Source organism: Solanum lycopersicum, chromosome 1, assembly GCF_036512215.1.
Source record: "Solanum lycopersicum chromosome 1, SLM_r2.1".
NCBI lineage: Eukaryota > Viridiplantae > Streptophyta > Magnoliopsida > Solanales > Solanaceae > Solanum > Solanum lycopersicum.
The window spans coordinates 47,957,689-48,246,046 of NC_090800.1; positions in this window are offsets into that span (position 1 = coordinate 47,957,689).

Genomic DNA, 288,358 nt, shown 5'->3' on the forward strand with positions numbered 1-288,358 from the left:
ATTTAAAAAGAGGAAATCCTAGGTTTTGAGCGTCTAGGGGTAAAATTGTTTTTTTCTGAGCTAACTGTAATATCATAATTACCCTAAATATATAATTAATTATTTAATTAAAGAGGTGGAGGGAAACTTTGGGGAGAGAGAGCCGAAATTGAGCTCTTGAAGTGAAGTCTTGCTTCAGCCGTGTTCAAACCTAGGTGAAAATAATGAATTAATGTGATTTTTATTTAAACTATTTAATTAATATTATTAATAATTAATTATAATTTATTAGCTATTTTAAAATATAATAAAAATCAGATTTTTATTAATTAAGTAAACCTTATTTGACTAAGTCCTAAACTAGACTCATAAGCCTAATATAACTCCTACTCTCTCACGTCGTTCTCTCAACTCTCACGCTCAATCTCCCTTGTTATTTCACATGAAATTTCTCTGCCAAAATAAAATACGAAAGCACAAAAATAAACCAAGTTCTTCACACTTGAAGAACTCACATGAAAATATATGAAAACAAGCTTAGTGAACACGTTAGGCTAAGAGAGGGTTTTTCCGTCTAATGTTGTGTTGAGAACTTTGCATAAAGGTTAATTTTCGAAAGGTTTTGGGAAGAAACTTCAAGGTTTGACAGTCAAAATAAGGTATGGGTTTTCTTCTCTCTTTGCCCCTTTCCCAAGAGACCTCTTAAGATTCAGTCAAATCTTATCCGAATACTAGGATTGTTCCCGTCGCATGTCCCTGTCACTAGCTCCTGTTGATTCCTAGGTTGGGTATGTTTGCAGGTAGATATTACGCATGTAATGTGTTTGTGTTGAATATGTTCATGAATGTTGTTTCGAATCATATGAATGACAACCTATGTTTTTCCAAAAAGGTGTGTATGTGTGTACAATATAGTTGTGACTTCTTCGGTTTAAGGTTCAAAAATAACATATTATAATTGTGTTCTTACGTGCACAAACTTATATAAATCGTGATGTTCATAAGTGCTGTAAATATGCTGATTTGAGTTCAATTCTTTATTGAATGTAATCTTGAAAATTCACCTAAAGAACACACTAAAAAACTCTTAAAATGCCTAAACATTTATGTGAAAGAAGTGAGAAAATAGGCTGCAAAATATTCCAGCAGCTTGTTAATGAGTTTCGGCAAAACTAAGGAGAATTTCATGCTATGAAAAAATAATAAAATATGTGATATCACTGGGGATTGAACCCGTGACCTCACAATGTTAAAAATCAGTGAAAGACGGTGAGAAAAAAGGAATGTGGCATGTGGGACTCAAACCTAAGACCTTGGCTGGAAAATGAAAAATGAAAAAAAAATGGGACGAGTGGGATTCGAACCCACAACCTCTCAGGAAATATAGGAGAAAGGAAAAATGAAAATAAAAGGAATGTGAGGCATCAGATTCGAACACAGACCTCTTAGGCAGATTTAAGGAGGATTAAAAATGAAAATAAAACAAATGTGAGGTGTGGGAATTGAACCCACGACCTCTAATAAGTAAGGGATAATTACAATAATAATAATGTGAGGCTGTGGGGGTTTGATCCCCCAACATCATTGTCATTGCGAGATAGTCAAGGAGAAATAAATATAGAAACAAAAGGGCTGTGGGTTCGAACTCACAACTCCTCGGCAGAAAGGAGAGCGTTTAAGAAAAAGAAATTTAATGAAAATGAGGTTGTGGGGGTTCGATCCCACATCCTCTTAATCCCATTGAGCGAAAAATGAAGATAAAAACAAAGGGAAAAAAATGAAGGTGTTTGGGCTTGATCTAGGGTCCCAATGTCATGAGGACTATAAATAAGATCAATGAAAAATGTAAGAGTTATCTAAGGGATTTAAACCTGGGTTCCCTTGCCCAAATTTCCGTATATATATATATATAAATCATACGTGAATTAAATTTTCAAGAATAATGCCACCTACTTAGATCGAAATCGAGATCTGGCATACATAAAAGATATATATTTCTTGTTGAACTTAATGTTAGGAAGATATGTGTCACCGAAAGAACTATGAATGAAACATCATGGCTTGTATGCATAGAACAATAAGTCTAGCATACATTTAAAAATAAGTTAACCTATGATGTAGGTAATGAAGTGAAGTAACCGTGGAAGGGTTAAGTACGGGTGTAAAATACACTAAATGTCCAAGTGCATTGGTATACAATAATATGATTATTATGTAATGAAATGATGAAACCCTACAAGGGTTAAAAAAGAATAACACACAAATGGCCAAGTGATTTGGCATATGATAAAATGAACATTCAGGTAAAAAGGGATGAGTAATTATGAAGAGCAATTGTGCTAATGTAAAAGAACATGGTGACAACATGATATAAGGCTAATGTAAAAGATGAGAGCAATCTCAATAGAGCCTAAGTAATTGTTACCAAAATGTAATCTCCTAAGAGAGTGTAAGTTAATAAAAAGACCAGTATCTATGAATACTCTAATGAAAATATTAAGATTAACACACTTAGTACTAATGATGAGATGATAAATAATCTTTTGAGATATCATGTCCTCATACTAGAAGCCAACTTCCATGACGTATCAATTTAATGTAATGGAACTTTATACTAAGCACTGATATACTAGCTATGAGCGGAGATGCCTTCTTTCGAGAAGGGCGGAGGTTCACGTAACTCTCATGAGATGAGACTGTTCGACATGCCGGGTATGGGTCTCCTTATATTTCCTAGACTTTGAACCTATACTGCCAATATAAGGATCTAGCATGGTTCAATTCCCATGTACGCTAGCATGTTTTGGGTGACTTTGGACGGTGATTCCACCTCTTTTAGGTCTGTGGTTTTATGACACTGGATTTCATGATTCTAACATTATCTATGTCAGTTTAAGTTAAAGTTCTCAAGGAATGAATAAGGTCAACCTCAAATGATGTACATAATAAAATGAATCGTACCAAAGGTGTTAGGATAGGATAATCAAAAGGTGAGTTAGATTCAAGTAATGAAATTAGGTCATTCTTATTCATTGCAAAACGAACCCGATGAATGTCTTAAACTACATCCTAGGTATAGTTGGTATTTACATTGTCCCATGAATGAAATTAAATGGAGTACGTATGAATGAATGAAGCATACTCTGTGTTTGGTAAAGAAATATCCATAGTTGAGGTCCCATATGTTGAGCCCTCATTTTGGGAAGTCCTAACGTCATGTCCATGATCCCATGGTCTCATGGCATATGAAACAATTATATGAACTATGTTATATGATATATGAATTATGTTATGTGATATTTTAAAAATGAAAAGTTTGATAATGCATGTTTCACTCATGGCATGACTTTCAAAATCAAAATTTGGCAGGTCCATTGACGTTTGTGATCAAAATTTTGCAAGTCCACTGACTTGACATTCCATAAATCATGTTGTTAGGAAAGAACTATTCTTTCTCATACATTTCCTTGGTGTGTAATACCCTTACTTAGAACAAGTGTGTACTAATCCCATAAAACTCTATATTTTTAGGTGCAATCACAGGTGGACGCTAGAGATTACAGGTTGATAATTGCAGCTATTCAGACGTGGAGCTTTCATCCGTACTTGGTAGGCCCTAATGCTTTCGAGGATGTCTACCGTTATTACCTAGATTAGATGTAGGCTTTAGCTAGTGGAGCATGTTCTCATCATTTAATGTATGAGCTATCTAATGAATGAATGTTGGTTTTGAGATGGTTACTCATCCATGAGTTTAAGCGGGGTATCTAGTAACAATCTCTTATCACATAATAGTGAACATAAGTAATAAAATGTCAAGTAATCTAAGTGGAATAATTCTAAAAACCGAGGGAATATGAATTAGGGTGGATGCTCATCCCTGAGTTGAGGTGAAGCATCTTGTAGTACCCTCTTAACATTGATGCTTATCCGTGAGTTAATGTGGGGTATCTAGATGCAATCTCCGTATCCCATAATTATGTGCCCAGAAAGATAATTAGCTAGTGGAACCACCTAAGCTAAAAGTAATGTTCCTAACTTAGGGAAGTAGGACTCTTGTATGTGATGAGGGTGAAACCGAGATTCCATGAATTTCTTACGTTGTCTATGTCGATTAAGGCTTACCCCAACAAAGAATGATAATGAACTATGTATTCTCAAGAATGCACTACTTTATGTGGTTGGGGGTATGAGACTTCATCCATGCATTGAAAAGTAATCTTTGAGGTAGTCACGATGTGTTGCTTTATGTTATAATGTTGTATGATCAAGGATATGAGTTGGACATTATGTCTACTCAAGAAGTTCTATGAAGTATGGTTCCTAGTACGGGATGATATCCATGCGTTGCACAAACATACTTTATTTGGAATATTTTGTGAATCACATCCTTTTCATGACTTATTCAACTCGAATGTTTTTTGTCTATGGTTGTTTCAAAGGAGTAATTAGTGTGAGTAGCAGTATGAGATATTTTTCTCAGATTCCACAAGTATGAGTTAGAGTTGCCCTAGATTATGGTCCTAATTTTTTGTAATTACTTACGAAAATTTTATGTTCCTTATGTATAAGTATTGTTTAAAGATTAAAAGGAGGATAGTAAGTTCACTTTTGGTGGACTTAATATCGTACATAGTGTTGATGGCGGTATAAAAAACTATTCATACATTACAAAAGTATACATTTGGGTTATTTAATGTAAAAGCTTAATATGATTAAATGACTTGTGTGTTGGTTAGATTCTATCTTATGCCTCTTATTCTTATGTTCAAGAAGTTTTCTCAAATTGGCATATGTCATGATTTTTTAAAAAGAATGTACAATATACATAGTGCTTAAATGTGCTAATCCATATTTTTCTTGTTTCTACAAAGTGTAGCTTCCGAAATTTTACATGATTCTCTCTAGTTAATGTCACGACCCAAAACCGGGCCGCGACTGGCACCCACACTTACCCTCCTATGTGAGCGAACCAACCAATCTAACCTTAACATTTCAATGCAATAACAACAGGAAATAATGCGGAAGACTTAAACTCATTAGTAAAATCAATAATCAACTTCTATAACTCAAAAACTTATCATTATCCCCAGAATCTGGAAGTCATCATCACAAGAACATCTACTTTAAACTACTAATTCTAAGAGTTTCTAAAAAGCTAAAAATACATAAGAAGCTAGTCCATGCCGGAAGTTCAAGGCATCAAGACATGAAGTAGAAGATCCAGTCCAAGCTAGAAGCGTTAGCTCACCTTGAAGATCCGGTGTGACGAAGACTGACTTGAGTTACTGTTGAGTCGAAGATGACGGCACGTTTGCTGCACTCCACAAATAACAAGAAGAAAAACAATAAAAGTAGGGGTCAGTACAAAACACGGGTACTGAGTAGATATCATCGGCCAACTCCAAATAGGGAACAGTATATATCAAGTATTATCATAAATCAACTATAAAAATCAACATGTAACAACAACAAGTACTATAATCATCAATAAGTACCATCAAGTTCATACGTGAGGACTCAAGCCCCAATACCATACTCATTTGGGAATCATGTTCGTTAGATTGAGTATATTAACATCTTTCAAGATTCATTATCTTTATTTCTCTTGTGTCGGCACGTGACACTCCGCTCCCTCATATTCATTATTCCTCTTGTGTTGGTACGTGACACTCCGATCCCCTAAATCTACCTGTCGGTTAGTGACACCCGATCCCCTAATTCTACGTGTTGGTTCGTGACACCCGATCCCCTAATTCTACGTGTCGGTTCGTGACACCCGATCCCCTAATTCTACGTGTCGGTTCGTAACACCCGATCCCCTAATTCTACGTGTCGGTTTGTGACACCCGATCCCCTAATTCTACGTGCCGGTTCGTGACACCCGATCCCCTAATTCTACGTGTCAGTTCGTGATTCCCGATCCCCTACACGTGTCGGTACGTGACACTCTGATCCACTAATATCATTCTGTAAATCATCAAGCCTTCTCCATACCAAGGCATCATCAATCCCATTACTTTGATTCATCAAGCCTTCTTCTATACAAAGGCATCATCATTCCCATTACTTTAATTCATCAAGCCTTCTTCTATACCAAGGCATTATCATTAATAATGTATATTAAAATTTCTTTTCAAGATTTAGGATTCAATATTTTCATCATGTTTATCTTATCACAATCACATAATCATATTCATGCAAACATACAATTAAGCATATAGTAGGGTTTACAATACTACCAATACATATCATTCTCAATTAAGAGTTTACTATGAAAGCATGAAAACCATAACCTACCTCCACCGAAGATTAGAAATCAAGCAAGCAAGTTCCCAAGCTTTTGTTCTTCTTCTCGTTTCTCCTCTTTCTCGTTCGTTTCTCTCTCTTTTTCTGTCTCTCTTTGTTCTTTCTATTATTCTTATTCAACCCTCTTTCTTTTACCCTAATTAGTATATAATTAAGAATAAAAGGTGGCAATAATACCCCACTAATTAACTTATGGTTACCTCTTTTAACCCTCAAGAATTTGAGTTATTAATATAAACCCACGAAATCTATAATTAAGGAAAGAATAGTCCAAAAACGTCCCTTAAAACTTCACCAGAAATCCGACTCTGCCTGGGATTTGCGCAACCTGTGACGGGCCGTCGTGCCTGCGACGGTCCGTCCTGCAGGTCGTCGCAGAGTTCCGAGACCCAGATTTCCACCAAGGGTCTGTGACAGTCCGCCACACCTGTGACGGTCCGTCCTGCCATTCCGTCACAAAGTTCAGAGAGTTGATCTTCAGTACCCAATTCAGATTTTCTAAGTGTTTTGAAACGTTGGATCACGATGGTCCATCACACCTGTGGCGGTCCGTCCTGCCATTCCGTCACAAAGTTCAGAGAGTTGATCTTTAGTACCCAATTTCAGATTTTCTAAGTATTTTGGGACGAGACCCCCTCGACGGTCCGTCGTGCCCATGACGTTCCTTCGTGGGGTCCGTCGCCTCTGCCAGTTTTTCCAGAATTGAAGTCTGTTGCTCAAAACGACTACACGGGTCATTACATTAGATACCAATTTACCCATCGTTCATCCCCGAACGATCAAACGAAGGAAAACAAGGGCGAAAAAACAGTACCTGAATCTGTAAACAGATGTGGGTATTTTTCTCGCATATCCGCCTCCTTCTCCTAAGTGGCTTCTTCAACCGGTCGATTCTTCCATTGTACCTTGATTGACGCAATCTCTCTTGACCTCAACTTGCGAACTTCTCTATCTAAAATAGCAACAGGCTCCTCCTCATAAGACAAGTTCTCATCAAGCAAAACCGAATCCCAACGGATAATGTAATTTCCATCCCCATGGTATCTTTTCAACATAGAAACATGGAATACCGGATGTACTCCGGACAGCCCTGGGGGCAAGGCTAACTCATAAGCCACCTCCCCTACTCGCTTGAGTACTTCAAATGGTCCAATGTACCTTGGACTTAGTTTACCCCTTTTTCCAAACCGCATCACCCCTTTCATGGGCGAAACATTCAACAAGACTTGTTCACCTTCCATGAACTCTAAGTCTCTAACCTTTCGATCTGCATATTCTTTTTGTCTACTTTCCGCCGCTAGAATCTTTTCTTGGATAGACTTCACTTTTTCCACCGAATCCCTCAAAAGGTCAGTACCCCAAGGCCTAACCTCAAATGCATCAAACCAACCAATGGGAGACCTACATCTCCTACCATACAATGCTTTAAATGGGGCCATATCAATACTTGAGTGATAGCTATTATTGTATGAAAACTCCACTAAGGGTAGGAAGCTATACCAGTGACCACCAAACTCTATCACACACGCACGAAGCATATCCTCCAACACTTGAATCGTCCTTTCAGACTGGCCATCGGTCTGAGGATGGAACGCAGTACTAAGGTCCAACCTAGTACCCAATTACGCATGCAATGTTTTCCAAAACTTAGAAGTAAACTGCGTACCTCTATCTGATATGATGGATAGTGGGACCCCATGCAATCGCACCACTTCCGAGATGTAAAGTTTGGCTAACTTTTCTGCATTGTAAGTCACCTTGACCGGAATGAAATGACAAGATTTAGTTAACCTATCAACAATCACCCAAATAGAATCAAACTTTCCCAATGTCTTGGGAAGACCAACAACAAAATCCATCGCAATTCTTTCCCACTTCCATTACGGAATGGGCATTCTCTGAAGTGTTCCTCCGGGCCTTTGGTGTTCATACTTTACTTGTTGACAGTTTGGACACTTAGCAACAAAGTCAACAATATCATGCTTCATTCTACTCCACCAAAAGTGTTGTTTTAGGTCACGATACATCTTGGTTGCACCCGGATGTATAGAATACCTTGAACTATGAGCCTCTGTCAGAATAGTGTTGATCAAATCATCGACGCGGGGTACGCATACCCTTCCCTTGATTCTCAAAACACCTTCCTCATCGATTTGTGCTTCCTTAGCCTCCCCTCGCAATACTTTATCTTGAATTCTTCTTAGTTTCTCATCATCAAACTGTTTTCCCTTAATTTTGTCAAGAAAAGAAGATCTTGACTCCACAGAAGCCAACAATCCTCCCTTCTCATTTACTTCTAATCTCATCAAGTCGTTAGCTAGAGTCTGAACCTCTCTAGCTAATGGGCGTCTAGAGGCTTGCAAGTGAGCTAGACTTCCCATGCTTCCCGCTTTTCTACTTAAAGCATCTGCCACAACATTTGCCTTCCCCCGATGATACAAAATAGTGATGTCGTAGTCCTTCAGTAGTTCCATCCATCTTCTCTGTCTCAAGTTCAAATCTTTCTGAGTAAAGACATACTGTAGGCTACGATGATCCGTATAGACCTCAAACTTAACCCCATATAAATAGTGTGTCTATTGCTTTAATGCAAACACTACCGCAGCCAATTCCAAATCATGAGTTGGGTAGTTACGTTCATGCACTTTTAACTGCCTCGAAGCATAAGCAATCACACTCTTATCTTGCATTAGTACTGCACCCAAACCCGAATAGGATGCATCACAATAAACAGTGAAGTTCTTACCCTCTACTGGCAAGGTGAGGATAGGTGCAGTAGTCAACAAAGTCTTGAGCTTCTGAAAGCTTTCCTCACATTCATCCGACCATACAAATGGAACATTCTACTTTGTAAAGTTCATCAATTGGGAAGCAATAGAAGAGAATCCCTTGACAAATCGACGGTAGTAGCTAGCTAACCCTACAAAGCTCCTTATTTCTGACACATTAGTAGGTCTCACCCAATTCTTCACTGTCTCCACCTTAGAAGGATCCACCATCACTCCATCCTTAGAAACCACGTGTCCAAAGAAGGACACTACATCTAGCCAAAACGCACACTTAGAGAACTTGGCATAAAGCTTTTTCTCCCTCAACATTTCCAATACCATTCTCAAATGCTCTTCATGTTCCTTCTTGCTCTTTGAGTATACTAGTATATCGTCAATAAATACGATCACGAAGAGGTCCAGATATGGTTTAAAAATCCCGTTCATCAAGCTCATGAACGCAGCAGGGGCATTCGTTAGACCAAAAGACATCACTACAAATTCGTAATGCCCATACCTCGTTCGAAAAGCAGTCTTTGGAACATCCGTTGCCCGTATTTTCAATTGATGATAACCGGATCGCAAATCAATCTTAGAGAAGACACAAGCACCTTGTAACTGGTCGAACAAGTCATCAATGTAGGGAAGAGGGTACTTGTTCTTAATAGTTACTTTATTCAGTTGTCTGTAGTCTATTCACATCCGAAAACTCCCATCCTTCTTCTTTACCAACAAAACCGGAGCACCCCAAGGAGATGCACTTGGTCTAATGAAGCCTTTGTTCAATAACTCTTGAAGTTGTGCTTTTAACTCTCTTAACTCCGCGGGAGCCATTCTATAAGGGGGTATAGAAATGGGGTGAGTATCGGGTTCAAGATCAATACAGAAGTCAATATCCCTATCCGGTGGCATACCAGGAAGATCCGCAGGGAACACATCCAAAAACTCGCGGACTACCGAAACCGACTCAATCGAAGGTACTTGGGTAGTGTCATCCTTGAGATGTGCTAAGAAAGCTAAACACCCTTTACTAATCATTTTCTTAGCACGAAGAAAGGAGACGATGCGGACCAGATTGGAAGTGTAGTCACCTTCCCACACTAACGGGTCTGTCCTAGGCTTGGCTAACGTCACTGTTTTAGCATTACAATCCAAGATTGCAAATTGCGGAGAAAGCCAAGTCATACCTAGAATTACATCAAAATCATCAATTTCTAAGATAACCAAATCTACATAGGTGTTGCTCCCCACAAAGTTCACCAGACAAGACCTATATACCCTTTCAACTACCATAGACTCACCCACCCGAGTAGAAACACGAATAGGCATATCAAGAAATTCACAATGTAAATTTAGACCATTAGCAAATGAGGAAGATACATAAGAAAACGTGTATCCAGGATCAAACAATACGGAAGCCATGCAATCACAAACCGGAAGATTACCTGTGATGACAGCATCAGATGCCTCCGCTTCAGACCACCCAGGGAAAGCGTAACAATGGGCCCTATCATTTGTCTGTCCATTGCCTCTACCATGTTGTGATGTAGTGGCCCCAATTTTCCCATTACCTCTGCCGTTTTGGTGACCACCATTGCCTCGACCACCACGTCCTCCAGAATAACGGCCTCTACCATGACCACCTCTACCTCTAGCTATTGGGGGTCTATAACTTGGTCCGGGACAATTTCTCCTAATATGTCCAATCTCCCCACATCCATAACATTCTCTGGAGTCACTCATAGGACCCTCGGAGAAGTGTTGACCGGTCTAAGGTGGACCCCCGACTACAGTCTGTAGTGAAGACTGAATGGGTCGAACTGTGTAACCTCTGGAACCTTGTCCTCAAGAGTAAGAACCCTTAAACTCACCTCCCTTTCGAAACCTCTTTGATGTCGATGTCGTGGTGAAGTCGTCTGGCTTCACTCCTTCCACTTCTATCACAAAGTCTACCACTTCTTCGAAGGATTTAGCCGTTGCCGCTACCTGTAAGGCCGAAATCTGCAATTCTGACCTCAACCCCTTCACAAACCGGCGAATCCGCTCTTGAGGACTGAAACAGAGTTGAGTGGCATATCTAGATAGTGCACGGAACTTAGCCTCATAAGCATTAACCGACATCCTACCTTGCTCTAGGCTCTGGAACTCATCCCTTTTCCTATCCCTCAAAGTTCGGGGGATATACTTCTCCATAAACAAGCTAGAGAAGGAGGCCCAAGTCATAGGTGGTGCCTCTATTGGTTGACACTCAATATGTGACCGCCACCACATTTTGGCGTTCCCTTGAAACTGATAACTCACGAACTCAACACCAAGCCGTTCGACTATACCCATCTTGTGTAGTAACTCATGACAGTCAACCAGAAAATCGTAAGCATCCTCAGATTCCTCGCCCTTGAAGACTGGAGGTTTCAATTTCAAGAACTTACTGAAATGTTTATGCTGATCACTTGTCATTATAGGCCCAGTAGTCAGACGTAGAAATGTGCCTATGTCCAATGGAACATCCATGCGGGGAGCCATAGTAGCCGCATGGTGTACTTCTGAAACCGGGGGTGTTGGCGCAGAAAACACTGGAGGTGCCTGACCTTGGTCAGATAACCCGCTAAGATAAGCGAGAACCTGATTGATTATCTCTGGGGTAGGTTGGGGTGGCATTTCCTCATTTTGCAGTTGTTCAGTTTCCCCATCCTCCCCTTCTCTTATTACCTCCTCAGTCGGTGGAGGAGTCACTGCCCTAGTATCAGATAGGCTAGGCGCTCATCCTCTTCCCCTAGAGGACGTCCTCTCACGACCTCTACCACGGCCCCTTGCCGTTGTTCTTCCTCGAGCAACAGCCCCAGTGGCTGGCTCAGTTGTTTCTTGTCTGGCCGGTGTTGATGTTGGCGTAGTCATCGCTCTAGTTCTAACCATCTGCGAAAGAGAGTGAAGATGGTCAGATACCAATTCGTATCGCCTAGATACCAATTGGACTCAAGTAGTAGCACGAAAGGAAGAATGAAAGAGTGAAATTTTCCTAAAGTCTTATAGCCTCTCATGGAAAAGTAAAGGCGTCCCCCTACCATTCCTTAAGACTCTACTAGACCTGTTCTTGTGTGATGAGACCAACGAACCTAATGCTCTGATACCAAGTTTTGTCACGACCCAAAACCGGGCCGCGACTGGCACCCACACTTACCCTCCTATGTGAGCGAACAAACCAATCTAACCTTAACATTTCAATGCAATAACAACAGGAAATAATGCGGAAGACTTAAACTCATTAGTAAAATCAATAATCAACTTCTAGAACTCAAAAACTTATCATTATCCCCAGAATCTGGAAGCCATCATCACAAGAACATCTACTTTAAACTACTAATTCTAAGAGTTTCTAAAAATCTAAAAATACATAAGAAGGTAGTCCACGCCGGAAGTTCAAGGCATCAAGACATGAAGGAGAAGATCCAGTCCAAGCTAGAAGCGTTAGCTCACCTTGAAGATCCGGTGTGACAAAGACTGGCTTGAGTTACTGTTGAGTCGAAGATGATGGCACGTTTGCGGCACTCCACAAATAACAAGAAGAAAAACAATAAAAGTAGGGGTCAGTACAAAACACAGGTACTGAGTAGATATCATCGGCCAACTCCAAATAGGGAACAGTATATATCAAGTATTATCATAAATCAACTATAAAACTCAACATGTAACAACAACAAGTACTATAATCATCAATAAGTACCATCAAGTTCATACGTGAGGACTCAAGCCCCAATACCATACTCATTTGGGAATCATGTTCGTTAGATTGAGTATATTAACATCTTTCAAGATTCATTATCTTTATTTCTCTTGTGTCCACACGTGACACTCCGCTCCCTCATATTCATTATTCCTCTTGTGTCGGTACGTGACACTTCGATCCCCTAAATCTACGTGTCGGTTCGTGACACCCGATCCCCTAATTCTACGTGATGGTTCGTGAAACCCGATCCCCTAATTCTACGTGTCGGTTCGTGACACCCGATCCCCTAATTCTACGTGTCAGTTCGTGACACCCGATCCCCTAATTCTACGTGTCAGTTCGTGACACCCGATCCCCTAATTCTAAGTGTCAGTTCGTCACACCCGATCCCCTAATTCTATGTGTCGGTTCATGACACCCGATCCCCTAATTCTACGTGTCAGTTCGTGACACCCGATCCCCTACACGTGTCGGTACGTGACACTCTTATCCACTAATATCATTCTGTAATTCATCTAGCCTTCTCCATACCAAGGCATCATCAATCCCATTACTTTGATTCATCAAGCCTTCTTCTATACCAAGGCATCATCATTCCCATTACTTTAATTCATCAAGCCTTCTTCTATACCAAGGCATCATCATTAATAATGTATATTAATGTTTCTTTTCAAGATTTGGGATTCAATATTTTCATCATGCTTATCTTATCACAATCACATAATCATATTCATGCAAACATACAATAAAGCATATAGTAGGGTTTACAATACTACCAATACATATCATTCTCTATTAAGAGTTTACTATGAAAGCATGAAAACCATAACCTACCTCCACCGAAGATTAGAAATCAAGCAAGCAAGTTCCCAAGCTTTTGTTCTTCTTCTCGTTTCTCCTCTTCCTCGTTCGTTTCTCTCTCTTTTTCTGTCTCTCTTTGTTCTTTCTATTTTTCTTATTCAACCCTCTTTCTTTTACCCTAATTAGTATATAATTAAGAATAAAAGGTGGCAATAATACCCCACTAATTAACTTAGAGTTACCTCTTTTAACCCTTAAGAATTTGAGTTATTAATATAAACCCACGAAATCTATAATTAAGGAAAGAATAGTCCAAAAACGTCCCTTAAAACTTCACCAGAAATCCGACTCTGCCTGGGATTTGTGCAACCTGTGACGGGCCGTCGTGCCTCCGACGGTCCGTCCTGCAGGTCGTCGCAGAGTTCAGAGACCCAGATTTCCACCAAGGGTCTGTGGCGGTCCGTCACACCTGTGACGGTCCGTCCTGCCATTCTGTCACAAAGTTCAGAGAGTTGATCTTCAGTACCCAATTTCAGATTTTCTAAGTGTTTTGAAACGTTGGATCACGACGGTCCGTCACACCTGTGATGGTCCGTCCTGCAATTCCGTCACAAAGTTCAGAGAGTTGATCTTCAGTACCCAATTTCAGATTTTCTTAGTATTTTTGGACGAGACCCCCTCGACGGTCCGTCGTGCCCATGACGTTCCGTCGTGGGGTCCGTCGCCTCTGCCAGTTTTTCTAGAATTGAAGTCTGTTGCTCAAAACGACTAAACGGGTCGTTACAGTTAAAGAGCTTAGATTGATTCATTCCAAGGCTACTGGTATGTCCTCATAGATAAGAGGATAAGTACTTCTGATGCTCCATGCCTTTTATTGTAATAGGCTCTTTTAGACATTCTACTATAAAGGTCTGCGTCCATACCTTAGTTTCAAAACTACTTTAAGATGGCCATGTGATACTAGTAAACTTTCATTATTGTCACGACCAGAGAGCAACCCCTAGTAGCTACACAGTGTACTCGACATCTAAGAGGTCTTATACAAGCCCTTATCTATCCTCATTACATAAGACATTGAATAATCTGGTTAATTAAAAACATTAACAGTCAATATCAAACTTTTTCAGATACGAAAATAGAGTATCTAGACTTGTCTCCTTAACCTTTTAGGTTTAAACATAAGAATATCATCATAGCGACCTTAGCCCTTACTATAGAATGTTTAATAATATGAAGTACAATTATAGTCAATTACAAGGCAGAAACAAAGATAACGTATCATGATGTCCCCGGACTTGAGGATATACAATTTCTCTTTGAAGAAAGTAATCCAAGCCTTTCTTCTTCTTGAATAAGACCTACTATCTCGAAACTACACATGGTAGAAAAATAGAAGAAATATGGGTAGTACATTCCACTTGTACTATGTATGGAAACCATGTAACAAAAAATGTTAAAACATGCATAGAGGGATCTTTAGTTAAAAACATGCTACTTCAAATAAAAATAAAAATTCACATTAAAGGTATACACATTCAATCCATACCATAAGATAAATATACATTCATAAGAAACCCACTTTCAATCCATACAAATTCACATTAAAGTCATCCTACGACATCACTTACTACCCACTTTCAAGCTCCTCTGTGCAATGTACATATGGAATCGCATATCCCCAATAAATACTAAGAAACCCATCAAGAAGTAATAACCATAGTCACATACATAATTATGCTTCATAATAAGTAAACCATTCATAACATCATTCATAACCTCATTCATACATCATGCATGAAGATCTCTCACAAGAACCCCTCTTAACAAGCACATTTGCAATGCATAGATAAAGCCCAATACCATCACCTACACTATGTATTATCTCTCAAGAAGCCTAGTAAGAAGTCATGTTGTTATCTTCATTTATCTTTTAAATATTTGGGAATCATTTCCATAACTAGCGTAGACGATGTGAGCTACATGGAATCCGGTGTGAACCCCTCACACCAAAAGGATGGTTTCCTACTTCCCAAGGTAAGGAAAAACATTCATGATAGCATCTTTGTAGATCCTCTACCTATAACCTTTGTCAGCTTCATAGTTAATGATATGTAGAATGTAAATAGAAGAACTCTATGAAATGTAGTTTCTATATCATGAGAACATCAGGGAGAACATGATTCCTTCGTGAAGACACACTCTAATGCATATCCTCTCGGTGCTAAGATCAATTGCCCTTATTCGGTAAAATTTAGCATTTAATTAAGCATTAGTTCATATAGAATACCATAGGGACTTAATACATAATCTTTCATTTATCGGAATGGTTACATTATGAGAACGTCCTTTAATCATAGAACCAACATCATGTGAGAATTTATATTTCATATTATAGTCATGTAGTGTGCATGAGAATTACCATCCTTTCCATATAACAACACATTCATATTCGTCATCACCTCAAAACATTCATGTTTATATATATATATATATATATATATATATATATATATAGATCATAGATTAACATTCATAAATATACAATGCATGATTTACCATTATTAGGGTTATATGGGAGAGGAAATCGTAATGCAACTCCACACTACATACATCAAGTAACCACCCCTACAAAAGGTGAATCAATTCAACAATAACATGCATGTTCATAACCTTAAAAGCCCTTACTCATAGACTTCATGATACCTTTCAAGATTTAAACCTAAATTCATGATAGTAATCCATAAAGTATATTAACATCATAATCAAACATTAAATTATACATATACATACTATATTCATAACCTCCAATCATCATCCAACACAAATTAAGGTTAAGAATTGAGAAAAGAGGAAGATTCATGGATATTTAAAGAATTAGGGCAGAAAACACAAACAATAGTTAAATTAATCCATAAAAAAACATTATATCATAATTTATCAATTTAGACAAAAAAAATCAATTTTATACAGAGACCAACGAAATTGAGTAAAAGTAGCAATTTAGGGAACTTCATAATTAATTTTTAAAAGTCCACTTCTGGAAAGGATTACCAAGATGGACGCGCTTCTATACCTTATAATACTTAAGGATTGATGGAGGAAAGTACAATTCTTGAATCCCTAATTAAATCTTTATCTTATTCTACAATGGAGTAGTTAGATTAAAGAGGGCTTTGAGGACGAAGTTGAGTTTTTGTGTTGTGGTTGTGTGTTTAGTTTGAAGGACTTAGTGTATTGGCGATAGGGTCATATTTGTTGTTATTTAAAGGTAATTAACTAAATAACCACCCCTCTAAACCTATTATCAAATAACTAATTAAAATTGGAACCTCATAGTAAAAAATAAAAGTCGAATTTACTGCAACACCTACGATCACCACCTATGTATTGTAGGTGGTGTTAGTGGCCGTCCTGCATTCCTGTAACTCTTGTAATAGAGGGGGAAAATGTGAAGGATTGGTTGGGATACTAAGTATTAACCCATGATCCACACCTAGGGGGATATGGTCTAGTGATAGTCTGTCACTTCTCCTCGTAGGTGGTTGCTACAATTTAGTAGCTTTTGGGGTCAAATTGTTAGGTCCTTTTCAAGAATCCCTAAGTTGGTCCTTGGGGGTATTACTCAGACGTTTGGACCCTAAAAATTAATTTTACATATTTTAAATATTGTTGTAACCTTTAATCATCATATGAAACTTTAAAGACTCTTAGAAAGTGTAATAACAGAATAGTTCAACTTTTACTAGTTAACAGGCATCATGGTTGTTTGTTGACATTTAAACTCTAACACTACCAAATAATGTTAGTTACATTATTTTAGGTCTAGAAACAATTTTGTATTAATGTTTAATTCATTATTCATATTTTAAGACTTTATCTTACGATATTAGAATTCATGGTGTTTCATTATCTCCCCTTAGGAATATTTGTCACCGAATGTAAATCAAGACACCAAGAAAGGTTAAAATCTCTATAATAATATCCCAATCATCATTCATACCATAAATGAGCCACAACATAAAGTTTACAATTCATCATTGACATTTATTCAGAAGAGAAAACATCGACTTCAATTCAAAACATTTCAAGGCAATATGATGAAGTAGGAACTACTTCTAGACCAAAAAATTCAAGCAATACATAATTCATCATATTTGTAGGAGGAACTTCCTTGTCAACATATTGATAAGTTGAAGATCACAATATGGATTCACAATGTCACTGTATTGAACACAATTAACATATTCATGAATTTTATCTCATAAGTAATGTATGCAATTATCATTTGAATGAAGAAATTTGGATAGGAGAAATCTAATCCTCATGAGAAACTTTAAGTTACGCGATACATATTCCTTAACATAGACTCACACCCCATAAATAAGATCATGAGAAGAACTCATATAATACAAATACTCCCAATTCACTACAAATTCAAGCGAAACTACTTACCTCAAATTTAAATAGAAGTAGTAGGGAAAAGAAGAGGATAATGGGACATCATATCAGCCTCGGCCATCAAGTATATCTCTCCACAAGATAGTTCCTCCTTATAACCTTAATGAAAGATACTATTTTGTTCCACAATCTCATAAATTGCCGGTCTAAAATTTCATCTGGATCCTCTTCATTAGAAAGGTTCGACTAAAATCCTAAACCTTCTAAGGGAAAGATATATACTAGATGAACCAGAGTCAAATCAATTGGAAATCTTAATTCATAGGAAACTTTTCACATTCATCTTAAAATCTCATATGGCCCCACATACTAGGACTAAATTTCCCCTTTTTACCAAACTTCGTCACTCCTTCCATGGGTGAGATCTTCAAGTAGACCATATCACCTATCTCAAAATCAACGACCTTGTTTCTATTGTACACATAGGAGTTTTGTCGTCTTTTGGCCGTCTTCAAGATATCTCTTATGACTCGGACTTTCTCAACAACCTCATAAACTAAATCAGGAAAAATAAGTGAATATTAACCTACTTCAAACTATCCAATTGCAAACATACATATTCTCCCATAATGTGACTCAAATGAAGCCATTATTGTATGAAAATGCAATCAAGAGTATATAGTTATCCCAATTACCCTTGAGGCGAATGACACTTGCCCTCAATGTTTCTTTTAAGGTTTGGATAGCTCGTTCCGCTAGACCATCCTTTGGAGTTGAAATGCGATACTATGTTTAACTTTTATACCACGTCCATTTTGGAATGCCATTTAAAAATTAGAAGTGAATTGAGTACCACTATATGAAATTATTAAAAAGTGATTCCGATGCATTTTCAAATCTTCTTGAGATTCATGGCATAATATTCCACCGAATACGTAGTCTTGATGGGAATAAGATAGGCTGATTTAATCTACCTATCAATGATGAAGCATAGTTCTTGAAGTAGGAGAAATAGAACAATGTATTCCATTATAAGTAAAACATCAAATCTATATTATTAGGCTTTTGTCCTAGCATATGAGGACTAACCAACTTACAAGCAATCCAAGCTTCTTTGAGAAATTACCTTCAACCACCTCAATGGCCTCGACCTACATTTATGTAGATATCGAATATATATGGGTTAGTACAAGCCATATGTACGAAGTATCAAAATAAATGCAAGTAAAACATTTGAAAACCTGCAACAAATGACATTTTTTTAATAAGCATGCTAGTTTACTTTAAAATCCTTTATGCATGTTCCAAGAACATATACAAGTCCATATCAGAACAACAATAAGACATTTTCATATTTATTTTAAAGAGTAATATCATGATAACGCCATTCTCATCATCAAATATTTAGAGTCGTTTTCATCAACACATAACAATACCTTAATTATAACCCCATCAAAGTCCACTAGTGCAATGTGTATGAGGAGCCCCATAACCTCACATAACCAAGTAAACTAATAACATGTGATGATTGTGAAAATGATGTATGATAACTAGAGCCTCACGTGTAACATAAAGGGTTAGTAACATGCTAATAAATGTCCAAGAAAGTCCAAGACGTTCGTAAGTTAGTCTTTAGACTTGCTAGTGTTTGTTTGTATCTTTGCCTTGTTCCTACCTGTTGTTTGCAATCAAAAAACAATGGAGTTGACTCGAGTATCGTAATAGACATGTTAAGGGTGAAAATGTCCGGGTACGACTTCTGGGGACCACCCAAATGTTTGACAAGGAGGATGTACAAGGATGCGTGCAGTAGCAAAAAATAAAGCCTAGACTCGCATCGCGAGTGTGGAACTGAGTGTGCGTGTATGATGAGCTCCCAACACGCAGCCTACTCTCTAGAAAGTTATTGGGGAAGACTTAGAGGCTGCCCTTTAATGTCAATTTTGACATTTCTAAAAGTGCCAAAAATATGGGGATGTTTTGGTCATTTAAGGAGACAATTATAAACTGTTTTAAGGTCCTTTTGAACCCTTTTCCCGAATAAAAACGCTAACACCCATTAAGAAATAAAACCCCCCAAAACACTCTCTTTATTTTAAAACCGCCAAAACATCCATTCAAGACAATGCTCAAGAACAAATATTTTTGTGGGATTTCTAATGTAGAAGGTAATTTAATTTTTCATCCATAGATAACCATTCATATATGGAGTCTTTTCAAATCTTTTTCGAAACATGATTCTAAATCATAAAAATATTCTATATTTCAATCTAACCATGGGTTCATTGTCAAATTGATTTTAAAACCATTCTAATAATGAATATATGTTTAGGTATTGAGTTTATGATGAATTTTTATCCAATTTTATGAAGAACCCATGATCTCCTTACCCACTCAAATTATGTTTTGTTATGGGTCTTGTGATCTTGACTAGATTATGATTCATTTGTTATTAGATAGCAGTGTATTGATTAATTTTAGTCTTATATAAATCTATTGAATATGAATTGTTTTTAATTGATAAATAAGATCATTAGCTTCAAGATTCGGTAAGTTAACCTATTTCCTCTAATTAGCTTAGAATGTATTTTGAATTGTGTTTATTTGTATAGTGCACTTAGGGTGGCGGTGTTTATATTCTTGTACATGTTTTTGTGTTATGGTCCTTGAATTTCAGACATTACATGCAATATGAATTTATATGTTGATTTCATGTTTAAGAAGTTGAATAGCATGTTTCAATTCATGTTATGTGAAGTTATATGTATGGACTTCCACATTAGTTTTATAGCTACTTTGTGGGGATGATTTTATATGTATATGTGTGATGATAATGATATGGATAGGTGGTGTATATGTCTAGTGATTAATAATATCCTTGTAGCATGACCCCTATCTATATGAATCCTATATGAATGTGTAATTGAACTAGTCTAGGAGTCTTCTATTCTATTGTTGAATAGGTACTTGCCTTTTATAATGTAATATGAGTGAGTGTATTCTATTGTATTAAATACTCTAGATGTGTTTGAATCAAAGACTTAAAAGAATGTTGTACATGTGTTTTGATCTTTAGAGGTTGGCTTCAACAATACTATATGAAAGCCATTATGTGATCATGTGGACCAATATACAGAAACATTTCATGCATATCTATAAATAGGATAGAATCATGTTAACTTAGGAATGGATAGTACACCTATGCATCACTACCTATTTCAATTCATGTAAAGTATATGATTAATGAAGTTATGAACATGTCTTTATAAAGGTGATTATGTGAAGGTAGATTTCACATATATGTACAGAAAGACATGATTGTATGAATAAACTATGTTAATGGTAGAGTAATTATTAAGTGAGTCTCTTAAAAGGTATGACTAAATTTTACTCTAATGTAAACTATAGTATGGATATGACATGATTATGTAAAAGGACATTCTCACCTAATGTAGGTTCTATGATGAAATAACATTCTCATTCTAGATACATTTGAGGTATATGATATATGAGGAAGTAAGTCCCCAATGCCTAATCTTTACAAACTAATGTTATCTAACTAATTCATGATGTTTATAATGGGATTTTGAGATTCGCACCGAGTGAACATGAAAAATGAGAGTGGATCTTCACATTAGTAAGTCTTGTTTCCGACAAAGAGAACCTTCACATTTAGTAAATACGGTTTCCCTACCTAAATGTTTTCTTAAGAGATGGAAACCTCCATGTTAGCAAGTCACGTTTACTAGAAGCAATCTATTTGTAACATTACTACGTGCCTATGTTCTTCATGTTTACTAAAAGATATGTTGCATGATTTCAAATGAAATTTCCCCTTTAAACACATGTTTTCACATGGTTTCCATATTTAGTGCATTGTTGTATTAATACCATTCTTCTTCATCTTTTTACACAAAGTGTAGGTGGTGATGCCTAGAGGATGTCTCCTAAGTTAAGAGCTTGGACAAAAATCCAAAGTTCAAGAAGAGGGATCCTTGTTGATTCAAGGATTCGCTTGTGTCATAATTTTATTAAAATTTAACTTATATATTATCTTATGTTATTAAGGGTCTATATCTATTATATTCTATTGAGTTGTGTCTTAAGATGACAAAGAGACATATAGTCTAACTATGTATTATGATGTCTTTGTATGTATATATGAATTAATGTTCTAAAATATGATGTGGTATTAAAAATTTTAAGTTTTCCGCTATTTTTAGTACGATTATGAAATAAAAGATTTCTAAGGGATTCTCTTAGACCTCCGAGAGGTCAACAATGCCGTGTGTGATCTAAGAATTCCTTAACTTCTACGAGGTACTTTGGGTCATTACAAACTTTGTACCAGAGCATAAGGTTTTCTGTTTTTTCTTTAGGTTTCAAAGTCCTGTATTAACAAGTCTAGTAAAGTCTCATTCTTCGGTGGTGAGTCGCAACACTTCTATGAGAGAGAGGCTATAGGACAATAGAGTTTCCCTTCTTTACTATTCACATATCGTTCCATAGTTTTTAACTCTGTATGATCTCTCTCGTACGTTTTCTTGTCCTTTGGTATTTTTATGTTATATCTATTTGATTTGCATAAGGTCTCAATGCTTGAGGGAAAAAAGGTAAGTTTTGATGCTTACCTTGGTATTATGGCTTGGTGAGTACATTTGAAGGCGAATTTAATATATGTTGATGTGATGCCATTTATGAATCTAGGTAGTTTATGAGAAAGGAGATGCTATGTTGAGAAGTTATGATATGATGTTGTTATAACTTCTTAGTAGTTTTTATTATTGAATGTAGTTTCCTTGGAATGATAAACTACCTTATGATGAAGCAGGCTAATAGCATGTTGTTATGATATAGGCTTCAAATGTCCTGGAGAATGTGGTAAGTAATGAGAAAGATGAATGATGGCTTTGTATATGTGAAAAGCTTCATATTTTTCTTATTGTTGATTGGAAACTTTTGTATAAGCTTGCTCCTAAGGAGGGACAATAGTGTGCTGAGCCTATTAAAGTGATTATGAAGTATGATAGTTAATAGGAAAAACCTTATGACTATTGAATGATTCCCTCTATGAACCTATTCTAAGAATGGTAAAAAGGGGGAAAAGGAGTTTTATTCCATAAGTTGGAAATATGATTACCCTAAGGGGACTTAGGAGATGTATGATATATACCCTTTACCTATTAAGGATAAGTAAAGAATTCAGGTTCACCTACTTTGACGTGGTTAGTTGTCTTCTAATCTTTAATTTGAGTATGGTCAATTGAGGAAGTGCTTATGTTGTACCCAAGCATGGTTGGTTGGAAAGTTCAACCAAAAGTGATAACTCTTGCATGTTGGTCTTGACTAGCCTTGACCTTTGTGTTTAAGGTCATGATACGCTGAGGCTTACACCAAGTGGGGGATAGTGTGCATAAGAATTAAGGTTTTAAGTGCCCTTGATGTCCATATGTTGAGTTTCCTTGAACTTCTCTAGGTTGAAAATCACTATTGGGACTAACTCAATATGTGGGATGTCAAAGTAAAGATATTTTTATTTTATGATATGGTAAATAGACCCCTTAGAGATTGTCCTACAAGGCTTTAAAGAAGAAATGATATGACCCCAAAGAATCGAGTTATCCCTCTTCCACTCTAAGACGGGTTCATTAGGAAAATTAAACTTTTCTACACTTGTTCGACAACAAATGGAAGCAAACAAGGCATGAAACCAATCCATTCCAAAAATAATATAAAAGACACATAAAGTTCAACCAAATCCACCCATGTAACTCTATTGGGTAAAGATATAGGAAAACTTCTAAAGACTATTCTAGCCACAATGGAGTCACCCACCAAGGTTGTAATTTAAAATGTTTCAATCGAAACATCGGGTAGAAAATAAAACTTTCTAGCTACTAGAGGAGTTAAAACTGATAATGTAACAACAGAATCAAGTAAATCATGAAAACCAATAATGAACGCTTGTATCATATCGGTGACCATAGCGGGAGACTCCTCTTGCACACTCCTAGCGAGGAGAGTATAAAAGTGGCTCAAGTTTGGATCTTCAGAACTAGGACCATATGATTGAGCTTGGCCACTCCCCTTTTTTTGACTCCACACATTTGGTAAATCCCTTACCTTATGTCCACTCTTTTCACACCTTAAGTAATTTTCCGTACCTACTAGACACTCACCCGAATATTTCTTACCACACTTGGTAAAATTAGCTTTCTTGCTAGGTAAATTTCCACTTCTTTCCTTTTGGGACTTATAGTTAGACACCCTATACTTGCTTTCCTTATGGAAATTGGAAGGAATTTGGTTGGAAACCCTCTTCGTGATCCTTTGTTAATCTTGGCCGTATTGAACTCCCTATTAATCCTATAAAGTCGGCAACCTATAGTTTTTTTATCACACACCATCAACCTAGAGATATTCGCATTGTCTTTGATCATATTTGAATGACACTCTTACAAAAATTTATCAATCACACCCATAACAAACCAACTCATTTCATCCATTGGGTTATAAACCAATAAAGGAGCTCATTAATGAAGGTTTTTAAATTCTTCCACTAAGGCCTCCCTTAGTTTCCTAGGAAAGAACATATCAAAGAAAGACATTCTAAAAACCTCCCAAGTTATACTACCATCTCTTAAGGCCCTATTGTCTCTATCAATTAGGTGTACCTTGTTTGAGCTACATCCATTAGGTTAACGGTAGTTAGCTTTACTTTTAATTCGAAGTAAACCCCATAGCATAAAGTATCTTTTACACCTCATCAATGAAGTTTTGGGAATATTCAATTATTTTTGACATGAGAAACATAGGAGGGTTCATCCTAGTTAATTACATCAAGCGGGAAGCCATGGTAATAGTATTTTCTTGATTACGATTCTTAACCTGCCTATTGGCTTAAGTCTTAGTGGGCTGAGCTTGAGTATCTACCGCTTGTGCTTATCTATACATCCATCATAGGTGGAGGAATGAACGAAGCTTGTTCTTGTGGAGGCACTTGGTTTTATTGGGGAGGGATTAGGTTCCTTCAGGGAGGAACTCCTGCATTACCAAATCTTCCTCTACTCTCCTTGTGGCTGCACATGGAAGACTCTGAAAGTCCAAGACCTAATATAAAGACTCACATGAGTTTATAAGGTCTGTAAAAATGTTTTAAAATCATATATAATGTTTATATGATATAAAGAATGTTTTAGAGTCAAGAAGTCAAGAACATCGCAAACGTCCGGAAAATTGTGAAAGAGGTGTTAGTGTGTCTTAGCCTATTTCATAAATTTTTATGAGTCAAAATTGTTTGAATTTTAATGAAAAGGTGTCAAACATATATTAGGACATATTTATCGTCGAAACTTTTGGGTATGACTACCCAAGGACCACTCTAAATGTCCTTGTGGAGGACCCTTCTATTTTTGCTAAAACCTATCAAAAAGTTGTGTCTACCTACGGTTGCATATGACGAGGCGTAGGTGGAAATATTAGGCGTATATACCTCAATCGACCAAGACATATCGAATTTTCCTAAAGTTGCGAAATAACCACTCAATGAACTTATTGATGGACCTGCAAGACGGGTAGGTGGGCGCCGACTGACCTACTACACGCTTGCACTTTCACTATCAAATTTTTAAGGCTTCCATTTAATTATTAAATTAGTTAGAGGTTTAATTAGTTATGTTATTTAAGTGACTATATAAACTATCCTAAGCCTAAACTCAACTCAACGCTCCACAATTCCCAAACCCAAAGTACTCTACCTCTTCTCTACTTTTTCTCTCCCCAAAAAACTCCATTAGATTGAATGTTATAAGGGTTATATGGATTAAATAAGATAAATTTTATACATTATTATTCAATTATTAACAAATTATGGAAACCTTTCACCCTTGGTATTGCATTCCCCAATGGGCTATTCAAAAATTTGTTTGATAAAGATGATTTCATATTAGTTTCTTTCTAATCAGAATTAGTTCTTTTAAATTGTATTGTTCATCGTTTCCTTTGATGATTAAGATTAAATTATGATTTGTTAATTTTTAATCATACTTGTTCTTTATTTTTAACATAGTATGGGGAATAGATCATGAATTCACCCTAATGTCGTAAGCCAAGGTTATGACTACATGTTGAATTTGTTAGTATTGATGCAATAGTCTTAGTTATTGAGTTAATTACGATTGAATAATTTTATTACACCTACTTATGTATGAATTAGGATTTTTTGAGGGTAATACAAATCATGATGGATTTTGAAGGAGAATTAATAAGATTTTGTGATCTCAAAACATTACATCAATTGTGATAACTTGTACTTGGTGATGAAGTTAATTTGAAGCATGTCATGTGATCATATTAATTAGGTGATTGTATGATGATGCAATTGAAATGTTTTTATGATGTGAAGGTGTGGGATTATGTTAAGATGTAATAATATAATACTTAAAATGAATTGCCTATGAGCCTTATTATGACCTGATGATGTCAATATATTTATCTTGCATATAAAAGTTGTATTGAAAGGATATTATCATGCAATTCCTAAAAAGATAATACTATGAATATATAAGGGGTTAGTCTCCTATGGCCTATACTATGTTATGATACTTAATAAAGTCTTAATTACATATCAAAAAGGGACTATAGCTTGTGAAGTGTCCCTTCCTAATGAGCGAAGGTAGGTTCACTACGTTACTCATGAGATTGGAGACAATAATTCAATGTGCATAAACACGCTCCCAAGCATATCTCCTAGTTCTTAAACTATGTTGCCACATAGGAAAAATAGCTACTGGATAAACCTATAATGCTATGTTCATGTTTTGATACTACTTTTGCATGTAGTCCACCTTCTTTTAGTGTAGGATTTTATAAATATTGTGCATATGTTGAATTTACATGTTTATATTTCTATATGATGTTAGTTTTATTTATGAACATGATATTGGTCTATATTGCTAGATATTATGATGATTACTCTTGATAATATATTGTGTGAAGTAAGGCATTGCTTATGATCTATTGTTTTCTATACTTCGTTGAGTAAGATTATGGGGCTTTACTTGGTCATTGCATTTGTAGACTTGATGAGTAGTTATAAGTAAAGGTCTTGAATATGTTGTAATGTTATGAACTCTTATACATGCTTTCTGGTTAGAACACGACGTTTGAGATTTTTTGATCATGTACTCCAATATAACATTATAAACTTGGACGCGGTTATACTTGATTATGTTGGTCAAGTATTGTATATGGTCTTTTATAAAAAGAATGTGTGATTATTCTCTTATATGGGTTCTTGGTTGTGCATAATGCTTTTTAAAGTAAACTAGCACGGGTTTGAAAATATTTCCCCTTTTACATGATTTCAAATGTTTTTTACATACTTAGTACAAGTGGTGTACTATCCCATACTTTTATGCTTCTAGAATTATGTAGGTTCCGGCTGTTGATCTTCTAGAAGGGCCATTTCAAGATAACTTGGATTCTCATTCTTTATGTTAAGAAGGTTCTCAACTTCCGAGGAAAAACCAATATCTACATATTGATGTTGTTTTAGTCTTTATGACAATTTAGTTCTTTCTCCTTCATTTGAAGATTATTATTGTATACGCCTATATGTGGCTTTTGTTGTAATGAAGTATGGGTGATAGCTGAATGTTGTACTCGTTCTAGATTGTTTAAATATGAGACATCCTTATTAGACTATCTTTATATATTGTGTATGCGAAATAAAAGTAGAAGCCTGTGTAATGTTTCCTATGCGCGGCGTAAATGTAAACACCGACTTTATATATATATATATATAATGTGTAAGCGGCAGGTCTATCTAAACCTCATAAGATAGATATATGTGAAAACTTTGTTTCCGCAATGTAGCCTATGAAATATAATAAAGAAAACTAAGAGGTTAGTCATAGTGATCGCCGAGAAAAATGATGATGGTTACATCTAGGGGGTGCTCCCTAGATGTGACAAACTTGGTATCATAGCTTGAGGTTTAATATCCTTAGGATCGATATGTCACTAAACAACATTTATGTAGATTCTTATTCATAATTGTAAAGCTCTCCACACTTATGAATGAGAGAATATGTCATGCTTAGAAAATTCGAATATTTTAGTGTTCCTATGTTGTCCCTCTAGAGTTTTACTTTATGTATTCTTTTAACCTAAGTATTTATTTTGGTTATAGGTATGAATACTCTAAGTGCAGCCGCAAAAAGGGCCGAGGAAAGGATTGGTAATGTGGGAGAGAAAGACAACCAAGCCCTTCCGCAAGACAATCATGTTTCTCCAATTGAGAAATTTGCTATGTGTGATCAAGTTTCGGCTGTTTCTCCACCTATGACTGATGGAGATATAAGGTCACCGTTTCACAATTAGGCCTAATGCATGACTCCAAGCTAATGCCATCATTTCTCAAGTCCAATCTATAACAACTCAGGTAAATCGAGAAGTTGGACGCCATATGCCTCCACATGCTAGCATTATGACTTGTCCTTTGAGAGACTTCACTAGGATGAATCCTCCTATGTTCTATGGATCAAGGACGGATAAAGACCCTCAAGATTTCCCATACGGGGTTTATAAGATCTTATTTTTTATAGTTGTAACTACAAGTGAAAAGACAAAGTTGGACGCCCATCAACTCAAAGTTGTGGCATAATCTTGGTACACCCAATTAATAGATAATAGGGTGCTAAGAGGTGATACCCTGACACGGTAGATCTTCAAGAGGTATTACATTGATAGGTTCTTTTGTTGATAGTTGAGGGAAGCTAAGGTGGAAGAATTCATCAATCTTCGTCAAGTAGGTATGAGTGTACTTGATTGAATTTTAAAGTTTAGTAAATTTTCTAAGTATGCTCCATCGTTGGTGTCTAACCCAATAAATGAGATGAGTCATTTTATTATAGGAGTTTCTAATGACTTATTGGATGAATTTCTTTCGGCTATGATGCATGATAATATTAATATTTCTCGTCTAATGGTTCATACTCAACAAGTGGAAAAAAGTAGACTAACGAGGAAAAATAGGGAGGCAATGAGGGCCAAGTCTTTTTAAAGTGGTCTTCAAAGGAAAGGTTGGAAACTCAAGATAAGACTAAAGAGGTTCGCTAATAAAGTCCCTAAATTTCCCAAGGCTCGTGATTATAGGGTGCCCAACCCTAGTCCTCAATATGAAAGAGGTACTAGTTCACCAAGTAATAACATACTTGTTCCAACTGTGGTAAGAAGCATTTGTGTGAGTATGTAGTTCTGATGGAAAATTTCGTAGGGTGTGGTAAAAGTGGTCACAAGGTTAATATAAAGGGGCAAGACAAGAGTAATGTCCTACATAAAGCAAGTGGTTATTATGTTGACGCTCAAAGAAAGACTCACTTTTATGCTCTCCTCTATAACGGTGAACAAGAGAGTTCTCTCGATAAGGTGATCGGTATGCTACAAATCTTCTCTATAAATCTTTATTATTTAATTGATCCAGGTGATACCTTGTCATAAGTTACTCCTTTGGTAGATACAATGTTTGATATTTTCCCGATATATTGACAGAACCTTCTATGGTGACTACCCTTGAAGGTTAGTCAGTGGTTGCAAAAAGGGTATATAGAAATTTTCCTATAATATTACCTAATATAGTCACCCAAGTTGAATTTGTACAACTTTATATGGTTTATTTTCTTTTATTTTTTGGAACGGATTGTTGCATGATTGTTTTAATTTCATTGATTGTAGGACAATAGTTGTAAAGCTTAATTTTTATAATAAGATCGTTTAAGAGTGAAACGGAGGGAATTCTACTCGTAGAGGTCGTATCATTTCTTGTCTAAAAGCTTGTAAGGTGATCTCTAAAGGGTGTTTATACCATATTGTAAGAGTCCATGATTGAGACTCCGAAACTCCTCCCTTTGAGTTAGTTCCCGTAGTAAGAGAATTTCCGAAGGTCTTTCCTAATAATCTTTCAAGAATTCCTCGAAAACGGGAGATTGACTTTGGTATTGACTTACTTCCGGATACAATTCATATTTGAATTCTTCCTATCCGATGGCTCCGTCTTAATTGAAAGAGTTGAACGCTCAACTCAAATAGTACAAGGCGATGGTTTCATTCGACCTTATATCTTTCCATGGGGGTCTCCAGTGTTGTTTGTGAAGAAGAAGGATGAGTCCCTTAGTATGTGTATTGATAATCGTCAACTACATAAACTCAATCGAAAGAAAAAGTAGCCTCTCCCTAGGATGGATGATTCATTTGATCAACTGCAAGGTGTGAGTTATTTTTAGAAGATTGACTTGAGATGAGGCGATAACCATCTTAGGGTGAGTGGTGAATATCCCCAAAATGGCATTTCAAACTAGGTATGGGTGGTATGAGTTCCTGGTGATGTTCATTTTTCTAAAAAATTCCCCGCCAACTTTTATGGACCTAATGAATAAGATGTTTTAAAACTATTTATATTTCTTTTTTATTGTATACATAGATGATATATTGGTGTATTTTAAAAATGAGAGTGATTATATGGGACTTTTTATAGTGGTGTTAAAAGTCTTGAAGGAACATCAACTATTCACAAAGTATAGCAAATGTGAGTTTTGGTTAGGTTCGGTGGCATTTATCATCTCTATTGACGTTGTAGAGGTGGAGTTAAAGGAAACCGAGGTTGTTAGAAATTTGCCTTTACGTTTGGCTCCAATGGATATAAGAGGTTTCTTGGGTCTAGCCGGGTAGTATAGGAGGTTTGTTGACGGTTATGAGCCTATTGCATATCCTTTGACTACTTTGACCAAAAAGAATGTTAAATTTACGTGGTCTGTGGCTTGTCAAAATAGCGTCAAAATTTTGAATCATAGGCTTACCGCAGCTCTAGGGTTGACATTACCGAGGGTACTAAGGGTTTTGTTGTTTATTGTGTTGCATCTCAAGCGAAATTGGGTTTATAAAAATAACTAACCAACACGTGATCTTGAGTTAAAGGCTGTGGTGTTTGACTTTAAAATATGGAGGCATTACCTTTATGATTTTCATGTTTATGTGTAAACCAACCACAAGAGTCTCTAGTATGTGTTTATTCAAAAGGAGTTAAATATTCGACAATGAAGGTGGTTATAATTGTTGAAAAATTATGACATGAGTGTTCTCTACAACCCTGGCAAAGACTATGTGGTTGTTGATTCTTAGAGTTGTCTTACCATGGATACTGTGTCTCATGTTGAAGAAGACAAAAAATAATTACTAAAGTATGTCCATAGGTTTGATCGTTTGGGTGTTAGTTTTGAAGATTCTCCTAATGGTTGCTTTATTTTCTATTGTAACTCCGAATCGTCTTTGGTGGTTGAGGTGATGTCTAAGCAACAACTTGGTCCATCATTGATGGAGTTAAGTTAATCAATTCTTGAAAATCTTTATGAGTCGTTATTCTTAGGAGAGATGGTGATTTGAGGTACCAAGAGAGGTTGTGTTTGCCCAATATGGATGATTTAAGAAACTGGATTATAGAGCAAGCTCATGGTTCCCGTTATTTGATTCATCTAGGTATCACTATGATGTATCAAAACCTTACAGAAATTTTTTTGTGGGATATCTTGGAAAGGGACATAGAGAAATTTGTTGCAAAATGTCCAAATTGTAAACAAGTTAAAATAGAACACCAAAAGTCTGGTGGCTTACTTCAAGAAATGCAAGTTCCCCCTTGGAAGATGGAAGACATTAATATGGACTTCGTAGTGGTTTTGCCTTGGAAATGAATGAAAATTGACTCTTTATGTGTTGTTGTGGATAGGTCGACGAATTCCGTTCACATTATCATCGTTAAGTCTACTTATTTAGTGGAATAATATTAAAGAATCTATATAAATTAGATTGTAAATCATTATTGGGTTCGTTTATCCATTATTTCGAATAGATGTGCTCAATTTACTTCTCTATTTTTCATATCTTTCCAAAAAGGGTTAGGTACACAAGTCAAGTTAAGAACAACTTTAATTCCCAAACGGATGCTAAAGTAGAGAGTACTATTCATACCCTTGAGGATATGTTTAGAGCTTGTGTAATTGATTTTAAAGGATGTTTGGATGAACACTTGGAAATAGTAGAGTTGTATCATGACAATAGTTACAATTCAACTATATCCATGGCTCCTTTCGAAGCTTTGTGTGCTTAGAGATGTAGGTCTCCCATTGGGTGGTTTGAGGTTGGTTATTGTTCATTATTTTGTCCCAAATTGATATTTAAGACTTTTGACATATGATAAGAAATCGATTGAAAAAGTCTATAGTCGGCAAAAGTCTTATGCCAACAATAGGTTAAGAGACTAAGAGATTGAAGAATGTGTTAAGGTGTATTAAAAGATTCAGCCATGAAAGGGGTGATGATGTTTCACAAGAAAGTGAAGTTAAGCCCTCGTTATGTGGATCCTAATGAAATTTTTCAAAGTCGTGTAACGGTTTAATGTGAGTTGAGATTACTTAGTGAGCTAGCTTCGGTTCATCTGGTTTTCCATATTTCCATGCGTAAGAAGTGAATTGGTGATCCTGAGTCCATTCTTTCTACCGAAGATCTAGGTGTGGATGAGAATCACTCCTATAAAGTGGTTTGTAATGACCCGCAAGTACCCTCTAGAAGTTAGGGAAACCCTTGGATCGTAACAAGGCATACTTTACCCTTTGGGGTCTTGTACAAAAGTTTTAACTATCGTTCATTACATAAGACATAAAAAGTAGTGCATAATTAAAAAATTTCATGAATAATATAATAAAGGAAACATCTTTCATAAAATACTAAGATAGTGTCGTCATCACAAGCAAATCTTAAAGACACAACATAATATCTTATGGACACGACCCTTTCTTAAATAAAGAAACTAAGAAAATAGGACTATGCCCTCGGACACATGAGGACATACTTTTTCTTGAAAGAATATTTCCCAGGCTTTGCCTTCTAGATTTATACCCTGCTTCCAAACCTATGAATATAGAGTACAGAAAAGTGTATGGGGTAACTAAAAAAATTTACCAAGTATGACATAAGGAAAAACATGCAAAAGGGACATTTTAGTATAAATAAACTTTCATGCCACTTAAGGAGAACATTCATGAATATAGAATTATAACAACATAAGAATTATCATATAACACTTACAAAAGGATTTCCATAATTTTAGTAAAAAAAACATTTTACTGTAAACTACCAAAATCTTACGGTGAACCCTTAGAACTACAGTGAATTCATTTTAATTCTAAAAAGTGAACTTCCAAAGTCAAATCAAGAGGAAGTGAACTAATTTTCATAGGATTTTACCTAGATAAAGTAATCATAAGACTCATGAAGGTAAGACATGAAGGAAACACCCACACACCTTCTTCAATACAAACAAGGGTGATCCCGAAGACTACCCATTCTAGGCTTACTCAGGTCGGGAGAACATTTTCTTAGGTTTGAAACATTATCCTTGTTCGTTATGGAGGACTCTTGAGGATTGAATATTTTCTTAGGTTTGGCTTTACTTAGTTCGTCAATTCTAGGCCTCTTCCCATTCTCATTCATTTCCGTAAAGTTTGGACTCCTCAATCGGTTGAGCATACTACATGATCCTTGAAGTAACACAAAGTATTATGCAATCAAAGTCACTCATAACATTAAGAGAAATGCAACTAATACTATGATGCACGACTCTAAAGCATTACTGAACCACTAAGGATTTGATTCAAGGTTTGATAAGGATAAAAGGAACAAAATGGATATCAAACACCTCTCTTCCTAACTCATTGTCCCCTATTTAGAGTAAAAGCCATATTAAAGGTGTCATACTTCAAAGTAGAATTTTACTTCTCACAACGCAGGAACTCACAGTATTCTTAACTCTTTCACATCAATTATAATAATAACTGTACAAGTCAAGCATAACACTGTCCTCTTAGGATTCAATCTAGCACTAACGCTCTTATGAATCACCATTAATCACTTAGGCATCACATATCTCAACTCATGGAATAAAATTCCTTCTGTCTCACTACTCTTCCTCATTTTTCCAGTACTCTTCAAATTTACACCTTCATTTTTCTACTATCATCATACACAACTATAAGATATCTTATTTTCCCACAAAATAACTTCATTGACCATTTAAATATCTTAGGGACACGACTCTTTAAATTGAAAGAAATACTTAATAAGTCATTAAATAAAGAAACTAAGAACAGTGGATTATGCCTTCTGATATATGAGGACATACATTCCCTTGTGAGAATCTTTCCCAGTCTCTGCCTTCTAGAATAAAAAATTACTTCCAAACCTATGCATATAGAGTATAGAAAAGTATAGCGTTAGTACACATAATGTACTAAGCTTTGAATATGCAAGAATGTGCAAAAAGGGAAATTGTAGTATAAATACACTTTCACTTAAATTAAGTAAAACATTCATGATTATAGAAGTAAAACAACATAAGAATCATCTATTTAACACTTACAGATGGATCTCCATAATTTTAGCAATAAAAACCTTTTTACAGTAAACTAACAAAATGTTACCGTGAACCCTAACCATTACAGTGAATTCATTTTAATCACAAAATCGTAAACTCCCAAAGTCAAGTCAAGAGGAACTGAATTCATTCCCGTAGGAGTTTCCCTAGACAAAGTTATGCTAACACTCACAAAAGGTAAGACATCAATGAAACACCCATACACCTACTTCAATACACTCCTAGGTGATCCCCATAACTAACCATTCAAGGATTACTCTGCTCGGGAGAACATGTCCCAACTCAATGAAATAAAATTACAAGACCATTCAAATAAGACACACCAAGACTTCTCTTTCCGAATGCCTACTTAGTTCAATGAGTAGATAGCGTCCCATCCCACTACCTAACCTAAGTAGTACACTCTTTTAGAAGATATAGCTCATTCATTTCATATAGCACACTCCGAGACTCCACTTTCAGAAGGTCTTCTTAGTGTAATGGATAGATAGCGTTCCATATTACAACCTACCCTAAGAAGTACGTTCTTTTAGGTGACTTAGTTCATACACATTATATAAAACACACCAAGACTCCCCTCTCGAAAGGTCTACTTAGTTAAGTATATATATGGTGTCTAATTTCACCACCTACCCTTAGTAGTAGATTGTTTTAGGAGACTTAATTCATTCATTCTTTTGTGGGAGAATTACTTCTACTAACATAGACCATGATTGCTAGACATGGAATTACGATAATATCCTTGTTCGATGAGGGTTCCCCACTTTGCTAAGGTTAGTTCATTCTCTTAGTTTTTACATGGCTTTTCCAATAGCTATACCAATGAGGCAGCATAGTTAAATAAAAAGGAGATTGATTCTGAGTAACTCACTCTCTACTCATGAGGAGTACTCATCTCAAGAGGTACAATGGGTAAAAAATCTCTACTCACAACGTGCACCAACCCTTTTTTCAAATTCTCTCGGTGCTAAGAATAAATTCCTTAAGTAGTCTTAAAGGTTTGTTACTTTAGCTCAATGGATATCCAATTAACACCACATCTCAACTCACAAATGGAACTTATCCGTAGAGGAATCATTGAAAACCACATTTCAACTCACATTGGGTATCCCACATCCAACCTATCTATAAAGATCTTTGAAATAGTGAGGTTTCTACTAATAAGTTTATCTCAACTCATAATGAGTGTCCTCCTCAAAACTCACTTTTTTATTCACATTCTTTAAGTTCATTCATTCATTCATTCGTTCATTCAAAGTGTTAGCGTATGTGTAAATATGAGCACACCTTTTACATAAATAATCACTTTCATAACATCTGATTTTAAACATACTTGCGTCTTCATTCATCATATTTCACATTTGAACATGCTTCACAAAAACATATAGTTCCTTTAGAAATTGTTTCTAGCATAATTCAAATAATAATCTTCATAGAGCACATCAACAAGAAAAACATCATTATCATCATACTTCACACTATATGCCTTTATGTCCTTATTCACAATTCACAAGTAGATTTACATTCATACAATGAATGTAAACAATGCCACCAAAGGTGGACCATACAACTGAAGAGCATTTAAAAAATAAAGCTAAACAAAATAACCTAATTTACCCTTTATCAAAGCTTCCATATAATATAATATTTTACTCAACATTTAATTATATATATCCCTTAGGTCAGTAGCTAAACAATAATATTTACACAAGGAAACAAAAGTTCAAAGACTACAAAACCATGCTCATTTAACCTATCCCTTAAGTCAAAATTTGTTTAAAAGATTTAACATGTTTTCGTTGAAGTTTTAACATTAAAATCAGCAAAAACCATTCGATACATCATATTTTAATAATCAAAATTGGTTTCATGTAAAACCTTTATTTAGAGTCAAATATAGAAGAAGTTATGGTTGAAAATATCTTTTTTGAAATCATTTAGAAAGGACTCCTTGAATGGAAGAGATTTCAAGCATGACAATCATACGTAAATTAGAACAAAACCCGCCTATTTTTGTAGAATATAGGTCCATTAACAGACCTCCTTATTTTTTCTTGAGTCTTAGCTTCTCCAGAGTTTTAAAGAGAGTTTTTTCTTAAGAGAGGCTTTTGGGTTTTCGAAAATGAATTCTAAAATTAGGTATTAGGTTTGAAATATGTTAATATAGTTGAAAGACCATAAAATAAACGGCCATCATTCATAAAATACTTGGGGTGAATTTACCAAACACCCAAATGTTGGCAGAAAAATGCAGATTTTGGTAGTACCATCGACAACCCCTTCACACACGTGTCGTTAGTCAATTAACGCGCCGTAGGTGATGGTCTTTAATTTGGGCCATATCTACCATCATGTGCATGCATTCCAAGCCTTGCAGTCCAGTCGCCGCCCAAGGTCCACGGGCCATTTTTTTTACCAACGAACTGTCCTTTGTGGCCGTCGTTTGTCACTGTTAAGCAGCACGTGCAAAAGAGATGGAGTCCTCTTCTAAGGACCCTCGTGGGTCTTAGGTGGGGTCATACCAAGACATTTAACCCCTAAATAAAGTCGTCTAGGTCTTACAAACATCCCACATCTATTTCTATTAAAACGAACAGGTAAAACTCACTTAAACACATGAAGACACACAAACACAATCTAAGGTTATCTTCTGAACGTCATGGACGTTCTAAAACGTTTGATCTCCAAACGTAACCAATAACCACACACTACCTAAGAACATCATTATAACTGGTTTTAAAACAATATTAACTCAACAAAAAATCATAAAGCTCTAGTTAATATTAGTTCATTTTAGGATGTTACATTTTCCCTCACTTAGAATAACATTCGTCCTTGAATTCCTCTAAACAATTTAAACCATCAAGCACTCTCTCATAAGCACAAAAACATTACAATAATGATGAAATATTCATAGTCAAGGCACCAACTATCAAGGAGCACAATTTAACATTTTCAAACACTTTGCAACACAAGCACTTGCAACCAGTTTCACATTTCAAAATTCACCCTTATTCTTCATTTATGGATCACATATATAATTTTTAAACACATTAAAACCACAATTCACTACAATACTTATTTTTTTCAAAAAAATAAAAGTTTTATTGTGAACCTCAATTGACACAGTGAAGCATGCTAGAAAATCAAACATTTCATCTTTTAAAAAATTTATCAAGAAATTATGATCATATGAAAAATAAAATTATATAAAATCATCAAATAAGATCAATAAAACAACCATAAAGGGTTATGACTTACCGGGTCTTACAAATACGGATTAGTTCTCTTTCCTATCTCCCATTCCATAAGGATGATTCTTCTTTGGAGCATTTGGATCTAGACAACCTTGAGGAACTTAATTGAACTCTTTACCTTTTCCTTGAGAAATGGGAAATCTCTCATCTTATGACCCTTATTGCAACAGCAATAGAAAACATTTGTTCCAGCAAGACACTTACCCAAATGTAGCTTTCCACAAGTAGCACACCTACGAATGTAAAGATCATGGTTACCTCCTTCGAAATTTCGGTTGGCAACCTTATCCTAATTCCCTATGGAAGACTCCAGATTATAAAATATTTTCTTAGATTTGGGTTTACTCAGTTCGTCCATTCTAGGACTCTTCCCATTCTCATTCGTTTACTTAAGATTGGAATCCTCAATTTGTTGAGCATACTCCATGAGCATTCAGGTATCACAAAACATTATGCCATCAAAGACACTCATAACATAAATAGAAGTGCAACTCCTACGAATATGCAAGAATCTTAACCATTTCTAAACCACTAAGGATTTGGTTTCAAGCTTGTAGAAGGATAGAAGGAAAGATAATGATATCAACCACCTTTCTTCCTATTTTATTCTCCCCTACTTAAGGTAAAACTATCTTCAATGTCTCAGACTTCAAAGTGTCACTACACTTCTCATAAGGTAGGAACTCACACTACTCTTTACTCATGCACACCAATGCAAATAATCCCCATACAAGTCAACCATAACATTCTCCTCGTAGGATTTAATTAAGGACTAATAGTCTTAAGAATCACCTTACCCAACTCCTAAGACTCACATATCTTAACTGATGGAGTAAAATCCCTTCTTTGTCACCACTTTGCCAAATTTTTTCAATACTACTCAAAGTTACACCTTATCTTTTTACTATAACCATACAAAACTATAATAAATCTCATTTTCCCATAAAAGGACTTCATTAAACCATTTAAAATTTAACCATGCTTAGAGCTACATCACGATTCAATTTTTACATTTTATTACTTCCAACCTAATAAATCACACATAGTTATAAATCACATCAACATCATAATCCTCACAACTAACTTGCACATCTACTCTTCTAGCCACAAAACCATAATAAGCATCAAAAATCACTTTTCTCTCCTTAAACATCCCCTTCCAAGTAATCACCTCTAGAAATCACCGAACAAGAAAAAAAAAGATAGAGACGTTATGGATATAAGTTTTTTGGAACGATACAAGAGTAATGAAGAATGTGAAACACTACCGTCCTATAACCTTTCGCCTATGGGTGTGTCGTGACTCACACCAATGAACAAGACTCTACTAAATGTGACTTGTGAGACTTTAGGCCTTAAATAATTTTACATGAACATATGCTCTAATACCATGTTTGTAACAACCAGAAAGTACCCCATAGAAGTTAGGGAAACCCTTGGATAGTCACAAGGCATTCTTTACCCTATGGGGTCTTGTCAAGCCTTTTGAATGTCGTTCGTTCTATAAGACATTAAAGTTGTGCGGAATTGAATCTCTTCACAAATAATTTAATCACAGAATTGTTTCATAAGATATTTAGGAAGTCTCATCGTCACATGCAAAACATAATGACAATATATAATATCTTAGGGACACGACCATTTACATTATTGGAAATACATAATATGTCTTTAAATTAAAAAACTAAGGAAGGAGGACAATGCCATCTACTATAGGAGGACATACATTTTCATGAGAGAATCTTTCCCATGCTTTGCCTTCTAGAATTCAACCTTACTTCCAAAATAATGCTGATGGAGTATAGAAAATTATAGGGTTAGTACAAACAATGTACCAAGTATGGCATATGCAAAAACATGCAAAAAAGTACATTTTAGTATAAATACATTTTCATGCCAATTAACTAAAACATTCTTCAATATATAAGTACAACAACATAAGAATCATTAATTAACACTTAGATAAGGTTTTCAATAATTTTAGAAAAATGAACCATTTACAGTAAACAACCAAAATGTTATAGTGAACCCTTAGCATTAAAGTGAAATCATTTTATTCCCAAAATAATGAATTCCAAAAGTCAAGCCAAGAGGAAATGAACTCACTTTAATAGGAGTTTCCCTAGATAAAGTTATCTTATCCCTCACCAGGTTAACACTTGCAAGAAACGCCCATGCACCTCCTTCAATACGCACCTACGCAATCCCCAAAACTATCTATTTTAAGCTTACTCGGCTAAGGAGATCAAGTCCCCACTTAGTATAATGGGTATATGGCGTCCCATTACACTGCCTACCCTAAGTAGTACACTCTTTTAGAAGACTTGGTTGATTGAATTCATATAAGACGCACCAAAACTCCTTTTTCAGAAGGTCAACGTAGTGCAATGGTTAGATAATGTCCCATACCCACCTACCATAAATACTATGTTCTGTTAGCAGACATAGTTCAAACACTTTATATAAAACACACCAAGACTCTACATTCGGAATGTCTAGTTAGTAAAATGGATAGATGGAGCCCCATTAAACCACCTACCATATGTAGTAAATTCTTTTAGGAGACCTAGTTAATTCATTCTTTTGTGGGTAAACGGATTTAACTGACATAGACCATGAGATCTAGACATGATATTATAATACTACACTTATCGGATGAGGGTTCCCCACTTTCCTAGGGTAGGGCCTTTATCTTTGCTGTTACATGGCTTTTGAAAGATCTACAGCTACGTGGGTTCATAGTTTAGGGATAAGGATAGTGATACTGAGTGATTCACTCTCTACTCACAAGGACTGCTCATCTCCAAAGTACATTGGGTACAACATCTCTACTCAAAATGTTCATCCACCCCTTCTTCAAATCCTCTCAGTGCTAAGCATAGTTTCCCCGTAATGTCTTAAACATTTGTTACTTTAGGTAAAGGGTAGTTAAATATCACCACATCTCAACTCACGATGGTTGCTTTATCTCTAGACGTCACTATGTAAAATCACATCTCAATTCACAATGTGTATCAAACCTCAAACCTATCTTAGAAATCTCTTGGAAAAAATGAGGTTGCTACTAAGAACTTCATCTTAACTCACAATGAGTGTCCACCTTTAAACTCTCTTTTTTTTATTCACATTCTTTAATTTATTCATGCATTCATTCATTCATTCTATGTATGAGTGTGGTTTCATGTGAACACACCTTTCACATAAATAATCACTTTCATAACTTTGGCTTCTTAACATACTTGCATCTTCATTCATCATATTTTACACTTTAACATGCTTCACAAAATCTTATAGTTCCTTTAGACATTATTTCTAGCATACTTCACATAAAAAGCTTCATACATCAGATAAACAAGAACAACATAATTGTCATCATACATCACATAATATGCCTTCATGGACTTATTCACAACTCAGAAGTAGATTCACATCCATACAATTCAAATACACAACGTCACAAAAGGTGGACCTTACCACTCAAGAGCATTTTATGAATAAAGCTAAATATCATAACAACCTTAGACTTTATCAAGTCTCACATCCCCTATAATAGTTTAATCAACAATTCATCATAATATAGCCCTATGGATGTAGGTAAACAAAAATATTAACACGAGGAAACTAAAATTTAAAGACTACAAAACCATGCTAATTTAATCCATTACATAAGTCAAAATTTGATAAAAAGGTTTAACATGTTTTAGTTGATGTTTTAGAATTAAAATCATCAAATAATATTATAAACATCACATTTGAATCATGTAAAATGTTTTCATGCAAGACTCGTATTTAAAGTTAAAGATAGAAGAAGTTCTGGTTGAAAAACCCTTTTTAAAAATATTTTCTAAAATACTCCTTGAATGGAAGAGATTTCAAAGATGACTACCATAAATCCAATCGAAGAAACCCCGCTTATATTTGATGAAGAACGTCCACAAACAGCTCTACTAGTTCTTTCTTGAGTCTTAACTTCTATGGTGTTTTAGAGGGAGTTTTTCTTGGTAGAGGGTTTTGGGTTTTGGAAAATGAATAATAAAATTAGGTATTATGGTTTCAAACATCTTAATATACCTAAAATACCTTAAAGTAAAAGTCAATGGTTATTAAAATACTAAGGTGAATTAACCTAACACCTCAAGTCTTCGCTAGAAAAATGCAGCTCTTGGCATTACCATCTACACCCCTTCATAGACGGGCCATTTGTCAATCAACGCCCCGATGGTGGGGGTATGTAAATTGGGACTTAGCCAACATCATGTTAAAGATTTACTAGCCTTGCATTCCAGTCGATACCCAAGGTTGACGGACCATTTGTTGACCAACAGAGTGTCCCTTGTGACTGTCGTTGGTCACTGTTTGGCAGCATCCTTGCAAAGGGATGGGGTCCTCTTGTAGGGACCCTCGTGGGTCCTAGGTCAAGTTGTACGATGTTATAAACTTATAAACATAGTTTTGTAGGTCTTAGGACCATCCCACGATATTTTCAATTAAAACGAACTCGTAAAACTCAGTAAAACATAAATACAACAACCATAAAGGGTTAAGACTAATAGGGATTTACAAATCCGAATGAGTTCGCTTTCCGAGCTTCTAGTCCATATAGGTGATTCAATCTAGCACTAACACTCTTAAAAATAACCGTTCTCAACTCTTAGGCATCACATATCTCTACACATCGAATAAAATCCGTTCTTTGTCAACACATTGATATATTCTCTCAATACTCTACAAATTTACACCTTAACATTTTTACTATCATCATACTCAACCATAAGAATCTCATTTTCCAACAAAAGGACTTTATTCAACCATTTCAATTGTTACAATGCTTAGATCTGCATTGCCATACAATTTTGACATCATAATACTTCAAACATCATATGTCACACATAGTTATAAGTGGCATCACATAAAAATCCTCACAACTAACCTTCAGATCTACTCTTCTAGCCACAAAACCATCATAATCATAAAAAATCACTTCTTTCTCCCTCAAACTTAGAAACATCTTCCCTTCAAAGCAATAACATCTACAAAAACACCATACAAGGGAAAAGAAGAGAGAGACTGTGTGGAACTATGTTCTATGTAATGATACAAGCGTAATAAAGAAATTGAAACTATATCGTCCATTATCCTCTTTCGTATGGATGTGTCGCAACTCACGCCAATGAACAATATTCTAATAGACGTGGCTAGTGATACTTTAGGCCCTAATCTATTTCTCATAAACTTATGCTCTGACATTATGTTTGTAACGACCTGCAAGTACCCCTTGATGTTAGGGTAACCCTTTGATCAACACAAGGAATACTTGACCCTTTGGGGTCGTGTACAAGCTTATTAACTATCGCTCATTTCATAAGACATGAAAAGTTTTGCGTAATTAAAACTTTTCACAAATAATTTAATAATGGAAACATCATTCATAAAATACAAAGGAAGTCTCACCGTCACAAGCCAAACTTAAATAAATGACAAAATTTCTTAGGGACACGACCCTTTACATTGAAAGAAATACATAACAAGTCATTAAATAAAGAAAGTAAGAAAACAGGACTATGCCCTCTAATATATGAGGTCATACATTGTCTTGAGAAAATTTTTCCGAAGCTTTGCCTTCTAGAATTCAACCTTACTTCCAAACTAATGCTTATAGAGTATAGAAAATTATAGGGTTAGTACAAACAATGTAATAATTAAGACATATGCAAAATCATGCAAAAAAAGAACATTTTAGTATAAACACAATTTCATGCAAATTAAGTAAAACATTAATCAATATAGTAGTACAACAATATAAGAATAGTTAATTAACACTTAGATAAGGATTTCAATAATTGTAGCAAAATGAAACATTTTACTATAAACAACCAAAATGTTACAGTGAACCCTTAGCATTATAGTGAAATCATTTTATTCCCAAAACAGTTAATTCCAAAAGTCAAGCTAAGAGGAAATGAACTCATTTTCGTACGAGTTTTCCTAACTTATGCTATCCTAAGACTCAGAAAAATAAGACATCATGGAAACACCCATACACCTCTTTCAATACAAACCAAGGTGATCCTCAAGACTATCCTTTCTAGGCTTACTCGGCTCAGGAGAACAGGTCCACACATAATGACAAGACATTACAAGAACACTCAAGTAAGATTCGCCAAGACATCCCATTCGGAATGCCTACTTAATACAATGAGTAGATGTAGTCCCATTACACTACCTACCCTAAGTAGTACATTCTTTTAGAAGACTTAGCTTATTCAATACATATAAGACGCGCCAAGACTTCCCTTTCGAAAGGTATACTTATTGAAAATAATTGATAGTTTCCCATACCACCACGTACCCAAAGTAGTACGTATTTTTAGGAGACTTAGTTCATACACTTCATATGAAACACCCAAGACTCCCCTTTCGGAAGGTCTACTTAATGCAATGTATAGATGGCGTCCCATTCCACAACCTACCCTAAACAGTACATTCTTTTAGGAGACTTAGTTCATTCATTCTTTTTTGTGGAAATGGCTTTAACAGACATATATAATGACAGCTACATATGGAATTCTTATACTACCCTTATTGGATGAAGGTTCCCCATGGTAGAGTCGTTCTCTTACATTTTACAATATTTACACCAGAGTGGGCACATAGTTAAGGGATAAGGATATTGCTACTATGTAACTCACTCTCTACTTACGAGGATTACTCATGTCAAGAGGTACATTGGGTACAACATCTCTACTCACAATGTTTACCCACAACCTCTTAAAATCCTCTCCCTGCTAAGCATAACTGCCCCACAAAGTCTTAAACATTCGTTACTTTAGGTTAAGGGTTAGATAATTACCCATCTATCAACTCACGAAGGTTATTATCCTTACAGGTTACATATGAAAACAACATCACAACTCATAATGGTTATCTGACCTCCACCTTATCTTAGAAAGATCTTGGAAATAGTGAGGTAGCTCTTAAACACTCCAAATTAACTCACAATGAGTGTCTGCCTCAAAACTCCCTTTTTTATTGACATTCTTGAACTTCATTCATTTATTCATTCAAAATGTGAGCGTCTGTACATGTTAGCACACCTTTCACATAAATTATCAATTTCTTTACATTGACTTCTTAACATACTTGCATCTTCATTCATCATATTTCACACTTGAACATGCTTCACGAAATAAAATAGTTCCTTTAGACATTATTTCTAGCATACTTCACATAACAACCTGCATAAAGAACATCGACAAGAACAACATTATTATCATCATACTTCACATAAAATTCCTTCATGGCCTTATTCACATTTCACAAGTATATTCACATTCATACAATTCAAATAAAAAACGCCACCAAAGTTGAACCATACCACCAAAGAGCATTTCATAAATAAAGCTAAAACATAACCAACTTACCCTTTATCAAAGCTTTCATAATCTATAATATTTGATGAACAATTCATCATAATATAGATTTTCTGACTTTAGCAAAACAAAAATATTCACACAAGGAAACAAAAATTTATAAACTACAAACCATGCTCACTTTCTTCATTCCTTAAATCAAAATTCAGTAATAAGCTTTAACAAGTTTCCATTGAAGTTTTAGCATTAAAATAACCAACGAACATTAGAAACATCATGTTTGCATCATTTAAAACGTTTTAATGCAAGACTCATATTTAGAGTTGAAGATAGAAGAAGTAAGGATTGAAAAACCCTTTTTTGAAATGTTTAAAAATGAATGTTTAAATGGATGTGTAACAACACAAAAATGGATATGGTAAGTAATGCTTAATGTGTCTAGAATGCCTATGATAAGAACGGGTTCACCCAGTTTATGTGCATAGAACCATACGTCTTAACCCTTGCGACATCCAAGCCAACTAACTTGGGTAGTTAATTGAGCTAGGAAAGTTTGATTCCATCCATGTAGGGTTCCTGAATATGAACATTTACTCAAATGAGTCTTTACCGGACTTACAAAGGGGAAATCTTAAGTTTAGAGGGTATAGGTGTAAAATGGTCATTTTTCCAGGTTAAGGGTAGTATCTTAATAACCCAAAATATGTAATTAATTAATACATCAATAAGGTGGAGGGGTATTTTGGGTAAAAAGGGCCTAAATTTCCCATTGAGAAAAATCTTGCTTCACCCGGGTTCGAACCTAAGTGGGAGCATGATTTAACTTGATTATTTATATTTGTTAGTAACTTTATTTAATTAATATTTAAATATTGATTTAATAAAAATGAAAATAAGGTTATTATTATTAGTAATTAATTAATAAATGGGGTAGTTTGGGAGGGTCGACACGGAGGGATCCATTTTTGCGATGTGGACGTCACGATTAGGAACCCCGACGGAAGAAACATTTAAATGGACTAAATTGAGGTTTATAATCTGATTATTGAAGATAATAGTGGTCATTTCACTAAACTTATTACATCAGATTTTCAAACATTGAAACAGTCCTAGTTGACTAAGTCTAAACTAATTCACCTAATTTTAAGCCACGATAATCACTAATGAAGTATTCTTGTGTCTGCACATTCACACACTCACTAAAGAATAAAAACAAGGAGGGGAATTATAGTAAATTAATATATATATATATATATATATATATATATATATATATATATATTATAAAATGATCTTATCACTAAATTGCATTGAATAAGTCACCAACAAACTCCGAAGTAAACAGGTACACGACCTCCACTAGGAGTGTACTCAATGTAGACTCTTAATTCATTATCTCTTCTAAAAAAAATTTTAGCTATATTTTACAATTCAAATATAGAAACATAAAATAAGTTTACTGATTCTATATATTTCTAGGCTGCATTCATCAAAAACAAAAACTAAAGAAATTTTACGCCTATGTTCTTTAAGAAATTACGTAAAGAACATCATTGGGGAACAAAATTCAATGCTCGGTAGAAAGGTTTGTGTGCGGGTAAAAATGTGTGGTCGTGGATGGTTGTAAAGGCTGAAAAAGTACGGGTTTTCTTCTCTCTTTGTCCCTTTCACGAGAGTTTCCTAAGGTTAAGTATGTATTCCAATAGAAAAAACTAAGTTTTTCCCCGTTGCATACCCCTGTCACTAGATCCTCTGAAAAGTGATGCATTTGTTGCTATGTTTGCTGGTAAATAATCTTAGGAACGTTTTTAGTTGTATGTAATGTGATGTTTCCGGACACCATATGATCATTTTATGTGTACGACTGTATGCCTTTTGTATGTACACAATAATGCTAGTTACCATGAGAATCATGTTACAGATTGTTTTCAAGAATGTGATGAATTAGGTTCTATGCATTTGTTGTGTTATTAACATATGATGATGAAATCGTGATGTTCATGAAGAAGAAAATAAAAGTAATTTCCTTCGCGAATGGGTTAAAAGATTATGTAAAACTCTAAGCTAAAACGCCTAAGTTAAATGCAACGAACGTGAATTAAAGGCATATGTTAATGGAGTACAGTTGCGGGTATTCTCTTGTAAAAATGAAGAAAAGTATATGCTGCCATTTAGGGTGGAACACAAGACATTATGGTCCTAATACTAATAAATTAAGCCTTAAAATGATATAATATAAAATGGTGTGAGAGAGGGGATTCGAACTTCGTCAGGTTGAATGAAGCTTTGCAGTAAAAAAAAAGAAAAAGAAAATAGTAACGAAAGGCGGATCAGAACTCGACTCCTTGGCCAAGGTTTGAGATACATCAATCTCACACCAAAATAAAATAATAAAAATTGATGCAACTGGGAGTCGATCCCTTATCCTCTATGCCGAATGAGTGAAGCCATCTAGAACTCCAAATAATTAAAATAAAGTGTTGCCTAAGGGATTCAAAATTGGGTCCCTTGACTAAAATTGTGAGACACATTAAAATGAAATAAAATGGAGCCACTAAGGATTAAACTTGGGTTCCTTTGCTGCATGTGTAAAAATCATAAGTCTTACATAACGTTCACGTAATGAGGTAAGTAATTACATTATACGACGATCCTAATAAAAATAGTGACAACATGATAAGAGGTTAAGATTAATGGATGAGAGAGTTAGGAGAAAAATAAAAGAGAAAATAAAAGTGGTGAGTGGGGATTGAACCCACAACCTCTTGGATAGGTCAGAAATTAAAGAGATAAACTAAATGAAAAATAATGAGCTTTTGGGGGATTCAGCCCACAACCTCCACGCCTTAATTAAAAAAGGAGAGGAGAAAAAGAATGAAATTTTATGGGGTTGATGGGAATTGAACTAGGGTCTCACAAATCCGAAAAATGCAATTATCAAGTTTAAAATAAGATTAAGTGTAGTTCAAGGGATTAGAAATCCGGTTTCCTTGCCCAATTTCGTATTGTCACATAAATCATACATAAACTAATATTTAATGAATGCTCCCTCTAAAGATCGAAATCAATACCTTGGCATATCTACAAGATGCATAAGTCTTGTACCACATAATCTTGGGTAAACATGAATCACTTAGACAAACTATGAATGACGCCTCATGGCTTGTATGTGTGGACTCATAAGTCTAGCATACATGCAAAAGTAAGTAAACCTAATATGTATGTGATGAAATGATGTAACCCTAGAAGGGTTAAGTAAGAGTGTGAAACACACTAAATAGCCAAGTGCATTGGCATATGATGAAATGAACATTCACGTGAAGGGGTAAGTAATTATGAAAAACAAATGTGTTAAAGTTAATGAATGAGGTGAAAATATGATAAGAGGATAATGGGAAAGATGAGAGCGATCTCAAATGATCCTAAGTAAATTTTATAAAAAAGTACTCACCTATGAGAGTGCAAATCTAATGAATAGACCAGTCTCTATGAAAAATCTAACTAAAGTATTGAGATTAATGTATACTGAATACTAATGATGAGATGATAAATCATCTATTTGCTATAATGTCCTTATACTAGAAGCCAACTTCCATGACATATGAGTTAAATGTAATGGAACTTTATACTAAGCACCAATAAGCTAGCTATGAGCAGTGATGCCTTCTTTCGGGAAGGTCGGAGGTTCATGTAACTCCCATTAGATGAGACTATCTGGCCTGCCTGGTATGGGTCTCCATATATATCCTAATCTTTGAACCTATACTTCCAATATAAGAATATAGCAGGGTTCAATTCCCTATATACGCTAGCATGTATTAGTTCACTTTGGTCGGTTATTCCACCTCATTTCGGTGTGGGGATTACACAGTTGATTTCATGATGCTCACATAATCTATGTCGGTTAAGGTTAATGTTCCCAAATGAATGAATGAGGCCAACCTTAAATGATGCACATAATGATATGAACGGTACTTAAGGTGTTAGGACAGGATAATAAAGAGGTGAGCTAGACTAAAGTAATGACACTATGTTATTCTTAATCATTGCACATAGAACCCAATGAGAGTCTTAAACTACACCCTAGGTATGGCTATTGTTTACACTAGCTTATGAATGAATGAAGTGAAGTATGTATGAATAAATGAAGCTGACTCTTTATTTGCTAAAGAAGGCTCCGAGTTGAGGTCCCATATGTTGGGACCTCATTTTTGAACGTCTTGGTAAAAATTCCATAATTCCATGTTCATAGTATATGAACGAATAATATGAAATATGTTATGTGCTATATGCAATATGTTATGTGCTATGTGCAAGATGTTATCTGTTGTGTACAATATGATACGTATGATGATGCAAGTTACTATCATGGCATGACTTTCCTAAACAAAATTTTGCAAGTCACCTGACTTTCATAATTCAAAATTGGCAAGTCCCCCAATTTTCCTAATTCAAATTTGACAAGTCACCTGACTTTCATAATCCCTGTTTGATAAGTCCGCTAATTTGACTTTCCATAAATCATGTTGTTAGGAAAGATGTATTTTTACTCATGCATGTCCTTGGTATGTGCTTGCATATACCCATACTTAGTACAAGTGAGTACTAATCCCATACAACTCTACATTTTTAGGTGCAGGCAAAGATGGACATTAGAGTTTATGTATCAACACTGAAGCTATCCAGAAGTAGAGCATTCATCAAGACATGGTAGGCCCTCATGCATTCAAGGACGCTTCCCCATTATATTGTAGCTTTGTTATAGGATTGAGCTAGTGAAGTATGTTCCACTAGCGTTTCTTTCCCATTGTATTTCAAACATTGTATTGGTGTCATTTGGGCAAGTATACACTTAATGAAGTATTGAACTATTCTTTCATTTGATGTTCTTAATGTTAGATTGTGTATTGTGAACATATATGTTTAAGTAGAATTACTTACATGCATGCTACGCATCAAAAAGTTCAAATTTTCCGATAAAATTGACCTAGATGAAGGAAGGATGACGTATGTAGGCTTGTTTGAAACCTCTGAGAGGTCAACCATGTCGGTCTTGTGTTGGGTCTAGATTCCGTTCGTGACAAAGTTGGTATCAGATCGACGTTTAGTTCTTAGGATAATAAGTTCACATCAACCACATCGAGTAGTTTCTAAGTCATGGTAGTGAAGTATACCGCTATCCTGAATTAGAGACTACATGATACGTAGGAAATTCCGTTCTTCTGATGTTATCGTGCACTTTACTATTGTCTGATTTCATGATGTTATGAGCGTGTAAAACATAAATCCTTGTTCTTTTCAGATAATGAATACTAGGAGAAACATTGGTAAGAGGAGATGAGAAGCAGCTGCTGGGGGCAATCAGGTTCCACCCCAAGCTCCAGCTGAAGGAGTGGCTATGCCGATTAACCCAGCTCGATTAACATATGCGGAGGTGCGGGCATCTCTGGCCCAGATTGCAAAAGCCATCACTAAGCAAGACCAGTCCATGAATCCCAGGTCAACCAGTAAAATGTTGAGATGGAGAACCCAACGGTATGTAGCATGGCTTATAGTCTATGAGACTTCTCAAGGATTAATCCTCCTATTTTCACCGGGTCTAAGACTTAAGAGGATCCCTATCAGTTCATGGATGAGGTATACAATATTTTGGTGTCAATGAGGCGGTTTGGGTCGGATTGACTTGAATGGACCTATTTTCACGATGGGGACATCACGGGTTTGAACCGCGATGGAAGCAACATTTAAGTGGATTAAATTGAGGTTTATTATCTGATTATGTAAGGTAATTATGGTCATTTCACGAAATTTATTAAATCAGATTTTCAAAGTTTGAAAGAGTCCTAGTTGACTAATTCTAAACTATTTCACCAAATCCTAAGCCACGATAATTACTAATGAAGTATTATGTTCTTTGCACATTCACGTTCATTCATAAAAGAATATAATTAAGAAGGAGCATTAAAGTAACTTAATGTTTAGATTATAATCTGATTTTATCATTTAAATTGTGTTGAATAAGTCAACAAACTCCTGCGAAAAGAGGTACACGACCTCAACTAGGAGTGTACTCAATGTGCACCCTTAATTCATTCTCTCTTCTAAAACATTTTTTCAGCATTATTATACAATTGAAAAAAGTAAAATCAAATAATCTTACTGATTTTAATGATTTCTAGGTGGCATTAACCAAAAAAATAATAAAATTGTACGCCTAAGTTCTTTAAGAAAACAGATAAAGAACTTCACCTGGGAACATGATCTAAAGCTCGGAAGAAAGGTTTGTATGCGGGTAGTAACATGTGGTTGTGGCTGGTCATAAAAGCTAAAAATGTATGGGTTTTCTTCTCTCTTGGCCCCTTTCCCAAGTGTGCCCTTAGGTTCATTAAGTATTCTAATCGAAAAACAAAGGTTGTCCTCGTTTCATGCCCCTTTCATTAGATCATCATAATAGTGATGCATGCATTGCAACGTTAGCTAGAAGATAATCTTAGGAATGTTTTTAATTGTGTGAAATGTGATTATTATGGACAGAGTATGATCATTTTATGTGTCTCCGACTGTATGTAAGTTTTATGTACACAATAATGCTAGTTATCATGAGAAGCATATTACAGATTGTTTTCAAGAAAGTGGTGAATTAGTTTCTATGAATTTGTTTTGTTATAAACATATGATGATGAAATCAAGATCTTCATGAACAAAAAAAAGTAAATTCCTTAACGAATTGGTTAAATGTTTATGTAAAACACTATGCTAAAATGCCTAAGCTAATTGCAAAGAAAATGGGGTGAGAGAGGGGATTCAAACTTTGTCAGGTTTAACGAAGCTTGGAAATAAAAGAAAAAAAGATAGTGAGGGAAGGGGGATTCGAACTCGGCTCCTTTGCCAAGGGCGTGAGAGGAAGAGAGTTCAAGGATGACTACCATAACTCAAATGGAAGAAACCCCACCGATTTTTTATGAGTAAATGTCTACCAACAGCCCTCCTATTTACTTTTTGAGTCTTCGCTACTATGGAGTTTTGGAGAGATTTTTCCTTGAGAGAGGGTTTTAGGTTTTAGGAATGAAGTCTAAAATTAGGTATTAGGGTTTGAAACATCTTAATATAGTTAAAATACCTTAAAATAAACGTTCATGACTAATAAAAGACTAGGGGTAATTGTACCTAACGCCCCAAGTTTTGACAGAAAAAATGAAACTTTTGGAAGTATAATCAGCGCCTCATTCAATGACGGGTCATTTGTCAATAACCTATGCGTTTGTAGCGGTATGTCGATTGCGACTTAGAAACCATCATGTGCAGGATTTGCTACCTCTGTAGGCCAGTCCGCGACAAGGTCAACAGAACATTTGTTGACTAACGGACTGTCTCTTATGGCCTTCGTTTGTAATTGTTTTGGATCATCTTGCAAATGATATAAGGTCCTATTATAGGGCCTCTTGTGGGTACTATCTGGGCTCGTACGCAGACTTTAAGCGCATGAACATAGTGGTCTAGGTTTTAGGAACATCCCGCATAAATTTTGATTAAAAGTAACAAGTAAAAGTCACTAAACGCATGAAAAAACACAAGCAAAATCTAAGGCATATCCTTCGAACATCGTGGATGTTCCTAGACGTTTGACCTTCAAACATGACAAAGACCACACACTTCCTAAGAAAATCATTATATCTCATTTCATTCAAAATTAACTCAACAATCATTCATGAAGCACTAGTTCACTTTAGTTTGTATAAGGGTGTTACAAGGTTCCTGTGGAAATCCTTTATCGACAAGTAAAGAAGTTGAGGAACAAGAAGGTGTCTTCCATAATGGTATAATGGAAGAACCACCTACTAGAGGGAGCAACATTGGAGGCCAAAGCAGACATGAAGTCCCATTATCCTCATCTATTTTCTAATTAAGGTTACTTATTCCTATTACTAACTAATATAAAGAGTAATTGTGAATTTGACTTGTTATACAAAGATGTGCATAATTATGGTAAAAAGTTATGCTAAAATGTTTTTTCATGAAAATATGCTCTTTTGATTTATTTGCACCACTTTTTGTATTTGGTATGTTGTTGCCTAAATGAAGTGATATAGAGCATGTAGATGTGTTATTGAAATGAGTGTTGGCATATGTGACTATTTGTGTTATTGAACTCATGTTATGATTATGAGTTCTTATATGTAGTAAATTATGTTTTGAGTTGCTATTCTGTTATTACAGGTCATCTAGTATTGAGTTTGTCCTTTCTCTTCAAAATATTTTTAGTATCATTTGGGACTAATGTTTCCTACGAGGGGGCTAATTTAACACTTCTAAAATCCAAGACCTAATATAGAGCCTCTTATAAGTGCAGAAAGGTTGTAACACTAATATAAGATCTTAAATAGTGTTTACCAGATATATAGGATGTAGAGTCAAGACGTCAAGGAACATCCACAACGTTCGGATAATTGTGAAAGAGGTGATAGTGTGCCTTAGTTTATTTAACCAAGTTTTAGGAATTGTAATTGGATGAATTTTTTTGGTTAGGTGTCAAAAACTATTTGAAAATGTTTGTTTTTGAAACATAAAGTTACGAATCGTTAAGGACCATGAGGTTCCTTAAAGAGAACTCTTCCATTTTTGTTAAATGCTGCCAAAAGAAAGTGTCTACCTACGGTTGCAGGTGACGAGGTCTAGGTGGAACAACGAGGCGTCGATGAATACATACCCCAACACTTAGAAACTTTTCCAAAAGTGTACAAAAGGCAACTCTCTAAACTTATCTATGGACCTGCAAGAAGGTGGGGGAAAGTGGGCATCGACTGACATAGAACCCGTAGGTCAGGGTCTTGTAGGTCTTGCTTGCACTTTCATTGTAAAATTTTTAAGGGGTCATTTTTATTAGTTAATAAGTTAGGAGTTTAGTTAGGGCTAAAGGGGTGGTTCATTATGTTAGTTATGTTACTATATAAACTACCATAATCCTAAACTCGACTCAACACCTCACAATTCCTAAACCCAAATCATTCAACCTTCTTTTTACTTTCTCTCTCCCTAAGAAAACTCCATTGAAGGTAAAGGTATAAGGGTTCTATGGCTTCAAGAAGATCACTTTTATCCATATTTCTTAAAGGACTAACAATGTATGGAAACATTTCACCTATAGGATTCCATTCCCCAAAGGGCTCTTCCAAAACTGGATTTAAAAGATTATTTCATATGCGTTTCTTTCTAGTCTGAATTTGAACTTCTAAGTTGTATTTTTTTTCCTTTGATGACAATGATTAGATTATTATGTTATGTTTTTCAATTATTCTAGTTCATGATGTTTATTCTAGTATATGAAATAGATCATGAATTGACCCTAATTAATTAAACCTAGGTTATAAAGTCATGTTGAGTTGGTTAGTATTGATGAAGTTGACTTACTTCTTGTGTAAATAACTATTTAATGATGTTTGTAAACCTATTGATGGATGCATTTTGATTTTTTTAGGGAAAGACCAATGATGATGGATTTTAAGGATAATTGGTAAGATTTTATGATCTCAAACCTTTACTTAAATTGTGATGGGTTCTACTTGGTGATGAAGTTCAATTGAAGCATGTCATGTGATTATATTAAGTAGGTGTTGTTATGGTGATGAAATTGAAATGATTTGATTTTGTGAAGGTGTGGGATTATGTTAAGATGTAATTACATAAGGTGTGTTATAAATTTCCTATGTTCTTTATAATGACAAGATAATGATAAAGTATTGATCTCACATATGAGAGTTGTATTAAAAAGATATTGTCATGAAATTCCTAAATATCTAACGTTACCAATATAAAATGGGTTTAGTCTCCTATGGCCTAAAGTAAGTTATGATAATTAATAAAATCTTAAAGTCATTTGAAAAAGGCACTCTAAATTTGCACCGAGTGAACTAGTAGTGAGAATGTCTCTTCCTACTGTTGGAAGGTAGGTTCACTACGTTACTCATGAGATTGGAGACTATAATGCAATGATCATAAAAAGGGCCCCAAGCACATCTCCTAGTTCTTGAACTATGTTGCCTCCATAGGAATTCTATCTAGTGGATAAACCTTGAATGCTATTTTCATTCTTTGGTACTACCTTGGAAATAGTCCGCATTCTTTCGGTGTAGGGTTTGATGACACATAATTCCACATTCAGCTCATGTGGTTTATGTTTGATAAGGAAATTGTTTGCGAATGTAAAATGAAGTAATAAATTGAACACTAACTAGTGTGACATAATGAGTTTGACAAGTGAATCTTAGTATTGCCTTTAATCCTCAGATTAATGGGTAGGCAAAGCGCACCATTAAGACATTGGAGGACATGTTGAGGGCGTGGGTGATGGACTTCAGAGGTAGTTGGGACGACCATCTGCCTTTGATAGATTTCTCATATAATAAAAGCTATCGATCAAGCATTGGGATGGTACCATGTGAGGCACTGTATGGTAGGTGGTTTAGGTCTCCAGTTTGGTGATTCGAGGTTTGGGAGTCATTTATTTTGGGTCCAATGATCAGTCATGAGACCTTTGATAAGGTCACAGTTATTAGGGACAGGTTGGCTATAACTTACAGTCGGCAGAAGTATAACTTACCAGGTCTATTTGAAGATATCACCTATGAAGGGGGTGATGAGATTCGGCAGCAAAGGGAAGTTGAGTCAGAGGTGTGTTGGGCAATATGAGATACAACAACATGTGGGAGAGGTGGACCATGAGTTGGCATTACCTGTGGATCTAGCTTCTGTTCATCCAGTCTTTCATGTCTCTATAGTATATAAGTCCCTATGTGATCCAACATCGATTTTACCTTTTGATTTTTTGGGGGTTGATGAAAATTTTTTCTATGTGGAGGTACCTGTTGATATTTAAAACAGACAGGTCAAGCTACTGAGGAATATGGGGAATGCAATAGTGAAGATATTGTGGAGGAATCATGTTGTTGAGGATGCTACGTGGGAAGCTAAGACCGATATGAAATCTCGCTACCCTAATATTCTCAGCTCTTGAGTTTAGAATTCCTACTATTAAGTCTAACTTTCCTTATCTTTCAATTTTTGTTGCTATTCCTTGATTGTGTATAGTAACTATGTTATGATATGCTTGGCATTACACAAAATTGTTAGTACTATCATTGGGGGACGAATATTCCTAGGGGTGGATAATGTAAAATCCCTGAAAATTGATATCCTAAGTAATTCTTAATGTGTTTAGAAAGCCTATTATTAGACCGGGCTCATAGGGATTGATAAGCGTAGAACCAGACCTCTGAACCCTTTCTACAACCAAGCCAACTAACTTGGGAGTTATTTGAGCTAGAAAAGGTTGGGTCCAGCCATGTATGGCTCTCTAATACGAAGATTTACTAGAATGAGTCTTTACCGCACTTAAAAAGGAAAAATCTTCAGTTTGGAGGGTATAGGAATAAAATGGTCTTTTTCCAAGCTAAGGGTAGTATAGTAATTATCCTAAATATATAATTAATTATGTAATTAATAAGGTAGAGGGGCATTTATATGAGAGAGGGCCAAAAATTGGCTCTTAGAGTGAAGTCTTGCTCCACCGAGATTCGAACCTAGGTGGAAGCAATAATTTAAATTAATTTTTTTATATTAAGTTAGTAAATTGATGTAATTAACTAATATTTATTATTTATTGGCTAATGTAAAGTAAACGGGAAATCAGATTTTTAATATTTAACTAAACCTTATTTGACTAAGTCCTAACCTTGACTCCTAAGCGTAAAATTACTCTCTCCTCTCATGTATTTGTCTCAATAGAGGTTCAATCTCTCTTCTCTTTCACATTCTCTCTGCCTAAAAAATTTAATGAACAGAAATATAAACCATGTTCTTCACACTTGAAGCTCTCACCACAAAAGATAAAAACAAACAACGAAATAAATCACGTAGGCAAAGATAAAGTTGTCCGTCGACTTTGGTATTGAAATTTCAGTTCTCTACACTCTTGGTCCCTTTTCGAAGAGACCCCTTAAGGATCAGTAATTCAGTCCGAAAACAAGGGTTGTTCCTCGTTGCATGTCCTTGTCACTAGCTCAGATTTAATCATTGGTTGGGTATGTTTTCTGGTTAAAAACTAGGGATAAAACATGTTTTCATGATGTTTATGTGTTTATATGTATGTTCTGAATTATGTGACTTATGTTGATGTTTTCCAAAAATGTAGCTACGTGTGTTTGGATGTGTTGTCGTGGCTATTGGTCACGGTTTAGGAATTGAAATGGCATGTTATTTCTTTTTTTTTCATGTACACATGTTTATGTATATTGTTATGTTCATATGAGATGAAATGTGGCTGATTGGAGTGATAATCTCTTGGCTAAACGAGTCCATGAAAATGAACCTAAAACGTTCAAAATGCACAATGAAATTCTCATAAGAACTAACGTGTAATGTAATGGAAAAGAAATTGTAAATGTAACTAAAATTTTAAGAACCTTGTTTATTAGTTTCAAACAATTTAAGCTATTTAAAATGTCATGAAAAGTGAAGAAAAACAAGTAAGGTCACGGAGGGTCGAACCCGTGACCTCACCACGTTAAAAGTTGTGCAAAAAAAGAAGTGAAAAACAATGTGGTAAGGGCGAATCGAACTATGCTCCTGGCTGGAAAATAATGTATGAAAATAACAAATAACAGGAATGGTATTCAAACCCACAACCTCTTAATCAACCTTAAGGAAAAATTAAAAGAAAATAAGTGTGAGGCGTGGGATCCAAACACACGAAATCTAGGCCGAAAAGGAGAATTAAGAGAAAAATAAAGTGAGGTTGTGCGGGTTCGATTTTACAGTCTCACGGTCAACTTGAAAAAAGTCCATATCAAACGAAAATAAAATAATGAGGATGTGGGGAATCGATCCCACAAGCTCTCGTTCTCCCAACGGATAAAAGAAAAAAAGAAAATAAAGAAGAAAAATAAATGACAATGTTGGGGTGGATCTCAAGTCCAATGTTGTGTGACTGAATATAAATAAAAAGAAAAATGTGCATGTGTTCCAATGGATTTGGAACCGGTTCCGTTGCCCAAATTTCCGTATTGATACACAAGACATACATGAATAAATGTTCAGCATAATGCTGCCTACATAAATTGGAATAGAGATCTTGGCATACATACAAGATGCGTATGTCTTGTACCACATAATCATAGGAAGATATCAATCACTTAAACAAACTATGAATGAAGCATCATGGCTTGTATGTATAGACCCATAAGTCTAGCATACATTGGAAGTAAGTGAACATAAGATGTATATAATAAAAATGATGATATGCGCAATGAAATAATGACAGCCTACAAGGATTAAGTAAGAGTGTGAAACACACTAAATGGCCAAGTGCATTGGAATATGATGAATGAACATTCACGTAAAAAAGGGAGTGAGTAATTATGAAGGGCAAATGTGCTAATGCTAATTATTGTGGTTACAACATGATATGGGGCTAATGTAAAGATGAGATCAATCTCAAATGATCTTAAGTAAATGATACCAAAACATACTCACCAATGATAGTGTAAAATTAATGAAGAGACTAGTTGCTATGAACACTCTAAAGAAATATTGAGAATATAACACCTAATGCTAATGATGAGATTAGAAATCATCTATTGGGCTATGATGTCCTCATACTAGAAGATCGCTTCCATGACGTATGAGTTGAATGTAATGGAACTCTATAATGAGAACGGATACACTAGCTATAGCTGGTAATGCCTTCTCTCAGGAATGGTGGAGGTTCACGTTACTCCCATGAGATGAGACTGTCTGGCGTGCCGGGTATGGGTCTCCTTATATCACCTAGTCTTCGAACCTATACTGCCAATATAGGGATCTGGCGGGGTTCAATTCCCATGTACGCTAGCATGATTTCAGTCACTTTGGCCGGTTATTGCACCTCTTTTCGGTGTGTTGGAGACACGTGATTTTGATGATGCTCACATTATATATGCCTGTTAAAGTTAAAGTCCCCATGAATGAAGGAGGCCAGCTTCAAATGATGCACATAATGAGATGAATGATACTAAAGGTTTTACGATATGATAATCAAGAGGTGACCTAGACTTAATTAATGACACTAGGTCATTCTTGATCATTACAATGCAAACCAGATCAAAGTCATAAACTACATCCTAGATATAGCTGGTGTTTACACTAGTTTATCAATGAATGAAATGAAGTACGTATGAATAAATGCTGTAGACTCTGTGTTTGCTAAAGAAGGCACTCTAGTTGAGGTCCCATATGTTAAGCCCTCATTTTATGGAAGTCTTAATGTTAAGTACATGATTCCAAAGTCTCATTGCATATGACCGAATGATATGAAAGATGTTATATTCTATAGCAATATGTTATGTTCAATGTGTAAGATGTTATGTACTATTTGAAATGTGATACGTACGATGATGCATATTACTATCATGGCACGACTTTCCTAATCAATATTTTGAAAGCTTACTAACTTTCCTAATCCAATATTTTTAAGTCCACTGAATTAACTTTGCATAATCATGTTGTTAGGAAAGACTTGTTCTTACTAATGCATGTCCTTGGTGTGTCCTTGCATAAACCCATACTTAGTAAAAGTGTGTACTAATCCCATATAATTCTATAATATTATGTGCAGGCAAAGGTGGACATTAGAGCTTACCGTTTGACGTTGCAGCTATCCGGAGTGGAGCTTTCATCCGGACTTTGTAGGCCCTCGTGATTTCAAGGAAGTCTACTGTTATTATCTATCTTAGATGTAGGCAATAGCTGGTGGAGCATGTTCAACTAGTGTTTCTGTCCAATTTTTTTAGACTTTTTATTGGCGCCGTTTTGGCAAAAATGCATTTAGTAAAATTATGAACTGATTCTTTCATTTGACTATCCTTTTTTCATATGTTTTTGTTGTGAACGTCTATGATGTTAAGTAGTATGTATAGATATATGTTAAGAAACAAAAAAGTTTCAAATTTTCTTCTTATATTAGCAGAGATGAAATAATAAATATGAATGTGGTTTTGTCTGCGACTTCTAAGAAGTCAACGATGTCGGTCTCCTCCTATGATGATGAAGGACTAAGAGAGTCTTCGTAGAATGATGTTATATCCTGTGATAGTAGCCTAGTTGTCCCTACTTGATACTTGTGCTGTCAAAATAAATGTATGAATGAATGTTTTGGATCAGTACACCCAAAGTAGGTTCCCTTCATTGAATAACTGAATGAGGTATTTTAGGGCATGTCTTTAACTAGTAGACCTAAGCAATGTGCCCATTCTCTATGATTCTAGAACCAAAGAGAATGTGAAACCGTGAATATAAAAAGAAGCTTAATAAGAAACCTAGAATGAGTAGATTTCTAAGGGGACTCATTCTTGAATGGAATGATAAACTTAGGGGTAGGTTTGCTAGAACTACCTGAAACAATTTCTAAGGAAGTCATACGAACTATCTTAATAGTGCTTGGTTTGAAGCCCTAGTGAATCTACTGTGGCTGAAAAGTATTATGAATTGATAGAGCAAAGTGATGGTACATTTTCTAAGACGCCTAGTTAATTATTTACTCTATGAGAACAAAGGAAACGCACCAAGTGGATATGCTTGTTGTAGTAGTTCTACGTCAAATGATACTACAGTCAAAAAAGCCCTTGATATTCCATAACCATGTTCAAACATGAGATGATTACAAGTCGTACCTCTATCAGTAGAACACTTTCCACGGTGTGGGGTGTTTATGACACCGATTCTTGATAATAACCAATCAAGACTTTAATGATCTTTAATATAGGCTAGGGTCAAGTAGGAAAACAATAGAATAGTGACTTACACTTCCCTAAGAACTTTGCAATTTTAGACATCGTAATCCTTTTTTTCTTATCTTTATATTCATTCCTCTCTTCGAAAGTTATTCAAAAGTAATTCTCAACATCTCAAGAATGTTAAAATTATTATTTTTCCTTTTTTTTAGGATTTCTTTCATTATAGCCACCCTTAATTGACGTATTTTACACGCTTTAAGGTGCACAATTTCCTTGAAGAACCCTGGTCATTATCAAGGTAGCTTCATTTTCTTATGTCACATTCATCTAAAGAGGGATTTTAAGCACTTTATAATATGATTGATTACCTTTTTAATTCAAGCATATTTTTTTCTCCGAATTGATAATTTGAATAAGCCTATGCTATAGTTATCAAGGAAGTAATGTGCAAAAATTAGGGATTCAACAAAACAGTAAAGGTCAAAATATGGCTACCAATAAAAGGCAACGTGTTCACAAGAACCAACTATTGATATTATATGAAAAGGCTATTATTACTAGAGAAATGAGAGAGCCTATCTTCATATCCTAATCAAACAATACTTTTTATTTCTCTGCAATAGCATGCGCACAAGTTATAGAGTAAGTGCAAAACATATAATACATAAATTCTCACCGCACATGACACAAGTATCAATCAAGATGGATCAATTCGACTTCTACTAGAGACAAGATCATAATAAACTACAAAATAAAATAAGCTATAAACAAAGTCAATACCTTGAAACTAGGTGTCAAAATGTTTACAATTTCACTAGCAATCAAGCATTCACAAGAAAGTACTACTAATAATTAGGCACAAATAGTAAGTATCACATAACTCAAAAGGGGATTTTCTTTTCCACGAAAAAATAAAAAAAGACTAAAATAAAATTCTAACAAAAAAATTATTCCTAAAATGAATAAATATTTAAATGGCAATCGGTTCAAAGGTACTATCCTCAGGAACATAATAGAATACCAAAGCAAAAGAACTTATCTTTAAAAAGAAAAGACCCAATAAGACAATAAAACTAGGTATTCATTCCTCAACCCCACCCTTAGAAAAATAGAATGTCCCCACTGAATTAAATAAAATTTAAACCTCTGGTTAGGAAAACTCCCTGAGGTCTTTTTGCCGAGGTAGTACCAGGTTCTATTCATTTTAGGTAAGGGTTGTCACCACACACTTAATCTCAAATATGCTCCTTTGTATCAATATTTTCTTGGGTACTCAGACTTCCACTAATTTGTTAAAACAATTAAAAAAAGTGACAGTGATAAAAAAAATTGCTAAAATAATAATTTTGATTGCCTCCCAATAAGCGATTAATTTAACATCGTGACACAACACATTCAATTTTACTATTTTCCATTCAACTATGAAGATATTAATTGCACCCTAATTTTGAATCACTTTTCTATTACGAATATCTGCACTTCTTGAGTCCTAATTGAGTAATGTAATTTATGGATATTGGAACAATAAATTAAATAATATAGATAAATTGTTCCTTCCCTTAAACATTTCAATAGACATAGATGACTAGATTAATATTTCATCATCTAAATATAATGTTGAAAAATGATTGCAATGAGGACTAGTGCTTATGAAATTGTATTATTATTTACACCTTATATTTATATATATTAGAGTTCATAAAAATATTATTATCTACTTCATTAAATAACTTTGGTGCACTCTTTTCATCAGTGACAACATCATAAAAGTATGATCAAGCAATTGGCATTGAACTTTTAGCTCTTTCCGTTGACTTGTAATTATCTTTTATTCCTCAAACATATTATTAGTAATCTGTTGTGTGTCATATAATTTAATTTGGACTCAACACAAAAAATAATTAATGGAAATTGAATTCAAAGCTTTCTTCACTATTTACTTACTTATTTAATTATAGCAAAGTATTAACAAATCTTCCATGTCCCCATAAAACTTATCTTGTTGACAATAAAAACCTATGAGAACTTTAAAAATCATAACAACGAGACTTTTAAGAATACTTATCACTACATAGTTTTTCAGATTACATATCAATAAGAATAAGAAAAATATTATAATAATATAAATAATATCTAAAATTATTCCTTAGAAACTACAAGTAAAAATAAATAATAAAGATAATTTCGAAACCACATTCCCCTGCAGCGGCGCCTTTCTTGTTATCATATAAATATAACTCTTGAAAAGAGGTATGTATGATCTTATGCAAAATATTATCCAAACTATGTGTCGGGGTTGATTCCATAAATAATATTATCAATAGCAAATATTTAACCCAATAGTCGTTATACAAAAATATAGGGATTTAAATTTATATAAAATAAGAATTTTATATCCCGATAGCACACCCTAGTAGATATGGCACTCTCGCAGTGCGACATGGCGTATTTGATCTATTGAAGGTCTTGTACAAGCCCTTTCATAGAGTTATTCACATCTATACATATGAAAAGTATTGTGTAATTAAAACTTTTCTCATCATTCTATGAGTCTTAAAAAATCTCTTTCATATGAAACACATAGGAAATACTAAGTCTCATTTCATCAAATTTTAGACTTAAGAGTACCTGGGACACGACAATACAAGAGAAATATAGTACTACTAAGTCCATTAAAATGTTCAAAGTAAAAGACATCTATACTCTCAAGTCAATGAGGACCCACTTCAACTTAATTGAATGATCCAATAATCCAAGCTTAGCTCCCAAAATCACCTTCACCATTGAATCAGTTTAGAGATAGATAAAATCATGGAATTAGTACAAACACATTTACTAAGTAGGGCATAGTACATAAAAGTCTAGAAAACATACATTTATTAGAAATATGCATCGTTTTATTTATATATCATAATATAGCATAAAACAATATTAACACCTTAGAAACATATAAGATAACACTTAAGTAATTTATCATATTTCTAAGGAACACTTTAAAGTGAGCTATATAATTATTATAGTGATGTTCTTTAACTGTTATAGTGAAGTCCCTTTACTTCACATTGGACACTTGCTAGAATGCAAATTCCCCACTAAGTGCTATCCTAAGACTCATTTAAGTTAGAAAAACAGAGACCACCCATACACCCTCTCTAGGCATACCCAAATGATACTTAGGACTGCCTATAATGAAATAGAGACACTTACAATACACGAAGCACATAGATATGAGATCCTACTACCGAAGGTGATTCTAAGGTTCATTTGAGTAAGTTGTGAATCAACCGCCTATACAATCCCTTAACACACACTTAAGAGATCCGTTAGATTACAAAGGATAAAATCATTTTCACTTAATACAATAACATACATATATTATGACATTCTTCATTGAAAGGTTATAAAAATACTTACTCAAGTAAATAAAGAAGAGAATGTCCATACTTGACCTCTTCAAGATTGTCCAATTAATCTTTAAGATTACCTAATTATATATCATGTCTACTTAATAAACTAGCTTTCCTAACTAGAGTCATTCTAAAGACTTATCTAGTTAAGATACCTAGTGACAATTCCTATGCCCCCTTCACACCTTAACTACATAACCCTTTACTACTCTAGATAATTACTCATTCATTTAACTTTTTTTTCTAACTTTAATCATTACATTCAGTAGTTCATTCAAGATATATTCATCACATAAGGATATTCATGTAATGGTCGTAGAGAAGACCTAGGGAGTCTCACTAACATCGTTAAAGTCTATTGTGAAATTTCTAGATATCGTGTCTTTTATTTTAATTCTAGCCTCATCCTTTAGCTAGAGATAATTGCCTTACCATACTCACTCGGTGCTAACCTTTGTTCTCATAGAGTTATTGACATTAAAGGATCACATGAAGAGGTTCCATAACAAGTTCATAACCCAATAACATTCACCCTACCAAAGAGGTCCCTTAGTGCTAACTCACAATATCAAAAAAGATAGCTCAATGACTTTTCTCAGGATGATATGACGTTGTGACATCCATCCAATCTTAAGTCAATCATTCATAATAGAAGGATACTAATACGGCCTTCGGTTTATAGGTTCATAACCTAACTACTTGGTTCAAGTTTAAATTTATAGCTAGGTTGTACTATATTGATTAATATATAGTGAATTTACCTAGTTTCATTGAGAATTGTTATAATGGTATTGAATTATAAGTTACGGTCATGGGTAAGGGCCTTATGATATTGTATTGGATGATTTGGAATTGGATTTAAGTGTTGAGGATGGAGTGCTGGTACGCTGCCCTAATTCCATTTATTTTATGTAAATTAGACTTCAATCATATTGTGATTAGTACGGTCCACTTATGGTGGCGGTGTTATGTGCTTTACTTGCATTTGATGTGGCCTTGTAATATTATTTTATGTAATATGATGATCATGTCCTTATTGGCAACTACATGAAGTATCTTGATTATTTGTGTAGTTTATTATGTGAAATTGAATAATGTCTATCTACATTATAAGTAATGTGAAAGTATATGTGTCCTTCTATTGTGGTTATTTAGGTGATCATGTTAGACTATGACAATGGCTTTATGTGTTTACTCTTAGAGTTGATGAATGGTGTAACGACCTGTTTAGTTGTTTTGAGAAGCATATTTTATTTCAGGAAAAACAGGCTGAGGCGACGGACCCCATGACGGACCGTCATGGGCACGACAGACCGTCGCAGGGTCTCGTTTCAAAACACTTAGAAAATTTGAAAATTGGGTACTGAAAATCGACTCTCTGAACTTCGTAACGAAATGGCAAGACGGACCGTCACAGGTGTGACAGACCGTCACAGAGCCTTCAGTGGAAATCCACTCTCTGGACCTTGCGACGACCTGCAGGACGGACCGTCGTAGGCACGGCGGGTCATCGACGGTTGCGCAATCCCAGTCTGGGTCAGATTTCTTTATACGTTTTAAGGGACGTTTTTGACTATTCCTACTTTAATTATAAAGTTAGTGGGTTAATTCTAATAAGTCTAATTACTTGGGGGTTAAAAGAGGTAACCTTAAGTTAATTAGTGGGTTATTATTGCCAACTTTTATTCTTAATTATATACAAATTAGGGTAAAAGAAAGAGGGTTTGAATAAAGAAAATAGAAAGAACAAGAGAAAGAGGGAGAAAGTCGAACGAGAAAGAGGAGAAATAAAGAGAAACAAAGCATGGGAAATTTCTTACTTGATCACTAATCTTCGGTGGAGGTAGGTTATGGTTTTCATGCTTTCATAGTAAACTCTTAATAGAGAATGATATGTATTGATAGTATTGTAAACCCTTCTATGTGCTTAATTGAATGCATGCGTGAATGTGATTATATAATTGTGATTATATTAAGCATGATGAAGTTATTGAATCCCAAATCTTGATAAAAACCTAATCTCTTGTTAATGAGGATGCCTTGGTAAGGGAGAAGGCTTGATGAACTAAAGTAATGAGATTGATAATGCCTTGGTAAGGGAGAAGGCTTGATGAATTGATAGAATGAGATTAGGGGATCGGGTGTCACGAACCGACAAGTAGATTTAGGGGATCGGGTGTCACGAACCAACACGTAGATTAAGGGGATTGGGTGTCACGAACCGACACGTAGATTTAGGGGATCGGGTGTCACGAACCGACACGTAGATTTAGGGGATCGGGTCTCACGAACCGACACGTAGATTTAGGGGATCGGGTGTCACGAACCGACACGTAGATTTAGGGGATCGAGTGTCATGAACCGACATGTAGATTTAGGGGATCGGGTGTCATGAATCGACACGTAGATTTAGGGGATCGGAGTGTCACGTTCCGAAACATAGTAGTAGGGGATCGAAGTGTCACGTACCGACACAAGAGGATTAATGAATATGAGGGAGCGGAGTGTCACGTACCGACACAAGAGAAATAAAGATAATGAATCTTGAAAGATGTAAATATACTCAATCTAATGAACATAATTCCCAAATAAGTATGGTATTGAGGCTTGAGTCCTCATGTGTGAGCTTGGCGGTAATTGTTAATGATATAGTACTTGCTGTTACTACATGTTGAGTATCATTGTTGATTTTATGATATTACTTGGTATATATTGATTTCTATTTTGAGTTTCCCGATGATATCTACTCAGTACCCATGTTTTGTACTGACCCCTACTTTTATGTTTTCTTCTTGTTTATTTGTGGAGTGCAGCAAACGTGCCGTCATCTTCGGCTCAAAAGTAATTTTAACCAGTCTTCAATTATATCGGATTTCAGGGTGAGCTAAAGCTTCTAGCTTAGACTAGATCTTCTTCTTCATGTCTTGATTCCTTGAAGTTCCGGTATGGACTAGCTTTCTATTTATTCTAGCTTTCTAGATACTCTTAGAATTAGTAATTTGAGGATACATGTTCTTGTGATGATGACTTCCACATTTTGGGGATAATTATAGTTATTTATTTTATTAATGAGTTTATATCTTCCGCATTACATTCAGTTGATATTATATTGGAATGTTAAGGTTTTGATTGGTTGGTTCGCTCACATAGGAGGGTAAGTGTGGGTGCCATCGCGGCCCGGATTTGGGTCGTAACAAACTTAGTATCAGAGCATTAGGTTCGTTGGTCTCATCACACAAGAACGAATCTAGTAGAGTCTTAAGGAACGGTAGCGGGACGCCTTTACTTTTCTTTGAGGGGCTATAAGACTTTAGAAAAATTCCATTCTTTCATTCTTTCTTTCGTGCTATTACTTGGTTCCAATTGGTATCTAGGTGATACAAATTGGTATCTGACCATCTTCACTCTGTTTCGCAGATGGTTAGAACTAGAGCAATAACTGCGCCAACACCAACATCGGCAAGACAAGAAGCGTCCGAGCCAGCCACTGGGGCTGTAGCTCAAGGAAGAGTAGAGGCAAGAGGTCATGGTAGTGGTCGTGGGAGGACGTCCTCTAGAGGAAGAGGACGAGCACCTAGCCCATCTGATACTAGGGCGGTGACTCCTCCACCGACTGAGGAAGTGGTAAGAGAGGGTGATGAAGGGGAGAATGAACAAGTGCAAAATGAGGAATTGCCACCCCAACCTACCCTAGAGATGATCAATCAGGTTCTCGCTTATCTTAGTGGGTTATCTGATCAAGGTCAAACACCTCCAGTGTTTTCTTCACCAGCACCTCAGGGTCCGGAGGTACAACATGTAGCCACTATGGCTCCTCGTATGGATGCCTCATTGGACATAGGCACGGTTCCACGTCTGACTACCGGGCCTATAATGACAAATGATCATCATGAACTTTTCAGTAAGTTCTTGAAATTGAAACCTCCAATCTTCAAGGGTGCTGAATCTAAGGATGCTTACGATTTTCTGGTTGACTTTCATGAGCTACTACACAAGATGGGTATAGTAGAACGGTTTGGTGTTGAGTTCGTGAGTTATCAGTTTCAAGGGAACGCCAAAATGTGGTGGCGGTCACATGTTGAGTGTCAACCAACGGAGGCACCACCTATGACTTGGGCCTCATTCTCTAGCTTGTTTATGGAGAAGTATATCCCCCGGACTTTGAGGGATAGGAAAAGGGATGAGTTCTTGATCCTAGAGCAAGGTAGGATGTCAGTCAATGCATATGAGGCTAAGTTTCATGCACTATCCAGATATGCCACCCAACTTTGTTTCAGTCCACAAGAGCGGATTCATCGTTTTGTGAAGGGGTTGAGGTCAGAGTTGCGGATTTCAGCCTTACAGGTAGCGGCTACGGCAAAATCCTTCCAAGAAGTGGTAGATTTCGTGGTGGAGATAGAAGGAGTGAAGCCAGATGAATTCACCATGGCATCGATGTCAAAGAGGTTTCGAAAGGGAGGTGAGTTCAACGGTTCTTACTCTAGAGGACCGGGTTCCGGAGGTTACTCAGTTCGACCCATTCAGTCTTCACTACAGACTGTAGTTGGGGGTCCACCTCAGACCGGTCAACACTTCTCTGAGAGACCCATGCTTGACTCTAGAGAGTCTTATGGATGTGGGGAGACTGGACATATTAGGAGGAACTGTCCCAAACTGAGTTATTGACCCCCAATAGCTAGAGGTAGAGGTGGTCATGGTAGAGGCCGTTATTATGCTTTCCCTGGGAGATCGGAGGCGGAGACATCTGATGCTTTCATCGCAGGTAATCTTCTGGTTTGTGATTGCATGGCTTCTGTATTGTTTGATCATGGATCCACATTTTCTTATGTATCTTCCTCATTTGCTAATGGTCTAAATTCACATTGTGAATTACTTGATACGCTTATTCGTGTTTCTACTCCGGTGGGTGAGTCTGTGGTAGTTGAAAAGGTATATAGGTCTTGTATGGTGAACTTTGTGGGGAGCAACACTTATGTTGATTTGGTTATCTTAGAAATGGTTGATTTTGATGTAATTCTTGGTATGACTTGGCTTTCTCTGCAATTTGCGATATTGGATTGTAATGCTAAAATGGTGACGTTAGCCAAGCCTGGGACAGATCCGTTAGTGTGGGAGGGTGACTACACTTCCAATCCGGTGCGTATCATCTCCTTTCTTCGTGCTAAGAAAATGGTTAGTAAAGGGTGTTTAGCTTTCTTGGCACATCTCAAGGATGACACTACCCAAGTACCTTTGATTGTGTCGGTTTTTGTGGTCCGCGAGTTTTTGGATGTGTTCCCTGCAGATCTTCCTAGTATGCCACCAGATAGGGATATTGACTTCTGTATTGATCTTGAACCGGGTACTCGCCCCATTTCTATAGCCCCTTATAGAATGGCTCCCGCGGAGTTAAGAGAGTTAAAAGCCCAACTTAAAGAGTTGTTGAGCAAATGTTTCATTTGACCAAGTGCATCTCCTTGGGGTGCTCCGGTTTTGTTTGTAAAGAAAAAGGATGGGAGTTTTTGGATGTGCATAGACTACTGGCAGTTGAACAAGGTAACCATAAAGAACAAGTATCCTCTTCCTCGCATTGATGACTTGTTCGATCAGTTACAAGGTGCTTGTGTCTTCTCTAAGATTGACTTGAGATCCGGTTATCATCAATTGAAAATACGGGCAACGGATGTGCCAAAGACTGCTTTTCAAACAAGGTATGGGCATTACGAATTTGTAGTGATGTCTTTTGGTGTTACGAATGCCCCTGCTGCGTTCATGAGTTTGATGAACGGGATTTTTAAGCCATATTTGGATCTCTTTGTGATCGTATTTATTGATGATATACTGATATACTCTTAAAGTAAGGAGGAACATGAGGAGTATTTGAGAATAGTATTGGAAATGTTAAGGGAGAAAAAGCTTTATGCCAAGTTCTCTATGTGTGAGTTTTGGCTAGATGCAGTGTCCTTCTTGGGGCACGTGGTTTCTAAGGATGGAGTGATGGTGGATCGTTTTATGATTGAGACAGTGAAGAATTGGGTAAGACCTACTAATGTGTCAGAAATAAGGAGCTTTGTTGGGTTAGCTAGCTACTACCGCCGATTCGTCAAGGGATTCTCTTCTATTGCTTCCCAACTGACGAACTTGACTAAGCAAACAGTTCCATTTGTATGGTCGAATGAATGTAAAGAAACCATTCAAAAGCTCAAGACCTTTTTGACTACCGCACCAATCCTTACCTTGCCAGTGGAAGGTAAGAATCTCATTGTCTATTGTGATGCATCCTATTCGGGTTTGGGTGCGGTGCTAATGCAAGAGAAGAATGTGATTGCTTATGCTTCAAGACAATTAAAAGTTCATGAACGTAACTATTCAACTCATGATTTGGAATTGGTCGGGGTAATATTTGCATTAAAGACATGGAGACACTAATTATATGGGTTTAAGTGTGAGGTCTATACGGATCATCGTAGCCTACAGTATGTCTTTACTCAGAAAGATTTGAACTTGAGACAGAGAACATGGATGGAACTACTGAAGGACTACGACTTCACTATTCTGTTTCATCCGGGGAAGGCAAATGTTGTAGCGGATGCTTTAAGTACAAAGGCGGGAAGCATGGAAAGTCTAGATCACTTGCAAGCTTCTAGACGCCTATTGGCTAGAGAAGTTCAGATTCTGGCTAACGATCTTATGAGATTAGAAGTAAATGAGAAGGGAGGATTTTTAGCTTGTGTGGAGGCAAGATCTTCTTTCCTTGACAAGATTAAGGGAAAGCAGTTTAATAATGAGAAATTGATCCAGATCCGAGAAAAAGTGTTGCAAGGAGAGGCTAAAGAAGCAACAATCGATGGTGAAGGTGTTTTGAGGATTAAGGGAAGGGTATGTGTACCCCGTGTCGATAATTTGATCAACACTATTCTGACAGAGGCTCATAGTTCAAGGTATTGGATACATCTGGGTGCAACCAAGATGTACCGTGAGCTAAAGCAACACTTTTGGTGGAGTAGAATGAAGCGTGATATTGTGGATTTTATTGACAGATGTCCAAACTGTCAACAAGTAAAGTATGAACACCAAAGGCCCGAAGGAGCACTTCAGGGAATGCCCATTCCTGAATGGATGTGGGAAAGGATTGCAGTGGATTTTGTGGTTGGTCTTCCAAAGACATTGGGAATGTTTGATTCTATTTGGGTAATTGTTGAAAGGTTAACTAAGTCTGCTCACTTCATTCCGGTCAAGGTGACTTACAATGCAGAGAAGTTAGCCAAACTTTACATCTCGGAAGTGGTGCGATTGCATGGGGTTCCACTCTCCATTATATCATATAAAGGTACGCAGTTTACTTCTAAGTTTTGGAAAACATTGCATGCGGAATTGGGTACTAGGTTGGACCTTAGTACTGCGTTCCTTCCTCAGAACGATGGTCAGTCTGAGCGAACGATTCAAGTGTTGGAGGAAATGCTTCGTGCATGTGTGGTAGAAATTGGTGGTCAGTGGGATAGCTTCTTACTCTTAGTAGAGTTCTCCTACAACAATAGCTATCATTCAAGCATTGATATGGCCCCATTCGAGGCACTATATGGAAGAAGATGTAGGTCTCCCATTGGGTGGTTTGATGCATTTGAGGTTAGACCTTGGGGTACTAACCTTTTGAGGGATTCATTAGAGAAAGTGAAATCTATTCAAGAAAAGATGTTAGCGGCACAAAGTAGGCAAAAGGAATATGCAGATAAAAAGGTTAGAGACCTGGAGTTTATGGAGGGTGAACAAGTCTTACTAAATGTTTCGCCCATGAAAGGGGTGATGCGGTTTGGAAAAAGGGGTAAACTAAGCCCAAGGTATTTTGGTCCCTTCGAGGTTTTGTAGCGCATAGGGGAGGTGGCTTATGAGTTAGCCTTGCCTCCAGGGCTGTCTGGAGTGCATCCGGTATTCCATGTGTCTATGTTGAAAAGATACCATGGGGATGGAAACTACATTATCCGTTGGGATTCAGTTTTACTTGATGAGAATTTGTCTTATGAGGAGGATCCTGTTGCTATTTTAGACAAAGAAATTCGCAAATTGAGATCAAGGGAGATTGCATCCATCAAAGTTCAATGGAAGAATCGACCGGTTGAAGAAGCCACTTGGGAGAAGGAGGTAGATATGCAAGAAAGATACCCACATCTGTTTAAAGATTCAGGTACTCCTTTTCGCCCTTGTTTTCCTTCTTGTGATCGTTCGGGGACGAACGATGGGTAAATATGTATCTATTGTAACGACCTGTTTAGTCGTTTTGAGCAGCAGATTTTATTTCTGGAAAAGCAGGCTGAGATGACGGACCCCACGACGGACCGTCATGGGCACGACGGACCGTCGCAGGGTCTCGTTTCAAAACACTTAGAAAATCTGAAAATTGGGTACTGAAAATCGACTCTCTGAACTTCGTAATGAAATGGCAGGACGGACCGTCACAGAGCCTTCAGTGGAAATCCACTCTCTGGACCTTGCGACGACCTGCAGGACGGACCGTCGCGGGTTGCGCAATCCCAGTCTGGGCCGGATTTCTTTATACGTTTTAAGGGACATTTTTGTCTATTCCTGCTTTAATTATAAAGTTAGTGGGTTAATTCTAATAAGTCTAATTACATGGGGGTTAAAAGAGGTAACCTTAAGTTAATTAGTTGGTTATTATTGCCATCTTTGATTCTTAATTATCTACTAATTAGGGTAAAAGAAAGAGGGTTTGAATAAAGAAAATAGAAAGAACTAGAGAAAGAGGGAGAAAGTCGAACGAGAAAGAGGAGAAATAAAGAGAAACAAAGCTTGGGAAATTTCTTACTTGATCACTAATCTTCGGTGGAGGTAGGTTATGGTTTTCATGCTTTCATAGTAAACTCTTAATAGAGAATGATATGTATTGATAGTATTGTAAACCCTTCTATGTGCTTAATTGAATGCATGCGTGAATGTGATTATATAATTGTGATTATATTAAGCATGATGAAGTTATTGAATCCCAAATCTTGATAAAAACCTAATCTCTTGTTAATGATGATGCCTTGGTAATGGAGAAGGCTTGATGAACTAAAGTAATGAGATTGATGATGCCTTGGTAAGGGAGAAGGCTTGATGAATTGATATAATGAAATTAAGGGATCAGGTGTCACGAACCGACACATAGATTTAGGGGATCGGGTTTCACGAAACGACACATAGATTTAGGGGATCGGGTGTCACGAACCGACACGTAGATTTAGGGGATCGGGTGTTATGAACCAACATGTAGATTTAGGGGATCGGGTGTCACGAATCGACACGTAGATTTAGGGGATCGGGTTTCACGAACCGACAGGTAGATTTAGGGGATCGGGTGTCACAAACTGACACGTAGATTTTGGGAATCGGGTGTCACGAATCGACACTTAGATTTAGGGGATCGGAGTGTCACGTTTCGAGGCATAGTAGTAGGGGATCGGAGTGTCACATACCGACACAAGAGGATTAATGAATATGAGGGAGCGGAGTGGCACGTACCGACACAAGAGAAATAAAGATAATGAATCTTGAAAGATGTAAATATACTCAATCTAATGAACATAATTCCCAAATGAGTATGGTATTGAGGCTTGAGTCCTCATGTGTGAGCTTGGCGGTAATTGTTAATGATATAGTACTTGTTGTTTCTACATGTTGGGTATCATAGTTGATTTTATGATATTACTTGGTATATGTTGATTTATATTTTGAGTTGGCCGATGATATATACTAAGTACCCGTGTTTTGTACTGACCCTTACTTTTATGTTTTCTTCTTCTTTATTTGTGGAGTGCAACAAACGTGTCGTCATCTTCGACTCAACAGTAATTCTAGCCAGTCTTCAATTATACCGGATTTCAGGGTGAGCTAAAGCTTTTAGCTTGGACTGGATCTTCTTCTTCATGTCTTGATGCCTTGACGTTCCGGCATGGACTAGCTTTCAATTTATTCTAGCTTTCTAGATACTCTTAGAATTAGTAATTGAGGATAGATATTCTTGTGATGATGACTTCCAGATTTTGGGGATAATAATAGTTATTGATTTTATTAATGAGTTTAAGTATTCCGCATTACTTTCAGTTGATATTATATTGAAATGTTAAGGTTTAGATTGGTTGGTTCGCTCACATAGGAGGGTAAGTGTGGGTGCCAGTCGCGGCCCGGATTTGGGTCGTGACACATGGTTATTCCTAATTGACTATATCAGACCTTGATGGTCATAATTATGATTATATTGTTGTGTATTGTATTACTTAAAGATGATAATGGTTATTTCTATGCGCTTCTAGTATGACATGCAATACTTGTTAATGTAAAATATGGTGTGTCTTATCTTGGTTGACTTGTGTCCCTTACTTGATGCATGTAATAATGTGAATATGAGATGTAGTAACTTATGGTTCTAAAGTCTATTAGTCTTATATGTATAAATTGGATATCTCTAATTTCTTGGTCTAACAACTGGAGTATTTTGCCCCGCACCATGGTTACACTACGTATGTATAATTTACTAAAACTTAACTTTACCTCATATTAGATATTAAATATTTGTATGGCTTATATGTAACCCTCACACAATTCGACAATAGACTACTAAATATTATCATACTAAATCTATGTTGATAATTGCTTTTTATTACTAACTATCTCATAGGTCCGACAAGAAGCAACAAGGCATGTTTAAACGTATGCAACCGCTAAGAGGACTTCCAAACGTGAGAACTTCCAATGCATGCAATAACACAAATAAAGAATTGCTTAATTACTTCATACTTTGTTCATTGATCATGGTTCCCACAACTCTGGCTATGAAATTTAGCTACTAATTATCTCATAAAATACAATCAAAATTTAATAAAATAAATATGCATATGTTAATCACAAAAAGTTTAGAACAATAGCTAAATTATATGTATTAATCAATATTAAAAATATATAATAATGTAAAAGAAAAATAAACCACAGTTCTCCGGTCTCCATGGAAGTTCTTCCAAAGTTACTAAGCTAGAAGAAAATTTATATTTTGTCATTTTTCTTTGTTCTTGGCTCCCATAAAAAAAAGCTTTTATGACGTATTTATAGATATAGATACCCTAAATAAAATAATTCTTTCTAACAAAAATTGTGAATCCAATTCCAAAAGGAATTGGATTTTTTCTACTGCGTGTACTGCCAAATATACATAATTACCTTGCTGCAAATATCCTCATTTTTTCCCTAATTTAATCCTACAAATAAATTACACAATTTATCACAATCCATAAAATTTATCCTCAAAAATGGAAAATATAAACAATAAATGTGTGGAAAATAATAATATAAATATGTATTTTTAGTCTCACATCATATAACCAATGTAGTGCAAGGGAGTATAAACTACATCTATCAACCCAATATGAATGACTTTCAACATTTCTCATGTTCGTTGGAGCAACTAAATTTTAAAACTAAATCATGCTAAACAAAGAATCATGGAGCCAATATGCCAATACTCTCAAAAGCCACTAAAGCATATTCATCAACACATATCATGAAAACAAATAGGAAACTTTTACTACATGAATAACAACACGAGGATACTAAATCATTGAAATTTAATTTAAATCTAAATATAAGTTTCATCAAGAACATGCATGACATATGAAAATCATTTAAAAGCTCATATAACTGATGTACCGTGATTTCACGGTTTTTCTTATGCATGTCACTTAAGAGTTGTGTGTGTAAAGAGACTTTTTGTAGTGATTTTATCATGTTTTGTGTCCTTTTTTGCATGAAAGATGTTCAGCCAGAAAATTGAAAAGACAACTAAAACAAGTGTAATGACAGACCTACGGAGGTAATAAATGGTCCGTCATTCAATTGATGGACCATACATGGTTATTATAGATGGGATGATGAGGAATTGGAGGAAAAGTAGGGAAGTCTCACTAAGTGTGGAACCACGAGAGGAATTGACGTATTGTCTAGTGATCGACGGACCGTACTAGTAAATCGTCATTTGGTTCGCAGATGGTTCTAGTATCTGAATTTTGAAGATTCTAAGTATGGAGATACGGAGGAACATTAATGGCCCATATATGGATTGAAAAACCATTCTGTTTGTCCGTTATTTGATTGAGATAGGGTGCCACATGGAGAGCAAAATTAATTTCTAAGTCTTGACTGACGGAAGCAAACCACAGATCGTCAGTTGTCTCAGTTATTTAAGTTGCGTACCTAAACAAAATATCCTTATTTGAATTCCTTTATGAATAAGAATTTGTTTCAAATAATTTGGTATTAAAACCTTATATTTGGCGGTTAGTTACTATTACTTTAATATTCAATTTTGAAGATTGGGGTTTTAATTTAAAGTGTGATTTCTGGGTTTATTCTTCTTTCTAAGTAAATTCATTATTTCTTCATCTAAAAATATGACTTGTGATCTTTGTAACATGGGTAACTAAACCCGCAACTAGGGGTGTGGGAACCATGGGTTATTAACAAAGCATGACTAGCAACAAAAAAATTCTTGAAGATTGTTTTGAACGCATTGATAATTCTTTCCTTTAGTAGTTTGTTTAATTCTGGCTAACGTTAGAACTCCCCTTAATGCTACTTGCCATGCAAAAGAAATAGTTTATATTGGAAATGAATTATCAACATAGATCTAATGTAATACTATCTAATAGGCTAGTATCGAGTGATGCGAAGTAATAACTAAAACATACACTGATTGTAATGTCTAGTATGATATTATGGTAACAGTTAGTAAAATATATATATGTAGAGTGACAAAGGCTTGGGGTTAAATTCTCTAGATGTAGGACCAAAAATTAAGAGATTCTTAACTTATCACTTTGCATGTAATACACTAGGAAAGGATTGTTATTGCAAGGAATACTGTGTTATGAACATGTGGGGAACATCTCTACCTTAGTTACCCTTTCATCTCGAGAACAACCAAAGTTTACTATTGTTCACTTGATAATCATACTATTTCAGGAATATTATCCAAAAACTCTCCCCCCCCCTTCACTTACTTTATTTGGAAAGACATTGACTAAACAAATATAATTGTTGGTTAAAGTTAAGTCCAAGACATTTTCCTGGTGGTATCGAATCCAACCTACTAGTTTTGTTTCTTGATAAACCTCTTATGCTTCTCTAGGGAGGTGTAATTTAAGCATATTAAATTTTTTCGCCATTGCAAGGAAATTTGGCTTTTTATTAATGTTAATTAGATTATTGAAATTTAGTACACTATTTCCTGATTTTACTTTTTCTATTTATTTTTGTTTCTCTCATGTCTAGCTTTAGAGTACGCCAAATACATAAAGTCGAGGTGAACTCATCCCATACAATCCCAGATTTTACTTAACCTTGTGAAAAATGGAAAATCAATAGGTGCAGTTAACCCTGACGAAGAGAATGTAGGCGATGGAGCAGACCATCGGCCTCATATACCAATTAAGGCACAAAACTAGGCACACATGGAAAATACGTTAGGTAATGCCTTGAGAGTGCAACCTCTAGCAGCCCAAGGATGCCAGCACTATTATATAGGCAATATAAACATTACTAACTCTAATTTACCTCTTTTCCTACTGCCAGAGACACTGAGGCACACATTTACGGTGACAAGTTGCCCGATGTTCATTGCAAGGGGTTTATTTTTGGGACTGCAATCGGAAGATCAACATGGTAATATATCCAAGCTAAGGTTTGTTTGTAAATTTTGCATGAGAAGAGAAAATCTTGACATGAATGTCATCGGGTTTTCAAATGTTCCCTCTATAAGTGACACAAGAGGCTACTATACGGTTCACCGAGCTTACCTACAAATCAATCCATAAATGGGGTCAATTAATAAATGTGTTCTTAGCTAAATACTATCAGGTATCAAAGAAGATCAACAATAAGAATATGGTGAACAATGTTGTGGAATTACCTTGAGAGTTGGTGAATATCTCTTGCGATAGATTCGTTGCATTTGATAAGGTGTCTTAAATCACCATATTGATGTTGAATCACTGAAGTGGTACTTGTATATATGTCAAGACAAAAACAATTAAGTGGTGCTCGATAGTATTATAAGTTATTCCAATGTGGACTGCACATATGATGAAATTCAAAAGAAGCTGGAGAAAATATCTCAGAATAGTAACTATTAGAGCACTCAAAAGTTGGACACTACACGAAACTCCTTCACTGTTAAGGATAAAAACAATCTTGCGGTAGATGAGATTTGTGAAGAGATCGCGATGAGAACATAGTTGGAGTTAGTCTTGAAGCATGTGAGTAGAGGTGCCAAAAAGATGAGTGTTGGGAATTATTTGACTAGACTCCCTAGCAGCGTTAAAAGAGTATAATTTGAGGAGGATACATATATAATAATGATTAGACGAGATTTTCCGACGCACCCCTCAAGGTTCCAATCAGGATAATTGGCGCGAGTTCAAGGAATTAAAGGTCAGAACTATGGATACTACAACTAAGAAAGTCAATATGTCTTAGATGGGAACTATCATTGCGACAACAACTTCAATCCGAACAACTATTGAAATAGGAACGTTCGGGTTGCACCATATATTCCTTGTTAAAATAGGGAAGCTTCCGCTAGGCAAGGTGTATGTATTATGGCGCGAATTGAGGATTTGATGTGGAAGATGTTAAGGAGGTTTAAACCAACTGATGACAATGTAAAGGCGATCAGAAGTGACCTATCCTTCATTGGAAAAAACGTGGACGTACATACAATCTCGATAAAACATCTTACACTACAGATGACTCAGTTTTCAGCTACAATGAATCACCAATAACATGGAACTCTACCAAGCAGCACTATCTCTAACCCAAAGAATGATGGGCATTACATGCAGTCAGTACTCGAAGAGGTAAGCAAACCATTGATCCACCTATGTCGACTCTTATAGAAGGTGATGTGTGAAAGGAAGATGATGTAGAAGGAAGCTAGTGGAGAGTTGGTGTCCTATCCGGGGAGCAACTTCTAGAAGTAACATGGCGTTCTTGACCTCTCGTAGGTATTATATAAGCCCTTAGTATCATTTATCACATTTTCATAGTTAATTTAGTACAAAAGTTAATACTTTTCATACCATTGCCTATGCAAGATAATTTACCTCATATATATATAATATCATAAGTATATATTTAGACCTTAAGATTCATTGCTATCCTAGACATAATATCATAAGAGTAAAATACGGACACCGCCCTTATAACATAATACTTAACTTTACAACTTATAAGACTTTGCAGCAGGTTATACATTAGGACATCCTTGAACTTAAGGACTCCTTTCCTTGAGCTTTGGAATCACATATAAACCTCCTCAATCATATAAACATTCTGTAAGCATCCATATCTTATAATTTGTGTAAAAAGTAGTGAAGAATAGAGTTAATACAAGAATGCATTAAGTACCACAACTATGCAAAAACATGCATTTAAAAGGAACATTTTCTTGAAATCTTACTTCCTGCTTTTTTGAGTAAATCTTCATAAAACCATTATACAATAGTATTTATATCATCACATACTTCAGATAGACATATTTAAAGGCCAAATTTCATATAATATCACACATAGAATGTCACGACACGAAAGTACCCCTTAGAAGTTAACGAGAACGCTCGTTTCGTGGCAAGGTGTACTTGACCCTTTGGGGATTTGCACAAGCCCTTTAACTATCGTTTATTACATAAGACATGAAAATAAGTGTGTAATTACAACCTTTCACGACAATTATTATAAAAATGAATTGTTTATAAATACTTAGAAAATGTCATCGTCAAGAGCCAAAAATAAACACACGACATAATTAACCTAGGGAAATGACCCTTTACATTTGAAGGAGATATATAATAAGTATTAACATAAAGAAACTAAGAAAAGGACTATGTCTTCGAATATGTCAGGACATACTTTTACTTGAGAGGAACTTTCCAAGCTTCACCTTCAAACCTTCAACCTTGCTTCCAACCTACACCTTTATAGAATAGAGAAGTATGGGAATAGTACGAACCAATGTACTAAGTATGGCATATGCAAAAACATGTAAAAAGGGAAATTTCACTAAACACACATTTTCATGCCAATTATGTTAAACATATATGAATATAGAAGTAAAAAACATAATGATCATCATAAAACACTTAAAGAAGAATTTCCATAATTTAAGAAAAAGGAAGCACTTTACATTAAAGTGACCCAAAATTACAGTGAAATCATTTGACCTTTACAGTGAACTACAAGACTACAAAGTAGTGAACTTCCTAAGTATTGCCAATGAGAAAGTAGCATCATTTCTGTCAGAGTTTCCCTCTTTGAGGTCATCATAAAACTTACTAAGGTTAAACTTCAAGGAGGTTGCATATTCCTCCTTCAATACCCACCTAAGGGACCCTAAAGACTACACCCCTTTTGACATATACACCTCGGGATAACAAGCACACACTCAATGGCAATACAATAGAAGAGAACCCAACAACAGACAAAGAATTCCCTTTCTACTTAGTGCAATGAGTAGATGACATCCCATACCACCACCTACCCTAAGTAGTACAATCTTTTAGAAGATTTGGTACCCAGACTCTTCTTTCGGAAGGTCCTACCTAATGCAACGGATAAATAACGTCCCATTCCACCACCTACCCTAAGTAGTATGTTATTTTAGAAGACTTAGTTTAATCAATTAAAATAAGTCTCACCAAGACTCCCCTTTTAGAATGTCTACCTAGTGCAATGGATAAATAGCGTCCCATTCCACTACCTACCTTGAGTAGAACACTTCTTTAGAAGACTTAGCACATTTATTGTTTTATGGGAGTTAGATTAAACCACAAAACTATGAGAGCTAAACATTGAATTTTCATATTAACCCCTATCGTATGAGGGGTCCTAACTTGCGTAGAATGAGGTCATTCACTTAGTTTTTATATTGCTTGCCCAATAGCTACAGCTTTGAGGGCACATAGTTATGATATAAGGAGATTCCTACTAAGTAACTAATTCTCTACTAACAAAGAGTACTCATCTCAAGAGGTACATTAGAATACGACATCTCTACTCAAAAAGTGTAATCACCTCTTCTTCATAACCTCTAAGGGCTTGGAATAAGTTTCCACAGATTCTAAACATTATAAATTATAGGTTTAGGATAACTAATGAATACCACATCTCAACTCACGAAGGGAATTCGTCCTCCAACATATCTTAGAAAGCTCATAGGATATAGTTGGGTTTCTACTAAACACTTCATCTCAACTCACAAAAAGTTTTAATCCCAAAACTCCCCTTTACGACTTATCTTAGCTTCATTAATTCATTATAGTTCATCAATCACATCACACACTTTACATACTTCATATAATCATATAAGTCCTTTTGGACATAAACCATTGCATACTTCTCATAACGAGCTTCATAAAAATATTAACAAATATAACTTCATTAAACCATACACTCTAGTCTATTTCACATAATAGTTTCATAAGGCATATTTAGCAATAATATCATTATCATAATCTTATATCAAATAACAAGTCTTCATGGCCTCATTAACCATAAACAAGTAACTTCACATTTATAAAATTCAAGTAAACACCGATACCAGGAAGGTGGACCATACCGCTGAAGAGCATATCAAAGATTTCCTCGCGTATAACATTTTATTTAATATTTAATCATAATAAATCCCTTTGGCATTAGCTAAACCACAATATCAACCTTAGGAAACTACGACTCAAAGACTATCAATACTTCTCATTCAACCCATTTCTTAAGCCAAAATTTAATTAAAAGCTTTTAAATTATGTCATAGAAACATTAACCTTAAAACCACCAACAAAATTTAGAAAAATCATTAATAAGTCAATCCAAATGTATTCATGCAAGAGCAGTTAGACTCAAAGATAGGAGAAACTAGGGTTAGAAACCCTTTTTGAATATTCATTAGAAGGGACTCCTTGAATGGAATAGAGTTAAAGTATGGATACCATACCTGACATTAAAGAAATACCAATGATTTTTTATGATTAAACGACCACCAACAGCCCATCTAGCTCCTTCTATGCTTCTAGCGTCCATGGTGACTTGATAGAGTATTGTAAGGGAGAGGGGTTTTTGATTTTAGGAAATGGAGAATAAAATGAGGCTGCTGGGGTATCGTGGGTTGACACTTAGATCACTTTTGATCCTGTACAACTGTGGTTGCAGTTACAAATGACAGACCGAGACAACAGCCCGTTGGTTGACGTACTAGCCGTTGTTTTGGTCTCGTTGGTGGATACTGCCTAGGCATTTCTGGTCAAGTCTTGTCCCCTTCTTTAGGGTCCCTTGTGGGTATTAGGTGGGGTCGTTCCTGGATATTAAAACCCTAAAATAAGTCCTTTAGGTCTTAGAATATCCCACATCAACTTTTATTAAAACGAACACGTAAATTTCAATCTAACACATAAAGACACACAAGCGCTATCAATGGCACACCTTCCAAACGTAATGGACATTCTTGACGTTTTACCTTCAAACATAACCAATATTTACACGGTGCCTAAGAACATCAATCTAACTCTTTTTAACTTAAAATTCAAACAAGAAACCTTTACGATCTCTATTTGACCTTAGTTCATTTTAGGGCGTTACATTCTCCCCAACATAGAACAACATTCATCCTCGAATGACACTAAAACTTCGATATAATTAAGGATTCACTTAGTATCACATAAATATTACAGTAATGATTAAAACACTCAAAATCAAAGCATAAATTAACAAATAGCACATCTTCACCTCTCAAACAGTAGAAACATAAGGTTATTAGCAAAACCTTCACATTTTAAAATTTTCTTTTGTCCTCACTTATGGAGGAACTACATTCTCCAACATTAAACATTCTCATATGCAACACTTTTTCACACATTGAAATTTCAATCAAAGGTAAGAATTTTTTTACAAAATTAAAAAATATTATTGTGAACATCACGTAACACTATTGAACATGCTTAAAATATCAAAATTTCATTCTTTGAGCAATTCATCAAGATGACGTGATCATATATAGTATAATACCATATAAACTCATCTGATAACACATTGAAACCATAATTCATGAAAAATGCAATCTCCTCAAAATTTGGACTTACTTACAGTGAGTTCAAAACTTTGCTGTGTCACATGCTGAAAATTTCAATAATTCATCTTTCAAGCAACATTAACAAGAATTCATGAAAATATGATAGACAAGACGATTTTAAGCTACTCCTAAGAGACTGGGTAATTTACACTAAGTGCTATGTGAGAGTAGAATTTCATACTACCACTCCCACTTACTGACTCTTAGGATTCTCTTGGACTAAGTACACTACATGAAATTCTACCCAAATCATTCTCCCCCACTTAGGGTAAAGCCACTTCAAGGTCTCATACTTCAAACTACCTGTATACTTCTTCAAAAGGTAGGAACTCACACTACCCTAGACTCATGCACATTAAGCCTAAACATCAACCGTAGAAGTTCAGCATAAAACATTCCTTTATGGATTCAAGGCTAAAAAAACTCTCTTAAACACCACCTCATTTAACTCATAGGCATCACTTAACAAAATTTTATGGAACAAAACTCCCTTACTAGGTATTCATACCACATATCCTCCTTAATTCAACCCTAAACAACAACCTCATCCAAAATACAAGAACAACTATCCAAACATTGACCACACAAAAGGGTTACTCTCAACTCCTACAAAATTTATACATTCTTTCAACATTTCTCAAATTTAAACCTTTAATCGTTTCTACCATCCTTCAATATAATCACAAGATAACTCATTTGCTCTCAAAGGCACTTTATTGAATCATTTTAATTCTTACCGTGCTTAGAAATACACCACCATAAAGTTTGTCATCACAACACTTCCAATCTTATAAATCACACCTAGTCATAAATGGCATCACATCACAATTTTCAAAATTTACCTTCTTATCAACTCTTCTAGAAACAAAACCATAATAATATCAAAACTCACCTTTTCTATACCTCAAACTGAGAAACATCTTTCTTCCCAAGCATAACACAAAGAAAACTAACGGACAGATAAGAAGAAGAGAGAGATCATACGGAGTTAAGTTCTATGGCACGATTCAAGATTAATGAAGAGAGTGAAGCTCTATAGTCCTATAGCCTCTTGCCTGTGTATGTAGCGCGACTCACACCAATGACAAAGGGACGACTAGACGTAGCTTGTTACACTTTTTAGACCCAATACTATTAACCATAACCATATGCTCTGATACAATGCTTGTAACGACCCAAAAGTACCCCTTTGAAGTTAAAGAGAACTCTCGTTGCGTGGCAAGGCGTACATGACAATTTGGGGTCTTGTACAATCCCATTAACTATCATTCAGTACAGAAGAAATGAAAGTAGTTCAGAATTAAAATTTTCACGCAATTAATATAAAAACAAATTCTTTATAAATATTTTAAAAATCTCATTATCACAACTCAAACATAAAGATACAACATAATTAACTTAGGGACACAACCCATTACATTTGAAGGAGATACATAATACGTGTTAACATAAAAAAACTAAGAGAAGGACTACCCCCGCGAATAAATGAGGACATACTTTGCCCTAAGATGAACTTTCCCAAGCTTCACCTTAAAACCTTCAACCTTGCTTCTAACCTATGCTAATAGAGTATATAAAAGTATGGGGTTATTACAAAAGAATTTACTAAGTATGGCATATGCAAAAACATGCAAAAAGAAACATTTTTGTATAAAACACATTTTCATTCAAACGAAGAAAAAAATTATGATTATAGAAGTAAAACAACATAAGAATCATCATTAGACACTTAGTGAATAATTTCCATAATTTTAGCAAAAGGAAGAACTTCATAGTGAAGTGACCCAAAGTTACAGTGAAATTATTTGACCTTTAAAGTGAACTACAAGACTCCAAAGTATTAATCTTTCAATGTATTGACAATGAGAAAGTAAGCACCATATTCGTCAGAGTTCCCTATTTAAGGTCATCGTAAGACTCACTAAAGGGAGACATGAAGGAAGTATGCATATGCCTTCTTCAATACCAACCAAAGAAACCCTCAAGAATACCTCCCTTTTTAGCATACTAACCTCGGGAGAACAAACACCCACTCAATGGCAATACAATAGAGGAACACCCAACAACACACAAGGAATTACCTTTCGGACTGCCTACTTTGTTCAATGAATCAATAGCGACCCATTCCACTAACTACACTAAGTGGAACACTTTATTAGAAGACTAAGACAATTATTTCATATTTGGGAGTTTTTAACAAGCCTAAAAAATGAATAAGATAAATGCTTAAGGTGTCAAGAATGCTTGCAATTTTACCAAGGGTTCACACGGATTGATACGCGTAGAACCAGACCTCAAAACCCTTGCTACGGCAAACACAACTAACATGGGGAGCTAGTTGAGCTTGGAAAGGTTGGTACCAACCATGTAGGGCTCTCAAAAATGAAGATTTAAACGTAATAGTCTTTACCGGACTTAAAAGAGAAAATTTTATGCTTAGAGGATCCATGGGTAAAAAGGTCTTTTCCAGGTTAAGGGTAAAATCATAATTACCCTAACAAATTAATTGGCTAATTAGTTAATTTAATTAAAGAACCAATTAGGCTCGGGTTGACCCAAAATGATCTATTTCGCAAGGGTCACTTTACCCGAGTTTGAGCGCCAATGGAAGCAACATATTGGCAATTTATTTAGGTTTTATAATCTAATTTTTAAGGGAATAATTGTCCTTCCACTAATCTAATTAAATTAGTTATTTATTAAAATTAATAAGGAGTCCTAGTTTGACTAATTCCCAAAGTAAAACTCCTAATATTAGACTACTCTCTCACGTTTCATCATCTCTCTCACGTTAGTTTCTGCCAAAACAACTAAAAGAACAGGAAAAATATTAAGAGTTCTTCACACATGAAGAAATCCCATGAAATTTTAAGAAAAACAAAGTAATCAAACAAGTTATGGCAAAGAGAAGTTGTCAGTCGAGTGGTGTGGACGTTAAGGATGCTTGGACTGGTTTTGGAGAGGGTTTTAAGAAGAAACCTCAATGTTTGAACAATAAAATAAGGTATGGGTTTCTTCCGTATTGGTCCCTTTCACAAGACACCACTTAAGATTCAGTCATTCAGTCCGAAAACAAACATTGTTTTCCCTGTTGCATGTCCCTGTTACTAGCTCCTGATGATTTGTAAGTTGGGTATGTTTGCTGGTTGATTTAGGTAGGTGTGATGTTTTTTTGTTTAATATGAATATGTTTATGTACGTTAAATCATGAAGATGACAATCAATGTGTGTTCGAAGCTATGTGCAAGTATGTGCAACTATGTGACTTTTTCATGGGTCTCGGCTTGATACTCAAAATTTGATAAAGTTGTAGTTGTTGTTTTATGTGTATAAATCCATGAAAATCATGATGTTAATTTAAACAAATGTGTCTTATTTAATGAAAATATTTAAGCATATAATATCATGAAAGATGGTTCTAAAGATGTGTTAAAATTGTATATAAATACGCCCTAAGAACTGATATTAAAAGGTTGATGAAAGGAAGTTAAAAATAATGAATAAATTTCCGACTTCGTGTACCTTAATTTCATTCAAAAAGAAGATTGGAAATCTTGAAATTTAATACATTTTAAAAAGGTTAGGCCACAAGAATTAGAACTTGTGACCTCGCCCTTTTGCTGCTAGAATACGCGGAAAAAAAAGAAAAGGGGACTAGGGGATCAAAACTGGGTTTGCTGGTTTAGAAAGAAGAGAACAAAAATTAAAAAACATAAATGGGAGGCGTGGGAATCGAACCCATGACCTCAAGGCAGCGAGTGAAGAAGAGAAAATAAAAAATAAAGAGAATGGAAGGCGTGGAAATCGAACCCACTACCTCAAGGTTGGAAAGGAGAAGGCGAAATTAATTAAATAAATAAAGTGAGGCGGTGGGGGTTCGATCCCATAACATCACTGCTACACGTCTAACTTAGTGATTTTTAATAAAAAATAAAGATAGAATGTTGTGGGTGTTCGAACCCACAACCTCACAGCCCCTTGCAAAATTAAAATTAAATATGGAGGTTGTGGGGGTTCGAACACACAACCTCCCAATTCCAAGCGAAAATTAAGAATAAATAAAAGATATTGTGGGGGTTTGATCCCACAACCTCTTGGTTTAGGTAAATTTTTGCAAGACAATGATAATAATTAAAAAAAAGGATTGTGGGGGTTCAAACCCACAACCCTTCGTCCAACCTAAGAGGAAAACAAAGTAGAAAACTAAAGATACAATGTTAATAATGGGGTTCAATCTAGACTCCCAATATCATGGAGATTAAAAATAAAATCAATGAAAAATTTAAATGTTATCCAAGTGATTTGAACTTGGGATTCCTTGCCTAAATTTTCATATTGATACATAAGTCATACCTGAACAAAATATCCAAGAATAATTCAAGCTACTTAAATTGAAATAAAGATCTTTGCATATGTACAGGATAGATAAGTTTTGTAGTATATAATCTTAGGAATGTATGAATCACTTAACGAACTATGAATGAATCCCCATGGCTTGTGCGTATAGACTCATAAGACTAGAATACGTTCAAAAGTAAGTGACTTAAGATGTATATAATGAAATGATGAACCCTTGAAGGGTTAAGTATGAGTGTAAGATACACTAAATGTCCAAGTTCATTCGCATAAGATGAGATGAACAACGAAATGAGGAAATGAACAATGAAATGATGAAACCTTAGAAGGGTTAAGTAAGGGTGTGAAACACACGGAATGGCCAAGCATATTTGCATATGATGAAATGAACATTCACGTAATAAGAGGTGAGTAACTATGAAAAACAAAGGTGATAACGATAATAAATATGGTGACAACATGATATGAGGCTAATATAAATGATGAGAGCAATCTCAAATGAGCCTAAGTAAATGGTACCAAAATGTATTCACCTATGAGAGTGAAAGATAATGAAGAGACCAATCTATATGAACACTCTAATGAAAGTATTGAGCTTAACACACTTAATACTAATGATGAGAATAGAAATCATCAATTAAGCTGTGTTTTCCTCATACTAGAAGCCATCTTTCATCACGTATGAGATGAATGCAATGGAACATTATAATGAGCAATGATAGGCTAGCTTTGAGTGGTGATGCCTTCTTTCTAAAACATCATAGGTTCATGTAACTCTCATTAGATGAGACTGTCCGGCTTGCTGGGTATGGGTATCCTTATATCTCCTAGCATTTGAACTTATACAACCAATATTGGGATAAGGCGACGTTAAATTCCAATGTACGCTAGAAAGATATGGGTCACTTTGGCCAGTGATTTCATCAATTTTTTGTTTGAGGGAGAAACTGGATTTCATAATGCTCACATGATCTATGTCGTTTAAATTTACTGTTCCCAATGAATGAATGAGGTCAGCCTCAAATGATGCACATAATAAAACGAATGATACCAATGATGTTAGGATAGGAGAATCAAACGGTGAATTAGATTCAAGTAATGACATTAGGTCATTCTTTGTCATTGCACAATGAACCTAATGAAAGTCTTAAAGTACATCCTAGGTATAGCTAGTTTTTACACTTGCCTATGAATAAAATGAAATGGTGTACGTATGAACGAATGAAGCAGACTCTGTATTTGCTAATGAAGACTCCCTAGTTGAGGTTCCCTCTATTGAGCCCTCATTTCTGGGTTGTCATGATGTTATGTCCATGATTCCAAGGTCTCATGGCATATTAATGAAAGATATTAAAGAAGTTATGTGCTACATGTAAAATGTGTTGTAAGCTATATAATATGTGCTATGTGTAAATGTTATGTGTTTTGTGCAAATGTGAAACATATGATGATGTATGTTATTCTCAGGGAACAACTTCCCTATTCCAAATTTTGAAATATCATTGACTTTCCTAATCCAAATTCGGAAACATTCCTAATCTCAATTATGCAAGTCCACTGACTTGACTTCCAAAACTCATGTAGTTAGGAAAAAGCTATTTTTTCTCATGCATGTCCTTGGTGTGTGTTTGCATATACCCATACTTAGTACAAGTATGTACTAACCATATACAAAATCTATTATTTTAGGCGGCGGAATAGGTAGATAATAGAGCTACAGTATCATTGCTGCAGTTATCTGGACGTTCAACATTTATCAAATTTTGGTACGTCGTTATACTTTCGAGGATATTGTTGTTTTATATTCTAGCTTAGTTTTAGAGTGTAGATAGTGGAGCATGTTCCACTAGTGTTTCCTTGTTGTTTTTGTTCAGACGATGTATTGGTGACATTTTTGCAATTATACACTTAATAAGAATTGAACAATTTTTTCAGTTGCTTATCTCTTAATGTTAGATGGTTGATGGTGAATAGTTACGTATTAATTACAATGTTTTTATAATTATGTTAAGAAACAAAAAGTTTTAATTTTCCACTAAAATTAACCTATGTAAAGTAAGAATGGCGTAAGTAGGCTTGTTTGCGATATCTGAGAGGTCAACAACACCGGTCTCGTCTGGGGTCTAGATTCAAGTCGTGTCAAAGTTTGTATCAGAGCCCTAGGTTAAATTCAGAGGAATATAAGTTCACATCAACCACATTGAGTAGTTTCTATGTCAATGTAGTGAAGTGCACCACAATCCTTGATTAGAGACTGCATAATACGTAGGAAAATTTCCTTTCTTATGATCTTATCCTGATTTTCCTAATGTATGAGTTCTTTGTGTTATGAGCATGTCAGACATCAATCCTTTTTGTTTTTCAGATAAAGAACACTAGGAGACTTAATAGTCATTAAAATCCACCTCAGGCTCAAACTGAATGAGTGGACATGCCTGTTAACCCAGTTGGGTTGACTGATGCTGAGGTGAGGGCATCTCTTGCTCAGATGACACATGCCATTATGATGCTGGCTAAGACTATGAGTGCCCAAGTCAACCGGCAGGATGTTCAGAGAGAGAACCCACTGGTTCGTAGCATGGCTGACAGGCTGAGATATTTCATGAGGATGAACGCTACTATATTCACATTGTCTAAGACATCAGAGGATCCTCAGGATTTTGTGGACGAGGTACAAAAGATTAAGGTGACTATGGGGGCCAGAGATACTTAGAAGGCTGAACTTGCTTCTTATCAGCTAAAGGATGTTGCACAGACTTGGTGCAAGATGTGGCAAGATAGCCCAGTTTTGGGTTGAGTGCCAGTTGATTGGGAGTTGTTCAAGAAAACATTTCTTGAGATATTCTTCCCAAGAGAGATTAGGGAAACCAAAGTTGAGGAGTTCATTAACCTAAAACAAGGCTTTACGAATGTCAAGGAGTATTCCCTGAAGATTGTTAAGTTATCAAGGTATGTTATTTTACTTAGTATTTAATAGCAAGAATGAGAAGAGTAGTGAGCCATGATTAAATTATCTAGGTATACCACCTCCAAGGTTTCAAAAAGCAGGGATGAGATGAGCAGGTTCCTCACGAGAATCATTAGAGACCTAGAGGAGGAGTGTCAGTCTGCGATGCTCCATCATAACATGGAACTCTCAAGGTTAATGGTGCAGGTCCAGCAGGTAGAGGAAAGTCGCAAGAAGAGATGTGTTCGTGATGTTAGGAGGCCTAGGCCTTAATATCATGCAGGACCCAGCCATGGAGGCGACAAAAATAATGTTGGCATTTGTGAGCAGCCTATATTCAAGAAGGGGTAACAGTGTTCTCGAAACTCTAACTCTCAGAGGAGTACGTCACCTAGAAGAGGCAAACCTGAGCCCAAGAAGGGCAATGAATGTGAGATGAAGCGTCATAAGAAGAACTGTGGTAACTGTGGCCAAGCTCACAGCGGAGAGTGAAAACAGGACAGTAATGCCTGCTTTAGTTACGGTAACAATGGGCACATGGTTATTCAATGCCCAAATAAAAGAGGTTAGGCTAGAGGTAGTGCTCACGCTAGGACAAATCTATAGGGTGTAGTGGTAGTCGAGCCTCCTAAGAAGAACATGTTCTATGCCCTGAAACGTCGGGAGGAGCATGAGAAGTTTGCTGATGTTGTCACAGGTATGTTGTAAGTAATCTCAGCTTCAGTTTATGCTTTACCTTATTTAGGGTGTACGCTTTCCTTTGTATATCCTTTACTTTCCCTGACTTTTGAGATATTGCCTGAAATTCTGGATTATCCTATCGTGGTTAGTTAACCTTTAGGAGAAAATGTATGAACTAATAGAGTATACATGGACTGCCCAATAGTTGTAAGAGGCAAGACTATGTCTGAAAATTTTGTTGAGTTACCCATGCATGATTTTTATGTTATTGTTTGCATGGAATGAATTCACAATTGTTATTCTTGCTTTACTTATCGTAGTAGAGTAGTGAGATTTCACTTCCCTAATGAAGAAGAGTTAGTCTTCGAGGGGTACAATTCGAGTCGTCCTAATCCCTTTATTTCAAATCTCAAGGCCAATAAAATGATGTCCTATGGGGTTACAATGTAATCTTGTGAGTGTTAATGATTTAGATCATGACATTCCTTCCATCGACTCAGTACCTATAGTAAATGAGTTCCTAGATGTATTTCTAGAAAATTTTCCTTGGCTCCCTCTCTTTCGAGAGATTGACTTTGGTATTGACATAGAACCCATTAAAAAAACAAATATCAATTCCTCCTTTAAGAATAGCTCCAGCAGAACATAAAGAGTTGAAGCTGCAGTTGAAAGATCACACTAATAAGTGTTTCATTAAGCCAAGCATATACCCTTGGGCACCCCACCGTTGTTTGTAAATAAGAAAGATGGGACCCTTAGAATGTGTATCGATTATCGCCAGCTAAACAAAGTCACTATAGAGAATAAGTATCCACATTCCTGAATAGATGAATTGTTTGAACAACACCAAAGGTCTAGTTTCTTTACGAAAATTGATCTTCGTTCAGGGTACTATCATGATAGGGTTAGGGATGTATATATCCCAAGACAGCCTTTTATACCCGCTATTGTCACTATGTGTTTCTAGTCATGTCATTTGATCTCGTGGACGCATCTGCAACATTTATGCATCTCATGAACAGTGTCTTCCGTGAATACCTTTACTATTTCGTCATAGTATTCATTGATGACATTCTCATCTACTCTAAGACCATGGATGAGAATGATCAACATTTGAGACTTGCCTTGAAGGTACTTAGATTACTTCAGTTGTATGACAAATTCAAAAAGTGTGAATTCTTGCTGAGACAGGGACCTTTCTAGGTCATGTTTTGTCTGAACAAGGTCTAGAGGTGGACCCCAGGAAGACTAAAGTTGTTAAGAACTTGCCAAATTTCCTTACTCCCACTAACATCCATAGCTTTCTGCGATGGGCTTGTTACTACAGCAGGTATGTGGAAAGCTTTTCTTCCATTATTGCTCCACTAACATCTTTGATGATGAAGAAATCCAAGTTTGAATGGACGGAGACTTGTGAGAAGAGTTTCCAGGAATTCAAGGACAGACTCATTTAAGCCCCGGTGCTTTCTCTGCCGAAGTGTGGTGAGAATTAGTCTATGTATTGTGATGCATATAGGGTTTGTTTGGGTTGTGTTCTTATGCAAGCTTGTAAGGTGATAGCCTATGCTTCTAGACAACTCAAGGTTCATGAGAAGAGTTATCCCACTCATGACCTCGACTTGGTAGTTGTGGTGTTTGTACTTAAGTTATGGATGCATTATATGTATGGAGTGCATGTGGACGTGTTTACAGATCATACGAGTCTCCCGTACTTGTTCACATAGAGGTAGTAGAATTTCCGTCAGTAGAGATGGTTAGAGTTGTAGAAGGATTATGACATGAATGTACACTACAATCAAGGTAAGGCTAATGTTGTGGCTGATGCTTTGATCAGGATAAATATGGGGATTACATCCCACGTTGAGGACGAGAAGAAGGAGTTGGAAAAAGAGGTACACAGAATGGCCAGATTGGTGTGCCATTGGTTGACTCTACTAGTGGTAGTGTTTCAGTTCATCCTAGTTCTGAATCATCCTTTGTAGTTGAAGTTAATAAGGGTCAGCATATTTATCCTTTGTTGATGGAGCTGAAGGACTCAATGTTGTTAAAAATGAATGAGTGTTTCATTTTGTAGGTGATGAAATACTTAGGTAACAGGACAGGCTGTGTGTACGAGATGTAAATGATTTGCATACCACGATTGTGGCAGAGGCCTATGGTTCCAGATATTCCATACATCAAGGTTCCACTATGATATATCATGATATTAAGCAGATCTATTGGGGGGATGGAATGAAGAAGAACAATGCAGAATATGTTTCTAAGCGTCCTAATTTTTAGCAGGTTAAGACAGAGCATCTTAAGCCTGGTAGTCTGACTCAGATTATTGAGGTTCCGACTTGGAAGTGGGAAGCCATTAATATGTACTTTGTGGTTGGTGTTCCGAGGGCTAGAAGGCAGCATGACTCCATATGTGTTATTGTGGAAAGGTTGACTAAGTCAGCTCACTTTATCCCTATAAAATTTACCTACTGAGCCGAGGATTACACGAGACTTTATATTGATGAGATTGTATGGTGTCATGGGATTCCTTTGTCTATTTTTTCACATAGAGGAGCTCAGTTTACTTCACATTTCTAGAGATATTTCCTGAAAAGTTTGGGCACGCTGGTAAAGCTTAGTAACACCATTCATCCTCAATGTGATGCGCAGGCAGAGCACACTATTCAGACAATAGAGGATATGTTGAAGTCATGTGTAATTTACTTTAGAGGTAGATAAGATGACCATCTTCCATTGATAGTGTTCTCAGATAATAATAGCTATCACTCCAGCATTGAGATTACACCGAATTTAGGCACCGTATTGTAGGAGATGTAGATCTCTAGTTGGGTGGTTTGAGGTTGGAGAGTCATCCATTTAGGGTCCAGATATCATTCATAAGGTCTTAGAGATGGTCAAATTTATTAGAAACAGGTTGGATACTTCTTACAGCTGGAACAAGTCATACGCAGATAACAAAAAACAGCCCGTAGAATTTGATGTTAGTGACCAGAATTAGTTGAAGATATCACCCATGAAAGGGGTGATGAGATTTGGTAGAAAGGGAAGCTGAGTCCGCAGTATGTTGGGCAATATGAGAACCTACTGCGTGTGGGTGAGGTGGCCTATGAGTTAGCATTGCCTGCGGAGCTAACTTCTGTTCAACCTGTCTTTCATGTGTCTATTTTGATGAATTGCCTAGGTCATCCAGCATCGATTCTAATTGTGGAAGGTTTCTGGGTTGATGAAGACTTGTCTTTTGAGGAGGTACCTGTTGAGATCTTAGACAGATAGGTTAAGGGGTTGAGGAACAAGGAGATTGCCATTGTGAAGGTATTGTCGAGAAACATTCTTGTTGAGGGTTCTATGTGAGAGGCTGAGGCCGACATGAGATCCCTCTACCCTCATATTTTCAGCTATAGAGGATAGGCTCCTTACACTTAGGTCTATTTTTCCTTATCCCTCAAAATTTTAATGGTATTGCTTGACTGTGCAAAGTGATTATGTTATGATCTATTGGCATTACAATGTGTAATGGTAGTGTCATTCCGGGAAAAATGTTTCTAAGGGGGGATAATGTAACAACCCTAAAAAATGAATAACATAAATGCTTAAGGTGTCAAATATATTTCCGATTAGACCCGGGGGACACACGAATTGATATGCGTAGAACCAGACCTCAGAACCCTTACTACGGCCAAGGACACTAACTTGGGAGTTAGTTGAGTTTGGAAAGGTTGGAACCAATCATGTAGGGTTCTCGAAAATGAAGATTTAATCGAAAGGATCTTCACCGGACTTAAAAGAGGAAATTTTACGTTTTGAGGGTCCAAGGGTAAAATGGTCTTTTCAAGGCCAAGGTTAATATTGTAATTACCCTAAGAAATTAATTAATTAATTATTTAATTTAATTAAAGAACCAATTATGGTCGGGTTGACTTGAAATGGTCCATTTCGCAAGGGTTACTCCACCCGAGTTCGAGCCCCAATGGAAGCAACATATTGGTGATTTATATATGCTTTATAATCTGATTTTTTTAAGGGCATAATGGTCCTTCCACTAATCTAATTAAATCATGTTTTTATTTAAATTAATAAGAAGTCCTAGTTTGACTAATTCCGAAGATAAAACTCCTAATATTAGACTACACTCTCAAGTTTCATCATCTCTCTCACGTTGGTTTCTGCCAAAGTAACTAAAAGAATAGAAATAATATTAAGAGTTATTCATACTTGAAGAACTCACATGAAATTTTAAGAAAAACAACGTAATAAAAAATGTTAAGGCAAAGAGAAGTTTTTCGTCAAGTGGTGTGGACGTTGAGTATGCTTGGATTGATTTTGGTTAGGATTTTGGGCAGCAACTTCAAGGTTTGAAAACTCAAATAGGGTATGGGTTCCTTCCCTCATGGTCCAATACCCAAGAGACCACTTAAGATTCAATCATTCAGCCCGAATACTAGGATTGTTTTCCCCTGTTGCATATACCTTTCACTATCTCCCAATGATTTTGTAGGTTGGATATGTTTGCTGGTAGGTTTATGTATGTGTGATGTTTTTGTGTTGAATTTTAATATGTTTATGTACGTGAAATAATGAAAATTACAATCAATGTGCGTTCGATGTTATGTGCAAGTGTGTGAAAGTGTGTGACTTTGGCAAGGGTCTCGGCTTTATGCTCAAAATATTATAAAGTTGTAATTGTTGTTTTATGTGCATAAATCCATGAAAAATAGTGATGTTCATTTAAGGAAATGTGGCTGATTTAGTGACAATATTTTAACCAAATAAACTCATGAAAGATGTGCCTAATTATGTGTTAAAATGGATTATGAAAACGCCCTAAGAACTAACATTAAAAGGTTGATGAAAGGAAGAAAAAAATAATGAATAAATTTCCACCTTGGTGTACCCTAATTTTGTTCAAAAAGAAACTTGGAAATCTGGAAATTTAATACATTTAAAAAAGGTAAGGCCACCAAGATTTGAACCTGTGACTTCACCCTTTGCCTAGTATTCACGAAACAAGAAAAAGAAAAGGGGGCTGGGGGAATAGAAACTGGGTCTGCTGGTTTAGGAAGAAGAGAACAAGGATTAAAATAAATAAATGGGAGGCGTGGGAATCTAACCCACGACCTCCAGGCAATGTGTGAAGAAGAGACATTAAAGAAAACAGAATGGGAGGCGTGGGAATTGAACACACATCCTCAAGGCTGGAAAGGAGAAGACGAAATTAATTGAAGAAATAAAATGAGGTTGTGGGGGTTCGATCGAACAACCTCATTGTCACATGTCTAACTTACTAAATTTTTAATTAAAAATAAAGATAGGTGGCTGTGGGGGTTTGTACCCACAACCTCACAGCCCCTAGCAAAATTAAAATTTAAATAAGGAGGTTCTGGGGTTCGAATTTACAACCTCCCAATTCCCAGCGAAATAAAAGACTAAATAAAAGAGGTTGTTGGGGTTTGATCCCATAACCTCTTGGTTTAGGCAAAATGGGGAAACAAGATGATAATGACAATTAAAAAGGGGTTGTGGGGGTTCGAAACCACAACCCTTCGGCCAACATAAGAGGAAAACAAAGTATTAAACTAAAGATACAATGTTAATGATGGGGTTAAATCTAGGCTCCCAATATCATTGAGATTAAAAGTAATATAAATGAAAAATATAAATGTTATTTTCGTATGGATACACAAGTCATAAGTGAACAAAATATCCAAGAATAATTTCACCTACTTAAATCGAAATGAATATCTTTGCATACATACAGGATATGTAGGTCAGATACAACAAAATTTTAGGAATGTATGAATCACCTAACGAACTATGAATGAAGCCCCATGACTTGTGTGTATAGACTTATTAGTCTAGCATACATTGAAAAGTAAGTTAACCTAAGATGTATGTAATGAAATGATAAACTCTAGAGGACTAAGTATTTGCATAAGATACACTAAATGTCCAAATTCATTGGCATAAGATGAGATGAACAATAAAAAGAGGAAATAAACAATGAAATAATGAAACACTAGAAGGGTTAAGTCAAGGTGTGAAACATACTGAATAGCCAATCAGAATGGCATATGATCAAATAAACATTCACCTAATAAGAGTTGAATAACTATGAAAAGCAAAGGTTCTAATGATAATAAATATGGTTACAAGGTGATATGAGGATAATGTCAATGATGAGAGAAATCTCATATGAGACTAAATTAATGTAACCAAAATGTACTCACCCATGAGAGTGTAAGATTATGAAGAGACCATTCTCTATGAACACTCTATTGAAAGTATTGAGCTTAACATACTTAATAATAATGATGAGATAAGAAATCATCTAATGAGCGATGATGTCGACATACTAGAAGCAAGCTTCCATGACGTATGAGATGAATGTAATAGAACTTTATACTAAGCACTGAGAGCTAGCTATGAGCGGTGATGCCTTCTTATGGAAGGGAGGAGGTTCATCTAACTCTCATGAGATGAGACTGTCCGACTTTCTGGGTATGGGTATCCTTATATATCCTAGTATTTTAACCTATACAGCCAATATAGGGATCTGGCGGAGTTAAATTCCCATGTACGCTAGCATGTTATGGGTCTCTTTGGCTGGTGATTCCACCTCTTTTCGGTGAGGGGGAGACATAGCATTTCATGATGTGCATAGGATCTATGTCGGTTAAAGTTAATGTTACCTATGAATAGATGATGCCATCCTTGAATAATGCACATAATGAAATGAATGATACCAAAGTTGTAAGGATAGGATAATCCATAGGTGAGTTAGATTCAAGTAATGATATAAGGTCATTCTTGGTCAATGCACAACGAACCTAAAGAAACTCTTAAACTACATCCTTTTTTTATAGCTGGTTTTTACATTGGCCTATGAATGAAATGAAATGGAGTACGTATTAATGAACGAAGCAGACTCTGTGTTTGCTAATGAAGACTCCCTAGTTTAGGTCCCATATGTTGTGCCCTCATTTCTGGGATATCTTGATGTTAAGTTTATGATTCGAAGGTGCATGGCATATGAACGAATGATATTAAAGAAGTTATGTTCTACGTGCAAAATGTGTTGTATGCTATATGATATGTGTTGTGTGTAAATGTTATGTGTTATGTGCAAATGTGAAGCGTATGATGATGTATGATATTTTCATGGCATAACATTCCTATTCAAAATATAGAAAGCTCACTGCCTTTCCGAATTCAAATTTTGAAAGCTCATTGACTTTCTTAATCCAAATTTGGAAACTTTCCTAATCTCAATTTAGAAAATCCACTGACTTGACTTCAAAAAATCATGTTGTTAGGAAAGATCTATTCTTTCTCATGCATGTCCTTGGTGTGTGCTTGCATATACCCATACTTACTACAAGTGTGTACTAACCTTATACAAACTCTAGTATTTTAGTTTCAGGCACAGGTTGACGATACAACTACAAGATCATTGTTGCATTTATCCAGACGTTCAACATTCATCCGCTTTTGGTAGGTCCTTATGATTTCGAGGATGCTGTTGTTTTATATTCTATCTAAGTTTTAGAGTTGAGCTAGTGGAGCATGTTCCACTAGCGTTTCTTTCTTGTTTTTATTCAAACTATATATTGGTTCTATTTCGGCAATTATACACTTAATAAGAATTGAACTATTTCTTTCAGTTGCTTATCTCTTAATATTAGATGGTTGATGGTGAACAATAACGTATTACTAAGAATATTTTTATAAGTATGATAAGAAACAAAAAATTTCAAATTTTTCACCAAATTTAACCTATTTAAAGTAAGAATCACATAAGTAGGCTTGTCTGCGACCACCGAGAGGTCAACGACACTGGTATCGTATGGGTTCTAGATTCCAAATGTTATAGAGTTAGCTTAACCGACATAGACCTTGATAGTAGACATGGCATCCCGATATTAACCCTTATCGGGTGAGGGATCCGCACATTCCTAGAATGACATCATTCTTTTAGCTTTAACATGTCTTGCGCAATAGCTACACCTATTCGGGCGTCTAGTTAAAGATAAATAGATTGCTAATAAGTAACTCATTCTTTACTAACGAGGTGTACTCATTTTAAGAGGTACATTGGAATACAACATCTCAAGTCGCTAAGTGTAACCACCTTTTCTTCATATCGTCTTGGTTCCAGAACTAATTTCCTATGGATTCTAAACATTATAAACTATAAGTTAAGTAAGCCTAGTGAATACCATATCTCAACACACGAAAGGCATTCATCCGCTAACCTATCTTAGAAAGCTCATAGGATGTACTGAACATTTCACCTCAACTCATGAAGAATGTTCACCCTAAAACTCCTCTTTAGGAATTAACTTAGATTCATTCATTCATTCAAGTGTAAGTGTGTGCCTATATCTGAGCACACCTTGTACATAAGTTTCATTGAATTTACATTAAACTTCTTTACATGCTTATACATTCATTCATAAAATCACACACTTTACACACTTCATATAATCATATAAGTCCTTTACACATAAACCTTATCATACTTCTCATATCAAGCTTCATAAAACAATTAACAAAAATAACTCCATTTAAGCATATACTCTAGTCTACTTGACATAATAGCTTCAAAAGACCCATTTAACAAATTAACTTTATCGTCATCTTACTTCACATAACAAGACTTAATGGCCTCAATGACCATAAACAAGTAACTTCACATTCATATAATTCTAGTAAATACTCCCACAGAGATGGTGAACCATACCACTCAAGAGCTTTTCAAAATTAAAATGAAACAACATAACCAACTTACACTTTAATAAAATATTTATTCACCAATAACATTTTACTCAATATTTCATCATAATTAATCCCTTTGATTTGTAGATACACCAAAATATCAACCTTAAGAAACAATGACTCAAAGTTTACCAATTCATGCTCATTTAACCCCTTTCATAAGCCAAAATTTGATGAAAATCTTCAACATGATTTCATTGAATTTTTATTTAACAATAAAATCACAAACTAACATTACAAACATCATTGTAAAGTCCTTCAAAACTTTTTTATGCAAGACCCATTCATAGAGTGAAAGATAGAAGAAACTAGGGTTGGAAACCCTTTTTAAAAATTCATTAGAAGGGACTCCTTGAATGAAAGATAGTTCAATGATGAATTCCATACCTCAAATTGAAGAAATACAAATTATTTTTTATGAATAAATGACCACCGACAGACCTCCTAGTTCCTTCTTGACTTCTAGCTTCCATGGTGACTTGAGAGAGTATTCTAAGGGATAGGGGTTTTTGGTTTTAGGAAATGGAGTCTAAAATGAGACCTTAGGATTTGAAAGACCTTAATATATATAATAAACCATAAAATAAACGTCCTAGGGTCATAAGGGACTTGAGTGAATTTACCAAACACCCCAAGCTAAGGCACCCCCAAAAGCTTTTGCAGGCCTCATAGACGACACCTAACCAACAGATCGTCTTTCAATCAATGGACCGTTGGTAGGGTATTGCTGATTTATATTTAGCTACATTTTGAGCCTGACCAACTGACCTTGCTGTTACAAAACGACGGACAAAGATAACATGTCGTTGGTTGACCTACTGGCTGTTGTTTTGGTCACATTAGTGGACATTGCCTAGGCAGTATTTGTCCAAGTCTTGGGCCTTTCTCTATGTGGGATCGTTCCCAGACGTTAAACCCTAAACTAAGTCATCTAGGTCTTAGGAACATCCCATATAAGTTCGATTAAAACAAACATGTAAAACTCACTCAAACACATCAAGACACACAAGTTCTATCTAAGGTACACCTTCCGAACATCATGGACGTTCTTGGACGTTTAACGTACAAACATAACCAAACATCAAACACTGCCTAATAACATCAAAAGAACTAATTTAAAATTAAATTCACTTAAGAAACATTCATGAGGCTCTAGTTCACCGTAGTTCATTTTAGGGTGTTATATAGAATTTAAAGCATTTTTGAGTCACATTACATTAAGCACTTTCACATCACAGTAATCATATTTTCTCTTTTAGGTGAATCCATTATTCTCAATTTCCTTAACCTTCCAAGTCACCTTTTTGTGATACTTAGTGCAATGCATCACCTTAGGACCACATGGAAACCATACATGCAACTACACAAGTCACCACATATTATTAAATAAGAATAGTACATGATAGAAACATTAATCCAAGGCCTTAATTATTTACAGTACGCTACATCACATTGCACATATACTAACTTCACATCACATCAATGCATTTTATGTGTAAGACCCTGAAAATGACCTAAGTTAATTTGATCCTTACTTGTTGTTATATATTTTATAAGGTAATAAATATGTATAAAATATAGTATATAGTAAGTATATAAAATATTAGAGGTGTTGGAAGTCAAACGTCACGGGACGACCAAGACGTTCGACAACTAAGTCACCCAAAATGTCTAAAATGTGGTTCTATGTTTTTATGTGTGTTTCATTATTATTTAAGGTTATAAATTGATTTATTATATATTACTTGTTTAAATATTAGTAATGTTTGGAGTTCAAACGGCCACGAACGTCCAAGGCGTTCAAAAGATATGCCTTGAGTCGACCTTTTACGTCTAGGCAAGTTTCATCAAGTTTTACGTGTTTGTTTTGGATGAAATTCAGGTGAGAGGTGTTAAAATTATATATGATCGTATTTATGTTGTAAACATCTTGGAAATTATCCCTAAGGACCATCTAAGGGTCCTTGAAAAACGACCCCAAATTAGTGTGCATGCTGTCCCAGGTAGACCTTGGCGACGGAGCCGTCAATGGCCCATCGTGGCTGTGACACCATGTCAAAGGGTCCCGTCGTGAGGGAATTAAACAAGGTTGAAGAGATAAAGGTTGGACATCTATTGTAGAAAGGTTTGTGACGCCCCGTCGTGGCTGTGACGGCCCGTCAAGGGCAGGCGTCGCACGCTACTGCTTTTCATGTGCTGGTTGCTGCCAAGTCAAGGGCTGAATTTGTAAATTCACCCCACAACTAAATTAAGTCATGTACAGTTTATTAAGTGTCTTTTGGGTATTTTAATTAAACATATAAAGCGTAATCACATGGAAGACCTCATTCTTCAAAATCATAAACCCAAAACTGGTAGAAAATATTCCAAAACCTCCATAAGTCCAACTTGAAGAGGCAGCTTCTTGAGGGGTTTTTGTGTTGAAATTATTCATAAAAGTGAATAATTATCATACTTAAGGTATGTATTTTTATCTTTTAAACTCTTTTCATAAAGGATCCCAATTCTCAACATGTTTTTCAAATTTTTCCAATGTGAATTGTCCAATTTCCTAATTCTACCATGGATCTTGCATAAATGATTTCTTAACATTGAATTATGATATAATTGATAATTTATTGATTATTTCAATATAAATTACCTATAAACACAAGTAAATTGATGAACCCTAATTTTTTACTATAATTTGGGTTACTTGATATTAAGTTAATATTGTTGAATTGTTATGTAGTTTCTTATGGGCTTTCTAATGATTTTAGAATTGTATTCAATTGTTGTATAATTTATCCTATGTTTTTAAACCTAGACTTAGTTGATACATATTTCATTTGATTTTATGATTATTGCTTGAATTGTTGGTTATGGACTTGGGTGAGGGCCTGTTGATGTTGAATTAGACGATTTAGAATTGAATTGAAGTGTGAATAAGGGAATGAAGGTATGCTGCCCGGATTCCTTTAATTTTGATATTAATTATACTTAGATTATATTGTGATTGATATGGTCCACATTTGAAGACAGTGTTACGTATTTTACTTGCAATTGACTTGGCTTTGTCGGCATTACTTTATACAATATTATGAGCATGGACTAATTTGCAACTACATGAGGTTATGTGGTTATTTGTGTAGATTTTTTATGTGAAGTATGATATTATGTATCTACCTCTTTAGTTATATACTCATATTTGTATTCTTCTACTTATGTTGCCTTTATTAATCATTTTAGACTATGACTTTGACGTTATGATTATAGTGTTAGGTTTAGTCTTGGTTATTTCTATTTCACTATATGTGTCAATGTGAAGTATATTAATGATGTTAGGATGATATATAGGATGACATGAAGATGTTTGGTTGTTTTAAACGTGTTTCTAGAATGACTTGTATTATGTTTTAAAAGAGAAGTATGTGAAGTCGTGTCTAGATTGACTTGAATATTTTTCTTGATGTATATATGATTATGAATATGCGATGTTGTGATTTGAAGTATTAGAGCTCTTAGTATTGAATATATGAAGTACATGTAACTTCAAATGATGATATGAGAATCTATTATGTGAAAACCTTGACTTAAGAGTAAGGTTAAGAATGAATAAAGTGTAAGCCGTAGTGGTATCCTTCAAAGTAAAGGATTGATTGACTTAAGGTTAGTTGGCTTGAACGACATCATTTTAATATTTAGGAATGTCATTATGAGCTTATTTTTGCCATTGTGAGGTAGTCCTAGTGGACCTTCCTTGTTAGGGTAAATGTGATTGGGTTATGAACTAGTTGTGGAACATTTTCATGTGAACCTAATGTATGAATTACTCTTTTAGAACGAAGGCTAGAACCGAGTGAGTATGGTAAGGGATAGTAGTTCTAGGTAAGTATGATACTAGAATACAAAGAAGACCTTTATATTCCTTAACCATGTGCCTACATGGGATGTGTCCAAGTTCTACCATTGGCAAGTAGAACAACCTCATTAGAGTAAGATAGAACTCTGGATTCCATGTCTTGCTATCATTGTATATGTCGGTTATTGCCTATTCATATCATATGGAATAATGAGGAGTTTATGGAGTGTATGTGGTGGTATGGACTCATTCTAGACATTACACAATAGACTTTGAAGGTGTTAAGTGGAGTTCCTAGGTGTTGTTCAAGATCATTATTTGAATTTCCTTTATGTAATGTATGAGTTTTAATGACCTAATGAACTAATGACTTATGTTAAGGAGTATGAAAATAAATGATTACGTAATCTAAAGTTACTTAAGGATTCCTTAGCTAAAGTGTGGAGAGTACATAAGGGATGATCTCTTTATGTCTTATCTTTGGAAGTCTTAAGTATGAATCTAGTAAGGAAAGTTGGTTGATTTTGTGGACATGATCTAAGTCTTAAGTAGTCCTAAATACTATTTAGGTAATTTTTAAGTGGTCACTATGGGTCTTATTTTCTTCGTTTACTTAAGTTGGTATTTTTATATCCTTTGGGAAGAGAATATCATATCATATATTTGTTGGTGATATATGTGAGCATGATTCTATATTACGGAGTCTATTGGATCTCTTAATTGTATGTGTAAGGAATTGTATGGGCGCTAGCTTCACAACTCACTAAAGTGAGACTTGGAATTCAACTTTGGTAGAACAATCTTACCTTGATATTTATGATTTTCTTTAAAAGTATGTATGTGAATAATTAAAGGTAATCTTGAGGTTCGTTTTGAAACATCTAGAGAGGGTGTATGGGCGATCTCTCTTTGTGTGACTTAAATGAATTTTAGGGTGACTTCAAGTGAGGAAATTACATGCTAGAAGTATATTATTTGTTTCTAAATTGATTTATGATGTTTTTACGATTAAAATATGATTTTTAAATGAAAGGATGAATCTTTCAAATAAAGTCCGTTTTCATGATTTTTATGCACAAACCATACTTAGTACATGTGCTTGCACTAATTCCATGCTTTAATCTATATGTATAGTAATTGGTAGGTGAGGAGCTTTGAGAACTGAAAAAAGGACTTTCAAGATCGTTCAAGAGAAGTTGAAGTATGTCCTCACTTGACTCGAGGGCATATATGTGTCTTTTATGTTTCATTCAAAGTATTGTAATACACTAAGTATTTCTATTCTCGTATTTGGATGTACGGGACGTGTCCCAAGTATTCTTTTGTCTTAAGATGTTGAGATTGTAAATTATTATTTCCAATTACTTTTAGTTGGAAGTGATTTTGAAGACTTTATTATGATTTCTGAAAAGTTTTTATTTCGTACTACTTTTCACTATGTATATGCAATGAATGATATGAAAAGGCATGTCTAAGAACTCCGAGAGATCGAAGATGCCATGCCACAATCCAAGCTTTTTCCCTAACTTCTAGGCTGTGGTTTCAGATTGTGAAAATAAGACCTTAATATTATAGTCATTTAGACCAACATAGTGCAAATAAGGACAAGACCATATCACATAGATCTATTAGGATTCATACCATGCACTTTATAACAACAATAAGACAATTTCTACAAAGTCATGCACAAGGAACATATACATAGACACATGCATTAAAACAACTTCCTAAGACTTCCCTCAAGTGTCACCCATGTAATGCATAGTTAAAGTCCCATACCCCCACCTACACTAAGCAACTAACCTTATGTTATCCTCGTTAGTTTGCTTTTATTGTCCATTTTACGTTAGATAAACTATATCCATAACAGAAACTATGGCCATAGGTTCTAAAAATGGAATTTTGTTGCTGTAGAGCTTTACACCATGGAAGTTGTTCTTACCTAGCCAAGGTAGAACTTTAACATATGCTAGCATACTAGTGGATTCACTTGCTAGGTCCTATGTGGCAAGCATATTTTATGGAACTAAGAGATAAACATGACCCTTTACATTCTCATTAGCATTGGAGCCTCATCTCATGAGAAATCATGGTTGAACCTTCCTCAAAGGGAAGCCACAACCTCATGTGGAACCGTAGCTAAATATTCCTCTAAGGGAAGTCAAACCTTATGGGAACCCAATGGTTAATCTTCCTCCAAGGGAAATCAACACTCTATGAGAAACAAGTGGTGAATCTTCCTAATGGGAATCCAACATCTGTCATTGTCATATTTACCTGGTGCTAAGCTAAGTTTCCTTTTTTATTAAAAGAGTTTATTTGTTTATTTGATAAAACATAGGCTTAGGATATTAATTCGTTATATGATTATAGCATATTAAAGAACCTATCTAGTTTAAGGTTACACATGATCACACATTTCACGGCCCCTCTATTTGACTAGATCTTCATACATGTGTGTGTACTTGTATGTGACCGAACCTTTCAGATAACACATAAATGTAACACATGTTCATATATATATCAATGCATAAGTCTATAGGTGTACCTATGAGCAATCCATTCATATAAAAAGTCCAAGACACTATGCACATTCATACTTCATCATATCATCTACTTAATATCGTATCATAGATGTCATATTCATAACAACTTCATACAATCCTACTCATGTCCTTAAAGGACCAAGCTAGAAATTATCCTATCAAGGTATACATGTGCAATGCATAGAAAAAGTCCCATACCGTTTCCCATACTAGTACACCTATCAAGTCATCCTAGTGTATGATATATCACACAACATCATAGAATGGTTAGCTTAGAACAAGACTCATTTATTGAAGACTTACAACATCTTACACTATGATTTAGTATTTATGCACCGATATTAACTTTACATCTAAAATAACGTTAGGACCTCATTCTTGGCAGCAAGTACGTATAACCTTAACATATCCATTTACCTGCTCATGACAATAGCAACACAACCTAGATAATTGTAAGAATAGGAAAAAAGGCATAAACTTCACATTGGGTGATTCATTATCATCACATATTCATAGTATTATTGACTTCAGGCGTTGGTAACATCACATACATATATATTTATAATAAGGTAAACACCATCACCATAAGTGGACAATACCACATAATGACATACAAGACTTCATCGACTAAATTAATATAGAAAAGTAGAGAGAAAGAATGATTCTTATGAGTTCATCAATCCATTGATTATCATCGACAAATACACCTTTTTTGTCATCAATACATTATTGGGATGCATCTAAATATACATAATCATAAAATAAACCATGCACAAGTGTCTACTAGATCATACTACAATATAATACAATACATAACATATACACTAGGAAGTAGAGAGTTATATATCATCAACCAATTTCCCTAATCTTTTTAATCAATCATATTTTATCATTAATATACTTTAAGGGCAGTACAGAAAGAGGTAGAACATCATAGCTTAATCATGCTTCATCTACCCTAAGATATAGATCAGAAAATATACATTACTCAACAAAATTTATACGATATAATAATCTAAATAAATCTTTACCAACTCAATGATTATCTATGCATATTAGATCAATTATGCCTAATTATTAAGAAATTATACATATAGGCATTATCAAAGGACAATTTACCATGATCGAGTCATATAACAACTATTCCAACGTCAAGATCACAAGTTAGTTCTTGATAGGCTAGATCAACTCTAACCGAGACTTATTTACTTTGATCATACAAGATTTCTATCCATGATTCAACCATGATATTTAACTATTGCAATATCTATGATCATTATTATATAATTAAATACCTCATTCATACATAAGAAATGCAATATTATAGTGAACACATAGAAGCAAAGTTTAGTCATGTTCAAATCTTCACATATTTATACAATTGGATCATTCATCATAAATTCACCATCAATATGCATAATCCACAATAGATATAACCAATTAAACGTAGTAAAATTACAAATCCACCAATAACAAGCAATGATAACAATGCCCATGCAACGGCTAAATCGATTTTGCCAAGGGACATTGGTTCATAATGAAATTGGATTGAATGTCACGTTAAAACCAAAACATTATAATTAATTCATCATAATTACGCCTATAAAAAATTTTAGAGAAAAAACCCATGGCTAGATTGAAAGATTGACACATTGATCATGAAATCTCTTTGAAACGTTTGAGATTAACTATCCAAATGGAAAGATAACTAGAGATGAAGGATTAACATACCTAAATGTGTAAGAAGACCTCTAAAACGTGATAAAGAAATCATGGGAATCCTATCTCCAAATTTCATCTTCAACGGATGTTCTACAGAGAATAGTTTTTGAGGAAAAGTATAATTTGAGTGAATTGGTTTTCGGAATGGGTTGATGTCACAACCCAAAACAATACCCTCGAAGTTAGGGTAAATTCTTGGATTGTTACCAGCGTCGTCGACCTCTTCGAGGTCTAAGACAAGCCCTTTTATATCATTCATTGAATATACATAGTGAAAAGTAGTGTGGAATTAAAAACTTTCATAAAACATAATATACTCTTCAAATTATCTTTCATATAAAATTAATAGGAAATACTAAGTCTCAATCTTGTCATCTTCAGACACAAGAATACTTTGGACACAACCCATTCTTCAAAATACGAATATAGAAATACTTAGTCTATTACAATACTTTGTAAAAAACATAAAAGACATTTATGCCCTCGAGTCCATTTAGGACATACTTCAACATTTCTTGAACGATCTTCTCAGTCCAAGTCTTCACTTCTCAAAGCTCCTCACCTACCCATAACTATATATATATATATATACACACTAAAGCATGGAATTAGTACAATCTTATGTACTAAGTATGACTTTATGCCTAAAATTCATGAAAACTTACATTATTGGAAATATGCATCGTTTAATTTAAAAATAATACTTTAATCATAATAACATCATAAATAAATTTAGAAACACATAACATAATAATTATTCAACAATATGAAATTTAGGCATCAGATTACAGTAAGTTCGATTCACTATAACCTCTTTAATAAACAACTTCTAGAATGTATTTTCCTCACTTAAAGTCATCCTAAGATTCACTTAAGTAACACAAAGAGATACGACTCATACACCCTCTCTAGATGTGCCTAAACGATCCTTAGTATTACTTATAATAAATCACATACACACTTAAAGACATCAAACATATCAGCATATAGACACTATGACATTTGCTCATCAAGGCTATCAAAAGACGTACTTAAGTAGGTCAAGAATATAACGTCCATCATTGACCTATTAAAGATTACCTAAATAATCCTTATTACTTTCTAAGTTCGGATCATTTCAACATAATCAACATCTTCCCTAATTAGAGTAATTCTTAAGAGTCATTTAGGTAAGATATGAAATGACCATTCCTATGCCCCTTCATACGTTAACTAGACAACGCTTAAAAAGTCAACATAGGTACTTCTTCCTTTTACATATGCCATAACATAAGTCATTTGTTCATTATGACTCATACATCACATCAAGTACATTAAGATAATAGTTTTCGACACGACCTAGACACTCCACAGAACACCTTAAAAGTCTATTGTCCAATGTCTAGATAGTGTCCCATACCACCAACTAAACTCCACAAACTCCTTTAATGCTAATAGGTATCCATATGATGTGAATAGGCAATAACCGACAAAGACCATGATAGCTAGACATGGAATCCGGAGTTCTATTCTTGAGGTTGTTATACTTTCCATTGATAGAACATCGACACATTCCATGTACGCACATAGTTAAGGAATATTAAGGGAATACTTCATAATCTAGTCTAATACTTAACTAGAACTACTTTCCCTTACCATACTCACTCGGTGCTAGCCTTCATTCTCATAGTGTAATTCTTACATTAGTTCACATAAAAGGGTTCCATAACAAGTTCATTACCCAATTACATTTACCCTACAAGTGAAGGTCCACTAAGTCTACCTCACAATAGCGACTGTAACATAAGAATTTCTAAACATTTAATCATGACATGCTCAAACATCCTTCCTAGTGAAGTCAAAATGATAAATTACACCAGACACATCAAAAAAATATGAAGTCATTTCACAACATTTTAGTTTGTAGCTTAACATTAGCTTTCGTAAACATGCATCATTTAAGGAAAGTCCTACTATTTATAGGAACACACAAGGAAAATTGCTTGACATGCCTTCCCTTTTTAAAAGTGTACCTAAAGTCATGCTTGCCAAACAATACAAGTAACATAATTTTAAAGCGACTCAACATATTTCGTTCTAAACAGGCTCAATTTTTCATTTAAAGGCTAAACCTTACACATCAAAAGTGACTTCAAACATGCTTCTTACCTTAACTCATGAAGTCAAATGCACAACCAGCATATCAAGATTCACAATAAACATGATAAAACCATGAATTTAATCAAAATATTTTTTCAAGTACTTTCGAATCTTCAAAATAGACTCATGATAGTGTTAATAAAGACATACAAAACATATAGAGGTCATGCAATTCTAACATAAATATAAAACTCTTAGCATGTACTAGCTTACTAAGAATTCATTAATTAGTTTTAAGCTCAAGTAAACATAGAAGGATTAGATCGAAATATCTATAAGCTAACTACTAACATAACAATCCCCCCACTTAGGGTAAACCAAATTAAGAGAAACTTAACCCAACCTCAAGAGGATATTAACTTAACAACTTCATTTTCATCACTTAAAAGCGATTGACACTTTAGATAGAATTATAGTAAGTCAACATAGTGACACAAAGGATTTCAAAACCTTATAATTATAGGCAAATTATCCCCCAATTATACAGTTAGGTCATATTTTACAACTACATAAGGATTTGAACAGTACAATAGACTCCAAGGTCATATAACATTAGGGGAAAATAGCTGGAAGACTTAACCATAAGGACTCTTCCTTTTAAATCTACCTTATAGTAAGGTGACTTGTAGGTCAATAAACCCACATCATCACCCTACAAAGATGAGCATATTACACTCAATTCTAGGGGAAGCATCAATTCCATAACATTAAAAGACTCACAACAAAATAAGAATTTAGAAACAAATATACGACTAATCATTCCACAAGTCTCTCATTCTTAATTCCTAATACGAAATCTCCTCTTTAATTTCATTATCATTCTCATATACATCAATTCTTCACAAAGTACTCCAATCCATACAAAAATAATCAAGAAGGTTCACACATAAAAACAAAGGAAACATTTGAAACATCATACAAATATTCTTAGGGCATAAAGCTTCTTTAGGAAGTCACAATGAATTTAAATCTCTAATCATTACATTAGACTTCCATCATGAAAAATCTTATAACACTACACCATACAAAAAGATACTCATTTTAACCATAACATGATTCTCAACATAACATGCTATTTCACATAGGTCTCACATATAGCCACAATGGACATCATATTCACATAATTAATCATTTATCATATTTCAATACATAGTTATAATTGGCTTCACATAATCAAAGCATGCCAAGTTCACCTACACACATATTCATCAAAACATGAAACCAAGATAGGCATCAAAACTCACTATTTCTCCCGCAAGCAAAGAGAAAACATATCATCCAAGCAATCACATGTAAAAGACCCCCGCACAAGAAAACACAAGATAAATATCGTATAGAGTTAAGTTCTATGGCACGATACAAGAATGACAAAGAAGGGAAACTCTATCGTCCTATAGCCTCCTGTACATTTGATGTGTCGCGACACACTACCAATGATAGGAGACTCTACGTGGCAATAATACACTTTTAGAACCTAAAAAAACTTTCATAAACCTCATGCTTTGATACCACATTTGTCACATTTTGGGAGCACCGCTAGAAGTAACATGGCATACTTGACCTCTCGGAGGTCTTATTCAAGCCCATAGTTATCATTCATCACATTCTCAAAGTAAATTTAGCGGAATATTTAAAATTTTTCATAACACATCATATTAAATAAACTTTACCTTATGTATATGTATGTGTGTATATATATATATGTGTGTGTGTGTGTGTACATATAATAATAATAACTACATATTTCGACCTTAAGTCTCTTTTTCATCCTAGACGCAACATCATTAGAGTACAAGAGGCACACAACCCTTATAACATAATACTTAATTATACAACTTATAAGGACTTACAGTAAGTTATACTTTAGGACATCCTTGAACTTATGGATTCCATTCCTTGAGCTTGGAAATCACATATCAAGCTCCTCAATCATATAGACCTCCTTTAAGCATCCATAACCTGCACTTCGTGTAAAAAGTAGTGAAAAATGGATTTAGCACATGAATTCTTTACGTATGAAAACCATGCAAAAACGTTAATTTAAAAGGGACATTTTAAAAAAAATCATACTTCCATGCCTTTTTGAGTAAATCATCATTAAACCTTTATACAGAAGAATATATATGTCATTAACATACTTCATATATAAATCTCCAAACTACAAATATCATATAAGATGGCATATAGAATTTAAGGCATTTTTGAGTTACATTACAGTAAGCACTTTCACATTACAGTGATCTTAATTTCTCTTCACAGTGAATCCTTTCTTTTAGAATTACTTTACCTACCAAGTAACCTTTTAGTGATACATGGTGCTCTGTATAACTTCAAGGCCACGTGGAAACCATACATTAAACTACACAAGTCACCATATATCATTATAGAAGTATCGTATTTATGTATCACTTAAGGGTTTCTTAGAGAAATGAGTTATGATAAAAAGAAAGGTAATGTCTGGTGTGTATTCATTATGCCTCAAAATGTGATAAATGTATTTATGTGTTATTATGATTGGTTTCCATGTGTATGATAATGTATGTTAACTATGTTGTTCCTACTAAATCAAGGTTCATGACCTCTTCTGAAAAGGCATGATGCATGGTCCTTAAACAAATGTCCCTTTTAAAGTATGTTTTTACATGGTTATCATACTTAGTGAATTCTTGTTATAGCACCATTTGTGTTTATCTTTTTACACTGTGTACGTGGTGGTAGCTTAAGGACCTTTCCTCGAATGAAGAACTTAGATAGATAATTCTCAAGGTCAATTGTGTCCTTATGATTCAAGGATCTCTATGTAAAGATGTTATTTAAATTTATGTATAGTTTTAATTATTCATTTATGTTTTTAAGGGTCATATCCCTATTATATTCTCCTGATGCTAAGTCTAAGATGGAAAAACTAGGCTTACTGTCTTTACTATGTACTTATGGTTTTTAAATGAGAAGTGATGGTTTACCATTATGTCGTGCTATGAAGCATTTTATAATTTCTTATATTTATGGTTTTTAAAGGAGAAGTTATGGTTTAGCATTGTGTCGTGCTATGAAGCATTTTAAATTTTCTACTATTTTTATGTTTATGCGATGAAGGTATGATAAGGTCTTCTATAAAACCTCCGAGATGATGAATACACCATTTGTTGTCTAGGCGACTTTCCTAGTTTGTTAACCCACATCCCATATCTCCCCCCTTCTCTCAAAAATAAATCCCCACTTTAATTCTTTTTCCCCCCTGACTCCATAATTCATTTTGGTGTAAGAAGAATATAATTGTAACGACCTATTTAGTCGTTTTGAGCAGCTGATTTTATTTCTGGAAAAATAGGCTAAGGCGACGGACCCCACGACAGACCGTCATGGGCACAATGGACCGTCGCAGGGTCTCGTTTCAAAACACTTAGAAAATATAAAACTGGATACTGAAAATCGACTCTCTGAACTTCGTGACGGAATGGCAGGATGGACCGTCACAGGCATGACGGACCGTCACAGGCATGACGGACCGTCACAGAGCCTTCAATGAAAATCCATTCACTGAACCTTGCGACGACCTGCAGGACGGACCGTCGCAGGCACGACGGGCCATCGCAGTTTACGTAATCTCAGTCTGGGTCGGATTTCTTTACACATTTTAAAGGGGCGTCTTGGACTATTCCTACTATAATTATATATTTCATGGGTTTATATTAATAACTCAATTTCTTCGGGGATAAAAGAGGTAACCTTAAGTTAATTAGTGGGTTATTATTGCCATCTTTTATTTTTAATTATATACTATAGGGTAAAAGAAAGAGGGTTTGAATAAAGAAAATAGAAAGAACAAGAGAGGGAAGGAGAATCGATAGAGAGAGACGAACAAAGAGGAAAAACACAAGGCTTTGGGAAATTCTTTCTTGATCACTACTCTTCGGTGGAGGTAGATTATGGTTTTTATGTTATTCGTAGTAAACTCTTAATAACGAATGATATGTATAGGTAGTATTGTAAACCCTTCTATATGCTCAATTGTATGCTTGCATGAATGTGATTATATGATTGTGATAAAATAAGCATGATGAAGCTAGTGAATCCTAAATCATGAAAGATAACCCTAATCTACTTTGTTAATGATGATGCCTTGGTATAAAAGAAGGCTCGATGAACAAAAGTAGTGAGATTAGGGGATCAGGTGCCACGTTCCGGTACCAGGATAGCATATGAGGATTGGAGTGTCACGTTTCGACACCAGGATAGAATATGGATCGGGTGCCACGTTCCGGTACCAGGATAATATATGAGGATCGGGTTCCGTGTTCCGGTACCAGGATAGCATATGAGGATCGAAGTGTCACGTTCCGAAACCAGGATAGAATATGGATCGGGTGCCACGTTCCAGTACTAGGATAGTATATGAGGATCGGGTGCCATGTTCCGCTACCAGGATAGTATATGAGGATCGGAGTGTCACGTTCCGACACCAGGGTAGTATATGTATCGGGTGCCACGTTCCGGTACCAGGATAGAATATGAATCGGGTGTCACGTTCCGACACCAGGATAGAATATGGATCGGGTGTGACGTTCCAACACCAGGATAGAATGAGGATCGGAGTGTCACGTTCCGACACCATGATAGTATATTGAGGAGCGGAGTGTCACATACCGACACAACGGGAAAAAAGATAATGAATCTTGAAAGATGTTAATATATTCAATCTAATAAACCGAATTCCCAAATGAGTATGATGAGGAGGCGTGAGTCCTCATTGATGTGCTTGGTGTTGTAACCAAGGGTTATGGTAACTGTAAATGCTGCATGCTAAGGATATTAGTTGATTTTATGATATTGCTTAATATATACTGTTTTCTATTTTGAGTTGGCCGATGATATCTACTCAGTACCCGTGTTTGTACTGACCCCCTACTTTTATGTTTTCTTCTTTGTTATTTGTTGAGTGCAGCAAACGTGTCATCGTCTTCAATTCAGCAGTAATTCTAGCCAGTCTTCATCACACCGGATCTTAAGGGTGAGCTAATGCTTCTAGCTTTGACTGGATCTTCCTCTTCATGTCTTGATGCCTTGAAATTCCGGCATGGACTAGCTTTTATGTATTTTTAGCTTCTTAGAATACACTTAGTTTAGTAATTTGATCATAGATGTTCTTGTGGTGATGACTTCTAGATTTTAGGGATAATAATAGTTATTGAATTGGTTTTTATTAATGAGTTTAAGACTTCTGCATTATTTTATGATGATATTACATTGAAATGTTAAGGTTTAGATTGGTTAGTTCGCTCACATAGGAGGGTAAGTGTGGGTGCCTGTCGCGGCCCGGATTTGGGTCGTGACAAACTTGGTATCAGTGTATTAGGTTCGTTGGTCTCATCACACAAGAACGAGTCTAGTAGAGTCTTGCGGAATGGTAGGGGGACGCCTTTACTTTTCTTTGAGAGGCTATAAGACTTTAGGAAAATTCCATTCTTTCTTTCTTTCGTGCTATCACTTGGGTCAAATTGGTATCTAGGTGATACAAATTGGTATCTGACCATCTTCACTCTATTTCGCAGATGGTTAGAACTAGAGCAACAACCGCGCCAACATCAACATCGCGAAGACAAGAAGCATCTGAGCCAACCACTGGGGTTGTAGCTCGAGGAAGAGTAGCGGCAAGAGGTCGTGGGAGGACGTCCAATAGAGGAAGGGGACGAGCACCTAGCCCATCTGATACTAGGGCGGTGACTCCTCCACCGACTGAAGAAGTAGTAAGAGAAGGGGAGGATGGGGAAAATGAACAAGTGCAGAATGAGGGATTTCCACCCCAGCCTACCCCAGAGATGATAAATCAGGTGCTTGCTTATCTCAGCGGGTTATCTGATCAATGCCAAACACCTCCAGTGTTTTCTGCACCAGCACCTCAGGCTCCGGAGGTACAACATGCGGCTACTGTGGCTCCCCACATGGATGCCTCATTGGAAATAGGCACATTTCCTCGTCTGACTACAGGGTCTATAATGACAAATGCTCAGCATGAACTTTTTAGTAAGTTCTTGAAATTGAAACCTCCAGTCTTTAAGGGTGCTGAATCTGAGGATGCCTACGATTTTCTGGTTCACTGTCATGAGCTACTACACAAGATGGGTATAGTAGAACGGTTTGGTGTTGAGTTTGTGACTTATCAGTTTCAAGGGAACGCCAAAATGTGGTGGCGGTCACATGTTGAGTGTCAACCAACAGAGGCACCACCTATGACTTGGGCGTCATTCTTTAGCTTGTTTATGGAGAAGTATATCCCCGGACTTTGAGAGATAGGAAAAGGGATGAGTTTTTGAGCCTAGAGCAAGGTAGGATGTTGGTTACTGCATATGAGGCTAAGTTTCGTGCATTATCCCGGTATGCCACCCAACTATGTTTCAGTCCACAAGAGAGGATTCGCCGTTTTGTGAAGGGGTTGAGATCAGAGTTGCGGATTTCAGCCTTACAGGTAGCGGCTAGAGCAAAATCTTTTCAAGAAATGGTAGACTTCGTAATAGAGGTAGAGGGAGTGAAGCCAGATGACTTCACCATGGCAACTACATCAAAAAGGTTTCGAAAGAGAGGTTAGTTTAATGGTTCTTACTATAGAGGACAAGGTTCCGGAGGTTACTCAGTCCGACCAATTCAGTCTTCACTATAGACTGTAGTCGGGGGTCCACCCCAGACCGGTCAACACTTCTCTGAGAGACCTATGCATGAACCTAAAGAGTGCTATGGATGTGGGGAGATTGGACATATTAAGAGATATTGTCCAAAACAGAGTTACAGACCTCCAAATGTTAGAGGTAGAGGTGGTTATGGAAGAGGTCGTCATTTTAGAGGACGCAGTGGTTGAGGTAATGGTGGTCACCAAAACGGTCGGGGTGATGGTAAAACTAGAGCCACTACATCACAACATGGTAGGGGCAACGGACAGACGGGTGAGAGGGCCCATTGCTACGCTTTCCCTGGGAGATCGGAGGCGGAGACATCTGATGTTGTCATCAAAGGTAATCTTCTGGTTTGTGATTCCATGGCTTCTTTATTGTTTGATCTTGGATCCACATTTTCTTATGTATCTTCCTCTTTTGCTAATGGTCTAAATTTACATTGTGAATTACTTGATATGCCTATTCGTGTTTCTACTCCGGTGGGTGAGTCTGTGGTAGTTGAAAAGGTATATAGGTCTTGTTTGGTGAACTTTGTGGGGAGCAACACTTATGCAGATTTGGTTAACTTAGAAATGGATGATTTTGATGTAATTCTGGGTATGACTTGGCTTTCTCCGAATTTTGCGATCTTGGATTGTAATGCTAAAACTGTGACGTTAGCCAAGCCTGGGAATATTCCGTTAGTTTGGGAGGGTGACTACACTTCCAATCCGGTGCGTATCATCTCCTTTCTTCGTGCTAAGAAAATGGTTAGTAAAGGGTGTTTAGCTTTCTTGGCACATCTCAAGGATGACACTACCCAAGTACCTTTGATTGAGTCGGTTTCGGTGGTCCGTGAGTTTCTGGATGTGTTCCCTGCAGATCTTCCTGGTATGCCACCAGATAGGGATATTGACTTCTGTATTGATCTTGAACCGGGTACTCGCCCCATTTCTATACCCCCTTATACAGTGGCTCCCGCGGATTTAAGAGAGTTAAAGGCCCAACTTCAAGAGTTGTTGAACAAGGGCTTCATTAGACCAAGTACATCTCCTTGGGGTGCTCCGGTTTTGTTTGTAAAGAAGAAGGATGGGAGCTTTCGGATGTGCATAGACTACCGGCAGTTGAAGAAGGTAATCATAAAGAACAAGTATCCTCTTCCTCGCATTGATGACTTGTTCGATCAGTTACAAGGTGGTTGTGTCTTCTCAAAGATTGACTTGAGATCCGGTTATCATCAATTGAAAATACGGGCAACAGATGTGCCAAAGACCGCTTTTAGAACCAGGTATGGCCATTACGAATTTGTAGTGATGTCTTTTGGTCTTACGAATGCCCTACTGCGTTCATGAGTTTGATGAACGGGATTTTTAAGCCATATTTGGATCTCTTTGTGATCGTATTTATTGATGACATACTGATATACTCTAAAAGTAAGGAGGAACATGAGGAGCATTTGAGAATGGTATTGGAAATGTTGAGGGAGAAAAAGCTTTATGCCAAGTTCTCTAAGTGTGAGTTTTGGCTAGATGCAGTGTCCTTCTTGGGGCACGTGGTTTCTAAGGATGGAGTGATGGTGGATCCTTCTAAGATTGAGACAGTGAAGAATTTGGTAAGACCTACTAATGTGTCAGAAATAAAGAGCTTTGTTGGGTTAGCTAGCTACTACCGCCGATTCGTCAAGGGATTCTCTTCTATTGCTTCCCAACTGACGAACTTGACTAAGCAAAATGTTCCATTTGTATGGTCGGATGAATGTGAAGAAAGCTTTCAAAAGCTCAAGACCTTGTTGACTACCGCACCAATCCTTACCTTGCCAGTGGAAGGTAAGAATTTCATTGTCTTTTGTGATGCATCCTATTCGGGTTTAGGTGCAGTGCTAATGCAAGATAAGAATGTGATTGCTTATGCTTCAAGACAATTAAAAGTGCATGAACGTAACTATCCTACTCATGATTTGGAATTGGCCGCGGTAGTGTTTGCATTAAAGCAATGGAGACACTATTTATATGGGGTTAAGTGTGAGGTCTCTACGGATCATCGTAGCCTACAGTATTTCTTTACTCAGAAAGATTTGAACTTGAGACAGAGGAGATGGATGGAACTACTGAAGGACTACGACATCACTATTTTATATCATCCGGGGAAGGCGAATGTTGTAGCGGATGCTTTAAGTAGAAAGGCGGGAAGCATGGGAAGTCTAGCTCACTTGCAAGCTTCTAGACGCCCATTGGCTAGAGAAGTTCAGATTCTTGCTAACGACCTTACGAGATTAGAAGTAAATGAGAAGGGAGGATTTTTAGCTTGTGTGGACGCAAGATCTTCCTTCCTAGACAAGATTAAGGGAAAGCAGTTTAATGATGAAAAATTGATCCAAATCCGAGATAAAGTGTTGCAAGGAGAGGCTAAAGAAGCGATAATCGATGAGGAAGGTGTTTTGAGGATTAAGGGAAGGGTATGTGTACCCCGCGTCGATGATTTGATCAACACTATTCTGACACAGGCTCATAGTTCAAAGTATTTGATACATCCGGGTGCAGCCAAGATGTATCGTGACCTAAAGAAACACTTTTGGTGGAGTAGAATGAAGCGTGATATTGTGGATTTTATTGCCAAATGTCCAAACTGTCAACAAGTAAAGTATGACACCAAAGGCCCGGAGGAACACCTCAGAGAATACCCATTCCTGAATGGAAGTTGGAAAGGATTGCAATGGATTTCGTGGTTGGTCTTCCAAAGACATTGGGAATGTTTGATTCTATTTGGGTAATTGTTGATAGGTTAACTAAGTCTGCTCACTTCATTCCGGTCAAGGTGACTTACAATGCAGAGAAGTTAGCCAAACATTACATCTCGGAAGTGGTGCGATTGCATGGGGTTCCACTCTCCATTATATCAGATAGAGGTACGCAGTTTACTTCTATGTTTTGGAAAATGATGCACGCGGAATTGGGTACTAGGTTTGACCTTAGTACTGCTTTCCACCCTTAGACTGATGGTCAGTCTGAGCGAACGATTCAAGTGTTGGAGGATATGCTTCGTGCATGTGTGATAGAATTTGGTGGTCAGTGGGATAGCTTCTTACCCTTGGCAGAGTTCTCCTACAATAATAGCGATCACTCAAGCATTGATATGGCCCCATTTGAGGCACTATACGGGAGAAGATGTAGGTCTCCCATTGGGTGGTTTGATGCATTTGAAGTCAGACCTTGGGGTACTGACCTTCTGAGGGAATCGTTAGATAAAGTGAGATCTATTCAAGAAAAGCTTCAATCGGCGCAAAGTAGGCAAAAAGAATATGCAGATCGAAAGGTTAGAGACTTAGAGTTCATGGAGGGTGAACAAGTCTTGTTGAAAGTTTCGCCAATGAAAGGGGTGATGTGGTTTGGTAAAAGAGCCAAGCTAAGCCCAAGGTACATTGGTCCCTTTGAAGTACTTAAGCGAGTAGGGGAGGTGGCTTACGAGTTAGCCTTGCCTCCAGGGCTGTCCGGAGTACATCCGGTATTCCATGTGTCGATGTTGAAAAGATACCATGGGGATGGAAACTATATTATTCGTTGGGATTCAGTCTTGCTTGATGAGAACTTGTCTTATGAGGAGGAGCCTGTTTCCATTCTAGATAGAGAAATTTGCAAGTTGAGATCAAGGGAGATTGCATCCATCAAAGTTCAATGGAAGAATCGACCCGTTGAAGAAGCCACTTGGGAGAAGGAGGCAGATATGCGCGAATGATACCCACATCGGTTTACAGATTCAGGTACTCCTTTTCGCCCTTGTTTTCCTTCTTGTGATCGTTCGGGGAAAAACGATGGGTAAATTGGTATCTATTGTAAAGACCTATTTAGTCATTTTGAGCAGCAGATTTTATTTCTGGAAAAACAGGCTGAGGCGACGGACCCCACGACGGACTGTCATGGGCACGACGGACCGTCGCAGGGTCTCATTTCAAAACACTTAGAAAATCTGAAATTGGGTACTGAAAATCGACTCTCTGAACTTCGTAATGGAATGGCAGGACGGACCGTCACAGGCGTGACGGACCTTCACAGAGCCTTCAGAGAAAATCCATTCTCTGAACCTTGTGACGACCTGCAGGACGGACCGTCGCAGGCACGACGCTTTAAAGGGGCGTCTTGGACTATTCCTGCTATAATTATATATTTCGTGGGTTTATATTAATAACTCAATTTCTTGGGGGATAAAAGAGGTAACCTTAAGTTAATTAGTGGGTTATTATTGCCATCTTTATTCTTAATTATATACTAATTAGGGTAAAAGAAAGAGAGTTTGAATAAAGAAAATAGAAAGAACAAGAGAGGGAAGGAGAATCGATAGAGAGAGACGAACGAAGAGAAAAAACACAAGGCTTTGGGAAATTCATGCTTGATCACTACTCTTCGGTGGAGGTAGGTTATGGTTTTTATGCTATTCGTAGTAAAAACGAATGATATGTATGGGTAGTATTGTAAACCCTTCTATATGCTCAATTGTATGCTTGCATGAATGTGATTATATGATTGTGATAAAATAAGCATGATGAAGCTATTGAATCCTTAATCTTGAAACATAACCCTAATCTACTTTGTTAATGATGATGCTTTGTTATAAAAGAAGGCTTGATGAAGGAAAGTAGTGGGATTAGTGGATCGGGTGCCACGTTTCGGTACCAAGATAGCATATGAGGATAGGAGTGTCACGTTCCGACACCAGGATAGAATATGGATCGGGTGCCACGTTCCGGTACCAGGATAGTATATGAGGATCGGGTGCCACGTTCCGGTACCAGGATAGCATATGAGGATCAGAATGTCATGTTCTGACACCAGAATAGAATATGGATCGGGTGCCACGTTCTGGTACCAGGATAGTATATGAGGATCGGGTTCCACGTTCTGGTACCAGGATAGTATATGAGGATCGGAGTGTCACGTTCCTACACCAGGATAGTGTATGGATGGGGTGCCACATTCCGGTACCAGGATAGAATATGGATCGGGTGTCACGTTGCGACACCAAGATAGAATATTGATCGGGTGTCACGTTTCGACATAAGGATAGAATGGAGATCGGAGTGTCACGTTCCGACACAAGGATAGTATATTGAGGAGCAGAGTGTCACGTACCGACACGGGGGGAATAAAGATAATGAATCTTGAAAGATGTGAATATATTCAATCTAATGAACCGAATTCCCGAATGAGTATGATGAGGAGGCGTGAGTCCTCATTGATGTGCTTGGTGTTGTAACCAAGGGTTATGGTAACTGTAAATGCTGCATGCTAAGGATGTTAGTTGATTTTATGATATTGCTTAATATATACTGTTTTCTATTTTGAGTTGGCCGATGATATCTACTCAGTACCCGTGTTTGTATTGACCCCCTACTTTTATGTTTTCTTCTTTGTTAGTTGTGGAGTGCAGCAAACTTGCCGTCGTCTTCAACTCAGCAGTAATTCTAGCCAGTCTTCGTCACACCGGATCTTCAGGGTGAGCTAATGCTTCTAGCTTGGACTGGATCTTCCTCTTCATGTCTTGATGCCTAGAAGTTCCGGCATGGACTAGCTTTTATGTATTTTTAGCTTCTTAGAATACTCTTAGTTTAGTAATTTGATCATAGATGTTTTTGTGGTGATGACTTCCAGATTTTGGGGATAATAATAGTTATTGAATTGGTTTTTATTAATGAGTTTAAGTCTTCCGCATTATTTTATGATGATATTACATTGAAATGTTAAGGTTTAGATTGGTTGGTTCCTCACATAGGAGGGAAAGTGTGGGTGTCAGTCGCGGCCCGGATTTGGGTCCTGACAAATTAGGTCATTGATTTTATTGCAACTTATACTCATCATATGTGTTTTGAGTTAGTGATCTTAGGTTTCCGTTTGTTAAGATTAAAAAATTTAGTGTAAGTGAAACCATAAATATTATTAACTACCATATTATATCAATAAAAATAATGCGTAGGAAATGTTTATTTGTGTATTAAATTGTTACAAGTTGTGAAATCTGCACAAAGATGACCAACCCATGGATTATAGCTCACCCTGCGTGTTATGTTCAACGAGTACTCCTAGATGTTTCACGACATACTTGACCTCTCTAAGGTATTGTACAAGCCTCTAAACATTCATTCATTACAGAGGTATGAAAAGAAGTGCGGAATTAATAATTTTCACAACAAAACAAATAAGAAACACAATCATGAAAGGGACAAAGTCTCATCATGACAAACAAACATAGACACGTCTGAACATCATAGGGTCACAGTCCTTTACGTTGACATTAAAATACAATGTCTTTAATAATGTCTTAAAAGAAAGAAATAAAAAGAGACATAGTTCATGTCCTCGAACATATGAGTACATATCAATTTTGACAGAAATCTAATTCCCAAGCTTCACTTTTACAGGAACCTTCACTTGCTTCAACCTATACTTTTAGAAATATAGAAGAATATAGAGTTTCTACATACATTTTACTAAGTATGTCACTAAGAAAAATCATGCTTTAAAAAAGTCATTGTAGTTATAACATACTTTTTATGCTATTTTAGTAAAACTTCATGAATCAAGTGTACAGAATATCATATAAGCATCGTTAACATACAAGGTAATACTTCCATAATTCTCAAAACTTAGTCACATTCATGAAGTAACCCATTTAAAATTTATACCTTTCTAATCAAATGTTATCCAAAGACTCACCTAGGTAAGACATGAAGAGACCGCTCATACATCCTCTTCAATACACACCTATGTGATCCATAAGACAACCAAGGATACAGATTCTTCAACTTAACTGAACAAGTTAACATTTCCTTACTGGATATACTAGAGGAACCAAAAATGCATTTAACCATTTCAAATTAAGACCATCCTCCAAGAAAACCACCCAACTTATTCTTGTGCGATGTGAAAGTAGAGTCCCATACTACTACTCCAACCTTAGTGCCCCTTGATAATCAATCTAGATTTTGAACGTCACATCCAATCATTTACTTAGACTTTATCAACATTATACACAATATCGACATGCTTTATCAAAATAAAACATAAACTTAATATAATTCCTTACCATCATATCGTAACCCATTCATACATTTTCATACAAGAAAACACAAACACACCCAAGTGTCTACGTTTGCAAAGGATAGATTGCACACCATTCAACCACCTACCCTTAGTAGTACACCTTTAGGAAGACCTACTTAATTACATTCATTTGTGGGGTCTAGTTTTAACCGGCAATTACCCTGAGAGCTTAACATTGAATTCCTGTATTCACCACTATTGAATAAGGGATCTAAACATACCTAAGGTAGTGTCATTCTTTTACCCTTTACATGGATCACCAATAGCTAGCAGGAACATAGTTAGGGTGATAATGAGAGTTCTTATTAGTACTACATCTCTAACAAAGAGAACTCATCTCAAGAGGTACATTGGATACAACATCTCTAATCATGAAGAGTTTACTCCTATCACGACCCTAAAGTACCCCCTAGAAGATAAGGAAACCCTTAGTAGGAACAATTGCGTACTTGACCCTTCGGAGGTCTTTTACTAGTCTACTATCTAGGATTCAACGCGTAAGACTTAAAAAGTAGTTTGGAATTAAAAATTTCATGAAAATAATAAGAACACGGAAAATTTTTTATAAAACACTCAGAGTTGTCTTATCGTGACAAGAAAACCTAAAGACATACCTTAAATATTTTAGGAACACGACCCTTTACATTAAAAGAAGAATACACAATAAGTCTTATACAAAAACTATAATAATAAAGACTATGCCTTCGAATATATTAGGACATACTTAGTCTTGACAGAGTCGATCCCCAATATTTGCTTCTAATCTTCAACTTGCCTCCAACTTATACTTATAGAGTATAGAAAAGTATGCGTTACTCAAAACATTATACTAAGTATGGCATTATGCAAAACATGCAAAACGGGACATTTTTCTACAAATAAGCTTTCATGGAAAATAATAAAAATCCATCATCTATATAGAATTAAAATATCATGTAAATCATCATTTAGCACATAAAATAGAACTTTCATAATTTTAGCACAAAGGACAACTTTACCATGAAATGAAGAAAACATTATAGTGCTCGCATTTCATTTCAACTCATAGTAAACTCATTTCCTTTGACGTTTTTGTAACCAAAGTTATCCTAAGACTTACTAAGTAACACATGAAAGAACCGCCCATACAATCCCTTCTATGCACACCTATGTGATCCTTAAGGCTACCCATTATAGGCTTACTTCGCACGGGTAATAATTCCACACACCTATAACTAAACATTAAAGAAAAATTCTTAGATTTATGGACTTGAAATAAGTACCCTTACTCAATTGGACTTATTTCAAGTTAAACAGAGTGCATGTGGGAGTGGCATCTAATAATACTACTCCCACAACGTGCTCCTTAAGGATTACATAAACTTAGGCACACCATATTCATATCATTCATAAACTTCATCATACAAGACAAGGCTTTAACATGCTTTCATAGCATTCGACATTAAGTTAAATCACTCATTTACATCACATAAGAACTAATTCCTTCATTTCATATAAGGTGATAACAAGAGTCCCCATTCAAATGCCTAATTGTAGAATAAATAGATAGTGTCTCATAACACCATTATCCTTATATAGTACACTCTTTCAAAGACTTAGTTCATTACATTGTGTTGTGGGTGATAGTTTAACAAACATAGACCATGAGATCTAGACATGGAATACAATTACTAACCCACTCATATGTGGGATCCCGACATCCCGAAAGTAGGGTCATTCTTGAGCCTTTACATGGGGTTTAAAATAACTCCACCCATGCGGGTGCATAGTTAAGGGATAAGGAGATTGTTACTAACTCATTCTCTACTAATGAGGAGTAGTCATCTCGAGGTGTACATTGAGTAAAACATCTCCACTCACAATGTGTACCCACCCCTTCTTCAAATCCTCTCTGTCTTAAGCATAACTCCTCCATGGAGTCTTAAAAATTCATTTACCTATGTTAACGAATAACTATTTAGCACCACATCTCAACTCACCAAGGGTAGTTATCCCTAGAGGTCACTTTTAGATACCACATCTCTACTCAGGAAGGGTATACAACCTCCAACATATCTTGGAAAGATCTTTGGAATAGTGAGGTTGCTACTAAACACTTCATCTCAACTCACAAAGAGTGATCAACCCAAAATCCCCCTTTTCAATCATTCAATCTTTTAGGAAAAGTAGGGAATGGTCTAGAAACTTCATCTCTACTCACGAAGAGTGTCAACCTTACAATTTCACATTCACATTCAGTAAATTCATTCTTTCATTAAAAGTGTGTTATTGAGTGTGTACATGTAGTCACACCTTTCACATAAACAACACTATCATAACTTGACTTCTAGATATGCTTGAACATTCATTTATCATCATTTACACACTATCATGTTTCACAAACTATCATACTTCACATATTTGCATACTTCACACATCATCATACTTCAAATACACATGTACTTCCTATAGACATGATATCTTCAACTTGAATCTTTACAATTTCATAACAGTACCACATGCATATTATTCAAATCATAACTTCAATTCACATGCTATGGATCAAAGACCATACTCAGAATACACATATTCATACATGTAACCATATATTTCGCATAAACACCGCCAAAAAAGGTGGACTATACCACTCAAGAGTATTTCATCATAAGAGCTAACCAATATAACCAACTTAGAATTCATCAAAGATTTCATCACCCATTCATAATTTCCCCAATAATTTATCATAAAAACAGCCCTTAGCAATACAACTCAAACATTTATAACATTATAAAGATATTTACATTTAACCCACTTCATGAGGTAAAAGATTATAATAAGCATAAACATTGTTTCATTGAAGTTTTAACATTATAATAATAATATAACGCTAAAAAAATTTCATTTTAATATATAAAATGTTTTCATACAAAGCCCATACTTGGAGCCAATGATTGAAGAAGTTAGAATTTTAAACTATTTTGAAATAAAATTGAAGTGATTCCTTGAATGAAAGAAAGTTCAAGGATGAAATATCATACCTCACTATGAATAAACCCACCAATTTGGACGTAGAAAAAAATTTAGCACCTTAACTTGTAGCCCTTTCTTGAGTTCTAGAATCAAAGAGTTTTGGAAAGTCTTTCTCGAGGGAGGTCTTTTGGGTGTTTGAAAATGAAGTCTACAATAAGGTATAGGACTTTAAAGTAACTTATAATAGACTAAAGACCCTAAAACAATCATCTATGCTTCATAAAAGACATGGTGTGAATTTACCAAACACTACAAGCCTTGGAAGAATTTTAACAGCTTTTGCAAGCAGCACCTACAACAACCAAACGACATACCATCACCTTGTCAACACCCCTTAGATGATGTCCGTCATTTGGTTCTGAGCCTCTACATTTGCAGGACTTTCAGAACATGCACATTAAATTGACTCCCATTTTTGACGAGTCGTCATTTGAACAACGATCCATCCCTTGTAGTCGTCGTTTGCCACTACTTTTGTAGCATTCTTCCATGAGATGGGGTCCTCTTTTGTGACCACTAGTGGGTACTAGGTGGAGTAGTATACGTACGTGAAACCCATATACGTAGTTATTTTAATCAAAATAAACATGTAAAACATTCCAAAACATGCCAAGACAAAGAAACACATTACAAGGCACATCTTTCGAACGTCATCAACATTCTTGGGAGTTTGAGCTCCAAAGATCACAAAACTTCATACACTTAATATTAAAATAATTATAAAATATTTAAGGAACTTGAAATCTTTTGAGACACATTATTGTCTCTAGTTAAACCTATTTCATTTTTGGGGTGTTACATTCCCCCTAAGTTGGATCAGCATTCGTCCTCAAATTACACTAAAATCTTTCAAGGACATCAAGGACTCAACTAGAAGAACATCACACAATAAATCAAGGTCATACACTTCATAGTAAATACACTAAACATACAAAGAACATCAACTATACATATTTTTAGTCACTCTAAGCAGCATATCAATATGGAATAATTTTCCACAATTTAAAATGCACAGGTGCTTAATCATTTTAAAATCATTTATGGAGGAACTACCTTTTCCAACATTAAATATGATTATATACATCATTCATACATACATTTAATCCATTATTCATAAAATTACAATTTTTTTAATTTTAACTACATTGTAGTGAATACAAAAACCTTTATAATGAAGCATGCTTAAGATTCAATAATTCATATTTAAAGCCATTTTAACATGAAGGCATGACAATATGAAAGAAAATATCATACAAACTCATATAACAACATAAACATAATTTCATAAAAAGCACAATGCAAGGAGAATAATGAAATTCCTTTTTTAACTATACCCCTAAAAACCATACAACATGATACTATGATATTCTAACTCTCAATCTTGAATAAGAATATGGATATCAACTACCTTTCTACTCAACTCATACTCCCCTACTTAGGTCAAACTCAAGACTCACCGGGGTCATCACTCTGGATAAGCTCCTTCACACTTTCTCATTACTTCATGTTAGGATCCTTACTAAAAATATTCAAGATCTCATACCTCATAATCCCTCTATACCTCTCATATGGTGGGAACTCATACTAACTTAACTCATGTACATCAAGATTAACCTTTAATCTCACTAGTTAAGCATCAAACCCTCCTATTAGGGTTCAAGCTTAGTCAAATGCTTTTAGATATTACCTCATTCGACTCTTAGGCGCCACATAACTCAATTCATGAAGAAAACCCCCTCCTTCTCTTTCCACCCACTAAGGTAGATCATTTGTAAACAACCAAATTTACTATATAGAGACCACCATTTTCTAGGTAACCATACTATCTTTTCTCCTTAGAGTAATCCTCCACAAGAACTTCAATCTACTCATTCGGAAAATTATGAAACATTATCAACACAAGAGGGAAACCGTAGTTTTCTATCATCAAAAAACCTAGCTTACAACATAACTCACTATACCCCAAAAGGACTTCATTAACCATTATTACTCTTTTCATTCAAGAACTACATGACTATTCAACATAACATCATAATACCTCTAATATCATAAAAACACACAGCCATAAATTTCATCATATCACAATCTTCAAAATATACCTTCTCATACACTGACCTAGTCACAAAACCACATAAGCAGCTCACCTTTTCTCCCTTAAACCTTTTAAAATCACCCCTTCAAAGAAATCATATCTAAAAGACCACCAGAAAATATGAATGAGAGAGATCATATTGACTTAAGATCTATGGAACAACACGAGGGTAATGATTAAAGTGAAACTTTATTGTCCTATAGCCCTCGCTCATAGATGTGTTACAACTTACACCGACGAACAAGACTCTACTAGACGTGGCTTGTGAGTCTTTAGACCCTAAACTATTTCTCATAACCTTAGGCTCTTATACCGAGCTTGTCATGAACCGAAAGTACCCTTAAAAGATAGGTCAACTTGCTTACTTGACCCTTCATGGATCTGGTACTAGCCTGCTAACTATCATATATCGCATAATACATGAAAAGTGGTGCACAACTACAAATTTTCATGGTATTAGTAATAATCACGAAGTGTTTTTTATATAACACTAAAGAGTGGTCTCATCTTTAAACGCCAACCTGAAAACACAACTTAAATATCTTAGTGACATGACCCTTTACATTGAAAGAAAAATCGATAATAAGTCTTATACAAGAACTAAAGAAATAAAAATGTTCCCTCGAATATATGGGGACATACTTAGTCTTTGTGAGTTGATTCTCAAGCTTGCCTTCTAATCCTCAACTTGCCTCCATCCTACACTGATAAAATATAGAAAACTATGTGGTTAGTACAAATATTGTACTAAGTCTTGCATTATGCAAAACATACAAAAAGGGAAATTATTGTAGAAAAAAGGTTTCATGCTCAAAAAACAGTAAATACTTCATGCATATAGAAGTAAAATAGCAATTAAGTCATCATTTAACACATAGAGTAGTACTTCAATAATTTTAGCACAGAGGACCACTTTACAGTAAACTCAAGAAAACATTATAGCGAAATGACTTCATTTCAACTCATAGTGAACTCATTTCCTTTGAAGTTTCCTTAACCAAGGTTATCGTAACACTCATTAAGGTAAGATATGAAGGAACATCCCATATAAACCCTTTGGTTGACACCTAAGTGATCCTCAAGGATACCCATTATAGACTTACTCTGCACGGGTAACAAGTCCACACTCCTATAACTAAACATTAGAGAAACATTCCTAGATTTAGCATTTTTCATAAATGCAGTTATCCAAATGGACGTTCAAGTTACATAAAGGACAATGTAGTAGTGGCATCCTATACTACTACTCCTAGAATGTGCTACTTGAGGACTCCATGAACTTAGGCACAGCATATTCATATAATTCATAAACCTAAACATACAATGCATTCTTAACATTAGACATGAAGTCACAGTGCTATTTTATGTCACACGACAACACATTATTAAATTGCATGTAAAGAAATATCAAGACTCCATTTTCAACTGTCTACTGGTGCAATGGATATATAGCGTCCAATACAACCACCATTCTTAAGTAGTACAATCTATAGAAGACTTAGTTCATCACATTACTTTGTAAGGGATATCTTTAACCAGCATAGTCCATAAGAGGTCGAAATGGAATACCTTTATTAAAGAATATGGGACGAGGGGTTCCTACTTGCCTCATTCAGGATCATTCTTGACGCTTAACATGGGGTTTCCAATAGATCCACCGACATGCGTGCATTGTTAAGGGATAAAAAGATTGCTAATAAGTAAGTCGTGCTCTACTAAGGAGGATTAATCATCTTGAGGGGTACATTGGGTAAAACATCTCTACTTTCGAAATGTACCCACCCTCTCTTCAAATCTTCTAAGTGCTAATCTTAACTCCCCCACAAAATGTTAAACATTCATTTACTTATATATAAAGGGATAACTATTTAGAACCGCACTTAAACTCACGAAGGTAGCTATCCCTAGATGTCACTTTTTGACACCACATCTATGCTCATGAAGAGCATCTGACCTCTAAACTATCTTGAAAAGCTCTTAGGAATAGTGAGGTTGCTAATAAACACTTCATCTCAAGTCTCCATGAGTGTTCACCACAAAATTTCCCTTTTCATTCATTTAGTACTGTAGTAAAAGTTAGGAATGGTCTAGAAAATTCACCTCTACTAACGAAAGGTGTCTACCCAACATTCCTAATTAACATTCATTCACTTCATTCATCCATTCAAAGTGTGTGAGTAAAAGTATACATGTGAGCATACCTTTCACATAAGCACCTTCAACATAGACAATTTTTTCCTAACTTGACTTCTATCATGCTTCAACATTCATTTATCATCATTCACAAACTATCATAATTGACACATTATCATGCTTCACATAATATCATACTTCACACTGTATTATACTTCACCTATTATCAAACTTCACATATCTCAAGTTGCATGGTAACAATTCAATTAGAGTACCACATGCATATAATTCAAATCATCACTTCACTTCACATGATCTTATACCAAGGTCATACTCACAATACATAGATTCATACATATATCCATATATTTCACATAAACACCACCACCAAAGTCGGACCATACCACTCAAGAACATTTCATCATAACAGCTAAACAATATAACCAACTTAAATTTCATCCAAGATTTCATCATCCATTCTTAATTTATCAAATAATTCATAATAAAAATATCCCTTAGGTCAGTAGATAATAATAACATAACTTAAAAGAATACAAGTCTAAAATTTAAAAATACGATATATACGTTAAACCCACTTCATAAGCTTAACGTTGATAATAAGCATAATCATGATCTCATTGATGTTTTAACATTAGAATAATCATATAAAACTAAAAAACACATTTTAATAAATTTAACATTTTCATACAAAGACCGATACTAGGAGTCAAAGATTGAAGAAGTTAAAGTTTGAAAACCCTTTAAGAAAACTCTTTGAAGTGACTCCATGAATGAAAGAAAGCTCACGGATGAAATAACATACCTCAATAAAAAAAACATGAATTTTAATTAATATAAAAATGTAGAACCTTCACATCTAGCCCTTCTTGGTGTTCTAGCTTCAAAAGAGTTTAGGCGAGTCTTTCTTGAGGGACGGGTTTTGGGTTTTTTTAAAATGAAGTCTAAAATTAGGTATAGTAATTTAAACTAACCTAAATTTCCTTAAAGACCCTAAAATAATCCTCCATGGTTTACAAAAGACTTGGAGTGAATTTACCAAACACTCAAAGCCTTGGCAGAATTTTAACAGCTTTTGCAGGCATCACATACGACCCTCAAACGAAGGACCGTCGCCCAATCAGCTCGTTTGGGTCTGATCCTCTAAATGTGCAGGACTTGCATAACTTTCAGTTCGAATCGACACCCAAGGTGGATGGACCGTCATTTGAAAAGCGGTCTGTCCCATGTGGCTATTGTTTGCCACTGCTTGAAAGCATCCTGTCATGAAACTAGGTTCTTTTATAAGGTCTGTCATGGGTCCTAGGTGAATTCAGACACGGATGTGAAACCCTAACACATAGTCCTTTAGGTCCTAGGGTCCCCTCACATCATTTTCAATTAAAATGAACATGTAAAACTTGACAAAACATGCCAAGACTTCATAGCACATCTTATGAATGTCATGGACATTGTTGGGCATTTCACCTCCAACCATGACAAAACATCATAAAGTGCCCATTAAAATCATCATTAAACATTTGAGGACATTGAAACCTTATCTTGCATATGCTTGTCTCTAGTTCAACCAAGTTCTTTTTAGCGGTCTTACACCACCCTTTCTCAAAATACTCTTGGTGCTAAACATAACTTCCCCATAGAGTCTTAGACATTCATTAAATTGATTAAATATAAGTTAAGAGATTTTTTCTAAGCAATTCATCTCAACTGACGGAGAGTACCCATTTCTAGAGGTTACTTTTGAATACTACATCTCAACTCACGAAGAGTATCCAACGTCCAACCTATCAATCATTTATTGGGAAGATCTTTAGAATTGTGAGGTTGATACAAACCACTTCATCTAAATTAAAAAAGTGTGTCCGCCGCAAAATCTTCATTTTCATTCGTAAGAGTTCTTAGGATTATTAGTGTTTGTACTAGACACTATATATCCACTCATAAATAGTGTATACCCCTGAAATCCCCCGTTAATTCTTCAACTTCATTAATTCATTCTTTGTGTGTGTGAGAGTTTATGTGATAACGCCTTTCACATAACTACAACCATTCATAATATTTACTTTTAAACATTATCATACTATATTAATCCTAATTCATACACTATCATGCTTCACATTCGTTTTATAGTTTAATTAGACTCTGTTTCTTGAAGACACACATTATCAATTTCATAAGACATCTCATGCATATTTATGAAAACATCACTTTAGTTCAAAATCAATACCTTCGAGGCCTCAATTACAATTAACATATATATCATATACTTCAAGTAGACACCACCACCAAAAGTAGACCATACGCTTATGATTTTTTCAAATATTGATGTTTTACAATGAGAATCTCTATGAACCCTTGATATTCTCAAATATCTAAATTTTTCTTATGCTTATGTTCTAATGATGATAGAATCGAGTTTAGACTATGTTGTAATAATGTTTATTTTTATGACTAATTATGCTATTATACTGTTAATTGTTAGAGATATTATGGAATGGTGATCTTGGCTATTGAAAAAATATAAATTGACCTAATTCCCTTAGTTAATGTAGAATTGATATAGAATTGTTAATTATTGGTATGGTCCACTTGTGGTAGAAGTGCTTATGTGTTTTATATGATGATAATCTTGGTCTTGTCGGCCTTATTATCTAAATTGTAGTAGTATTACGTTAGGGTTCATGTAATGTTATAATATGAAGTTACTTATATGAAGCAATATCGATATGTGTAAGGTATTATGGTCTATATGAATGTCTAAAGTGATGTTATTATGTGATATAGTGAATAAAAGGATAGTCTCTTCTAATATTAATTTGTAATGATGATTGACAATGAAGAGTCATATATGATGATGTTGTGTCTTTATTGGTAGACTTAGGTCCATATCCTTGATACATGATAGCTTATAAATTATGAACTATTCGATTTCATAAACTTATGTGACTATTACTTTATATATGAAAGTTATGTGAATATGTGATCTCTTGACTTCGTAGTCTTAGGCACCCTTGTCATGTATGTGTATTAATTGATGATACTCTAGGATTGGTATACCTAAAGTTGGTGCCCTTTGTTTAATTATTCAATGAGGTATTATAGAGTATGTCTTGAACTGGTAGACCTAGGCATGGTTGCCTTTCTTGATGAGCCTAAAACCTTCAGCGAAATGTGAAAACCTTGAATATGAAAATAGAGTTAAGAATGTCAAAAACATCAATACAAAAAGAACCTTAAGAATGTGAAACCTAGAATTATGAAAACAAAGTTAATAATAATCTTTGAAGGAATAGATCTATATGTTGTATCCTTCTTCACTAGAATGATAGACTTAGAGATAGGTTAGTCGGAAGGACATACAACCATCTTGAAGAAAGTTATAAGAGCTATACTAATGAACCTTGATAGTCAGCCTTGTGGACCTCTTCTTGGAAGAGGAATAATTAGTTGGTAGAACTAAGTAATGGTACCTTTTCAAATACCCTTACATGACTAAACTTGCTTTATGAGAATAAAGGCAAAACACCGAGTTGATAAACTTGTAGTAGTACCTCTAATTTTATATGAGACTAGGGTATAAAGAAGACCTTGATATCACTTCGTCATGTGCAATCATGGGATATTTCCTAGTTTTATATTTGTCAAGTAGAACACTTTTCATGTTGTGGGGTCCTCATGACACCGGATTTCATACCTAGCTAGTATGGTCCATGTAGGTTAATGACTATTATCAATATGATCTATGTGCATTCTAGTATTTTATAGGTTCTAGAACTTGAAGGTATTGTAATGGGATGGTATCTACACATGGCACAAGTAGGACACTAAGATTCTAAAATGAGTTTCTTAGGTCTTCAAAGACCATTATGTGATGTCCACTAATTTTCTAGTTGTCTCTTAAGTATCTCTAATGAATAATGTTTACTTAGTCAATGTATGTTAAATGGAAAGGTTTTTTTCTAGGGTAGCTTTGAGGATTTGTTAGGTGTGATTGAAGAATGTGTATGGGTGGCCTGTTCATATCTCACTTAAGTGAGCCGTATAGTAACCTTAGGTAGAGAGCTTAATTGTTGAAAAAGCTTACTTGATGAAAATGAAACTAAGTGTTATGTGCTGAAAAGGTATATACTTACTTAAGGTAACATTGAGGATCAACTAGGTGTGTGTGAAGGGGTTGTATGGGAGACCTCTTCATATCTTACTTAGGTGGATAAGGATAACCTTTGGTAGGGGTTCTAAATGATTAAATAGTTTCTAAGTGATTATGGTCATATCTTGTGGATTCTTTTGGTATTGTATTTTCTTAGAATCTTATGATGAATGTTTGTATCAAAATATCATCAAAGCAAGTTTCTACACTAAATGTCCTTTTTCCATGGTTTTTGCATAGCTTTCTTATTTAGAGCCTAATGAGCTAACATCTTTTTTCAATTTTTTACTTATGTATAGGGATAGGAAGTTTTGATATGCAATGGATGATTGATAGGTTTCTAATGGTTGATGATAAAGTTTTAGTGTGTAACACTTCTAAATGAATTAGGTGAAGCAAGAGCTTAATATGTGTGTCATGTTGTTTTAAAGTCCTAAAATGGTCTTTAATAGTGTTTATAATAAGTGTCTAATGTTTGTGGTGCTGGGAATAAAAAGTCCAAAAAACGTCCAACACATTTGAATGTTTTACCTTGAAACGTGCTCGTGTATCTTGACATGTTTTACGTGTTCGGTTTGGTTAAAATTGATGTGAGAGGTTCCTAACATGTATATGAGTGTATTTGGATATTTATTTCAATTGGTGATTATGACTATTGGTAACACTCTTTTTATATTGGATTGGTTGAATTGCCTACGTATTGGAGATTTTCATGTTTGAATGTTGGTATTTTGACCTAACCTCTTCTATATTGTGTAGTTTGGGCGTTTCAAATGTGATTTTTGGTATGGTCCACGTGTGGTGGTGGGGTGTATGTAATATACTTGTGAATAATGAGGCCTTGTCAACATTACTTTGATGAATTGTGATATAATCATGTTGTGACCTATGATGTTTTTCAAGTAAAGTATGACATTGATTATGTAGATGTATAAAGTGAAAGTATGTGTTCTCTTAAATTATTATAGGTGATCATGATAAACTAGTGATGTCTTTGGGTGTGTATGGTTGATGTTGAAGTATGATGCTTCCTAATTTGCTATATGAGTCTGGCAATAGATTATGTTGATCACTTTAAAGTAATGAATAGGTGTGACCTGTAGTATACCTAGTTGTCCTATGTGCTTCTTGAATGTGATTGTACATGTGATAAGAGGAAATAAGTATGTTTTTTCCTTTGGTATACCTTTATCCCTTACTCGATACACGAAGAACATGAATTTCACTCATGAATTAGTAGGTTATAGCACCTTTGTCATGTATTTATATGTGTGACGGAAGTATGACCTTTAACATAGATAAGAGGGTAAGTTATGTGGAACCACCAATCAAACGTAAGGTAATGATATCCTTGACGTAATTTTATCCTTCTTGTGTAAACGATAGACTTGGGGGTCGGTTGGATGAAACGGCATGAAATAATCCTTAGGAAATTCATTGAGCTATCCTAGTAACCATCGTAAGTCAGCCTATTTACTAGTACATTTTAGGCCTCTAACCACCATAAAAAAGTGTGTCCTAAACTATTCAAAAGTTTGGCCTTTGAAAAAAGGCAATACTTTATGACTTGAAGCCACACATATATTGGAGTGGCTGAAAGAAGTGTTATCTTAGAGTTTAGGCAACGCTTTTCACTAGTTGCCTTATAAGGTACACTTAAAAGCCTTGCCTATTTACAAAAAGGACACACTTGTTAAATCTTTTTAATATTCTTAGAAGTGTTTCCATATAAGCTACACTTAAGTGTAGATTAAAAGGCAAAAAATGCTACACTTTTGGAGCTACGCTTAGAAGTGTTTTCGGATCAACTACACTTAAAAGTGTAGCTTAAAAGGCAAAAATACTGCATTTTTGCAGCTAAGCATAGAAGTGTTACGTTATCACCTACACTTAATAGAGTAGTCAAAATGGAAAAAAAAGTTCCACGCTTTTCAACTATGCTTAAATCTGTCGCCTTACAAGCTACACATTCTAGTGTGGCCCTTTCTTCCATATTGCCCACAATTTGAATGTGTTGATTTTTCTATCTTATGTATGATAACATTTTTAAGTGTAGTCCTTTACTATATGCATGCCACAATTTACAGTCCTATGGCTACACTTCTAAGTGTGGAAATAATATTTTGGCTACAAAATATTTATATGACACAATTTCTATTTAGAAACACCAATTTTGTTTTGCAATAAAAAATCGCAGGCATCAGATTATCTAATAAGTAGTTCAAATATATAAATTTTAAATAAACATCAAAAGATAATATTATCTACTTACTCATACTTATAAAGAAATATTCTAAATATATGTGTGCACGTGAATAGTTCGAAAAGCATTCAAAAACTCTTCATCGATCATCCACTTTCACTTCAATCAGATTAAATTAACTTATGGTGATCCATCAAATTTAATCACCTTTGTTCCCCGTACACATTTATAATGAAATATAATTAACAAACAAAACAAGCTAATAAAGTCAGATTGCAACAGTTTGTATCAATGCATTTTAAAAAAACACAAATAATTAACAATTAGAAGAGCTAAGTTGTAATCATCTATAATCACTTTATAGATTAATACCATTTTAGAAGAGAAAATCTAACAACTAGACGACACCGATACTTATTTTCTTAGAGTTGTCACTTCAACATATCATAAGAGCAAAGCTGAAAATTTTACAACAACAATATTTACTCTGTTCATTCACTCATTTTCCCAGAGTTCTACCCTCAACATTAAAAAACACCATAGTTTATAAAGTGACGGTAGTCCAAATCATACATGAAAGAACAAGAATTGTGCAGTTTATGACTCAATGGATGAAAAAATAGAGACACACCAAACACATATTGAAAAACAAACACAACAGATCAACAACCATACATGAAACACACATAGAAAAACTAAATATGAAATATTTACAACAATGGTAAGATAAAAAAGACTAAGGTAACTTGAAACAAATTTGGAAAAGAATTTGTAAGATAAAACCTAGAAATTTATGATGTGATTTTAGGCATTTAGACGGACAATAAAGAAATTCCTATAAATTTATTGCGTCTATGACAATTGAATATTTTCATTTCTCGTTGAGTGGAAAGATGATGGTGATTGACAATGACTACACATTTTCCTGAGAAGTGGGTGGCGTATGCAACAGAGACACACTTGAAGATGAATGACGATGGAGCACAATCTTTTTGTTGAATATACGAAGGGAGTGGATTAAAATACAAAAATTGGAATGTGTTGTTTCTTTTATATACAGAGAGACGAAAAACAGCTTATTCCATCGCAATTACACACACTTTGTCAATTCTATGAAACGATCATGCTCTTTCGACACTGATATTGTAGGATTTCTCTGTTGCAACACGCCGCCACCGTTCTCTTGAAAATGTGCCATCATTGTTTATTCCCCCTTTATTATGCCTTATAGATACCATCTACCTGACATCCAATGACAAATGATATAATTCCAACGACTAAGAACCAACAAATTTGGCAGGAACTATATTTTTTTTCTCAATTGAAATGCATATGGTAAAGAGTACCAAAGCATTTTGAAATGAAAAAAAAAATAATAAGATCCTGTACATTTGATAAACAAAGCACTAGTAATAAAGATTTAAGGATAGTTAATGATATACATATCGAGTAACTACCAGATAAATTTATAAACAAAGAAATAGCAAATGAAGACTACAAAAGCATTTTCAAAGTGATATTAACCATTCTCTATTTGACAATCTATAAGAAGATTGAAGCTACCATTATGAAATATAAAGAAATTAACCAAAATATCAATAAGGGATTGAAGTTCTATGTAATCTTTCAGGTGGTGACCAGTAGGTTGAAACAACAATGTGGTGATTTTGTGATTACAAGAAACATGAAGTGAAGAGAAATATTGTCATAGGTAAAGAGGAAGATTCATGTCAAAGAGAAATTACAAGAAATATGTATTGCAGAAACATCCTTAGACGTACTCAAACCTATCCTACATATAGTTCTCCATAGACGCCTTGGCATTTTTCAGGGTAAGGTTCAGGACCATGTAAAATCCTGAAACCTTTTCGTATAGAAGTACAATATGGGACAAAGTTGTGTTATAAACTATTTTCGGAATTTCCATCACAATATAAATTGATTCTATAAATTGATCTTATAACATGTTCATTGGTTCTATGTTTGCACACATAAGATCCTATCAAGGAAGTTGTAGCCACAGATACACACACAAATCAGCCACAACTACAGATACAAATTAACTACAATGATCTTCTTGTGCAGGATCAACGAACAACAAAGAAGAATAAGACGACTACCTTCAGTATATGATACATAAATAAGAAGAAAGAGAGACAGGCAGATAGAACGAGAGAGAGAGAGAGAAAGAGGGGGGATAGAGAGAGAGAGAGAGAGAGCGAAAAGCCTTAAGAAACCAAAAAAATACCTTTTGAAGAATTGGATCAGGAGTTGACCCTGAAGAACTTGGAATATTCTGGCCTCTTAGATCTTGTGCGCTACTTGCATCAACACGTGAAATAGGTTTTAGATCCAATTACCCCTGGTATATCTTGAACATTTAATCAAGGGTTGTGTTGCAGAAATTGACTAAAAAACTGTTTTATTTCATCTCTCATTTCATTCATTTTTTCATTCCTTTATTCCTGTAGAGAACTGATTTCATTAGCATGTTTTTATTTTTTCTTCTTAATTTCCTCATCTTATTTCAGAGAACTTATTGTTAATGATCTTTCATAGAACCTAAGACGTCTAGGTTACTCCATTCGAAACACTATCATAAAGGCATCATTCGATGTTTCTCCGGAATTTTGACTATTCTTAAGTTCCTCCTGTTGAATAAAATTGAAATCCATAGCTAACTGTATTTACTATATACTTTATGACTAAATTAAGCTTATGATACATTTTAACCTTTCTTACGAGCAAATTGTTCCTGTAATAGTAATCAAGAATTAAAAAAATCTAATAACTTTTCGAAGCAAAAAATATAAAATGAAACATATTTAATATCTCCTCGTACTGTCACAAAAAGAAGAAAAAGAAGATTACATACTTAATAAAATAAAATGGACTCAAAATGAGTACAATATACAAATTTTAATTTTGAAAGAAATTCACCAATAATCTTCTTTAAAAAACATACGATTGCACCTTTGGTACTTGGCTCAATTTTCTTTCTTGTTTTTGTAAAATTTACAATAAACACACCATATCGTAATGGTTCCTTGTTGTTTTCTTTTGCTACACGCTACCAATTATATCAATGGAAATTTAAATAAATGAACATGTTCTAATTAATTATAAAAAAATGAAATTCATATGCCCAATAAGTATTATAAATATTACGCGTACTCTTTCAAAATTAATCAAACCTATTCGATGCCTCCACTTTTGTTGATTCGTGATTTTAGAATTCACCTAAGATATGTCCTTTAAATTAATAAAAAGAGATTTCTGAATTGATAAATAAAAAAAAATAGATAGGATGCAAGTATATCAAAAAGTAAAAATGGACTATTTTAGCATGACTTGAACAGTAAGGTGTTGGCGATACTCGATCAACTTGCGAAATTGAACTTATGGAATGTCATTAGGACACTTAGCTAGCATATACTCAATATTACTATTTGTATAAAAATATCTTTCATTATTCACATGATTGTGTTTCCTCCAAGAATCACGAAAATCAGTCATCACCCACATCTTTCCTTCTATTGCGATTAGGAGCATGGACTATGCAAAATAAAATAGATTTAGCTTCATTACTAAAAAAACCATAAAACATACAATCTCAAAATTTATTTCTCTTACATTTATATATTCCCTCATGCGTTTTGTACTATCTTTTGGCACTTCATGCCATGTAATGCACATCATGTTGATGAATCTCGGATTCCTTGAAATTGTTCCAATAAAATTGGTTAATTCTGACACTATTTTACCATTTTATCCCACTGCTTGTCCCTTATCAAATATCACCTCCTCCCATTCTTAAAAATTTCTTGCATAAATATTCTTAGATGTTGTTTGTTGTTAAACCTTTTTTTGTTTCGATATCTCTAAATTGACGTAACAACTAGGAGATAAAAAATTTCTTTTACAAAAAGTAATAAATCATGCAAGATTTAAAACATTCCTTTTGCAGTACAATAAATCTCATCTTCCTCGTTGTCTATAGGATACTCATCCTTGATAATTTCTTCTTCATTTCCTAGATCATCCAATCATTTCTTATTTTTATTAATAGAATGATGAGTATGCATATACTCGACATCCTATTTTGTTTTCTTTAATCAACTATAACTACCCCTTGTTGTTTTTGAAACTTTTCAAAACTAGTACCTGGCATGACTGACTTCTTCCTTACATGTTTTATGTTTGGTAGATCATGATCGATATCATTTTCTTTATGTTTGTTTTTTCAGAAACTAATCAATAGTAGTGGCCTGTAGGTCCACCTTCCTCTTCACCTCTTTTTATCTTAGTAGATCCTGAATATCATGTTGTTTCTCTTCATTACCTGGTGTTGTTTAATTTACATGTACAGAAGCAGTACCAAATTTTTTGGAAGACGTTTGGAACCCGAAGTTGTGCTGAGGAAGTTTAATTACCTTCTCTTGAAATGACTCTCCGGATTCAAATAACCTCGGTTCATATTGTCCTTTCCCTGCGATCATATGTGAATTACAAATTTCTTCCATAGAATATGATTGAATCGTTTATATTCTTGGGCATAAATTACTCTTTTTTGATGGGTTAATGAAATCCCCGGAATTCTTTCTCTTATGCACTATTTGTAATACTCTGAAAGACTAAAGCCTAATCTAGAGCCTCACATGAGTGTCAAAGGGTTCTAACACTTTTTTAAGGCCAATAAAAAAGAATTAAATCATTAAGGAAGTTTTAGATCGAAGGTGTCAAAGAAATACTTGACATACGGAAACTAACTAAATAGAACTAGTTGACGTCCCTCTTTTTGGTGAAGGTTTGGGAGGGTAATATGAAGTCCAAAACATATAAAAAGACATTATATCGGTAGAACGTATTACAAAGGATCAAAAAATACAATAATCACTCCCCAAGTTCCACCCACAGGGTCCGTGAGGAGGATCCTAACATGAACATGTTGGCTGCGAAAGCAGCCTACGCGCACCCAATATTGTGGGGTCTGCTAGATAACGCATAACCAACACTAGGTAGGAAAAAATATTCCTTGCGACGCGTATACTCCATGAGGCTCACCACCTCTAACAATATTTCTAAAATAAAATGTGAAATTAGCCTCTCGATGCTCAACCACTTGCCATATCCGTTGAAGTCGGATTCTAAGCATTTTGACTTCACTAAAAGTCCATTTAATTAAGGGGACTTTTGGGTAATTTAGGGGGTTATTAAATATATACTATGGGTAATTTTTAAGTCATTTTCACTCACCTAAACCAAATATCCCAAAAAAATCCAAAAGCTCTCGTCTCTCTCTAGTTTCTTCTCCCTAATCCTCTATTAAAGAAGCAAGAAAGATCGAAGAAGAAGACCAATTTCTCTAGTATTTCACTTGTGTTTCGTGGATTAATCTTCATTGAGGTATGGGTTCTTCACTCTTAGTATTCCTTTCCCCATGAGGCTTTTTCAAAGTTTATTTCTAAATAACGAAATTCCAAGGGTTTTTCTATTCTAATGGGTTTTCTTTACAAACATTATAGATGATTGACTATACTTAATTGTGATTGCCTATGACTAATTAAGTGTAGATTGTTGAGTAATTGATTCCAATTTAGGGAATTTCATGTGGATCATGTCCCCTACCCCAAATTTCCCAAATCATAGATCTTGCTCCAGAATTGATGGGATCTATAGAATTTATGTATTGATAGGCTATAGAATGTATGTATTGGTAGGATTGTTTTATCTATTCTAATTAGTTCATGGAATGCCTAGGGTAATGTATTGTATGGATTGGATCTATTTCTTAAATATTCATGATAAACTCTAGTCTCCTAACCCTAGGTTATGATTTAAAGTTAATTGGGATACTGATGATGCAATTGACCTAGCTATTGTGTTAATTACTGTTGTGTGATGATATCAACACCAATTATTGGGTTGGATTGGAGGGTTGATGGTATGACATTGATGATGGATTTTGAAGGAGACATTCTAAGTCTTGTGATCTCAACACTTTACTTCAATTATGATAACTTTTGTTTACTTATATGTATATATGCCTCATAATAAAATTTATTAGTATTGGTACGATATTGATTTATAATGTCTTGAATTATGACTTGTAAGTTGTTGGCTAAGATGTAATGACATAAAGGTGGTGATGAATTTGGTTGTGTGCCTTGTCTAAATATGATTATGTAAATGTGAATACACCCTAGAGGTAATCGGTGTCGTTGTCCTCTTTAAGGACTAAGGCTAGACTCTTAGCTTACATAATTATGTTCATAGGTAAAATTTAGCGAAAATATAAAAAAATTTCATTACTTCTACTCGGAGGTTTACATAGACATCTAAATTCACATAGTATATATATATCAAGTATGCATAGAACCATCGTATAGGAAGTTTACTTAGTCTTCAACTTTTATTGCCGATAGATATATATAAAATATAACACAGTTATAATCGTTGTATCATGTCATAACAATCTATCAAGAGTGTAAGAACTTGGGCATAGCCCACACATTAAAGTAAGAAAGCCTCACATGGGCTATACAATGTATCATACTGCATAGAATAGAATGAACATAGTAATCTTGAATTTGAAACAACTTCACTTACTAGATAGTGGCATCCTTCTCGGAATGCGAGGACCTACCCTACTTGGATGAATTATAGATATAGGCCTTCTTTAAGTCGTCATCAAAGCACATCAATGACCGCAACTTAAAATGATGGGGAAAAGGAATAAAAGGGGTTAATAAACCACTTGTACTTTGAAAACATGCTAAGAAAAGGGAAATTTCATAAAGGTATGCAATTTACTTTGAAAACACTAATACATAATTGACAAGTCCATACCTGATGTATCGTGCTTTAACGGTACTTTCTATGTCTCTTACTTAAGTCTAGTGTGTGTCTAGAGCCATTACGTATTGAGTTTTGATGTAGTTTTCTATTTATTCTCGGGAAATATTTCTAATGGAGAATGCGGAGATTTTGAGTCGAAATATCATAAGTAACCACCTAAAGACCCCACGATGGTCCGTCGTGATTTTGACGCTAGGTAAGGGTCAACCATCATGAGAATATAATAGCTGCTAAAAGAATTTTGGATATTTCGACCATGTGTGGGACTACAGAAGCTCATGACGGACCGTCTTAGCCACGATGATCCGTCATGTACATTCGCCAAAGCTAATAGAGAGTAGTCCAAGTACCCAACTTTAGAAGATTATATGTGTCGTGGATCGAAGCCCCTCGATTGATCATTGTGCTTAAAATTATCCGTCACACCTGTCTGTCGAGGGTAACAAAAAGTTGATGAAGAAAGCAACAAATATTTCAGCTATGTATGGTACGACGGAAGACACGACGGTCCGTCGTAGTCACGATGGTCTATCACGAAGACCTTTGACTCAGACGCGTTATAGGCAAATTTTTCTTTAAATAGATTTCCCTCTTTTGTTAGGTTTTGTTTTATTATTAATAGTTCGAAAAACCTCATTTTTGGATTAGACCTTTCTATATTTTTCAATTTTATTGTCTAAGTATTGAACTCTCTATTTTGGGATTTGATATTGCTTTTTTGGAATCTATCATTGGTGTTTCGTAATTTATTAAAGTAAATTTCTGGATTTTGTTCATTCTCTTCAAAGTAAGTGCATGAATTCTAATATTATCAATATGGATTGTGTGATTATTAGAATGAGTAACTAAAATCCATAACTAGGGTCTTGGGAACCATGGGATAACAAGGTAAAACCTAGATAAAATAACAATTCTAGAATAGTGTCTGGCATATATTGTTAATTCTTATGCTTAAAAGTCTTTTTAATGGTGTGTTCAATTTTAGAAATGGCCTTATTGCTACTTGCCGACAAAGGAGGTTGATAATAGAAAAATAATTATCAACATAGATTTAGTGTATACTATCTAATAGGCTAGTGTCGCTTGGTATGAGGTAACAACTTCGTCAAATATTGAATATGATGCTTAATATAAGGTAAGATAAGGTTTAGTAAAGAAACACTTGTAGCACGACCAAGGTGCGGAGTGAAATTTTCTAGATGCCGGACCAAAGATTTAGAGATACCTAACTTATCACTTTGAGTGCAAGATACTAGGAAAGGATTGTTATAGATAGAATTACCGAGTTAGGAGCTTGTGGGGAATAATTACCTAGTTACTCTCATTACTTGATTAAAACTCCAATACTTGAACCTGTCACTTGTTAACTTTAATTTGGCTAATTAATTTTATCACTTAAAACCCCCTTTTTGTTAATATTTTTTTGAAAATAATTGACTAAATAGAAGTAATAATAGAATAAAGTTAAGTCTGAACCATGTTCCTTGTGGGAACGATCCCAACCTCATTATTTGGGTTCTTTACTTGATACGACTGCTTTTACTTCGTTTCGAGAAGTAAATTTGAGCATATCAAATTTTGGCGCCATTGCCGGGGAACGTGTCTTTTAGATTAACTTTAAGCTTATTACCGAAGTTTAGTTAACATTTTACTAACACAGAGTAGAGGAATACTCGTATTTGAACCTGACCAAAACTAGAGCATACTGTAAGAAGAATGATTCATAATTTTTGCATCCAAGGTGATGAGGTAAGCCTACAAATACCACCGTTGGTCGTTGCTCGTGACGATATATTACCTGATATATGTGGGGAAGGTGAAATATGGAGAAAACCTCTAGTTCCACGCCCTCAAGAGTACTATAGGATATATGAAAATATCGCAGACTCTGATGGGCCAGTCCTCTTGCTCTTTCTTTCACATGGCCACACTTTTGTGGTAACTAGTAGTTTGATACAAATGCTCACTGCTACAGGGTTGTTTTCAGGGCTACCTTATGAGGATCAAATATCGCAATGGTAAGGGCAGTGTGAAAAAGTTGTGTCGGAAGGTCCGATTTGAATATGGATGTAATCAAGCTATGACAATTTCCTCTCTCACTGACGGGAGAGGCTATCTGGTTTACTGAGCTCCCCAATAACTAAATCTTCACATGGAATAAACTGAGGGATGTTTTGTTAGAACGTTATTACCCGGTGTCTAAGTAACTAAAGTAGAAAGCAAGAGTGTACGAATTTGTGGCACTACTTAGAGAGTCAGTTAGCAGTTCTTTCGATAGGTTCACTTCATTCTTGCGAAGTGTCCGAAATCACCGCTTAGATGAAGAGTCTCTGAAAGAGTATTTCTATAGGGCACAAGATGACAATAACACAGCGGTGTTTGATACAATAGTGGGTTGTTCTTATGGGGAGTTTCCTTATGCCGAATTTGCCTAAAAGTTAGTGAAAATATCCAAAATAATAAAGCTTGAAGTATTAGGAAGTCAGATATCGGGAGAAACACCATCGCAGTACAGTTTGCACACAACTCAGTCGTGGATGAACTTCGTGAGAAGATGGATCAAATGAGAACTAAGCTTGAGTTGGTATTGAAACACGTTGTTGGGGGTGAGGAAAAGGTAAATGTGGTGAACTACTTGTCTAAACCAGCATTGCCAAATGATGAATACTACTACGAGGAGGAAACCTATGCACTGAATGATCAAATGGGGTGTTTTTAACGGAATGCTCAAGTTTTAAGTAAGGAGAATTGGTGCAAAGGTCAATGAAACAAAGGTCAAAACTATGGTAATTATAATAGCGAGGGTCATTATGTCAGTTACAAGAATAACAACCGCGATAACAACTCAACCGGGGTAACTGTGGTAACAGAATTGATAGAAGTGATCCCTATGTTCAACCTCAAAATCGTGATGTTTCTCCTAGGGATGGTAAAGGTAGTATGGGGCGAGTAGAGGATATGATGCACAAAATTCTAAGGACATTCGATGCTAGTCATGAGAACATTAAAAAGTTAAGGAATGACTTAGCAGGTATATGACAAAAAGTTGATACACATGCAATCTCGGTTAAGCATCTTTATTTGAAAATGGCCCAATTGTATGAAACAGTGAACACAGCAAATCGGGAACTCTTCCTAGATATGCTATCCAAAATCTAAAATGATTGGCATTGTATGGCAGTCACTACTCAGGGTGGTAAGCAAAGCATTGATCCAGCTATGCCATCTGGTTCAAAAAAGGTTATTAGAGATGATGATATAATGGATGTTGTTAGTGGTGAGTTATAATATAAAATGGTAAAATATGTTGAGGGGCCCCAAAAGGTGACCCCATGCCTAGACCACCACCTCATTTCCCACAAAGGTTAGTAAAAAACACTGAGGATTGAAAAATACCGGCGTTTTATAACAAATGTTGAAACAAATTTCTATCAATGTCCCTTTGGTAGAACATCTTGAATAAATGCCTGGTTTTGCCAAGATCATGAAAGATTTTATTATGCAAAAAAGGTTAGTGACTTTTGAGGATGATTGTAGAATGCGGCACTATAGTGTCATTGCTACAAGATCTATAGTGCAAAAGAAGAAGATCCAGGTGACTTCACTATTCCTTGTACAATCGGGTTATTACATTTTTCAAAAGCATTATTTAATCTTGGGGCAAGTATATATCTCATACCCCTCTTGATTTACAAGAAGATGGGTTTGGATGAACCAAAGCCCACTTTGATGAGGCTACTTATGGACGATCAAATGGTAAAAAGGCCCATTGGTATACTGCACGATGTTCTAGTAAAAGTTGAGCATTCATATTTCAAACCGATTTTGTAATTCTTTATTGTGAGGCCGATTTTGAGGCTCCTATTACTCTTTGAAGGTCATTCCTTGCTACGGGTAGAGACTTTTTTTATATGGAAAAGGGATAGGTGAAATTTCGGTTGAATAATGAAGAAGTGACCTTCAACATTTGTAGGTCCATGAGGCATAGTGGTGAGCTCCAATCTGTATCTTCTATATTCTACAGAGTTGAATAGTCATCTGAGGTACAGATTGAAGAGCGTCTAGGTGTAGAAGCATTGGCGGCACTGATCATGAATTTCGGTAGTGATTGCATTGAAGAGTATGGGTCATTAGTCGCGGCACTTGATCAAGGTAATGTTCATTTTAAAAAAAAGAAATTTGAGTTAGATATGCAACATCGTGAATTTCCACCCGCAAAACCGTCTATTGAGGAGGATCCAAAAATAGAACTTAAGCATTTATGACCTAATCTGAGGTATGTATACTTGGGAAAAGATGACACTTTGCCGGTTATGATTGCATGAGATTTGAATGTGTATCAAGTTGAGAGTTTGGTGAAATTGTTAAAAAGGTTCAAAAGAGCTATTGGGTGGACTATTTCGAAAATATTTGGGATCCCTCCCGGTATTTGTTCTCAAAAGATCCAACTCATGCCCGATCATAAGCCAAGTATTGAGCATCAGAGACGTTTGAATCCACGTATGCAAGAGGTAGTGAAAAAGGAAATTATTAAGTGATTGGACGCCGGAGTTATACATCCAATCACTGATAGTATATGGGTATGCTATGTTCAGTGTGTGTACTTAAGAATGTGGGAATTATTGTGGTCCCCAATAACAAAATGAGCTTGTTCCAATGATACCAGTGATTGGTTTGATGGTGTGTGTGGATTACCGAAAATTAAATATCATTTTCCTATATCCTTCATGGATCAGATGTTGGATAAACTTTTCAGAAAGGGGTGGTACTGTTTTCTTGATAGTTATTGGGGGTATAATCAGATTTCTATTGCACCGGAAGATCAAGAGAAAACAACCTTTACTTGTCCATATGGGACTTTTGCGTTCAAGAGAATGCCATTAAGGTTGTGCAATGCACCCTCCACATTTTCGAGATTTATGATGTCGATAAACTCCGATATGGTGGAGGACACTTTTAAGATGTTTATGAATGATATTTATGTAGTTGGTGATTCCTTTGAGCGGTGTTTTAGTCATTTTTCTGAGGTTCTTAAGAGGTGTGATGACTCTAATCTAGTACTAAATTGGGAAAAATGTCACTACATGGTGAAAGAGGGTATTGTATTGGGTCATCGCATTTCAGAGAAGTGTATAGAGGTTTATTGAGCTAAAATCGAGGTAATAGAGGGACTTCCACCACGTTTCTCTGTCAAAGGTATGAGAAGCTTTCTTGGGCATGCAGGTTTTTATCCGAGGTTCATCAAGGATTTTTCAAATATTGTGCATCATTTGTGAAAGTTGCATGAGAAAGAGTGTAAATTTTATTTCGATGAATCCTATCTTAAGGAATTTGGTGAGTTAAAAGAGAAGTTGGTGTCTGCACCTATCATTATTTTTCTAGATTGCAGCAAGCCATTTTATGTAATGTGTGATGCTAGTGGGGTTCCTCTTTGTGTGGTATTGGGGCAACGAAGGGACAAAATACTTCACCTAGTTTACGATGCAAGTAAAGCCCTAAACGAAAACCAAAAGAACGACACCGTGACTGAGCAAGAGCTCTCTTCAGTAGTCTTTGCTTTTGAGAAATTTTTCTCCTATTTACTTAGCAATAGGGTTATATTTCATAATGATCATTCTGCTTTGAGATATTTTATGGCAATAAAGGACGTGAAACCGATGTTGATTCATTGGGTATTACTATTGCAAGAATTTGACTTTTAGGTGATTGATAGAAAAGGTACCGAAAATCAAGTTGTTGATCACTTGTCCCTTTTAGATGATGAAGCAATGAGAGAGTTGTGGGATAAGACTGAAATTGATGATACATTCCCCGATCAACATGTAATGGGCGCCTCTCAAGACTTGATTCCTTGGTTCGCAAATTTTGCGAATTATATCGCTAGCGATATCAACACACCGGACATGTCCTTTCATCAAGGGAAAAAGTTCATGTATGATGTCAAAAAGTTAATGGACTAGAATGAAGGTGCTGAACAGAAGTTAAATAGTTTGAATGACCCTGATGAATTTTGCCGAAAAGCTTATGATAGTCCATCCCTTTACAAAGAAAATATGAAGAAGTATCATAACAAAATGATCGAGAAACACAAATTTGTGGTTTGGGATTTAGTAATTTTATTCAATTCTAGGTTGGGTTTGTTTCCAGGCAAACACAAGTCCAATGGACTGGTCCTTATTTGATCACCCAACTATGCCCGCATAGAGAGGTTGAGATGGAGAACAAGGAGGGTGTGAGGTTTAAGGTGAACAGGAAGCAAATTAAAATCTATCTAGGGCACGCTGTAAAAGAGAATGAAGTAATCGAATCATACCATCTTAATAAAGTCTTAGTAATCAAGTGTCCTACGTTGTGCTGCGAAGTTAAATCAAGCGCAGGTTGGGAGGCAACCGGATATATATCCCTGGCCAACTAGTTTTTTGTGATTTCCTAGTTATAATTGCATGGTTCTTTTCTTTTATTTCCTTAAACGTCTCATCTAAATATTAGTTTTCTTTTTGCTAGAAGTGTTGGCTAGACCATATTTGAGGGTCCGTATCTTAAAAAAAAGAATTTCGTAATGAGTGTTAAATTTTTAGGTATCACATCACCAGAAAATCTGTAGAAAATTTGTCTGCACTACCCTTTTACGTACCCATCAATAGACCGTAACGCTTGCGATGGACCCTCGCAAGCGTCTATCGTGCCAATGTATGTTTTGCAAAAGTTTCTAGTTAGGGCACGCATGACGGACCTCCACGAAGAACCATCGATGGGGACTTATCACGTCAAAAACCTGTAGACCCGACCCGACCTGACCCGACCGGCGAATATTTAAAGTTTGAAAATGTTTTAACTTTTCAGCACTTCATTTAAACCATTTCTTTCCATCATTTTCTCCATTTTCACCCTCTTCATCTCCAAAACCACTCTTCTGTTCTCTGATCTTCTGATTTCCTTATTTTACCCACATTCCCCATAAACATTCTTCTCCCGAATCCCAAAGTATTTTCCCATTCTTTGCCGGTCAAAGTCTTGGTTTAGTGCGCTACTCATCGCTTTGTGGTGTTGCATTTCTTTTCATTGACTTTTTTAAAAGGTATGTGCTTTTGATCTATCACTCATCTACATTTTGTACTTGTTTTTCATGCTAAGATACATATTTCTGAATGTGTGGGGGTTTGATATTTGACCCCTAATGAATGCTAAGACCTCAGCCCGACAATCCTAAGTGCCTTTAGACCATTATTATAGTAAAAAGAATGGGGTTGTTGCGTTAACTAAATTGAATTGGGGTGTCTATTTATGATATTTGTTTCTGACCTAGGTTGAAAGTTCTTTGAAATTGCATGATAGAACTAGAGAAATTATTGCCATATGATTGCTAGAATAATGGGTAATATGGTTAGGAATTGTGGGTTAATAAGTTTATTTAATATTAGCAAACTTAAGGGAAGACTTAGGTTTCTCAACTCTGTCACTGTAAGAAAAAATGAGACCCCAACGACGGACAGTCGTGGACACAACGGTCCATCGTGGGGTCCGTCACACAAAGCACCAGTGTTTTATTTTTCCCCCAATTTTATGGGCACTTATGACGGACCGTCATACCCAAGACAGTTTATCCTTTACAACTCTCACGATTGTTAGAGACCTTGATTTGAAAGTCTTAATATTTTTAATCAAGTGTCCCTCGACGGACCTCTGCGATGGATATAATGCATACGATGGTCCATCCTGCACAACCGTCATGGTTGTCAGAGTCTTTCTTCTAGAACTTTCAAAAAAATTCCCTAAGTATTTAGTGATGGACACCCATGGTGGTGGTCCATTGTGTAGTACTTCAATTGCAACACTACTTGTTCAATTTTGGTTTTTCGTGTTTGTTTTCTTCTATGCATGTCTTGTTTTGTTCAATTGGTCCCAATTGTTGTTATATGTATGTACTAACAGTTAAACCACCAAAGCAAGATCGTGTATAGTCACATGGGCATTACAAGTCTGTTTCCCCATTGGCCCGAGTGGTTGTTGTCTCTTACAATGAGCGTGACCCCGAATATGTGCCGCCAGGCACTATAACTCCTGCACGGGCTTCACACACCACATGATCTACCTTCGTGATGATTTGTGTGACCCCAAATATGTTCTCCCAGGCACTATTACTCCTACACGAGCTTTACGCACCACAAGAGCCACCCCCATAAAGGTGGCGCTCGGCATAGTCAGTGCCTCCCACATTAAAGAGGACACATACTGACCGGCACACCTTTTGGGTCTGCTACACACTCCAGGGATGCTTCCGTCTCTGAGGAAGTATCGGGTTAAGAAGAAGTCTACAGGTCTAAGAAGGCTATTGCTCTAGCAACTGCATCTCAGTTTGCCTCGTCTAAAGAAGCAGATAGTGTTGATTCCACTCCAGCACCACTAACTTGAGTCGCCACCCGGTTTGCCAACTAGCCCAACCGATGGTGTGTTGATAGGCAGTTTCAGGTTCACTCAAACGCCAAGCTGCAAAATGATAAGGGGGTTATGACCCGGACCCTTAAACTGGAGAAGCAGGTCTTATAGGGGAGTCACTCCACCATGCAGCCAATCCATTCCCTCATAATCAAGCACCGACTAGAATGGAAGACTCGTGATGTGAGTCAATACAGAGAGGAGTTGGTGAGAGAGTTATACTCCTTGTATATGGAGACTCTCCGAGCCTAGAGAGACAGGAGGCTTCCCCCGCCAAACATGCCCCACTATATCACATCAAAGTCCACGGCAAGAGAGTAGACATCTTCTTGCCAGCAATATGCCGGTATCTATACAGTGGAATGTTGATGCAACCAAGACTCCTCTCACCGTCGAGTACGACTACCGGTTGAAACTAGTTAAAGATGGATAGTTCCTACGTAAGACTGAGTTTTTAAAGTCCACCAAGAGGTGGATTCCCCGGTACTTGTCTACTGACGGAGAGTCAGCTGATTGGGTACTTGAGCCGAACGGAGCCATAAAGAAGGCTAACATGAACTTCACGGCAACATTTTTGTTGTTGATAGTCTTCCATTGCCTTTCCCCCAATGATGCAGACAATATTGTCACTTGGGATTGTGCAGTTCTGATGGCGGCAATGATACCGCAATACTTCAGGCCGTCATGCACGAGAGGGCCTTCAAGGTCACTACTACTTACCCATTTCTGTGCATGGTTTTGCTTTGTACAGGTCCGCAGGTGTGCCTACTTTTAACGTCGATCAGATCAAGACCCCATCGATCACTGTTTATATAAGTCTTATCAGGGATGAGGCTAATGAGTTGGGTCCAGAAAGATGGCCCAGGCCAGAGTAACCTCTGCGTGGTGAGAACCTGGCGGACATTGTAGAGTACGCCCAAGCGGCTATCCAGGCTAAATTTGAGCCTACTAACGCAACCCTTGTCGAGTCTATACCGGGTAGTAGCACCGCTTTGAGATCCTCTCTCTTGACATCCTCCGCCACTATGGTCGCACTTGCTAGGGTCCAAAAACTTGAGGTGCAAATGGCCACTCTTCTGCACCACATCAAGCCTTGGATGCATAGGTCTATTGCTGAGGCGGAGGAGCGCATGGAGCGGAAGATGGCCCAGCACATGGAAAGGAAGATCATGGATGTTCATCAGCAACTTGATGCTTTTGAGTTGCCTATGATAGCCCGGCCAGCCCCTCTAGTGGACCTGTCGACCCTTCAGGCTGTTGTAGAGAGTTTGAGAGCGGACCAAGACACGATTCTAATGGCTAGGGGGATCGAGTCTGAGACCTCTTCTGCAGATCCCACCGTGGATACTGTTTTGGAGACTTTATTTTCCACAGGTGCAGTGCTACCACCTCTACCACGAGAGCATGCCAAGAGGCTTAGAGGTCGGAATAAGAATGATCCTAAGTCACAGAAGAGGGAGTGCCAAGAGTTAGAGGCTGTGAGGGGAGCCTCGATTGCTGATGATGAGCCTGTCAGTTAAGAGCTATTTAGTTGGATGTTGGGGCGTCTACCTCCCGAGATTTTGAGTCAAAGAACAGCACTAGTAATGGTGTTATGATTATTAAGAGAGGCACTACTGAGGATGCAATAAATGCTGAAGACACTACTAAGGGTGTCCAAACTACAGAGGGTGTGCGCTCGACACCGGACCCACCAGCTTGTTGATTGACAGCGCATTGCACCATAGGTTTACTCACCTACCACTCTTTTATTTTTATTCTTTTATGAAATGGGGACAATTGTATATATTTTTGTTGGTGGTGGGGTAAATACAAAGTGAGTGCTAGGGTGAAGTCTGAGTAGCCCAACTCACTATCCTCTTTTGGGGTTTTCTTTCCTGTGTTCTTTTTCCCCAAAAGACTGATTATTTTATTGTTGAACCGACAAATCTATATCTTGTGTACATCGTATAACTCTGAAGCATGATGGCTAAAACAGAAATGATATCCTCATGTAATGAAATATAATGAATATGATGCATGACTAGTCCTAGTAATTGATAAATGTGTGGCTCTAAGCATGACATAGAGATACATCACTACATGACCCTAACTCTAAGACTCGAACTAGGTTTTTGATAAACTAGTAGAGTAATGATGTGTTCAGTGAGTGTGAGCAAAATTTGAATAGTCCACTATTTTTTTGAGCTAGAACTTGTCTAGTTAGTGCTGCTAAAAGTAAGTCGTAATAGACAATTATGAAAGGATCATAGGTCCTTAATCAATATAGTCGATCTTTAGCCTAAATAACAGAAAACCAAATGAAATTAATCCCTTATTGATCTAAATTATTTGAGCTTAAAATAGACCTTTCTTTTCACCCAACTGGTCTTTTCTGGGAACAATGTGTTGGCTTTGGACCCTCCTTGGACATGTGCACCTCGGCTTATGCCAAATGCATGAGTTGAGGATATCTAATACTAAAAAAACCTTGTCATGCCCTGAACCAAATTTTGGTATTGTGTACTTTGACTCATGGCAAAGCCATGAGTTGAGGGTGTATATTATAAGGAATGCTCCGGAAAGTGGGGTTGAAAGAACATAGGGAGAGAAAGAACAAAAGAAAAGTGACTCAAGTTAAGCTGAATGAAAATTCAAATAAAATATATAAATATTTGAAAATGTGAAAATAAAGCAAGAAAAGAAAAAAATCACTTACAGAAAAGAAGAAACAACAGAAAATAGCAAGGTGATAAAATATAAGAAAAAGGGCGTGATAAAACAATGAAAAGGTAGGACGCATATTCCATATGTCAACTAGGGAAAAAAGTCACTAAAATATACCTAAATAAACCCTACCTTATCCAGAGACTATGTTACAAGCTAAAAAAGTCCTATCGTGATCCTAAGGGTTTTTACATCGAACTTAAAGTAGTGAAAATAAAGGCAAGCCTATTGCAATAAATATAATGTTTTGTGAAGTTGTTCTAAGAGGGAGTGTTGAAAATTAATCCTTATACTCAAAATGAAATCATTATGTGAAAAATGAGGATTTCATTTTGAAGTGAAGACACTAGTTGCAATGCCGAAAAAATTAGCACGTAGGTGCGATATCGAAGAGGATAGGTGTCAGTTTTTGGTGAGTCTGTTTTATGGTGTCATCCACACAATTCAAGCCTAATAGTGATAGAATGCTGGAACATAATGAGAATAATCAGGATTTATAGAAAAATGATTGCAAAACCTAAAAGACGGACACTCTTGTACAAAGATTTTTAAGTGAGTGATAGTGCGTTGCTTGAGGACAAAAAACGAATTTAGGTTGAGGGTCCTGACGTACCGTGGTGCCACAGTACTTTGAATGACCTCTCCATAAGTTTAGTGTGTCTAAAGCCTTTTCGTATTGATTTTTTATGTAGTTTTCCATTTATTCTCAGGAAATTTGTCAAAAGGAGAACACAGAGATTTTTATCTGAAATTGTAGAAGTTATAATCTACGGACCTCACGACAATCCATCGTGACTGTGACAGTATATAAGGTTCAATTGTCTTGAGAATATAAGAGCTGCTGAAATAAGTTGGGGAATTCTGACCAAGTGTGGGACTACGAAAGATTACGACAGACCGTCCTGCACATTCATAAACACTAACAGAGAGTATTCCCAATACCCAACTTTAGAAGATTCTAAAAGTCATGAAACAAAGCCCCTCGACGAACTGTTGTGCTTGAAACGGTCCTTCACAGCAGTCCACGAGGGTAACAGAGAGTTGATTATGAAAGACACAGAGATTTGTGATAATTATTGAACGACAGAACCCACGATGGTCCTTCATGAATGTCGTTGACTCGGACACGTTTTTGACAGGTTTTTCCTTTAATAGATTTCTCTCTTTAATAGGTTTTGTTTAATAAAAAATAGTTCAAAAAAACTCATTTTTGGGGTTAGACCTTTGGATATTTTTCAGTTTTATTTTCTGAGTATTGAAATCTTGATTTTGGGATTTGATATTGCTTTTCCAGAATGGATCATATGTGTTTTGTGACTTATTCATGTAAATTTCTAGATTTTCTTCATTCTCATCAATGTAAGTGTATGAATTCTTATATTATCGATATGAATTGTGTGATTATTGGCATGGTAACTAAACAACATAATTAGGGTTTTTGAAACCATGGGTATTTAATAAGGTAAAAAACCTAGATAAAATAACAATTCAAGAATAGTTTCTTGCATGCATTGATAATTCTTTTGCTTACAAATCTTTTTAGTGGTGTCCAACGTCAGAAGTCGCCGTATTGCTACTTGTCAAACCAAGGAGGTAGATAGTAGGAAATGAATTATCAACATATATTAAGTGTATACTATATAATAGGATAGTGTCGGTTGGTAAGAGGTAACAACTTAGTCAAATATTGAATGTGATGTTTTATATAAGGTAAAGATAAAGTTTAGTAAAGCAACAAACGTAGCCAGACCAGGGTGCGGAGTGTAATTATCTATATGCCGGATCTATGATTTAGAGATACCTAACTTATCACTTTGCATGCAAGATACTGGGAAAGGATTGTTATAGCTAGAATTACAGAGTTATAAGACTGTGGGGAACACTTACACCCTAGTTACTCAAACTACTTGATTAAAACACCAATACTTGAACCTGTCACTTGTTTACTTTAATTTAGTTAATTTCTTTCATAAATCAAAACCCCATTTATGTAATTTTTTTTGGAAAATAATTGACTAAATAGAAGTAATAAAAGAATAAATTTATTTCTGAACCATTTTCCTCGTTGGAACGATCCCAAACTCACTAGATGGGTTCTTTATTTGATCGCCCGCTTTTACGTTGTTTCGAGAAATAAATTTGACCGTATCAATACAAACCAATAAGACATATTTATTCAGTCATAGACATGTACATCACAAGACCAAAAACATCAAAACTAGTCAAGTCAACATGCATATCATGTATTTAAATATATATTCGAAGGAACTATATCACAAAGTCATAACTTCAACAAGCCTGAATAAGAGCACATTTAAACATAACCAAAGTAAGACTATTGCCTATAATCACTATCAATTCAACAAGTGCAATAAACAAGCAAAGCCTCATAACCTTACTCAATAAAGTAACTCAATAAGAATCATGACAAGAAACCCACTTCTCATAACATGACATCAAGAGTACATAATATGATACTTTAAACATTGTATACCTAATACATTTTCATAGGAGTAATGGACATCACATATCATCATTTACATCAAATATCATTATATACATATTATTTTAATTTCTAAGCATATACATATAGAAGAACATCCTCTTAAGACTTTCCTTAAAACTAACTAGTGCAATGTATAGGTAGGGTCTCATACCCCTACCTAGACTAAGATAAACCACTTATGTCACCTTAGTTAGAGTTCATTCCTTTAGTTCATTTGACCTTTGGTGAAATCTTTCCTTAACTGACATACACCACATGAGCTAATGTGGAATCCGATGTAATGGAACCCTACACCGATATAAGGCGGACTACTTGCAAAGGTAGTAAAAAAATATTAACATACCAACTACATAGATCCATTAGCTAGTATTCCCAGGGGGCCCACTTAGTTCAAGAACTATGAGATATAGTTGGGACCTTCTTTATGCTATATGCAATATAATATCCAATCTAAATAGTACAATAGTAATCCTACCTTCTCTATGTGGGAAGGGACACACCTCAATCTAGTTGACTCGGTGCTAAGCTAGAGTTCCTTTTTGAAATGTCTTTAACGTATTTCGTAATCATCATAGCTTATTGTAGGTCATAGGGTCTAACCTTTGTATGAACATCATAACCATCATAATAGCTCAATCACAATTGTATGAGTATTTTCTTTTCATTACAATTCAAATAGGTGAGGTTAGAATATTAAAATTTTCACATTATGATAAGGCACATTGGTAAATCAATCACCACCCTTATAACATTTGCAAGTTAATCTAACACCTCACAAATAATAATCAAGACATTTCAATTCAACATCATACCAACCCTATAAGTCCTAATAAAGGCATACTCGCAATTAAACCATAGCTGAAGTAAAATATAGGGATCAAAAGACTAACAAAGTGTCCTTCAAGATTAATAAGCAAGGTCTTACCATCAATCGTTAATCAACCCAATTATGGTATAAAATCATCATCATTCAATTAAAACATGATAGCATGACTAGAATAATCACCAAATTACATTTCAATACTAGTTTATAGTCTAAGACTATATACATAGGTCAATTCATAATATACTTCATAACCTAGATCAACTTCTCAAGAACTCGCATTATAGGACTATAATTCATCTCAATTTAGTAATTATTAGAATCATCAACATCATCTTGTAGTAATACAACAAACAACCAATTCCATTTAACCAACTTTAACCAATTCACATCTAGATCACACCCTTGGGTTAAGGGGTAATAGTCATCTTCTACAAACTAGACCAAACCATCAAGTTATATCATAATTATGTTGTAATACATATTAATATATTCATAATATCATAATAAATTACAAAAAAAAGTTTATAACATTTATTTTGAGATTGGATGAAACCCAATTGAAAACTCAATTTTTGGAAATCAATTTGATGAAAACCTATGAGGAAAGAGGTCTCAAAGGTTAATTACATTACATACCTTGTTATTTGATGAATATTTATGTATAAATTTGTACCCTTACATCCCTCAAACCCTCCCCTAGATTAGTCTTCAATGGATTCTTCAATAGAGAGAGAAAGAAGAGAGAAGGAAGAGAGTTTGGGTTTTCTGAGTTGTGATTAGTCTAATGGGGTTTGGGTCTTTATATCGTGGTTTAATTAACTTAATTAGGATTCCATTATCCCATAAATAACGACCTAACCCCTTAATTAATTAATTGGAACAAATTAGAAACGTGCAAAAAATTACATTTACCACATAAGATACCAAGATCGACGGATCATGGGTCATTCAACGACCACTATTCCCTTCTGTGCTACACATCCGTTGTCTTGGTCAAAAAGTTTGAAAAATATTCCCTTAAAGGATTTGTCTAAGTGTTCATCGATGGAGGAATAAAAGCCACATCGATTCACTAATGGCCCGTCTGTGGCATCCAATTGGTCACATTGTCTCTTGACATTTGGTTTTGCAAACATTCACAAGGGTCCTCCTTAAGGGCCCTTGGTTTTTCTTTTGGGAGTCCTGCTGTCACGATCCAAAACCGGGCCGTGACTGGCACCCACACTTACCCTCCTATGTGAGCGAACCAACCATTCTAACCTTAACATTTCAATGCAATAACAACAGGAAATAATGCGGAAGACTTAAACTCATTAGTAAAATCAATAATCAACTTATATAACTCAAAAACTTATCATTATCCCCAGAATCTGGAAGTCATCATCACAAGAACATCTACCTTAAACTACTAATTCTAAGAGTTTCTAAGAAGCTAAAAATACATAAGAAGCTAGTCCATGCCGGAAGTTCAAGGCATCAAGACATTAAGGAGAAGATCGAGTCCAAGCTAGAAGCGTTAGCTCACCCTGAAGATCCGGTGTGACGAAGAATGGCTTGAGTTACTATTGAGTCGAAGATGACGTCACGTTTGCTGCACTCCACAAATAACAAGAAGAAAAACAATAAAAGTAGGGGTCAGTACAAACCACGGGTACTGAGTAGATATCATCGGCCAACTCAAAATAGAAAACAATATTTATTAAGCAATATCATAAAATCAACTAATATCCTTAGCATGCAGCATTTACAGTTACCATAACCCTTGGTTACAACACCAAGCACATCAATGAGGACTCACACCTCCTCATCATACTCATTTGGGGATTTAGTTCATTAGATTGAATATATTAACATCTTTCAAAATTCATTATCTTTATTCCCCTCGTGTCGGTACGTGACACTCCACTCCTCAATATACTATCCTGGTGTCGGAACGTGACACTCTGATCCTCATATACTATCCTGGTACCGGAACGTGGCACCCGATCCATATTCTATCCTGGTGTCGGAACGTGACACCCGATCCATATTCTATCCATGTACCGGAACGTGGCACCCGATTCATGTACTATCCTGGTGTCGGAACGTGACACCCGATCCATATTCTATCCTGATACCGGAACATGGCACCCGATCCATATACTATCCTGGTGTCGGAACGTGACACTCCGATCCTCATATACTATCCTGGTACCGGAATGTGGCACCCGATCCCCTAATCTCACTACTTTCATTCATCAAGCCTTCTTTTATACCAAGGCATCATCATTAACAAAGTAGATTAGGGTTTCTTTTCAAGATTTGGGATTCAATAGCTTCATCATGCTTATTTATTCATAATTACATAATCACATCATTCATGCAAGCATACAATTAAGCATATAGAAGGTTCACAATACTACTAACACATATCATTCGCTATTAAGAGTTTGCTACGAATAGCATGAAAACCATAACCTACCTCCACCGAAGATTAGAAATCAAGCAAGCAAGTTCCCAAAGCTTTGTTCTTCTTCTCGTTTCTCCTCTTTCTCGTTCGTTTCTCTCTCTTTTTCTGTCTCTCTTTGTTCTTTCTATTTTTCTTATTCAACCCTCTTTCTTTTACCCTAATTAGTATATAATTAAGAATAAAAGGTGGCAATAATACCCCACTAATTAACTTACGGTTACCTTTTTTAACCCTCAAGAATTTTAGTTATTAATATAAACCCACGAAATCTATAATTAAGGAAAGAATAGTCCAAAACGTCCCTTAAATCTTCATCAGAAATCCGACTCTGCTTGGGATTTGCGCAACCTGTGACGGGCCGTCGTGCCTGCGACGGTCCGTCCTGCAGGTCGTCTCAGAGTTCAGAGACCCAGATTTCCACCAAGGGTCTGTGACGGTCCATCACACCTGTGACGGTCCGTCCTGCCATTCCGTCACAAAGTTCAGAGAGTTGATCTTCAGTACCCAATTTCAGATTTTCTAAGTGTTTTGAAACGTTGGATCACGACGGTCCGTCACACCTGTGACGGTCCGTCCTGCCATTCCGTCACAAAGTTCAGAGAGTTGATCTTCAGTACCCAATTTCAGATTTTCTAAGTGTTTTGGGACGAGACCCCCTCGACGGTCCGTCGTGCCCATGACGTTCCGTCGTGGGGTCCGTCGCTTCTACCAGTTTTTCCAGAATTGAAGTCTGTTCCTCAAAACGACTAAACGGGTCGTTACACCTGCCCAAGCGTTTCCACTGTGAATCAACTCTTGTACGTGTGAGACACCCTTCCACTAATTTTCATGAGTTTCTGACTCCTAAAAGATAGTCAAATAGGCTAAGGCACACTATCACCTCTTTGAACTAGTTTCTAGAGGTCATGTGCACATATGTTGGGCTCTAGAACACGTCATTGATTATCGAAGTGTTACATTATCCCCTCTTTATGAACATTCGTCCTTAATGATACTAAAAAAATGTTTTGAAGGAAGGAATAGACTCAAGACTAGCAGACCAAAAAACCACAATACATAACAACATCAATCATATAATTTACATAAGGCAATTAAAAACTTCAATTACAACACATAAGACTCACAATCATACTATGAGGAATTTCCTTCTTACAACAACTATATGATCTCAAGATATCATATATGAGTCAATTATTCCATATCTTAACTTATGACCATATTACATATAATTTCATAAGGACTCATCCTATCAAAATACACGTGACTCAAACAAGCAAAAGTGTGCAAATCCAAATGCATGATTTTAGTGTAATTCACTGTACTCACATTAAAAATGCACCTTTTGCATAACTTCATTAAAAATAAAGAAACTTCTATTTTTAGTCATTATTTTCATTATTATTTAGAACTACTAACCTTAGTTATCAAATAGAGGAGGTTAACAGGATTTCATATCGGCCTCAGCCTCCGATGTTGGACGCTCAAAGAAGTGATTCTTCCATAACACCTTTTACAGAAGCCACCTCTTTATTTAAATATTTCAGTACTTGCTTATATAGGATTCGAACTGGAACCTTCTCATAGGAGAGGTTATCATTCACACCAAGACCCTCAATAGGAAGAATAGACTCATAATTATCGATACACTTCTAAGGCTTGGAGACATGGAAAATTGGATGAACCGAAGAAAATTCATTATGCAACCTTACAAACCCTTTGCAAAATTTCATAAGGACCCGCATAACGAGGAATTAACTTCCCTTTCTTGCCAAATCAAATCACCCCTTTCATAGGATAAATTTTCAAATAAACCTTATCACCTTCTTCGAAGTCTAAGGATCATGTCCTATGGTCTGCATAAGACTTTTGCCTGCTGTATGCTGTTTGTAACCGGTTCCGTATTATATGAACTTTCTCCAAAGTCTTATTCATCAATTCGTGAACCAAAAGTGAATACTCGTCAACATCTAACCATACAATTGGAGAACTAGATTTCTTACCATACAAGGCCTCGAAGAGAGCAAGAGATATAGATTAATTATAATTATTATTATTATAGGAAAACTCAACCAAAGGAAAGTTTTTATCCCAATTTCCATTGAAGTAAATTATAGATGCTCTAAGCATATCCTCAAGAATTTTAATAGTATGCTACGCTAGACCTTCCAGTTGGGGATAAAAAGTTGTGCTTAGCTTCACTTTTGTACTAAACCCTTTTTGAAATGATATCCAAAACCTAGATGTGAATTGTGCACCCCTATCCGATATGATGGATAACGGAATACCATGGTGATACACAATCTCATCTACGACGATTCTTGAATAATCCTCCGCTGAGTAAGTGGACTTTACCGGAATAAAATTAGCGAAATCGGACAACCTACCCACAACCACTCACATCGATTCATGTTTCTTTTGTTATTGAGGATAACCCGCATGTTTTGCATGATAATTCCTTCCCACTACAAAGTGGGAACTTGGATTTCTTGAACTAAACCACACGGCTTTTGGTGCTCCGCTCTCACTTGTTGGCAATTGGGACATTTTGCAATAAATTCTTGTGCCCGTTTTTAAGCCTTCCCACCAAAATACTTCTGTCACATCCCAGGAGAGCCCCCTAGATGTAACGGGTTTTGTCTTTCTTGTATAGGACTAATACTAACTTAATGTGGAAATTTTTAAAACATTTCTTCTATCTATCATAAGATTTACATAGTCCTCTCGCATACACATAAAATATTTATACCAAGTATGTATAGACCCTTCGCATAAGAAGATTACATAGTCTTCTACTTTTTTGCGCATAGATATATAAGATACTTAACATAGTTACATATGTCTCATCTCATAACCATCTAAAACAAGAGTATATCAATTAGGCATATCTCAAACATCAATTTAATAAATCCACATATAGCCTTTAAAATGTTTATTATTCAACTGAAAAGGAAAGAACTAGAAGTCTTATAACTAGAACAACATCAAAAGCTTGATAGTGTCATTGACCTCGGAAAATAAGGACATACCCAACTTGGATGAATGAGAATTCAAAGTCTTCCTTCAAAGTCGTATGAAATGACTTTAAACGATCAGAACCTAAGATATTGGGGAAGAGGGAGAAATAGGGGTTAGTACACAAGTTGTACTAAGTATGAGACCATATGCACACATATATTAAAATCAATGCTACAAAGGAACATTTTATTAAAGCATGATATTTTATATTTGGAAAGCCTTAAGCACGTTCAAGGACCAATACAAGTCATTAATGCATATGTATCAACTGAAGACCATGTTAATCTTGCTAAGTCTAGACAAGTCAATCATGCATACCAACATACTATAACATAAAATCAAGACAATTTTATCATTAACATATAACATCAACAAGCAGGAATAAGAGTTCCTAACATCGTAAGCAAATATAGACAATTACACATGAACCCCCATTAAGTCCATTAGTGAAAAGACTAAACAAGGCCCCAATACCTTAATCGATAAAGTAAAACCAACAAAAACCATAACCAGTGTCCTACTTTACATAGCATATCATTTAGAGTACATGTCATCATACTTTAGAAATAGTGATCAAATCATAAGTGAAACCAATAATCATATAGCATCATAAATATGCAAGGTCATCATATACATATCGTGTACAATTATATGCATATACATATATAAGAACATCCTCCTATGACTTCCCTCAAGGCTAACTAATGCACTGTTTAGGTAGAATCCCAGACCCCTATCTAGAACTAGTTAAACCCCTTAGGTCATCCAAGCTAGAGCTCATTCCTTTAGTTCATTTTATCTTTTGGTAACATCTTGCCTTAATATACATAGAACACATGATTTAATGAGGAATCCGGTGTCATGGAACCCTACATCAAAAGAAGGCATACAACATGCCAAGGTAGTACAAAAATATGAACATAACATATAGGTGGATCCACTGGCTAGTATTTCTATGAGGGAAACATAGTTCAAAAACTAGGAGATATAGTTGGGAACCTGTTCATGCTACATGCATTGTTGTCGCCAATATCATGAGTGCATTAATGATCCTACCCTCCCTATGTGGGAAGGGACACTCCTCACTCTAGTTCACTCGGTGCTAAGCTAGAGTCCCTTTTGAAATGACTTAATGTCATTATTAATCATCATTTCATAATGCAGCTCATAGGATCTATCCCTTATTAGTGTCATTATTAATCATCATTGCTTCAAGTAGTTCATAGGGTTTATCTCGTATATGATCATCATCATCACTGATCAATAAGAATCACATGTGTATTTTCCTTTCATTGCAATTAATACAAGGGAAGTTAGCACATTTACATAGTCACATAAGAATAAGTCACGCTGGTAAGTTATCATAATTCTTATAGCATTTAAATCTTAGCCAATAACTCACAATCCATATTTCAAGATATTTAAATTCAAAATCATAAAAACCCTATTAATGATAATACAATCTAAACTTTAATAACATATCATTAGTTAATCATAAGTAATCATAATTGAAGTAAAGAATGAAGATCACATGACTTACTCAATCTTCTTCACAATGTTATCATCAAGGTCTTACCATCAACCTCCAACTTAACCCAACAATGGTATAATAACATCACATAATAGTAATAAACTTAATAATAAGTCTAATTTAATCATTATACAACAATCCAACACTAGTTCATAGCCTAGAATTAGCGACTTAGGGCGAATTCATAACCTACTTTGCAACCAGGTCAATTACTTAAGAACTAGAATAATTGGATTACAATATATCACAATATACTCATAATTAGAATATTAACTACAGAGGATAGTAATTAAAACCCTAACAAAACCAATTAAGTCAATACTATAAAATTCAATTAAAGAACAAAACATAGGGTTAAGGGGAACATGTCATCTTCGACAATTGATTTCAATACATCAAGCAGTAACAAAATTAAGTTATAATATTCTAGTTCTTCACTAATTAACCTAGATTATATAGTTGATCGTGAATTTTACCTAAGTCTCTTATCATAGGCTATAAACTAGTGATTAATCATTGTATATTAATTCAATTGACTTTATGATGGCTCATGAAGAAGATTGGAGTACGTGTTTTAATCTCAATTCTATACTTCAATTGTGATTATGTGATGATGTTTTATTTAAGTATACCTTATGTGAAGGTTTATAAGGTTGGTATGATGTTTAATTAGAATGTATTGACTAAGGTTTATGATATTTTGTTTAAGATGTAAATTTTATAAGGATGGTGATGACTTACCAATGTGCCTTTTTATAATGTGACATGTAAATGTGCTAACCTCATGTGTAAAAAATGTATTAAAATGACAATACTCATGCAATTCTTATTGAGATATGATGATGATTACAAAAGTGATACACCGTATTACCTATATTGTGCTATAATGATTAATAAAGGTATTAATGACTTTTCAAAAAGGAACTCTAGCTTAGCACCGAGTGAACTAGAGTTAGAAGTATCCCTTACCACATAGGGAAGGTAGGATCACTAACGTAAACATGAGATTGGAGACAATAATGCATGTAGTATAAAGAGTGTCTCAATTACATCTCCTAGTGTGTTGCTCTCCTAGTTATACTATCTAGTGGATCCACATATATGCTATGTTTATGTTTTGGTACTACCTTGGCAAGTAGTTTGCCTTCTTTCAATGTAGGGTTCCATGACACCGGATGCCACACTAGCTCATGTGGTCTATGTTGGTTAAGGCAACATGTTCCCAAAAGGTAAAACGAAGTAATGAAGTAAAATCTATCGAGGATGACCTAAGGGATTTAGCTTAGTCTAGGTAAGAGTATGCGACTCTACCTATAAATTGTATTCGTAAGCCTTGAGGGAAGTCTTAGGAGGATATTCTAATGTGTGTATATGCTTATAATTGTAAATAATATGTATATGATGATCTTACATGTTAAGGAAATTATATAATGATTATGAACATGTGGTTGGTCTATATTGTTAAAGCATGATAATGTTTAATGTTAATGATATAGTATGTGAAGTTGGACATTGTTTATGGTTCTAGTAGGTTTACTTTATTGAGTAAGATTATGGGGCTTTGCTAAGTCTTTGCACTAGTGGACTTAAATGAGGGTTCATGAGTAATGATATTGCTTTAATTATGATGTCATAAAGTCTTATACATGTTTGTTGGTATTATAACTTGATAATAGAGTTGTCTTGATCATGTGGTCAAGTATTTCAGTATGCATGATTGACTTGACTACAAATAGTATGGTTGGTCTTCTTATGAACATGGTCTTGATTTAATGAATGTGTATTGATGACTTGTATTGGTTCTTCAGTGTGCATAATGCTTGTAAATATAAATTACCATGCTTTAATGAATTGTACCTTTTTAGCATGATTCAATGTTATGTGTGCATATGCTCCTATACTTAGTACAAGTTATGTGCACTACAAGAAAAACTTTCTCTAAGGAAGAAAATTCTAGTCCCTGAAAGTTAAAATTTGGTCTCAAATTCGCAAATGTGACATGAAAAACATTGTCCCCACTCGTTCTAAAAAGTACAATAGCTATATATAGGAAAGGATGTATTCAAAAAACTCGTCCCTAAATGGTTTTGAGATGGTCTAAATCTTTAGTCGTGAGATTCTTTTATGAACCAAATACCTGGTCTCGATTTGACCACTTATATCTTGGTATTTATGTCGTCAATACTCTTTCCTCACTTTACGAAATGTTGTCCTAATAGATTTTAAGGGACGAGTGTGACCTAGTCCTAAAATAGCATTAGAGACTATGAAAAATTTGTTCCTAGAACAGCTATAACGACCTTTAAAACTGGTCCTAGATAAGTTCTAAAGATGACTAAAAATCTTGTCATAAAATAGCATTAAAGACGAGCAACAAGTTTTGTCCTTGTTCGACCATTAGAGACGATCAATATTTATTTTCTATCCGACCACCTTTGATCCAAAACACATTGATATCACAATAATCAATATTCATCAAGAAAAATAAAAAAAATCTAAACTATATGGAAACAAAAAGGAACATATAGTGAAAGGTGTAGGAAGATAAAGATAACAATGCGATTAATTATAATAAATTGTTTAACCTTCCATGATGTTAGTTTCGATACATTCATTTAACAAAATTACTTGGATAAGATCAAATGTTTTGCCAAACATTAATTACAAATTACTAATAACGAGTTAGTTCATCTTCTAAACTTGCATCTTAACTGAAGTATGAATAAAAGTCTTTCAAAGAAAATCATTTGTCACGTTATATAAAGAAACATCTAAAGAAACTGTAGGAAATACGAAAAATATATTAGAAAACTATGAGATATATTATCTAAGAATCCAAAATCAATTATTTAAAACCACATAATAACATTAGGTACATAATATAAACAAATGCAATGAAATAGCAGAAATAGTCCACCTGATTCACAAAGGTCATGAATTCTACAATAATATAATTTTTGAATGCAGGCATCTGCTCTATAGGCCTGGAATCCATAGAGCAGCCATAGTTGCGGGAGAATAACAAAGTGGACTGCAGTATTTTTGTTCAGTCAGTTTCAAATGGACTGAAATTATCATACCAGCTATTTTTCAGGGTCACAAACTTCACACTCCTATAGCTTACAATTACATATTAAAATAATTAAACAACCTTGTTGTACATGATACATTGACAAGAAGAAAAAAGTTGACATTATAGGGTGATTATTAAAATGGTATGTCATATCCTTGAAAGTAGGGATGGAGACTAAATCACAATAGATGAGGCAATAATATCTCTTCTAACTAAAGTCAATCTAACATACTAAGAGAATAAAAGCTTAAATATAAGAGAATAAATCTAAAATAATAAACATTAGAACATGTTAAGTAAATGGATAAGTCTCTCACATAACCTCATGTCCACCTCTAACCAATTTTTTTTTAAAGAAAATAATATTTCAAAATTTAACTTTAACTATTCTCTAAATAGTACTAACATAAAAGTCGAGCTGGAGTACGAACATGTGGGCAGAAAATGTTAAAACAGAGGAACAATGGAGAGTGGGGATTGAACCCACAACCTCTTGGATAGGTGAGAAAGTTAAGATATAAATTAAAAGAAAAATAATGAGCTTATGGGAGATTGAACCCACAACCTCCTTGACTTAAACGGAAAAGGAGAGGAAAAAAAGAGAGGAAATATTATGGGGTTGATGGGGACCGAACTAGGGTCCCCCAAATCTGAAAAATGTGATTATCAAGTTTAAAATAAGATTAAGTGTTGTCGAAGGGATTTGAAATTGGGTTCCCTTGGCCTATTCCGTATTGACAAATAAGTCATACATAATTAAATATTTAATGATTGCTTCCTCTAATAATCCAAATCAATATCTTGGCATATCTAAAAGATGCATATGTCTTGTACCACATAATCTTAGGTAAATATGAATCAGTTAGACAAACTATGAATGAAACCACATGACTTCTATGTATAGACTCATAAGTCTAGCATACATTAAAAAGTAAGTGAACCTAAGATGTATGTGATGAAATGATGTAACCCTAAAAAGGTTTAAGTAAGAGTGTGAAACACACTAAATTGCCAAGTGCATTAACTTATGATGCAATGAAAAATGAAATGATGAAATTAAAAAAGAAATGATGAAATGAATAATGAAATGATGAAACCCTAGAATGGTTAAGTAAGAGTGTGAAACACGCTTAATGGTCAAGTGCATTGACATATGATAAAATGAGCATTCACGTAAAATGGGGTGAGTAATTATGAAGAGCAAATGTGCTAATGTTAATGAATATTGTGACAACATTATATGAGGCTAATATAAAACATGAGACAAATCTTAAATGAGCCTAAGTAAATGTTACAAAAACGTACTGACCTATGAAAGGGTAAAGTTAATGATGAGACCAGTCTCTATGAACACTCTAATGAAAGTATTGAGATTAACACACTTAATACTAATGATGAGTTGAGAAATAATCTATTGAGCTATGATGTCCTCATACTAGAAGCCATTTTCATGACATATGAGTTGAATGTAATAGAACATTATATTGAGCATAGATAGATTAGCTATGAGTTTTGATGCCTTCTTTCGGGAAAGGAGGAGGTTCACGTAACTCTCATGAGATGAGACTGTCCGGCATGCTTGGTATGGATCTCCTTATATATCCAAGTCATCAAACCTATACTGCCAATAAAATTCCCCATGAATGAATGAGGCTAACCTCAAATGATACACATAATGAAATTAATGACACCAAAGGTTTTAGGATAGGATAATCAGCAGGTGAGTTAGATTCAAGTAATGAAATTAGGTCATTCTTGGTCATTTCACAATGAACCTGATGAAACTCTTAAACTACATCCTAGGTATAGCTGGTGTTTACATTGGCCCATGATTGACATGAAATAAAGTACGTATTAATGAACGAAACAGACTGTCTGTTTGCTAAAGCAGACTCCCTAGTTGGGGTCCTATATGTTGAGCCCTCATTTTTGGGAAGTCTTAATGTCATGTCCATGATTCCAAGGTCTCATGGCATACGAATGAATGATGTGAACAACGTTATGTGTTATAGGAATTAAGATACGTGTTATGTGTATGCTTTTGTGTGCTGTGTGCAAAATGTTAAGTATGATGATGCATTTTACTCTCATGGCATAACTTTACTGATCCAAATTTGGAAATCTCATAATCTTTCCTAATCAAAATTTAGAAAGTTCACTAACTTGGGTGGCCCTCATGCTTTCTAGGATGCTTACCCATTTATATTCTAGCTTAGTTGTAGGATTGAGCTAGTGGAGTATGTTCCACTAGTGTTTTTTTCCCGTTTTTTTCAAACATGGTATTGGTGCTATTTTGGCAAGTACATCTTTATCATTATAATAAACTGTTTCTTTCATTTGACAATCTTAATATTAGATGGCTGATTGTGAATAATTATGTATGTATTAGAATGTTTAGTGAGAATGTTAATAAACAAAAAGATTCAAATTTTTCTCTAAAATTAACCTGCACGAAGTAAGTATAATGTAAGTAGGCTTTTCTACAACCTCTGAGAGATCAACGACGCCAATCTCGTCTGGGGTCTAGACTCCAGTTGTGAAACTTATATATGAATTTCATGAGCTTTTGAAGATTTTCAATGTATTAAAATGATGTTTAATGTTGTTTAATGAAGTTTCATAAAGTTTGGAGGTGAAACTCCTAAGAACGTCCGAAGCGTTCGAAAGATAGCCCTTAAGATGTTCAACGTGTTTCATGGTGGGGTTTGGCCTTTTTGGACGTATTGTAGGTGTTTTTATTGGATGAAATTTATGTGTAAGGTATTTAAATTTTAAGGTTCATAATTACGTTGTAAAAGTACGGGTACAACTTCTAAAGGGCCTCACAAGAGGCTCTAAAAGAAGGACCGAAAGTTGCCTAAGACACTGCCTGGGCAGTGTCCATTGACGGACCCAACGACGGATCGTTGGTTGACCAATGTCCCTTCGAGTATATATAGTCAGGGGAAACATTCCTTGGGCAGGACTTAAGAAAATCTTTGCTAAGTTTAAGGGGACGGAGGCAGCACGGCCCGTCATGGCCTCGTTGCCCTGTCACTGCTATCGTCGAAGGTGGCCTGCAACTTGCAACCTGCGTTTGTTTCATTAAAGGGATGAATGGAAAAATAACCCCACATCCTAAATTGATTATTATGGGTTTATTTATGTAATTTTGGGTGTATATAAGTAATCAAAAACGTGATTACCCTATTGTAGATATTCTCACATGTATGAAAACTTTCCCTCCAAAAATATTTCCCTTCAAACCATCCTTGTTAGTGAAGCTTATGAACTTTTTGGAGTTGCGATTTTTATGGATGAATTATAAAGTTTATGGGGTTTTAAACTAATAAAAGGTAAGTCAATCCTTCATATTATAGTAACCTTTCACTTAGAGAGTTCTTCTCAATGTTTTTCAAAGAAATCTTATGATCAAGTTTCCAATCTTCTAATCTAGCCATGGGTTATTTTGTCAAAACATTTTCAATTATTTAATCATGATGAATTGAAGTTAATACAGTGATTTGAACGTGATTACACTCCAATTTCATGATGAACCCATGCTCCTTCACTAAAACGATTTAGCCTTGCATGGGCTTTGTGATCTTTAATTTCTATTGACTAAATTATGATTCTATTACGTTTAAATGACTGTAAATTCTGTTATTTACATGAATTTATGTTTAATTTATGTTGAAGGATCCAGAGGATCAATATATGATTATTTGAAGATAAATAGGCTATAGTTCTACATGTTGTCTTGTAGTCGATTGTAAGATCGGTTGTTTAGAGTTTTGATTATGTATGAACTGATGAAGATACTGTTTTATGGTGATATAATGGATGAATTTTGTAGTTATAAATCCCTAATGATGAAATTAAGAAAGGCTTGCATGAATTGATCTAGATTCTTGTATGTTATGAAGTAAAAAAGCAAAGTGTGTGATGGACCTCGAATTGTGATTAGATGAAGCATGATTTTGTCTTTATATTCTATATAATTAGCTACTAACTAATGAGAGTAATGTTGATAAAATATGAAAGATGATCGCATCCATACAGAGTTCATAGTATTGATAAAGTCTTCTATACTCTAGCAAATCAGTATGCCTAAATGCCTATGTTGTAACCTTAATGATGAATGTATGTAATTATGATTTCAATATGGGTAAATGAAAGATTGTATACTGCCTTAGACTTCTAATATGTTTGAAATATTAACTAAAATCAATGAAAGGGAAATTTTAGCTAATGATCTATGTAATTCTACATTCTTAGTATGTTGATGTGTTGTATTATGTTATAGTATATAATCTTGTAGAGACTTGTACATGGTTTCTTATATCTTTAAAGTATATTTACCTACTTCCCTATGTATGAATTGTTGATGAACAAGGTGTATTGATCAATGATGATCAAAGGGTGAGAATTTGGTAAGAATGTTTATCTCTTCTACTTTCGTATAGTATTTTAGTTGATAAACCCTTTTATGGCATTGTGTGGTATTGTCCAGTTATGGTGGTGGTATTTAATTAATTTTCAATCTATATATGTTTTGTCCATGTCCATTAAGGCACATTTAAAAGTATATGAGCATGTTCTTATGATGAAACTATGTGAAGCTTCTTCCTACTTTCCTATTCTAGTAGTGATTAAGGTCGTATGGCTATTGTATAAGCATGTGTATATCCATGTTAGGGTAAAGTATAGGTACTTCCATTGATGAGTTAAAAATGGGTCATAATTTCTTACCGATGTACACCTATGTAAATGCATGAATAGCACAAATAAGGAGTCTTAAGTGTAATATGGAGTTCACTTGTCTCTTATGATATTGTGTGTTGTATGGTTTATGCTTGAAGGTATATTATGTTCTAAGAGGGTGGATGCCTAAATATGTTGTTAATAGTCATTATGTGATCATGTTACAACTAGTATAGGTCATGGTGTCTAAATGAAAGGTTGTTCAGATATTCACTAATGTCTACTACTATGCATGTAAAGTATATGTATGTGAAGTATGTTATGTATTCCTTACTAGGATGAATTTATAGGTGGACTAGTATGGGCAAGGGTATGGATATTTGCCTATTATTGCACATGTCTACATGGATAGAATTGTTTTAGTTTTGGTTTCTATATGTATAAATATGTATGTGAACTTGTGTGACTTAAAATGTTATGTGAATGGTTTACTCACATATGGGTTGATAAAATTCCATCTATGACCTATGAGTTAAGCATATGAGGGGATGAATCTCCTCAACCTATTATATATAAAGTACAACCATAATAATGGTTTTCAGTGAAGGGAACTTAGCTTAGCACTGAGTGAACTTGAATATGAGTGTGTGTCCCTTCTTATGGTAGGAATGTAGGTCACTATAAATCTCATGAGATTGATAACCACAATGCCTCAATGGATATAAATAGGGTTTCCATAAGTTAATAACTACAATTCCTAATCTTCGAATAAAGAGGATTTTCACATCTACATCCATGTTCCATAACTATGTTGTCACCATAGGACACTAGCTAGTGGATCTACCTAGAAAGCTATGTCATATTTTGTTCTACTTTGGCCGGTAGACCACCTCATTTCAGTGTGGAGTTCTATTACACCGAATTTCATGTTTAGCATCACATGGTCTATGTCGGTTAAGGCTATAGTTTCCTAAAGTAAAAATGGACAATGGAAGTTAAATGACTGGGACCCTAAATAGAATAACTTAAGGGAGGTTACTTATGATAGGCTGAAGTAGTTAACCCATCTAGATATTACACAAGTAGCTTCTCAGGAAGTTCTAGCAAGGTGTTCTAATGTATGTCACTATGTATGTGTTCCGTATGCATGACATTGCAGAATTTGTCTAATTGTTATGAAGATGTGCATGATATGAGTCTTTATGCATGATCTTTATCTTGTTGACTATATGATGGAAGTATATACTTAACTATATCGATGTGGTATTATACTTCTATGATGGTATGTGTTGTCTTGTGTAGATAATATGTATGATTTTCCTTGTGGTCCTAAGGGGATACATTGCACCAAGTATCCCTAAAGGATTTCTTCGAAAACTAATGAATTAAAACGAAGAGTTCACTTTAAAGGAAATTGAGTTCACTCTAAAGTGACCTCAATTTGGACTTAAATTCTATAAGTGCTTTTATATTATGTTTGGTGTTTGATTGTGTTTCTACGAAGTATGAAAATTATATATATGTTGTTAATAATGGTTTTATGATGATTTACTCAAAATAGCATGAAGTATGCTTTCAAAGAAAATGTCTCTTTTAAATGCATGTTTTTACATGGTTGTCATACTTAGTGCATTTTTGTACTAATCCCATTCTTCTCTACTTTTTACACAGTGTAGGTTTGGAAGTTTAAAAGATCTCTTGAATGGTAAAGAGCTTTATAGCTTATTCCCAAGTTCAAGGAAATGAATCCTTAAGTCCAAGTATGCCTTAATGTGTACTTATTGTAAAGTCTATTTATTATTGTATAGTTTTGTATTGTGTCTTAAGGGTCGTTTCCCTAACGTAATCTAATGTTGTTGAGATTATGATGGCAAAGAGACATAGAGTCTATATATGTATTATGACATATATTTTATATGTACATGAAGTAAAGTTTCTAGCATATGAGGTGCTATGAAATTTTTTAAATTTTGTGCTAAATTTATTATGTCGATGCGATGAATGATAAATATGTACTTGTATAAGACCTCCGAGAGGTCAAGTACGCCATGTTGCTTCTAAGGGCTGCTCCCCGATCGTGACAAAAATTCTATGTTAGGTTCATGAATTTTGAAATGATTGAAATCCATCACTAGCAAGTCCAAGTCTAATATTTCGAGGCTCAACCGCAAATGAAGGATCAAGTTCATCAAATGACTTCCATGCCATTGAATCAGCCGGTTTCCTCATTATACTATCATCAAATATGTCATCCTTATGCCATGTCAATATAGTAGTTGTCTTGGTAGACATAAACAATCTTTGAAGTCTAGGCTTTAAAGTAAAGTAGCATAAACTCTTTACTTCTATCTTTTTACCTTTTTTATTCCTTGTTTCCTCGCTATGCGTATTTAATTCATTCTCAACTCACCATAAAACTTTCAAGAATTGTGTAAGCTATCCTCCTTTCAGTATAACATGCAATCACTAGTACAAGCATCAATCTTATCATATGAAAGACTTTAACTATCTTCTTTGCCTCATAATAATAATTTGGCAAATTGGCACCATTAGGAAACAACTTAACTTTCACATTCAACAAAAACAAGGTAGGACTCCTACCTCGATTGATAAAACTACTAATGAAAATCTGTAGAGCAATCAAAACACTTCAACAGAAGAAGTCTTGGTCAATTAACACTCAAGTAGACACGAGCAGGCAGGTATGACTTCTAAAAACAGAGAAAAGCAGAGAATTAAATTATGTTATCTGGTCTCTAACTCTTAAAAATATTGAATCCACCGTACTTCTCACAATATAAACATAACTTCTATCTATAAGACCAGAAAAGACATTATCAAAAGTAGTTGTTGCTAATTTTCTTGATTAAGTTTATCTAATTTTAGTGGTTGTTTCAGATTTTTTTAACTAAAAAGTAGAGTTAATTACCACTATTTTATATATACCATCAAATTGAAGGATATAATATATGTTACTCTTTTTTCAAACTTTCTTAAAGTTAAGCATTACTCATGTTCAAATTCATCTAAGTTTTGTTTTCAAGTGCAGTACAAAAAATCAAGATAAGAGTAAAAAAATGGAGAATTGTAGCCGGATCAGGTTGCAAAGAGAAACATTCCATAAAAACAAGGTAGGACTCCTACCTCCATTGATGAAAGTACTAAGGCAAATCTGCAGGGCTATCAAAACACATCGACAGGAGAAGTTTTGGTCAATTAACACTGGAATAGTCATGAGCAGCCAAGTATGACTTCTAAAAAATAGAGAAAAACAGAGAATTAAATTATGTTATATGGTCTCTAACTCTTAAATTTTTTGTCATCTGTCAGATTTTGCATTTCGAGTACTTAAGAGATCTTTGTTGGGCAAGGTATACAATTTTTCAAGATTGTAACTTTGTATCTATCTGACAAAAAAGACATATCAACTAAAGGATTAGTGGGGGGAGGGGATGAGATTAAGAGAGTAGTAATTACAAGGAATTTGCATGAGATTTGAGTTTTTATGGGTTCACTGATTATTTGAGAGAGGTGCCCAGTGCTGATGAATAATCTATTGGAGCTATTTTTCGAACCGAAAAATATATTAATCCTACTAATCAGGCCAATTTGGACCAAATGCAAGCCTATAGGATTAAGACTCCAATAGATGTCGTCAGGACAAAAGCAGAAGGCAGTTTCAACATTCAACAGTAAAGAAATTGGCAACCTCAACCTTAGAAATACTCTACAAATTTGAAGGCCAAAGACGTGGACATTATGTACTATTATAGGATGACAACCAAGGTGCATACTTCATGGATAAATGCCCATATAATAGTACCTTCATATGATTTCCGTCGAAATTACACATGGATTTCAATATAACAAATGATCACCTCCTATTGTTTTTGTTTTTTGTCTCTTTTAAAATTTCACTTAATCTCTCTATCTTTAGTTAGACTTAAATGATATCCGTTGTAGTAATTTAAATTAATCAATCCCAGAAATGCCTTCAAAATTTATATTTATATTTATATTCCAAGAAATGTCATTGAATACTTAAACAAGATTTATATATTAATACCCCATTATTGTGAATATCTAATACTTATAAACATTGAACAGATAGTCGTTTCAGATTTAAACATCAAGTTCTCAATAGCCTACTTAAACCTATATTCCCACAACAACAAAATAAGTCTTTCACATCTATATTTTTTTACTCTTAGTTTCTATTAGTTACTTGTAACCAAGAATATGAGTCATGACATTAGAAGTCATTACTCAAAGATGAACTCACTTGAAATACATTCCCAAGCAAAGTTGTGTTTGATTCTCTTTCGAACAGCACAACAATAACTCACTCACATAAATGAACACAACTGATATCATTTCTCGTGCAAAGCTTTAATAAATTTTATTCTACCAGATCAAGCAGAAACAACGCGAGGAAGAAGAAGATATCTTTATCAATATATTGTTGAGATAAAAAGAGACAAAAACAACTCAAAGAAGTATACAAATCTATCCACAACACAAAAAAACATGATATGAAGAATGGACACACCTATAATTTTTTCTCGAGAAATCATTTAATGGATTCTGTTTCTACAAGATTGAGCAGCAACAACGCGAGGAAGAAGAAGACAATTTTATTAATATGTCGTCGAGATTATGGGATATAACAATTGCACAAAGAATAATACACATCTATTCATAACAAAACAACTCTATTAGAAGAATAAGTACACCTTAAATTTTGTCTTGAACAAATCTTCAATGGATTCTATTTCTACCCGATCGAGCAGCAACAATGCAAAGAAAAAGAAGAAGAAGAAGAAACCTTTATCAATATGTAGTTGAAATTAGGGAGACAATAACGATACAAAGAAGAATACACATCTATTTATTCAAGGGGAAGAGCATCGTTAAGATTACCTAGGGCAGCTGGTTTTCATTCTCCATAAATTGTAGTGGTGAGATGAAGAGTGATGCTTTTTTGGTGTTGTGCTAGATATCACAATTAAAAATTTTTGAACTAACACGTGTAGGCCACATTCTAATCATATGTACAGATTAATGATTTGAGTGCTATTTTGAAGCTACATTTCTAATGACCTAAGGAGTCAAAAACATGCCAAGTTCTCACAACTTCATGGACAAACAAACTATTTATTTTATGTGTTTTATTTCACGTTCTGTTACTATTGTAGGTGTTGTGTCCCAAGAATTAATCAAAAGTTGTATTGATGGTCTGACATAAGGTATATAATGGATTTTCTCTTCATTTTATGAGAAATTACTGCTACTGTAAATGTTTTAAATTTTTCAATATTTTGTTTTCTTTTACCTATATTATGAGGCTAAGGGCTTGTACAGGACCCCTTCCGGGTAAAGTAATCGATGTTACGTCTACGGGGTGCCCTCCGACGTGAGACCTAGTGTCTATTATTCCTCTAGAACGGTTGGGATTTGATGAAATCCTTTTCTATGAAGAGGTTCCAGTAGAAATCCTTGATCAAAAATTCAAGAGGTTTATAAACAAAGAAGTCGAATCCTTGAAGGATTAGTGGAAAAATCATTTAGTTAAGGCTCTCACTTGGGCGACTAAGCCAATATGAAGTGTTAATATCCTGATCTCTTTCCATCTACTCATAATCAAGCTTGAGGTATGTACTCTCTCTTTAGTGTAGTGCTTTGGGATTTATGTGTGTTATTGATATGCTCAACTTACACATACCTAAAGAAGCATACAAGATCATTGTCAAGTAAAGAACCTAAGTACAAGCATTTGATCAATCCCACGAGGAAAATGGTTTAGACTTCACTTTAACCTACAACTATATTTGTTTAGTGTATGTCTTTCTGAAACAAATAAGTAAGGGGGGGGGTTTGAAACAAATTCGTAAAATAGTATGATTATCAAATGGACAATAGTAGAGTGTTGTTGTTATAAAGATGAGAGAGTAACTAGGCTATATATGTTCCCGCCAGGTTTATAACGTATTAATCCTAGCAATAATAATACTTTTCTAGAGTATTACATGCCAAATGATAAGTGAAGTATCTCTAAATTCTTGGTCTGGAACCTAGAAAATTTCACCCTGCACTATGGTCCGGCTACGTATGTATAATTTATATTATAACCTCATATTAGACATCATAATCGAAATATGACTTAGTTATTACTTCGCACCAATCGACACTAGCCTATTGGATAGTATTACAATAAATTTATGTTGATAATTCTATTGCTATTAACTACAATCTTTTGTATGGCAAGTAGAAACAAGGTGAGTTCTAACATTGGTCATCATTAAAAAGACTTCTAAATGAAAGAATTATCAACACATACAAAACATTATTGAAGAATTGCTTACTTGCTAGTCATACTTCATTGATTACCCATGGTTCCCACAACCCTAGTAAGAGATGCCCATATAAGATCACCACCTACGGTCCATCCATTGAATGACGGACCGTCGTTTGCCTCCGTCGGTCTCTTTATGATTTATTGTAGTTGTCTTCTCTATTTTTTGCATGAACATCTATCCTGCAAAACAACACATAAAACATTATAAAACCACTACAAAAAGGTGTTGACACACACAACTCTTAAGTGAAATGCATTAGAAATACCGTGAAATAACGGTAAATGAACACCCTATAGTTGAATTTGTTTTTTGTCCTCAAGCGACGCAATATGACTCCTAAAGGACACTTGACCAAAAAGGCTCATTTAAGCTCTAGCAATCATATGACTATCAGTCCCAGCACTTTCTTGATAGAGTGCAGGCCTACACTGTCGAAAAGCTAACTCATCTAGATAACATCATTACACAAATTCACTATGCAACAGACACGTCTACTTTTTTTCCTCTCGCTACGGTAAAAACATTCTCATAATGCAACTAGTGCCCTCACTTCAAAAGAAATCGCCAATATTCACACAATGATTATGCATTTTGTGTAAAGGATCATTTTTCCACACTCGAACTCATGAATGAGTTCAAATACACATAATGTTCCACGACATAGGCTTTCCCTTATATTCATTGCTAAGGTTTACCAGATAGAACTCTATGATCATGGTAGGACTTTATTCGTTTGTAATGCAGGCTCGTGCTCAAGTGTGGTATATTTGGGTACATTGGTGTATTTCTGATTTCCTTCACATTACCGCTATGATTTCTACCTCTTTTTGTTTCTTTCCACCCCCTACTTCATTTCTCTACTTTTTTTTACTTATTTCCCTTTTTAGATGTGTCTTTCAGTTCTTTTGTATCTCTTTTTTCTTGTAAAACTTTTTCTCTCTTTTTATTTTTCTTTTTTATCTTTTTCAACTATTCTTTCATTTTCTAACAAAGAACATCTTTCTCTTACTTAAGATTTTCTTTCAACAGAAAACTCTTTTCATACGCATTTATTGGTCTTCGCGCATAAATAGTCACTCATACTTATAGCTTTTCAATGGGTCAAGGTACAAAATACCCAAGGTCGGGTCAGGTCCAAAACGAGGTCACTTTCTGCATTAGCCACCCTCAACTTAAGCTTTTCGCCTAAGTAGAGGTACACATGTCCAAAGAGGCACTGGCCAAAACATTGGTAAGGTGAGTTGGTAAATAAACAAAAAATGGTTTATTAAAAGCTGAACACATTTGGATCAAATAGGGACATTTATTTAATTTGTTCAACTTATTTTAGTCTAGTTATGGACTATTTCAAACAAGAGCCTATGATCACTTCCTAGCATCTAGAGTAGATTCACTTGGCAGGACTAAACGGGAAAGTTCTAGTTAAGAACCAAAACTTGAAAACTCGAATATCCTTAGAAATTCATGGAACATCATTGCTCTAAATGATTATCAAATTTCCAAGTTCAAGTTTTTGTTAAAGGTCATCCAGTGGGTGCCTATTTATGTCATCTTTAGATCCAACACACTCAAAATATTTAAACCTATATATGCAAACACTACAATGGATGAAGTATTATTTTTGATTAGCCATTATGCTTCCGTCTTTCCTTCTTCTAACTTATACTAACTAATACATGCCAGTTCAAAAGAATTTAAGAAGTCTCTCGGGGAAAAAGAACACAAGCAAGAAACACGCAAGAAGGGATTGGATATCTCCCTTAGATTTGGAAAATGATGTAGTGGCCAACTTGGAGTTTGAGGACTAGGCCAAGCTTGAAGTTGTGGCCGACTCAGAGCCGGATACTGAGCCTCCCTTTGAACTTGAGGTAGCCTCAGTTTGTTACACGATCAGTTTGCGCCTTTCATAAGGTTGTGCCGCAGTTAGTAGGTGGGGTTTCACCTTTCAAGGGGTTCCCCTAGTGTCTCGAAAAGATGCTGGTGGTGATTGTGTGCACAGAGAAATATGATCTAGGTCCTTCTCTATATCGGTGTCTTCATTGATCAGCCAATAAATCTAGGTGAACGAATTGGATTTTCCCTTATTGGAGTAGAAGCTTATGCTCTTTAAAGCCATTTGTACCTATGGAGTAGTTGATAGTATCATAGCATCTTAACGACTCAATAGAAAAACAACGATAAGAAGAAACATTAAAACAAAATTACAACTCTTGATTACAAGTTTAGGTCGACGAGACCCATCGACAGTGCATAGATTGATCTATTGTCTGTATAACCTGTTTACCATTTGGATAGGTGAAAACAAACTCTCTGATGGAAACGATGAATATGTAGAATTGCATGTCGATCAATAGATGGACTGTAGTCCACCTCTATCGTTTGATACTTGGGCTTATTTTTGTACATTTTCAACAATGTACCCCATCGATGGCCCGTCGACTGAATGAGTGTCCATAGCTATATTGTTTCACTATGGGCCTGTGACAGATTTTAGGCCCCATTAATTGTAAATTTTCGAGTTTCTTTAGTGATACATTTTAACGCAATCAAGTCTAAACATTTATTCAACAAATAATGTACCAGTTTGTCATTCTTAGGGTTCCTATTTTGTGAAAATATATAACCCAACTGAGTAAAAAATGAAACTGTAGCTCAAAATTTACATGATAAATTAGACACACAATGTTTTAGGTAGTAAAATTTCTACACAACCACTGTCTATCATCCCAAAGAAAGTAACTACGCGACTTTTAGCATTCCAAGTGAATCAATTTAGTCCTAGTTGAAGACCCACTCCCGACTTCCTATATTCAACTATGAAGGAATATTCAGCGTGAGGGGAAATAAAAATACTAGTTTTGTGGTTGTGTGCCTATAGTGATATGCAACCCAAAGAGGTAGCCTATGCTTTCCGAAACCGATCATTGATCTTTGTAATATAGAGAATGACTGAACATAGGACTTAAAATGTTTTGGATGTTGAGAAAATGAGGGGAAAAATAATTTTTGGAGATAGGTTATTGAATTGGGGAGTGATTTAGGGAGGAATTTGATGGGGTAAGACGGTTATGGAAAGAAAATTGAAAGAAATGGAAAGAGGGAAATAGTTTTACATGTTGGGTTTTTGATATAACCATATGTGTCGGGTCGGTTCAGTAGCCATCTAGATCCCGGAGGCCCAGTCGATACTCTGTTAATCGATTGACTGTTCGTCGATCAGAGTTAGACTTGGAAAAGTTTCAAAACCTACCAGGGATCTATGGACACCATCGAATGTCCATCGATTGAACGACGACTTATCAATGGGGTCCATTGATCTCTGAACCAAACCCATTTTTGCAGATTTCTGATATTCCCTGCAGCATATGTAATACTAATAAGGCCGTTCTTAATGTACTTTTTCAGGACATTTTTTATAGATGGACCCTATTCTATAATCTAGACAACACTAATGACGAAAAATGAAACAGCTCAAACAAATTTAAAAAAAAATACTCTTTGTACAGGGAAAACAAAACATATCGTTGGGTAGGGGGTACACCTTTCGTTGCCTCCGAAGCAGCACTTATTTAACATTGAGGCACGATGCATGACCCTTCATAACTCATACTACATCAAGATGAAAGGCCTCAACCACCTCGGTAAAAACTCTTCGCATTGCCTATGTAGATAATTATCGTTTGTCCATTGACTATGAACTTTGCCCCTTCCCTGTTCTCCATCTGAACAGCTCCATGTGGGAACATATTGGTGATGTGGAATGGACTTATCCAATTGGAATTGAGATTGCCTAGAAATAAGTGAAACCTAATGCTTAATAAATGCATTAGATCACCAACCGCGAATTGTCACATTTAAATTCTTTTGTCATGATGCTTCTTTATCTTCTTTTGTGGATGGATGAAATTTTATAGTCTTTTAGGTGAAAACAATCAAGAAAATTTAGCTAATTTAGCCTTTGTTCAGATGCTTCAGTTAAATCCAAATTCAGTTTGTTCATTGCCCACATCATGTTGAGCTCTTGCCCGACCGATATGTTACAAGTCTTCTCGTATACAAGTTGGTATGAAGACATACCGATAGAGATTTTGAATGCAGTTTGGTAGGCCAAAAGAACATAATCTCTCCTCATTGACTAATATGTTTTATTGGTATTTGCGGTTTTTGTGAGAATATATTTGACCTCTCGATTGGATACCTCAACTTGCCCGCTAGTGTGCGGGTGGTAAGGAGTAGCAACATGGCGAGTAACACCATTTTTTTGCAGCATCCCTTTAAACAATTTATTACAGAATTGCAAGCATCCATTGTTAATAATATCCCTAGGTGTACCAAATCTGGAGAAGATGTTCTTAGAAGAAATGGGTGACACTCTTCCTTTCATTATTGTGGAAAGCAGTTGCTTCCACCCATTTCTAGACAAAGTTAACTGCCACAAGAATGTATTTTATGTCATGAAAACATACAAACAGTTCCATGAATTCAATTCCCATACATCAAATAGCTGAATCATCAGAATGGGATTCAAGGGAAGCTCTTGCCTATTTTAAATTCCTCCATCTCGTTGGCACAAATCAGATGATTTGGCAAAATCATGAGCATCTTGGTGGATGGTGGACTAATAGTAACTACACTATAAGATGTTATGTGCAGTTTGAATACGAATATGGGTCCCACCATCAGCCAAGGAATGAAATGCCTAAAAAACACTCAACATATAAACCTTAGGTAAAAAACAACAAATAATCCCATTGGAAAAACACCGATATAAGTAGGGATCATCCCAAAAAAGCATTTTAACATCATGCATGAACTTTTTCCTTTGGTGGAAGGTCAAATCTATTGAGAACAAAATACTTGCTAGATAGTTCACAAAGAGTGCGAACCATAGGTTCAGATCCTGAGAAGCAACCAATACATTTTCATCTAGGAACGCATCATCAATTTCATCCTTTTCTCGCAATTCACGCATTGCTTAATCTTCCAATCTAGAAAACTGGTCGGCCACTTGATTATCGGTCCACTTTCTATATTTCACCTAAAAGTCAAACTCTTGCAGCAACAATACCCATCTTATCAACCTTGGCTTCAAATCTTTCTTCAGCATCAAATACATCAATGAAGTACGAACTGTATGCACTATGACCCTCGTACAAAGAAAATAGTAGTGAAATTTCTTTAATGCAAACACATCCACGAGATGATCTTATTCGGATGAATTGTTGTTCTTTTTGGCTTCATTTAGGGATTTACTCGAGTAGTAGATAGGGTGAAGGATGTTATCCCTTCTCTGTACCAATACCACAACAGGTGCAACTCTACTGGCATAACAAATCATCTTAAAGGGCTCACTCCAATTTAGTGAAATAATAATGGGCGCAAACACCAACTTCTCTTTCAACTCTGCAAATGCTTTCAGACAAGGTTCATCGAAATAGAACTTACATTATTTCTCAAGAAGATTGCACTGAGGGTGTGCAATTTTTTATAAATACTTAATAAACCTGCCATAAAGGCCATCTTGCTTGAGAAAACTTCTCACACCCTTGACTGAAATTGATGGACAAAACTTATTTATAACCTCAACATTGGCCCAACCAGATCTATCCCTATTTCTTAGATTCGACGGTCCAAGACTATACCTTCTTTCACCATAAATTAATATTTCTCCCAATAGAGATCAACCAACAATCTTCACATATCTTGAGAACCTCATGAAATCTATTCAAGCACTGATAAAAAGGAGTCCCCAATAACAAAAAAATCATCCATTATATAACCCAAATTACATTCTTTAGAATACAAAAGTCCTAAAGGGACATGTTAATGTGGTCTTTTCATGATCTTCTAGGGCAATAGATATCTGGTTGTAGCGTGAATAGACATCAAGAAAGCAATATCAACCATTGACTACAAGTTAGTAATACATCTGATCAATAAAGGGCATGGGGAAATGGTCATTTTCAGTCAAGCATTCTACTTCTAGTCATCCATGAAACTCTCCTACTGAACATTCTCTGCATCGGAACAAGCTCGTTCCTTTCATACGATACCACATTCATCCCACAATTTTTAGGCAATCACTGAATTGGACACACCCAACTGTTGTCCCCATTAAGATAAATGACCACAACATCCAACTACTTGATGATCTAATTTTTCACTACTTCATGCACAAGTTGATTAAACCTTCTTTAGTTCTCAATACTCGGTTTTTGATTAGTGATGAGTTTTATTTTCTGCAAACAAATACAAGGAGGGATTAGAATGGGATGGTAGATCCTTAAGTTCTAATGTTAGTGTCTCCACTATAATGTTATTGTTGGTGGGGACTCGTGATACATCATAAACAAATAACACTTCCTTGACTTTGAACCATAATATTTTATTTCAAGTGAGGCCACTATATAATCATACTCTTCAATACAAACACTGTCAAAAATCATGATGACCGCTGCTAGTCTATCAACACCTAGTCACTCTTCAATTTGGACTTCGAATACACTCAAACAGTAGAGGATATACTAGACCAACTTATATTCAAAGTAGCTTCTTAATTGTTCAACAAAAACTTTATTTGATATTTTTTCGTATCAATAAGTGCACGCCCAATTAAAAGGAATGGTCACCCTAGAATAATGGGGTTCTAAAAATCAACCTCACATTCAAGAATCTAAAAATCTTTCGGAGAGATGAACGGATCAACTTTCAAAAGAATATCAAATGTGCTTAAAATCTTTTTAACTTGTAAATCTAGTGCTTTACGGTATGCTTTGGTGATCTGAATTCATTTGGAAGTCAAATGCAAAGGACGTCTAAAACTTTCGAGGACTAGTCAAATAAGGGTCCTTTTGTGTTTTTATGTGCTTTGGTGTGTGTCATGAGCTAGGTAACTATATGATTAATAATCATGATTATAAGAAGTTTATTTAGTTTCAAGAGGTTTTGAGGTCAAATGTCCAAGAACGTCCAGGAGGTTCGAAAGTTAGACCTTGAGACGTTCATGCGTGTCTTGATAGAGCCTTGCATGTTTGGATTTGTTGCGTGTGATTGTTTTTGGTGAAACTGACGTGGAAGGTCTAAAACATGTTAATGTTCATATTTACATAAGAAACTATTGAGTAAAACTTCCAAATGGACCTAGCAGAAGGGACCATAAGAAGGACCTAAAGGCTATCAAGACAATCCATTGGCACTGTCAATTGACGAGCTCAAATGACATCCCGTTGGTGGACTGATGTACCATTGATGGGGAGGCGTCGATGGGAACTTATCCTATAGAAGTCTTGTCTACATGACAGCCTCACAACCAAACGACAAAGGGCAAATAATGGCCCATCGGTGGACCGATTCCCCGTTGTTGGGTCTATAGATGGAGGTCTGGTGTCACTGCTTCCTAACATAACCCTTCTATGTTTGTTTTTGTTCTTTTTGGGTTTATTTAATGGATAAAAAAGTGATCAACCCATACCCAAAAAAATATCGTTCAAAATAGACTTTCCCTCCTATAATATTCTCTCTAGAACCTCCATTGAATATGAATGTTATTTCCGGGTTAACCCCCTAGACGTAACCGGCGGGGTCGTCCTCTTTGATGACTTAAAAAATCCTCTTAGTCTTACATCATTGCTTTCATTGGGTAAAAATACAGAAGAATTTAAAACCTTTCAACAACTTCTAATGGAGGTTTACATAAACATCTATATACACATAATTATAATAATATCGAGTATAAGTAGACTCATTAATATAAGAAGATTTACATAAGTCTTATACTTTTATATCACACAGTTATATAATAATGAAATAGAGTCATAAAGTTTTGTCTCATCTCATAAACAATCTAAACAACGACAATAAGATTGGCATTTAGGGTTATGTTTCATCTTATATTGACATTTTAACCCAAGGATTATTCATAAATAAACTAATCAACATACACTATAAACAATATGACATGGTCATTATATATATATATATGCAATATATATTATCATAACATAAACATATAGAAATCAAGTCCTTTAATTCGTTTTAACTTTTTGGAACGTCTTTACCTAACCGACATAGACCACATGAGCTAGTGTGGAATCAGGTGTCAAGAAACCCTACACCTATAGAAGGTGGACTACTTGCCAAGGTAGTACTAAAACATAAAACATAGCAAGTTTGTGGATCCACTAGCTATTATCCCTATGGGGACAACATAGTTCAAAAACTAGGAGATTTAGTTGTGATCCTCTTTATGCGCCATGAATTATGATCTCTAATCTCAAGAGTGATGTAGTGTTCCTACCTTCCGTATGAGGGAAGGGTCACTCCTCTATTTAGTTCACTAGGTGATAAGCTAGAGTCCCTTTTTGAAATGTCTTTAAGCCTTTAATTATCAATCATAACTTAATTTAGGACATAGGGTGTACCCCTTGTATAATCATCATCATTAATAGCTCAATAAGAATTGCATTAGTTTAAGTCCTTTCATCACAATTCATATAAGTGAGGTTAACACTTTAGCATTTCATAGCATTTTAAGGCACATTGATAGTATTAACCATCCTTATAGAACATACACCTTAATCAACCTCACAATACAGTCAAGGCCTTTCAATTAAACATCATACCTCCCTATAATCTTAATATAAGGCTTACTGTAATGTAATATCATCGCTTTACAACAATTAATCACAATTGGAAGTAAAGATACAAATTTAAGAATTACCAAGTCTTTCTTATAGTATATTATAAAGGTCTTACCATCAAACCCTAACTCAACTCAACTCGAGGAGTAACATCATCACACAATTATAATCAATATAATAACAAGGCCAATTGCATATCTATAACACAATTCATATTTAGATCACAACTTGAGACAACATACATGGGATAATTTTACATTATATTTCATAACCTAAATTACATCTCAAGAACTAGAATTATAGGCCTATAGTTCATCTTAATTCAACCATATTGGCATCATAGGATAGTAATCTAATCAACAACAAACTCCATTGAATGATCAACATAGAACATAGGTCAAGATCACTACCTAGGGTTAGGGATAGAGGATAATATTCTTCAATTTGACAAAACCATCAATAATTATCATAAAAAAGTTGAATTATATTTAAATCTACGAAATATAACCCTAATCATGTAATAACAACTCGATCCATAACTTCGATTTCGTCATTGAATGAAACCCATAAGAAAATTCAACTTTTTGAAATCCATTTTCAATGAACCCTTTGAAGAAAGGATCTCAAAGGTGAATAGAACCCATAACTTAATGTTTCTCAACAATTTGATGAAAGTTCAACCCTTTTCCAGCCCCCAACCTAGTTCTCGCTAGCCTTCAATGGTGAGTTTTTATAGAGAGAGAAATAAGAGAGAACATAGTTGGGTTTAATTTAATGATGGTTAAGGGTATTTATAGTGGGGCATAATTAAGTTTATTAGTTTCTGTTTAATCACTATCTAACCCCTAAACCATTATATTATTCTACATGATATCATTAAAATCCATCAATGAAATTCGACCCTCACCGATGAGAACCCGTCGACGGTCCATCAGTAGGTCGACGGATGGACCCCCTCTATGTCCTTTACTTCCGTTGTCTCTATTAGAGACTTTGCAGGAATGGATTCCTCCAATTTTTGTAACTATGGAACGACGGTTGCCTCGACGCCCTGTCTTCCCCTTCCGTCGAGTCTAACAATAGCTAAATAAACAAGGGCCTTCACAATCTCTTTAAGTGAGGGATGACTGTGGCCTTCGACGCCTCGTCGTGCAACTTATAGACTGTCATTTGCCCCGTCGATGCACACTACTAGTCAGTGCAGCATCAAACAGTAGGGGTTCTCTTCGAGGGCCCTTGATTGGTCCTTGGGGAGTCTTACTAAAACGTTCCAATCATGAAAAAACTCAAACACTCATTAACTACCTTTCCAACCATTTTCGTACATTTTCCACTCCTAAAAGTTTGTAAAAAGCTAAGCTAGACTAACACCTCTATTACAAACATCCCGGACGTCATTGAACATTAGATTCTTAGACCTTCTAAATGACCTATATTCATTAAAAATAGACTTAGAAAAAATGTTTATACTTTATGACACCTGTACTAGGCCTTTATATGAGTCTTGGATTTTCAAGGTGTTACATTATCCCCCACCCCTCTTAGGAACATTCTTCCTCGACTGACAATTAAACTCTTTTAAAGGAAGGAAAAGACCAAAGACTAGCAGCCCAACCAATCAACAATATCAATTTAACAAAAATAATATCACCTAACAAAGTAAATATAAACACTAATATTACCACACCTAAGGCTCAGAGCACTTCACCATGACTCACTTCCTTGTCACAACATTTATGGGCTCAACATAAATCATATGAGTTAATTAGCACAAAGTTCAACTTAACAACATGCTACCTATCATTTTATGAAGACTCACAATATAAAAATGCACAACATAACTTGAAGCAAGCAAAAAGAAAAAATGCAAGTTTTTTTTAATAGCAACAGTATAGTGACTTCACGATAAGACTTATCATGAGGTTTTAAAAAAACGTCATTTTTGCTATATCTCACCCAAAAAAGGAAGAAAAACAAATCTTTGCCATACATATATAAATAAAAAGGATGGCTAACCTTAATTCTAAAATAAGATGAGGATAATGGGATTTCATATCGACCTTGAACTGTCATGTAGCTCCCTCAATTAATTGGTTTCTCCATAAAACTTTTGTGGAGACCACCTCTTTAATCCTCAACTTCTTGAGTTGTCTATCAAAAGTTTGAACGGGGACTCCCTCATAAGAGAGTTTATCCTTGACACCATGACCCTCAATAGGAAGAATGGAATCAAGATTACCGATACATTTTTTCAACATACAAAACATGGAAAGCCGGATGAATCAAACCAATTCATTAGGATGTTTCAATTCATAAGAAACCCTACCAACCGTGCGCAAGATTTAATAGGGACTTATATAACGAGGACTCAATTTCCCTTTCTTGCCAAATCTAACCACCCCTTTCATAGGTGAAATTTTTAAATACACCTTAGCACCTTCTTCAAACTCCAAATCCCTTTTTATTATCGGCATAAGACTTTTGCCGACTATAGGCAGTTTGCACCCGGTTCATTATGTTATGAACCTTTTCCAATGTTAAATAAATCATGTCGGGACCGAGAATCGATGACTCACCAACTTCAAACCATCCTATAGGTGACCTACATCTCCTACCATACAAAGGTTCATAGGGAGCTATGAAGATGGATGTATGAAAGCTATTAATATAAGGAAATTCCACGAACGGTAAGTACTTATCCCAATTTCCATTAAAATCAATAATACAAGCTCTAAGAATATCCTCAAGGGTTTGAGTAGTGCGTTCCACTTGACCATCCATTTGAGGATGAAAAACGGTACTCAATTTTACCCTAGTTCCCAAACCTTCTTGGAATGACCTCCAAAATCTTGATGTGAATTGTGAACGCCGATCCAAAATGATGGATAATGGAATACCATGGCGACATAATCTCATCTGTGATGATCTTTGCATAATCTTCCGCCGAATATGTGAACTTGACGGGAATAAAATTAGCATACTTATTTAATCTATCCACAATCACCCATATGGAATTAGAGGAATTTTGGGTCCAGGGTAAACCTACTACAAAGTCCATATTGATGTCTTCCCACCAATATACCTCCCAGAGGTCATATTACATCCTTGTTTAACCTCGATGAATGGAGTAGTGGGATCCATGGTCTTCTTCAAGGATCCGATCCTTCAAACCTTGAACAGCGGGAACACATAATCTCTCTTGATATCTCAAAACACCATCCCCCTAAGCTGAAAAACTCATTCAACTTGCAAAGATACGATTCTTTCGACTCCACCAAGGCTATGTAAAGGTGTTGTTTGGACTTCACTTCAACCACTAACGATGACTCGGAGTTATGATGAACGATGACACACCCATCTGGAGAAATCTCCAACCTCACCCCCAGCTAGCCAACCTATGCACTTTCCTTGCTAGATCCTTTTTGACTTGATCAAGATGGAATTCATTTCCCATAGTCATCTGACTTAGGGTATCGAGAACTACATTAGCCTTGTCGTTGTGATAAAGGACACTCATATCATAATCTTTCAACACCTTAAGAAACCTTCATTGTCTAAGATTTAACTCCTTTTGAGTAAATAAATATTGGAGACTCTTATGATCACTAATAACATCACATGAACCCTATACAAATAATGTCTCCAAATTTTTAAAGCAAACACCACGGCCGCTAATTCAAGAGAATTAGTGGGGTAATTCATCTAATGTACCTTTAGTTGCCTTAAGCCATACGCTATCACCTTAAAGTTTTGCATAACCACATACCCTAAACACACTCTTCATGTGTCACAATACAACAAAAAACCCTTGGTACCCTTCGGTAAGGTCAACACCAGAGCGAAAGTAAGCTTATCTTTCAACAATTGGAAGCTCTTCTGACATGCCTCTGACCAATAAAACTTTTTACTCTTTTGTGTCAAAATAGTCAAAGGAGACGCAACGGACGTGAAACCATCCACGAACCTCCAAAAGTAGCCCGCTAAACCCAAGATACTCATAATGTGAGTCGGAGTCAATAGTCTAGGCCAATTTTTCACAGCTTCCGTTTTCCTTGGGTCTACTTCAATTCCTTCACTAGAAATTACGTGCCCAAGAAAAGTAAGTGATCTCAACCAAAACTCACACTTACTATATTTAGCATAAAATTGATGTTCTTTAAGGGTTTGCAACACTACCCTCAAACAACCCATATGATCATCTTCATTCTTCGAATATACAAGGATATCCTCAATGAAGACAATGACAAAATAATCTAGGAAATTTCGAAATACTTTATTCATTAGGTCCATAACTGCCGTCTGAGCATCAGTAAGACTAAAAGACATAACCAAGAACTCTTAATGGCCATACCTAGTCCGAAAGGTCATTTTAGGTATATCCTCCCCTCTCACACTAAGTTGATTATACCCCGACTTCAAGTCTATTTTTGAAAAGTAACTCGCCCCTTGGAGTTTCTCAAATAAGTCATCAATTACAGGGAGAGAGTACTTATTCTTTACGATGATCTTGTTGAGTTGGCGGTAGTCAATACACATTCTCAAAAACCCATTCTTGTTTTTGACAAATACCATCGAGCACTCCACGTAGATATACTTGGACTTATGAAGCCTTTGTCAAGCAAATCCTTGACTTGAGCCTTCAACTCTTTAAATTCGGCCGGATCCATCCGATATAGAGGGATTTAAATGGGATTAGTTTTCGGTAGCAAATCGATACCAAAATCAATTTCTCATTCAGGGGGAATACAGGGAAGGTCATTGGGAAAAACCTTCAGAAATTCACTCACTACAGGGACCGACCTAATCGGAGGAATTGCTGAATCCAAATCTTGAAATCATACTATATGATAGAGAAAATCCTTTGAGATCATTTTACATGATTTTAGACAAGATATGATGCGACATCTAGGAATAGAATTCGCCCCTTCAACTTAATTACAGGTTCATTTTGAAAATTAAACCTCACCACTCTTGTCCTACAATCAATGGATGCAAAACACGCATTCAACCAATCCTTACCCAATATTATATAAAAATTAAGCATAGATTTCTACTAGATCAATATAAGAAATTTTATTGGGCAATGAAATAGGACAATTTTGATAGACTCTTTTAGAAACAATCGATTCTCCCACCGGAGTAGTTACTTGAAAAGGCTCATGAAAAATATGGGTTAAAACATCAAACTTTTTAGCTACTAGTAGGATAAAGTAGCACCCGTATCAAGTAAAGCATACAGATCAAGAGTAGAGATTTTTAACATACCAATCACCACATCGGGAGAGGTCTCTTGCTCACCCCTGGACCGGAGAGCATAGAACTGGTTCTTCTAAAGAGCAGCACTAGAACAACTTTCTTAAGCTTGGCCACTACCCTTTTCATGAATCTTCAAGTTTGGACAATCTTTGATTTTGTGACCAGTCTTGCCACAACTAAAGCAATTATCTGTCCCCTTAAGGCACTCACCTTAGTGCTTTTTACCACACTTTCTACAAGTTGGCTTCTCCTTTGGTGAATTAGAACCTTTTCCGTTCTTAAATTTATGGTTACATTTCTTATCACCAGTAGATCTAGGGAATTTGGTAGGCACTTTATTTGAACCCCGCTTCTTAAATTTAGGTTTATCTTGTATCTCAAGTTTATTCTTTGAGGAGCCTCCATTAAATGACCTAGCCCTCTTAGCATATCCTTTTTTTCTCTTACCTCTTGCCTACTAAAGCCTTCTTTCGTAGATCATTAGACGGGAAATGTTCATGTTGTCATGTAGCATGGCTGATTGACACTCCTCTTGTAAGTTCTCAGACACCCCCGTCACAAAATCGCTCATTTTGTCTCTAGGATCGAACTCTACGGAAGGAGCATATTTGGACAACTTAACAAATTTAAAAGAATAATCATGAACACGCCTCCCTCATTGGCAAAGATTGATGAACTCCGTCACCTTTTCCTCCCTCATCTCTCTAGGGAATAAACGGTCTAGAAATGCTACATTGAAGACCTCCCAAGTTACCGGAGCAACCGTCAAAGTCATATTGTCCCTCCAATGCACATACCAAGTTTGGGCCAAATCTTTGAGTTGATATGAGTCCAACTCGGCCTTCTCATTTGAAGTCAACCCCATACCATATACCACATTACAGACGTCATCATGGAATTTTTGAAGTCTTCAACAACCTTAGACCCATAGAAAGTAAGAGGGTTCATCCGAGTAAAATCCCTTGGATGGAAGGCATAGTAGTGACTTGTTGATGAGGGCAAGGAGCAAAATCCCAAGTAGCTTGAGCCGTCATAGCTTGGGCTTGAACCATTGCGGATTGTTCATAGGTAGTCATAGGTTGGTCCATTTGAGCAAGAATTTCCCTCAGCTCCGCCTCTATCATAGGTGGAGGTTAGCCGGGGCTTGATCAACATTAGCATTCTCCTGAAGTAGAGGAACTTGCTCACCATAGGGAGGAGCTCCCACATTAGCAACTTCCTTCTCAAGTCTTCGTTCCGCATTCCATCGAGTGGTCATGCTTCCTATAAGCACAACAATATGATTAGATGCAAAAGCACACTATAAGTATACTATATTCGTATAATATTAGAATTCAAAGATATAGTGTGATCCTTAAGCATTATATAGGTTCCTACTCATAAGTGTGGCACGCTTAAAAATTATGAATACAAACCTACATAGACGTAGTTGAGAGAGACGTCAACATCAAGGATATTAAACCTCATACTCTGATACCAAGTTTGTCACATTCGGGTTTACCCCCTAGAGGTAACCAGCGTCGTCATCCTCTTTGACGACTACGACAAGCCTCTTAGTCTAACATCATTGCATTCAACGATTAAAAATACAGAAGAAAATTAAAACCTTTCAACTATTTCTAATAAAAGGTTTACATAGACCTCTACATACACATAATCATAATAATATCGAGTATACATAGACTAGTTCGTATAAGAAGATTACATAGTTTTCTACTTTATTTCACACATTAATATAGTAAATAAATAGAGTCATAAGATTCGTCTTATCTAATAAACCATTTAAACGAGGATAATAACATTGGGCATAGCCCTACATCAATAAAAGTAAGCTAACATAGGCTTTATACAACTTTACTCTAATAGGATATAGAGGCAATACAAAAGTTGTAGTAACTAATCAACTTCGTAAAGAGAATATTGACATCATCCTCTGGGAAAATAAGGACCTACCACTTAGATAATGGAATATCCAAGCCTTCCTTCAAATCGCCTCAAATCAACTTCAACGACCAGAACCTAAAATGTTTGGGAAAAGGGGAGAAAATGGGGTTAGTACTCCACATATAATAAGAATGAGATCTTATGCACATACACAAGCAACATGCAAATGAGGGACTTTTTATTAAAACATGCTATTTTACCCCTTTATGGGATTAATGCACAGTCAAGTAAATCATACTAATCAAGAAAACATACTTACTATCCCAACAAGTAAAACTTATCCTAACACACTTATGATCATGAGAGACTATAACCCTAACATCAAGGAATAATATTAGAAGAATGAATAAGAGCCAAGCATATCATAATACGCAAAACACTATTCACAAGTTCTTATTAAATCAACAAGTGCTATGACCAAGCAAATCCCATAACCTTACTCAATCAAGTATCCTCAAAAAGAAAACATGGCCACTGTCATACTTTACATATCATGTCATTTCGGCTTACATTTCATTTTAGAGTGTCATTATAACCCAAGGCATATTCCTAAATGAACTAATCAATATATAGTATCAACAATATTACGTGGTCATCATATATATATATATATATATATATATATATATATATAATATTATCATAACATATACATATAAGAATGTAATCCTAAGACTCCCCTCAAGACTAACTAGTGAAATTTCTAGGTAAATTCCTATACCCCTACCTTGACTAAGCTAGACCCCTTAGGTTATCCATGATAGAGTTGAAGTCCTTTAATTTGTTTTAACTTTTGGGAACATCTTGCCATAACTGACATAGACAACATGAGATAGTGTGGAATCCGGTGTCAGAAAACCCTACACCGACAGAAGGAGGACTACTTGCAAAGGTAGAACCAAAACATAAAACATAACAACTACATGGATCAACTAGCTAGTATTCCAATGGGGGCTAAATAGTTCAAGAAATTGGAGATTTTGATTGGATCCCTTTTATGCGCCATGCATTATGATCTCCAATCTCAAGTGTTATGTAGTGCTTCTACCTTCCCTATGTGTGAAGGGACACTTTCTATCTAGTTCACTCGGTGCTAAGATAGAGTCACTTTTTGAAATGTCATGAACCCTTTAATTATCAATCATAAACTAATTTAGGCCATAGGGTCTACCTCTTGTATAATCGTCATCATCAATATCTAAATAAGAATTGTGTGAGTTTAAGTCCTTTTATAAAAATTTATATAAGTGAGGTTAACACTTTAGCGTTTCATAACATTTTAAGGCACATTGATAGCTTTTACCATCGTTATAGCACATACAACTTAATTAACCTCAAAACATAGTCAAGACATTTCAATTCAACATCATACCTCCCTATAACCTTTATATAAGGCATACTTCAATGAAATATCATAGCTTGACAATAATTAATAAAAATTGGAAGTAAAGATAAAGATTCTAAGACTTACGAAGTGTTTCTCGTAGTCTATTATCAGAGCCTTACCATCAACCCCTAACTCAACCCAACTTGGGTAGTACCATCATCACACAAGTCAAATCAATATAATAACAAGGCCAATTGCATCATTATAACACAATTCATCTTTACATCACAACATGAGACAAGATACATAGTCTACTTTCACGTTATATTTCATAACCTAAATTACATATCAAGAACTAGTATTATATGCCTATAGTATATTTTAATTCAACCATAACAGCACCATAGGATAGTAATCTAATAAACAACCAACTCAATTGAATGATCAACATATAATATAGGTCAAGATCACTACCTAGGGTTAGGGATAGAGGATCATGTTCTTCAATATAACCAAACCATCAATAATTATCATAAACAAGTTTAATTACATGTAAATATACTTAATATAACCTGAAGAGTCCACTAATAACTCAATCCATAACATCAATTTCGTAATTGAATGAAAACCATAGGAAAGTCAATTTTTTGAAATCCATTTTGAAGGAACCCTTTGAGGAAAGGATCTCAAAGGTGAATAGAACCCATACCATAATTTTTTGAATTTTTTTTATTAAGTATACACCCTTTTCAAGACCCCAAACACTAGTTTTTGCTAGCCTTCAATGGTGAGTTCCTATAGAGAAAGAAATAAAAGATAAGGAAGAGATTTTATTTTGATAGTTGGATTTAGGTTTATCAGGCTTAAGGGTATTTAGAGGGGCGTGATTGAGTTAATTAGTTTCCTTTTAATTACTATTGAACCCCTAAACCATTTAATTATTCTAAATGAAATCATTAAAATCCATCAATGAAATTCGACCCTCATCGACGAGACACCGTCGACGGTCCACCCGTGGGTTGACGGATAGCCCCCCTCATCGTCCTACACTTCCATCGTCTCTATCATAGACTTTGAATGCGAGGCTTAGTCCAAGTTTTCTATGTATGGGATGACGGTGGCCTCCACACCCCGTTGATCCCATAACGCCCCATCGTCCCCTTCTGTCGAGTGTAACAGTGGCTAGATTAAAAAACACCTTTACAATCTTTCTATGTGACGGGAAAAATAGCCTTCAAAGCCTCGTTAGGCCACTTATGGACCGTCATCTGCCCCGTCGATGCGCATTGCTTGTCTGCTGCATCAAACTGCACGGTTTCTCCTCGAGGGCCCCTCATTGGTCCTTGGGGAGTCATACTCAAGAGTTCCAATCATGTAACAAATAAAACACCCATGATCTAGTTTTCCACCCATTTTAGTATATTTTCGACTCCTAAAAATTAGTAAAAAAGTTAAGGCACACTAACACCTCTTTTAACCAACTACATGGACGTCTTTGGACATTTCGTTCTTAAACCTTCTCAATGTCCTATATTAATTAAAAATGGAGTTAGAAATAATGTTTGTACTATATGAAACCTATGTTAGGACTTTCCATGACTCTTGGATTTTCAAGGTGTTACAATGAAGCTCAAGATTCGCTTGGAGCTTTGATTAGTATGGTTAATTTATCATTTTTAGAGGTTCTATTACACATTAAGGTATGTTTATCATTAATCTCTAGTTATCCTTCCATCTATTGAGTTAATCTCAATGTTTTCAAAGCAATTTTATGATAAAACTTTCAATCTTTCAATATTGCTATGGATTCTTTCTCAAAACGTTTTTAAAGGCTTAATTATGATGAATTAATGATAATGTTTTGGCTTTAACTTTAAATTAAATATAATTTCATGATGAATCCTTGTCCCTTCCAAAAATTTATTCGTTGATCATAGCTTCTTATTGGTGGATTTGTGATTCTATTACGTTGAATATGTTATATCTACTGTGAATTATGTATGTTGATGGTGATTTTTTATGAATGATTCAATACGATAAATGTGTGAATATTTGAAAATGACTATCCTTTGCTTCTATGTATGCACTCTACTATTGCCTTTGTAATGTTTAACTGAGGAATTTATGTTATAATGATAGTTGCTACTGCCTTAGGTTAATTTTTATGGTTTAATGATGAATATAAATCATGTATGATCAAAGAAAAAAAGTCTTCGTAAGAGGTGATCTAGTATATGAAGTAGTAACTAGTCATCTTTACATTGGGTTGGTTGTTATATGACTCGATTATGGGGAATTTTCCTTAATTACTCCCTATATGTATAATGTTGTCACGACCCAAAACCGGGCCGCGACTGGCACCCACACTTACCCTCCTATGTGAACGAACCAACCAATATAAACCTTAACATTTGAATATAATATCAACAGAAAGTAATAAGGAAGACTTAACTCATTAATAAAATCCAATTCAATAACTTCTAAAAACTCAACAACTATTATTATCCCCAAAGCTTTCTGTTTCTCCTCTTCTTTTCACCTTCTCGTTCGATTCTCCCTCTCTCTCTTTTTTCTTTATAGTTTTCTTGTTTCAACTCCCTTTCTTTTACCCTAATTAGCATATAATTAGATATAAAGATGACAATAATACCCCACTAATTAACTCCAGGTTACCTCTTTTAACCCCCAAGTAAAGATTTTATTAACATTAACCCACTAAATTTATAATTAAAGCAGGAATAGTCAAAAACGTCCCTTAAAACATTTAAAGAAATCTGACCCAAACTGGGATTACGCAGTCTGTGACTGCCCGTCGCGCCTGCGACGGTCCGTCCTGCTGCCCCGCCATAGAGTTCAGAGACTCAATTTCTCTGAAGAGTCTGTGACGGTCCGTCACACATGTGACGGTCTGTCACACATGTGACGGTCCGTCACACATATGACGGTCTGTCTTGCCATTTCGTTACGATGTTCAGAGAGTCTATTTTTCAGTACCCAATTTTAGATTTTCTAAGTGTTTTGAAACGAGACCGTGCGACGGTCCGACGTGCCCATGACGGTCCGTCGTGGTGTCCGTCGCCTCTGCCTGTTTTTCCAGAAATAAAATTTGCTGCTCAAAACGACTAAACAGGTCGTTACAATAGATACCAATTTACCCATCGTTTGTCCCCGAACGATCACAAGAAGGAAAACAAGGGCGAAAAGGAATACCTGAATCTGTAAACAGATGTGGGTATCTTTATCGCATATCTGCCTCCTTCTCCCAAGTGGCTTCTTCAACGGGTCGATTCTTCCATTGAACTTTGATGGATGCAATCTCCCTTGATCTCAACTTGCAAATTTCTCTATCTTGAATGGCAACAGGTTCCTCCTCATAAGATAATTTCTCATCAAGCAAAACTGAATCCCAACGAATGATGTAGTTTCCATCCCCATGGTATCTTTTCAACATAGACACATGGAATACCGGATGCACTCCGGAAAGCCCTGGAGGTAAGGCTAACTCATAAGCCACCTCCCTACTCGCTTAAGTACTTCAAATGGACCAATATACCTTGGGCTAAGTTTACCTCACTTACCAAACCGCATAACCCCTTTCATTAGTGAAACCTTCAACAAGACTTGTTCACCCTCCATAAACTCCAAGTCCCTAACCTTCCGATCTGCATACTACTTCTGTCTACTTTGCGCCGCTAGAAGCTTTTCTTGAATAGATTTCACTTTATCTAACGATTCCCTCAGAAGGTCAGTACCCCAAGGTCTAACTTCAAATGCATCAAACCACCCAATGGGAGACCTACATCTTCTCCCATATAGTGCCTCAAATGGGGCCATATCAATGCTTGAGTGATAGCTATTAATGTAGGAGAACTCTGCTAAGGGTAAGAAGCTATCCCACTGACCACCAAATTCCATCACACATACACGAACCATATCCTCCAACACATAAATCGTTTGCTCAGACTGACCATCGGTCTGAGGATGGAACGCAGTACTAAGGTCTAACCTAGTACCTAATTCCGCATGCAATGTTTTCCAAAACATAGAAGTAAACTGCGTATCTCTATCTGATATGATGGAGAGTGGAACCCCATGCAACCGAACAATTTCTGAAACATAGATTTTTGCTAACTTCTCTGCATTGTAAGTCACCTTGAACGGAATGAAATGAGCAGACATAGTTAACCTATCAACAATTACTCAAATAGAGTCATACTTACCCGTTGTCTTTGGAAGACCAACCACGAAATCCATTGCAATCCTTTCCCACTTCCATTCAGGAATGGGCATTTTCTGATGTGTTCCTCCGGGCCTCTGGTTTTCATACTTTACTTGTTGACAGTTTGGACATTTGGCAATAAAGTCAACAATATCACGCTTCATTCTACTCCACCAAAAGTGTTGCCTTAGGTCACGGTACATCTTGGTTGCACCAGGATGTATACAATACCTTGAACTATGAGCCTCTGTCAGAATAGTGTTGATCAAATCATCAACGCGGGTTAAACATACCCTTCCCTTGATCATCAAAACATCTTCCTCATCGATTTGTGCTTCCTTAGCCTCTCCTCGCAATACCTTGTCATGGATTCTGCGAAGTTTCTCACCATCAAACTATCTTCCCTTAGTCTTGTCAAGAAAGGAAGATCTTGCCTCCACACAAGCCAACAATCCTCCCTTCTCATTTACTTCTGACCTCATAAGGTCGTTAGCCAGAGTCTGAACCTCTCTAACCAATGGATGTCTAGAAACTTGCAAGTGCGCTAGACTTCCCATGCTCCCTGCCTTTCTACTTAAGGCATCTGCCACAACATTATCCTTTCCCGGATGATACAAGTTAGTGATATCGTAGTCCTTTAGTAGTTCCATCAATCTCCTCTGTCTCGAATTCAAATCTTTTTGAGTAAAGACATACTGTAGGCTACGATGATCCGTGTATACTTCACACTTAACCCCATATAAATAGTTTCTCCGTTGCTTAAATGCAAACACTACCGCGGCCAATTCCAGATCATGAGTTGGATAGTTACGTTCATGCACTTTTAATTGTCTTGAAGCATAAGCAATCACATTCTTCTCTTGCATTAGAACTGCACCCAAACCTGAATAGGATGCATCACAATAGACAATGAAATTCTTACCTTCCACTGGCAAGGTGAGAATTGGTGCAGTAGTCAACAGAGTCATGAGCTTCTGAAAGCTTTCCTCACTCTCATCCAACCATACAAATGGAACATTTTTCTTAGTCAATTTCGTCGGTTGGGAAGCAATAGAAGAGAATCCCTTGACAAATCGGCAGTAGTAGCTAGCTAACCCAACAAAGCTCCTTATTTCTGACACATTAGTAGGTCATACCCAATTCTTCACTGTCTCGATCTTAGAAGGATCCACCATCACTCAATCCTTAGAAACCACGTGCCCCAAGAAGGACACTGCATCTAGCCAAAACTCACACTTAGAGAACTTGGCATAAAGCTTTTTCTCCCTCAACATTTCCAATACTATTCTCAAATGCTCCTCATGTTCCTCCTTACTTTTAGAGTATATCAGTATATCATCAATAAATACGATCAAAAAGAGATCCAAATATGGCTTAAAAATCCCTTTCATCAAACTCATGAACGCAGTAAGGGCATTCGTAAGACCAAAAGACATCACTACAAATTTGTAATGCCTATACCTGGTTCTAAATGAAGTCTTTGGCACATCCGTTGCCCGTATTTTCAATTGATGATAGCCGGATCTCAAGTAAATCTTAGAGAAGACACAAGCACCTTGTAACTGATAGAACAAGTCATCAATGCGAGGAAGAGAATACTTGTTCTGTATGGTTACCTCGTTCAACTGCTGGTAGTCTGTGCACTTCCTAAAACTCCCATCCTTCTTCTTTACAAACAAAATAGGAGCACCCCAAGGAGATGCACTTGGTCTAATGAAGCCTTTGCTCAACAACTCTTGAAGTTGGGCTTTTAACTCTCTTAACTCTGCGGGAGCCATTCTATAAGGGGGTATAGAAATGGGGCGAGTACCCGGTTCCATATCAATACAGAAGTCAATATCCCTATCTGGTAGCATACCCGGAAGATCTGCAGGGAACACATCCTGAAACTCACGGACCACCGAAACCGACTCAATCGAAGGTACTTGGGTAGTGTTATCCTTGAGATGTGACAAGAAAGCTAAACACCCTTTACTAACCATTTTCTTAGCACGAAGAAAGGAGATGATACGCACCGGATTGGAAGTGTAGTCACCCTCCCACACTAACGGATCTGTCCCAGGCTTGGCTAACATCACCGTTTTAGGATTACAATCCAAGATCGCAAATTGTGGAGAAAGCCAAGTCATACCCAAAATTACATCAAAATTAACCATTTCTAAGATAACCAAATCTACTTAAGTGTTGCTCCCCACAAAGTTCACCAAACAAGACCTATATACCTTTTCAACTACCACAGACTCACCCACCGGAGTAGAAACACGAATAGACATATCAAGTAATTCACAATGCAAATTTAGACCATTAGCAAATGAGGAAGATACATAAAAAAATGTGGATCCAGGATCAAACAATACAGAAGCCATGCAATCACAAACTAGAAGATTACCTGTGATGACAGCATCAGATGTCTCCGCCTCCGATCTCCCAGGGAAAGCATAACAATGGACCCTTTCGTTTGTTTGTCCGTTGCCCCTACCATGTTGTGATTTAGTGTCTCCAGTTTGCCCATCACCCCGGCCGTTTTGGTGACTACCATTACCTCGACCACCACGTCCTCCAGAATAACGGCCTCTACCATGACCACCTCTACCTCTAGCAATTGGGGGTCTATAACTCTATTTGGGACAATTCCTCCTAATATGTCCACTCTCCCCACATCCATAACACTCTCTAGAGTCAAGCATAGGTCTCTCTGAGAAGTGTTGACCGTTCTGAGGTGGATCCCCAACTACAGTCTGTATTGAAGACTGAATGGGTCGAACTGAGTAACCTCTGGAACCCTGTCCTCTAGAGTAAAAACCATTAAACTCACCTCCCTTTCGAAACCTTGTTGATGTCTATGAGATGGTGAATTCATCTAGCTTCACTCCTTCCACCTATACCACGAAATCTACCACTTCTTGGAAGGATATTGCCGTAGCCGCTACCTGTAAGGCTGAAATCTGCAACTCTGACCTCAGCCCCTTCACAAAACAACGAATCCGCTCTTGTGGACTGAAACAAAGTTGAGTGGCATATCTGGATAGTGCACGAAACTTAGCCTCATATGCATTGACCGACATCCTACCTTGCTTTAGGCTCAAGAACTCATCCCTTTTCCTATCCCTCAAAGTCCGGGGGATATACTTCTCCATAAACAAGCTAGAGAATGAGGCCCAAGTCATAGGTGGTGCCTCTATTGGTTGACACTCAACATGTGACCGCCACCACATTTTGGCATTCCCTTGAAACTGATAACTCACGAACTGAACACCAAACCGTTCTACTATACACATCTTGTGTAGTAGCTCATGACAGTCAACCAGAAAATCGTAAGCATCCTTAGATTCAGCACCCTTGAAGACTGGAGGTTTCAATTTCAAGAACTTACTTAAAAGGTCATGTTGATCATTTGTCATTATAGGCCTAGTAGTCAGACGTGGAAACGTGCCTATGTCCAATGAGGCATCCATATGAGGAGCCATAGTGGCTGCATGTTGTACCTCTTAAACCGGAGGTGTTGGTGCAGAAAACACTGGAGGGGCCTGACCCTGATCAAACAGCCCACTAAGATAAGCGAGAACCTGATTGATCATCTCTAGGGTAGGTTGGGGTGGCAATTCCTCATTTTACACTTGTTCATTCTCCCCTTCTTCACCCTCTCTTACCACTTCCTCAGTCGGTGGAGGAGTCACCGCCCTAGTATCAGATGGGCTAGGTGCTCGTCCTCTTCCTCTAGAGGAATTCCTCCCACGACCTCTACCACAGCCTCTTGCTGCTACTCTTCCTCGAGCTATAGCCCAGTGGCTGGCTCAGACGCTTCTTGTCTTGCCGATGTTGATGTTGGCGCAGTCGTTGCTCTAGTTCTAACCATGTACGAAATAGAGTGAAGATGCTCAGATACCAATTTGTATCACCTAAATACCAATTGGACCCAAGTAATAGCACGAAAGAAAGAAAGAAAGAATGGAATTTTCATAAAGTCTTATAGCCTCTCAAAGAAAAGTAAAGGCGTCCCCCTACCGTTCCTTAAGACTCTACTAGACTCGTTCTTGTGTGATGAGACCAACGAACCTAATGCTCTGATACCAAGTTTGTCACGACCCAAAATCGGGCCACGACTGGCACCCACACTTACCCTCCTATGTGAGCGAACCAACAAATCTAAACCTTAACATTTCAATATAATATCAACAGAAAGTAATGCAGAAGACTTAACTCATTAATAAAAACATATTCAATAACTTCTAAAAACTCAACAACTATTATTATCCCCAAAGCTTTGTGTTTCTCCTCTTCTTTTCACCTTCTCGTTCGATTCTCCCTCTCTCTCTTTGTTCTTTCTAGTTTTCTTGTTCCAACTCCCTTTCTTTTAACCTAATTAGCATATAATTAAGTATAAACATGACAATAATACCCCACTAATTAACTCCAGGTTACCTCTTTTAACCCCCAAGTAATTAGATTTTATTAACATTAACCCATTAAATTTATAATTAAAGCAGGAATAGTCAAAAACGTCCCTTAAAACATTTAAAGAAATCCAACCCAGACTGGCATTACACAGTCTGTGATGGCCCGTCGCGCCTGCGACGGTCCGTCCTACTGCCCCGTCACAGAGTTCAGAGACTCAATTCTCTGAAGAGTCTCTGACGGTCCGTCACACATGTGACGGTCCGTCCTGCCATTTCGTTACGAAGTTCAGAGAGTCGATTTTTCAGTACCCAATTTCAGATTTTCTAAGTGTTTTGAATCGAGACCCTACGACGGTCCGTCATGCCCATGACGGTCCGTCGTGCCCATGACGGTCCGTCGTGCCCATGACGGTCCGTCATGCCCATGACGGTCCATCGTGCCCATGACGGTCCGTCGTGCCCATGACGGTCCGTCGTGCCCATGACGGTCCGTCGTGGGGTCCGTCGCCTCAACCTGTTTTTCAAAAAATAAAATTTTCTGCTCAAAATGACTAAACAGGTCGTTACAAATGTAATGATAATAAGGTATAATTTATCTATAATGAATATATAACCATTTATTTTGTAAAGAAATATTTATGTTCTTATAGCCTACAAACTTTGTAGAGTAATGCATACGTTGTGATCTATATCTTAAGGTGGATGAAACATGATTAAGATATGAGGTTCTACCTCTTTAGCTACTTCCCTAAAAATATATTATTGAAAAAATATGATTGATGAACAACACTAGGGAAATTGGATGATGATCTATTACTCTCTTCTTCCTAGTATATATGTGATGTATGTATTGATCAATGATGATCAAAGTACTGATTAATTGGTAAGAATGACTCTGCCTTTTCACTTTTCAATATTGTTAAAGTTTATGAAGACTTATATGGCTTTGTGTGGTAAGGTCTACTTATGGTTGTAGTATTTACCTTATGTGATGCGATCATGGCCTTGAATGCAAATATACTATGAAAGTGTGATAGGGATGAATCACCCTATGTGAAGCCTAAACCTAGTTTCCTATTCTAACTATGATATAGGTTGTATTTCTAGTGACATGAGCATGTAAATTGCTATGTTAATGTTATATCTACTTTCATTCTATGATGAGGTCCGATGGTGTTATTTGTGATGTAAAGTTAAGATATGTTAATAAAGACTAAATCTTACTGTAAGATATTGTAAGTCTTGAATAGATTAGACTTTTTATACGCTAAACATTCTATGATATTGTATTATTTATTATTCACTATAATGACTTTATAGGTTCACTAGTATCTGCAAGGGTATGGGACCTTGTCTATGCATTGCACATGTGTACCTTCATAGGATAGTTCCTAGGTTGGTCTTCTAAGGACATGCATAGGATTGTATAAACATGTTATGAATATGATTTATATTCTATGATATTAAGTATATGATATGATGAAGTATGAATGTTCATAGTTTCTTGGAGTTTTGATATAAAAGAATTGCTAATATTGGTACACATATAGACTTAAGAATTGATATATGAACATTTGTGACATTTATGTATTAGGTGAAAGGTTTGATCACATAAAAATACACAAACACACATGTATGAAGATCTAGTCAGTAGAGTATCCTTGAAAGGTCTGCTCAAGTGTACCGTAAAACTAGATAGGGTCTTGAATATGTTATAAGCATATATGGAATCAGTATCCTAACCTATGTTTTGTAAAATAAAGGAATACAGGCTTTTTATAAAAAAAGGAACTTAGTTTAGAACCGAGTTCAATGAGAGGTGTTTTCTTCCTATGTGGACGATTTACCATTGGTTTCTCATAGAGTGTATGCTTCCCTTGGAGGAAGATTCACCATTGGGTTCGCATAAGGTTTGACTTCCCTTAGGGGAATATTCACCTATAGTTCTTCATGAGGTGGTGGATCCCCTTTGAGTATTGTTCACTCATGATTTCTCATTAGATGAGGCTCCAATGCTAATGAGCATGTAGAGAGAAATACATGTCTCTTAGTTCCATAAGCTATGTTTGCCATATTGGATCTATCAAGTGAATTGACTAGTATGCTAGCATGTGTTAAGGTTCTACCTTTGCTAGGTAAGAACGCCTTCCATTGATGTAAGGCACTACAACACCAAATTCAATGTTTAGCACCAATGGTCTTAGTGTGGGTTAAGGATATAGTTACCCTAAACTAAATAGACAATGGAAGTAAAGTAATGACCCTAACTAGGATAACCTAAGGGTAGTTTCTTAGTGTAAGTGGGGGTATGGGACTTCACCTATGCATTTAACAAGTGGCTCTTGATTAAAATCCTAGGATGATGTTCCAATTCATTTGTCTATGCATATGTTCCATATGTATGACTTTGTAGTTATTGTCTTCTTGTTGTAATAAAGTGCATTGTATGAATCCTAATAGATCTATATGATACGGTCTTGTTCTTATGTGCACTATGCTAGTCTAAATGTCTATATGATGAAGGGCTTATAATGCGTTTATGTGAAGTGAAGTAAGTATATATGCAATGTGATTTAGCTTAATGTAAAGTCATTAAGGTTTTGTCTTAAATGTGTCTTAAGGTCACCAAAGATGGACATTCATATAGCCTTCTTACATCCTACCACATATATTCATAAAGTCATAAGAACAATCATAAGACATAACCTTCACAAAAGAACCATCACCCAAATCAACCCTATTTCACACTACGGCAATGTGCATGTAGTATACAATAATACTATTAACACCGAAATTTCCTAAGAAGCCACCCTACAATTCCGACATAATATTCAACTGGTAATAAAATCATCATTTAAGATTAGTCATAAGACCGACATACTTCATTAATGTTAACATAATAACTTTTTTATTCATTACAACATAGTCATAACCCATTTAGTTCATATAATATGTAAACTACCCTCAAAACCCCTTCACAAGATCACTTTATAATGTACACATAGAGTCTCTTTCCTTAGTATATATACTAAACCGGCCCATTGGGAAGTCATAAGTGATTTTATCACACAAATCATAGTTCGTATCTTGATATAAGGAAAGTTACATTAACATACATTCAAAGTAATCATACATAAACATAAGTCTTTGTTTCATAAGAGGGTACAATTCAATCCTTTGTTAAAGTCCACTTGTGTTATGCATGGGTAGGTTCAATTGTCTTACCTTTATTAAGTAAAATTCTCAAGGAGTTGTGATTAGAGTTCATATTCTTGTCATAGTTAATTGCTTAACTTTTGGGAGACATTGTCATAACCGACATAGACTATGTGAGATACATGTAATCCGGTGTTCTACTCCCTCACTGAAAAGAGAGAGTACTCCTTTCAAAGGTAGAAACTTATATATAATAGCAATTCTTGTTGATCCACTATGTTAAGACCTACAAGGGCACGTAGTTGTGAAACAAGGAGAATGATACTAGAAACATTGACTTTCTAGACTTGGAGGCTTCCATCTAATGGCAATACATCTACGTTGGGATCCCGGACTTAGTAAACGTGAAGAGTCCCCTTGTGGGAAGCCGTACTTGTTAGACGTGAAGCCCCCACTCTAATTTTTCATGTTCATTTGTTTATAATCTTAAACTCCCTTTAAGATTCTTTAATCCTTTAATTTCACTAGTTTATAATGTACGCTTGAGGCCCTTAATAAACTCGTAGATGATATAACTCAAAGGTCACTACGATGAGAATGTCCTTTTATCGTAGAACCTACATTATGTGATAATGTATTTTCAAATAATTATATAATATTCATAATCCAGGGTTAACACGGATCGATGTGCGTAGAACAAGATTTCGGAACCGTTGCTACCTCAAAGACAACTAACTTGGGAAGTTCGTTGATCTAGGAAAGTTTGGGTCTAACCATGTAGGACTCTCGAATACGAAGATTTACTCGTAAGAGTCTTTACCGTACTTAAAAAGAGAAAATGTTAGATTTGGAGTGTATAGGGGGAAAATGGTCTTTTTCCAGGCTAAGGGTGTTATCTTAATTAACCTAAATATATAATTAATTATTTATTTAATAACGTGGAGGGGGAAATTAGGGGGAGAGATACTAAATGGAGCTCTTCAAGTTAAGTCTTGCTCCATCCGGGTCCGAACCTAGGTGAAAACAATGAATTAATGTGATTTTTATTTAAACTATTTAATTAATGTAATGTAATTAATAAATATTATACATTATCTGATTTAAAATAAAAATAAAAATCAGATTTTTATTAAATAAATAAAACACTATTGACTTAGTCCTAAAACTAGACTCCTAAACCTCCAATAATTTCAACTCACTCTCACATTTATATACCCTTCTCACGCTCAATCTCTATTATTATTTCTCACGTTTTTTCTGTTCCATAATAAGATACAAAATCGGAAAAATAAACCATGTACTTCACCCTTGATGAACTCACACGAAATCACAAGAAAACAAACGTTAATAGGACACTAGGCTAAGGGAGGTTGTCATTCAAGTGGAGTTGATATTGAGGAGGTTTAGACGTATTCTTGGGTGAATTGTTTGTGCATCAAGTAAAGATTTTAACGTCAAATTGTATGGTGTCTCTTCTCTCTTGGTCCCTTTATCAAGAGACCCTTAAGGTTCGGAATATTCATTCCAAAAACTTAGATTTATCCCCGTTGCATGTCTCTATCACTAGCGCCAATTGAATCGTAGGTTTATATTTTCTGGTAGAACACTAGGGATGAAACGTGTTTTTGTGACGATTATGTGTTTATATGGGTGTTTGGAATTATGTGACTTATGTTGATGATTCCGAAAATGTAACTACGTGTGTATGTGTGTATTGTCATGGCTACTATTCATTGTTTAGGACTTGAAATGACATGATAGTTCTTGATATTTCATGTACACATATTGACGTAAGTGTTATTTTCATATGATTTGAAATTTGTCTTATTTGAGGGATAATCGCTTGTCTAAACAAATCCATGGAAACGAACTAAAATGTTCAAAATGCAGTACAAAATTCCCTAAGAACAAAGGTGTAACTTGATGAAAGGATGCTGAAAAATTAAAAGAACATTTCGAGCTTCTAGTAATGAATTTTAGTTAGCAAAGAGGGTTCAAAATGTTGAAATAAATGGATTAAAACAAGTGAGCTCATGGAGGATTGAACCCGTGACCTCACCATGTTAAAAACCATAATAATAAAGAAGTTAAAGAGATGCGGTGAAGGGGATTCGAACCATGTTATTGGCTGGAAAATGTAACTTATAAGAAAAAAAAGAAATGAGAGGAGTGGGATTCGAACCCACCACCTCTCAATCAGATGCAAGGAAGAGTAAAAGAAAAAAAAAGTGAGGCGCGGGAATCAAATTCACGACCTCTAAGCAGTGAAGGAGAGTCAAAGGAAATGTAAGAAAAGTGATGTGAGGCGTGGAAATCGAACCCACGACCTCCTAGCAAGATTTAAGGAGAAAAATTAAAAGAAATTGAAGAGGGGTTGTGGGGGTTCGAACCCACAACCCCTCGTCCAAAGGAGAAAAATTTAAAGGCAATGAAAATAAAAAGTAAATGAGGTTGTGGGGGTTTGAACCACATCCTCTTAGTTCCATTAAGCAAAAAATTTAGGGGAAAATAAAATGAAGGTATTGGGGCACGAATTAGGGTCCCCAAGCCGTATGGATCAAACAAATACTATTAAAAAAATGTAAGTGTTCTTCAAGAGATTTGAAAACCGGGTTCCCTTGCCTAAATTCATATTGATAGATAAGTCATACGTGAATTAAATGTTCAAGAATAATGTTGCCTACTTAGATAAAAATCGAGATCTTGGCATGCATACAAGATGCATAAGGCTTGTACTAAATAATTTTAGGAAGATATGAGTCAATTAAACGAAGTATGAAGTTCATGGCTTTTATGTATATACCTATAAGTTTAGCATACGTTTAAAATTAAGTGAATCTATGATGTAAGTAATGAAATGATGAAACACAAGTAGGGTAAAGTACGATTGTAAAGTACACTAATTGGCCAAGTGCGTAGGCATATGATGAAATAAAAAATGAAATGATTAAATGAACAATGAAATGATGAAATTACTAATGAAATGATGAAACCCTTGAAGGGTTAACGAAGAGTGTGAAACACACAAAATGGCCAAGTGCATTAGCAAATAATGAAATGAACATTCACGAAAAAAGGGTGAGTAACTTTTAAGAGCAAATGTGGTAATGATAATAAATGTGGTGACAACATGATATTAGGCTAATGCAAAAGAGGATAGAAATCTCAAATGAGCCTAAGTAAATGTTACCAAAACGTACTCACCCATGAGAGTGTATAGTTAATGAAGAGACCAGTCTCTATGAACACTCTAATGAATGTATTGAGATTAACACACTTAATACTAATGATGAGATGAGAAATTATCTTTTATCTATGATGTCCTCATATTAGAAGCCATCTTTCATGACGTATGAGTTGAATGTAATGGAACTTTATACTGAGCACCGGTAGACTAGCTATGAGCCGTGATGCCTTCTTTAGGGAAGGGCGGAGGTTCACGTAACTCTCATGAGATGAGACTGTTCGGCATGCCTGGTATGGGTCTCATTATATCTCCTACTATTCGAACATATACTACCAATATAGGGATCTTGCGAGGTTCGATTCCCATGTACGCTAGCATGTTTTGGGTCACTCTGGCCGGTGATTCCACCTTTTTTCACTATGGGGTTTTATGACACTGGATTTTATGATTTTCACAAGATCTATGTCGATTAAAGATAATGTTCCCAATAAATGAAGGAGGCCAACCTCAAATGATGCACTTAATGAAATGAATGATACCGAAGGTGTAAGGATAGGATAATCAAGAGGTGAGTTAGATTCAAGTAATGACATTAGATCATTCTTTGTCATTGCACAACAAACCCGATGGAAGTCTTAAACTACATCCTAGGTGTAGTTGGTGATTATAATTGCCCATGAATGAAATTAAATTAAGTACGCATGAATAAACGAAGCAGACTCTCTGCTTGCTAGAGCAGACTGCCTTGTTAAGGTCCCATATATTGAGTCCTCATTTTTGGAAAGTCTTAATGTAAAGTCTATGATTCCCAGGTCTCATGACATAAGAATGAATGATTTGAACAATGTTATGTGTTATATGAATTGTGATATCTGCTATGTGAAATATGTTATGTGTTGTTTGAAAAATTATAAGTTTGATGATTCATGTTACTTTCGTGGCATGAATTTCCTAATTCGAATTTGGAAAGATCACTGACTCTCTTAATCCAAATTTGGAAAGTTCACAAACTTTCCTAATCTAAATTTGGCTAGTCCACTGAGTTTACTTTCGATAAACATGTTGTTAGGAAAGAGCAATTCTTTCTCATGCATGTCCTTGGTGTGTGCTTGCATATACCCAAACATAGTACAAATGTTTACTAATTCCATACAAATATCTACTTTTTGATGCAGGCACAGGTGGACATTAGATTTTACAGTACAACGTTGCAGCTATCCGTACGTGGAGCTTTCATCGGGACATGGTAGACACTCATGCTTTCGAAGCTGTCTACTTTTATTATCTAGCTTAAATGTAGTTTTTCGATAGTTGAGCATGTTCCACTACTGTTTATTTCAACTTTTATTTCAGACTTTGTATTGGTTCCATTTTGGAAAAAATAATTTTCATGCAATAATGAATTGTTTCATTTCATTTGATTATCTCTGTTTTTAATGGTTGATTTGTGAACGCCTATGATGTTAAGTTCAAAATGTTTATCATGAAATAAGAAAATAAAAAGTTTCAAATTTTTCGCTAAAATTAACCTAGATTAAGTAAGAATGACGTATGTATGCTTGTCTGCGACCTTTGAGAGGTCTACAACGACAGTCTCATCTGGGGTCTAGAATCTTATTGTGACAGATACCTATGGACAACACTTGTTCATACTATTAGGTAGTGGAGTCTGATTAATTTTAGGTTTTCCTATTTATTCTCTATTTTAGGTTTAACTATTTATTCTTTGTAACCAAAAAACTTTGATTTATTAATATAAACATACCTCACCGCCGTGGAAGTTTACTCACGGGGTGTTACCACGAAATATTGGCTTTTCTCTTTCTCTCTCTAATTTTCTCATCTCTTTCTTTTGAAAGTTCTTGTGTTCTTCATTCATCTAGTATGTGTGCGTGAATTTGATCCTAACAACTTGTATCAGAGCTAAGGAGATTCAACACAATCACAGAAGATGGATTGTTCGAAGCTTGGAATCGAGAAGTTTGATGGATCCGATTTAAATTTCTGGAAGATGCAGATCAAAGATTATTTGTACCAGAAAGATCTTCACGAACCGTTGATCGGGGTGAATCCGAAATCCATGATGGAGGAGAAGTGGAAACTCAAGGATCGCCAGGCTCTAGGGTTGATCCGGTTGACTTTGTCAAGAAACGTGGCGTTCAACATCGTGAAGGAGAATACTACGTCCGGTCTGTTGAAGGCACTGTCAGACATGTATGAAAAACCATCAGCTATGAACAAGGTATATTTTATGCGTAGACTGTTCAATTTACAGATGTCTGAAATTTGATCCGTTTCTTATCATATAAACGAGTTCAATATGATTGTGAGTCAACTCAATTCTGTGGATATTAATTTCGAAGATGAAATTAAGGCGTTGATTTTGATGTCATCTCTGCCCGAGTCTTGGGATATTGTTGTTGCTGCGAATAGCAATTCCCGTGGATATGTGAAACTGAAATTTGATGAAATCTGTGATGTTGTTCTTAGAGAAAGTATTCGCAAACGAGAAGTGGGAGATTCATCGGGCAGTGCTCTCAGCGTTGATCGAAGGGGAGAAGTAAGACGAAAGGCCAAAATCAACATGGTCGATCAAAAATCAAAGAATCGAGGAAAATGACAGAACAGATCAAACGTGACTTGTTGGAACTATGGAGAAAAAGGGCACTTTCGGACGAACTGTACAAAGCCAAAGAAAAAATAGAATCAGAAATATGGAGATGACAATGATTCTGTAAAATCAGCAGAGGACATTTGAAATGCTCTAATCCTTAGTGTGAAGAACCCGATTGAATCATTGATTTTTGATTCTGGTGCATCTTTCCATTCGTCTCCAAGCAAAGAGTTGTTCCAAAACTACAAATCTGGAAATTTTGGAAAAGTATATCTTGCTGGCAATAAAGCCTTAGAGATTAAAGAAAAGGGGGATGTTTGTATAAAGACCACCTCGGGAAACCAGTGGACATTGGAGGATGTCAAATATATTCCTGGGATCAAGAAAAATTTGATCTATGTTGGTCAGTTGGATAGCACATGATATGCAGCAATGTTTGGGAATGGTTCGTGGAAGATCGTGAAAGGTGCTATGGTAGTAGCTCGTGGAACTAAATCGAGAACCTTGTACACCACTGCAGGGTGTATAAACATGGCCTTTTTGCTGAAGGTGCTTCCGGTTCATGTCTGTGGCATAACAGACTTGGACACATGAATACTAAAGGAATGAAGATGCTGGTTGCAAAAGCATCATTAGAGGGTTTGAAGTCTGTTGATATGGGTCTTTGCCAGAGCTGTGTTATTGCCAAAAAGAAAGAGTATACTTCACACAGACTCCTAGAGAGACAAAGAAAGTGTTGTTGGAAATGGTCCATACAGGGGACCATCTCCAGTATCATCACTTGGAGGATGCAGATTCTATGTTACCTTCATTGATGATTTCACCAGGAAGGTATGGGTTTACTTCTTGAAGCATAAGCTAGATGTGTTTGAAACTTTGAAGAAGTTGAAAGCTGAAGTTGAGAATCAGATCAGTTTGAAAGTCAAATGCCTAAGGTCTGTTAATGGAGGAGAGTATGACAAATCAGAGTTCAAGGCATTTTATGCAGGTGAGGGAATCAGATTGATGAGAACAGTTCCTTGTAAGGCAAGGCAGAATGGAAAATCTTAGAGGATGAACAAAACATTGAATGAGCGTACAAGGAGTATGAGGATACACTGTGGGCTGCCCAAAACACTTTGGGCGGATACTGTGAGCACATCTGCATACTTAATTAACAAGGAACCATCAGTTATTTTAGGGTTCAAGATTCCAGAGGAGGTGTGGACACGAAAAGAACTCAAGTATTCACACTTGAGGACTTTTGGTTGCACTACTTATGTTCATGTTGATCCAGAAAAGAGAGACAAGCTTGATGCCAAGGATGTGAAGTGTTACTTCATAGGATATGATTCTGATTTGTTTGGTTATAGGTTTTGGGATGAAAAGAACAAAAATATCCTGAGACATTGTGACGTGACATTTGATGAGTCTGTCCTGTACAAGGACAGAGAGCAGAAGGTTCTAGAAATTACAAAGAAAGTGGGAGTTGAGGTTCAGTTGGAAGAGTAACACTAGAGATGTCGAAGCAGATACTCAACTAACTCCTACTGAAGAATTTGAAGTGGAGCAAGTTACAACTGAGATGGTGTTAAGAAGATCATCCAGATCCATCAAGGCACCAGATAGGTATTCACCTTCATTAAACTATTTATTGCTGACTAATGAGGGGGAACCAGAGTCTTTTGATGAGGCCCTGGATGATGAGATCAGGTCACTTCAGAAGAATAACACATGGGTGTTGACTGAGTTACCTGCAGGGAAGAGAGCTTTGCTGAACAAGTTGGTATTCAGAATCAAGACTGAACCAGATGGCAAAAGAAGGTTCAAGGCTGGTTTAGTGGTTAAAGGATATTAACAAAGGAAAGGTATTGATTATGCTTAAATATTCTCTCCTGTTGTGAAGTTATCCTTTATTCGATTTCCATTGAGTATTATTGCATCGGAAAATTTTCATCTATAGCAAATGGATGTTAAAACAATGTTTTTAAATGGAGATCTGGACAAAGAGATCTACATGCAGCAACCGGAAGGATTTATGGTTCCACGCAAGGAACACATGGTGTGCAAGCTCACCAGGAGCTTGTATGGACTAAAGGAAGCACCAAGGCAGTGGTACAAGAAGTTTGACTCCTTCATGACCAAGAGTGGATTCTACAAAGCTGAAAAGGATCCTTGTTGTTACTTCAAGAAATACACTGATTCATATGTATTTCTACTCTTGTATGTGGATGATATGTTGATTGCAGGATCTAGTATGAGGGAGATTAACAATCTGAAGAAAAGGTCGTCTACAGCGTTTGAGATGAACGATTTAGGTCCAGCAAATCAGATTTTAGGGATGAAGATTTCTCGGGATAGATCTGCTGGCACTTTAAATCTATCTCAGGAGTTGTACATTGAGAAGGTGCTGAGTAGATTCAGGGTTAATGAAGCTAAACCTAGGACTACTCCATAGGCAAATCACTTTAAATTGTCAAAGGAGCAGTCACCCAAGACTGCCAAGGAGCGTGATCACATGGCACTTGTTCCATATGCTTCAGTAGTTTATAGTTTGATTTATGCTATGGTCTAAAGTAGACCTGATATAGCACATGTAGTGGGAGTTGTTAGCAGGTACATGGCAAACTCTGGGAAAGAGCATTGGGAAGTTGTGAAGTGGCTTCAGAGATATCTGGGAGGTACATCCAGTACTTCACTTTGTTTTCGCAAAGGCAAGGTGACTCTATAGGGTTTTGTGGATGCTGATCTTGGTGGGGATGTTGACTCGAGCAAGAGTACATCCGGGTACATCTACACCATAGGTGGAATAGTTGTGAGTTGGATGTAAAGACTTCAAAAGTGTGTTTCTCTTTCATCTACTGAAGCTGAGTATGTGGCAATAGTTGAAGCTGGGAAAGAGATGATATGGGTCGCAAATTATCTTGCGAAATTGGGAAAGAAGCAGAGCGAGAAGATTCTTTACTCAGATAGCCAGAGTGCCATAGAGTTTGTGAAAAATCCGGTCTATCATTCGAAGACAAAGCACATCAGAAGGTGATAGCATTTCAATCGTACGACAGTGGAGGATGGTGATATGTGCTTGGAGAAGATAGAAGGTGCAAAGAACCCGGCAGACATATTGACGAAATGTGTTGATGTTGGGAAACTGAGGTTATGTAAAACCTTGGTTGGTGTTCTATAGTTTTTGCTACAGATGTTGCGGTGCAGTAATGATGTTGATGATGAAGATATTTTTTTTGAGAATGTAATTTTTGGATGACTGAGTCAGTCTCCAAGTGGAAGAATTGTTAGGTAGTGGAGCCTAATTAATTTTATGTTTCCCATTTATTCTCTATTTTAGGTTTTCCTATTTATTCTCTATTTTAGGCTTTCCTGTTTATTCTATATTTTAGATTTTCCTATTTATTGACTGTAATAAAAAATACTCTAATTTATTAATGTATATGTACCTCACCGCCGTGGAATTTTACTTACGGGGTGTTACCACGAAATATTAGGTTTTCTCTCTCTCTCTCTAGATCTCACATCTCATTCTCTTGAAAGTTCTTTTGTTCTTCATTCATCTATTGTGTGTGCGTGAATTCGATCCTAACACATACTTCACTAATTTTATACTTTTCATGCATAAGGAGACATAATGGTGCACATGATAATTATCTATTTAATTAACACCATAAACATATCATACTCATAGATATGTATGAAGTGTGTACATGTAGGGCGTCATGATCACATAAGAGCAACAACGTAGTTTTTGTGAAACAATCCTTCAAGAATCAAAACACACATACACAATATCTCCCAGGTCATTAACAACTCACATATAGAGCATTTAGGGACTATAGACCTCACACTCACATTACATCCTAGCAGATGAGATCATATTCACTATTAGAATAGAATATTCCTACCATGCATAAGATCACATGTATTAACCTGGGAGTTGATATAGTTAGGGTCCATTAATCAAATGTATTAACAACAACAAAGCATATCAACCATACCTTACCCTAAATTCAACATACACATTCTACTTCACATCATCAATACACCTAGATCATGATGTTATAAATGAGGACTACTTATATAACCTTCATACTTATGATAATTATCATCTTAATTCAATATACATCTATTGCCCTAAAGTACATGATCAGAACACGTATAATAGACAAATATGTAAACACCACCACGATAAGTGGACCATACCAAAAAACATCAATTCAAATACTAAAGACAAGGATACTAGGTCAACTTACCAATACTCCAAGATATGATTATCAGAAGATAGATCCTCAACCATTCATCAATTGATGTATACATAAAATACTACTCAACAATATGTCATAAACTAAGCATAATATATCTAACATCTAATATAGGCTAAATTGAGAAATAGGAGGATCATGGGCTAATTTACAAATAGAAGGATCATGGGTTCTTTCATCGATAGGAAATCATCGTAAGAATAGTAATTCAACATTTACTCATCATTAAAATATGTTAGAAAATCATTTGACAAAAACACTTGTTTGGAATTAAAATTGGGAATTTTTGTCTTCGAATCCCTTTTTAAAATATTTGATAGAACTTCTTGAATTAAGGTTATTAAAGTAATATTTATTAACATACTTTGTTGATTGAAGACCCATGAAATAGGAGAAGAAATAAGTTAGGAATCCATCATCTAGCTTGAGCTTGAGTTTGGCCTCCAATGGAGGTTTGAGAGGATTTTTGAATAGATGAGGGTTTGGATTTTTAATATGTTTTTTGACTTGGGAATGGGGGTAAATATCACATTAAAATTTTAATAACCAACCCTTAAAGAACGCAAAAAATACCCTCAAGTTAATATGACATTTTTAAATAAATCAACCTTAAGTTTCATTTTTGAAAAATTATCGTCGACGAACAAATGCGCGTCACGGATTTCATGACTTGCAACTACCTCGTAGAAATTAGGGAGAACCCTTGGATCGAGATAATTCTAGTTGCCCCTTTAGGGTTTTTACAAGCCCTTTAACTATCATTCGTTGCATAAGATATTGAAAGTAGTGCGTAATTAAAATTTTTCATGACATATATAATCAAAAGCAATTCTTTCATAAATACTAAGAAAATGTATTTGTCACAAGCAAACTTAAAGACACGACATAATATCTTTGGGACACGACCATTTACATTAAAAGTAAAAAATAATAAGTCTTCATAAAAAAACTAAGAAACATACACTATGTCCACGAATATATGAGGATATACCAAATCTTGAGAACGTAGATTTCCCAAGCTTCGCGTTCTAGACTTGTTTTTGCTTCAAAACCTATACTTATAAAATATAGAAAAGAATAAGGATATTAGGAACAATGTACTATGTATGTCATATGCAAAACCATGCAAAAAGGGACATTTTAGTAAACACACATTTTCACGCAAATTTCAGTAAAACATTTAAGAATATAGAAGTAAAACAACATAAGAATCATCATTTAACACTTAGATAAGGATTTTCATAACTTTAACAAAAAGAAGCATTTTACAAGTAACTTTTCAAATATTATAGCAAAATATTTTGAATTTACAGTGAATTATCCCCATTCAAATAACGTGAACTTCCAAGGCCAAGCAAAGAGGGAGTGAACTCATTTCTGTTGGAGTTTCCCTATATAAGGTTATCCTAAGACTCACCAAGTTAAAACATGAAGAAAACACCCATACACCTCCTTCAATACACACCTAGGTGATCCCCAAGCCTACCCCTTCTAGGATTAATCGCCTTGGGAGAACAAGTCACCACACAATGACAAGATGTTAGAAGAACACTCAAGCAACATACCAAGGCTTCCCTTTAGGAATGCCTACTTAGTTAAATGAGTAGATGGCATCCGATTCCACCACCTACCAAAGTAGTACACTATTTTAGAAGGCTTAGCACCAAGACTCTCCTTCGGAAGGTCTACTAAGTGCAATGGATATATAGCATTCACTACCACCACCTACCCTAACTAGTAAATTCTTTTAGAAGACTCAGGTTAATTCATTTCATATATACTCACCAAGACGTCCCTTTTGGAATGCATACCTAGTGAAATGGATTTATAGTGTCTCATTCTTTTACTTAGACAAAGTAGTATACTTGGAACTTTAAGTACTTTTGTGGGGGTTAGCTTAACATACATAGACCATGAGAGCTAGACATGGAATCCCGATACTTCCCTTCTATGAGAAGGGTACACTCACTTGACTAGAGTGAGGTCTTTGTTTTTAGCTTTTACATGGCTTTCCCAAAAGCTACACCTATGGGGGCACCTAGTTAAATGAGAAGGACATTGCTACTAGGTAAGTCACTCTCTTCTCAGGAAGAGTACTCATCACACGACGTACACTGAGATGCAACATCTCAACTCACAATGTGCAACCACCTCTTCTTCTTATCCTCTCGGGGCTTGGCATAACTTCCCACATATTTTCAACATTATACACTATATGTTAAGGATAACTGGTGGACACCACATCTCAATACACGAAGGGTATCTGTCGTCCTACCTATCATAGAAAGTTCTTAAAAGATAATGAGGTTGTTACTAAACATTTTATCTCAACTCACAAAGAGTGTTCACCCCAAAACTCCCCTTTTCATGTACATTGTTTAACTTCATTAATTCACTCATTCAAAGTGTGTATATGTGTGTATACATGTGAGCACACATTTCACAATAGCTTTATTTCATTTACTATGCATGCTTAGACCTTCATTCATCATGTTCCACACTTGAACATGCTTTACATAGTAATATAATTCATTTAGACATAATCTCTAGCACACTTCTCATAACAAGCTTCATAAGTCACATTAAAAAAACTCATTTTCATTATCTCTTCATCCACACATTAGGAATTCAAAGACACACTTACAATACATACCAATTATACCTAAATTCATCAAGTAAACGCCGTCACCAAGATGGTTGACCATACCACTCAAGAGCATTTCATAAATAAAGTCAAACCACATAACTAACTAACCCCTTTATCAAAGATTCCATAACATACGATAATTTCTTCAAAAATTCATCATAATATATCCCTTAGGGCAATATCTAAACAACAACTTCAACCCAACAAAAACATATCTCATAGACTACAAGTTCATGCTCATTTAACCCATTTCTTATGCAAAAATTTGATAAAAAGCTTTATGTGTTTCTATTGAAGTTTTACAATTAAAATCACCAACTAACATCATAAACATAATAGTTTAATCATTTAAAACATTTTCATGCAAGAAGCATATTTAGAGTTAAAGATAGAAGAAGTTAGGGTCGAAAACCCACTTTTAATATCGATTTTAAAGGACTCCTTTAACGTAAAAGAATTCAAGGATGATTAACATACCTTAATTAGAAGAAAACCCACTTATTTTTGATGAAGAAACGTCAACTAAATAGCCTCCTAGCTCCTTATTGAGTTTTAGCTTTTATGGAGGTTTGAGAGAGTCTTTAAAGACAGAGGGGTTTGGGGTTTTAGGAAATGATGTCTAATATTAGATCTTAAGGTTTAAAAAACTTTCATATACCTATAAGACCCTAAAAGTATCACTCGAGGTTCATAAAAGACTTAAGGTTAATTTACAAAACACCCCAAGCCAAGGCAGATTTTTCTATAGATTTTGGCGGCACAATCTACGAGTCCACACAGAGTGGTAGTCTACCAATCGAGTGCGACTTAGCCATCATCATGTGCAATCTTGATAACCTTGCAGGTCTTGTCGATGCCCAAGGTCGATGGACTGTTGATTGACAAATATACCGTCCTTCTAGTGGTCGTTTCGTCACTGTTTGGCAGCTTCTTTCCAAGAGATGGGGGCCTCTTCTAGGGACTCTCGTGATCCTAGGTGGGGTTGTACCTAGACGTTAAACCACTAAAAATAGTCATCCACGATTTCAGCACATTCATAATGAACACGTAAAACTCACTATAACACGCAAGAACAAACAAGCACTTTTTAAGGCACACCTTGGAAACCTCATGGACGTTCTTGGACATTTGACCTTGAAACATCACCAAACATTACATACTGCCTAGGCATATTATTATATGTCATTTTAATATAAAATTAACTCATGAAACATTCATAAAGATCTAGTTCACGTTAGTTCATTTAAGGGTGTTACAGAAGAGTTGTTCCAACAAGATTTCGAAAATTAAAATTTGGGCTAGTAGAGTCCGCGACGCAAAGGAAGAATTTGTCCTTGGGTCCTACGGAATATTATTGGGAAGATTTTTGGCCAATCGTTGGGTCCTCTTGAAGGACCCCTAGGTTGGTCCTTCAAATTTCGTAACCAGAGGTTTTACCCTAAACATATTTATTAAGTCACTAAGTGCACATCCACTTTTTTAAGACTCCAAATAACACATAAAAACAAGTCAAACATACAAGGACATACTCATGCAAACAACTAGTTTCCCGGCTTCATGGTAATGCTTCGACATTTCACTTCCAAAATCTTTAAAACTTACATTAAAGGATATTCTTCATTATTTAAGTAGTTTATTAACTCATTAAACTCATGTTAGTCTCTAGTTCATCCTATTTTATTTTGGGATCGTTTAAATGGGAGTGATGAGAATGAGTGATTAGGGTTCATTGTCACTTCCCGAAACCACACCCTAGAATATATGGCATTCTCGGAACCCATTCGGCATACTTGACCTCTCAAAAGTCATGTACAATACCTTACGTACCGTTAATCGTATATAAACATACGGAAAGTAGTGCAGAATCAAAATTTTCACACGAATATCATAAAACATCTTTTCGTATTATAATCATAGAAACGCTATGTATAAACATATGTCATTCATAGATTCAAGAATACTTGGGACACTGCTCATACAATACTAATATAGAAATACATAGTTTGTTATATTACATTATAAAAGGCATAAAAATATATGACCTCCAATCAATTGAGGACATACTTCAACTTTTCTTTAACGACACTAGAATAATAGCTTTCCTTCATAATCCATCTTACATACCATTCACCTACACCATTAGAGATAACAAAATTTAACGAATGAGTACAAACGCTTGAAGTAAGTATGGCATAATGAATAAAATCATTAAAATGGACATTAATTAGAAACATTCATCTTTTTTCTTAAATATCATAAAATAATCATAAGAAACACATTTAATACCTTAGAAATACATACAAAATCACTTAATCAATTTATAAAATTTTTAGGAAAGTAGAGTGAACTACTTCACTGCTATAATGAAGTTTCTTAACATCACATTAGACACATTCTAGCATATAATCCTCTAACTAAAAGTTATCCTAAGACTAACTTAAGTAAAAAAGAGAGAGACCGCCCATACAATCTCTCTATGAACACCTAAATTCTCCTTAAGACCACGTCAAATGAGATCAACACACAGTTTCAAGATACCAAACATATGAACATGAGTTTCTTCTACCAAAGGTAATTCTAAGTCTCACATGAATGAGTTGTGAAGAGACCACACAAACAATCCCTTACACACACACTTAAGAGATCCTATAGACTACCTAAGGTAGAATCATTCTCAGTTAATACATTAACAAATAGATAATATGACATTCTCCATCGAAAGGCTATCAGGAAACATACTTATGTAAATCAAGAAGATAATGTCCATGATTCACCTCTTTAAGATTAAATGAATAATTTCGAGGACTACCTAAGGCATAGATCATGTCCACATAATCAACCATCTTCCCTAACTACAATCATTCTTAAGACTTATCTAGATAAGATACGAACTTACCATTCTTATTTCTTCTTCACACCTTAACTAGAAAACTCTTAACTACTCTATACAAATACTTAATCATTTAACATTCTTTCTTAACTTTAAGTTAATACATTAATTAGTTCACTTAAGACTCATTCCTCACATAAGGACATTCAAGTAACGGTCTTCGACAAGACCTAGGGTTTCTAACCAACACTTTCAAAGCCTATTGTGCAATGTATAGATAGGGTCCCATACCACCACATAAACATCATAGAACTTCACTCTTGCTATTAGGTATAACATATAATTAGAATAGTTAATAACCTTCATAGACAACGATAGCTAAACATGGAATCTGGTGTAACTAGTACACATCTCATGTAATTGATAAACTAGTTCTACTTGCCAATGGTACAACTAGTACATATCCCATGTAGGCATATTGTTAAGGATTATGAGGGGCTTTTATGTAATCTGGTCTCATTCTCAAGTAAAGCTACATTGTACTCTAGTCTCCTTCTCAAGTAGAGCTACTTCCCATAACATAATTACTCGGTACTTGACTTTGTTCTCATAGAGTAATTGAAATTAAAGGTTCATACAAACAGGTTCAATATCTAGTTCATAAAAAAATCCCATTCACCCAACCAAAGAGGTCAACTAGGGCTACCTTAAAATAGTGACATAGATAGCTCATCATGACTTTACTCAAAATGATATGACGTCGTTCCAGTAAATCAACCCTAAGGCCATCATTCATTATAAGAAGGATACAATTACTACTCTCAACTCCAAATTCATAGCATAACCTTACAACTATGTTTAAGATGCCACGTACATGACCTTCATAACATCATTTAAGGTCTCTGATATCATTCATTCATTCATTAAAAAGGTGAAATAATTCTATGTGATCAAGAAATCTTATATTTACATATCATTCATACATATATCAAGTAAGGGACACAAGTCTACCAAAAGAAGACACAACATACTTTACTTTATCACATACAACATATCAATCCTTGAAGCACTCAGGAATTAACCTTATCATCTTTATGTCATTCTATACAATACTATAACATCATCGATGTAACCTTCATAGACTCATATAGTCATGTAGGAATATTCACGCATCAACTCTATGACTACACACATAAGAGATAGTCGTAGTCTAACATGATAGCCTAATATCAATAGAAGCAATCATACTTACACTTAATGACATGTAGATAGATATGCTCATACTCCACATAAATTAACTAAAGCCATAATCGTAATACTTCGAGCAACACCGACAAGGCCATGATCACCATACTACATAAAGTACCACCGACGAGGCCACATCAATTGCAAGTAAATCACATTGCACTGCCACAATAGGTTTACAATACTAATAAAAACATAAAATAAAGAGAATTATGGTAGTGTACCACCAATCCACTCTCAACACTTAAATCTATAGAAAAATCATTCAATTCATTATCATAAGGCCCTTACCCATAGCCATAACCAACAAATAAATACAATAATCACAATACTCAATGAATATAAGTCATTTCAATATATATTTAAAAACTAATTGCCCATAGAAAAGTGCACAAGAATTCACAATCATTAAGGCAATATCACTTAACCCATAAAGGAGTCAAAAACTAAGGTTTATAAATTACATGGATTCGTAAGTTAATTTGAGTTAAAATCATATAATTAACAACAATTCAATCACTACTGAATGCTTTAAAACCTTTAATGCAAGGACCCATGGTTATATTAATATAACTTATCTTTTAATTAACCTTTGAAAGTAACATTGAACATTGGCTCCTTGATGACTTGAATTTCATGGATTAAAAACTATACCTTATTGATTCTAATCAATGAAATTGGAGAGAAATTTTTTGGATAAATCAACATTAAAGATTCAGTCTCCCTTCAAAATTCAATGGAGTTGTGGAGAGCTTTGTAGAGGTTTTGAGTTTTGATTATTGAAGAATGAATTCTCCTAAGAATTTAAGACTTTTGAACATGCTTAAAATACCCAAAAGACTCTTTATTAACATCCCAAAGTATTATTTAGAAGTGGGGTGAATATACAAATGCACCCCTCAAATTTATAGTGAACTGTGCAGTTTGACCACACTATCGATGGATGGCCACCAACGGACCATCTCCCAACTAACGGACCATTATGTTCGTCCGTGGTTTGGAACTGATATGGTCCTTGTATTGTCATTCTCCCATGTCTATGTACTGACCCATGACACCCATCACCTTGTCTTCGACTCGCCCATGAGACATCTACTGCCTCCGTTGTTTGGGGTTGTCATGGTAGTCTTGGCTTCAAGGAAAGGGTCCTTTATCAACAACCCTTGGATGATCCTTCGTGAGTTTTACACAGATTTTTCCAAACCAAATGTGTTCATATAAATTTTTATGACCTACCACCAAAATTTCATCTATAACGAACACGTAAAACTCGACGAAACATGACAAGAAACACAAGGTCGTTTCAAGGCACACCTTTCAAACATTATAGACGTTCTTGGACGTTTGATCTCAAAACTTCACGAAACATGAGACACTGCATATAAACACTATAAAAACACATGTTATGACCTCATTAACTTATTACACATAAATAGAAATATAACTAATCATGAGACACATAGGTGACTTAATCTTCAAACGCCTTAGTTGTCCCTTGACGTTTCACATCCAAATATTCTAAAACTCTATACACTACCTCAATCTAACATTATAGACCTTTTTAGGAACTTATACCCTCATTAAAACCATTTTTGGATGTAGCTTTCCGAAAGTCATTGACGATATATTATAATCTCCCTCACATGGACAACATTCTTTCATGAATGACATTTTTCCACTCTCCGAACACTTCCATGAATTGAGAATCGACATAACGAATCATTAATATACCATATAATACTTTATAAAACACACAATCAAGGAGAAACATCAATTACAAATCATTAAGTAAATCACAACACAACAAGAAATTAGAAAAAAATCTACAACTCATTATTTAATTAAACTCACATTCTTTATTCTAAAAAGCAAACACCCATTTTATATTCAATATCATGAACATATACATCAGTTCTAACTACATTGAAACAATTTTCAACTAAAGGATGAATTAGTCAATTTCTTAAAAATGTTTACAGTGAGCAGGCGTTTCATTACAGTGAATTATGCAATTTTTTCCAAAATGAAACTTTTAGGAAATTTGTGATGGATACATAATAATATGCAAGATAAAATTATGTCAACACATCTTAAAACATAATCATAACTTTATAAAATACGCAATGCAATGAATCAATCAAATTAAATTTCAACAAGACCCCTAAACACAATGAAACATGGAACATACTTCTATGATTTTCTACTCTCAAGCTTAAGTTGAATTGAAGACATAAGACTATCAATCCAGAAATCACTATTCATGATACTCCCAACTTATAAAGAACTCATACTACTAATGAGAGACAAGAAGTTACCATCATCACCATCATCCATCTTTCATACTCTAGTCCGGAGTGCATCGAAACGCCTCTTTTTTAGGGCATCATCTTTTGGAACATTAGAAGCAACTTGCTTTCCCTCTCTTCCTCTAGCCGCAATGGTAGGTTAATCTCTCACCTTATGATCATCCATCCCACAACCAAAGTAACCATTAGTACCATCTAGACACTTCCTCTAATGTTTCTTCTCACATGTAGCACAAGTATGCTTGGCATCTTAAGAATCACCTCTTTTCTCATTTTCACCTTAGGAGAACTAGGTAAATATTGCGTTTGAAACCTCTTCTAGACATACTCTTATGTTTGGACTCCTCTATGATTTTAGCATACACCATAAGTCAAGGTAAGGTCATGTCATCATGTAGCATTGTCGTAGGACATTGTTCTCTCACAAGGTCGGAAACACCTGTCACAAACCTAGTCATCTAATCCCTAGGTTTAGACACCAAGGATGGAGCATAATTAGACAACACATGCAACTTCGAACAATACTCTTTTACATTAATGTTTCCTTGCATGAGATTAATGCACTCTTCAACCTTTATTTACTTCCTCTTATGGGTAAAGTACTTTCCCAAGAAAGCCTCATTGAACTACTCCAACTATATAGGACCCGACTAAACCAGCCTACTACCTTTCAATTTTCTATACCACGCTTGAGCAACATCTTTTAATTGATACAAAACCAACTCCGCTTTCTCCGTAGAAGTCACTCCCATAGAATGCACTATCTTATACACCTCATCTATAAACTCTTGGGGATCCTCTCCCACTTTATAGCAAAGAAATATACCAGGATTCATCATCACAAAGACTCTCAATCTAGATGTCATAGTGCTCTCCACAACAATCACTCTAGGTGCAAGACCCATATTCACATGGGTAGTCAAAGCTCGGGCTAAATTAAGTAAAGCCTCTCTAATCTAACCATTGGTCATCTCTGGGGGAACCACAAGAACATCATTACCTTGACCTTCAATAGGAACTTCATCACCTTGAGCAACTTGCTCAACTTTCTCAACATTAGGAGGAAATTCCTCTTCCACCCTTCCTTCTTCCAACCTTCTAGAGGCCATCTTTCTAGTATTTATTTTCTATAAACACAATAGAATAGATTACGAATAGACTCCTAAACCTCAACTCTATAGGCACGAGAAAATATTGATGAAGAACGTGAAACTCTATCATCCTATATCCTATCGCCCATAGGTGTGTCTTGACTAACACTGATGGCTATGATTTTACTAGACGTGGATTTATTGGACTTTTTTATCCCTAATACCACTTTCATAAACCTATGCTCAGATGCCAAGCCTGACACATCAAGAAACCACACCCTAGAAGATATGGCATTCTCGGAAGCAACTGGTGTACTTTACCTCTGCGAGGTCTTCTACAAGCCTTTCTATATTGTTCATCGCATATAAACATATGAAAAGTAGTGTAGAATTAAAAAATTTCACACGAATATCATAAAACATATTTTCATATTAAAATTATAGAAACACTAAGTCTCAACATATTCCATTCTTAGATTCATGAATAGTTGGGACATGGCCCATACAGTACTATCATAGAAATACTTTGTCTATAACAATACATTGAAATAAAAGACATAAATATATATGCTCTTATGTCAATTGAGAACATACTTCAACTTTGCTTCAACGTTCTAGAACCAAAGCGTTCTTTCATCATCCTTCTCACCTTTCCCCAACACTTTTAGAGATAACAAAATGTATGGAATTAGTACAAACAATTGTACTAAGTATGACATAATTCAAAAAATAATGATAACTGATATTTAGTAGAAATATACATGTTTTGACATAAAATATCATAATATAATCATAAGAACAACATTTAACACATAAGAAACACATACAAAGAGTTAATCAAATTATTAAATTATTGGGAACAAGTTTTCACTGAACTACTTCACTACAAAGTGAAATCATTCATAGTTACAGTGATGTTTCTTAACTTCACTGTAGACACCTTCTAGCATGTATGTCTTTAACTAAAAGATATCCTAAGATTTACTAAAGTAGGACAAAGATAGACCGCCCTTACAACCTCTCTAGGAACAACTAAATGCTTCTTAAGACAACCTATAATGAGATGAACACACACATACAAGACATTAAATATATGAACATGAGATTTTTCAACCAAATGTGATTGTATGTCTCACTTGAGTGAGTTATGAAGCGACCACCCATACAATCTCTTACACACACTATTTAAGAGATCCTATCGACTACCTATGATAGAATCATTCTCACTGAAATCATCAACATACATATAATATGACATTCTCCTTCAAAAATGCTATCAAATGACTTACTTAAGTAAATCAAGAAGATAATGTCCATGATTGACCTCTTGAAGATTGCCTAAATAATCCTTAAGACTACCTGAGGCTTTGATCATCTCCACATAATGAACCATCTTCCCTAACTAGAGTTATTCTTAACACTTATCTAGGTAGGATACGAAGTTACCATTTGTATTCCCAATCCACACCTTAACTAGAAAAACCATAACTACTCTAGATCACTACTTATTACTTTAACATGCTTTCTGAACCCTAAGTTATTCAATTTGTTAATTAATTTCAAACTCATTCATAACATAAGGATATTAAAGTAATTATCTTGGACAAGACCTAGGGACTCTAACTAACCCCTTCAAAGCCTATTGTGCAATGCCTAGATAGCATCTTATAGCACCACCTGAACTTCATACAAATTCTCTAATGCTAGTAGGTATTCCATATGATGCGACTAGGAAATAAATGAAATAGACCATGATAGGTAAACATGGAATCCAGAGTTCTTACCTACTCGTATGAAGGTGTTCTACTTGCCAATGGAAGAACTAGGACGCATCACATGTAGGCACAAGGGTATGAAATATAAGGGGATTTTATTCACTATAGTCTCATAATCAAGTAGAGCTACAGTGTATTCTAGTATCCTTATCATGTAGAGTTACTTCCCAAAACATAATCATGTGGTGCTATCCTTTATTCTCATTGAGTACTTGACATTAAATGTTCATACAAAGTAGTTACATATCTATTTCCTAACTCAATCACATTCACCATACCAAAGAGATCCACTAGGACTACCTTACAATGACGACATACATACATGATCATGAATTTCCTATGAAGGAGATGATACCGTTCCACCAAATCAACCCTAAGTCAATCATTCATTTCAAGAAGTATACTTTTACGACTCTCGACTCTATGTTCACAACATAACCTTAACACTAGGTTTAAGGTTCCACACACATGACCTTTTTTAGCATCATTTTTCATATCATTCATTAATTAATGACTAGGGTGAACTAGGACTACCTAGTAAAGATATATCATATTAACATATCATTCATACTTGTATCAAGTAAGGGACACAAGTCTAAAAAAACAAGACATAAGATACTTTACTTTATCACATATATCATATCATTCGTTGAAGCAATAAGCATTGACCCTTATCATCTTTATGATATCCTATAACATCATCGATATAACCTTCATAGATTCATATAGTCACATAGGAATAATCAGCCATCAAGTCTAAGACTAGACACATAAAACATAGTAATAGTATAACATGATTGCCTAATATCAATAGATGAACTCATATTTTCAGTTAATCACATATAGATATATACGAGCATACTCTATATAAATCAACTACACCAATCATCATAATACATCAATTAGTGCCAACAAGACCATGATCATTATAATACCTAAAGTAACGTTGATGAGGCCACAACAATTACATGAAAAGCACATAGCATCCAAACCGTAAGTGGACCATACAAATAACAACATAATTGAAGTCTAATTAACATAAAATAAATATAAATAGGGAAGCGTATGACCAATCCATTCTCAACACTTCATTCCATACCTAAATCATTAAATTCAATACCATAAGGCCCTTACCCATGGCCATAACAACTAATTCAGTACCAAAATCACAATACTAAATGAATCTAAGCGAATTAAATATATATATTTATCAATCTAAGACAAATTAGACATCAATTAAATACACTTCTTACATCACTCAATAGGCATACAAAACTTCACTATAATTCATCAGCATTAGGACAATATCACTTAATACATGAAATAGAAAATATCTAGGGTTTATAAATTATATGGGTTCATTGATTACTTCAGTTAAATTATTATATTAACAATAATTCAATCACAATTCAACACTTCAAAACATTAAATGAATTAACGTATGGCTAGATTTAAATTTAAAAAACTCATCTTTTGATTAACCTTTGAAAACTACGTTGAAGATTGGCTCCTTGTGAAATTAAGTTTAAAGGATAAAAAACCATACCTTATTGAATCTAATCCTAGAAATATTAGAAAAATTGGTGGATAAATCAACCTTCAAGCTTCAATAGAGTTATAGAGAGCTCTTTAAAGGTTTTGAGTTTTATTTTTGAGTAATGAATTCTCCTAAGCCTTTAAGACTTATAAACATGTTTAAAATACGCATAATACTCTTTATTAACTGCCAAAACTCATACTTTTAATTGGGGTGAATTTAGCAATTCACCCATTAAATTTATAATGAACTACGCAGGTTGGCAGCACGATCGACGGGTTGTCTCAAACGGATAGTCTCCCAACTAATGGACCGTTTTGTTGGTCAGTAGTTTATGACTGAGGTTGGTCCTTGGATTGTACTTCTTCCACGCCTATGTAATGACCGACGACAGCCATCGATGGGGCATCGACTGGCCCATGACCTGTCTATTGCCTCTATGATTTTGGGCCTGTCTTGTAAGTCTTGGCTTCAAGGAAAGGGTCCGTCCTCAAAGACACTTGAATGGTCCTAGGGGATTTTTTCGCGGACGTTTCAATTCGTAGTATGTTCATATATGATTTTAGGACCTTTCAAGTAAATTTAATTCAAAACGGACACGTATATCTCGAATAAAGATGCGAAGACACACAAGGTCATTTCTAGGCAAACCTTTTGAATGTCACGAAGGTTCTTGGTCGTTTGACCTCGAGACTACATGAAACTTGACACATTAACTATAAACACTATAAAAATTTTATAATTACCTCATCAATTCATTACACACATATAGACAAATAATAGCACATGAGACACATAGGTAAGTTAGTCGTCGAATGCCTTAGAAGTTCCTTCACGTTTCACTTCTAAATCACCTAAAACTCTATACATTCCTCAATACCACGTTATTGATAATTTTAGGACCTTAGAAACTCATGAAAACCATGTTATTCTCTAGCTTCTCCAAAGTTTTTTTTGAGGTATTCCATTCATTATGGACAATTATTTTGGAAATGATTAGTTTTAACGTTTGGTAGGTTAATATGGAAGTGGTGAATACTTAAAATGGAGTATTTTTTTGTTTGAAAGTTCTCAAAAACGAATTGCAAAAGTGTATATTTTATTCCACAAGGAAACACCAAAACATAGAAGTATATGATATTTTATAACCCCTAATAATGAGGTTTTTATCAACTATTTGAAGAAAATAAGTCCCTAATTAAAAGAAAAAAAAGGATGTAAGATGTTTTGGAACGCGGCTTCTAGTGATGAATCGATCTAGGATTGTGGCTATACCTAAGGTCCGTAGGTCCCATTAATTGGTTCTATACTTAGGATTTTCATTACGTAGTGGAACTTCAACTATCGAAACTCATCAACGGATAACAAGGATGACATGTGGGTCGACCTACAGCCTTTTATTTACTTTATAGTTCCATAAAGATTCTAAATGAAAGTCATCAAAAATTTCATAAACTCACGGTATATCAGTGCATCAAAAACTTCTTGAGAATTATTGTGAGAGTTGTGAGAGGATTTTCCATAAGTACAAATGTGAAAAAAATTCACTTTGAGGTGACTATTAATTCGAGGAGGGATTTATTTCTTTTCAAGATTTCACACCAATGAAGTTAGCATCTATGGTTTTAAAAGGTAACGAATTAGGTCGTGGCATTGCTTGTAGGTTATGTATAGGCTAGAATTCTAATATTTTTCATTGTCAATCTTTGCATGTTTAGTCTCATGTAACTCCATTTTGGTCTTAGTAGGTTGTAGCTCTCAGTAAAGGCTTATATTGGCGAGGGAATATAGGTTTCCATGATAGAGTGTGTCTCAAGGCTCCACTAGAGGTTTGACGGGTAGTTTTGCGTCCGGTAGATAATGACAGGAAAGATCATAACGATCTTCATGTTACAACCCTAAAAATGAATAAGTGAAACTAGTGCCTACTGCCTGTGTATTGAGTTGTTCTGAGGCTTCATGTTGCATTAGATTATCCCAAGAAATATGTTAAGGGGTTAAAGATCAAGGTACGAATCCCCATGGACAAACCTAGGAGTCTTTAAGAAGGATCCTCGTCTTAACCCCCAAGACCCCAAGAAAAGCTAAGATTACCCAATGTTTTGTGACCTACGAGACAAGTCAATGACTTGTAGGTCAATCTACGCCATATGGATGTCCTCCATACGTCAGCAAAAAAAGTTTACTCCCTTAACCAAACCACAAAGTTCCTCTATGAAGTATTATCCCACGTACAGACAATTGGTGGGTGGTTCATCTCGTACACATGTCTGTGTTGTTTAGACTCAGCCAAGCCAATGGAGGTTTGGTAAATTCCTCCATTTATAAGTTTAGTATATAGAAGTTTATTTTAAGTGTATTAAACTAAATTAAGAGTGATAAAAGTAATAAACTCTATTTTTCATATCATTATTCGAAATACAAAATAGAACCCACTTCTATCACTCCATAATGCTCTCTTTAAGTACCTCCATTGGAGGTGAAGAACTCAATCTCCCAAGGTCAATCTTCATGTTTATCACAGGAATTTCGTAAATTTCTACTGTTATAGGTACGATAGTCTTAATACTTGTTTAATTTTCCATTCTAGGAGCCAATCCTAATGTAATTGATATTTTAGAAAAATCTGGGTCTCACACCATCTCACTTGTTCTTTTAGCAAATGTATTCTGATTGGTTATGCCTCCAAGAAATGATTTTATTAGTGTTTAATTGATAATTTATGATGAAAGTACTCTAAGAACCAATGAATTCTCTTAATTCCTTAATTGTGCCTTTAAGAAATGGCTTTTTTGACTATGAATGTAACTGACTGAATTATGTGTAAATTGCTTTGGGTTATTAAAATTATCCGTTCTTTAATAATGGTAAATTGAAGGTGTTTTGATTATTGGGGATTCATGTACTAGAAGGCATAGTATGAGGAAATGAGTTATGATCATGATTTCTTGCATATGAATGTGAACTGCTTATGTTATATGGACATAAAAGTTTTATTTATGTTAATTTTTCTTGCCTAATTTTATTTATCTACTTGAAAGGTGGAGGTGTTTACTTACTAAGTATGATTTGACCATGGACTAGAAGGCATGGAAAGAATAATTGAAGTATTATCATGATATTGTATATATGAATGTAAATGTGTTATTATTGAAAGGTTGTTTCTTAATTTGACACTCATGAGTGTTGATGATGGAATGTGAAGGGTTTTTCAATGTATTGTATATCTTGAATTGGTAGGCTTATACATCATTTTTTTGTATAAATGAATGTATTTTTTTATTGTTGAATCCTAATATCAATAGGCTAAGGAAACCCTTCTATACATGTTTATAATGAGCATAGAGATTGGTAGGTGTAACACACCCTTCCACATATGAACTAATATATCTTGGGATAGGTAGGCTTATGGAACTCTCCCACATATGATGTAAATTAAATTAGGCATTCACTGTATTATGGCACCCTTCAATGAACATTTATGATGAAAGTTGAACTGGTAGGCCTATAACATAACTTCAATAGTAGTTAATGAGCTTTCCTATGATGTACCTTTAATTAGTAAGCCTATGATATTATGTAACATATTTCACTTTCTTCTTTTTCTTCCACTATATATTACTTAGTTTCTTTCAAAACTTTTGTTATTCGTCATTTTGCATCTTTTTCACATTACTTCTTTTCATTTTCTATTTCTCTATCGAAATAAAAACTTTTCATGCGCTTTTTGGATTCCTTTTTTGAAGCAACCCTCTACTTATGTGTTTATCATGAATTGATGTGCACAATATCCTATTTTGGACTTGGGCCAAGTAAGAGGTAAAATAGTATTATACACCCTCAACTTAAAATTTTGGCTTTTTCACATCCGGGGAGGTTCGCCTAGAAATAACATGGCATACATGACCTCTCGGATGTCTTATACAAGCCAATTATTATCAATCATCGCATTTTCATAGTAAATTTAGCGGAAAATTGTAAAACTTTTCATAGCACTAATATGCTAGAAACATCTTTCATATATAGATATATAATATCATATTACATATATACACTCTAAGTCAATTTTCCATCATAGACATAATACCATTAGAATATATTAGGGATACGAACCTTATATAAAGTTCTCATCATATAAAGCCATCCTTTAAGCATATATAACCTACAATTTGTGGAAAAAGTAGAGAAGAATGGGATTAGTACATGAATGCATTAAGTATGGCAACCATGCAAAAACATGAATATAAAATGGACATTTTCTCAAAAGTATACTTCATGCCTGTTTGAGTTAATATTTACAAAAAAACTATAGATAATTGTATTGTATCATTCACATAATTCATATAAACATATTCAAAGGCCAAACATCATATAAATCACTTATAGAATTGAAGGCATTTTTGAAGTCCATTAATGGTAAGATGTTTTCACATTACAGTGAATTATTTTTTCCATTCCTTATTAACCTCCTAAGTAACCTCTGGTGATACTTGGTGCAATGCATCAACTTATGGTCACAAAGAAATCATACATATAACCTACACAAGTGTCACACCCGGATTCTGGAATTCAAATGCAACCAGCGTCATTAACCTCTCATAGTTCGCAAACAAGCCTCTTCTTAGCTTTCATCACAATCAATAGATAAATTTGTTGAAAATTAAAATTTTTTAGATCATAATGAAGTATACATTGACTTCATATAATTACTATATAGAGAGATATTCTAATAAGCTCAAAATAAAAAACGATCTACTATCGATTAAACAATTCAAATGAAAGAATCAATATACGGTAAAAGTTTTCCAAGTAGCCTTAATACAAAGCTTTAAATAAAATTTCTAAACTGAAACTCTAGGTAAACCATCCACTAGATATTTCTAATGTGATAAGATAGAATAATAAATGTAGCATCATCAAACTCAAGAGGATCTACCAAAGTCTAGAGATCTCTAATCCAAACCGTTTCAATGAGTCTTCAATCTACTCTCTTACCTGCACTTATAAAAATAGTAGAAGTATAGGGTTAGTAAAAACATGTAATAAGTATAGGTGTATGCACATATACATGTAAGAACTATACATGATCAAGGAAATCTCTTCCTAAGGCAACATGCCGACTCGGGAAAGTTAAGTCACTTTACTTTCTTAACTCATTATTTAAAAATCCGTGCTATCAATATGACTTGTTTTCATTCAATTAAGGCATACAAATAATTTTATATATGAACATAAGACCTTTGAATCGTGAACTTAATTTTAGAACAACTCGAGCAAAAGTAAATGTTTTTGCTCCCTTGGGCCGAGAGCTTCTTTCCCATGCCATAGTTTATTTTTCAGTCTTTTTGTTCTTCTTGTTTTGTAGTTCAATGTAATCCTTTGATACTCTATTTTAATTACAAGTGCAATGATTTGTTGAAGTCTCATACCTACAATGAATCAAATAATTAATCCAAAAGACTAAGGAATTGATTTTGCTACCCGACTCACAAGGTATTTTTCATTCTTGTTAAATTAGGAATGAATGTATTGATAAGCCAATATTTATTAAGTATGCCCATTCTTAGATTATTTTCATAATATATAGATCTTTGGGCATATAGGTAAAACTTATGATCTTGCATAATTTGGGCATGATGTCTTTATGAGCCAATCTTTATAGGCTATACACATTATTTAATCATTTTGGATAATATAAGGATTATTGGCTATACCCATTATTTAATCATTTGTATGATTTGAAGAAAAGACTATTGGCTATGTCCATTATTTGATTATTTGAATAATATAAAGATTATGGGGCATTGATTAGCCATTATGTTTTGCTCCCCTTTTTGGCATAATATAAGAGGTCATTATAAGTCAATCTTTATTTGGCTATGCTCATTATTTGGTTGTTAATCTAATGTGAAGATATTGGAGAATAAATCTTGATTTAACACAATCCAGTAACTTGTTAAAAATTCATTCTTATCAATCACATATGATTTCACTTACTTAAGCTCTTGCTTTCTTAGCTCACTTTGAACTTACATTTCTTCTTCTTTCTTTCTTACTTTCTTAAAGAAATCTTTAGCATTAAGATCATGCGAGCTAACATGAAAATTACTGTTTGACCTAAATAAGGTTGTTCCTTGATCAAAGTGAAACTATATCATGTGAGCTAAACATGAAATCATGTGTCTGCCCCACATCGAATAATCGTGGTTGACCTGCTAAAGGGAAACCATGTCAAGTGTCTTCCCCACACCGATAAGTGGTGGATCACGGCTAAAGCGAACCAAATAATTTCTTTGATCATTTAACAGACATAGATTATATGAGGTAAGCATGAAATTTAGTGTCTACACCACATCGAAAAGAGGTGGTTTCACCGGCAAAGTGAAACCGCATCAAACCTATCTCCCTTAGGTGTAATCCACTGGCTTGTTCCTATGCTGGTAACATAGTTCGAGGACTACGAGACATACGGAGACTACTTATCCACCTTGGTGGTATCCTCGTCTCATTAGCCTAACATGTGCTGGCACAAGTTCATTGCTAGTATATTTGTGCTTTGCTCACTACTTTTTCTTTGCATCTTTTAGAGTTGGTTATAACATTATGGAAACTTTCTTCTAGTTATGAGGTTTACTTAACTCTTTCGATAAGCAGTCATCCAATTCTTTACTAAATGAAATGTGAATTTAACCTTACATTATCACCTTGGTGTTAATGAGATTTTTCTCATGATTATTAACACCCTTATATGTGAGTATCTATAGTATTATTGTCTACGTGTGAGTTAGACTTGTCTAACATTTTTTAACACCTCATTGTGGTAAATTTAATAATTCTTAAACTTTCAATTATGTTATTACTCACCTTATCTCTTTCAATGACATTTGGTAGCTTTATACCACTCTTTATGAACGTTATGAACTTTGTTCAATGTACTTACTCATATTCATGGTGCATTTGAATAGAGTATGTTAGGACTTGTCCCAATTATTTGAATACCCTTGGTTATGTGGATATTGTCTTACATTTGTCATGTTTAATTTGATATAACTTATTCATTATCCAATCTTTTCATTATTTTAAACTAACATTATAAGCCAATTCCTTTCAAATTTTTGGGCAAAACATTGTTAGGCAATTTATTCGAATGAACCAAACGTTGCTTAAACTATTTTCCTTATGTTATCACCAACCAAATCAATTATTTTCATGCATGTAATATAGTGATTCCTCTACATGAACAAGTTGAAACTTTAACATTGTACCATTAACTAAACTTCATCCCCAATCCATAGTAACTTCTTATTCTTGAAACACAAGTTAACATTAGATCATTCTTTAATTTGTGTAACTAACACTCAAATCATTCGGATCCACTGTATAGTTATTATGAGTCATTATAAAATCAATAAACTCAAACATTAAAATCATTTAGCCCCACATACCAACAACATGTTCGAGATTTACATCTACAAACTTATTTGAATCAAAAACAAGGATAACTAGGGAGATGAACGTTGAACAATGTCATTGGGAACAACTCTAGTTTCGGAATTCATTAGTTTAGAGGAGCCTATTGGAGGAAGAATTCAATGAGAGAAACACATACCTTAAGTAGAATTGAATCTAAGAAGATCAGTTTGCACGAAACCTTGTAGAATGCCTTCAAATCACATAAAGGAATCGAGAGAAACTTTTATGTTTTTTCTTTTCATTTGCTAACTGTTTTGCATTGTGAATCTTCTAGTATTTGAATGTGATCTAAATTTAAGGAACTGATATTAAATCATTAGACTTAGGCTAATTAAATAAATTAAATAAATTAATCAGTTAATTACTAAAACGCCCATCCTAAGGTTACAAAACATAGGAGAAAAGGTGACTAAACATAGGAGAACATTTTATATAACCAAAATCTTGATATTGGCTATGGTCTTGGAAAACTTTTGAAATTTTGATTAATTGATTAAATTTTAAATTAAATTAATTAAGGGGTCTAGGGTAATTATTAAATTACTCCTTATTCATTGGGACCATAACTAACCCTTTTGGACCATCCTTAATTAGGTACTAGGTTGTGTCTCTAACTAGTTATAGGTTGTCTGGTTCACTAATTAGTTTATATCGGTCAGTCCTAGAATATTTAGATTGTTAGTTAGAGTATAGAGTTGGTTAGGGATTTAGGCCTCATATGGAGGAACCATTGCACAGTCCTACCCCCTAACTACCCTAAACGAATTCGGTTAGGGTGGTTCCCTCCCTTGGCAGCTTCTTCATATGTGCTTGCACATGTGTTTCTTGTACTTTCCTTATGAAATAGTCATGATTGTTCATTTGAAATTTTTATTTATTGTCCCAAGGGCCCTCACTATGTCCTTGTGCACTACTTATGATACATACCCATTTTAATTTGTCATGTGCTATGGTGCCTAGGCTTGACACATGGATGCCTCATATCTACTATGTAAATACTATGAAACATATGTTTGTAGGTTGGGTTTTTTATTGCAGGTACATTTCATCAACCAGCTAATTAATGCTTAAAAATTTTGCTACCACCCTTTAAGCATATATTTTCTACTATGCCTAATATTTCTAAATATTGGGCCTATTTACCCCCAATACCTATTCTTAAAACTTAATAGGCTCATCACTAGAAAAGTATATTTCTATTAAATGTTACATATTCCCCTCCCCCTTAGGAACATTTGTCCCCAAATGACACTACATATCATTTTAAATCAAAGAGGGTAATTTTGAAAACACATTAACATACTTGAAACTTTACTTTTTGTGAATTTATGATTCACACTTACTATGGATGATGCAGATTACTCAAGCTTATTTGAAGCTTCATATTTGAGATTGAGTAACTTCAATCTCAATCACACTTAACTTAAGGCACATCACAACTCATGAACCACAAAACTTATGTCTACATAATACAAAAAGAACAACATGAATACAAGCATGAACTCATTTTTACTCATATAGTTCAAGTATAAAATACACAGTTATGGATTTAGAACACCAAAACCGCCTAATGCACTAAGATTTAGAGCCTCATTATAGAATTCACACTATGGAAAAGTATATGTACCCTCAAGAACTGAAAAAGTGAGGGTAACGAGATCTCATATTGACCTCGGCCTCCCATGTTGCTCCCTCAACAAGGTGGTTCGTCCATAACACCTTTAAGGTGGCAACCTTTTGTTCCTCAACCTTTTCACTTGGAAATCTAAAATTTCAACGGAAACCTCTTCGTAACAAAGGTTTTCATCAGTTCCTATCACCTTAGATAACATCTTGATGGCTTTATGATTAGAAACTATTTATGTTGTTTTATTTGAACCACGCCCTTCCCATTTCAACTCTAACTCATTTGGCAACTTAAACCTTACTACCATGTTTAGATGGTCTATGGTAGCATAGCATTTATAAATCCAATCCATACCCAAAATTATATCAAAATCAAGCATGGTGAATTCTATTAGATTAGCATGAGTAACTTTCTTGAGAATAGTAATTGGGCAGTCCTATATAATCTTTCTGCCCTAACACTATCTCTTATGGGAGTACTAACTAGAAGTGGTCCATGTAAGATCTCAGGAAGCGAGTCACATTTACTAGCTACTAAATTAGTAACAAATGACAAGGTTGATCCTGGATCTAACAATGCATACACTGGAAAAGAAAAGGCATGCAAGGTACCAGTGACCACATTAGCTAAGTTCTCCTGCTCCTCTCTACCTTACAAAGAATGAATCTTAATCTGGTGCCTTAGACCAACTCAACCACCTCAAAATCGTGGTGAAATGTCTAAGGCTTCGACCATTGTGCTAGCATGTGGGTTCATCCTTGGAGCACCCTCTTTATTGGCCTAGGCTGTAATAGCCTGGGCCTGAGCAGTGATGGCTTGGTGCATCTGAACCAATGCTCTCACTTCTCCATCTGTCAATACAGCTCGGTTGACATGCACTTGCAATCCACCAGCAGGTGCTTGAGGATAAGCTTGGTTTCTCCCATTATCTTCTTCACCAACTCTTCTGTCTGCATTTCTTCTTGTCTTCATTCACACACACAAGAACGAAGTCTGCTACTAGAATGACACAAAATGTCAAAGCTCTACACAACACGATAAAGAGTAGAAGAAGGGAAGATTCTTAACATCAATTAGTCTCTAAGTCATGATTGTGTCTCGCTTACAACTATAAGTTAGAAAATACGCAACGTGGTTTTTTTGAGCTTTAGTTCCTAGGTAATTAAACCTTATGCTCTGATAAAGAGTTTGTCACACCCGGACTCTGGAATGCAAATGCAACCGATGTCGTTACCCTCTCAAAGGTCGCAGACAAGCCTTTCTTAGATTTCATTATAATCAGATTGTTAAATTTGCGGAAAGTTTAAAACTTTTAGAATATATAAATATGCATATACTTCATATAATTAATATTTAAAGTGATACTCTAATAAGCTCAAACTAAACAACCATCTACAATCGATTAAACAATTCAAATAAAAGAATAAATATATCATAGTAGTTTGTCAAAGGGCCTTCATACAAAGCTTTGAATAAAATGCCTAAAATGAAATGTTAGGGACAACATCCACTAGCTATGTCTAATGTACTAAGCTAGAAAAAGAAATGTAGCATCCTCAAACTCAACAGGACATACAAAAGTCTAGAAATCGCCAATCCAAACCGCATCAATAACTCTTCAATCTTCTATATGATCTGCAGCTATATAAATTTTAATAGTATAGGTTAACTACAAACTTGTACTTATCATGGGTGTATGCACATATACACGTAAGGACTATGCATGACCAAGGAAAGCTCTTACTAAAGCAAAGTGTCCTCTAATAAAAGTTAAGTCTTTTTACTTTCTTATATCGTTATTTCCGATTCATGTTCTTAATATGAATTGTTCTCATGCAATTAAGGCATATAACTAAATTTTATATTAACATAAATCCTTGAAATCATGAAAATAATTTTAGAACAACTCAAGCAAAAGTAAATATTTTTGCTCCGTTAGGCCGAGAGCTTCTCTCCCATGCCTCAGTTTATTTTTTCAGTCTTTTTCTTCTTGTTGTTGTGTAGTTCAATGATCTCCTTTTCTCCTATGTTTTAATTACAAGTGAAATGGTTCACTGTAATCCAGGAGACTAAGGAAATGATTTGGCTATCCTACTCACAAGGTATATTTCTCATTCTTGTTAAATTGGGCATGAATGTATTTTTAAGCCAATGTTTATTGGATATGCCCATTGTTTGAATATTTTCATAAAATATAGATTTTGGGGCATATAATTAAAACTTATGATTTACATTTGGTATAAAGTCGTTATAAGCCAATCTTTTTTGGCTATTCACATTTTTTATTATTTTGGATAATATAAAAACTATTGGCTAAACCCAGTATTTCATCATTTGCATGATATTAAGAAAAGATTATTGGCTCTTCCCACTGTTTTATAATTTTCATAATCTAGATATTACGGGGCATTGATTAGCAATTATGTTTTGCTCCTCTTTATTGGCATAATATAAGAAGTCATTACAAGTAAATTTTTATTTTGCTATGCCTATTATTTTGTTGTTAACCTAATGTGAATATATTGTAGTATATATCTTGATTTAGCACTCACCAATAACTAGTTAAAACTTCATTCTTATCAACCACAAAGGATTTTACATACGTAAGCTATTGCATTCTTAGCTCACTTTGAACTTACATTTCTTCTTCTTTCTTTCATACTTTCTTGAGGAAATCTTTAGCATTAACATCATGCGAGCTAACATGAAACCCAGTATCTGCCCAATATCCAAAAGGGGTGGTTCACCGATAAAAGTTAACCTAGATCATGTGAGCAGAACATGAAATCGAGTTTCGGTGCCACACCGAAAAGAGGTTGTTTAGACGAGTAAAGTGAAACCATGTCCAGTGTCTTACCCACACCTAAAAGAGGTGGTTCACGGCTAAATTTAATCGAATACTTTATTTAATAATATAAATTACATAGATCAGGTAAGCTAAGCATGAAATCCAATGTTTGACCCACACCAAAAAGGAGTGGTTGCATTAGTCAAAGTTAAACCGCATCATACCTAGCTCTCTTAGGTAGAATCCATTGGGTAGTTCCTATGCTGGCAACATAGTTCATTGACTAGGAGATATATGGAGACTTCCTATCGACCTTCATGGCATCCTCATCTAATGAGGCTTACAAGTCCTTGAAACAGCTCATTCCTAGTCTATCGGTGCTTTGCAAAACTTCTTTTTCTTTACATACTTTAGAGTCGATTCAAACAATATGGAAGCTGCTTCTACTTTTTAGGTTTACTTAACTCTTTGGATAACCGGTCATCCCTTTCTTTACGTGATGAAATGTCAATCTAACCTTACATTATAATCTTGGTGTTAATGCGACTTGTCTCACGATTATTAACACCATTTTATGTGAGTATCTTTATCATAATTTTTTAGGTGTGATTGAGACTTGTCCATCTTCTTTTAACAACTCATTCTGGTCACTTTCATAATTGTTAAACGGTTAATTATGTTAGTACTCACTTTATCTTTTTCTATAACATTTGGTAGCTTTATACCACTCTTTATGAATGTTATAAACTTTGTTAAATGTACTTACTTATATTCATGGTGCATTTGGATTGAGTATGTTGCGACTTGTCCCAATAATTGGAATACTCTTGGTTATGAATTCATTGAGTTACATTGGTCATGCTTAATTTTGTATAACTTAGTCACTAGCCAATCTTTTCATTATTTGAAAATAACATTATAATCAAATTCTAATCAACTTTTTGAGCAATACAATGTTACCCAATTTATTTGCATGAACAAAACATTACTTAAACTATTTTATTATAATATGATTAACCAAATAAATTAGCTTCATGAATGTAATATAGTCATTCCTAAACATCAACAAGTTGAAACTTTAACATATTAACAGTAACTAAACTTCATAGCCGATTCATAGTAACTTCATATTTTCAAAAAACAAATACACATTGTATCATTCCTTTATTCATGTAACTAACACTCAAATCATTGGAATCCAATCTATCGGTCTCATTAGTTATTAGAAAGTCAAGAAACTTACACAGACGAATCAGGTAGCACGACATACCAACAACATGTTAGATATTTACATCCACTACTTATTAGAATAAAAAATAAGGATTTGAAAAGTCTCTTGGAGGAAGAATTCAAGGAGAGAAACCCATACCATATGTAGAATTTAATCTACGAAAATCACCTTACACGAAACCCTGAAGAATACCTTGAAATCTCCTAATAGTATCGAGAGAAACTTTTCTGTTCTTCTTTTCGTTTGTTCATTTTTTGCATCGTGAATCCTCTAGTGTTTGAATTTCATTCTAAGTTTTACGAACTGATATTGACTCATTCAATATAGGATAATTCAGTAAATTAAATAAATTAATCAGTTTATTACTTAAACTCCCCTCCTAAGTTGACTTAATATAGGAGAACATTTTACTTAACAAAAATCTTGATATTGGCTAGGGTCTCGGCCAAATTTTTAAAATTTTTCTAATTAAATAAATTGTGACCTAGGATATTTTCTATAGTACCACTAAGTATTTCTACTATGCTCAATTTATCTAAATATTGTGCATTGGGATGCCTATTTAGCCCCAATACCTATTCTTAAAACTTAATAGGCTCCTCTCTAGACAAGTATATGTTTTGGAATATTACACAAGTCATGAAAAATCATCATATAAGTATAGCACATGATAGACACATTTAAGTCAAAAACATGGGAACAATATAGTAAGCTACATCAACTTACACATATAATGACTTCACTTCACATATATCATTATTAGACCTTGTTCATGACCCACAATCTTAGTCTACTAGTGCAATGAACATATGAAGACCCATAACCCCATACATTCTTAGTAAACCTGTCATGAGACCACAAACCTTAGCATTCAATTCATATCTCAACATATTAAGTGAACACCACTTCTTTCATATCAACAATCTTCATCAGATAGTCATTAAGACCCACATAGTGCATATAAGAATAAGACCATATCACATAGACTCATACCATGCACATCTTCATGACAAATAGACAAATATTGCTATTCCATGCATAAAAACATAATCGTAATAATATACCTTAGGTCACCTCTCTAGGACTTCCTAAGGAGCTAATTGTATAATCTCTACATGGGTTTATTACTTCAACCTATCCTAAGTAACCTCCCTTAAGTCATTCTAGTTAGGATCCTAGTAATTTTCTTACATTGTCCATTTTACTTAGGGGATACTATAGACTTAACCGACACTAAGACCATGGGTGATAAACATAGAATTTAGTGTTGTAGAGCCTTACACCAATGGTAGGTGTTCTTACCTGACCAAGATAGAACATTAACGCATGTTAGCATTTTAGTTGATATCACATTGCTAGATCCTATGTGTAAAGCATAGTTTATTGAACTAAGATATAAATATGATCACTCTATATAACACTTGGAAATTGGCACCTCCTCTCATGGGAATCCATTAGATGAGTATACCTCTTTGGGGAGTCAACAACCCTTGTAAAACTATAGGGTGAATCTTCATCTATGGGAAGTCATCACCGCCCATTGTCAAGTTCACTCGGTTGGAATCTAAGTTCACTTAATTAAAACCCATCAATAAGATTACTTTCTAAAATATAGGCTTAGGATAGTCATCCCCTGATATTCTTAGCTCATAGGTGATAGATGAATGTTCATCAACCTAAATCATGTGAGAAATCCTTTGACATGGACATAGCATATATCCTTAGCACTATCTAGTTTAGGATACACTTGAGTACACATTTCAAGGCTCCTCCATTAACTAGATCATCATTCATGTGTGTGTGTATATATATATGAGTACTCCTTTAACAAACCACATTAATGTGTCACATGTTCATACATTCGTATTCATACACATATAAACCAAAACAATAAATAAACAATCAAGTCATTTTAGGTAAGGAAACACATATCGTACTGTATCATTTTAAGATGCATATTAATAGATACTAGTGAATATGAGAACTACTTTTCATTTAGACACCATGACCTATACTACTTGTAAGGATGTAGAATGTGTGACTATGTCTACCTTGGTTGACATGATCACATAATGGCTATCAATATAATCTTGAGGCAGCTACTATCTTTAGACCATAATGCACAACAATTGATAGACGATACGACACCATTTAGCATAGGAGGAAAGACAATCTTTACATTACATTAAAGACTCTAAAGCTTAGCTATTCACGTAGGGGTACATGAGTAGGGGTCATCTATTATTAATAAATAATTAAAGGCAGAAGCTAGATATGATATTTCATAACCATTTACATGCTCATAACAATAGTAACATAACCTAGATTCACCACTAAAGTAGAAGACTAGGAACATGTTACACATAATGTGACATCATAACCACTTATTCATATACTCATAAATTTGCTTTCAAGGCCATGTTCGACATATATATAATGACAACAAAGTAAACACCACCACCATATCTGGACCATAACATACAATTCCATACAAGGCTTCATCAGCATTACCATAAAGAAGTAAAGAAGTGGAAGAGTAGAGCAATTCTTACCAATTCTTTAGCCTTTTTTATCATTGACCATTACTATTCTTTAATCAACAGTTCAAGTATAGGGCAGTAGATAAAACATAATAATCAAATATAAATTCATACATAAGCTACTAGAAGGCCATGATACAAACTAGTACAATTTATCATCAACATGCTAGAATGTAGAACGACATAAACCCTTTATCCAATTTTACATACATAGATAATAAACCCTATACATTAACATCAATTAATCATGATTTATCTATTAAAAATACTTTTAGGAAGAACCCATGGCTAGATTGAAGAAGAAGAACTTTGATCATATTTTTTCTCATTGAAAATATTAAGAAGAACTCTCCAAGTGAAAGGTTTCATGGAAATTAAGATGACCATACCACTATGTTCATGATAAACTATAAAATGTGATGAAGAAACTATATGATTCCATGCTCAAAGTTGTTCTTGAGCTTCACCAACAATGGAGGTTTCTAGGGAGAATATGATTGGATGGAAAGTTTATTTTGTGTAGTAGGGATTGGGAATGGGTGGTGCACGTGTTTGATCCATTATATAAACCTAAAGATAGTTAATTAATACTATTAGGATAAGGTTAGGATTTAGGGTTAATTTCCCATTCACCCCTTAAGTGGGCCGTACGTAGGTAGCAGTTGCACCAACCAGCATCGACGGAACCAGTCAACTAGGCATTGGTCAATCTACGGGCCATTGTGTACCCTATATTGATTGGGTTTGAGACTCTCATGTTGTAAATCCTTCCCCAGGCAATGTGAACAATCGAGGGGGCGTCAATCAACCAATGGGCGTGCATTAAGCTCGTCGATTGACACTGTCTGGTAGTGTCTTGACAACCTTTGGGTCCTTCTTCTGGGCCTTTAAGAAATTTTACCCAGACATTTCCAAAGTAAATACAAAAGTTAATAAGTTTTAGACCTCCCACATTAGTTTCACCTAAAACAAATACACGTAACATGCCCAAACAAGCTAGGCCCCATCAAGACACACTTGAGAGTCTTAAGGGCTAACTTTTGAATGTCTTGGACGTTTCGACCTCCAAACTCCACGAAAGTCCATACACTTCACATAGGTGACTATTCATCAAACGTCTTAGTTGTCCATTGACGTTTGACTTCCAAATCACCTCAAACTTTACACACTGCCTCAATACCATATTATAAGTCATTTAAGGACCTTAGAATTTATGACGGACATTTTCTGCTACAGAAACCCTAATATTATTTTTGCGTTCTTACAGGCCTTAGTCGAGGTTCACATATCCAAGGAGAGACATGACAAAACAATAATTTTTGGGAAGGTGAGTTAGGTGAATTTAAAGAGATGGTCTATATTAGTCTCAAACAAATTGTTGAAAATGAACATATAAAATATTATGTTGGATCATTTTATGCTAGAATTGACTTATTTTAACAAAAATCTATAATAATTTCCCAGCTTCCATCATTGATCATCTTAGCAGGACCAGCAGGGCAAGTTCTAGATTTTCACACACTATATGAACATTCAAGATTTTCTAACACAAACTTGGAACAGATTTGCATTATAAGATTATTTAATTACCTAGTTCATGTTTTAGCTTAAGTAATGAGGTCAAATCGATTTATTATCATTAAATTTTGTGATCAAACACATTCAACTAATCAAGAATTAAAATCTAGCACATTTTGAGATTTTTTTACGGGATTCTTTTTTTCATATTTTTTTCTGCCATCAAGCTTTCATCTTTCTACTTACTTGAACACATACCTTTCTAAATATTGACGGTTCCACATATATTAAAACAATCTCTTAAGGGAAAAGAACTCATGCTAGCAAACCCCAAGAGAGTATTATTAGTTGGGTTACTAAAACATCACCCTATCTCTCAAAATCCATACACCCCACACTCTAAAAAATAATATATGATTGTCCCCAGTGCACAAAAATGATTAGTAAAGTAAATGGTGAAGCAAACATTTGGTGCATAAGTGCTGAAGATATCTCATAATGTAGGTCGGTTCGGTTTCTTTGATCTCATTATATTTAACACTAGGAAAGCAAACATTAGCACTCCCATCAACTATCCCAACACTCTAATTAATAATCCCATTGCCTAATGGGCGAACATATATCTCTCTAACCACTACTGTATCATCTCCACATCAAATAAAAGATGCACTCGTGACCTCGTCTAACTTCTATTGCTCTTTCTTCGTAAATCTTTAAGGTTAGTATTAGAAAAAGTATGGTCAAAGTAGTGGCGCTATTCAATAACACATGAACACATTGGTGGGTGCATGGAATCAAAAAATAGGAAAGACATCACTGTAGTATCATCCTCATCTATACATTGAAACTATGGTACACACTCGGTAGGGGATAAAACTTTCACAAGATCGTCACAAAAGCTGGCAAATTTTGTTTGGATGTAGAAAAATCAAGATAACACGATATCCAATGCCAATATATTTTATTATTATTGCTTATTGTTTCTCCAGCTTAAAAACATGAGCTAGAGTAATAAGACTGTACAATGTAGATGGAGTGTCAGAAGGTGCTCGGGGAGTTAGCTAGGTTCAACTGATTATTGAGCTAGAGCACTTGCTCATAAGTCAGATTAATGGTATTGTTTTTTCTTAATCTACTTTACATTTGTGCCTATCATGCCCCAATGGTGGTATAACAACCCATGACTCTCTTATAAGGGAAGTTAAGTTAGCATCATCAAGAATAAGGCAAATGTAAAGTGTCTAGGTTACAATTAAAAAACATATTATAATAACAATGAGGGACAAGGGAATCCCTTCTGATCTAAAATATGAGGCACGAGAAGGATAGGATGGTGTTTTCCTTTATGTATGTTTTATGTATATACGCAATCAAGATACATGTAAAGTAAACCTCAAACCTTAATAGAAGAGATGCATTCATCATGACCCGATCACATGTGTCGAAAATATCCTCGTGAGTTTGGGACATTCGATTTTGAACAAGTAAGAACATGAATTTTTTCATGAAATTCATTGTATCCTCCTTGATGCAAGGGATATGAGTCTTCACCCACTCACGACACTTTCTGTCATTAGTAATCTGATGAACTTGGTCTTGTTGTCATTCTGTTAAAATTCCCCACTCTTTATTTTGCCCATGTTTTATTCATACTTAGTTGTATTAATCGGTGGAGTGTTGTATTATACATAGATGAATCATCAGACCATAGCCTAAGATATTTCATTTGTGAAACATCAGACAAATGTTGCCTTATATGGAACATGAGACTTGGTCATGTCCCATTTTATCGTAGAGTTCATGACATTGGTAGCATGCAAGGCGTAAAAATTCTAGACTATCTCCTTGTTACACGTCCTTGTTCTCCGTTCCATACACTAACATTTGTGTAGTCAGAAGAGCTTCTCAGTGATTGCTGTGGTGTGGAGGATACCTGTGAGAACTTGACAATCCTCACTGACTAGTCTTTCAATATTATCAAGCCCATTTAGCATGCGAGAATGTGTTTATATCTTATGTTGTAACTCAGAACACCGCCTTTTAGGCTCTGTAGAAATAGGTTAAAGATCAAAATTTGGGGGCATTGTAATATCTCTCGTGCTTCTATCATAGGAGGGAGAGGGTTTAATGCCTCTACAACAAGAGTTGGTCTGCGACTCTAAGCTTGCCTCAAATCCAATTATTGTGGCCCGTCCATAGGCTAGGGGACGTGAACTCATTAGATATCACTCATTGAAATCTATACCGAATGTTAGGGGAGTAGTAGGGGTGGTCCTTGTGGCTTGAGGAGTTTACTCCTCATCATCCTCTTTGATAAGACATAAAGAAGGTGTTATGGATTTGGAATTTCTCTATGTGGACTATGTGGGATCTTGTTTAGGAGCCATAGTACCTGTGGAAGCTTATTTAGTGCCAAAACTAGGAAATAAAACACCTTGATGAATTTTACAACATGAAACATAACCAAACAAAAAATAAAATAAAATAGGGATACTAGCTGATATCGACCCATGGTGGCTACCTACAGGCCGCTAAAGGAACTAATCTTCTTGGGTATCCTTCATAGATTAAGACTACTAAAAATTTATCGCTATTGTGGGAATAGTTGATGTGCAAAATGGTGAATTGATTGAATGATATATCATGGTCCACACGGTAATAATGGACTTGAAGGCATTGAATGAAGAATTGAAATATTTTCATGATATTGCGTATGCGATGTGAGTCAAATGAAGTGAATGTGATCATCTTGTAAATGTAAATGTGTAGTTATTGAAAGAAGATTTCTCAATTTGATAAACATAAATGCTTATGATGGAATGAGAAGGGTTCTTTAATGTATTGTATATCTTGAATTTATAGTCTTATACATCCTTTTCTTATATAAAATAATGTGTTTTTTATTTTTGAATCCTATTATCAGTAGGCTAATGTCACCCTTCTATACATGTTAAGAATTAACCTTGGGATTAGTAGGTTTAAGTAACGTCTCTATAAATTATGTGATGTATCTTCGGATCGATAGTCTTATGGAATCATCCCAGTTATGATGTTGATTAACAAAGGGACTAGTAGGAATATAGCACCCATTGATGAAGTTTAATGATGAAACTTCAACTTGTTGGCTAATGCAAATAAGTAAGATGGGCCTCCAATGAATGTTAATGAGGGTACTATGGCTTCTAGGTTAAGGGACTTCATGTAAATGTGTCCTCTAGTGTTCCTTTATTTATATATGGGATAAGACCCCAAGAGTTTTTTTACGAGCTGTGTAAAATAGTAAAATCTATAGGGGTAACTGCTAGGGAGAAAGCAGAGATTGCCTGCTATCAACTAAAAAATGTTGCTGAAACTTGGTTTTCTCAATTGAAGGACAATAGGAAAGTTTAAATGGGTCCCATTTAATGGGAAGAGTTTAACGAAGTATCCCTTAGTAGGATTTCCCCCGTGAGAAAAGAGAGGTTAAAGTAGAGGAATTTATTAAACTAAAGCAAGGTAGCATGAGTGTCCAAGAGTACTCTTTGAAAATCACCCAATCGTCTAAGTATACGCCATTTTTTGTGTCAAACCAGAGAGATGAGATGAGTAAGTTTGTAACTAGGGTATTTGACTTCTTTAAGCAAGATTATCATTTGTCAATGTTTCATGAAGACATGAACATCTCTAGAATCACGGTACATGGTCAATCAATGGAGGAGTTTATGATTGAGGTAAATAACAAGGATTTGCAGAGGTCTATGACATATGAGTCCAGTAAAGCTAAGTCTAAGAAGAGGTTTTACAACTATGAATCCCCTATCATGAACAAGGATAAGGTGTTTAACGCTAATATTCAAGGAGAAGGTGGAGGTGATTCTTTATTTGAGAGATCTGGGTGTGCCAATAGTGGAAAGAAACATTTGGTTAAGTTTCTTATCAATATGGATTCGTGGTTTGATGTGAGAATATTGGTCATTAGATGAGACATCATCAAACACTCTTGGTACAAAGAAGATATACCAATCACGATCCCCATAATGGTACGTATTCAAATGGTTAGAAGGGGAACGATTTCAATATGCTTCAAGCTAACAACGGAGCTCATAGAGAATGAAACCCTAGTAAGGGATAGTTCTTTATGATTGTTAATGTTGTATTGAGTGTTCTTATGTTTGTCGTGTTTACCTTAGTTGGGTGTACACTTAAGTGGGTGGATGATATGTTTATTAGTAAGGTGGTTGAGGGTGTAGATAACTTTTATCCTTTTACTCTTATTCTTATTTATGCTTGAGACCAAGAATTCTTAGTACTTAGTTGTGTTTCGAGTTATCTACTTTATTATGAGTTTCACGGTCATCTTATGTTATGCATGATTTTGCTGATTTTATAGTTAAATGATAAAATGAGTAGATGATCTATATTTTCTCAGTTAATATGTGTCTAGTAGGAATTTTTTTTGTCTCAATTGTTTAAATGTTTGTAATTCCCATGTGTGCTCTTGAAAATAATTGCATATTTTTGATTCATATTAAATTTATGAGCATGTTTAAAGATGGAGAAGTTAGTTCCTCCATTTTGCTAGGTGAACCGATGAAGTATGTGTGTATTATGGGTTAGCCAATGTAGCTCCTACTCATTTGTGTTACATTGAGTTTATTGACAAAATGGTAGTGTTTCCTCATAGTTTGGGGCACTGAATATAATGTTGTGTATTGTGGGCTGCTAGTTGAGTCATTGATTCCTTGAAAATGTTTTTTTATGTAATCTAGGATAAATGTTCCCACGTGGGGGATAATATTACGAACCTAAATGTAACACAAAGAAATAGAGCTTCAAATGCCTGTTTTATGTTGGAAAAATTTTCAAATATTGTGAAATGGATTTTAAATTTATTTGAAAACTTATTGCGGTTGCACATCAAAAAACAACCATGACGTTTGGAAACTAGCCATGTGACCTAGTGTGTTCTAGTGTCTTGGCGTTTTGGTTTGGTGATTTTTTTTGAGGTCTAATGCTTATAAATGTGACCTTCTCACAAAGATCATCCAATTTAGGGGTTCACTATGACTCCCCAAGGACTAACGTAAGAGTCTTTGAGAACGACCCAAAGTTTGAACCCCAAAACTGCAACAAGGGGGACCTATAATTGTCCATATACGACAACTAGGTCAAATTACAGTTCGTAAGTGTGCTCCATAAGTCAATACTTATCCTAGGGATCCTTAGATCCAATGTCCAAGTCTTAATCATAATCTAGAACCAACAATATATCCCGTCAACAAACCTACGATACATATCTGGGGTTTCGTAGGTGGCCACTATTTTTTTATCAAGGTCTCAAGAAGGAAAGAATTGAATTGTTGAGTTGTGATCATGTCCTTGTAGGCATATTGAGAATAATTAAATTGTTAATATGATGTCTTATACTTGAATGAGAATGTCAATTATATCATGTTAATGTAAAATATATATGTGTGTGGATTTCTATGAATGTATTATGATGTTGTTTAGAATATAATGGGACAAACGTTAGTTATTATATCAAAGGGTATTCTCACATATGCACATACACACATGAATAAACGAATGAATGCGTGTATAAATGAATGAAGCTAATAACAATTTTAATGAATACCAGTCAATTGAAAGGTAATTCTCAATTGTACTTCAAAGAATTAATGTGGGATTTGAGATTGATACTCTCACTTTAGTTGAGGCGCAATGTTTAGTAAGAATTTCAATGTCCTTTTGAGATTTCAAATAAATAAATGGTAGGTTGGGATGAATGTTGTTCCATAATTAGAGGAAAAGTATCTAGTAGCAATCCTTTACCCTATAATGTACTAATGTAAAGAATATAAGGTACTTCATGGAAAATAATGCTAAGAACCGAAAAAATATTAGTAGAGATTAATGATAGATTGTAAGTATAGGTGAAGTACTAAGTAGCACTCTCTTGAGATTGATACTCATCCATGAGTAGATGTAGGGTATGTAGTAGCAATCTCCCTATCCCATTACTATGTGCCCACATAGGTCTATAGCTAGTGGATCCACTATAGCTAGAATGAATTTTCCCTACCTTAGGCAAGTAGGGATCCCTTTTTCCGGTGACGGTGAGACCGTGATTCTATGCCAAGCTCTTATTCTCTATGTCATTTAAGGCTTACCCCTGCAATAATGAAAATGAACTATGGTTTTCTAAGGGTGTGCTACATAGTGCAAGTGATGTTACGGTACACCATATATGCATTGCACAATTAGGCATTTGAATGAGGTCATGTTGTTTTCCTTATGATGATTGATGAATGAATGGGCTCTTATATGATTTTAATGAAGCATGATCATCTTATGTCTTATGTAAATGAATTTGATTGGTCGAATGTGAAATGCCTAGTCTATAGATACTATAATGGAGTGCTGAATGTGAGTGGTAGTATGGGATTATACGTGCATATTTCACTAGTGTGAAATAGAGGTATCTTAGATGTTGGTTCTTAAATGAGTGTTATAGATAACAATATCTTTATGTTTTTATGAATGTATATGTTTTAGTTGAAAAGGATTGCATGTGCATCATACTTAGGTGACCTTAGAGTGGTGCTTTGTGTGGATGGTTGTATGGGATACTATCGATACATTGCATTATTTTATTTGGGAATTGCTTAAGGCTAAGAGGTAATGTAAAGGAAATGTGTTATATGTGTTGAATATGTCTCTATTATTATAAATGGCTTATATGTTGATTATGATTGAATACCACATCTCTTATATTGTAGATCATGAAATTTTACTAAAAGGACATAATGGCATGACTTTAAACTAAATGTCCCTTTATAGAATGTGTTTGCATGGTCATCATAGTTAGAGGTTAATTGTACTAACACCATCTTCTTCATGTTTTTAATACAAAGAATGGGTTGTCGTGACTAAAGGATTCTTTCTTTATTAAAGTACTTGGATATTATATTCCCATTTCGTTGTACGTCCTCAAGTATTCAAGCACACCTTTTTAGAAGTTTCCTTATATTCATGTAATAGACTTATGGAATTTGTTTCGATTCAAAAGGGGTGTGTGCCTTGTATGTTGAGATTGTATCTAAGATTTAAAAATGATACTTAGTATTCCACTTCCGCATTGAATGTTTTAAAGGGTGATGACTTTCATTCTTCTGTTTTTAAATGAAATGTTTTTTTTCCACACTAATTTTATGAATATGTGATGAATTAATGCTAAGAGAATTATATGAGACCTCATTTTGGTTGTATATAACATGATATGTCTAGGGGGTTCTCTCGGGTCGTATCATGATATAGCATAACCCGTACCTCACTACAATGTTGACGTCTTTCTTGTCAATTTGCATTCAAGCTTCGACCAACCTAGGGTTAATATTTTTTAAGAGAGGATATAACCAATTTCTCAAAGTCACCAAGGACTTAATCTTTATGATGTACTTGTAGTCGTCTGCAATTTTGTCAAAGTATTTCAATAAAACATTTATATAATTCTTGTAACACTTCACCGTATTGTTCCAGACAAACCCATAGTCTATTGTATATAAGGTTGCTGATTGTTATTTACATTCTGGCACCAAGTAGACTTACAAAGTGTAAAACTCTTTGACCCAAGAAGGAAAAAAGGAACCCCAGCGTTAAGCGAAAATCTCTAAACCTGCGAGCCTTTATGGTATGCCAGATCTATGGATATCGGTCTATTACTCCATCCATCGACAAAAACATTTTCTCAATAATTGTCCTTAACCGCTTACTCTTCCATATTTTTATAGACCGGGATGGAGGACCTTATAAAACTGGTGTTGTAATCACAATATATGAAAGAGAAGGAGTAGTGGTAGCTTTGGGAGTTCTGATAGCTACTCCGCTCTTCGGGATCATACTTACTCATCTTAAGACTAAGAAGTGACAACATGAAAGTCTTGGGGAGCACCCTTACTCTCCGAAGTATTTAGGTGAGTGGCATAGAATCTATCACAATTAGAGTTGACCTTGTTTAATGCAAGAGGAGAAGCCTTGCCGTTCCCTTTTGCCTTCTCACTTGTGGTGAGCATTTTAATAGTTTATTCCTTAAATGCACATGTATCCTCTCTAAGGTTGATTCAGTTAGGCCTCTTGTGGGTCTTCATGTGATTTCCTGCTCATTTTTGTCTTGCCATATCTACAAAAGCATAACAGATATTTATGAACAGTTCCAACAATGTTCCAAAAACTCATTTGTAGACAGACTATGTGAAGCAATCAAAAAATTGATGAATGACAATGGAGAGCTAGATTAGGCTTCCTGAATGTACTGGTAAAATTCTAAAAAATATAAGCATTCAAGTGATGGGTGGTGCCTTTCAGAAAATAACTACAATAATTCTGCGATAACATATTAACCTGCCGAATGATATAGTGTATTTCAAGTGTTAGGGCACAAAAAGGGCATTCAAAGAAGACTTTCGGTGAGTTGCTTAGTACACCCAGCGAACTCAGGATTCTCAAAGAATTTTAGAAAAACAAAAAAACAAAATTTCACAAAATTAGAGGCAATGAAGGGGGAATTCAACGAACCACTGAGTTGTTCGATGAACTCAACCCAGATCGCCAATTTAGTCAAAGAGCCTTTTTGCAACACCGACTTCAAAATATCAAACTAAAAACTAACACAATTAGATTCATACACATAAAACCCATACCTCTAGGATACTCTAAGTTCTACCTGTTTTGCCAAAGATGGACATTTTACCACTTATGACCTTATGAATGACATCAAAGACTCTATCATCTTGCAAAGTATTTCATTAAGCACAATTATGGGATACTAACATCACCCGTCTAGTCTTAAAAACAATATACCACAATCCAACCATACTTACGCATTTTAATGCAAAAAATACAAAAAAAATCAATAACATATGCAATTTATGCTGGATTTTAAATTTAAAATGGGAAAAGAAGCACACAACCAAATATTCTGACTAGCCCAACACAGATCACTAAGATTAAAACAATTTTCATTGAGTAAAACCATAAAATCAAAGTTCATGGTTCGGAAAACAGACCTTTAATGCTGAATAAGTTATTGGAAAATCTAGGCGGGAAAGACTTCAAACTCTGAACATACAATGAACAATTAAGGAGGGGTAAAAAGGGAAAAATATAGAAATATACTATGCATCTGTTATAATTGGAAGTTAAAAAGTGAGGGAATGTGAAACTGGTTGAACTTTTGAACCTTTGGCATTTAAAACCGTACAGTTAAAAAAACTTTGAAATTTTGTACCTTTGGACTTTAAAACCAGCAATTTATAACTCTTTGGGAGACATTAGTTTTTCACACCGAACCACTCAGTTACACGCCGATTGTAACTTACCTCGACATGTTATACAAGACCTCCACTTGATGTGGGGGTCTAAATGGTGAAAAAATTTGTGATCACCGACTTGTTCATGACCATCCAAATTTTCCTTATCCACCACTATTTTAGTGACTCCAGCCTTTTAATTTATAGTGTCCAAAGAAGATCCATGTTAGCTCACCGACTAGGACTTTTTTTAACCAATCTTTGCTTTTCAGAAACCTTCTAGACTTCACCTACAAAATAACCACATGATTATTTCTAAACAAAAAAAATAAAAAATAAAACTTTTATTGACTCCCATGTAGTGCATTACTGAACGTTGTGGCATGATGGAAGTCCTCATTAAGACTACATTCTTGAGGTTAGATATCATTTTACTAGGCAACGCCCCTTGCTGTCTTGTGTTTAAATGAGACAAATTATGATCCATTTGGTTCACAAACTAATTGATAGCGATGGAATGAGAGGTGAGTGTATAGATAATGGATGATATATTGTCCTTCATATATTTTATGCATTTATCATACCCCATAACCTTGTTTAGGATACGAGTGAGCATATCCTTAAAATCACCACCATAAAAATCCTTGGGCTTTTGGCGCTCCTGGGAGTAATGAACCTGTCCGTTTTCTCTTCCCTTTCCATCCAAGTAAGTTTACGATCCATCAACTCTTTATCACAATATCATTATCCAGCATCCATGTTCAAACCTTGGTTAGCAGCATTCCTCTGGTAGTTCCACGATAACTACATCCTTTGTTCCACAGAAAGTGCATCTCCTTCTTATAAAATGCTTCAAACATGACCTCTTAGGGTTTTCTAACACCTGAAATAAAATAAGATATATAGTGATTTGTGATGGTTTGTTTCAAATGTCCAGTAACGTCCATCACGTTCGCAAAGTGAGCCTTACAAAGTGTTTGTGTGTCATGACGTGTTTGAATGAGTTTTACTTGTTCGGTTTTTTTTAAATTGGTGTGGGATGTTCCTATGAACTAGACGACTATGTTTAAAGGTTTAACATTTGGGTCCGACCCAATCTAGGACCCAGGGTTTCCTAGAGAAGGGCCGAACACTTGGACCCAAAACGTCCCTGGCAGTGTTCACTAATAAGACCAAACAACGAATAATGATCCTACAAACAAACCGTCTACTTGGTCCATATATTAAATCTTCAAGTCCATCATGTTTTAAATTTTCTATGTCAACAAATGAACCACCAACAATGGACCTTCGATGGACAAATGACCCGTTGGTTGGTCCCATCTGTGAGCTGCCAAAAAGCTAATACAAAGGTATATTAAAGTATTACAAACCCTTATACCTAATTTTAGACTCCATTTTCAAATACCCAAAACCCCTCTTCCTTAAAACTCTCTCTTAAGTCACCATGGAAGCAAGAAATCAAGAGGGGATACAAGGGGCTGTTGGCTGTAAATTTCTTCTTAAAAAATCATTGGGGTTTCTTCTATGTGAGTTATGGTAGTCATCCTTGAACTCTCTTCCATTCCAGAAGCCTTTACTAATAGATTTCAGATCTAGTTTTTCAACCCTTGTTTCTTCTATCTTCAACTCTAAATATGGGTCTTGCATGAAAATGTTTTAAATAATTAAAATATTATTTTCTATTTTTAGTTGGTGATTAATGATAAAACTTCGATGAAATGATAATAAATCATTTTATCAAATTTTGGCTTACGAAAGGGGTTTAATAAGCTTTGTTTTGTAGTCTTTTAGCTTTTCTTTACGTGTGTTAATGTTGTTTATGTACTAATAAAAGATCTAATTTATAATGATATGTTGAATAAAATTTTATAGGTGATGGAATTTTTGGTTAAAGTGTATGTTTTTTTTATGTATTTCAGCTTTTAATATAAAATTCTCTTGAGTTGTATTGTCCACCTTCGTGTTGGCGGTGTTAAGTTAAATTATATGAATGTAGTTGATTGTGTATTGTGAATGATGACATTAAGGCATATTATATGACCAAATATTGTAGATACTTTTCTTACGGTGTTTTATGAAGCTTGTTATGAAAAATATGCTATAGATTTTGTGTAAATGACATATATGGTTATGTTAAACATGGTAAAGTTGTTGAGGCAATGAAAGAATGTCTAAAATTGTATAAAATTAAATGTAAATGAAATGGTACTTATGTGCAAAGGGAGTTCACATGTAAACACACACAATCACACTTGAATTAATGAATGAAGCTAAGTTAAGTCAAAAGAGAGTGTTTTTGGGGTGAACTCTCTTCGTGAGTTGAGATGAAGTGTTTTAGTTGAAAATTTACAATTCCCATGATCTTTCCAATGTAGGTTATAGGATGGATATAATTCGTGAGTTGATATGTGGTGTCAAAAATTTATCCTTGACCTTTAGTAATGAATGTTGAGAACCCGTGAGGAGTTATTCCTAGAACCAAGAGGATATAAAAAGAGGTGGTTACACTTCGTGAGGTGAGATATTAAATTAAAATGTAGCGCTTGATATTACTACTCATCGTTAGTAGAGAAAAATTACTTAGTAGTAATCTCCTTATCCCTTAAATATGTGCCCGCATAGGTGTGGCTATTGGTATAGCCATGTAAAAGCTAAAAATTATAACCTCACTGTAGGCAAGTGAGAGGAGCCTTCTCCAATAAGTGAAGTATCGGGATTCCATGCTTAGCTCTCATGGTATATTAAGGTTAAGCCAACCCCCAGAAAAGTAGTGAAAATTCTAATTCATCTAAAAGAGTGTACTACTTAGGGTAGGTGGTGTAATAACACACTATTCATCGATTTCACTAGGTAGGCATTCCGGAAGGGGAGTCTTGGTGAGACTTATATGAATTTAATGATTTAAGTCTACTCATAGAACCTACTACTAAGGTAGGTGGTCGAATAGGACGCTATCTATCCATTCACTAAGTAGACCTTCTAAAAGGGGAGTCTTGCTCATAAGCCTTCTAAAAGAGTATACTACTTAGTGTAGGTGGTGGAATGGGATGCCATATACTCATTGCACTAAGTAGGCATTCCGGAAGGGAAGTCATTATGAGTTTCTTGAGTGCTCTTCTAATCTCTTATCATATAATGGGACTTGTTCTCCCGAGGTGAGTTAGCGGAAAAGGGGTAGTCTTGAGGATCAGTTTGGTATGTATTGAAGGAGGTATGTGTGCACTTCCTTCATTTCTTACCTTGGTGAGTCTTAGTATAACCTTAGTTAGGTAAACTCCTATGTAAATGAGTTTACTTATTCTTTGGCTAGCCTTAGAATTTCACTCTTTATGAATAGGGATAGTTCACTGTAAATGTTAAAAAGAATTCACTTTCAATTTTCAAAGCTTACCGTAAAATGGTCCTTTTTGGTTAAAATTATTACAATTATTCCCTAAGTGTTAAATGATGATTCTTATGTTGTTTTACTTCTTTATTCATTAATGTTTTACTCAATTTGTATGCAAATGTATTTTTACTAATGTCCCTTTTTGCATCTTTTAACATATGCCATACTTAGTATATTATTTGTTCTAACAACATACTTTTATATACTCTATAAGTATAGATTTTGGAAGCATGGGTGAAGTCATGAAGACAATTCTTGGGAAAGTTTCCCTCATGACAAATTATGTCCTCAAATATCCGAGGGCATAGTTCCTTTCTTCTTAATTTCCTTATGTTAAAACTCATAGTGTATTTCTTTCAATAAAAAGCATCGTGCCCTAAGATACTATGTTGTGTCTTTAATTATTGTTGTGATGATGAGATTCTCTAGGTATCTATGAAATTATTCCAATTTATATCAAATATCGTGAAAATTTTAAATTCTACACTACTTTTAATGTCATGTAACGAACGATAGTTAAAGGGCTTGTACAACACACCAAAAGGTCAAGTACACCCTGTTCTAATCCAAGGGTTCTCCCTAACTTCTAGGAGATGCCTCTAGTTCATGAAAGTCTTGGTATCAGCATATAATGTTATGGAAAATAATTTAGTGTCTAAAAGTTTCACAAGCCACGTCTAGTAGATTCTTTTTCATTGGTGTGAGTCGGGACACAGCCATCGACAAGAGACTATAGGTTAATAGTTTTTCAATTTGTTCATTACTATTTTATCCTCCCATTGAACTTAGGTTTCTCTCTCTTATGTTCTCTTGTCCAGTGGTCTTCTAGGTGTGATTGCTTCAAAGAGGACATGTTTCAATGTTTGATGGAGAGAAAAGGTAAGTTTTGATGCTTATAATTGTTTTGTTGCCAGAAGAGTAAATGTGGACGTTAGTTTTGAGAATTGTGATGTGAATCTTTTTATGGCTAGGTGTGACTCATGAGATTGGAAGTGTTGTGATGAGAAACTTTTATTGTGATATAGTTCTAAACCTGTTAAGAGTTATAATGATTGATTTAAGTGCCTTTAAGAGGAAATGATTTACCTTGCGATTATATTCAATTGTGGTAGAATGCTTTATGGTGTAAATTTGAGGAATGTTGAGATAATATGGAGATTTTGCATATGTTAAGGGCAACCCTCTTATGCAACTAATATTTCATAGTTGTTCTTATAATTTGGTTGAGGTTCTTGTGTATATTTACTCTAAGGGGGGAAGTGTGGTATTATTTTCTAGTGAGGAAGTTGTCGAATTTATGTTAGCAAAAATGGTGGAGTGAAATGGTAAGATTTTTTATTTTTCCAAATTAATCTACCTTATTTGGTGGAAAGGGAAAGGAGGAGTTTTGTTCCCTGAGATTAAGGTAAGAGGTGCCTAAGCGATAGATGAGGCGATGTTGAAAAATGTTTGTCAAGGTTTGAATCCTAAGAGGAAAGTGTTATGCTCAACTTGTTAGGTTGATCTTTAGTCATCATGATCATGTGCTGAGAGTAGTCTGAGTTCCAATCTTGTGAAAAGCATAATAGGACTTTGAAGTATGTGGCCTTGAAGATTTCCTACCCTAATTAGGGGAGAATGACTTGAGTTTAAAGGTAGGTTACATCGTAATCTTTCCTTTTTGTTCTTATTCAAGCTTGAAACTAAATCCATAGTAGTTTTGTAATGATTAAGAGTCTTGCATAATAGTATGAGTTATCATGTGTTGTATATGAAGTTAGATAACTTATGGTCTAATGTTAAAGAACCAAGTTAAAGCTATGTTTTGCATAATGAAAGGTTAATTAGAATTTAATGTAGTATACTTAGTCCAAGAGAATCCTTAAGAGCCACTAGGTGGGAGTGGTAGTATGAGATGCTACTCTAACATTTCAGTTAGTGTAACTTACAAAGTCTCTTTGGAGTAAGTTAGTATGGTCTTTTCCCTCATGTTGTCATGACATCTTGTAAAAATTTGCTTGAAATGTGCATTATAGAATTTTTAAGAGAGCGGAACAGTGAAGTTTTGAGTTCATTGTAAAGAGTCTAGATTTTGAGATAATTGCATTTTCATGAGCAATTGTTTCAGTGTGTTTCGAAATTATGTGTATAAGCACGTTAAATGTTTGAGAAGGTAGTTAATCCATAAGTGAATTAATGTAAGTGAGATTGAATTTGTGAAGTTTTGCAAAGTTGCCTGTGTTATAGTGACGCTCACTGTAAAAATCTTTGTCTTTAAACAAATTTGCTTTTTCTTGAATTGTAGTTTCAATTTCTGTAATGGTGTTGTATATGAGCATGGTTAATATTGGAGAGGTTAGTTTATCTTTAAGTGAAGAATAAGGGTGAATTTTGAAAAGTGAAATTTCTCGCAAAGTACTTATTTTGTAATGTGTTTGAATGTTCGAAATTGTGCTCCTTGTTCGTAGATGACTTTTCTATGATGTTTTAGTCATGATTTTTATATGTTATGTGTTTCTAATTGGGTCCTTGATGGTCTTAAAGTGTTTAGTGTCATTTGAGGACGAATGTTATTCCAGTGGGGGAGAACACAACACCCTAAATGAACTAAGGTGAACTCGAAATTTGTGATTGTTTTTTTTAATTAATTTTAAGGTGAAATGAGTTATATAGACTTTTTATAGGAAGTTAGTAATGTTTGGTTGAGTTTCGAGGTCAAACGTCCAAGAACGTCCATGACGTTCGCAAGGTGTGCCTTTTGAAAGTTCTTGTGTGCTTTGATGTGTTGAAATGAGTTTTAAGTGTTTTTTTAAATTGTTGTGGGATGTTCCTAAGACATAGAAGACTATGATTATGGGCTTAACATATGGTTTAGACCCCACCTAGGACCCATATGGGTCCCAAGAGAACGGCCAATGACTTGGACACAAAACTACATTGGAAATGTCCAACAACGAGACGAAATGATTGCTAGTGATCCAACCAACGGCCTGCCGACTTGGTCCATTGATTTGTCTTGCAAGAACTGCATGTTTTGAATTTTTAGCCTCAAGCAACGATCCACCACAAAAGGACCGTCGATGGACAAACACTCCATTGGTTGGTCCCGCGTATGAGCTGTCAAAAAAATGTTTTATGAAGCTTGTTATGAAAAGAATGCTAAGGATTATGTCTACATGACGTACATGATTATGTGAATCCTTTTAAAGTGAACGAGGTGATAAAAGAAGGTCTAATCTTGAATAAATGTAATGTAATGAAATGGTGCTTATGTGCATGGAGTTGTGATAAAAGTCAGCCTAAACTTAAATAAATGTAATGTGATTGAAATGGTGCTTATGTGCGTGGAGTGTTCACATCTACACACACACACAATAACACTTGAATGAATGAAGCTATGTTCAGTCAAAAGGGGGAGTTTTTGGGTTAACACACTTCATGAGTTGAGATGAAGTGTTTAATAGTAACCTCACTATAACCAGTATGTTTATAATGTAGGTTAGAGAATGGATACCCTTTGTGATTTGATATGTGGTGTCTAAAAGATATCCTTGACCTTTAGTAATGATTATTAAGAATCTGTGAGGATTCATGTCTAGCACCAAGAGGATATGAAGAATAGGTTGTTGCCCATCATGAGTTCATATGTGGTATTCCAATGTACCTCTTTAGGTGACTTCTCCTCGTTAGTAGATAATAAGTTACTTAGTACCAATCTCCTAATCACTTACAAATGCACCCGCATAGGTGTAGCTATTGGGAAAGCCGTGTAAAACCTAGAAAGTAAGACCTAACTCTATGCAAGTGAGGGGACCCTTCTCCGATAAGGGAAGTATAAAGATTCCATGTTTATCTTCTAGGGTGTATGACGGTTAAGATAACCCCCACATAAGTGATGAAAGTTCTAGGTATTTAAAAGAGTGTACTACTTAGGGTAGGTAGTGGAATGGGATGTTGTTTATCAATTGCAATACGTAGGCATTCCAGGAGGGGAGTCTTGGTGAGTGTTATATGAATAAAAAAAACTAAGTCTCTTAAAAGAATGTACTACCTGGGGTAGGTGGCTAAATGGGACGCTATCAATCCATTGCACTAAGAAGACATTACAAAAGGGGAGTCTTTTTGGTAAGCCTTCTAAAAGATTGTACTACTTAGGGTAGGTTATGGAATGGGATGCCATCTACTCATTGCATTAAGTAGGCATTCCGAAAAGGATGTCTTAATGTATTGCTTGAGTGTCCTTCTAATGTCTTTTTATTTAGTTGGGACATTTTCTCCCGAGGTAAGTAAGCCGAAAAAGGGTAGTCTTGAGGGTAACTTTGGTGTATATTGAATGAGGTATATGCACTTCCTTCATGCCTTACCTTGGTGAGTCATAGGATAACCTTAGTTAGGGAAACTCTTACAGAAACGAGTTCACTTCCTCTCTGCCTGGCCTTGGAAGTTCACTCTTTTGCAATAGAGATAGTTAACTTGTAAGTGTTAAAAAGAGTTCACTATCAATTTTGAAAACTTACTGTAAAATGGTCTTTTTTGGTAAAAATTATGGAAATATTTCTTTAGTGTTATATGATTATTCTTATATTGTTTTACTTATTTTTTCATGAATGTTTTACTTAATTGGCATGAAACTGTGTTTTTACTAAAATGTGTCTTTTTGCACGTTTTTGCATATGCCATACTTAGTACATTATTTGTAATAACTAAAAACTTTTGTATACTTTATAAGTATAGGGTTTGGAAGCAAGGTTGAAATCTAGAAGACAAAAGCTTGGGAAATACTCTCTCAAGAAAAAGTATGTCTTCAATATATTCGAGGGCATAATTCATATCTTCTTATTTTCCTTATGTTAAGATGTAAAAGTTTGTGTCCATAAGATATTATATCGTGTCTTTAAGTTTGCTTGTGACGACATTTATCAAGGAATTCCTTTTTATATTAAATATCATTGCAAGTTTCGATTCCGCAGTTCTTTTCATGTCTTATGTAATGAACGATAGATAAAAGGCTTCTACAAGACCTCAAAGGGTAAATTACTCTTTGTCCCAATAATAGGGTTCTCCCTAACTTCTAAGGGGTGATTGTGAGTCGTGACAGAATGATACGCCCAAAACACTCACACTTCTATGTCCAGCTCCGGTGACATTGTTAGAAAAAATATCTTGTTGGGTCATGATCTTTGCCGTGGTGTTGTCCATCTCTTATTCGATCTCCATCTGCTTGTGAACAATCAATTTTTTCCCTCCACAATTTAATTAATTTTTAAGATTATTTCAAAAAAAATCAAATAATTATTTTGTAGATCAAAAATATTTTAGAAACTATTTTCAAGGCACGTTTTTTCCATTGTTCATATAGATTATATAACCCTATACTTAAAATATAGAGATATATATATTGTAAATTTGATTAAATGTTTAGAAAGTTTATTTTACTAAAAAGGAGTTTTAATTAAGCATTCATTTTTTATGACATTAATGAATTGATCAATTGATGACTTAATCAACATATTAATCTTCCAATTCAAAATAGTTTTTTTATACTATAACAGTTGAGAATCTTAATAGTTGAGTTGATACGTGATAATCGTTCAATTTTAATTCACATTCATGACCAACAGACCTTTCCTTCTTGATTTTTCAATTGGGCCTCTATACTCATAAGAATCATATAATACTTTGCTAAAATTATCTAAACCAGGCACAGAACCTATATAACCTTTTATTCATCTTCACCAGAACTGCCAATAACACGTAGACCTTCAACAAGAAAGAGAAAACATGAACCAACTTTTTCGCCTCAAATTTCCTCTCTCACCTTCAAATAATACAGCAAGAGCGTTCTTGACAGGAGACCAATAACAAGAAGAGCATGTATAGGAAAACATGGTGTTGTCAGTTCCAATTTCTCTTTTTCTTTTGAATTTTGTTTAAAATTCCTAAACTCTATAGCTGATACATTTTATCCACTTAAAAAGTTGGAGATCTTGGCCTCTCCCACTTTGTTTCTCAAACGATTTTCAATTTGCAATAGTCCCACATCGGTATTTTAATCCATTTTGAGATGTTTTAGTTTCTATATAAACACAGAGCATTCACTATTCAAGGGATAGTTTGTAATGACATGGAAGTACCCTCTAGGTTTTGCACGGCGTACATGACCTATCGAAGGGCTTGTCCAAACCTTATAGATTACATTAATCACATAGGCATGAAAAGTATTGCCGAATTAGAACATTTCACAATTTATTAAACAAGACTTAGATACGTCTTAATATCGTAATGTCACGACCCTTTACATTGCATCAAACATACTATGTCTTATGCAATCTCTATAATTAAAGAAACTAAAAGGAACATAGTTCATGTCCTTGAACATATGAGGACATACTAATCTTGAGAGAAATCTACATACCAAGCTTCAACTTCTAAGACACTTCACTTGCTTCCTCCAATACAATATGTAAAAACATGCATTAAAATGGACATTTTACTTGGAAAAAACTTTTCATGCTATTTTACTAAAACCACATGAATCTAGTGAACAAGACAGCATGTAATTCATCATTCACATATAAGGTAATATTTCCACAATTCTTAACATTTAGTCAGATTCATCAAGTAACCCATTTATTATTAAGACATTCCTGTACAATGTTATCTAAGACTCGCCTAGGTAAGAAATGAATAGACATCCCATACAACCTCTTCAATACACATTTAAGTGATCCTTAAGACTACCAAAGATAAGTGAACTTCATTACCCGTAAACAAGTCAACATTCATTACTAAAGAGACTAGAGGAAACCTACATTCAATTAAGGACTTAACATAAAGAACATCCTCGAAGACAACCCCGACGTTACACTAGCACAATGTAAAAGAACCATCCCATACTACTATCCAACTTAGTGCTCTATAGAAATTACCCTAGACTAGGCATAGCACATTCAATTGTTTACATAGCCTTCATCAACATTGGACATATAATTAACATGCTTCGTTGACATTAAACAGAATGTCAACTTACTTCATTATTATCATATAAAAACCCATTCACTTTATTTACATTAGAAGAACACACAAAGACTCCCTGCAAATGTCTACTCGTGCCATGCATAGATTGCGTCCTATTGATCCACCTACCCTGAGTAGTACACAATTTAAGAAGACTTAGTTTACTTCATTCCTTTCTGGGGATAGCTTTAACCGAAATAGACTATGAGAGTTTGATATGGAATCCTCACATTAACTCCTAGAGGGTGAGGGGTCTTCACTTTCCCAAGGTAGGGTCATTATTTAGTCTTTGCATAGATCTCCAATAGCTAGTCATATGTGGGTGCATAATGAAAGGATAAGGGGTTTGCTTCTAACTACTACATCTAAACTAAGAACTCATCTCAAGAGTTACATTTGATACAACATCGCTACTCAGGAAGAGAATCAACCTTTTGTTGAAATCCTCTCGGTGTTAAGTATTACTCCCCCACAGAGTCGTAGCCATTCATTATATTCATTATCTATAGGTTAAGATATTCTACCTAGTACTACATCTCAACTCACCATGAGTACTAATCTCTAGAGGTTACTTTTTTGACACTTCATCTCACTCAAGAAGAGTATCCAACCTACAATCTATCATTAATTCATGGGAAAGATCTTAGGAATAGTGAGATTGCTTCTAGAAACAATATCTCAAATCACGAAGAGTTTCTACCTTAAAACTCCCATTTTGCTTTCACTAGAGTTCGTAGGAACATTAGGGTTGGTTCTAGAAATTTCATATCTAATCACAAAGAGTGCTAACTAAAATCCCCACTGTCATTCATTATCATCATTCATTCATTCATTGTGTTTGTGTGAGTGTATGTGAGACCACCATCCTTCATAACCTTGACAATCTAAACAAGATCATACTTCACATTCACTTTATACTTTATTTAGATGCACAATTTTCAAGACACACATTCTTAACTTCATAAGACATTACACACTTGTACATCATAAAATCATTTTACTTCATATTCAGTGCCTTCAAGTCCATAATCACAATACGCATTTATATTCATATACATCTAGTAAACACCGACACTATAAGTGGACCATACCACTGAAGATCAATGTAATAAGAAGGGAAAATTCACAAGTACCACCTCAACCTATGCCTAAAAACCCCGAGACACACTTATACTATACTAAGTTCCTATTACCCCCCTAAACTTATTTTATAAGTAATTTTTGACCCCTTTTTGGCCTACGCGTCACAAGCTTTAAAAAAAGTCAACAAGCGTTTGGTCCACAAGATAGTGTCACGTAGGCTAAAAATGGTAGAAATTTGTTAATGAAATATGTTTTGGGGGTAATAGGACCTTAGTATAGAATAAATGTGTCTCCGTGATTTTGGGCATAAGAATTTGTATGTGTAATAGACATCGAAATCAAATAGGACAAGCTAGATCCTATCATGAGTTATATAATTTTCTAAAGACTTCCCTAGGGGTCTTTGATGAGGACCCATCCATTGCACAACAAGTTGCCTAAGGCAGCAAGAATATGAACATAGGAGAAACTAGTCCACGTCGCAGAGTTGATTCACCACAGGCCAAAGTTTTTGTCTGCCTCTCGGACATATCCGGGACAAAACTATTCAAAAATTTATTTTCAAAAATCTTGAGGCAATATCTGCTCAAAGCAGACTTGTTTATTGACAATAATACTTAAACCTTAAGTTATGTTTGTCTTCTTTAAAAAGGTGCAATTAATGTGGAGGAATTTTGGGTATTTTGAGGATGTATTATATATTGATTTTTTGTCATTGTAAACCCGTTACTCTAGCAAAAATACTTAATCCTCAATTAGAATAAAATAAAATATAAGCTCTTCTCTCTTTTAAAATTTTCTCTCTAGTTAGATGTTCTACTGATAAACTTCAAGTTCCAAGGAAGAACGCCATATTCTTCGTGTTTCCAACACTGATTTTGTGGGGTTTCTTCAATTAATGTATGCTAAATCATCCTTGATTCCTCTCTCATTGAAGGAGCGAATCCAAAGGCTTTTAAAAAAGGGTTCAAATCCTAAATTTTTTCCGATTTCGAATTCTAAGCATGAGTTCTTGAAACAAAACTTTTTAATAAATGAATTATGATGTTTTCAAAATTAATTTATGAAATTATGATTAAAAATTCTATGAACCCATGATCACGCTAATTCTCTAATTTTGGCTTATGAAATGGGTTTGATGAATATTGTAACGACCGTAACTACCCCCTATGCGTAACTGGTATCTCCGTCCTTGAAGAAGACTTAGACAAACCCTTAGCATTAGTCATAGATCCTATAATAGAATAAAAACAAGAAAAAATTTAAAACTTTTACTTTGGAAGTTTATGTAGCTTTATATATGAAAATAGAGTGTAAAATTGTCACTTCATACCATTTAAACATTGGAGTACACGAACTAGGGACAGCCCATACATCATTGAGAACATCTATAATTAGAAATTACAATATTTTCTTCAAAACCTAACAAAACTAGAAAGGTAGAATATGTGTCTTTGTTCCCAGACTTTAGGACTCTCCAACATGGATAAGCAAGTTCAAAATATCCTTTACAAGTTACCTTGATTCCTCAATGGCCCCCTACATTGGTCGGAAAATGAGAAGAAAATAAGGCTTAGTACATCACACGTACTATGTATTGCTCCTATGCATAAAAATCAACAATGCATGTACAAAAGCACACTTTAGTAAAAAATATCAAGTTAAAATAATAAATAAATAAAGTAAGCATCATAAGGCAACCCAACATGAAATCATCCCAACATGTAGATAAACCAAGAGACACTTCGGCAAATCATAGAATACAATCTCATAACTCAATCCTAGGTAAGCAATCACATTAAGCAGACCACTTCATACATACCTTCATAATGTAATATTTCATCGTAAGATGTTTTATTCATAAGGATTTTATATATATATATACATACACACATTTATATAGCTTAAACTATATAAGTCATTCTTTATATAAGCATAAAAGAACGCCACTAAAACAATTTGTTAGGATCACAAGTGCAATGTGTATAAGACGTCCCATACGCTCCCTCAAACTATGTAGAAATCCTTCAAGTGAAGCCGTAGTAAGAGTTCATACATTTTCTTCATTCATTTACACTTACATTAGGGAAATAAGTTACAGGAACCAACATTAGAGCATATGAGCTACATAGAATTCAATGTTCTACTCCCACACCGAAAAGAGAGGGTTAACACTTGACAAAGGTGTAAACTTCAATACATAACTATCTAGGTGGATCTACTAGGGTAGAGTCCTATGTGGGAACATAGTTAACGGTAAAGAATTATGTTACTAGAAACCCTAACTTGATAAATGAGGGGGTTTCTATCTCTTGACACAACATATATTGGGAATCCAGACTTACTAGATGTGAGGAACACATGTAGGGAGCCAGACATACTAAATGTAAGACCCCCATAGCATTTACATGCCCTTTATATGATAAGTAACTATTTTCTTTAGTAATCATCGTTACTCATCATACGAGTTCACATTAGTCTCTACTAGAAATTTACATAAACATCTTACCATAGTAGCACATATATGATCACAAGTGAGAACAATCCTTTTACTTTCGAAACACTTTAACCTTTTCAATATAATCATGAGAACTACCTTTCAATCATATAACGATCATCACCTAACATACATTCATATTTCAAAGTTTAATCAAGAGTATGGGGTTAAGGATGAGGGAACTTTTCATATCAACACCATATCAACACATTAGATACAATATCATTACTATCTAAGCAATTCATCATTTATACTTATGTCCAAGAAAGAACCAATATTCATACCTTGTTTTCCTTCATGGGAATTTATAGCTCAATCACCCAAGAATGCATAATTAATACATAAACCAAGGTTTTTATAATGCAATACTATAATTAACATCAATCCAACCAATGTACATATTCATCCCCTTCACAACTCACCATATCAATTCAAGGTTTTTATGAAATTAGGGAGGAACATGGGTCCATGGGAATCTTGGGAAAATAAAAATAATTAACCATAATTATAATCTTAGAAAACATTAAATTGATCATAATTTACAGCAATTGATTCCTTATTCAAATTTCAAAGAACATTCATGCATGGAGAAAAATCCTAGATTCAGGGAAGTTTTAAAACACATAGAAGGGACCTCTCCGGGAAAAGAATCTCAAAAGTGAAATAAACTATACTTTAAAGATGATAAAGCCAAAATTTTTAGTAGAAAACTTGAGGGATTTGGTGTTCTTGTTCAAGCATCAATTCTTATTCAATGGAGGTTGAGTAGAAAAAGATTATAGAGAGAAGTGAGAGTTATTTGGGGAATTGATTTGGGTGGGTAAAATGACATAAAACTGACCTAATATAAACATATACCCCTCCCATAAATTACCCAAAATACTTCTAACATAAATGGGTCTTTTGTGAAGTCAATTTCACTTATAAACGACGCGTTAAAATACGGGATATGTTTGTACGTCGCGGGGGCACTTCCAAAATAATTTTATTTTAGGAATCCAATTTGAGGCAATGAGCCTCGTCAAGTCCCTGCATGTGAGGCAAATTTATCCATTCAATTGTGGGCTGCATGATTCATGACCACCTCCAACTCTTGGTTTTACGGAAGGCTGCTTTGGTAGACTCCTTTCCAATATTTGGATCCACCTCAAGGACCCATTGGTCGGTCTTTGGGGATTTGTAATGTATTTTTTCACCATATAATTATTATATTACCTATTTAAACTATTTTTACAAGTTTTAGACATTGATTTTACTAGTTTTCAGACGTCATGATAGTTGCTTGACGTTTGGGTTCTAATGAATCTAAATCTAGTTTATTTCATTGATGTATGTATGAAAACCCCATTGTAATCATTATTTAATGGCTGTATCTAGCCTAGTCCATAGAAATTTCCTGGTTGTTAGATAATCCCCCCTCAGGAACATTTGACCTTGAGTGACACCTTAAACATCTTATAGGGACAAGAAAGACACTAAAAACTAGCAGCACAACAATAAAATCATAATGAGTAGAGACTCAAAACTAGTAGCACAACAACAAAATCATAATGAGTTACAACTCATAAGAGGATGTTTCAACTCCTTTGAACACATAGAGTGTGTTTGGTATGAAGGAAAACATTTTGAGGAATTTTTTTTTCAATTTTCTTATGTATGGTTTAGACAAAAGTGTTGAAAATGTTTTCAAATCAACTCATTTTCCTCAAAATTAAGGAAAACGACTTCCCTTCAAAAATTAAGGAAAATATTTTCTACTCCAATTTCAAATTACTTTTTTTTTGTGAAAAACATTAATTTTTTTTAAAAATATTATATTTCAATTTTTTTCACCCAATCCCTGACCCCCCCCCCCATACAGGCAAGGCCCGCTCCCCAACCCCACCCCCTCCCCAAAAAATTAATTTTTCTTTTTAAAAATATTTTCAACTTTAAATTTTTATTTATAAGAATCTACCACCGTCCCCCCGGCCAGCCCCCTACCCACTCCTACCAGCCCTCCAACCGCAACCCCAACGCCCTAAAAAATTAATTTTGGTTTTAAAAAACTATCAACTGCAAATTTTTATATTTTCACTCCTACCGCCTCCCACTCAAGCCCCCACTACCAAACCTCACCACCATCATCACCGAAAAAAATATTGTTTTAAAAATATATTTCAAATTTCATAAATTATTTTCTACTCTAGTAAAAATAAAAGATGTTCCTCAAAAACATTTTTTACTCATAAATCAAACACTAAAAATTATTTCCGTAAAATATGTTCTACTCACCAACCAAACATGAGAAAATAAGTATAAAATCAACTTGTTTTCCAGGCAAACATTTTCTAGGAAAAAATTTTCTTTCATACAAGACACGCCCATATCATAGCAATAAAACGTAGGAACTTAATAAACAATTTTCACATATCAAAGTTTATCAATATACGTCACATAAGGAGGAACTAGCTTCTCCACTTAGATATGAGTTCAATGTGAATATTAAATAGTTCACATGAGGTTTCTTCTCAAAATAACAAAAAGCTAACTCCATAGAACTCTCACGAAGAAAATATAGCACACTATATATACGCACAATTTCACTGTGAGAACATAATTCATGGAAACTAAATTTTTAAGAATGAATTTCTACAAGGATATGCATATACAAAGAATTCATGCCATGGTCATCACTACATAGTACTCTCAATTATATGAAATTAAGAGGAACTACTAAGATCAATCTTGAATAGGAGTAGGAGAAAAGAGAGAAGGATAGCGGGATTTTATGTTCGACTCGGCCTCCCATGATATACCCTCAACAAGATGTTTTTTCCATAGGACTTTTATAGAAGCAACATCTTTATTTCTCAACTACTTGACTTGATGATCTAGGATCTCAATCAGAACCTCTTCATAAGAAAGGTTCTCATTCACCCCTAAACCTTCTAATGGGAGAATAGACACTGGGCCACCGTTATATTTCTTGAGCATAGACACATGGAACACTAGATGAACCGCGACCAATTAAATTTGCAACTTTAACACATATTCCACTTCCCCAACTCACTTAAACATTTAATAAGGACCCACATACTAGGGACTAACCGTCGCTTTCTTTCCAAATATCATCACCCCTTCTTGGGTGAATTTTTCAAGTCAACACATTCTACAACTTCAAATTCGATTCCCCTTTTTCTATTGTCGACGTAAGATTTTTGCCGGCTATAGGCCGTCTTCAACCTCTCCCATATGAGTCCAACTTTCTCGATGGACTGATAGACTACGTCGGTACCATGAAGAACAAACTCACTTACTCCACATCACCCAATCAATGACTAGCACCTCCTACCATATAGTGCTTCAAAATGTGTCACAAAAAGTACTCGAATTGTATATATTATTGTAGGATAATATCAAATATAGGTAGGAATACCAATTACCTTTGAATTTTTAGACATATGATGTCAACATATATTTTAGGGTTAGGATAGCGCATGCCGCTTCACCATCCGTTTGACGGTGAAAAGTGGTAATATGTTTTACTTGAGCTCCAAGACCATTTTAAAAAGAACTCCACAAGTTAGAGGTAAATTGCGCACCTCTATTAGAAATCATAGATGAAGGAGCCCCATGAAACCTTACGATCATTAATATACAATATAGCATATTCTTTCACGAAATAGTAAGTCTTAGTGGGAAGGAAATGTCCTGATTGGTTCAACCTATCCACGATGACCCATATGGAGTCACGTTGTCTAAGGGTGCGTGGCAATCCTACCAAGAAGTCCATGTTGATATCTTCCCACTTCCAAGTAGGGATGTCAATATCTTGATTAAGCCTTCAGGATTTGGATGCTCGACCTTGACTCATTGGAAATTTGAGCATCTACATAGAAAGATCGCTGTGTAAATTTTTATTTCATTCCACCAATAAATCTCAAGCAAGACTATATACATTTTGGTGGACCCCGATGGATCGAATATTAAGACCCCCGAGCCTCCTTCAAGTTGTTTCCTTTAAGCCACTGGCATCTTGTACACATAAGATTCCTTGGTGCCTAAGTACCCCATTTTCTTTTTGAGATAAAGTTGCTATAGATTTCTTGAGAACTGTCTCTTTTATTTCCATCAATCTTGGGTCAATATGATGTTTCGACTTCACATCAACTACAATGGATGACTCGAAATAATGACGTATCATGACACCCCATTCTGGAGAATCTTCTAACTTAACACCCAACCAGGCCAATCTATGAACTTCTTTCACTAGATCTTTCTTACCCTCTTAAACATGAACCAGACTACCTATAGTCATTTGACTTATAGCGTCTGCAAAGACATTCTCCTTGTCGGGATTGTAGAGAACACTTATGTCATAATTCTTCAAATGTTTTAACCACCTTCTTTTTCAAAGATTCAACACTTTTTAAGTCAACATATATTGAAGAATCTCCACAAGAACCTTATAAAGATAGTGCATCCATATTTTAAAGGCAAATAGTACGGCTGCTAGTTCAAGATCATGAGCATGATAGTTCTGCTCATGCACCTTGAGTGTAACGACGCATAACTACACCCTAAATGAAAGGAGAACTCTTAAGTTGTCCCTAGGGGTACTTTACCCATCGAAGGTCTTGTACAAACCTCTTAACTATCATTCATTAAATAAAATAAGAAAAGTAGTGCAAAATTAAAAAATTTCATACAATATGAATAAGAAACTCTTAGGTAAGGAATAAGTCTCATCGTCACAAGCAAAATAAAAGATACAACTAAAATATCTTAGGGTCATGACCATTTACATTGAATGAAATATGTAATATGTCTTTTACAAGTCTCATAAATAGACTTATGAAACATAGAGTATTTCCTCAAAACATGAGGACATATCGAGTCTTAAGAGCGCCAACTTCCCAAGCATTGCCTTCTAGAAACCTTAACTTGCTTCAACCTATACTTATAGAGTATAAACAAATATTTGGTTAGCACAACCATTGTACTAAATATCAAATTATGCAAAATCATGCACAAGAGGACATTTTGGTTGAAATAAAACTTTTATGATATATAAATAAAACCTTGATTAATATATTAACAAACATTAAATAGATCATCATTTACCACATATAATAAAACTACCATCATTTCAACATAAGCGTACACTTTACAATAAACCCATTTCCCGCAATGTTTCCCTACCCAAAGTTATTCTAACACTCATTAAGGTAAGACATGAAGAAACCGCCCATACAATCTATTCAATACACATCTAAATGATCCTTAAGAATAGCAATGACAATTCTACTTCACCAAGCTTAACAAACAAAAATTAATTACAAAAGGCACTAGCTGAACGTACTTTCATTTAAAGACTTCACGTAAGAACCATCTTCCATAAAAACTCTCAAGTTACAGTTAGTGCAATGTGAAGGCAGCATCCCTTACTACTACTTCCACCTTAGTGATTCGTGGGGATTCCCTTAGACTAGGCACATCACATTCATCATTTACATAATCCTCATGAATCTTACACATAAATCATGATACATGATAAATCTTATACATAGAATCAACATGCTTCACTTTCATAAGACTTTAAAGTCACATTACTTCATTTTCATAACATAATGACCCATTCATTCATTTTAACAAAAGTACACACTAAGCGTCCCTCCAAATGACAACTTGTACATTGAATAGATAGTGTCCCATAACACCACCTACCCTAAGTAGTGTACCCTTTTGGAAAACATAGTTCATTAAATTCTTTTGTGGAGCTAGCTTTGACCAACATAGACCATGAGATCTAGATATGGAATCACATTATTAACCCATACCGAGTGATGGATCCCCACTTGCCTAAGGTAGGGTCATTCTAGAGCCTTTACATGGATATTTCAATAGCTACTTCTATGCTGGCAGATAGTAATGGGATAAGGAGATTTCGTCTAAGTAACTCATTCTCTACTAACGTAGAGTACCTATCTCAAGAGGTCCATTGGAAACAACATCTCAACTCACGAAGTGTATCCACCCCTTCTTCAAATCCTCTTGGTTCTAAGCATACTCCCCCACAGAGTGTTAAACGTTTATTTAGCTATTTATCACCACATCTCTACTAACGTAGGGTGCTTATCCCTAGAGGTTACTTTTAAACACCACATCTCAATTCAAGAAGGGTACCAAACCTCCAAGCTGTCTTGGAAAGCTCTTGGGAATATTGAGGTTGATACTAAATACTTCATCAGATCTCATGAAGAGTGTTCACCCGTAAATTCTCCTTTTCATTACTAGAGTTATTTAGGAAGAGCAGGGAATGGTCTAGACATATCATTTTCACACACGAAGAATGTCCGCCATAAAATCCCTATTCACATTCATTTAGTTTATACATTCATTCAAAGAGTGTGTGTGTGTGTGAACATTTGAGAACACCATTCAGATAATCACCATTTTCATGACATTTACTCCTAAACATGCTTACACTTCATTCATGATAATTCACACACTATGTTGCTTCACATTGTATCATGCTTCACGTAGACATATACTTCATTAAGATATTATGTCTTAAAGTCACAAATTAACAACTTCATAAGAGCACCACATGCATATCATTCAAAATCATCACTTCACTTCATATGCTATGCCATTAAGACCATAATCATAATACGCATATTCATACATATATTCATAGATTTTAAATAAGCACCACCACCAAAGCTTAAGCATAAAACTCAAGAACATTTCACAATAATAACTAAAACAATATGACCAACTTAACGTTCATCCAAGCTTTCAACACCTTCCCTAAATTTCTCCAATAATTCATCATAAAATTTCATTTGAGTTAGTAGGTTATAAAAATATATCATAAAGAAAGACAATTCTAATATTATCTTGATATAAGCATTAAACCCACTTCATATGCTAAAAGTTAGAAATATATATGTGAATGGGTTCATTGGGGTTGTGATATTAAAATCATCAACTAACCCTGAAAATAACCTATTTAAATCGTTAAATTTTTTTTTATGAAAAGACCCATGCTTGGAGTAAAAATAGAAGAAGCTAGAGTTTGAAACCCTTTTTGAAAACTCTTTGGAATGGCTCCATAAATGAAAGAAGGTTAAAGGATGAACTAACATACCATAATATGAAGAAATAAATGGGGTTTTGTGAAGAAACTTGAAGGATTTGGTTTTCTTCCTTGGAGCCTGAAGGTTCTTCTATGGGGGATTTAACTTAGAGAGAGAATTTGGACTGAAGGTAGAGCATGAAATTTTTTTGGTTCTAAATGATTGTAGGGATTTTTTATAAGGGTAAAGGACTTTTGATGACCTAAAAAAAATTAATGTACCCCTAGAATACCCAAAAATTGCATACATCAATTGGACCTTTTTAGACAATTGAAACTTGACTTGAATTTTTGGTAAAATCGCCGGGAAAGAAGTCCTCCATGCGGAGCTGTTCCCGCAAGATTGCTGAAAATAAATTTCTAGAAAGAAGAGACCACGTTATGTATGCACACCAAACATTGTCCCAAAGTGCTCCATGTCCACCACGTGGACGCGTTTCACCAAGAAGCAAATCTTGGCTCCATTGGGTAGTTTGTTGGTCCAAGGGTTGGGTCCTCCTCATTGATCCCTAGTACGGTCCTTGGGAAGTCGTAACAAAATGATTTGACCGTAAACATGTCCTTCAATATTTTTGGTTCATTCCTATTGATTTTAAACTCAAAACAACGCATAAAAACATATAAGACATACGAGGACACACTAGAGCACACACAAGGCTAGTTTTCAATGTCTTAGTCATTCCTTGACGTTTGACGTCCAGACATACAAAACCGACTTCAAACACAAAATTCACTATATAATAACATTATTAACTAATGAATCAAATTTTAATATGTAGTTAAACCTAGTTATTATAAGGGTCACTATATTCAACTATAGGGACTTTCACACCAGGGGGTGGGATTCTATCATGATCTACTACTCCCTTCTCACTCCTAGCGGGTTTCCTTCTTGTATTCATGTTCTATAAACTCCAGAGCAAAGGTTGAGAAAAGACATCTTATAGACACAAGTCTATGGCACAACACAAGAGTAATGAAGAAAGTGACACTTCTATAATCTTAGATCCTTTTGCTCATGGACGTGTCGCGAATCACACCAATGAAAAAGAAACTACTTGACGTGGCTTGGGAGACTTTTGACCCTAAACTTTTTCCCAAAACCTTATGCTAACGACTCGCCAGTACGCCCTAGAGGAATGGAGAACTCTTGAGTCATCACAAAGCGCACTTGACCCTTTAGAGGTCTTGTACATGACTCTTAGCTATCATTTATAACATAATATAAAAAAAGTAGTGAAAAATTAAAACTTTTCATCACAATACTTATAGGAAACTCTTATATTAAATACTAAAGATTAGGTCACTTCTTCACAAATCAACTTTAAGACAAAACTTAAATATCTTAGAGTCACAACCCTTTACATTGAAAAAAAAAACATAATAAGACTTATAGAATTCTCAAAGAAGAACCTAAAAAAACATAGACTATGACCTGGAATATGTTAGGACATACCGAGTCTTTAGAGAATCGACTTCCCAAGTTTTTTCTTGTAGGAACCTTAACTTGACTTCAACATATACTTATATAGTATAGAAAAGTGTAGGGTTAGTACATACATTGTACTAAGCATGGCATTATGAAAATAACGCAAAATAGGACATTTTAGTTAAAATAAAGCTTTGATAATATATAATAAAACCTTAGTTAATATAATCACAAAAAATCAAATAGATCATCATTTAACTCAAATAATAAAACATCCATAATTTCCACAGAAGCCTACAAATTATAGCAAACTTATTACCCACAAAGTTCCCCTACCCTAAGTTATCCTAAGAGTCACAAAGGAAAGATGTGAAGAAACCACCCATACAATCTCTTTAATACACCTCTTAGTGATCCTTAAAACTACCAAAGATAAGCCTACTTCACCACACTTAACAAACCAACATTCAATACAAAAGACACTAGTGAAATGTACTTGTATTTAAGGACTTCAGATAAGAACTATTCTCCAAGACAACCCTCAATTGACACTTAGTGTAATTTGACGGTAGCATCCCTTAGTAGTACTTCCACCTTAGTGCTCCTAGAGTATTCTATAAGACTAGGCACATCAAATTCATTATTTACATAATCTTTCTGACCGTTAAACATAAATAATCGTACTTCATAAATCTTAACATAGAATCCGCATGCCTCAATTTCATTAGACATAAATTCAAATTACTTCATTTTAGTCACATAATAACACATTCAATCATTTACATATAAGGAATCACAAAGACTCCCTCCAATTGCCTACTTGTGCAAAGGAAAGATAGTTTCGCATACCACCACCTACACTATGTAGTGCACTCATTAAAATACATAGTTCATACATTCTTTTGTGGGGGCTAGCTTTAACAAAAATATACCTTGAGAACTAGACATGGATTCCATGTATTAACCCCTACCAGATGAGGGATCCCCACTTGCCTAAGGTAGGGTCATTCTTTAGCCTTTACATCGATATTCCAATAACTACTCCTACACGGGGCGCATAGTTAAGGAATAGGGAGATTGCTTACAAGAAACTCATTCTCTACAAATGAAGAGTAATAATCTCAAGAGGTTCATTGGATACAACATGTCAACTCTCGAAGTGTATAACTCCTTCTTCAAATCCTCTCGATGTTAAGCATAGCATTCCCATGGAGTCTTAAATATTCATTATCTATAGATTAAGGATAGATATTTAGCACCCCACTTTGCGTAAGAAGGATGAAGAAGAATGGTATTTGTAAATGAATGCACTAAGTAGGGAAATCATTATAAAACATGCATCTAAAGAGGACATTTCATTTGAAATCATGCAATATATGTTTTAGTAAACATTATGAACATAGGAACATATCAGCTCCATGTAGTTCGCTTAAATGATATAGACATGGATACTACTCATAATAGTACATAAATCCATTTATAATACTTTGTGGAATATTCAATAGATACAATACATCATCTCTATTTTATCTTACTTCTTTCACTAAGTAACCCTCAAGGGCACCTAATGGAATGTATCACCCTCTATTTTATCTTACTTCTTTCACTAAGTAAACCTCAATTGCACCTAATGGAATGTATCACGTTGAGGTCACCTTAAAATAATCTTTTATAATATGACTCATAACAGAACCATTTATAAGCCATAATCAAATCATAGACATCAACTTCACATAGAGACCATCACCTAAAAAATATCCTAAGTCACACTAGTGCAATATGTAGGTGGGATCCTATAATACTACTTCCACAAAGTGTACCTAAGAAGTCACCCAAGTGTAGGCATAACATATTTAACAAATCATAACACTTTCATTCATAACTAAACGCAAGATATAACCTACGGGGACATGTAGTTATGGAACATAGAGAATGCTTTTAAAAAACTTGACTTACTAGAGTGGAGGTTTTCATCTCATGAGAGAGCAGCTAGGTTTAAAACCGGGACTTTCTAAACGTGAAGTTTCTCTTTGGGGGAACCCGTAATTAATAATGTGAAGCCCCCGCTCTCATTTTTCATGTTCAATCTCGGTGCTAAGCTCTAAGTCCCTTTTTAAATATATTTAGCCTTTAATGGATTAGCTCATAAAGAAGGATTTAGGAGCTTTCTCCTTCATACATCATATTGCTCAAAGGATTCTAATATGATAATGTAATTTCATCAAAGACCCTAATTCACGAAAGAATATCTTTTCGCATGTTCATACAATCATATATCATGTGTGTGTGAATACCATGTGAAATCTACCTTTAAATAACACCTCTAATTTCGAATGTTCATATATTTATCAACTATATACTTTACATGAAAAGAAATACGTAATGATACTTAGGAGACTACCCTTTCCTTGATCATCATGAATCTACCCTACTCATATATATATTCATGAAGTATGTGTGTTTACATTGGTCAACACTATCACATAATGGCTATCACATGGCATTGAGGAAGCCACCCTCTAGATCAGAACATATGTAAAACATTCTTCCAAGACTCAAGTAATACACACAAATAGAATAATAAGGACTATAGACTACACACATCACATTGCATCATAAATACACTAACATATTCATCATTAGAATAGAATATTCCTAGCATACTTTGACCACACATGCATATTGGGTTGATATAGTTAGGGGTCATGCTATGATAGTTCATCAACATTAGCCATCTTAGACCTCACCTAACCCTCACATGATTATCACATATACGTTACATCCTCAACACACCTAAATTATGAAACTAGTGTGGATGGCTAATCATATACTTCACATAACATCAATTCTCTTAGAACATTATATTAGAATCAAGGCTAAATCCTTCAACTTCTTAACATACAAATTATCATATTAATTCATCGTGCGTATAATACCTTCAAGGCCATCATTATAATACATAAAAATGTACAAGAATGTAAATACTGCCACCATAAGTGGAGCATACCAATCAACACAATTCAATATGCATTGGAAGCTAATTAGAGGAAATAAGTCAACTTACCAAATCTCCAAGCAAATGAACATCTTTAATAGTTCCTCCACAATTCATATTCAATTGATATAGATAGTAATAACCATAAGCAATTCAATACAATCTATTTACAAATCTATAAACATGAAATTAAAATCACAAGACCCACATTATAGGCCAATATAAGAAATTAATAGAATCATGGGTTCTTCATAAAATAGGATAAAAATTCATCATAAAATCAGTAGCTAAACATATAATCATCATTAGTATTCTTCTTAAATGAATTTGATAATAAACCCAAGTCTAGATTGAAAGCTAGGATTTTTGACTTAGAATCATGTTTTGTAAACATTGGAAAGGACTCCATGGATGAATGGTTGTATAGGGATGAAGGATTACCATACCTGATATATTAAAAGTACATGAAAATATTAGAATAAAGCTCAAAGAATCTACCTCCATAGCTTGTTCTTGAGCTTGATCTTCAATGGTGGTTTTGGGGTTTTTGGAAGAGAAGAGAGCTTTGGGGTTTTTGATTTCATAATGGGTGTTGGGGTTTTTGGCTTGCTAAAAGGTTTAAAAAGGTCCAAAAACAGTTAATAAATGTCCCCCTTAGTTAGCAAAACACAACCATACGTATCGGAACTTTTTGACATGTTAAAAATGACTTAAAAATGACGCAACCGGATCTAGGAAGTGGTTGTGCATCATAGGACTACCTTTGAATTTCGTTCCAAATATTTTTTGTGGCAGTGAACTGCGTTCTGGGCTAACTCTCACAGGTAGGTCCAATTCTTTGTTCTGCTCGCTGCCTTGGGCAGCCTACTAGTCCAACGTTTGGGTCCTCGTTGCGGGCCATTCAGGTGGTCCCCGGGAAGTTGTACCTGGACGTTTTAGTCCTTAACATGTCTATAAAGAAACTAGGATTAACTACACATTTTTTCAACTCCAAAAAACACATAAAATCAATGCAAACATACAAGGACTCACTACCATGTCTAAACACCATTTTTCAAACGTTTTGGACGTTCTTTGATGTTTGACATCAAAATGAATTAAAATCAATTATACAAGCTGTAAAACACTTTATTATCATGTTATTACAACTTTTAGGCACATGTGATTATCTCTCTACCTTAGTTCATTTTGAGGGTCGTCACAACTAACATATGAAAATGCACTATCAACATTAGAAAACATGAATTTGATAAATAAGTCCATTTTCATGCATTTAAGAGTCTTCAAAACATGCATAACATATTGTCACTCAATACATAAATAACATATGGAGAACATTCAACTCAAACTTTTATGCAAGACTCCTATCATGAACAAGCTACTAGGAACTCTTTGGTTTAAAGATCAAGTAAGAGTAGAGGGACAAGGTAGAGATATCTATCTTACTACTCACATCATCATCCCCCAGTTAGGCTAAATGCATTTAAGAACTACTTAACTCCACCTTAAGAGAACCTTAGCTTTCAAACCGTAAAAAGAAAGCACATAATCCTTCTAATTGTGCCTAATGTCACGCACATTCGTCATTCATGTCACCTAAGAGTGACTGTCAACCTAGAAGAATTAAAGGGAACTCCACATAGTGACATCAAGGGTAGACAAAATCTTACTATTTAAGCACATTATGACCCACTTGGGGTGAGAATAATCATAGCATGCCCTTAATCTGCATGTTTATGTCAAGTCAAGACCAAACTTTCATACAATTCACACAAGAAGGTTCAACATTATTAAGGATTTTCCATTCCTAATCTCATATCAAGGACCCTACTAACTCAATCATCAAGGGAAAAACCTCAAGCAACATCTTACCTCAAGATCAACATCCAAAGGAAACTCATAACAATAAAGTTAGGTCATACTACCCAACCACAAAAGGTCTCAACTACACCATGAATACCAAGGGTCATAAAAACCATAGGGGAAACAATAAACGAGAATTAGCCATAAGGTTTCTTCTTTTTCTTTCAACACTATGGTAAGGTAACTTCTAGGTCATTAAAACCGACATTATCACCTTACAAGTTATGCACACTACATTTACTTATAGGATCAGGTGTACACAAAAAACACCAATCTATGCAAGCCAACCATGAAATATAACACACTTTTACAAAGGCCACATTGAACCATTACACCTATATAAAGGCAACATGAATCTTTAGCTATTACCACACATTTTCTATGTATTTCAAGCCTAAATAGTTGCATTAGATTATGATCATACAGAATCATAAGGCAACTTATCAACCCAAAAGGGAACTCATTTCCACTAACACAACTCTTATCAAGCCCTAACCATATCATAACATAAATCTTCACATAACATGACATTTATCATAAATCACATACATAGCAACAAATGACACCAGATCAACACATGTCAAAGTTCACCTTTACCCATACTCATACAATCATAAGACAAAGATAAGCACCAAAACTCACCTTTTCTCCCTAAGCATAGAAATACCATCTAATCCAAGAAATCACATCTAAACACCACCGTAAAAGTAAACATAAGAGAGAGATCTTATAGAGTTAAAGTGTATGGCACGACATCATAATAGTAAAGAAGGGAACTATATCTCCCAATAGACACATGCTCATAGATGTGTCACGACTCTTTACCCATGAACGAGACTCTACTAAACCTGGCAATATGAAACATTGAACCTTAAAACAACTTTTATAAGATTAAAACCACTTTTGTAACCCTAGAAATCACATGGCGTACTTGACATCTCGGATGTCTTATAAAAGCCCATAGTCATCTTTCATCGCTTTATCATAGGTAAATTTAGAGAAAAATTTAAAACTTCTCATGGTACTTCATATGCTAGAAACATCACTTCATATATATATATAGTATAAGTCATAATACATAGTTAGACTCTTAGTCTGTTTTTCCATCTTAGACTCAACATCATTGAATAAGGACAAGACCCTTTAACGCCATAACATAATATTAAAATTATTCCAATACATTGAATTTAAACTTGACATAGGAAATCCTTGGAATGTAAGAATCGCTTACTTAAGCTTTGAAAAGACATATCAAGCTCTAAATTTTAGAAACGTCCGTTAAGCTTCCATAACCTACACATTGTGCCAAAAGGTGAAGAATAAGGATGTTAGTAAAAGAATGCACTAAGCATAGAAACTATACAAAAAAATGCATTTGAAAGGGACATTTACTTTTAAATCATGCATCATGCTTTTTTGTGTAAAACTTCTTTAAAGTTCATACAATAAGCATCATATAATTCACATAATTCATATAGATATATACAACGGTCATAACATTAGACAAACCATATATTGCGTATAAGGCATATTTATATTACACTCAAAGTAAACTCATTTCATTTTACAATACACTGATTCTTCATTCACAGTAAGATAACTTTGAAGTAACCCTCTAGTGATACTTTGTGCACTGTATGAATAGTGTCCCATTACACTATCCACAACCAAGCGTAACCTTAAGGACACAAGGTAATAAAACATACAATCTTCATTAACCCATCATAAACATTCATAGAAGAATATCATATAGTAAGACATATACCCAACATTTGACGTAACATTTTTTATGGACGACATCGAAGAGATAATTTCAATACCATATACAAGTCATGACTTCAAACATCATCATAGTCTGACAATAGTCAACATTAATATAATTGGACTTCACTTCACAAAGACACCATAGAACC